The 252,291-nt window shown below is 41.0% G+C and overlaps 3 protein-coding genes across 11 annotated transcripts; 2 read left to right on the top strand and 1 right to left on the bottom strand.

The window, feature by feature from the left end:
• Nucleotides 1-14,591: 14,591 nt before the first annotated feature.
• METTL8 (methyltransferase 8, tRNA N3-cytidine) lies at nt 14,592-99,959 on the bottom strand. 8 transcript variants are annotated; one of them, XM_079782064.1, is made up of 11 exons: nt 99,754-99,959; nt 91,118-91,310; nt 69,510-69,664; nt 51,868-51,959; nt 39,722-40,092; nt 38,086-38,135; nt 32,083-32,146; nt 30,801-30,940; nt 18,207-18,313; nt 18,014-18,079; nt 14,592-17,258 (listed from the first exon to the last, which is right to left on the bottom strand). In XM_079782064.1, exons 3-11 carry the CDS (start codon nt 69,650-69,652, stop codon nt 17,119-17,121), a joined length of 1,173 nt encoding a protein of 390 aa, XP_079638190.1. In that variant the 5' UTR covers nt 69,653-69,664; nt 91,118-91,310; nt 99,754-99,959; the 3' UTR covers nt 14,592-17,118. The 8 variants fall into 8 exon arrangements, with proteins under 8 accessions (XP_079638190.1, XP_079638191.1, XP_079638185.1 ...); XM_079782065.1 differs by lacking the exons at nt 91,118-91,310; nt 99,754-99,959 and adding an exon at nt 73,180-73,252; XM_079782059.1 differs by lacking the exons at nt 14,592-17,258; nt 18,014-18,079; nt 18,207-18,313; ... (3 more) ...; nt 39,722-40,092; nt 51,868-51,959 and adding exons at nt 61,750-63,183; nt 70,954-71,040.
• Nucleotides 99,960-100,088: 129 nt separating this feature from the next.
• DCAF17 (DDB1 and CUL4 associated factor 17) lies at nt 100,089-136,527 on the top strand. 2 transcript variants are annotated; one of them, XM_079782055.1, is made up of 14 exons: nt 100,089-100,552; nt 101,293-101,396; nt 109,413-109,503; nt 113,560-113,696; nt 115,035-115,113; nt 115,931-116,020; nt 119,268-119,372; nt 119,665-119,770; nt 122,033-122,175; nt 125,527-125,636; nt 128,991-129,078; nt 130,470-130,553; nt 132,696-132,851; nt 133,630-136,527. In XM_079782055.1, the coding sequence occupies exons 1-14, from the start codon at nt 100,427-100,429 to the stop codon at nt 133,765-133,767; spliced, it is 1,557 nt and encodes a 518-aa protein (XP_079638181.1). In that variant the 5' UTR covers nt 100,089-100,426; the 3' UTR covers nt 133,768-136,527. The 2 variants fall into 2 exon arrangements, 1 of the variants encoding a protein (XP_079638181.1); XR_013814082.1 differs by lacking the exons at nt 119,665-119,770; nt 130,470-130,553; nt 132,696-132,851; nt 133,630-136,527.
• A 22,325-nt stretch (nt 136,528-158,852) lies between these two features.
• On the top strand, nt 158,853-183,944 carry CYBRD1 (cytochrome b reductase 1). The gene is made up of 4 exons (XM_079783055.1): nt 158,853-159,234; nt 172,369-172,577; nt 179,692-179,846; nt 180,452-183,944. Exons 1-4 carry the CDS (start codon nt 159,042-159,044, stop codon nt 180,750-180,752), a joined length of 858 nt encoding a protein of 285 aa, XP_079639181.1. The 5' UTR covers nt 158,853-159,041; the 3' UTR covers nt 180,753-183,944.
• Nucleotides 183,945-252,291: the final 68,347 nt, after the last annotated feature.

Genomic DNA, 252,291 nt, shown 5'->3' with positions numbered 1-252,291 from the left:
TTCATATATTTAGGTTAAGACACCTATTCAAATTTATCATTCTGACTCTGCTTTTTGCAACTCAAAACCAGTTCAAAATTCATGGAATTCTCTGTGATATTTTCCTTGAAGTCACACTCTAACTCAGCGGTTTTCAACCCTGGCTAAATATCAAAATATCCAAGAGAAGAAAAAACAAACACACACCAATGCCAGCCCCCCCTGGGGATGATTGAACTCAGGACCTGATGGCAGGACCCAGGTGCCAGGGCATTGTAAGAGCTTCCCAGGGGCTTCTAATGAACGATACAGGCAGGAGATCCACTGCGCCAACGGAAACAGTTAGAAACTTTCTAGAGCAGTTCTAGTTTGTTACGTATGTGAATCACCTGGGATCTTGTTAAAATGCAGATGTCGATTTGCTAGATCTGGGGAGGGAATTGGTAGCAGGAACCTTTTTGTATTGCCCTCCAATTCACAGGTTTGCCACATGGGACTTCTAGTCATGTCGTATTTGTCCAGAAGGTCCTGTGGGGAGTGACAACCCCTAGGACCAAGCTTTAGGCATCAAAGTTGAAGAGGACATTTAGATGAAAATAGCAGGGAAGCCGAGGTAATAGGTAAGAAGATTAATATGAACTCTGAAGGGAGATGCAAGATCAGAAAAAGGAAAATGAATACTTTGGTTGGAAGGCAGGAGACTGGAGAGCTGAAAGAACAACAACAAAAGTAATGCCTAAAATTCCAAACTAAGGTACTCAACGAGTGCTGGGGTTCTTCTTTTATGTCCTTGCCAGCACATTGTGTGGGGCGTGTCAAATGTGACACCTAAGGCCCTCTCCACTTACCCATCACTCTCAACCACGAGGCCTGGTGGAAGGCTGAACTTCTTCCAGGTTTGCTTGGTGACGGGTTTTGATGAGCCATGTGGGGAGTTATGAGACGGTACTGTGGTGATGGGAGCCCAGGAGCTCTTGTACTTAAGCCCTCTCTCCTAGGCCTGGGCGATGAGAGTGTATGCAAAGTGCTAGGCTTAGGGCAAGCAGGTTGGGTGGAGTGAGGAATGGTGGGAAAGAGGGTGATGTGTATGGAAAGTGGGTAGGAAGGGCAGAAAAGAGATAGAAGACAGCAAGTTCATGATTTTGGAAGGTCAGGCGTGTGTGTGTTTTTTAATTGTGGGGGGAAAAAAACAACCTAACAAAATTTACCATCTGGACCATTTTTAGTGTACAGCAAAATAGCATTAAGTATACTCATTAACATTGTTGTGCTACCATCACTATCATCCACCCACAGAATTCTTTCATCTTGCAAAATTAAAACTCTATACCCATTCAACAATAACTCCCCATTCCTCATGTCTTCCAGCCCCTGGCAACCGCCATTCTACGTTCTGTCTCTATGAATTTGACTATTCTAGGTACCTCAAATAAGTGGAATTGAATTATATATGTTCTTTTGTGATTGGCTTATTTCATTTAGCATAATGTCCTCAAGGTTCATTCATGTTGAAGCATGTGTCAGAATTTCCTTCTTTTTTAAAACTAATCATATTCCTTTGCATGTCCATACCACGTTTTGTTTACCATTCATCTGTTGATGGACACATGGGTTGCTTCTACCTTTTGGTTGTTGCAAATAATGCTGCTATGAAATGGAGATACAAATATCTTTGGTCTCTGCTTTCAATCCTTTTGGATATATATCCAGAAGTGGGATTTCTGGGTCATATGGTAATTCTATTTTTAATTTTTGAGAGACTACTGTGGGGAAGAAAAAAAATTTCCCCTTTGCTCTTCTGGTTCTTTTGGGCTGACCAAACAATCACATTAACAGGCAGCAGATGGACAAGAGAAAATCAAATCTGCTTCGTATAGGAACCCCATGTGCATGACAGAGTTAGAGATGAAAGGGAGATTGAGGTATATAAGACATCCTGAGCTAGGAATGAGGTAAGGTGTCTTAGGGGTTTCAAAAGGTTACTGTAGGATAAGGAGAGCAGACATTCAGTAATTAGTAGATAGATTAAAAGAAGTTATCTCTAGTAATCTCTTATGTGCATGGCCTCTAATTCAAATTCTTTTGGGTAGTTAAAGGGAGTAGGAGGAGCCTGCTCTTGAGCCTGAACTAAAATTGTGTTTAGCTCATAATAATCTGCATACCACTGAGGTACATCTTGGGGTGGCTCGTTCTGGACCCCCACACCATCATACTGTTTTTCCGTAGGCATTGCACCATTTTACATTCCCACCAAAAGTGTGCAAGGATTCCAATTTCTTCACATCCTCACCAACACTTGTTTTTTTCTTTTTGATAGTAGTCATCCTTATGGGTGTAAGGTGCTATCCCATTGTGGCTTTGATTAGTGATGGATGTTGAACATCTTTTCATATGCTTACTGGCCATTTGTAGATGGAGAAATGTATATTTAAGTCCTTCATTCATTTTTTAATTGGGTTTTGTGGGGTGTTTTTTGTTGTTGTTGTTGTTGTTGAGTTGTTGGAGTTCTTTACATATTCTGGATACTAATCCCTTATCAAATAATTTGCAAATATTTTCTCCCAGTCGGAGAGAGGCTAGTTTTTGAGTTTATGTGAGGATCTGGTGATGATTGTGGCCAGAGGTAAGCCAGATCAGGTTCCTTCTGATGGTGCATGGGATGGGGCTTTGTAGCACTATTAGGGGGAGTCTTACAGATCCCTTGAAGGCAGCCCAGAACTCATTTGAACTGTGACCAGTTGGGTGGATTGTGGTGATGCTGAATGGTGTTGAGAGGTATTGAAGTGGAAGCCCTAAATGCTGTGACAGGAGGTGATGATCTATGAGCAGCATTATTAAAAGTGATCTTGAACACCAGAGGGTATGTGGCCCAGGAGCTACACCTTGAGGACTTGTCTCACATGCTTTGTTTGGCTTTTGTTGGGTAGCACATGACTAGATGTATTCATGGAAGACCTTAAAAAGGGTCTATCAATGAAGATGCCAGTTGATATAATGGAGTTTGATAGGCTATGGTAGTCAAAATGGTGTTGGCCAGCTGGAGCCATATATTTAAGTAGAAGATATCATATCTCAGACAAATGGGCATCCACTCTAAGGTGTAGGCTTCTAAAGAGAAAGACTAAGTCTCATTCATTCCAGTATTCTGTACCCAGCACAGTTTCTGATACAGTGCAGGCAGGCTTCTCTCTGAAGTGCAGTTTGCATGAGAGGCACTTGTGCAGAAATGGCTGTGAGGCTCTGTTTGTTTGGTTTTAATTTGAGCCCAGTTAGCCACCAGGAGCCCTTCTTAGTCCTCGGGGTTCACACTAACTATGAAGAGTTGAGTTTTCTTATTTCAGAAAGTCATTGCTGTTTCCTTGGCTTATGTTCAATTCCGTTCAAATATTTATTAAGCATCCACTGTGTGGGAGAAACTGTGTCATCTACTGGGTATCAGAAACTGTGCTGGGCTTGTATATTGTCTATCTCTACTTTTTCCTGTCCATCCTTTCATTCCCCAAACCTAGTGTGGTGCCTGGAACGCACTGACTGGGGGGTAAGAAGGAGAGATTGTGGGGAGAGGGCAGAGACCAGGAAACACAATGCCAGGAACTGGAGCACAGTTTTTTCCTTAGTAATTCATCTTTATTGTGTTTTACAAAAGTACTGGTATGAGACAGGTTGGATATGGGCAAAAACAGAACAAAAGCAACAACTGTTCCTTCACCTCAGATAGTTTGAGAAGGCAAAGCAGGACTAGAGATATAACTATTGGTTTTGTGAGTCAATGTCGGAATGGCGCTCAGCCCAGCTGCTAGACTTCCTGGCAATTTCCTTAATAGTCTAGTAAAGATTTAAGTGTAGTAGGGCTCCCAGAATAAGTCACCGGTTATAACTTTGGAAATACCTTTTGCTTGCCACTCCCTGTATTCCAACCATGTACAGGTATCAGCACATACCCTGCAGATTCCATCCATCACTAAGGCATTGCTTACAGATCAGGTAAGCTGCTCTAGGCTTATAAGTAAACTAGAGGCCCTGTGCACGAAAATCGTGCACTGGGGGAGGAGGGTCCCTCAGCCCGGCCTTCACCGTCTCACAGTGTGGGAGCCCTCCAGGGATGTCCAACTGATGGCTTAGGCCTGCTCCCCTGCTCCCCCCCACCTCCCGTGGGGAACAGGCCTAAGCCGTCAGTCGGACATCCTTAGCACTACCGCAGAGGCAGGAGAGGCTCCCGCCACCGCTGCTGCGCTCCTGTGAGCCCGGCTTCTGGCTGAGCAGCGCTCCCCCTGTGGGAGTGCACTGACCACCAGGGGGCAGTTCCTGCTTTGAGCGTCTGCTCCCTGGTCGTCAGTGTGTGTCATAGCGACCAGTTGTTCTGCCGTTTGGTCAATTTGCATATTAGCCTTTTATTATATAGGATGCTGAAGAACCACTGACTGAGTATCCCTCTGAGCAGACAACTCAGCAAGTGACAAAGAGACAAAGTATTCTGCCCCTTTCCTTATCGCTCTAGCTTTGGTATATGTGGAGTGTGCTTTCCCCAGCACTTAGAAAAGACTTAGGTAATTCCCACTCCTGTTTCTTGCCATGTAAAAGGATAGCACCTGGTCTTTTTAGTCCCACCCTCCTCATTCTTGGGAGAGGTGGAGCGGCTTATCTAATAAGTGAATTGAGAGACAAAATAGGCATGTTTAACTCTGTAAAAGGCAGACCCCCATGAGTAGAGTCCTGTGGCTGTCCAGCTGTGAGTTCATTCTTGGGATCGATACTAGGAAGGCACTTGTTTCCATGCATCCTGACCATTTTCTCCAATATCAGCTTCATCAGTAATTAAACTCATTGGGGGAGGGGAGGCGCTAATCAGGCTGGGTTTCCAAGTGAGAGAATGTGGGCCGAGCAGAGAGTAAACTCATATTTAAATATATATATATATCCTATATAATAAAAGCCTAATATGCTAAGTGTCCGGTCGACTGGTTGGCTGTTTAACCAATCAAAGCATAATATGCTAAGGCTGCTTGACTGCTCGCTACGACATGGACTGACCACCAAGGGGCAGACAGTTGACCGGTAGGTTAGCTTGCTGCTGAAGTCTGGCCCAGACATACCCTGGAGACCTACCACGGTCTCTCCCTGGTTGGCCAACCGCCCGTGTCTCTCCCTGGCCCTGATCATGCACCGGTGGGGTCCCTCAGCTTGGCTGTGCCCTCTCGCAATCTGGGACCCCTTCGGAGATGTCAGAGAGCCAGTTTTGATTGGGCCAGGCTGAGGGACCCCACTGGTGCACAAATTCGTGCACTGGGCCTCTAGTATGTGTGTGTGTGTGTGTGTGTGTGTGTGTGTGTGTGGTGTATTTTTTATTTTAGAGAAAGAGGAATGGAGAGGGAGAGACATAAATGGGAGAAACATTGATTGATTAGTTGCCTCCTGTATGCACCAAGAATGGGATCAAATCCACAACCCAGGCATGTGCCCTACCTGGGAATTGAACCTGCGACCTTTTGGTGCATGAGATGAAGCACAACCAACTGAGCCACACCTGCCAGAGCTAAACTCACATTTTAGTCTTCATCAGTTGTCATCTTAGTCTCTCTCAGTTGGTTTAAAATTTGGTTGGGTAATATAGGGATATTATTTACTGGGCCTCTCTCAAACATCATCAGATGGCAGTGATTGTGTGGTCTTGTCTGGTAGGTTACTCTGGCCTGCATTCTTCACTTGCCCTCCTTTTATTTCCTCTCAGAAGGTCAGTGGCTCTTGGATCACGTGGTGACTCCATTATACTGATACTTAATCTGTTCCCTTCCGAAAAATCTGAGCTAGACCTTCCTCTGCCACACTGGGGAACAAGGGCAATCTTCTGGCTTGGCCACTGCCCCCTTCCACCCACACCTCTCTGGGTGTGTTTCTCCTAAAGCTGTGCCCCATCGTTTGTGACATGTCATGGTAGAAAACAAATACAAGAGCTCTGGAATCAAAAGGAAGTATCAGATAAAGACCAGACTTTGCTCTTCTAGAAAATATCAAGTGTTGACCTATGAACCAGGAGGTCACGGTTCGATTCTGGGCCAGGGCACATGCCTGGGTTGTGGGCTTGATCCCCAGTGTGGGGCGTGTAGGAGGGAGCGAATTCTCTCTCATCATTGATGTTTATGTCTCTCTCTCCCTCTCCCTTCCTCTGTGGAATAAATAAAAAATCTATTTTTTTAAAAGTATCAAGAACACAATGTCTTACTAGCCGCATCTGTGGTATGATTCAGGTAAACAAAAAAGCTCATGGCTCTGTAGCCTTCCCGTTCCCAAGGCTTAGTTAGAGCTCTTTCTTTGGCTCTTCCTGAGCTAGGCCAGTGAGGAGCATTTACACTTACAGTCCAGTTCTCTGATATTTCGTTACCAATCACTCGTGCCACAGTCTTCTCTGACCTTGTATTTTCTTTGGGTCACTGGAGCAGTATTTGGCTAGTCTGCCTGTGAACACTGCCTCCTTCCTCTAAGCCAGAGTGTGGCTTGCTTCTGCTGCCGGTCTTTCCTAGTGGTGCCTGTCTGTGCTTGTCTAAGCGTCAGAGGAATGACTGACCCAATTCCTGTCACCATATTGGCATGGCCCATGTCCTCCTCTACTGGACCTTGTCTATGCCAAGCGCTTTGTCTTTGTACTTCCCTTCTCCTGAATATGGTATTTTATTTGCCATATTACTTTATATTACAGACTAAGGCTTTAAAGAAAGAAAATACCTACCCCAGGTATTTTGTCGGTTAGTGTTTTCTCTTTTTATTATTCAATGTTTTCTAATCCAAACATCTTTTAATGTAAAAATGCATTAATATATAAAATTATAGGCTCTAGGTTTAGAAAGCCTGTGTCTTTGGAAAGTTAGCCACCTCATAACGAACTATGAATAAAGTGCCCAAGGTAGGATGAACCAAGAGTAGCTTATATTCATATATAAACATAATTACAGTATAGATATGGTTGCATACCTAGAATAAAAATTAAATGTAAATGTACCAAAGAGAAGAAAGCACCAAAGATTTATAAAACTTACATGAAGTAAGACAATGCTCAACAAAATAATAACCAAAATTTCATTAACTCACTGGTCTTGTGACCTAGAAAGTGAGGTAGCCCAAGCCAAATTCCCTTGGTGTTCCAACTCCTCCTGTACCAGGCCAGACACCTGGCAATGGGATGGGAGTAGGAGTAAGCCTTGCATGTGTAGTGCATTGCATTGTAGGTGAAAAACAGCAAACAGGGAATTCATTATTCTTGAGCGTTTCTCTGTGCTTATGATCAGATTCTGCATTCACTTGGAGGAGAAACAACCCTATTAAAATGTCTTTTAAAATGTCAAAGCTAAATGACTAGGCATTAAAAATTTGAGGAATAGTGCAGGGGGGCGGGGGTGGGTGGGATCTATGAGGAAACCGTCAGCTGGCTTATCCAGGGAATGAGCAGAACTTAATTCTCCTCCCAGCATGGGGCTCCTGGGCCCCCAGCTCCTTTCACTCCATAGAAAACAAATCCCCAAGTTGCTACTGAGCCAAACTCTAAAGGCCAGGCAGGAAATGAGCAGCACTCCTGAATGGGAAAGCCTGGATCAGTGGGTTTTTTTCTAAAGTAAACAAAAGATCTGCAAAAGTATTTCCTTGCACTATTTGGCAAGAGAAAGAAGCACCTGGAGAGTGAGTTAGGAAGAGAAAGCGGTTAAGAAATGGGAGTAGAGAATGGTGTGGACAAAAAAGGGGCCACATACTGAATCTCACAAGCCCAGGGGGCGGCCTGCACGGTGGCCTTACAAACTCAGAGACAGAAAGTAACCACATAAGATGGTCTGAAATTAAAACTGTCTAACTAAAAGTGTCATGGTGGATAGTCATGTCCTAGGCCGGTGTCGTCCCTGACAAAGGTCGATCTTTGCCTTAACTGAACCTGTCTATGGTCTTTTTGCATCTACAATAACATACCTTTGGATGTCGGGGTAATCGCCTTCTTTCCAGACCCCTGGGGGCACAACCTCCCACCAGAGCAGGGGACCACGGAATCCCTCCTTGTTATCTTGTTCCCCGCACACTGTCTCCATGTGCTGTAAATGTTAACTATCCTGTACCTACCAATGTCAAAGATGTGTCTATCCATTCTACTTTTTATTTAATCTCCGAGATTTCCCCACTTTGCTTTCTCCTTCCTCCCTAATCTATCACCGATGGATTTCATGTAACCCCCTTAGGCCTTCCCTTTTGATTGTGATGTATAAAATAAGGTGCAAAACTTCCTTTCTCTGAAGCCTTTTCTCAATCCATTGCGATTTGCTTCCTGGCAAATAAACTCAAATAAACTCAAAAAAAATCTCTACAGGTTTGGACGCTTCTTACGTGGCCAATGGTTATACTGAAGCTTTGTTTCACTAATCTCCAGAGCCCAACTGTTCTGTTAGGAAACAAAGCTGCAAACGAAGAGGCCCCAGAAAGACTGGTGGATTAAGAGTACATACTAGCACGTTCATGGGAAGGGTACATTCATAGAATAATTACTTCTCTGGATCCTGAACTTCATTTTTCATTTGGATTAAAAAAACACTTTAAAAAAAACATCTTCTAGAGGGTCCAAGTGGAATACATGCATTACAATCAATGAGGCCTGTGAAGGAAGAAGTATGAGTAACGAGAAAAGCAATTCTCCTTGGAGACGAATATCCTTGCTTCAGTGCAGCCTGTGATTCTGGCAATCTCAGTCCTTCTCTTTCAGGTGCTTTTCGGTGCTAGTTCCAAATGCTGCTTGAGGGGCCACGGTCTCGGCCCACCTGCGGGAGTGGGGTGAACTCAAGATGTATGAGGAGCTATCACATTCTCTATGGCAAACATTCTGTTCAGCAGAACAGCCCTGGGAGAAAGACAAGTTACTCTTGGGAAGCAAGAGGTGAGAGAAACGAGGCAGCAATTGAATAGTGTTGCTTATGTTAAGTACATTAACATTAAAAACAAACAAACAAAACCAATGCAATTGACTCAACAGCATCTCAGCATTAATTTTAGGAAGTCACTTCGTTTTAGCACTTTTCCCCAATGGAAAAGGCTTTAAGACACACAGGGTGATTGCTGTTCCCCATATTTTTTGAAACAACCAATAATCAATATATATGGATTAACTGAGAAAAAAAACTAGTTTCTGCTTTTTCTGCAATGAGCTAGGAAGTGCAACATAAAGGAGAAATGGGTTGAAAACTACCAAAGAATTTGTATAAGGATAACAAAACTCACAGTTTTCCTGGACCAAATCCCATCGGCCTAAGTAGGAGACATAATGGGCTTTTTGGGAGGCAATCGATGGCTCACTTAATTTGGTAGGTATCAGCTGATAGAAATGCATGTTTCCTGGGGCCCAGGCTCTATCTACTTAGTGCCTGTCTGCTGGAGAAAATCAAAGATAAAGACTCAAATCACTGGGAGGCCAAGCGCACCGCTAACTGGACACTATTTGTAACTCTGTGAAGTCCATGTGCTCTTACTTAAAGTATTGACCTTTTTTCTCCTTATGTAATACTAGGGGCCCAGTGCACAAAATTTGTGCACTGGGGAAGGGTCCCTCAGCCCAGCCTGCCCCCTCTCACATATTTGGAGCCCTCAGAGGATGTCCTACTGATGGCTTAGGCCCGCTCCCTGTTGGGAGCAGACCTAAGCCACATTTTGGCCTCCCTTTGCGGGAGGCGACCGGGCTGATCAGGGGAAGGCGCCAGCCCTATCACCCCGCTGCTGCAGCCACTGCCAGTCACCGCAGCCGCCAAGGTATTTTCATCAACACAGAGTCCAGTCCCTTCACCATGAAAAAATGAGAACTTTCTTTAGGCATTTTCAAGATGTGTCTTTCATAGGATATGACATTTCTTTCTTTATTTTTATTTTTCTCCTCACCTGAGGATATGTTTCCATTGACTTTTTCCCCGCCCCTCTGATCCCAGGCTCGGCTCCTGCCCAAGCCTAAAGCCTCCGCCCCAGGCTTTAGGCTTGGGAAGGGGTTCTCCCCCCCTGCCCCCCCCCCAGCCCCTCCGATCGCAGGCTCCCCCCCCCCCCCCCCGCCCCTCCGATGGCTGGCTGGGAGTGACCTGGGTGCCGAGGAGGTTCCCGGGACCCAGGTATGTATGCAAATTAACTTCCATCTTTGTTGGGTTAATTTACATACTCACTCTGGTTGGCTGTGGGCATAGCGGAGGTACGATCAATTTACATGTTTCTCTATTATTAGGTAAGATAAGGGGGAGCAGAATTTGTCACCCTAAAATATGCCTCTTTGGCATAAGGATTATTTTAGGCTGATTATTTTTAAGCAATAGCAGATAGGAAAAGCTCTGACAACTGAGTAGAAGTTACCTTTTTTTAAAGAGACATTTGCATAAGGGAAATGTAATGGTGTATCAGGAAGAGAAGAACGACTCTAAATCTCTAAAAACTTACCAATGGAGGCGGCAAGAACTAAAATCTGCATAACAACCTTAACCTTGTTTACTGTGCTTTTCCTGGTCACCTCCCTCAACTGGCTCCCCACCCCACCCAAGCATCTTCTGTCCTTCGCTGACGATGGCATCTAAGGTGATGGCTTTGGCCATTTTGGGGAGTTACCCAGTTTTCCTGGGGTCTTTCCCATGTATGCAGGAGGTACTGGTATACACATTATTAAACTTTTGTTGGCTTTCCTACTGTTGGTCTCTTTCTCCCTGTCCTCTCTCTTTTGTTAATCCTAACCACTGGTCCACGGGCCAGCGCTCTAACCATTGAGCAACCGGCCAGGGCTATCTCTCTTTTTATTACAGAGGTCTTAGCCAAGAACTTAGAAGGGTAGAGGAAAAAAAATACTTTTCCTCCCCTCAAGTGTTAATGTGTATTTATTCATTCACCTGCCTCTAGCAGCGCCTTACTAAAGGTTAAGTGGTTGTGAAACCACATGCTTTGGAGAATCCAAGCAGCTGTTTAAACTCTTGAACAAGTAGTGGTGCCTTGTGGCTTGCCTCTGACGTGTTGCAGAGGCAGCTGAGGGTGGGCTGTCCTTGGCCATCTGCAGGTTTTATTGTGCTCCGCCGATCTCGTGCCAACCTGGCTTGCCGGAGTTGGGGTCACTGTACTCTGAGACATTTCGGGATGGTGCTCAGGAGAGCTGTGCTGGGCAGCCTCCTGGGCCCTCCCGCAGGTGCAGGTGCTTTTTCGGTTTGATGCTGTTTTTGTCACCCTCTCTAGGCCCTCGCAGCAGAACTATTATTACTTGCTTGTTACTGCATGTTGCTGATTCATACTCAGAGGAAAAAGGCATTTTGTCTTCCACACTCTTTCCTGTCACTTAAGGCATATGTTAACGAAGGACAGATTTGGGCATCCATTCTTCCCTGTAGCTCTGAGGCCACAATATCGATTCATTATAAATGAAGATGAAACTGTTACTTTACTTCTATTCATATTTATAACGACACCAAAGCTATCCGGCTGGTACCTTTGTGCCTCTCAAATCTCAAACCAGATTCCAAGAAATGCTCAATATTTTATGCTTGAATTGGCATTAGTGTACAATGTTTTAAATAAAGATGTTTTCACTCAGGTTTTATTACTGACCCTCCATGAATTCACATACTGTATATTAGATCATGCTAGAGCTGAATCTCTTTGAAGGCTTCCCCTCCCCTGGCTGTACAGACTAATTTTTTTTTTTTTTTTTAAGTGAGGAGGATGCAAGTATTGTGTGCTCTGCTTACTCGGAGGGAAGCCAAGTAGAAGGCCGTAGGCTGAAAGCTGAAGTGGGTGGGGCAAGAGAATTAAATATACTGAATGCGTAAAAGAACTGATAGAAGGCTTTGGCTTCGTCATTCCCCTGGGTTTCTTTTATTCCCTACCTTCCCAGTTTGTTCCTATGGACAAGTGCAACCTACTTATTTCCTAGGCTCACTGGAGCTAGAATGAGCTGTAGTAACCTTGAAGGTCATCTGATCCAAACTCCCATCCATTGTTATAATTCCCCGTTTTATTCAGAAACTCTCTTTCTTCTCCAGCAGCTTTCTGAGCAGCATTCGAGCCTTTCAATTAAAAGAGCACTGATGAGAGGAGAGGTTTGGAATCAGACAGTTCTGGGTACAAATTGTGGCTATCACTGACATCTCAGAGTCCTGTCTCATCGGTTAAATAGCTATAATAAAGCTAATTCGTAGGAGCTTAGGGTTAAATGAAGTAAATAAAAGTGTAGTGTATAAAAACAGTACAGAGATACATTAAGGGTAGCTGAGCAGTTCAATAGGAACTAGGACCCACACTTCCTGTCTGATGCGAGGCCGTACTTTTCCACAGCATCCTCACAAGGTCTCATAAAACCATTGAAAAAGTTTCTGATGCTGGAGTGCTCAGTGTGCTGCCTTGTAGACTGTAAATGCTTTTATTAATAACAATACCTCACATATATTCAGGGCTTTAGAATTTACAATGCACTTTCACAAGTCGAGAGGGGGGGGGGGGGCGGAATAGCCACACCAACGTGTCTACTGATGACTAAGAGGCAGGAAACCAAGGAGCAGAAGTTCTGAAAGGTCTATTAGCGATGCAAATGTGAAGTAGTCTGCACTTGTGAGGAGCTTAATAAACATGAAAACCAATTAGAAGTTACAATGCGAGACACATTCAGGCTTCAGATCTTGGCTTTAATGAGTCTGAAAACCATAAGAACACAGCATAGGGGCTTGGGAGCAAGAATTTAAGCTACCAGAAGCTTAACAGTCTAAATGGTTCAGATGTCCAGGAGGGCAGCTCTCTGCATTCGGATGAATTTTCACATAGAAACCAGAGTACAGCAACGATTCAGATTGCATAATGGTAGAAACCTCAGTGCGTTCATAGTTTAGAGACAAAGCATATGGAACTGAGACAAACAGCAAATAAGCCCTCAGAAGTCAACATTAACTGGGTGTTTCAATCTGACAAATGTGTCATACTGCATGCAAAACTTTTAAAAATAGAAACTGTTACCTTGGCTTTTCTCACAGCCCTCTCAAACAGTTCTTCACGTGTGTGAGAATTTTTACACTTGGAAAATGCTCAAAAGTGAATTTTTAGAAATGGGAAAAAATGGAAGGTGCATTTTCAATATAGCATATTTCATTGTTTCTGTAGCCTAAGAAGATGAAAGAACATATCTTTTTCTGCTAGAAAGAAAATGGGAAAAAAGAAAAAGAAAATGGACCTTTCAAAATCTAGCTCCTTCAGAAGAAGATGAATTTTTAAATCTCAAACTCTGTCTAAAGGGAAAAATAAAAATTTCATGCAATTAGCAAATAGTTTAAATTAATACCCAAGCAGGTGCATTTGTAATACTTCATGATTTTGTTAATATCTATGGGCAATATTACAAATCAGGGCTTTCTCTTTTTTTCTTCCTTTGCCCAAAAATCTACATTTTGTCTAGCAATAAACTCAAAATAGGGGGTTGATTCAGGTCAGAAAGACTGACCAACATACTTAAGACACTGGTAGAAATAGCCCTACTGAGCACTTACATGGAATAGGAGGTCTATGCTAGACAGAGCTCAAAAGAGGACAGTTTGTGTCTCACAGTCCAAATTCGGTTGCTGTATTTTTGAAGCTTCTAAAGGTTAACTACATGCTGTAATACACTATAGAAAGACACGACGCTGAATTGTACTGCGCCAGTCAAGAGGCAGGCTTGAATCTGCTATTTAGGACTGAGAGAGACAGTACAATTTCCATGTGTGAGAATGTGAGAATAATTTCACCTTCTGTTGTTTTTAAAACCACCTTGGGCCATGATTTTGAAATTGAGAAACAAGATCTCCTGGGGTTCCCATAGCAACATTAACTTATCTAACTTCCCTTGTTGTATGCAATACTTTCATTACTAATTTGGCTTGTAAATATACATTTTAATTATCAAAGACAACCAAGTTAAGAGTCTTGGGCAAATTTTAACTTTTACATTTACTGACATGCATGTTTAAACAAACCAGGATATTGTACTTCTGGAGACTTGCTACCAAGGCAAGTGTGTACAGAAACCTTTCTGTGGTCTTCCTTGCTCCTCATCTCTGATTCCATTCTTTAGATGACCCCTCAACCAATCTTTCCAGATACATTTATAACATGCCATGACTAGGATAAAACAGAAACAAACAAACCTCAGATGGCTCCAGTCCGGGGACTAGACCCCGATGTGCCCTCCATTCTAGTCTGTCTATAAGATGACCCTCTCCCTATCTTTTCTCCACTATTCGTCATCATGAATGTCCTGCACCAAATACGTTTTCTCACCATCTTGAGAGCATACATTCAAGGACCCCCTCCCAGAACCCTGACTCTTCCCTCTTCCTTCCCACAGAGATCTTTCTTTCAGAACCACTATTACTGCTGTGACCATCACTATGTGGCACACCGTGACTGGGCAGCATACCTCCCCTTTATTTATTTTTTTATTTATTTATTTTTATATTCATGTAAAATTAACCTTTTTAAAAAAATCTTTATTGTTCAGATTATTACAGATGTTCCTCTTTTTTCCCCCCATAGCTCCCCTCCACCTGGTTCCCACCCCACTGCAGGCCTTCCCCCCACCCCCCACCACTGACCTCGTCCATAGGTGTAAGCTCTTTGTCCAATCTCTTCCCGCACCCGCCACAACCCCTTCCTCCCGAGAATTGTCAGTCTGCTCCCTTTCCATACTCCTGATTCTATTACATTCACCAGTCTGTTTTGTTCATCAGGTTTTTTATTCATTTGATTGTTAGGTTCACTTGTTGATAGATATGTATTTGTTGTCACTTTGTTGTTCATAGTTTTTTATCTTTACCTTTTTCTTCTTCTTCCTCTTCTTACAGAATACCCTTCAGCATTTCATATAATACTGGTTTGGTGGTGATGAACTCCTTTAGCTTTTTCTTGTCTGTGAAGGTCTTTATCTGACCTTCAATTCTAAATGATAGCTTTGCTGGGTAGAGTAATCTTGGTTGTAGGTTCTTGCTATTCATCACTTTGTACATTTCTTGCCACTCCCATCTGGCCTGCATAGTTTCTGTTGAGAAATCAGCTGACAGTTGTATGGGTACTCCCTTGTAGGTAAATAACTGTTTTTCTCTTGCTGCTTTTAATATTGTCTTTTGCCCTTGGCATTTTAATTATGATGTGTCTTGGTGTGGTCCTCTTTGGATTCCACTTGTTTGGGGTTCTCTGCGCTTCCTGGACTTGTAAGTCTATTTCTTTCACCAGGTGGAGGAAGTTTTCTGTCATTATATTTTCAAACAGGTTTTCAATATCTTGCTCTCTCTCTTCTTCTGGCACCCCCATAATTTGGATGTTGGTATGCTTGAAGTTGTCCCAGAGACTCCTTACACTATCTTCATATTTTTGGATTCTTTTTTCTTTTTGCTTTTCCATTAGGGTGTTTTTTGCTTCTTCATATTTCAAATCTTTGACTTGATTTTTGGGATCCTATAATCTGTTGGATCTCTGTATATTATTCTTTATTTCAGTCAGTGTATGCTTAATTTCTGATTGGTCCTTTTTCATATCCTTTAAGGTCTCAATAAGTTCCTCGGAGGTTTCTAGAAGATTCTTGAGTAACCTTATAACCGTGGTTTTGAACTCTATATCCAGTATTTTGCTTTCATCCATTTCTTTCATTTGTGACTTGTTTCTTTGTCTCTGCATTTTGGCTGCTTCCCTGTGTTTGTTTCTATGTACTGGGTAGCTGCTAAGTCTCCTTGAGTTGATAGAGTGGCCTTGGGTGGTAGGTGTCCTATAGGGCCCAGTGGCTCAGCCTCCCCAGTCACCTGAGGTGGACGCTCTTGGTACACCCCTTTGTGGGCTGTGTGCACAGTCTTGTTGTAGTTAACCCTTGATTGTTGTTGGTATCACTGGGAGGAACTGACCTCCAGGCCAATTGGCTGTGATGAGCAGTTGTGTCTACACTGGAAGATCTGTTGCGCAGGAGACACCCTTATGAGGCAGGACTTGCTTCAGTGGGGCTTTGGTGCTCACTGAGTACTCCCCTTTAAAAAAAAATTGTCTTGATTTTCCTTAGAGGAACTTTCCTCCATTCTATACATTCTGGTGGCACCATCAACAAAGCTGCCCTGCCCCAGCCTATTAAGAGGTAATCATGACCTAAATTGGACCAATCACATTCTCCCAGGAAGTTGAATTTTAAGTAAATTAAAAAAGGAAAAACAGTGGAAATTGAATTATTGCGATGGTGGTCTTTAATCTTGATTTAGAGGCTTGCGATGTGCACGTTTTGCTTTGCCAGCTAGATACTATTGATGCTCTCTGAAAACAGGCCTGGGTCTTTATTTATTGTATTCATATAATTCAGCACAATGTAAGTACTTAATAACAAATAAAAAATAAACCATCTTAGAAATTCCGTAAGTACTTAGTAACAAATGAAATACCAATCTTAGAAATTCCATTCTATTAATGCGCAATATGCAAGCCTACTTATACCCTTTTGAGGCAAGGTGGTAAATAAAATTTGTAATTGCTACAATTAAGAATTTTCTTGGGTATAAACAGTTGTCTTAAGGAGAACATACAATGACTTGAACACCTAATAGTCTATAAATAATTTTAGCATGGGTCATAGTTTCCCAATTTTAGAAAATGAAAGAGAAAGACATTAGTCTCTGAATTAAAAAAAAAAAAAGTTTTTGGGAAAACAGACAACAAAACAAAAAAACAACACACCTTTGTCTTGGGCTTGTGATTTTCCCTGGAAACAACACAGGAGGGAGTTAAATTGTGTTTGACTAATATATAAATAGCATAGGTGATTTTCTCCTCTTCTGAAAAATGGAAGGCCATGGCTTCTCAGAATCATGACTTATGACAGTAATTAAATTGCATGCTTACAAAATTCAAACAAGCTTGCTCATATTAAGTTTTGAAAACACAGGCTATGGTGCACTCTTCCAAACCACTTACATGTGCTTACAATACACCAAAGAGCTCGCCCACAATGAACAGCAGAATACATATATTCTCTTCTTCTGATTGTCTTTTCATAAATAAAAAATTTATAGAAGTCTTTGAATAGTGTGGTCCTCTGGTTTGCACCTCAACATGGCACAGAGTTCAGCTATGAGAAAGAAGTGAAAATGCTGACGTGGAGCTTTTTTGAGTCAACTATAATGGTTTCTGGAATTTGCCTTGAACCCATACTCGGTGCATTTTCACTTGTTTTTTCCTATTAACTTGTAAGCGGCGATCAATCAGATTTTGCTTCTCGTCTAACCCAGCCTTGCAGAACATACTGTGGACTTCCCCTGTGAGACAAAAATAGCAATCAAGTGTGTGACATATGACTGGGGAGAGGGGGGATGGCAGTCAGAAACATGGAACATTAAATGAAATGACTGACCATCTAAATTTCACTTTTACTAACAAATACTCAATACAAAACGATGAAAAGAACGTGAAACTAAGTGGGTTTCTTCCACCTCACCCAAATACACCAAGTATAAACAGGCTAGCACAGCAAGCATAGATGTACAACATTATTGGTGACAGCTTGCAATATTTTGAAAGGTGCCCCCTGTTTGAGTTTTTATTGGTTTGCAGAGATCCCAAATGACACTTTATAATACTATTCATATAAGTTTGGGGAAAGTCCTTGAGCACAGGATTCATTTTAAATACTTTTATAACATGAGAAAGTGACAAGAGCTAAGTAATTTTTCTAGGGACTCTTAAGATCATACTCCTGCCTCTGCTGTGGCATATCATCAAGTTTTTTCATATGTGGACAAACAGTACCTCCAAAATGGAACAGATTATCCCTTCATTTGGGTATAAGGATGGAACACATGATTATTTAAAGCAGTTTTGACTGAAGAAAGATTAGAAGGCAAAAGGCCATTTTCAAACTGTTATGTAGAATAGTACAGTCACCAAAGTATAGACATCCAATGTTTAATCAAGCATTAAAGCCTCATTTTTAAAGCTTCTGAATTTCCTTTCTGTAAACAATAACCAAAAATATTTTTTACAACTAATTATTTATTCTTATAGATAAGTATACCTTTTGTAAAGAAATATGCTCGGGTACCGTCTCCTCGAACATAAAAATTTTCAGATAAACAGTGCCCTGAAAAAAGAAAATAATTATGAGAAGAGAAACTTAATATTTCTTTAAAAAAAAATCTTGACATGAAATATAAATGAGGCATTCTTTAAAACACATGAAAATAATTTGAGACTGAATATACTATTACCCCTTTTAAAACGAAGCTGGGTCTTATCATATCTTCCATAGTCCCGAAATAACAGCATTCCCCCAGGTTTTAGTAACTTGGACAATCGGTTTACAACACCTTGCATCCTTTGAAAAAAAGCAAGATACGGTTTGCAGAAATCTTTCATATACCACATTTAACTTTCTTAAAGATAAAATAAGAAAAGCTCGATAAGGCCCAAGAAACCTAAACCACAAAAATAAGGGCAACAAAGACAAAAAATATTTTGTGTAGAAAGAAAAAAGGAGAGAAAAGGAAGATGGCTGCCAACAGGAAGGCAGGCTGCAAGATAGTGTGTGAGTGAGAGAATGAAGGGAGAGAGTGTGGACGTACGGGGAGTGTCTATTTGTGAGTGAGGGACAGCTACACTGAGTGGCCAGATTATTATGATCTCTGAATGCATAGTAATCTGGCCACTCAGTGTATATCCTATATAATAAAAGGCTAATATGCAAATTGTCCCCTCGGCCAGGAGTTCAACCAGCAGGCAGGCTGGCCAACTGCTCATGTCCCCTCCCCCTGGCCAGCCTCCATGCATGAATTCATGCACCGGGCCTCTAATACACACACACACACACACACACACACACACACACACACACACACACACTGAGTGGCCAGATTATTATGTGTTCAGAGATCATAATAATCTGGCCACTCGGTATATATTCCAAGGGACTGTTGGGGACTGCGGGACCAGGCTCCCCTGACCGGGCAGCCTCCACTGCTGCTGAAATCTCTCCCGGAGCAACTGGCTCTGCCGAAGAGACTGCGCCGTCTTGAAGGGGAGAGTGGCTGTGATTGGAAGCCTAGCCTTACCTTCAATCGGGAAGAATCGGATACCTCCCAGGACCCTACTACCACAACACCCAGGGACCAGCAGCGAACCCACAAACACCGGGTCTCAAGCAGCGTTTGGACTCGGACGAGCTCTGCACCTTCTCACGGAAAGGTCAGATTTCGCCCAGAGAAAGGTGAGGTCTTCGATCCAGGCTGAAGGGAGAAACGCGCGCAGTGGGATCTAGAGGTTCAGAGGAAGTCTGCGCCCCACAAAATCAGTGGATGTTGGGACCAGCGTAGTCCGCGAATGTGGAAGGGGGTCCACAGGGCTGCTGGCAGAAGGGAACTCTAGAAATCAACCCATAGCTGGGCTGGGAACAGAAAGGCAGCCTGAAGCTTTACCAGTAAACTGGCTGTGCTGTGCCAGGGGAAAAAGACGTGCACAGAGACCTGAGCAGAGTCATGTGCAGTGCCGGGGCAAAAAAGTCGCGAGTTTGTGCACTTACTCTGGCTCTTTTTTCTCTTTAAATCCTTGCTTTTGATTACTAAGCCCAGTACATAAGATCATCCAATTAAAAGCACTCTCAGAGACTGCAGGGGAAAGCTGTTTTTGTGGAACCTGGGGATCAGAGTGGGGAGAAACAATCAGAAAACCAGCTCTGGGGCAGTCCATACCCCCAAACCAGTATTAAGTGCAGCAGGGAAAACAAATTCTAAATACTGGGTAGAGAGGACTTATAGCCCCGGATGTCAATACAGAAACACTGCCACCCAGGGGTTGAATCACAAACTGATTCTTGTGTAAATACAACCACAGGCAGACTGAGTAACAAAGAAATACTGCCTGCTTCAAAACAAGATTGTGGCTTACGACACAGAGGAGCTGTGGAACGCAGGGAACTTCAATACTGTCCTGACTACCTGACAGGAAACAGGTGTGCCAAACAGAACAGTAGAGGAAGTGAATTACCTTCACTACTGCACATTTTTATTTTTTATCTTTTACTTAAGAAACTATTTTTTTTCTTTTTTTCTCACTTGATTTTTACCTTTTTAATTATTGTATTTTTATTTTTAATCAGTATGATTACTACTACTATTTTACCTTTTTAAAGGTTTCATTTTATTTTCTCTTTATTTTATTTTGGGATTAGTGTTCTACATTCTCTTTTCATTTTTCCTTTAGCATCATTTTACTCTTTCTCAACTTTACCTTTATGCCAACACTCTCTTCCTCACTTTTCCCCTTTTGGTGTCCTGTTTCTCTTACCCTTTTCCTGCTTTAGATTTTCCCTATTCCTTCTTTTTACCCCCTGTTAAAAATTCATCCTACTTATATATCTAATTTCCAATCCCCTGCTCCAAGTCCATACACACTTCTCTCTTCTCTTTCTTCACTATCCAAAATTTTTTTCTCTCTTCCCCTTTTTTGTTTGTTTTTTTATTTATGTTTTTTGTTTTATTTTGTTTTGCCATTCTTTCTCTCTGTCCTATTGTTGTTAGTTTGATTAGATTGGTTTTTTGTTTGTTTGTGTGATTGTTTCTCTTTTTTTTTGCTTCTGTTTTTCCTCTCCTCACTTGTTATTAGTTGTTGTTTGTAGTTTGCATTCATATCTGGGTGTTAGTTGTTTGCATTTTTTTTTTTTTGGGATTAGTTGTTGTTCTATTGGAGTTTTCTCCTCATATAGTTTTTCCCCCTTCTTTTTTATTCTCTTTCTTTTCTCTCTTACATTTCTTCCTTTTCTCAATATCATTTTTGCACTCTTTTTTTTTTGTGTTTTTTTAATCCCCTAATTCTCTTTTCTCTGGTGGTCACCTTTATTTGGGGTTATTAGTATCATGAATACATTTGTGTTCAGTGCCTTGTGCATTGTGCCTTTTGTGTTGTATTTTGTGCCTTTAAGTCAACACAGGAGAGAGAGAGCTACATAACCAGACACCCAGAGAGATCATGGGGAGACAAAGAAACAGCCCACATATGAAAGAAAAGGAGGCATCACCAGAAAAGGAAGTAAACAAAATGGAGGCAAGCAATATGTCAGAGAAAGAATTAGGAGAAATGGTCATAAGGTCGCTGAAAAGGTTGGAAGGCAAATTCAACAATATGTGTAAGAACCAAGAGGAAATGAAAAATGACATCACTGCAATAAAGAACTCAATAGAAAGCATCAACAGTAGACAAGAAGAAGCAGAGGACAGCATCAGTGAGGTAGAAGACAAGGTAGGAAAAAATACCCAAGCAGAGCAGCATCTAGAAAAAAACCTTAAAAAACAAGAGGAGAGCCTACGGGAACTTTGGGATAACATGAAACAAAACAACATCTGCATAATAGGGGTGACAGAAAGAGAGGAAACTGAGCAAAGAATAGAAAACCTGTATGAAGAAATAATGACAGAAAACTTCCCTGATATAGGGAAGAAAAAACTCACACACAAGTCCAATAAGCTCACAGAGTCCCAAACAAAATGAACCCCAAAAGACCGACGCCAAAGCACATTATAATTAAATTGGCAAACACCAACGACAAAGTAAGAATCTTAAAAGTGGCCAGAGACAGACAGAAAGTTACCTACAAAGGATCCCCCATCATACTAGCAACTGATTTCTCAACAGAAACACATCAGGCCAGAAGGGAATAGAATGAAATATACAAAGTCATGCAAAGGAAGGGTCTGAATCCAAGAATACTGTACCCAGCAAGGCTATCAATCAAAATTGTGGGTGAAATCAGGAGCTTCACAGACAAAAAAGGACCAAAGGAGTTTATCACCACCAAACCAGCAATGCAAGAAATGTTAAAAGGTCTACTGTAAAAAGAAGAAATAGGAAGCGAAGAAGGAACACAGGCATAAAAAATAAAAATGGCGACAAAGAAGTACCTATCAACAGTAACTTTAAATATAAATGCCCCAATCAAAAGACATAGGGTAGCTGAATGGATAAGAAAATATGACCCATATGTCTGCTGTCTACAGGAAACCCACCTCAGAAAAAGGGACTCACACAGACTGATGGTGAGGGGATGGAAAAGGTTTTTCAGGCGAATGGAAATGAAAAAAAAAGCTGGGGTAGCAATACTTGTATCTGACAAATTAGATCTCAAAGTGAAGGACATAACAAGAGATAAGGAAGGCCACTTCATAATACTAAAAGGAACAATCCAACAAGAAGATATAACTCTGATAAACATATATGCACCCAATACAGGAGCACCCAAAAACATAAAAAAACTTCTGGAGAATATCAAGGGAGGGAATGACAGCAATACAGTCATAGTAGGGGACTTTAATACCCCACTAACACCACTGGACAAATCCTCTAAGCAAAAAATCAGCAAAGAAATATCAATCCCAAATGACACACTAGATCAGATGGAATAAATTGACATCTTCAGAACATTTCACCCCAAAGCCACAGAATATACATTCTTCTCAAGTGCACATGGGTCATTTTCAAAGATAGACCATATGTTGGGACACAGGCAAAGTCTCTTCAAATTCATGAAGATAGAAATCATATCAAGAATCTTCTCAGACCACAATGGCATAAAACTAGAAATCAACTACAATAAAAACAATCCAAAAAAATCAAACACCTAGAGGCTAAATAGCATGCTTTTAAACAATTACTGGGCTACCAGAGAGATCAAAGAAGAAATAAAAAGCATCATAGCAACAAACTACAATGAAAACACAACAATCCAAAATCTATGGGACACAGTGAAAACAGTTTTGAGAGGGAAGTTCATAGCTCTACAGGCCTATCTCAAAAAAACAAGAAACAATGGTAATAAATTATCTAACCCTATAACTCAAAGAGCTAGAAAGAGAGCAACAAGAAAAGCCCAGCATAAGCAGAAGGACGGAAATAATAAAGATCAGAGCGAAGATAAATGACATAGAGACCAAAAAAAAAAACCAATATAAAAGATCAACAAAACCAAGAGCTAGTTCTTTGAAAGGATAAACAAGATTGATGAACCTCTAGCCAGGCTCACCAAGAAGCAAAGAGAGAGGACCCAAATAAACAAAATCAGGAATGAAAGAGGTGAGGTAACAACCGATCCCACAGAAATACAAACAATTATGGAAAAATACTATGAACAACTCTATTCCAACAAAATGGACAACCTAGATGAAATGGTCATATTCTTAGAAAAATACAAGCTCCCAAAACTCAACCAAGAAGAATGAAAAAACCTGAATAGGCCAGTAACTATTGAAGAAATTAAAACAGTGATCAAAAATCTTCCAGCAAACAAAAGCCCTTGTCCGGAGGGCTTTACAGGGGAGTTCTACCAAGCATTCAAAGAAGAACTAAAACCTATCCTCGTCAGACTATTCCAAAAAATTCAAGAGGGAGGCACACTTCCAAGCTCTTTCTATGAAACCAGCATTACCCTAATCCCCAAACCAGATAAAGACACCACAAAAAAAGAGAACTACAGGCCAATATCCTTGATGAACATAGATGCTAAAATCCTTAACAAAATTCTAGCAAATTGGATTCAGCAATACATTACAAAGATTGTACATCATGACCAAGTGGGATTTATTCCAGGGATGCAAGGATGGTACAATATCCACAAATCAAGAAATGTGATACATCACATAAACAAACTGAGAGACAAAAATCACATAATCATGTCAATTGATGCAGAAAAAGCATTTGACAAAATCCAACAACCTTTCTTGATAAAAACTCTCAGCAAAGTAGGAATAGAGGGATCATACCTCAACATAATAAAAGCCCTATATGACAAACCTACAGCCAACATCATACTCAATGGGCAAAAACTAAACCCATTTCCCCTAAGAATAGGAACAAGACAAGGATGCCCACTTTCACCACTCCTGTTTGACATAGTACTAGAAGTACTAGCCATAGCGATCAGACAAAAAGAAGAAATAAAAGGCATCCAAATTGGAAAAGAAGTAAAACTGTCTTTATTTGCAGATGACATGATACTATACATAGAAAACCCCAAAGACTCCATCAAAAAACTACTAGACCTAATAAATGAATTTGGCAATGCAGCAGGATACAAAATTAACACCCAGAAATCTATGGCCTTTTTATACACCAATAATGAACCCACAGAAAGAGAAATGAAAAAAACAACAACAAAAAAACAATCCCATTTACCATTGCACCAAAAAAAATAAGATACCTAGGAATAAATTTAACTAAGGACGTAAAAGACCTGTACTCGGAAAAATACAGGACATTGAAAAAAGAGATAGAGGAAGACATAAAAAAATGGAAGAACATACTATGTGCATGGATTGGTAGAATCAACATCATTAAAATGTCCATACTACCTAAAGCAATCTATAGATTCAATGCAATACCTATTAAAATACCAATGGCATATTTCAAAGATCTAGAACAAACTCTACAAAATTCATCTGGAATAAAAAAAGACCCCGAATAGCCACAGCAATCCTGAGAAAGAAGAACAAAGTTGGAGGAATCAGAATACCAGACATCAAGCTATATTACCAAGCTACAATTCTCAAAACTGCCTGGTATTGGCACAGGAACAGACATATAGACCAATGGAACAGAACAGAGAAACCAGAAATCGACCCAAGCCATCATACTCAATTAATATTTGACAAAGGAGGCAAGAGCATACAATGGAGTCAAAACAGTCTCTTTAATAAATGGTGCTGGGAAATTTGGTCATATACATGCAAAAAAATGAAACTAGATCACAAATTTACACCATACACAAAAACAAACTCAAAATGGCTAAAGGACTTGAATGTAAGATGGGAAACCATAAAAATCCTACAAGACTCCATAGGCAGCAAAATTGCAGACACATGTTGTAGCAATATCTTTACAGACACAGACCCTAGGGCAAGAGAGACTAAGGAGAAAATAAACAAATGGGACTACATCAAAATAAAAAGCTTCTGTACAGCAAAAGAAACCATCAACAAAACAACAAGAAAGTCCACTACATGGGAGAACATATTGGCCAATGTTATCTCCGATAAGCATTTAATCTCCAACATTTACAGGGAACTCATACAACTTAACAAAAGAAAGATAAACAATCCAATAAAAAAATGGCCAAAGTATCTAAATAGACACTTTTCGAAAGAGGACATTCAGAAAGCCAAGAGACATATGAAAACATGCTCAAAGTCACTAATCATCCGAGAGATGCAAATCAAAACAACAATGAGGTACCACCTCACACCTGTCAGACTGGCTATCATTAACAAATCAACAAACGACAAGTGCTGGCGATGATGCAGAGAAAAGGGAACCCTCCTTCACTGCTGGTGGGAATGCAGACTGGCGCAGCCACTGTGGAAAACAGTATGGCGTTTCCTCAAAAATTTAAAAATGGAACTCCCATTTGACCCAGTAATACCACTTCTAGGAATATAGCCTAAGAAAACGGAAACACCAATCAGAAAGGATATATGCACCCCTATGTTCATAGCAGCACAATTTACAATAGCTAAGATTTGGAAACAGCCTAAATGCCCATCAGCAGATGAGTGGATTAAAAAACTGTGGTACATCTACACAATGGAATACTACGCTGCTATAAAAAAGAAGGAATTCATACCATTTGCAGAAGCATGGATGGAACTGGAGAGCATTATGCTAAGTGAAATAAGCCAGTCAGTGAAAGAAAAACACCACATGACCTCACTCATTTATGGATAATAAAGAACATTATAACCTGATGAATAAAAAGATAGAGGCAGAGAAGCATTGAACAGACTGTCAAATTACAGCGGGAAGGCTGAGGGTGGGGGGCAGGAGGTAAGAGATCAACTGTAGGACTTGTATGCATGCATATAAGCATAACCAATGGACGCAAGACACTCGGGGGGGGGGGGAGGGGGGGGAGGGCCTGTGCCAGGGGGTAGGGGAGGCCAGGGGAAGGTCAATGGGGGAAAAAAGGAGACATATGTACTACTATTTGTAATACTTTAAACAATAAAAAAAAAATAAAGGAAAAAGGACACCAACTTGCTAAATTATCAGATTTCAAAGGCCTCGAGCTGTGGTCGACAAACTGAGGCTCGCGAGCCACATGCAGCTCTTTGGCCCCTTGAGTGTGGCTCTTCCACAAAATACCACGGCCTGGGCGAGTCTATTTTGAAGAAGTGGCATTAGAAGAAGTTTAAGTTTAAAAAATTTGGCTCTCAAAAGAAATTTCAATCGTTGTACTGTTGATATTTGGCTCTGTTGACTAATGAGTTTGCCGACCACTGGCCTAGAGTATCAAGAAGTCACCCAAATGACCAGAGCTTGATGGATGAAGTCAAAGCTCAACTACAAAACCACAGAGATATTTTCTGATAATTACAGCAAATTAAAGTAGGTCCAAGGCAAACAGAAACGGACGTTGATCTAATTTTCTTGCAAGATAAAAAATAAGCCAAGCAATCCCAAATTGTGCATATCTACAGTAAACAGAGATCAGCTTTCCTCCACAGTAGCTCCTTTTATCCTGGCTTCTTTATTTAGTTCAAAGGTACCAACATTCACCAAAGTGTAACACCTCAAGGTATCATTAACCCTTCCAGGTCTCTCTTCTTCCACTATCCTCTCCAAATGTGGTCATCAAGCTCTATCTTCTACTTTTTTTTTTTTTAATGACATCTTTGATATTTTTCTCTTTTGTTTCCCATTGGAACTCCCTTGGTACAAACTGCTACCTTTTTAAGGCCTGGAAACAGAATAGCTTCCTAACTTGTTTTATTATTGTCCTGTCAATAATTCCTGCAGATTATTGATGAATTATTCTGCTTAAAATGGTTTTATGAAATCATTGCTTTGCTCAATTAATTTTTTCCTGTCTCTTTCCCACTACTTCCTAATCTGAAGCATCAGCTCCAGCCAAACTGTACATGCTTGGCTCTGAGCAGGCCATGCCTTTGTTTATGTTGTTCCCCCTCAAAGAATTCTCTCCTTGCTCTCTGCCTATTTAAATTCTATTCACGCTGAAAGCCCCGGATTAATACTGCGAAGCCTTTACTTTCTTTCTTTTATTATTTATTCTACTCATCTCGTTCCCCATCAAATACGACCCCTTGTTACTGTTCTTGACTTAATGCTTTCGGTTAAGTGTTCATGGACTTATGTGTGATTATGGGTAAGAGATGGCAAAGATTTCAGATACTGTATTAATGCCCAGTGTTTGACATTGGCTGCCTACAGAGCTCTATTGAGAAGAACTCAGGGCTCATTGGGAATGATGATCAGAGTACAAAACCGGTGACAAATGTCTGCCGTGGGAAATTGTAAATAGAGAAATTGTAAATTTTAGCTGGTGTGTTCATCCACGCTTTATCCACGCTACTTAAAGCTTCTGAGGTGTTCTTGTTTCAAAAGTGAGGGCTTGGGATCAGATAATCTGTACATTCTTTCCAATTAAAACACTGTTCAGTGAAATAATGGGGTGAAAAGCTGTGGCAGGTTATGAAGGAAGCAGATACACAAAAGGAAGTGAGAACATGAAAATAACTATGAAAACAAGAGAGAAATATAACAGAAAGAGGTGGCATGCTTAGATCAAAAGCTCTTTTAAAAAACTGGAACGTAAGTACACAAAAGGGAAAAAGAAAAGTATTTTTCTTTGTTTATTTTATTACAGGTTTTTCCCCCACACTGTGCTTATATTCTTAGGCTTTGGCCAATTAAATATGACTATATCTAACCTTAAAATAACTCACTTTCAGGATAAATGTTTTATGTACAGAGAAAGGTCTCCTTCTGCAATTATTACTACAACAAGCATGAAACAAAAATGCAGAAAAACAAAGAACCAAATACAGTTGACTCCTGAGCAGCATGGGTTTGACCAGCTCAGGTCCATTTATACATGGACTTTTTCCAATAAACATATGGAAACTTTTTTGGAGATTTCCTTACTCCTGTGAAGCAATCATAATATTACCTTATGCTATCATAAAGCGATTACATTGCTGCTTCCCCATTATCAGTGCATGAATCGTTATACCTGTAATAAGTATGAATTTCTTTTTCACATATCTTTTCATTTTTGATGTCTAGTGTTAGTGCTATAACATCTACAGTGTTTTGTATCATGTAAGATAATAGGACCGACAGACAATCTGATGTAGGACCGAGAGACAATCTAGCTTATAAACAGATGACATAAACTTACAGTATCAATAAATACAGCACAGTACTATAAATGTATTTTTCCTTTCTTACAATTTTCTTAACAATATTTTCTTTTTACCAGCTTACTTTATTGTAAGAATACAGTATACAATGCCTATAAAAGATATGTTAATTGACTGTTTATGTTATTGTTAAGGTTTCTAGTCAACAGTAGGCTATTAGTAGTTAAGTTTTTAAGGAGTCAAAAGTTATAGGCAGATTTTCAATTGCGCAAGGGGTCAGCACCCCTATCCCTGCCTTGTTCAAAGATCAACTGTACTTCAAAATGTAGCCACCTCCTTCTGCAAATCCTTTCTTCCCAACTATCCTTTCATGTCGGGGGTTGTAGGTAAAGGCCATGGGAGGTAGCTGATTTCTTGATCACCCCATCTTGGCTCCTAATGCAGTTCTAGGGCCAGTGAGAGCTGCGGGCAGGAGTGGCTGGCAGTGAGATGGACAAGCCCCTTTTCTTCCTTTACCCTACTTGGGCCAACTCTGCTATCCTCTGGGTGAAGGAAGAAGAGAAGGAAAAGATGAGGTTTTTAAATGAGTATTGCCTGCCAACTCTATGCTTGGGTCTGTGGTAAACATACTTTCTTACATTTTAATAACAGGACAGCTAGCTCTTCTTTTATAGCCTTCCATTTAAGCTGGGACCCCCAGACTCAAGGTCTAGCTGAACCACTTTCTGTTCATTTGTGCATGGATTTTCCAGGCTGGCAAGAATACTTCTCTAGAACTTCCCTGGGACTAAATCTACTACCACAATCCTAAATGACCTAAACACATTGTCTTGCCTTTTCATTTACTATGACCCTCTTCCTACTCATTCACCTTATTTTTAGATCATTTCCATATAGATAAGAAAGTGGCTATTGACATGATACATCTGAATTTATTCTATAATAAATAAAATAAACATACTGTACAATAAAAGTAATCTTCCCAAGACATCTGCTTTCCCTTCTCTTTAACATTCTATTCAAATCACGAGAAAATACATGATCTACACTAATTTCAAATAGTCCGTTTGTGGTCTTATTTGGAATTTAAACATTTCCTGTTATGGGTGTTAAATAGAAAATCTTGTTCTCAATCCACCTACTCCATCCTTTTGACTATTCACCCTTTTAACTATGAAACAAAACATGTAGATGAATAATGCCAATAGTCTAAACAGATTAGCAGGAAGAAACAGGTTATAGAAACGGGGAGGGAAAAAGTAGCTTAATGGAACCTGCTGGATCTCACTAAGTGCAAATATATCTTTCATTCAGATTTATTTGGAAATCTAATTTGTTTTTCCACAAAGTAATCAAAGGGCCCATCTCTGAATGAGAAGTAACAGGACTGTAAAGGGTCCTAGTGACCTTGTAGTTGCAAAGAGAGAAGCACATAGCAACTCAGCCTCTTTGGGAAAGGGTCACACTCATCAAACAAAAAGTGCTGAAGCCAAGCCTGTACCTGTTACCAGAGGCTCCTTCCTGGAGGAGTCTACTACCACAGTGGAAAGCCCAAGTTTAAGAAACCTTATGACGGCACAACCCCGGAAACCACACATGTGCCTGAATATCTACGAAGGGCAGAATCTTAAGAAACGTGATCACTTTGATTGCTGGTAATAGCTCTTTATGCTTCTTCTCTGGAGAACGCTATGTTTACTCTTTCAAAACATTGTGTGTGGTCCTACCAGTTTTGCTCAGTGGATAGAGCATCAGCCCACGGACTGAACAGTCTCAGGTTTGATTCCAGTCAAAGGCACATACCTCGGTTGCAGACTCGATCCTCAGCCCTGGTCAGAGTGTGTGTGAGAAGCAACCAATCGATGTGTCTCTCTCACATCGATGTTTCTCTCTCTCTCTCTCTCTCTCTCTCTCTCTCTCTCTCTCTCTCTCTCCCCCCCCTCCCTTTTTTCCTCCCTCCCTCCCTCTCTCTATAAAAAATCAATGGAAAAATATCATCAGGAGAGGATTAACAAAACACACACACACACACACACACACACACACACACAAAACAAAACATTGAGTGTGAACAAAAAAATTAAGTCATAAATATTCAAATAATGTCACTAGGCCAACCTTAGATTATAAAGGTCCAAGGTTAATCTGGCAGATCTTGACAACCCCTAATCCCCTAGTGGGCTTCTTATTTCTTTTTTTTTTTTTTCCTAGTGGGCTTTTTTAAAACAAAATTTTTAAGCCTCTGGACAGACCTGTGTGAAGCCAAATAGATTCACAGCCCACCTCTTCACAAATGTTCAGGAAGATGCTAAATCAAAGATGTTTGTTTCTGATCACCAAGTACAATTTTCCTCCTGGGAGTCTATTAGGCTGCTCTGAATGTGTAATTTCCTTGAAGCACTGTCACTTTTAATAGGTATGTGTCTTGCCAGAGTGTACTCCCTTCATTCTGACAGTGACAGAAAGCTCACTAATGAAGCAGTCTGACCAGTTTCTTTCTAAAAGTGTGAAGAAAGGAAAAACTGCATTTAAAAGGCTGCATATTATACATAATGTAGTTCACTAAATAAGAAATGCAAGAATTGTCATTTTTGCTTTGATAGTTCTAAAAACTGCTACTGCTGAAGGGGCTTTCCACGTGTGCTTTGCCCTTTTCGCTTCACTCACCTGTCAGGATGAATGGAAGAGAGCACAAAGACAAGGAGGATGACATCCAGGATCCCATCTGGAAACGGGTAGGGCAAGCCATCGTCACAAACATCGTGAACAAAGGCACAACACTGGGCTGCTCTGTAGGATGCGTGCGACTGTCAGGATAAAGGAACAAAAAGAAGGGGGGGAAAGTAGTTAGCAGACTTACAGTATTTTTCTTAAAGTAAAAAGGTCAATGTTTTTACTTCTCCCTAGTGCCTTTCTCTATAAATTTGGATGCATTTTATTTCTGATTCAGTATTTTATTTCAAAAGCTGCCATAAAAAATTAAGTCTACCACTTGTAGTTGATAACAAATGCCCTTTGCAATCCCTCTTTAATTTTAAAAGTGGGGTGGGGCAGCCCTGAGTCCATAGGCAGCACTGATGGAAGAGTCCCCCGGGCGATTTCAGAGGCACAGGGCTGCTCCTCAGCTCTCCCCCACTGCTTGTGCCAGGCCTCCATGAGCTATATTAAAAAGGTTGCATTAGAGTGCGCGCGTGCACGTGCACCCACACACACACACACACACACACACACACACACTCACACAATTCACCTACAGAAACAACACCACAAGGATACATACAAAAACATGAATAACACTGATTTATCATGGGGCTCTAAGAAGTGTAATTGTAAGTGCACTTTAGGCTTTTCAATCTTTCAGAAAATGTCTACAATGAATAATTATTACTTCTATTACCGGAAGTCATGTTCCGTGTGTTAACTATACATTTTTGTTTGTAGAATTTCCTTTCCTTTTCCATTTCCTAACATTGCCTCTTCTTGCTAAGGATGCGTTCACTAGCATTTGGGGACTGGTCAAATAAGCCCAGTTCCCCACTGTTTTCCTTACCTTCTAGGATGTTTTAGATTTGCATTATATGCCTTTTCAGACATGCCCCCCCCCCATTTTTTTTTAATTTAATGAATGCGTACTATGTGCCACACTGTGTGTAAGGCTTTATAAACATAAATATGAACAAGACCACCTTGTAGGAGCTGTTGGCCTTTCTAGGTGTGCCAGTCCATTCAACTCTATGTTAAATTCAAAACAACCTTTATTGTTTTAGGGTCCTATCTTAGGCATCTGTTGATGGTATGATTCCCAGAAATAGTAAAAGCTCAGTTAAAAATGGCCACAGATAACATCTGATGCAGAAACATTCCCTCCCCTCGCCCAAATCACTTCAACAGCAAATAAGTCAGGTTCTTACTAGCATATGGCTCTCCATACGGAAAATCCAAGGCATACCTTTACTAGCTCCACAGCTCCAGAGGCGAAATCACAACAATAAAGAAAGGACCCCGGAGCATTCCTGTGAAAATGAAAGACGTACTTAAATCTAGAATCTGGATATGCTCCGACTGCAGAAGAAAAAAACTCGGTCTGAACTAATTAATAAGTACTTCCTCAACAGAACCTTAGATGATACTTAGCTTGTCATTTCGTCTTTGTAGATACCGTTCTCAGTAGTGGTTTGTGGGTGGCCTTCCTGTTGCCTCTGAACCAACATTGTCTCAAACACTTAGTATTTACAGGGTTCATTTCATATTCCTGTCCTGGTTTTAAGGCTATTACTAAGGCCTACCTCCCTTCAAACCACACTCTCACGTGGAAAACCTCCGAGGCCATCCATCAGCATTGCTTCAGCCGCCTCCTGCCTCTCACAGGCACTCTTTCTTCTCAGCCCCTAGCAGCACGGTCTATAGCTACTATTAGCTTAGGCAACTTCTGCCCTTCAACCCAGACACTCAGGCCCCTGTGTCCCTTCAGTGGTGCTTCATTCCCCTTCCTGTGTGTACAACTTATTTGGCTCCTGGGCCTCTGATGCCGTGATGGGGCAGAAACACACACACACACACACACACACACACACCATGTAAATACAACTTCTAAAGACTAAAACACTACTATATTCTTAGTTATCTTTTCAAGTTATTGCCAAACTTTTATTGAGACTCATATATGTACCTAGCATTAGAGCCGTGGTCGGCAAACTGCAGCTCGCGAGCCACATGCGGCTCTTTGGCCCCTTGAGTGTGGCTCTTCCACAAAATACCACGGCCTGGGCGAGTCTATTTTGAAGAAGTGGCGTTAGAAGAAGTTTAAGTTTAAAAAATTTGGCTCTCAAAAGAAATTTCAATCGTTGTACTGTTGATATTTGGCTCTGTTGACTAATGAGTTTGCCGACCACTGCATTAGAGTATAAAGTAGTAATGAAATTGTGTAAGAAGAGTATGAATTTTAGAAACAAATAGACCTGTGTTTAAATCCTGGATTTGCCACTTATTAACTTGTGAATTTGATTTAATTTCTTAAAGACTCGGTTGGTTTATTTAAAAATGTAAATAAAGCACATAAATTTAGCTTTTTTTTTTTTTCTTTTTTTCTGGGGTGTGGTGTGGTGAAGAGGTTTACACATAAGAAAATCTTGACTAATTTTAATTGGCCTCCACTGAACTCAGACAAGTTCTATTTGGCCTTTATCTGAAATTCATTTAACAATGGCTGGACGATGGCTGTTAATGGGCAGCTGTATACTTTGAATTCTGTGGGCCAGTATCCTTCCTTATCACCTCTCATATGCTAGGATCAAATAATCCTTGCATCATGTTGCTTGGTCTGTGTTTGAATCACAGAAAAAGACCAGTATGCCATTAAATGTTAATTATCAGTATGGTCTTGGCTGTTGTGGATTTTATAGCCTATGTGGGGACATAACTGGTTTCATACAACTACTAAAGGGGTGTTGCCAGGACAGGCTTCTGGAGGTTTAAATCTTAGGAATTTTTGTTGTTGTTGTTAATCTTCACCCTAGGATATTTTTTTCCATTGCTTTTTAGAGAGGAAGGGAAGGTGGGAGGGAGGGAGGAAGGGAAAGATATACACACATCAATGTGAGAGAAACTCATTGATTGGTTGCCTCCCATGCGCACTCTGACTGGGGCTGGGGATTAAACATGCAACCCTTTGGAGTGCTGGCGACGCTCTAACCACTGATCAATGCCGGCCAGGGCAGTCTTAAAAATTCTGAAGGAGGGGATAGCATTGCTAAGTGGGGAGAAGGGGAAACGGTACAAGGGTTTGGAGGTGGGAGTCACACACCAGGGATGAGAAGCAGAATTGATCCCAACAGCCCAAACTGGTATGAGGTAGGATATTCAGGTGGGTCTTGAAGCACATAGTTAGAATTTCTTTTTTTTTTTTTTTATAATATATTTTTGTTGATTTCAGAGAGGAAAGGAGAGAAAGAGAGATAGAAACATCAATGATGAGAAAGAATCATTGATTGGCTGCCTCCTGCACATCCCCCACTGGAGACCGAGCCCACAACCCAGGCCGGAATCGATCCTGGGACCCTTCAGTCCACAGGCCAACAAGAACTTCTAATTTAATTCAGGGAGCATTTCAAGCAAGGAGGACTTTTAAATAAATATGCAGTTAGCAAAATATCACCCAGGCTCAGATTATATTCTTTTTTTTCCTCAATATATTTTTATTGATTTCAGAGAGGAAGGGAGAGGGAGAGAAAGATAGAAACATCAGGATTGAGCCCATAACCTGGGCATGTGCCCTGACTAGGATCAAATTGTGACCTTCTGGTTCATATGTCAATGCTCAACCACTGAGCCACACCAGCCAGGCTCAGATTATATTCTTAAATGCTACCTACCCATTGATGAGCACTATAGTCACGCATAACTCATTTGTTTTGTGGCACTAGGGACTGACACTTGATTTAAGATCGGTCCAAATAAGTTCAAGTTGGAGGAATAGAATTTGGTTATGAAAAGTTAACTGGTACTAAATCATCTCTCAGTAATTGTTTTCCCATCTTTAAAACAGAGATAAATATGGCATCTAAAGTGGTTGTAAAGATTGATGGGTTCATGTAAGTATAGTTTCTAGAAAGGTGTCTAATTCAGAGTAAGCACCTAGTAAATGTTAGTCATTATTAAGTTACTGCTATTGCTATTATTTATTACTATAGGCCCCATGAATGAAATTCGTGTATCAGGGGGGTGTCCCTCAGCCCAGCCTGCACCCTCTCCAATCTGGGACCCTCAAGGGATGTCCGACTGCCCGTTTAGGCCTGATCCCAGGATAGAGGCCTGGTGCATGGGTGGGGACCAGCTGGTTTGCCCTGAAGGATGTCCTGGATTAGAGTGGGGGTTCCCTTGGGGTGTGGGGCGGCCTGGGCGAGGGGCCTGTGGTGGTTTGCCGGCAGGCCATGCCCCCTGGCGACCCAAGCAGAGGCCCTGGTATCTGGGGTTTATTTATCTTCTACAATTGAAACTTCGTAGCCTGCAGCGGAGCCAAGCCTTCGCTTGCTCTGTGGTGGCAGCCATTTCTGTTGGGATTTATGTATCTTCTATAATTGAAACTTTGTAGCCTTAAGCGGAGGCCTGGGCAGGCCAGGGTGTGGGGAAAGCTTGGCTTCCTCCATCGCCAGGGGCAACCCTAGCCTCCTGCTCTTTCTAGCTCCGTGGCTGCCGCCATTTCTGTTTGGATTTATGTATCTTCTATCATTGAAACTTTGTAGCCTTGAGTGGAGGCCTAGGCCGGCAAGGGCAGGCGGAAAGCTTGGCTTCCTCCATTGCCTGGGAAACCCAAGCCTCCCTCCTGCTCTCTGTGGCTGTAGCCATCTTGGTTGGGTTTATTTGCATATTCGCTTCTGATTGGCTTGTGGGCATGGCTTGTGGGTGTGGCTTATTGGTGTAGCAGAGTGATGGTTAATTTGCATATTACTCTTTTATTAGATAGGATCATTACCATATTTTTAAAGGAAGATCTTCCTGTGCCTTCCAGGAACTTAAAAACTTAAGAACTTAACAGGGTTCTGTAAAAATTTCCATTTAGCCGAAACCGGTTTGGCTCAGTGGATAGAGCGTCGGCCTGCGGACTCAAGGGTCCCAGGTTTGATTCCGGTCAGGGGCATGTGCCTTGGTTGCGGGCACATCCCCAGTGGGGGTTGTGCAAGAGGCAGCTGATCGATGTCTCTCTATCATCGATGTTTCTAACTCTCTATCCCTCTCTCTTCCTCTCTGTAAAAAATCAATAAAATAAAAAATAAAAAATTTCCATTTAACTCAAAATGCTTCTCTGGACACTGGCACGTCTAGCTCATTATGAAGGGAATGCAGTCTACCTTTGGGCAGTAGTTACTAAACACCCACACAATACAGAACAGTCTAGTTGCTAAAGGAGAGCATGGGCCGTTTGCCACGTGTCTTGCCAGGGTGGCAGCATGACCTCTGAGACTGAATTCCCACTGCATCAGCAGCCAAAGTTAAGGTCTTGTGACCACTCACTGATTTTCCAGAGCATTTCTGTAAAATCAGCTGACTGCCAATGGCCCTTTTCCCAGCAAGTAGGTGCAATATCACTACGACTGCCACACCACCAAGCCCTCTCTTGGCAGGAGTTTAAGAAATAAATGATCCTTGGAGAATGATATGACTTCTCAATTCCAAAGGTCTAATTATAGTAAAATATTCTGAAAATGTAAAACATTAACCCTATACTCTCGAAAAGTAATAAAACATAATTTCTTAGGTGGGGGAAAAGAAGTCTAATGGAAAGTTAATCACTGGTTACCTTTTAAAGAAGAATTCATTAGCTCAGATTACTGAGCTACAGTGATTTCTAAAATGTGATACGAGGCAAAATAAAGATACAAGATGAGAAGAGCCAAAGAGTGAGGAGGCAAGAGCTTGCAATTATTAGTTGAAGGGAGAAGTAGAAAGGGAAAAATACCACTAACAAGAGGGGAATCCGAGATATTAATGAATCAATATGTACTGAGCTCAAACTATCTATATTGTACTGTTAGGCTATCTGGAAAATTAGATTATGCTCTCTCCCTCAAGGAATATAAACAGTGGTTGGAGAGAGAAGACATAAAGAAATGACATGCTAAATAATACCTTGAGATGAGTCATAAAGTAACACATAATCGACTGCCAATGCCGTAGATTTATGTGTATCATAAGCTTGGAGATCACTGAAGTGAAGGAACCTGGCTATGTGCTATAAAAGAACAGGAAATTTCAGTCCAGATATTGGAAAAGGGAAAACAAAGGAAGTAAGTACAAAGAGAGAAAGGCCATTCAGAACTGCAAATCTGCAGCATCACTTCTCCCTGGCCACTTTAACTGGTTATTTGATGCCATTAGGGGATTACTATTCATTATGTTAGGTTTATAATAGTACTGGAAAATGCCCTGGTTTTTTGGAAATACATGTCATATTTAAAGATAAAGTGTCATAATATTGGCATGATATTAATAATTATTGAATCGAGGTGGTGGGTGTGTGGGGATTCATTGTGTACTCTTTATTTTTCTGAATGCTTTTACATTTTCATAATGAAAGTTAAAAAAATAGCATTGTTAAATTTAAAAAATATGCATAGAGAAAAGACTGAAAAGAATTACAACAAAAATTCTGTCAGTAGCTATGTTAGGATAATGAGGATGATGGGTTAAACCACTCCCCCCCCCCCCGCCCCCGCCGCCCCACCACCACCCCCAAGCTCTGTTTCCTCTAATGGAAATGTTCTGGAATGTGCTTATGTTGACTTTATAATAGAAAAAGAATGTAAAAGCCATTGTGTAAATGTAAAAAAATTAAAAAAGGAACTTGACAGACCAGCCATATGTAAAAGGTGTTAAAGAATGTTGTAACGTGTGTCTTCTTTGTCATGGAAATAGTAAAACATATATGTGAGGTGGGGAACAGGGAAGGGCCAGCCAGAAAAACATTTCAGACCTTATCATCTACTTCTTTGAGTCTTAAGGTTAGTTGCTGTTATCTCCAAACAATTCTAGAGACAATCATTTGACATCCAAAGGTTTTATCCTGGGTGTGGCTCTGGGAGTAATGACAAAATAAAATGAGGATTAAAGCATAAATTTTAAACTCAAGTCTCTGTGTGTAAAATGACACCTATGTATCCTCAAGGAGCAATTCACAGCTTAGTGGAAGGATCAACTCTCTTGCTTGTTTCTTATTCACTCATCCACACAAACAAGCTTCAAAAAATACTTCAACGCATGGTGGACAAACCATGGCTGTGAAATACTATTTTCAGAGTAAACTTGAAATTAGGCTCTAAGACTAAGGCACTGCTTTTGAAATTTGCCTTAGTCATTTTTTATATGGGAACAAGAACACTACTGGGATATACATGACATTTCCCCAGAATTTCTCAACATCCCATACATATATAAAAATTTATAGGAGAGAACTCACTGCAAGGTGTTCAGAATTGGAAAAACACTATTTCCAGCACCACAGCCAACCTAAAATCAAAAGAACAAACAAATATCATGAAAGCAAGGTGGAATTTTTCTCACCAATCTTGGAATTTTTATTTTAAAAAAAAAACAACTAGAAGAAATTTACTGGACCTCCAGGAATAAGAGAGTTTTCTAAACTCAAAAGCAATGCAATAAATCACAAAAATAATACTAAGAAATTTAACTATGGAAACATTTAAAGTTTTTATACACCAAAACCCAAATAAACTGAATTAAAAGATGACCAAAACACTGTGGGGAAAAAACACACACCCATTTGCAATAAATATGATAAAGGGCAGAGGTCATTAAAAACAAACAAACAAATAAAACCTATCTATATGATAAAAGGCCTGTGGTCATGACGCTATAATGGCAGAATGACCAAATAACCGGTCACCAGGAGGTGCATGGAGCACCTCTTGCAGGCCGGGGCTTGCATGGGGCTGGCAGGGCTCGTGAGGTAGAGGTGGAGCCCGCGGCGGAGGCAGAGCCCGCAGCGGAGGCAGAGCCCGTGGCTCACACTCAGTAGGCGGGTCTGGGGACCCGCGGCTCAAGCAGGGTGGGTCTGGGTCTTGCGCGATTTCGTGCGCTGGGCCTCTAGTAGGTTAATAAGCAAAGAAAATAAAGAGAACACAAAAGAAGTACAAATGGCTTCTAAGCATTTGAAGAACTATATGACCTATTTAATAAGCAAAGAAATGCAAATTTAAACAAGGTATATTTTTTGTCTTATAAAGCAGAAAGCATGAAAATAAAAATATTCCGATCAATCAATGAGGATGTGATGAAATAGACACACAATGCCATGAACTGTGAACTGGTATTAGTACAACTTCTTAGGAAGCAATTTGGCAATAGATCTTAAGGGTATTAAACATTTTAATAAACTATGAACTAGTAAATCTAACTCAAGATGATAAAAGAAAATAAAGAAAAGTATATTTCCAAAGATGTTTGTTGTAGAAACCTGAAAACAATTTAAATACTTAGTAGTGTGAAAAAAGATAAGTAGAATTATAGTACTCCATATAGTAAAATATTTTATAGCTATGAAAATGTTTATAGAAAAATTTTAAAGATAGGGAAAATAAAATAGCTTATGATATAATGTTAAATAGAAACAAAGCAATACCCCAAAATACAGCTATACTATAGCTCAACTATATAAAACAGTTTAAACTAAAGGAGAAAATGTCAGTAAAATGTTAACAGGAGGATTATAATTTTATTTCTCTTATCTACTCTTAGCAAATTCTCTGTAATTAATATAGTCTACCTTTATAATCAGAGGAAAATATGTTTTCTTAAAAGTAGAAAATCAAGGCCTATACACCAGATTAGCAAATTATATTCCACATTCCTGTTTCACCTGAAAATAAATAATAACAGAAAGAGATAGAAATTAAGGCCAAAACTTTACTGGTATTTAAAACTGCTCTCAAGTTAGAAATTAAAACAAATTTTTAAAAATTTTAAATCACAATCATTTTCCCCTTTAAAAAAATCTGGATTGTTAATAAAGTAATACGGAAAGTACATTTTTTAAATGATTTGCCACGCCCCAGGTTGGCCCTGTAGTGCAGTACCTCTAGGATTCTGAAAGTGGCTTTGCTACCAGGAAAGAGGTCCGCCTTCAGAGGTCCTTTTCTGTGCGCTTCAGAGTTGAGGTTGGAAAAATCAGATTCTGCTTTGCTTTGACCATCTGAGGAGCCAGAACTTTTCTGATAAGAATTCTTTTCTTCAGGAACAACAGGGCAGTGCTTTCTTGAGAAACAATTTGCAGCATTAGTTTTTACATGATCCCATGATAATTCTTTTGCCTCCTCTTCAGTTTTCTGATCAAGTGGAAGAATTTCAGGAAATTCCCTCAACAGCCAATTACGATCCTTGAAAAACTTATTCTTATGAATCTTGTAAAATGTGTCCCAGTATTTATTAGCTTCCCTCTCATACTTCACTAAAATAAAGAAGAAAAAAAATTATTTAACTATGATTTACATTATTAGTTATTAATAACTAAATGTTTAATAGTTAAATCTGTTAATGAATTATATATTATTTATCATTTATAACAAGTATATTTAGTATGAAATAACTTTAATATTATAATTATTTGATTTTTTTTTTTAACTCTTACAGGTTAAAACTAGAGTATTAACTCTCTGAAAATGTGTCAATGTGTGGGGTATTCAGTTCATCGGCTTCTGTCTCAATAGTTTGGCTAGTAAGTTTATGTGAGGAATATAATCATTGCAAACTGCTTTCTACAGTGTAATCTTGGAATCTTAATAATCACATTTTTACCAATCTATAATAATCTATAATAATAAAAGCATAATATGCAAATCGACCAAACGACCGAACTGCAGAATGACCGTCCGGATGACCTTCCAGACGACCACACTATGACATGCACTGGCACCAAGCCAGCCAAGGCAGGTGATGCGATTAGTCAGGGGGCCCCACCATCACTCCACGATCGCCCCACAGAGGGAGGCCCAGGGCACCCTGTGTGGGGCGATCAATGGGGGGCTCCCACAATCGATCACCCCACAGAGGGAGGCCCAGGCTACCCGGCCAGCGGCGCTGCGGCAGGTGGGCGGGGCCTCCCTCTGTGGAGCCATTGTTCATAGAGCCCCATAATCAATCGCTCTGCAGAGGGAGGCCCAGGCCCCTCGGCTGGCGGTGCTGCGGCAGGTGGGCGGGGCCTCCCTCTGTGGGGTGATCAATCTGGGGGCCCCGTGATTGATTACCCCACAGAGGGAAGCCCAGGCCACCAGCCAGTGAAGCTGTGGCAGGTGTGTGGGGCCAGCTAAGTGACTGCACCCCACGCCCGTCGCCCGCAGACGGAGGCGACCGGTGGCGGGGGAATGGGAGCAGCGCGGCACAGATGGCAAGCAGTGGCAGCGGCGGGGGCTGGGCCAGCTGGGGCAAGGCAAGCCCCAATAGGCCCTGATTGCCGGCCAGGCCCAGGGACCCTACCCGAGGGGTCCTGGATTGCGAGAGAATGCAGGCCAGGCTGAGGGACACACACACCCTCTCCCTCCCCCACAATCCCCACCCCCCCGTGCACGAATTTAGTACATCAGGCCTCTAGTCTATATATATAAAAGCCTAAGCGACAGTTAGGACCAGATGACTGGACGACCGGCTGGTAGCTATGATGCGCACTGACCACCAGGGGGCAGACGCTCAACGCAGGAGCTGGCCCCTGGTGGTCAGTGTGCTCCCACAGCCAACCTCCCGCAGCTAGCCAACCTCCCACGGTCCCTCCCCCCGGCTGGCCAGCCCCGATCGGGACTGGGCGAGATGGCCCTGATTGGCCGGGAGGGACCCCACCCCACCCGTGCACGAATTCGTGCACTGGGCCTCTAGTAACCTATAAGGCTCTTTATTATTTTAGAGAAAGAATACCTTATTTTTTTATCTGTGTGAAAGCAGTTTCAACACGATATCTATGTAAATAGGTAATCAAATGGTATTATAAATGACATAATTTTAGAGTTAGGATGGTCCATTGAAATAATCTACTCTGACCCCTCTGTTTTGCATTGGAAGAAAGACAGTACAGAATATATGAACCCAGTTGTTCCAGGGCCTAGAGTCCCATCACAGCAGAACCGGGCTGATGCCTGGAGTCTAGGGGCCATCTCCAGAGGCATCTCTTCTTATGACATCTCCTAATATGAAGCCTTAAAGAGAACTTCTGATGCCTTTCTAAAAGAGAGAGCATTTTGTGATGTTATCCCTCAGGTTTCACTGGATCCCAGGGTCAGGGTTTGGTCAAGAGTCTCAAAATTTTAGGGAATTCTTAGCTTTCTGCCTCTTTCTATCTGTACCTTAAATTAATAAACTAATATACTTCTTCCTTCCCTCCTTCATTCATTGAACAAACTTTTCTTGGATACTATTATGTAGCAGGCCTACTCCCTAGGCCTAATCCATGGGTTAAGAATTACTTTCATCCAATGTAGACACATGATATTTTAAAAGCTTTCAAAGAATAAAAAAACCTATTGATTTGGAATAATTTCCAAGATTCAATGTTGGGTGAAAAAGCAAAGTGTAGAACAATATGTTAGCATGCAACCATTGGTTAGAAAAAGAAAAGAAAAAGAATATATGTGTGTGCATACACAGAAACATACATGTATGTATATATACATATATACTTACATATGTACAGAATAGCTCTGGAAGGATAATCTTTAATTAGTAATACTGGTTGCCTCAAAAGAGCGGGACTTAGTGGTTTGAGAATTTTCACTTGAATTTTGATCTCTGTGAAATTACTATACTAGTATGCCAAAAATAAATTAAACTAAACTAAAAATAAAAATAACAGACTCACTTTTTCCATAGTTTTAAAGAGGCCCCTGCCCTTAGAACAAGCACTGCCTATAGTGAGGTTTGTCTTTCTTACAGAGCCCTGGCCTGAAGCCCTTATAGTTTTTCTTTTCTTTCCATTTTTATCTTTATGGCCTTGCACCATGGATCTCCACCCATTTGGCCACAAGACTTTCTTCCCATCAAGCCTGAACTGTATCTGGCAGCAGGACTGCTATAAAGACAGAAACTTCCATCTGTATTTAAGGCTTGAGAAATGAAAGCAGATCTCTGTAACAAAAGAATTATGTGATGTTGAAGTCAAAGACATGCTCACATCCGCACTAATGGAAAGAAGCCTATTTATGATTAATCTAAAAATGCTACATTTTATCTTTACAATCGTCCTATCTCTACTTTTAAAAATTGGAGTGTACCTGATATACAAAGAAAACAAAACAACATTCTGCAAATCAGACTCTGGAGGAATTAGGAAACTGTCTAATTTCCCCAGGGTCTTCTTGCATCTTGTCTTCTTCCTTTTACTGGTACCTTAAAACCCTCTTTGTAACTCACTTTATGCTGGTAGAAGGTTTTTCTGCTTAATAAAAAGCAACCACCTAACAAGACCTACATTTAGTCAAATCTCTAGTATCTGGGTTTCCAATACCAAGCTACTTGTGAAGTGATTTTGAACCTAACTATCAATTAATCTATATATATATAAAAGCCTAAGCGATCGTTTAGACCGGTTGACCGGTTACTATGACAATGCACTAACCATCAGGGGGCAGACGCTCAATGCAGGAGCTGCCCCCTGGTGGTCAGTGTGCTCCCACAGTGCGCTCCCACGGTCCCTCCCCCTGGTTGGCCGGCCCTGATCAGCCCCATCGCCGGCCAGGCAGAGGGACCCCACCAGTGCACAAATTCGTGCACTGGGCCTCTAGTAAAATATAATAGTACACCGGGATTAATTTGCAGACTATTCCCCCAGGGATTAATTGGTGGTAGGGAGGTAGACACCTAGGGAGTAACTTGGAAGAAAAGATATTCATATCAGTGCTATTTGTAAGAGGAAAAACTGGGAAATAACTCAAATACCCAACAAACCATGACCAAGCAAACCATGCAGGTCAAAACAGAGTAACCTTACATAGCAATTAAAATGAAAAGGATAATAATAAGAGAAAACATTCACACAGGATGGTCTATACACTGACTGCAACTCAAAAATTTATTTTACATTCATTTATTACAATCAGGTAAAAATTTGGAGTGATGCTAACAATTTAATGGATATTATGTAGTTCTTTCTTTTGCAGTTTTGTCTACATCTTACACAAAGATAAATAATCTTATCTGATTCTTCCTTCAACTTGCCTACACAGTTTCCTCATTTGATGAGAGGTTGAATGTATCTCCATGTTCAAGCTCTAAAAAGTCTATGTACCTTCCTACATAGACTTTTAGACATTATCAGTTCTACAAACTACAAAATCTTGGATAAGATTGCTGTCATAAAAATGAGCCTGTATTATACTACTATTTTAATTTCTACAATTTACAAAGAAAATGAATCTGCAGTAGATGACTGGAATCTGATTCATATACCAAATATATCAAGCATCTAAATTCAGCCCTGGCCTAGGAAATCTTTAAAAAGGATCTGAATACTATTAGAAGATGATGGTCAAGGTCTGTGTATATACTTTTAAGCCTTTTTCAAGTATTTCCTGATTTTCCAAGTTATGAGGAAAAGAACCCCAAACAGTGACATAAATAATTATACCAATAACAACATCATTAAAAATAACAACAATTACACATACTAAGTATTGATTATGTGCTAGGCACTTTACTTGGATTTTTCTTCCCATTTAATCTTAATAACACCTCTCAAATAGATGTATTATTTCAAATTATGAAGAAATTCAAGGTCAGAAGAGATAAAAAAAATTTCCCAAGGTCCAGCAGAGCCTGGACTTGGACCAAGTCTATCAAACTTTAAAGCTCATGCTCTTAACACCATTACACTACACTGCCTTCCTATCAGAAAATCAACAGTAGCCCCTCCAAAATATCTCTGAAAATAATCTGTTTTCCTTTCTAGGTTTCTGCTGATACTTTATATTTTTATGTTCAACATTATTTTGTATTAGTTTCAGGTGTACAGAAATGGATGGACATTCATGTAGGTTACAAAGTGTTTCCTCTGATAATTTAAGTGCCCACCTAGCACCACAGATAGTTCGTACTCTATTCCCTATGCTTTACCTTTCATCCCTGTGACTATTCCGAAGCTATCAATGTGCACTTTTTAATCCCATTATTTTATTTTACCCTACCCCACTGCACCCCACCCCTCTGGCCTCCTTCAGTGTGTTTTCTGTATGTGTAAGTCTGTTTCAATTTTGTTTATTTGTTTGTTTACTTTGTTCTTTAGATTCCACATATAAGTGATATCATATCGTATTTGTCTTACCCTGTCTGGCTTATTTCACTTAGCATAATACCCACTATGTCCATCCATGCTGTTGCAAATTAATCTGTTTTTCTAATTCTGTACTTTCTTCTCATTATGAAACACCAAGTTAAAATGAAAACTTCAGCATGACTTATAATCAGTATAACTAAGTTGTAAAAATAATGCTGATTGGAGTAAACCTTCATAAAAACAGGTCAGAAATACAGAATTAAACCCCATTTAAATTATATAAAATATCAATATGTATGCAAAGTTATATGAAGAAATTAGGGTGAGCAATGGCAACATTAAATGCTCTATGAGAATAGATGGGTTTTTGGCATAGAAACAAAACAGAAACAGCTCTCAGGATAGGATGGGGAAAGGTTAATGGGCTGTAACTCATTCCCTTTTTTTTTTTTTTTTTTTTTTTTTTTGCTTTTTAAAGTTGTGTTTTCAGTAGTATCTCCAATCAATCCTGGCAACTCCATAGTTACCAGTAATGCGTGACAGCTTCTGAGACCACATGGGAGCTCAATCAAACTCATAATTATGGTTATGAGACAACATAAACACCTTCAGCATATGATTTAATTTCCTGAACTGCAAGAATACCTGTGATAACAGGGGATTTGGAAGAGCTACTTTTTTGACCATGAGTGAAACGTTTAGTTTCAACCTGCTGTTAACTTACCTCAAGTTCAGGCCAATAATAATAAAAGAATATAGTGAAGCAAAATCTGCCCTGTCTTTATCTGGTCCAACTGACCTTCTAAATAGGTGTATAAATGATCAGCTTTTCTTGGAAGAACATTTTTTTCCTTTCACATTCCTAGATTGCCAACTCAGAATTAATTGTTCTATGCCAATGGCAATAAAAAGGATATAGTGATCTGTTTAAACACAGCCAAATGAAGCATCTTCTCAATTATTCACTTATTAAATTCAGTACTGCCGAGGGGAAGGAGGAATATGACACACTAACAATACTTAAGTATTCAGAATTCACTCTGAATCACACTGAATATTATAACTAAGAAAATGAATTAAACCATTTATGTATCTGACATATATGATATGATTAATATGAATTATGAAAATTTATTCTAAGTTGCAGTATAACAAAAAGCAATTTAAAGTTACTTTTGCACATCAATTACACAAGTACCTGAGCTCTCAAAGTTGGTAATTTCCACATGTCACTGATAAAGTTCACCATTGTCTAATAAAAGAAAACTCTTGAAGTTATGAAATGAAAAGTACATTTCTAAGAGCACTGCATGAAATTTTAAATTAAAACTGACTTATAAACAATACCCTCAATTTATCAGCACAAAAAAACTTATAGCTGCTTTTTTTTTTTTTTCCACATAGGATACTCTCAAGTGGTAAGTTATTCAAGGTAAGGTATAGTGGGATTCTTTTACTATTTGGCTTGACATAGATAACTCATCCTAGCTAGGTAGTTATTTATAAGGATATTTTAGAGTAAAAATCACAGCTGCTTTTGTTATTCAGTTTTAAAAACCCATTACATTTGCTAAATAGCCAGCTGAGATATAACTCACTGGAGATGTTTTTAGAAAATTATAAAATACTAGGGGCCCAGTGCAAAGGAACTGTGGGCCGCGAGGCTGCAGTGGGCACAGGGGCGGGTCTTGGCCCATCCTCCATGCCCCCACCCAGTCCCTCCCACCGTGGGCCCTGGTTCCCTGTCTGCTGGCAGGCATGTGCTGATGGCGCCGGCCCTGCTCGCACCCGCTGACAGCATGGAGCTATTGGGGTCGGTGCCAGCAGCGGGTGCAAGCGGGGCTGGTGCTGTCAGCGGATGAGAGCGGCGGTGGCTGCTGCCCCAATCGTCCATCAGGAACAGGGGGAGGTGGAGAAGCCCTTAGAGTCAATCGGGGCGGCAGCCACTGCTTGCACCTGCTGATGGCGCTGAGCCATCAGGACTTGTTCTGGGCACCAGCTATGGGTTGCGAGCAGGGCCAGCGCTGGCAGCGGGTGTGAGCTACAGCTGCTGGCCCTGATAGCCCCTCAGGAGCAGGGGGAGTTAGAGAAGCCCTGAGGGGCGATTGGGGCCAGCAGCCACCGCTCGCACCTGCTGATGGCGCCAACAGCGGGTATGAGCAGAGCCGGCGCCAGCAGCAGGTGCGAGCACTGGGTGGGACCGCAGTCGTGGGAGCAAAGAATTTCCAGTAACCACCAGAAGCTTGCCCTGAAGACAGCGACTGGTGCCCCGCCTTGGTCTGGCGCCCCTGCTCACATGTTCCACCATCCCGCCGCGGCAGATGCTCACCATGTCACGCTCTGCCACCTGCTGCCAACGCCCGCCATGTTCCGTGCACACCCCCTGGTGGTCAGTGCACGTCATAGCGACCGGTTGTTTGGTTGTTCCACTGTTTGGCCTATTTGCATATTAGCCTTTTATTATATAGGAGGATAATCATGTTAACTCAAAAACTGCCAAATGAATCTTTCTCATTTCTCAAATTAACCTGCTTTTAAAAGAAATATGGTCTATAATAAAATTTAAAAGAATTTAACAGAGAATATGTGGTATTAAAAATCATTAATCTGGGCACCTAATTGAAAGAAATATTGCTAAGGAGAGCTTGGATGCTATACATTTTAATCACAAAAACAAAATGTCAACCATCTCACAGCAAAAAATGACTGATATCTGTGATGGATAAGTTCTTATTTTCAGAATTGTGAGGATGTTTCCTGACTTCAATTCTCATCAACAGCTGAGACAATAGGTGAGACAATAGGTGAGAAACAGGACATGGGAATGACAGGACAGACTGACACACACAGAGAAATATGCTGGATCCCAGCCAGTGTGGCTCAGTGGTTGAGCGTCAACCTATGAACCAGGAGGTCACAGTTCAATTCCTGGTCAGGGCACATGCTCAGGTTGTGGGCTCGATCCCCAGTGTGGGGCGTGCAGGAGACAGCCAATCAATGATTCTCTCTCATCTCTCTTTTCCCTTCCTCTCTGAAATCAATAAAAATATATTTTAAAGAAAGAGAGAAAGAAGAAAGAAAGAAAGAAAGAAAGAAAGAAAGAAAGAAAGAAAGAAAGAAAGAAAGAAAGAAAGAAAGAGAGAGAGAAAGAAAGAAAGAAAGAGAAAGAGAGAAAATAGATGCTAAAGAGTTGGCCAGAGTCGGAGAACTAGCAGCATTTCCTCCCAGTGGCATTAAAATAAGTAAGATAAGCTCATGCTGTATAACAATCTGCAAATGGGATACTTTGTGATGGGAGAAAACTGGATCTTTTAAAGACTTAGGACTCTCCTAGGAAGAAGGGATGATGGTTAACAGAGGCACTGGGAGAACTGGGTCAGAGCTTCCTTTGGGTTTTCACGAAGTTTGGGACAGTAGAGCTTTTAAACGGATCTATTCACTTGACCCATATTCATCAGAGACATTAAATACCAGATTAGAAGCCTCACCAGATTAGCTTCCGCAGACTAGCAGCTCTATGATCCCTGGCAGAGACTGGACTGGGTGGCTAGGTAGGCTTTTACTCTCACTGCAATGTCCTGTCACTCAACAGCTTCTCGGAACAAAAGTGTTCTTTCTCTGCCACGCGCAACCTTGCTTACGTGTGATGAACCGGGCACCCTCACTGTGTGGCCCTCTCCTGGTTCCCTGACCTGTATGAAGTCCACCGCACTGAGGAGTGTTACGGGAGGATGCAGACAGGATGCAGCAGAAACCTCCATCACTTGGAGTCATTTTACAATGGAATCTTCTGCTCTGTGTCTCCATGACAGCCAGAAAACTTGCTCAGAAAGAGATTGGACATGCTAATAAGCACACGCCAAATGCTTCAAAGCAGTACCATCAGTCCTCTCAAGCCTGCTTTTCCTGCTTCTGCAGAGAGGGCCCAGTCACCACCTTTCTATTTCAGTCACACTATGATTCTGTGGGAACTGTCATTTTCCTTTACTGCGGTTTCCAGGGCCCTAAAATAACCTTCTCATTAGCTTCACTCAAGTTCATTGTTAACATAAATAGGCCAAAATAGGCAGCCTCGTGCAGAGCACTGTAAGGGAACATTATCAGCACTGCTCATCTCTTTATGTTCTAAACAGAAATATTCAAGAGTGTGGGGGGAAAAATCCTTGGTTTTTTAATGATCAAATGAAATATACTGTGTATAATTTTTAATTTGCGGGAAATGAATTAAGATGACTGATAACTTTTAATTCGGTTTAGGCTTGACTCTTTCTGTCACATCCAGGTGGCCACTAGCAGAAGCTTGAGTAATGTGGAAAATATGTCTGTGCAGCTGCTGGCAAAGAAGCAAAATTATACTTCCTCAGAAACAGAATGACAGAGCTCCTGAAAGGAATGCAATGCTGGCTGATCTGTAAGCAGAACTGCCACTGGTATGCACCCTCAAATCCAACTCCCGGGCTATATCCCACTCTGGACTGCATGGCTGGAAGCTCATAAAAATAGAACAGCTCCATTGTGGGTCAGGTACTCTTGTTTCTTGTCCACTCTCCAGGACACGTTCAAGCTTAGGGGCAAGAAATGAGAGCAAGCTCTAAAGGAACAGCAACTGATGCTAGAGCAGTGGTCGGCAAACTGCGGCTCACGAGCCACATGCGGCTCTTTGGCCCCTTGAGTTTTTAGCAAAGGCCAACTTAGGAGTACCCTAATTAAGTTAATAACAATGTACCTACCTATATAGTTTAAGTTTAAAAAATTTGGCTCTCAAAAGAAATTTCAATCGTTGTACTGTTGATATTTGGCTCTGTTGACTAATGAGCTTGCCGACCACTGTGCTAGAGGATAAGACGCAGCACCGCCCCTTCACTGGGTAAGGGCAGCTACGGAGGGCTGTCTCAGTAGCTCGGGTTGCACAGCTACCTTCGCTTCAAACTTTAGCCTCAATTGTAGACTTAAGCCACTAGAACGATAGTTAACTACCAGTGGGATTAGTGATTTTCACTAGCTTGGCTTGCACGGAGGAATGTAAATACCTTTCCCTAGGGAGCCTTGGGACAGCTGACCAATCTATCCCAAAAATTGTATCTCAGGCATTGGCAAACTTTTCCTTCAAAGGGCCAGTTAGTGAGTAGTCACTGTGGGCTACATGTGGTCTCTGCCGCCACTCTTCAGCTCTGTAAACATAGCTCAAAAGCAGCCATAGAAAATATGTAAATAAATGAGTATGTCTGTGTCCATGTATGAAGTATACAAACAGGCAGTGGGCTGGCTTTGACCCGTGACCATAGTTTTCTGACTTGCTCTATCTAATGGGTACTCAGATTTTGCCACAAGAGTGCATGAGAAGTGGTCACAACCAGAACCAAACTGTTCTGACAAAACTAACCCACGGGGTCAGCAGCCAGAAGAACAATGGTTGCTCACTGTGGGGCCTGAGGGGTTGGGGAAAATATGGTAATTGGGATGGAACATGAGAAGTTTCTGGGTTACTGGTAATATTCTGTTTCTTGAGGTAGGTGTTCGGAAAATTCATTGAGCTCTGTGAGAATTCACTTATAAGTTGTTTAAATTTCCGCATTTGCTACTTCAATAAGTTTGGTGTATTTTTTTAAAGGAAAAAGAATCAAGCTGTTAAGAAGAAATGATTTTAAGCAAAATAAGGTTAAAAAAATCCTATCTACAGATGTTTGGCAGAATATCTGTGGGTTCCCAGCAATGTAGTAAGGACAGAGGTCATTTTGGGGGGGTACTTTTAAAAAAAATTGTGGTAAAAACACATAATGTAAAACTTACCATCTTAACCGTTCCATAGTGTCGAACGGATGTCTAGAACTTTTTCATCTTGCAAATCTGAAACTTCATAACCATTAAACAACAACTCTGGTGTTTCCCTGTCCCCCAGGCCTTGGTAACCACCATTTTACTTTCTGTTTCTATGAATATGACTACTTTTTTCACATATAAGTGGAATTATATAGCATTTGCCTTTCTGTGACTGGCTTATTTCATTTCACATGTTCCCCAGGTTCCTCCAGGTTATAGCATGTGGTAGGGTTTCCTTCCTTTTTAAGGCTGAACAATAACCTGTTGTATGTATCTACCACATTTTGTTTATCCTTTTATCCATCGGCGGACATTTGGAGTGCTTCCACCTTTTGCCTGCTATGAATAGTGTTGCTATGAACATGGATGTATAAATCTCTCAAGACTCTGCTTTCTATTTCTTTTTGCTATGTCCAGAGGCGAGGTTGCTAGGTCATATATGGTAGCTTCATTTTTAATTTTTAAGGTGCTTCCATACTGCTTTCCATAAAAGTTGCCCCATTTTACAATTCATCCAACAATGCAAAAGGGTTGCCATTTCTCTACATCCTCACCAACACATTTTCTTTTTTTGTGATAGTCGCACAGATCAATTTTTCAGAAGCCATTTTTGAAGGCCTGGCAAGGCTTTATCTGAATTAAACTCTAAATATCAATGGCCTTCAAGAAAAGTTACCTTAAATCCTTACATACTGGAACTTTATATTTATCCTAAGAGACCAGCAACATTTTGATATGACTTTACCTTCTTTGCCGACAGTGTTTGAATTTGTTGAACATTCCTAACAAGTGAAACGCAAAGCAGATACTAAAAGACTCCTAACGAGAGGAAAAACTTTAAGTTATATTTTCATATCTTGTTTGAAATGCCACCCATGTGTGCGTGTGTCTCCCAGAAAGAGCAACAATATGACTAAAAAAAAAGAGCAAGTACAAGGTGAATACATAATTTATTTCATTAAGTTGGTCCCACTGTACAGGAAAAACTGGGCATTCTCCCAAAGGGAACAAGCACATGGCACAGGCAGAAGCAAAGAACTCGCCAAAGCCATGACACAAGCAGGAGAAAAAGCCTCAGGTGTGAACGGAATCAGTGGAAGGTCAAACAGAAAAGCTGGGCTCCAGGAGCTGCGACAACAGGTAGTTGCCTACCTTGCTCTTCCAGAAGGACTCGCTCAGCTGAGTTTTCCTCTACTTTTTTTCTGGCTGCTGCTTCTTCCTCTTTTGACCATTGCATATGATCCCTATAAAAAAATAAAATAAAACAACTGTAAAACATGGTTTACAGTTGAAGAAGGCAGGAAAAAGGCGGCAGGGGATGCATCTGTCATTCTAGATTACGCAAAGACAAATGATACAAACTAATTCCACCTCGACTGAATGTATTTTGTGTCAGATGTGCCTTCTGGTAAGTGCTGGGACAACCCTGGGACCTCTATGGTTTCTTGGTTTAAAACTGGTTGTGTTGCAAGCCCCAGCCACCTTTTGGAAATGATTGAAGTACATCATGTCCCGGAAGAACTACTATGGCGCATGATTATTTAGGTGCTGGTGTGGTTCACTGTATTTTACTCTAAGACTAAATGCATTTGCCTTTTTGTTAATTGATGCACAGGGCATTCTTTAATGGTTTTTGAATACTCTTTTTACAATACTTGTAAAACACTTTGTGCTTATCCTCAGTTTTTAAAGTAACTTTAGACTTCTTATTAGCTGCCATAATTGCTATAAATGGGTTCATTTACATTTAAATTATAGACTACTTGATATAGATATAAAAAAGTCACCTTTCTAAGAATTGGCATTTTCTTTAAGTATTTTTTAGTTTCAAAATTTATTTTCCCAATACGAGAAGATATTATTTTTTGCCACAAAAATGTCTTTCTTAGAATAAAAAGCAGTATCTTTATAAAAAGGTGATTTTGTTTTGTTTTTATAGTTTGCATTTCTTTTTTTGCAACTGGTAAAACTTTAGTGAGTGATGTGATTTCTTGGAATAAACCGGTTTTTTTCTAAACAATGAAATCATATACACAAAAATTCAAGTTCTATATAACTTGAAATTTACTTATTGAAAATTGTAAAAAATATCACCAACACTAATATCATATGATATTTACAGCTACCTCACTGAGGAGCAAGGGGTAAATTATAAAATTCCTGAGGTGCATCATTATGGTGACTGATAAACATTAACTGATATATGTGTATGAAGTTGGGACTGTGGACAGTTTGTACAGGAAACAATAAAAATATCCATTTTGATTGGTTCTCTTGAATAATTGCAGATGAAGTTAAGAGCTCAAAATCAGAGGATCTCAAATGTGAACGGTTTAATGTGTAAGACACAATGAATTGGGGAGGTACTGGAGGGTGGGAGACCAACTAGAAGACTGTTGCAGTGATCTAAGAGTAATGAGTCCAGGATTAAGGTGGTGGCAATGAAAAACAGAAAGGAAGAGTGGAGGGAGAGACACTGTGGAAAAAAACAAAGCTGTTATGTCCTGGAGATTAACTAGATGTTGTGGGGAGTAGAATAAGAAGAGTCAGGAATGATTTCAAGATCTTAAAACTGAATATCAAGAAAACTGGGGGTATCAATGACAGAATAAGGAGTTGGTTTGGGTAGAATGATAATAAGCTTGGTGCTATTTTTAAGTAATGTGTATATGAGAGGGTGTATTCCAGGGAACTGCCTATAAATATACCACCGAAAGGTGAGAAACTGCAATCTTTTGAGAAGGATTAGAACTGGTATACTGAAGTCCCAGGAAAAGCAAATGATAATGCAAAACTCAGTTTCACAGATGAAACTTTAACCACCATTATTTCAAATAAAACCTAATTATTTAAAATCCAAATAATCATTAAGCAGCTTTGTCACTTGCTCTAATGAATCAGATTAGAATAGATTTTTGTTTTGTCTTATTTTAATATATGTGAGGAATCACTTTGAGCTGACAACTATACCTTGTATTCTGTACATATAAACATACTGGGTAGGGCAAAAGTAGGCTTACAGTTGTTCACATGAAAATAATACAATAAATAATAATACAAGAATAAACTTTTGCATACTCATAACTGTAAACCTACTTTTGCCCCCCCATATACATAATATTATTAAAGGCAACAAGTCATTTATTTAAAAAATAGTAGTATTACCCTGCCTGGGTGACTCAGTTGGCTGTAGAGTCATCCTGTACACCAAAAGGTGGCAGGTTCGATTCCCAGCCAGGGCACATACCTAGGTTGTGGGTTTGACAGGAGGCAACCAATTGGTGTTTCTCTGTCACACTGAACTCTCTCTCTCTCTCTAAAATCAATAAAAACATATCCTCTGGCCCAGAAATTCTATTCTTAGGTTTACATCCAAGAGAACTGAAAACATATGTTCTCACAAAAAATATTCATAAGCACAAATATTCACGTAGCAGCATTTTTATAATACCCCAAAAGTGGAAACAACTTAAATACCCATCAAATGATAAAAGGATAAATAAATGTGTAATATCCACACAATGGGATAGGAGTATTTCTGCACCAAAACCCACCAAACTACTGCTATACATAACTTGAATGAACCTCAAAAACATTATGCTAAGAAGCCACATGCAAAAGGCCACACATTGTATGATTCCATTACTATGAAGAGTCCAGAAAATGCTAAAATATGAAAACAAAAAGTGGATTAGTAATTGCCTGTAACTGGGAATTGTAGAGGGCAATGTCTGCAAATTGGCATAAAAAATCCTCTTAGGGTAATGTAAATGCTCTAAAATTGGACTGAGGTAATGGTTATAACTATAAACTTACAGAAAATCACTGAACTGTATACTTAGAAAGGATAAATTACATTGAAAGAAAGAAAGAAACAAAAAACATATCTGCTGGTGAGGAATTAAAAAAGAGAAAGTATTATTAAGGCTGGGACAAGTCATCTGTAAATTTCTACAACATATAAGAAAGAAAATAGAACAATTCATTTCCCTATAAAGAACCAAGCTCTGAGACAATGAGAGTATATGTGGTCTTTAGCTTTAAGCATGTTTTAAACTGTTAGTTTAACTTGCTTCTTCCTAAGCATTTAATAGGTTTTAGTTATTTTTTAAATTGCTCTAACTTCCTTACACTGTTCTTTATGTTGCTTCATTTTCTTAACTGCTAAGTGAGGGTAATATTATACCCTAAGCCACTGCAGAACAGATTTTCCACTGTACAGTTACAGAATCCCCACTGAAACCTATAAAACGTTCCTACTGTATTTATGGGACTTCCTCAAGAACTGCAGCTTTATGGTAGTTCTTTATATTAGAAAAGTCTGACTCACGTATACCCAAACCCAACAGACAGCAATAAGAATCATTCAAGTTTATAAGCAATAAATACAATTGCAATAGAATTTAAGCATAGAAACAAATAACTGACAAACAAACGGAAAATAATCAAGTATTTAACAACCAACACCACCACCACCACTACCCAAGGGGAAAAAACGCCTTATACTGTTTGATCTATGAATTATACTTCTGGGAATTTATTGTAACAAAGTAATTGAAAATAACAGAGAGGTTCTTAGAGAGAAGTATCTTTAGAGAGAAGGAATGTTTTTTATTCTGCAGACCATTAGTATGTTCTTCACTGTTTTCATTGTATGACCTTGCATACACTCCTCTTTATTGTTTCTTTATTCATTGGTATATATGTCAATTCTCCATCTAATAAGAAGAAGAATGATGCCTTTTAGTTGTAACTTACTACTAAGAGTTTTACGTATTTATGTCCTTTAATACTCACAACCTCCCCTGAAGGAACTTGCTCAAGTTCACATACCTTGAAAGGGGTAAAGTCAAAATTTAAATTCAGATTTTTTAAAATTCTGAAGCCCATATTTAGCCACTACATTAACTCTCAGTCTAGTTATAAACTTCTAATAGACATGAACTGGATCTCATATTTATCTATATTGATCCACTTATTCAAACATACTTATTAGGTATTTATTAAATAAGGAATATAGCTATGATACAGACATAGCTAAACTCTTCTCTGAAGAAACATGTTAATCTAATAATGAAGATAAAATAGATACCTAAGTAACATGTTAGAAAATGGTTACAATAATATAGCTGATTCTTATGTGTTGCTTATTTACTATGTGTATACACTTTATATTATAATAGACGCCCGGTGCACGAAATTCATGCACTTGGGGAGCAGGGCAGATCCCTCAGCCCGGCCTGTGCCTTCTCACAGGCCGGGAGCCCATGGGGAGCAGGCCTAACCCATCAGTTGGACATCCTTAGCGCTGCCACTAAGGAGGAGGGAGAGGCTCCCGCCACCACTGCTGCACTCTCCAGCCATCAGCCTGGCTTCTGGCTGAGCGGCACTCCCCCTGTGGGAGCGCACTGACCACCAGGGGGCAGCTCCTGTGTTGAGCGTCTGCCCCCTGGTGGTCAGTATGTGTCATAGAATCCACTATTCAGTCAATTTGCATATTAGCCTTTTATTATATAGGATATATACTAATTTAATTCTCACAGCAATCCTATGAGAATAGATATTATTCCATTTTAAAGATGAAGAAACTGAGGCACAGATAAAGTAACTTCCCAAATTTAGACAGCTAGCCAGACTGTGCTCTCAACATCTAAACTAGTCTCTAATGACAAATGTCATAATGAAGGTAGGCAGAGAAAATATTTATCTGTATTAAAGAACTGTGTATGTAACAGGGCGAGAGGAATCAGAGATAAATACAATGGTTAAAGAAAATTCATACTATATAATAAGAAAAAATTCAATTCTTGATAACTGAACTCAATTGGAATTCTGGAAACTATTATTTAAGTGGGTTATATAATACAAAGACATTTCACAACATACAGGTCCTGCCTTGGATCTACAGAGAATGGCTTAGACCAGTATTTTTTAAACTAAAGGTCATAGCTCTTAGTGAGTCAAGAAATCAATTTAGTCTGACAATTAAAAAGAGAAAGAAACAGAGTAAAAAAAATAATAAATGGAAACTATCTGGGCATGTGTCACATGGTAAAAATGGACATAAAACTTTTGTTCCTATTTCATAAGCATATTTTATGTATACTGGTCCATGATATAAGCTGCACTTTTTACTGTGGATCATGCCAAAAAGCTTGAAAGCCACTGGCCTAGCTGATAATATAATTGCTTTCTGCTTTCTTATAAATTAGAGGCCCGGTGCACAAAATTTATGCAGGGGGGTGGGGGGGTGGGGGGTGGAGGGAGGTATTCCTCAGCCCAGCCTGCACCCTCTCCAATCTGGGATCCCTCTCACAATCCAGGACTGCTGGCTCCCAACTGCTCTCCTGCCTGCCTTCCTGATTGCCCCCTAACTACTCCCCTGCCAGCCTGATTGATGCCTAACTGCTCCCCTGCCAGCCTGTTTGCCCCTAACTGCCCTCCCCTGCAGGCCTGGTCACCCCTAACTGCCCCCCCTGCAGGCCTGGTCCCCCCCAACTGCTCTCCCCTGCAAGCCTGGGTCGCCCCCAACTGCCCTTCCCTGCAGGCCTGGTCACCCCCAACTTCCCTCCTCTGCCGGCCTGGTCACCCCTAACTGCCCTCCCCTGCAGGCTTGATTGCCCCCAACTGCCCTCCCTTGCAGGCCTGGTCCCTCCCAACTGCCCTCCCCTGCTGGCCTGATCGCCCCCAACTGCCCTCCCTTGCAGGCCTGGTCCCTCCCACTGCCCTCCCCTGCTGGCCATCTTGTGTCCACATGGGGGCAGCCATCTTTGACCACATGGGGGCAGCCATCTTGTGTGTTGGAGTGATGGTCAATTTGCATATTACTCTTTTATTAGATAGGATGTCAGGGTTCCCCTGAAAAGTTGCTACACACTTACACTTGGAACAGCATGGAATGAGGAGTGATTTTTCCAAGTAACTGTTTAACTTGCTCAATGCAGACAGATCTCTGGGCCATTTCTCAAAAGCATTCTGAATACAGTTTATGTCAATCCCCGCCCCCTCACCCCCAAATTAATACATGTACTAAATATAATTAAAAGACTATCAGAAGAATATAAAATGGTTCAGTCACTATGGAACATGGTTTGGTAGATCCTCAAAAAGTTAAACATAGATTCACTATGTGACCTTGCAACTACATCCCTGGGTACATACCTCAAAGAATTGAAAACAAGTACATATATACACATGTTCAAAGCATCTCTATTCACAAGAGTCAAAAGGTGGGAATAGTCCAAATTTCCATCAGTGGGTGAATGGATAAACCAACTGTGGCATATGCATACAACAGAACATTATTTAGTCATAAAAAGGAATGAAGTACTGAGACTGCCACAATATGGATGACCTCCAAGACATTACATTAAGTGAAAGGAGCCAGACACAAAGGCTCACCTATCATATGATTCCATCTATATGAAATATCTGGAAGAGGCAAATCTATAGAGACAGAACACAGATTGGTGACTGTCAGGGGCTGGAGGACTGCAGGGTGAGGATAAACTGCTTAATGAGTGAGGGGTTTTACTTTGGAGTGATGGAAACGTTTGGGAAGTGGACAGAGGTGCTGGCTGCACAAAATTGTGAATGTAATTAATGCCATTGAATTGCTCACTTTAAAATGATTAATTTTATGTTGTGTGAAATTCATTTCACCAAATTATTTAAAAAACTATAGGCAGATGTAGATACTAATAATACAAATATCCAGAATCAGGAGGGCAAATCTTTCTCAGGATATTAGAAACTGAATAAAAAGGGGCCCACCTATTTTTTCTCAAGAAAATATTTAAAAAGAGGATCATACCTATTCATATATATAAAAGCCTAAGCAACCGTCTGACCGCTCGACCGGTAGCTATGACGTGCACTGACCACTAGGGGGCAGATGCTCAACGCAGGAGCTGCCCCCTGGTGGTCAGTGTGCTCCCATAGTGGGAGCATTGCTCAGCTGACCAATGTGTGCCAGACGCTGGGCTCATGGCTGGCGAGCACAGCTGTGGACACTCCCCCTGCGCACCCCTCCCCCGTCTGGACCGGGACCAGCATCGGGACCAGCATCAGGACCAACTGAGCACGAGCCTGCGGCCGCTTCTCGGTAATGGGCACACCGGTATCACCCTAGGACGGGCATGTGCAGATCACAGCGGAGCGGCAGCAAGCCTACCAAGTGGTGGCTGCAGCAGGCACAGCGGGGCTGGGATGAGCGGGAGCAGTGTGGCGCCCGGCCCGGGCTCGGGCTCCTCCCCAGCCGCCTGCCCTTCGTGCCACTACATCCCTTGGGGGATGTAGGACTGCCGGTTTCGGCTGATCCCCGCAGGTCAGGCCGAGGGACCACACCAGTGCACGAGTCCGTGCACTGGGCCTCTAGTACAGAATAAATATTCCTTACCAAGAGGCTAAAGAGAAACAAACTGTAGACAATTCTAACATCGCTGAAAGAGAAATGACATATGCTTTTCTAGAAACAACTTTAAAAAAATCACAATTCACCAAGAGAAGAAACATTACTCTTACATATAAAGGAGAAGATAAGGAAGGGAGAACTTTTGGACAGAACTTTGGGCTTGAAGGAAGGGAAAGTAAACCAGTCTTCTGGTTTTCAGTCGGTGTGAAGCAACTCCTTTCTATTACGTCACTGTCATAGCATCTCTGCCTTTGGAGAGAGGTCACTGGAGGCATCTTGGCACAGGCTGGAGAACCCCTTGTGGGGTATGCTATAGAGAAGAATGCCTGACAAGACTCAAACTTTGATCGACAGAACCCTGAAGGTCTGCCTGGATGCCAGTGAGGGATGAGAAGTGGGAGAGGAAAAGGGAGGTGGAGCTGTTGATGCCCTAGGTCTCCAGGCCCACTTCATTCAGAGTAGGTTTGTTTTTACCTTTTAAATATGGGATCCTAGCCTTGGATAGTGTGGCTCAGTCGGTTGAGCGTCAGCCTGTGCACTGAGAGGTCCGCTGGTTCGATTCCTGGTCAGGGCACAAGTCCAGGTTGTGGGTTCAATCCCCGGTCTAAGTGCATGTGGGAGGCAACCGGTCAATGTTTCTCTCTCCCTCTCTCCCTTCCTCTCTCTAAAATCAATAAAAACACATTTTAAAAAAATATTGGGATTCTATATTAAGACTTCTCTTGGAAAAGAAATTCTGCTGCTCAAGAAAAGTTTGAAAGCCATTAGACTGGATCATGGATTCTTAAACCTCACTGCTCAACAGAATTACTAAAAGACCTTTTTCAAATTAAAATTTTCTGGGCCATATCTCTAGACCTAGCGAAATAATAACTCGCCAAGGGATTCTTGTGCTGCAGCCCAAAGCTAGTCACTGGACCAGTTGACCCTCGTTTCCTGGACAGCCTATGACAGAACAGAACAGAACTTAAATGAGTAGGCAGGAATCTTGCACAAAAAGAGCTGGAGCAGCAGATGGAAAAAGAGCACACACACAGCTAATCACTAGTCTAATGAAGGAAAAAAAATGGTAAAGGAGAAGCCTGCCTAGGACCGGAAGATATTCTAGGGGTTTAAATGCCTAGCAATGACCTCACAAGACACAACTGTCCATATTGGTGATGGTGCTCAAAATGGTTTTTATTCAGCAACTGTCCAAGAGTATAACATGAGCCACAAATATCCTATCTAATAAAAGAGTAATATGTAAATTGATAATACCCCTGCTATACTCACCAGCCACGCCCACCAGCCAATCATGAGTGAATATGCAAATAAACCCAATCAAGATGGCTGCAGCCACAGAGAGCAGGAGGGAGGCTTGGGTTTCCCCGGCAATGGAGGAAGCCAAGTTTTCTGCCTGCCCTTGCTGGCCTAGGCCTCCACTCAAGGCTACAAAGTTTTAATGATAGAAGATAAATAAATCCCAACAAAAATGGTGGCAGCCACGGAGCTGGAGAGAGGAGGCTAGGGTTGCCCCCAGCGATGGAGGAAGCCAAGCTTCTGCCGCCCTGGCCGGCCTAGACCTCCGCTTAAGGCTACAAAGTTTCAATTATAGAAGATAAATAAATCCCAACAGAAATGGCTGCCACCACGGAGTGAGCAGAAGGCTTGGCTCTGCTCCAGGCTACAAAGTTTCAATTGTAGAAGATAAATAAATCCCAGATACCAGGGCCTCCACTTGGGTCGCCGGGGGGGCGTGGCCGGCCTGCAAACCACCCTCGCCCAGGCTGCCCCACACCCTAAGGGAACCCCCACCCTGATCCGGGACACCCTTCAGGGCAAACCAGTTGGCCTCCACCCACGCACCAGGCCTCTATCCTATCTAATAAAAGAGTAATATGCAGATTGATCATCACTCCAACACACAAGATGGCTGCCACCACTTGGTCAAAGATCCTGCCCCCATGTGGACACAAGATGGCCACCACAAGATGGCCAGCAGGGGAGGGCAGTTGGGAGAGACCAGGCCTGCAAGGGAGGGCAGTTGGGGGCGATCAAGCCTGCAGGGGAGGGCAGTTAGGGGTGACCAGGCCGGCAGAGGAGGGAAGTTGGGGGCAACCAGGCCTGAAGGGAAGGGCAGTTGGAGGGGACCCAGGGCTGCAGGGAAGAGCAGTTGGGGGGGACCAGGTCTGCAGGGGAAGGCAGTTAAGGGTGACCAGGCCAGTAGGGGAGGGCAGTTAGGGGCAAACAGGCTGGCAGGGGAGGGCAGTTAGGCATCAATCAGGCTGGCAGGGGAGTGGCTAGGGGATGATCAGGCTGGCAGGCAGAAGCAGGTAGGGGCAATCAGGAAGGCAGGCAGGAGAGCAGTTGGGAGCCAGCAGTCCTGGATTGTGAGAGGGTTGTCCAACTGCCCATTTAGGCCCAGGATCGGGCCTAAACGGGCAGTCGGACATCCCTCAAGAGGTCCCAGATTGGAGAGGGTGCAGGCTGGGCTGAGGGACACCCCCCACCACCACCCCCATGCACGAATTTCATGCACCGGGCCTCTAGTAATTTATAATTTTCTAGTAGCCACATTTTAAAAAGTGAGAAAGAGTGAAATTAATTTTGTTTATTTATTTATTTTTATTATCAACAGAAACTTTATTTCTCATTGATTCGGGAACAACAGAAGGGTAGATGGAAAGAAGTTGGGAGGGAGGTAGAAAAAATTCTAGGACGAGGAAGGGCTGGATTGAGGGAGATGACAAACATTTACAGGACAAAGGGGCAATTCTTAAGAAGGAGATATTGAATGAGGGAGCAGTAATAGGGGGCACACAATTCAAAATCAGCCACAGTTGGGGTGAGGGGAGCATTGGGCCCAGGCTGGTTGGAAAAGGGGAAGCTAGTACAATTTAGGGCTATAAGACCCTGGCGTTCTGTCAGGGTATCAGGGCTCAGGTTTCAGGGTGTAACATGGGGGAGTCCAAGAGGAGCTATGCTGGCTGCAGGGGGAGCCCCCAGGCCCCTCCTCTAGAGCATCTCCTTTTGGGGGAATCTCACTGATGTGGCAGAGCCTTTCACTGTAGTCTGGCTGCAGGCTCTCCACCAGTTCCTTAGACACACCACTCCAGGCCGTAAAGTTCCCATGGTATTTGATAACCAGATCCTCTAGGCTCTTGAGGGTAGGAACTCGGGATACGGTCCTTTCTAGCCAGCAGTACACAAAGATAAGGCTAACAATCAGTCCCACAGAGCCAAGGGGGATGAGCACCGCTTCCAGTGCAAACAATGATGGGGGCTCTATGGACTTCTTTGAGGTATGGCTGCCCCAGTGGATCGGGTGGCTCCATTCACTCCAATGCTGAGCATTTCCACAGAGTGGGTTATAGCGACTCCGAACACGAAACGTGTAGAGTTTCTGCCCATCCACACTAGGCAAGGAGAAGCTACAGCTGTGGCCCACTAACTGTTCAATCCAGCTGCGGTCCTGGCCACTCTGGTACTGCACCAGGTACTCCAAACAGCGGCCCAAGTCTCTGTTGCTCCACCTCAGTTCTAGCTGGGATTCACTCAGGTTGTGAAGTGTTAGGTTCTCTGGAGCCCAGGGAATCACCAGATCCTTCAGGTTTAGCCTCTTTTTGGTCTTCCTCCCAAGTTCCTGTGGGTCCTGGAGCTGTACAACAAATGTTTGGTAGAGATGGATCTCCTCTTTTCCCAACCAGCAGCCAGAAGTGATCTCTGAAGAGTATAGATAGTGGCCACACTCCTGGACTTTGTCATGACCAGAGTTCCCATACCAATAGTGCAGAGTCAGGTTGGTGGGCCGAGGCTCAGAGCTGCTGTCCCAAGTGCAGTTCATGTACTCGACATTGAATACAAAACACTGAACCTCTGGGAGGGGCAGGGTGGAAACACTGAGGGCTCCAGGGGGTGTAGATGTCAGGAGTAAATGCGCTTTATTCCCACTGGGTGTGAGGACTGTGGGGGTCAGCCCCATCCCCAGGAGAGGCAGCTGCAGGAATAAGAGGAATCTGAACGGCAGTGGTCGCTTCAACATGGCACTCTTGTTCTTCGTTCTCTGGGTGGTACTGTCAAGAGTGAAATTAATTTAAAAAATACATCTTATTTAATTCAATATACCCAAAATATCATCTTAACATATAATTGAATATAAAAATTAACAAATGATATATTTTACCTTGTTTGTATTAAGTCTTCAACATGTTACAGCAAATGTCAACTCAGACTAACCAGGTTTCAAGCCCTCAATAATCACATGTGGCTGGCTAGTGGCTACCATTTGTATAGTAGAGGACTAATTAATAAATGGTCAACCTATTTCCTTTGGGTTTATTTTTATTTTTTAATGGTTAATAATTCTTTTTAAAATCTTTATTGTTGAGCGTATTACAGATGTCTCCCCCCTTTTGTTCCCCCATTGCCCTCCTCCACTTGGATCCCGCCCCACCTGAGGCCTTTACTACACTATAGTCTGTGTCCATGGGTAATGCATATATGCAGATATGGTCTTTGGTTCATCTCTTCCCACCCACACCTCTGAGATTCTATTCCATGTTTCCACATCTCTGGCTCTATTTTATTCATCGGTTTATTTTGTTCATTAGGTTCCTTGTTCATTTATTTTGATTTTTAGATTTAATTGTTGATAGATATGTATTTATTGCCATTTTTTGTTCATATTCTCCTCATTCTCCTTCAAGAAGACCCTAGAACATTTCATGTAATACTGGTTTGGTGGTGATGAACTCCTTTAACTTTTTCTTGCCTATGAAGCTCTTTATCTGACCTTCTATTCTACATGATAGCTTTGGTGGATAGAGTAATCTTGGTTTTAGGTCCTTGCTTTTTTTTTTTTTTTTTGAATTTAATAAATCTTTATTGTTCAGATTATTACGATTGTTCTTCCTTTTTCCCCCCATAGCTCCCCTCCACCTGGTTCCCACCCCACCCTCTGCCCTTACCTCCCCCGCACTGTCCTCATCCATAGGTGTACAATTTTTGTCCAGTCTCTTCCCGCACCCCCCACACAGCTTTCCCCCTGAGAATTGTCAGTCCACTCCCTTTCTATGCCCCGGATTCTATTATATTCACCAATTTATTCTGTTCATCAAATTTTTTATTCACTTGATTTTTAGATTCACTTGTTGATAGACATGTATTTGTTGTTCATAATTTTTATCTTTTTTTTCTTCTTCTTCCTCTTCTTAAAGAATACCTGTCAGCATTTTATATAATACTGGTTTGGTGGTGATGAATTCCTTTAGCTTTTTCTTATCTGTGAAGCTCTTTATCTGACCTCCAATTCTGAATGATAGCTTTGCTGGGTAGAGTAATCTTGGTTGTAGGTTCTTGCTATTCATCACTTTGAATATTTCTTGCCACTCCCTTCTGGCCTGCATAGTTTCTGTTGAGAAATCAGCTGACAGTCGTATGGGTGCTCCCTTGTAGGTAACTAACTGTTTTTCTCTTGCTGCTTTTAATATTCTCTCTTTGTCTTTTGCTCTTGGCATTTTAATTATGATGTGTCTTGGTGTGGTCCTCTTTGGATTACTTTTGTTTGGGGTTCTCTACGCTTCCTGGACTTGTAAGTCTATTTCTTTCACCAGGTGGGTGAAGTTTTCTGTCATTATTTCTTCAAATAGGTTTTCAGTATCTTGCTCTCTCTCTGGCACCCTCATAATTCTGATGTTGGTATGCTTGAGGTTGTCCCAGAGGCTCCTTACACTATCTTCAATTTTTTGGATTCTTTTATCTTTTTGCTTTTCCGATTGAGTGTTTTTTGCTTCTTTGTATTTCAAATCTTTGACTTGACTCTTCCGGTCCTCTAGTCTGCTGTTAGGTCTCTGTATAATATTTTTTTATTTCAGTCAGTGTATGTTTTATTTCTAGTTGGTCATTTTTCATATCCTCGAGGGTCTCGCTGAATTTATCGGCCTTTTCTAGGAAATTCTTGAAAAACCTTATAACCGTGGTTTTGAACTCTATATCCAGTCGTTTGCTTTCCTTCATTTCTTTCATTTGTGATCTGTTTCTTTGTCTCCGCATTTTCGCTGCTTCCCTGAGTTGGTAGAGTAGCTTTGTGTGCTAGGTGTCATATAGGACCCAGTGGCTCAGCCTCCCCCAGTTACCTGAGGTGGACACTTATGGTGCACCCCTTTGTGGACTGTGTGCACAGCCTTGTTGTAGTTAAGTCTTGATTGTTGTTGGTATCACTGGGAGGAACTGACCTCCAGGCCAACTGGCTGTGAGTATCAGCTATGTCTACACTGGGAGAACTTGTGTGCTGGAGACACCCTTATGGGAGAAGACTTGCAAAAGCCTCTGTGCTCAGCTTGGATGGGGCAGAGTCTCAGGGCGGAGCAGACAGCCTTGGCTTCCCGTCAGCCCTGCCCTATGAGGCCCCTGGGTCTCACTGTCCCTTGGTAATCGTTGCAAGCACCTCTGAGAGAAAGCCGTCCTTGAGTTTCGCCTGCTGCCAGACAGTCCAGTTTCTCCCCGAATGAGTCTGGTTTCCCAGAAACTCGCCCGGAACTGGAGTTCAGCGCAGTCGGGAGCTTCCATCTCCCTCCCGCTTTAGAAAGCCAGCCGTACACTCTGCCACCCGTGCACTCAGCAGTCAACCCTCTCTGCGCACACGCCTCCAGACCTCTGCCTTCTGTGGCTCCCCTGAGTCTCAGTGTGCTTTCTCTTTTCCTGACAGTCCAGATTCCCCCAAAAAATGAGTTTGGGTTCCTAGAGTCTCACCCGGGACTGGATTTCAGCGCAGTCGGGAGCTTCCATCTCCCTCCCGCTTTAGAAAGCCAGCCGCACACTCAGCCACCCGTCCTCTCTGCACGCGCCTCCGTACCTCAGCCTTTTGCAGCTCCTCTGAGTCTCAATGTGCTTTCCTCTTTCCTTCTAGTTGTAGAATTTCCACTCAGCCAGCTTTCCTGTGGTTCTGGATGGTGTCCACTTTGTCTATTAGTTGTAGTTTTGATATTGTTGTGCGAGGCAGCAGTTTAGGTGTTTACCTATGCTGCCATCTTGGTTTCTCCCTAGGCCTTTGCTTTTTATCACTTTGAATATTTCTTGCCACTCCCTCTGGCCTACAAAGTTTCTGTTGAGAAATCAGCCAACAGCTGTATGGGCACTCCCTTCTACAAGGAAGCAAAAAATAAAAAATATGAAGATAGTGTAAGGAGCCTCTGGGACAACTGCTTTTCTCTTGCTGCTTTTAAGATTCTCTCTTTGTTTTTAACCTTTGGCATTTGGGTGTGTCCTGGGGTGGGCCTATTTGTGTTCCTCCTGTTTGGAACTCTCTGCACTTCCTGGACTTGTTTATGTCACCAGGTAGGGGAAGTTTTCTGTCAATTCTTTCTTCAAATAGGTTTTCCCTTTCTTTCTCTCTTTCTTCTTCCAGCACCCCATGATGCAAATATTCGTACGCTTGAAGTTGTCCCAGAGGCTCCTTACACTCTCTTCATATTTTTGGATTCTTTTTTCTTTTTGCTCTTTTGAGTGAGTGTTTTTTTGCTTCCTCATATTACAAATCACTGATTTGAGTCTCAGCATCCTCTACTCTACTGTTGATTCCCTGTAAATTATTCTTCATCTCAGTTAGTATATCTTTCATTTCTGACTGGTCCTTTTTTTATGTTGTCGACATTCTAAGTTCCTTGAAAATCTCATTAAGTTCCTTGAGCCTCCTTATAACCATTGTTTTGAACTCCATAACCAGTAGTATGCTTGTTTCCATTTCATTTAGTTCTTTTTTCTGGGAATTTCTCCTGTTCTTTCATTTTTGACATGTTTCTTTGTCTCTGCATTTTGGCTGCATCCCTGTGTTTGTTTCTATGTATTAGGTAGAGCTGCTATGTCTCTTGGAATTGGTAAAGTGGCCTTGTGTAGTAGGTGTCCTGTAGGGCCTAGTTGCTCAGCCTCCCCAGTCACCTGAGCTGGGTACTCTAGGTGTGGCTCCTATGTGGGCTGTGTGCAATGACCTGTTGTAGTTGAGGCTTGATTGCTGTTGGCATCATTAGGAGGAATTGACCTCCAGGGCAATTGGCTGTGAGGACCAGCTGCGACTACAGCAGAAGAGCTGCTGTGCAGGAGACGCCCCATACGGAACAGGAGTTGCTTTAGTGGGGTTTTGGTGCTCACTGAGTCCACCCCTTGAGTGTGTCACTTGTGGATATGATAGAGTTGTAATCTGGCATGATCTGAAGTTGTCCATCAGGTGCACTGGCTCTGGGGCCTCCTGAAAGGTGCAAATTCAGCCACTGTCTGTGCCCCACCTGGAGCTATAGAATGATCTGCAGGTGAATGCTACTTGTGTTGGGCTTGTAGGTACCTAGGAGGGGCCAAACTGTGAACCTTGGCAAGCTGCTGCTAGTGCCGAGCCTGGGGTCACTTATCAAGAGGTATGGGGCACCCTGAGTCCAGCTGCTAGGAATGTCTGAAGCCTGAGCCAGGACAGGCCATTCATATGGAAAAGCCACTGCAAACAGCTTGGGTGAGGCTGCAAATTGGGTGGGGTGAGATCTCAGGGCTGGGCAAACAGTATAGGCCAGGTTAAGACTCAGCTATGGTGCCTGCCAGTGAGCTCTGTGTGTGGGGAGATCTTAGCAGAGGAACAATGACCTCTGCTAGCACTTTTGTCTAGGAGACAGCTGCCCTGCGCCGCCCCCCCCCCCCCCCCCCCCCGAAATTCATGCCCTGATGATAGACAATTTAGTTCCTTTCTGTTTGGCCCTAAATCCTTTCAAACTGCTGTACCAGTGCTAGAGCTCCAAGAGAGTGAGTCTGAATAAGTCCGTGTGCTGGCCCTTAAAGAGGAATTGCCTGGGACTCCAGCAGCCTCTGTGTCTCTCAGCCACAATCCCCACTGGTTTTATAGCCTGAAGTTATGGGGACTTCTCTTCCCAACTCTGGAGGCTTGGGCTGGGGGTCTGATGTGGGGCTGGGACCACTTGCTCTTCACAGGAGGCCTCCTCAGCCAAGATATCCCTCTCAATTAAAAATACCACACATGGATGTCAGACCAGCTCATTTTGTGCCTTTGCCCCTCCGACCAGTCTCAATGTCCTTTCTTCTTTACTTCTCTAGTTGTAGGTTTTCTATTCAGACAGATTTTAGGCAGTTCTGAATGATGGTTGTTCTGTATTTTAGTTGTAATTTTGATGTGGTTGTGGGAGGATTGTGTACTGCATTTACCTACACCGCCATCTTGTTGTTTCTCCTCAACCTACTTCCTTTAAAAATTTATATGGTTGCAATAACAATATAAAAAATCCACAAATCACTTTCCTACCCTAGAGACCTTGTTCCCCAAAGATAGTCAGAAAATAATTTTGTCTGCAGATATCATGTAACTTCACATCTTTAGCCCTGGCCCCTTTCCCTCTTCCCAGTGGCAGAGCCTGTGTTCAGGACATTTTCCCCAGAATGTTCTGCTCCCAAAGCCTATTCAAAAACACCTATAGTAGGTACTGGAGACAGGAATAAATACTTCTAATCTCAGTTTCCCCACTTAAGTAAATCTTCCTTTATATGTCAATTATACTTCAATGAAGCTGAAATTAAAAAAGAAAAAAGAAACCTTCAGACTATGCTAAAACAAAAGTGATTTTGCATTGTTGAATTGTTCTTACAAGGCATATACCAATAGGCCTTGTAAGAACATGCGGTCCCTTACAATTTGCTACCCTGTATTGCTAATTATAAAAATTTTCTATAAACATCTCTTTCCAAATAGAGGGTAGATTTTCTGAAAGCATGGACTAGGGCAGTGATGGGCAACCTTTTGAGCTTGGTGTGTCAAACTTCGCCAAAAAACTGAGCATAACTCGGGTAGTGTGTCACTTTGAGGAAAAAACATTATTTCGCAAATGTTTCATCCTCAGGAGCAGCAAATGTTTCATCCTCGGCATGCGGCCGCCTCAGCAGCCGCGTGTCATCAGAAATGGCTACGCGTGTCAGTGCTGACACGCGTGTCATAGGTTCGCCATCACTGGACTAGGGTCACACCAGTGTGTTCTTCCGGGTGTTTAGTAAGCAGCATGTACTGAATATACATTTGTTGACTGACAAGTACTTGAAAAGAAGAAGCATCTGTGGGGCAGGAGGAAGATTCTGCCTAGAAAAGAGGCCTGGAGTGGTAACTCTAGCAAATCAGGATCAGGGTGAGCAGGGAGGGCCTGCAAGAACACCAAAGCTGAGGAAAGCACTGTGAAGTTTCACTTTTCTAATTCCATTAGCAAAGAAATTAGAACTGGCAACTCTTAAATTAGGATCAGTGAGCCTCAACCACATAAGTGATCAGCATTAAAAATCCTATCTTGGCACTAAATGAAAATAGTACCACTGTTGATGTTTAATATACATACATAATATCAGGTCTAAGAAGATAACTCACCACATGTTGTGCTCAAAAACTTTGGCTGGGTCACTTAGAATCCTTGATCCCAGAGGGACTGCTGGGTGATAACCACTTTGGTATCTCTGTGGCACATTTCTTATCCTTAGACAGGAAATCGAATTTCTCCAAATCCCATTCATCCTAATTAGTACCTAAAAAATTACAAACAATTAATCAGTCAATATGGATTGAACAGTGTATTGTTTATCTAATAGCCAAAAATTGGTCCAAAAGGTTTACAAGAATCCATTGTAATACAGCTCGACATTTCACTCCCATTCAGTTGTGCACCACGACATTCAGCCTAATGCTGTAAATGCAAACTAAATAACTTTAATATATTTTTATTGATTTCAGAGAGGAAGGGAGAGGGAGAGAGAGATAGAAACATCAATGATGAGAAAGAATCATTGATCAGCTGCCTCTTGCAGGCCCCCTATTTGGGGATCAAGCCTGCAACCCAGGTTAATGCCCTGACCAGGAATCAAACCATGACTTCCTGGTTCATAGTTTGACGCTCAACCACTAAGCCACACTGGCTGGGCAAACCGAATAACTTTAAATGAAAGATGGGCATGATAGTTTTTCTTCTCAAGTATTTTCAGGCTAAGAGAAGGGAAAAGAGTATTTAGTGTTTGACATTGGCTGACAATCTTTATCTATCACAGCCTTGACCAACTTTGCCTTGTTTGGCATTTGCTTACTTAATTTTTAGCATGTGGCCAAAGCATGTAAACCAAGAATCTGGATTTTGTGTATTAAAAAGTTTTAAGTGATTTCATTATTCTTGTGTCTAGGAAAACATTTTTCTAGGAGAAATTTTGTGACCACTAGACCAAAACCCCCAAGTACTATAGTAGTAGAATAAGAAAACAAACCTATTGTCTCATTCCCTGGGCTGAGTTAAATAATATGAAAATTAGTCAAATAAATAAGGACATATTGTATTAAGATACGATCACAGCCATTCTTAACTCTAACGACCCTGTATACATATACTTTTAAGAATAGTCAAGTCCAGCGTGGCTTAGTGGTTTAGCTTCGACCTATGAACCAGATCATGGTTCGATTCCTGGTCAGGGCATATGCCAGGGGTTGTGGGCTTGATCCCTAGTGTGGGGCGTGCAGGAGGCAGCCAGTCAATGATTCTCTCTCATCACTGATGTTTCTATATCTCTCTCCCTCTTCCTTCCTCCCTGAAATCAATAAAAATATATTTTTTTAAAAAAAGAATAGTCAATAATACATTTGCAAAATAGGTTTCCCTGTACAAAACACATGTTTTAATTCTAGCGCATCAGTTGCCTAGCCAAATCCATCCCCATTTCTGGAAGAATAATCTAAACATTTAATTAGTATGTCATCTTAATTATATATTGGCAAATATGTCAGTTTAAAATGTTTATGGAAAAGTCTAAAAAAGAAGCTCTAAAGATCTTACTTTTTCCAGTAAGAATCCATTGTAATACAGCTCGGCATTTCACTCCCATTCAGTTGTGCACCACGACAGTCAGCCTAATGCTGTAAGCTGTCAGGTAGAAACAGATGCTATAAGGTGTGTGTACATAATATGCACTAGAGACTATCCAAGGTGCTATTAGGCATAAAAATGACATGTATTGTACACCCTTTACCACCTTATTGAAAGTCAATGGGTTTTAAGACTGTGAATTTCAAAATGAACTGCAGAATGTCAAAAACATCTCATGGTGTTTTTGAACATAAAATTCAAAATTTTCCATTTGAAAAAAAAAAGAGCTTAGTTATACACACCAAAAAGACTATAATTCATATGTGACTAACAGTGATGAGAAATAAAACATTCAATAGCTAGTGCCAATCTCCAGTTTTTTGTTTGCTTTTCCTTCTCCACTAAATGCAAGCGCCTTGGTTGAAGCAATGAAGTTAAATGCTCTGCCTACCACTACCTTTCCTCTGATATGCCTTTGTTCTTTTCTCCTGCCAGCGTGCCACGTAAGACTAACAAACCCTACTTGCACAATTATTTTTAGAGCTCTCTTTCTGCACTGAATACTACTCATAAAATCTCTACGCTGAAAAGTAGAAACTGATTACACCTAGAGAGGCAATTCATGCTCAAAAGTGTAAAAGATGTAAACGTATTTCCACCCAAATCAAAATGAAATTTCAATCCTTCAAATAATCATGTGATACTTATCTATGACTGTCTACATATAGAAGAGGAAGAGAGAGGAAAATAATATATGAGCTTCTCCCACTATAAATGACCAAGAACCTCTATACACAGTTGGAGACAAAAAGTCATACACAGATTGGATATTAGGCAATTCAGGAAAATGTCAGAGACGTGTGTGCCTTGCAGGCTGCCAGCCTGTAGAGAGTATACAGTGTGGCCAGGACCTAAGTATGAGGCAATTTGTCCTCTGCTTAGGCAGCTGTTTTTCTAATTAACTAAATAAGCATATTTATTTATCTTTATTATCTGTAACAGTCACAGCTTAGCTCTTTATATTTTTATTATACAAATGTGTAAATTTGTATAATAAATACAAATACATAATAAAATTACATAAATGCCTTCTCAAGTAAACTGCAAGCTTCAAAGGGCAGCACCAAGCTGCTCGTGAATTGTTTGACTGATTACACAAAAATGACACTTGTCTGATATCAATTTAATTAGAAGGAAGGTCTTTATATTTTCTAGGGTGGCTCCTAAAATCCTTACAGTGTGGAAGAAGGAAGTGACAGAAGAGTGACAGTATACAAGCAGCTATCCAGTTACACTGACTGTAGTGATAGAGAAATATGTGCTTCATGTTATGACTATCATGATAGCTTAATGTTTACTAGGCCACGGTTCTATTTTGTGATGGGAGAAAAAAAGAGAAGAGCAGGGTTAGCCAGAATTCCAGTGGAGAAAGTTGGTTTCTGCTACCAGAGTGTCCCAGTCTCTTTATGTACCTACTTTTAACTCTCTTTTGGCATACCCTAATTTGGATACAGGATTAACTAAGATATTATTTGCAAAACGAAGCTATATGGGTAAGTAGTATTTTTATTTGAAATAACACAAAGAGGTACAGCTAAAAATATTCCATTCACTGGAAAGAAGGAAGACAGAGGAAATAAAAACAGTTGGGACAATTAGTAATCAAAGACCAAGGAGGCATATATAAACCAAACCATATCTTACATTCAATATAAATGAACTCCAATGAAAATACATAGGTTGTCAATTTGTACAAAAAAAAGCAAGACCCTGCTATATACTGTCTATAAGAGAAACACTTTAAATATAAAAATACAAATATATTACAATATTAAAAGGAGATACCATGCAAATACTGCATGAGAAGTACTGGTGGAACTGTATTAATAGGCAAAGTAGGCTTTTAAAAAAGACTATTTCAGAGCTAAAATGGGACATTTAATAATGATGAGCCAATTTATCAAGAGATAACAATCCTAAATGTACATGTACATAATAACAAAGCTTTAAAATACATGAAGCAAAAATGAACACAATTTTTTAAAAGAAGAAATTAACAAATTCTCAGTAATACTTGGAGATTTTAATATCCCTCTCTCAGCAATAAATAGAACAACACTAAGAAACAAACTATCAAAAAATCAATAAAGATAGAAAAGATTTGAGGATTATCAACTTAATTTAAATGACACTTACAGAAAGAACAATATATCTAATGGCAGCAGAATACACATTCTTTTCCAGTGAACATGGAACATTTGCCAAGGTAGACCCTAAAAAAGACCATATATCCTAGGCTATAAAACAAGTCTCAATAAATTCCAAAGTATTAAAATCATATGGAATATGCTTTCTGACCATGATATTAAATGGTAATATTTTTTATGAATTGACTTATTAATAAATATTTCCTTATCTCTGATAATAGTAATTTTCTTGAACTGTACTTTGTCTAATACTAATATAACCCCACCAACTATCTTATGCATTGTTGTTTATGGCATATCTTTTAAAAAAATGTATTTATATGTTTATATTTAAAGTGCTTCTCTTACAGAAGCAAATTGTTGATTTTTCCTTTTCTATCCAAACATAATAATATCTAGAAAAATTCCTAACTATTTAGAAATTAAGCAACACACTTCTAAATAACCTATGGGTCAAAGATTTGCATGAGTTAGTAAATGTTAAGGCAAACTAGAAAATATGTTAACTGAATAATAATGAAATCTTATGGGATGTAATGTTACCACAGCCATGTTTAGAGGAATATTTATTAGAAAGAAACATCTCAAATCAATGATCTCAGCTTAAATCTTAAAAAGGCAGCTCAGCTGGTGTGGCTCAGTGGTTGAACATCAACCCTTGAACCAGGAGGTCACGGTTTGATTCTGGGTCAGGGTAGGCCCAGGTTATGGGCTCCATCCCCAGTAGGAGGCAGCCAATTGATGATTCTCTCTCATCACTGATGTTTCTCTTTCTCCCTCTCCCTTCCACTCTATAAAATCAATAAAACCATATACTTGTTTAAAAGGCAGAAAAATAGTAAATTAGGTGCAAAGTAAGTAGAAAGACAGAAATAATAAAAAGCAGAAATCAATCAAAAAGAAAAATAGATAAAACTCAGAAAATTCAAGTCAAAAGTTGGTTCTTTGAAATGATTAGTAAACTCCTAGCAAGAATTACCTCAAGTATTTTTGTTTCAGAAAACACAAATTTCTAATAACAGAAATGAAAAGGGACATCACCACAGACCCTATAGATGTAAAAAAACTAATTAGGAGCTATTATGAGTAATTTTATTTCACTTACTGGATGGGACAAATGCCTTGAAAACACAATTTACCAATAATAACATATCAAAACAGCACAAGAAAAAAATCTAAACAGCCCTAAATTTATTAAATAAATTAAATTTGTGATTTAAAGAAAAACAAACATTACATTCATTAGGATAACTACTGTTATTTTTTTTAAATATATTTTATTGATTTTTTACAGAGAGGAAGAGAGAGGGATAGAGAGTTAGAAACATTGATGAGAGAGAAACATCGATCAGCTGCCTCTTGCACACCCCCTACTGGGGATGTGCCCGCAACCAAGGTACATGACCTTGACCGGAATCGAACCTGGGACCCTTGAGTCCGCAGGCCGACGCTCTATCCACTGAGCCAAACCGGTTTCGGCCTACTGTTATTTTTAAAAATATGTTTTCATTGATTTTTAGAGAGAGATAGAGAGAGAGAAAGATTGATTGGCTGCCTCCTATAGGCCCTCTACTAAGGATTGCGCCCACAAACCAGGCACATGTCCTGACTGGGAATCGAACCTGTGACCTGTAGGTGCACGGGATGATGCCCAACCAACTGTCACACTGGTCAGGGCAGGATGGCTATTTAAATAACACAACAAAAACAAAAAGAAAATAAGTGTTAGCAAGGATATGGAGCGATTAGAACTTTGGTGCATTGCTAGTGGGATTATAAAATGGTGCAGTTGCCATGAGAAATAGTATGGAAATTCCTCAAAATATTAAACATGGAATTACCATATGATCCAGTAATTCTACTTCTGGATATAAACCCAAAAGAAGTGAAAGGAGGGACTCAAAAAGATGTTTGTATACTATGTTTATAGCAGCATTACTCACATGGGCAAAAGGTAAAAACAACCCAAATAGCCACTGAATAAACAACATATGATCCTACTATACACTGAGTGGCCAGATTATTATGATCTCTGAAAGCATAATAATGTGGCCACTCAGTGTACTTCTCTTGAGTACCTCATTTATTTGATATCAAAGATACCATAAATCGTGCACCTAATCAGTTTTCCCCTTTGCACTGGCTGATAGAAAGCTCAGGGCAAATAGGTGGTTGATCTCCAGCAAAATAGAATACTTTTGGTACCCATTTGAGATACAAATACACCAAGTGGCCAGATTATTATGCGTTCAGAGATCATAATAATCCGGCCACTCGGTGTATATAAAGAGCTAGGTGGTGTCACGACCGAATGGGGACCGGTCACCATGAAGTGCAGGGAGCACCTCCCGGTCCCCTCTCCCCTGGCCCCGGAGCCGCTCACCATGAGGGGGGCTGGCGGCGGGGCGGGACTGGGGACTGGTGGGCAGTGGTGGCGGGCTGCTTCATGGGGTGGCTGTGAGCTTAGCGGAGCAGTCACCCAGGCGGCAGCGAGTTTTGTGAAGCAGTCGCGGGGCGGGGGAGTTTCGCCGAGCAGTTGTGGGATCGGGGAGCCCCGCGGAGCAGTGGTGGGGAGGGGGACTTTCGCGGAGTGTCCAGTGGCAAGCTTTGCCGGCAAGCTTCACGGAGCAGTGGAGGGGCAGGGGGAGCCTGGCGGAGCAGTCAAGGGGCCACGAGCATGGCGGAGCGTCCCGGGGCGGGGAGCTTCACGTAGCAGGGGGGCAGAGGCCAGGCTAGGCCTAGGGACCCTTACCGCGCATGATTTCGTGCGCGCTGGGCCTCTAGTATATACATAAAATGGATATTCTTCAGCCTTTAAAAAGAAGGCATTTTGACATGGTACAACATGGATGAGCCTGAAGACATTAGGCTAACTGAAAAAAGTCCATCACCGAAGCACACATGCTATGTTATTCCTCTTGCATGAATTGCCTAGAGAAGTAAAAAATGGAGACAGAAAGTAGCCGGTAGTGGTCAGGGGCTGGCAGGGAGAGGAGAATGGGAGGTAAGTGTTTAAGGGGTATGAAGCTTTAATTGGGAAAGATGAAGTTCTGGAGATGAATGATTGTGATGTTTGCACAACAAGATGAAGTTCTGGAGATGAATGATTGTGATGTTTGCACAACAATGTGAATGTCACTGAACTGTACACTTAAAAAGATTAAAATGTGTATATTTTACCACAATAAAAAACAAAACTACAACAAATCCTCCCTACAAAGAAAAACCACAGGCCTGATAGTTTCACCAGTGAATATCAAACATTTAAGCAAGAAATAACATCAACCTTATACCACTCTTAGGAAACAGAGACACTTCTCAATCTGTCGCATGAGACCAGCATAACTCAGGTAAGCAGTACCTTTGCATTAAATGAATGTTTGATTATTGCTTTCATTGCTGAGGCTTATATTTAATTTTAATTACTCTAGTTCAGAGCAGAGAAGTACGAAGGCAAGAAGGATCTCCACAAATCCTTGTTAGGTGTTTGGGTTATTTACAGTTGAAAGCCGCTGAAAAGGTTTGTGGTCCTGATTCTTCACCTAACTTAGCTTACACTAATTCTGCCATATCAAATTCTGGTCCATATACTCAAGTGGTATTGTTTTTACTTACTTTGCTTATAGGTTTCGACTTTCTTCCTCTTGGTGACTTTAGAGCCATGGCCCTCTGAGATCTCAATGCCAAGACTCAGTCATGAATAGTCAGTTGGCTAAAGCAATCACTAAGGAACAGATCCAGAAAAGAACTGAAGCTCTTAGGAACACTGGAGCAACAGAATTTCACGGTATAAATAGCATTTATGATGCTATCAAGTATACACAGGTATGCCATGAAGAGCTGACACACTTCCTGCCAGCTCTAAGGGTAGGTAAGGGTGCCTATTTTAGAATGCAAGGATAAAATGAAGGGTCTTGATATAGTATGACACGCCAAGGAGAAGATGGCTTTAATACTTAGCAGTTTGCTGGGCCCACCACTACCACCACATTGTGCCTGAAGCAAAAGAACAGCCCTTGGTATTGAAGGACAATTTGTGGAGAAAAGATCTGTGCTCTAGCTCTAAATTTGGGCTAGATGTTTTGCTTCCCAGTAAAATGGAGGCCTTTTCACGATGACTCACACATCTGTCTTACTAAACCAACTAACTATAACAAACTACCACAATAGGTAAAATATATGTACAAGGGTATTTCATGTTACAAACATGAAAGTATTTCTTAAATAACTGCAAATCTTATTTATGTAGAATAACAGTTTAAGTATTGTTTAAATAAAAAGGATGATTTTAGTTAAAGAAAATACTTCATACTATATTTTGCAAATTGAAAAATATCTTTGAGAAAACAAAGCATCAATTCCAATTTATTTTTCATGGAAATCAGAATTTTAAAAAATGTTTGCCACATGTAAGGCCCTATTCTAAGCACTTTGCATGTATTATCTTATTCGACTTCTATCTCCCTATCAAGAGGCACTATTTTTATACTCACATTACAGAGGAAACCCCCATATGGGATGAAGTAACATGGTAAAGTCACCCACCCAATAACTGATGGGGCTTTGGTTTGGACCCAAGCAGTCTAACTGGAGAGCCCACACTCTGACTTAACTTTTTGTGTGTGTGAACCCTTTTAGTATTCACATACGCACAATTCACACATTTGCGTTCCACTTTTGTACCCTATACACGCAAGAAGGATCACAGTACTGATTCTCCAGTCTGCTCTGGGCTGCTAATTTGTTGTAACTGACTTAAGGAGGCCAGAATGCCTTCTCTCCCTTCATCTCTCTCAATTCTGTTTCTTCTCTTGGGCCTTAATCAAATTGCAAGTAATGCCAATGGGAGACACTAGTCCCCAGATTTAGGAGAGCAGTTATTCTTTCCAGTCCTCACATTTCAAGGTACAAGCAAAGCACCCTCGCCTCACATAAATAATGTAACATTTTAACACCCAGTTCTTTTCAACTGGTCTACTTTTACACAGCTGAGGAGTAGCGGCAAAGAAGGACATATTTCCCTTGCTACTAAAGCTTGATCCTAAGATTGCATTTTCACATCTCAATACTATTAGCACAGCACCAAAGAACTAGAGCAAACAGTCCTGCTAGTTGTTTGAATATACGATTATCCTTGGAGCACTTGGTTGGCTCTGAGCAAAAACTATTTGTAAGGCTCCTCCCCAAGGCTTTCCAGTTGTCTCGCTCGTGGAAATCTCGGGGGGGGGGGGGGGGGGCACGGACTGCCGTAAAATACACACTAAATGCCTGCCCTCCATTTAAAAGTTAACTCCTCTTCCATATTTCCTGGGTTCTGAGCATCTTTCAACTAAACAAATTAGTGAGACATTCATGTTTTTACCTTTGTAATTGTTTAGCTTTTCTCAGCTGGGAAGCTGGTACAAGTTTTCATTCAGAGGAATAAGTATCACCTTGATAAAGCTGCACTGACATTACCTGAGAGGCTAGCATTAATGAGCGCAAATTAAAGTGCTATTGTACTGTGTTGGATAGTGAACGCCAACAGGTAAGAAACACTTAAGTATCAAATGCACTGCGGTGAAAGCCGAAGCTTCAATTCACCCTGTAAATGTCAGTGAACTCCGAGGGTGCCTATCTGTGAGGTAAACAGTTCAGGCAACTTGTACAGCTTGTTTTAATCTTTCTTTGGATGATTATAATTTCTTGGTATAAATAAGGTTATTAGCAACAACAGAACAACAACAATTACAGCAAGTATTTACAGAGCACTTTGATGTCAGTCACTGCAGCTTCAAAATGGGAATCTCATGCTCAGTGTTTTGCTCTCCACGACCATCCTTAAAGGCGGCCATCCCTGCACTCACTCGCTCACAAAAAAAGGCTACTGGGATTCACAAGTTATTTCTTTAAGGGTTTCATGTAACCCATCTCAAGCCTGCCTCAATCCAAATACCTGAAGGGTATACTATTCTAATTACTCTGGAAGTTATCTCTAAAAAACAGTATGCTGGACCAGAATGAAATCTGTTGTAACTCATTCACCTCTTTTCACATCTGTGTGTGCTATACAGTAACTTCTGGAGGCATTAATTAGATTTGATGGGCTGGTAAAGGACATTAAGTTGCATTCATACTTTGTGTGTAATCAGTTCTTACAAATTCACATGGATGAGATTGATGGAGTTCTGCTCTTAATGGAACTTCTGCTTTCTTATTCATTGGAAAGGTTCCTTAGTAAACGAGGTGAAGGAGATGCTTGTACCTTTTTGTAGGATTTACCCAGTCGTGTTTGGACTAACACATCAGTAAGGCTATTGTGGCACAAAATGAAATATTATTAAAAATTGAAGTCATAATAGATGAATATAACATTAGGGAATAAAAGTGTCCACATTTCACTTCCAAAGAAAAGTGAAATTTCCATAATTTCAAAAGAATGTGGGCTTTAGGTAGGCAGAGATTATAGCACTGTAAATTATATTTTAAAGAACCATAAATAGTTATGACTTGCAAAAAAAGCAAAGCAAACTGAACCATGGACTATCAGGTAAAATTCTGACCGTCACACCACAGAAGGAGAGACACAGTCAGAGAAAGGGCCAGAGAATGAAAAATAAAATTCATAGGAATGGCATAATTTCAACATGAGAACAGGTAAGCTGAAAGTTTCAGACACCATATAGAATTTCTACAGGATTACGAGTAGGAGGCCAGAGTATATTAGATGCACCTGTACTTTTTACCTATAACAGTCAGATGCTGCTCCCATTGGGGTCACCTTTCTTCTCCTCTTGTTTTGAACAGTCTTTTTTGGCCTGGTCTTCTGTCAGTCATCTGGCCTTTTATCCAACAGGAAACAAATCCCTGATTTCCTTGTGGCCTTGCGATTACTTTGAGCTTAACTCTAACATTTTGTTCTTATTCAAAAGATCAGTCTTCCTAAAAAGTCACCTCTCAGCTACTTTGAAGTTGGAGGAGACATGTGACTGTGTTCTGGCTAAAGCCTTTGCTTAAAGGGAAAGGGGTCAGAAGACAGTTTGTTGGCACGGACACACCTGCCTCCTTCCTGAACTTAGATGTGATGCTGTGTACAGAGGAGGAATGGGGCCTGGTCCTTGATGGCATCACTGATAGGTACCACCTTCCCCTGGACTTCTTGCTAGGTGAGAAAAAGAAATTCCAAATTTTAGCCACTATTAGGTTTTCTGTTGTTTTCATCCAAGAGGATTCTAACAAATAATTACCATTACCATTACCGTTAAGTCCTGGGAATCCAGGGGCAAATCCATTTGGTTCCTGCCTTCAAGAACCTTAACATCAAGTGAAGAAGTTGAGATGGAAACAAAGAGTCCTCTACATGTATAGCAGAGGTAGGTATAAGGTTCTGCTAGAGCACAAAGGAATGAATAAGTATATTGATAATGGCTAGGAAAAGCTTCCTAGTGGGGACAACATTGTGTTGGGTCTAAAAGATCAAGTGGGGATATTCCAAGAAGAGAAGGGTGAAAGCCAGAACATCTCAGGCAGAGGGATTAATACAAATAAAGACAAAGAAGTGTGAAAGTGCACGTTATAGTCAGAGAATAAAAAAATAATTTGGAAAAATATGCTAATAACTTTGGAAATGAGTACAGTCTATAATTAGCACTGTACTTCAGTTGATAAAAGGTTGACAATTCTGAAATTAGTATATACATATACTGGAATTGAACAACTCAAAAATAGGAAGCAAATGGTGGGAACCAAGTTTCTCACCCATATAATATATATGTATGTATGTATGTATGTATGTGTGTGTGTATATATATATATATATATATATATATATATATATCCTTTACTCTGCCAGCTGAGAGGGCCTAGAAGCAACCACACCTCACTGAAAAAAAAACACACACTAAGCACCCAGATCTTGTTTCCTAGCATCATTCACTAATAAAGGGAACCAGGGCACTTTGGAGAAATGGCTAATTATAGGACTGGGGGAGGGAATATAAGATAAATTTGTAGCATCTTTTAGTGCCAGAAAGTAGGAAAGTGCTCAAAACAATAAAACAAAACAATCTCTTATCCTTTGAGACAGCATGGAGGGATCTGGAGAGTATTATTCTAAGCAAAATAAGCCAGTCAGAGAAAGACAAGTATCACCTGATCTCACTCATTTGTGGAATAAAATGAACAAAATAAACTGATGAACAAAATAGATCCACAGACATAGAAGCATGGAACAGACTGTTGAATCTCAGAGGGAAGGCAGGGTTGGGTGGGGAGAGCGGGAAAAGATCAACCATATATGCATGTATGTATGTATGTATAACCCATGGACACCGACAATAATGTGGTGAAGGCCTTTTGAGTTTCTTAACCCATGTCACCTAGTAACAAAAACAGAAACACTAAAAATGAGAAGGAAATCCTGCTTTGTATGAGAGGCTCTCAGTGTGGTTAGAAAGAACCACAAGGCCATAAACACCTATGAAAGAGAAACATTTTGAACAAAGGCTAAAATGTGGACTCTTATCCACCATCTCATTTTAATATGAAGGTCATTATAATAGATCTCCAACCCTTATTCTTCAGGAACAATCTCCCACTGGACACAGGGTTATTAAAAAAGGGTTCGTCAAACTAAGGCCCCATGACAAATTTTTTTTTATAATTCTTACATGAGGTTATGTTTGTTGAATTTAGAGAAAGAAAGGGAGAGGGAAGGGGGGAGGGAAGGGGTTGAGAAAGAGGGAGAGAGAATCATCAATGTGAGAAACAATGATCGGCCACCACCCATATGTGCCCTGATTGGGGAACAAACCCACAACCTAGGTATGTGCCCTGACCAGGAGTCAAACCTGACACCTTTTGGTGTACAGGACAAAGCTCCAACCGAGCCCCAGGGCAGGACCCATAACAAATTTTTAAACTGTGGTTTTATAATCCTATATAATAAAAGCCTAATATGCTAAGTGTCCAGTCATCCATTCAACCAACCAAAGCGTAATATGCTAATGATATGCTAAGGCCACTCAACAGCTCACAATGACATGCACTGACCACCAGGGGGCAGATGCTCTGACCAGTAGGTTAGCTTGCTGCTGGGGTCTGGCTGATCGGGACTGAGCAAGCCAGGCTGGCTGGACACGCCCTGGAGCCCTCCTGCAGTCCTTCTCCGGCTGGCCAACCTCCTGTGTCCCTCCCCAGCCCCAAATGTGCACCGGTGGGGTTCCTCAGCCTGGCCTGCACCCTCTCACAATCCGGGACCCCTCAGGGGATGTCGGAGAGCTGGTTTTGGCCCTATCCTACAGGCCAGGCTGAGGGACCCCACTGCACAAATTCGTGCACCGAGCCTCTAATAATAATCTAAGAAAATCAATAGGAACAAATGTAAACTGCTACTTGACTTCAGTGCCTATGTTTGCATTTATGATCTTGTTGGCAGCAAACAGCACAGATATAAGAGTGATACATCTGACTATACAGCACACTATTAAAGATTCTGCAGTATTCTGAATAGAGAAAAGTGGTGAGGGATTTGAGAAGACACACAGCACACAGCATAGTCTGGATAGGCTGAAGTCCAAAGAACCTGTGTAGCAGTGGTCAGTCAATTTATTGTTTATAATGAGCGCTACAAATGAATTTTGGTGAAACATCAGCAGTCACATTATAATACTGCTAATTTGAATTTTACTGGCTTTGTGGTTATATCTCTCTAGCTATTTTGATTTTGTCATTGAATAAGAGCTCTATGCAAAAGAAACTTATACCTGGACTTATATAACAATATACTAAAAATACTTTAAGTCAACCCAGGGGTCTGCGAATTTTTCTTTCTTTCAATGAATGTTTACACATTTTTCAACATTGAGAAATACAGCATTAGAAGATTCCATTCCAGAGCATTCTACTCTTATTCCTCCTTAATAGCAGAAATATCTCAAGAAGGGCAGAATCACCTCAATTCTCCTTGGAAAGCAATTTCAGGTGAAGAGGTGAAGGGTTTGAACTAAGTTAAATTCAAGCTTTGTCACTTGCTACCAACATAACTTCTGATATGATACTTAAACTCGTTAATCTCAATTTCCTGAATAAAATGTAGCTAATAAGATTATTTCCAAACACAGAAAAGTTACAAGAGGTGATCTATGTAGCATATTTGTAGCATGATGCTGGGTGCATGGTAAGTGCTCAATAAACTTTAGTTGATATTACTGTTATTAGTCTGGCTCTTACAATTTCCATGAGTACTACACGGGGCTTCATGAGTACTACAGGATTAAACCTCCCATTATCCTTCTTAGTTTAAACAGTCCTAAATAGTCCCATCTTCTCAAAAAGATGAAAGACTAATTTACCAATGAAGTGGGGGTAGTATAAGTAGCAAGTGCTGAATATAATAATATTCAGAATATAATAAGCCTCAAGTTCAAATCCTGGCTCAGCTATCTACTAATCATGATTTTTAAAAATAATGTTTTTATTGATTTCTTTTTAGAGAGAGAGGGAGGAAGGAGAGGGAGAGAGAGAAACATTGATGGGCTGCTTCCTGCACGCCCCCTACTGGGGATAGAGCCCGCAACATGAGCATGTGCCCAGACCGGGAATCAAACTGGTGACCTTTTGGTGCATGGGATGATGCTCATCCAACTGAGCCATACCAGCCAGGACTACTAATCATGATTTTTGGTAAAGCCACTTACTTTGCCTGAGCCTATAGGCTCATTTATAAAAATGGAGATAAATCTCAAGTCACAAAGTTCTCACACAGAACATTATAAGCTACACAGGGTTCCACAAATGTAAAGTCAAATTATTATTCAGTGAATTCCAGAAACTTCCCTAAAGGGCACGCCTTAAAACTTAAAACACACACACACACACACACACACACACACACACACACACACACAAATGAATAAATAATTAGGAACAAACACCATTCCTACTTCCCACTGTTGAGCAATCAGGTGTTGAGGTGGACAATTAGGACACGAAGCCAAACTGAAAGTAGCAATCAAGCCTTTTATTTACAGTAACAGTGTAAGCAAGAGAGCAAAAGAGGCGTGAGCTCACCAGTGTTCCACTTCTCCCCGTGGAATGGCACCAGGGAAGGATCAAGTGATGCAGCCCAGATGGGGAAACTGTCTCATTGCCCAGGAGCCACCCCTTCCCAGGCTCCTGCGATGGTCATGGATGTGGGGAAAGGGAAAGAGCTAAAAATAGAACGTACTGAACCAACATGGAGAAAGTGTCTATACAGAGGCCCCCAATAAGGAGTCCTCTGAATGTAGTCTTCTGGGCTTGGAATTGTCAAATGACAAACTACAATAATTTAGTAACAAGTTTGATGTCCTTTATTCAAGGGAAACCAATCCATGGATTGGGGGTGTCGACATAAGAAATGTCCACACTGTAGAGAACTTTATGAGTTTATTTGGGCCAAACTGATGACATACACTCTGGGGCAGCAGTGGGGTGGCAACAGTGGTGATGGTGGTAATGGTGGTGGTGGGTGGGTGAACCATAGCTGGGATTGAATTACAGGATAGTTAACAAGATTATGTGCTCTCTTGAGGGTTAATACCCCTTTAGAGGGCTATTCTGATATTTCAAAGGTGTATTAACCTAGATGCACAGGAACAATAGGCAGGTTTGGCTTACAAACTTTCACTAAAGAAGTTACAGGCCTGAGGCATGACTACCCACCATGACCTGCCCAGTTAGGAATTTATTATTAGATCACCCTGTGAGGTTATTTTCCATAGAACCCCCTTTTTTTTCATCCGCCGGGGAGTACAGTGCCTCACAAGCAGTGGAGCACTCTTCCCAAGGGATTTGGGGCAAGAGCAAGAATTGTATGGAGCCTTAGAAGAGGCAGTATGAAAACAGGGCGTGGTTGGCTGGGAGGACAGGGATTCCTTACGGAGTTAGCAAGTCCTATTTTCTAGGGTAAGGTGAACTAATGTTGAGTGGGAGGACTGTGATTGGTGTATGTGACAGGTGTTTCCTGAAAGTGCAGGCTGCAGAAACCACCATTTTGTGGGTCCTGATGCACGAATTTAACTATCAGAATGCAGATACACATATGAACATGGCTGCCCAGGGGGGCCTCGAGGGGGAGGGCAGCTTCTCCCCAGAGACCTTCCAGGAAAGCCTTGTAATTGTCTGTGGTCAGGCCTGAAAGATCACCCATAGGAGTCTGATCTAGAGCCTGCTCCTCACCCGACGGAAAAAAGAACACAAGTATTCTTTACCCAACACATAATAAACATTATTCTGAGAAATTATATAAACAAAAAAACTAATACATTTAATGTTGATAAAAAGGAGCTCTGTGAAAAGTAACCTCACGGGGTGATCTGATCATAAATTCCTAACTGGACAGGTCACGGTGGGTGGTCATGCCCCAAGCCCACAACTTCTTACTGAAAAAATTATAAGCAAGCTGTCTATTGTTCTCATGCATCTAAGTTAGCACGCCTTTGAAATGCCAGAAGTAATACCCCTTGAAGGCGTGACCACCTTCAAGAGAGCATATAATTTTGTGAACTATCCTATCAGCCAATTCATGCTGTGCTTTCTCCCACCTTCATGTAATCTTCCTTATGTTCTCTCCTTAATTTCAAATGCATAAAAGAAACCGAAAAACTTCATCTCTGAAGCATTTGAGATCTTGCTTCCCAAGCAACTGTCATCAGTTTTGGTTCAAATAAACTTACAAAAATTCTCTGTAGGTTTTTTCTTACGTAAACATTAAGAATGATTTCTTTAAAAGTCCATGAATAATAATGCTGCAGCAAGTTTCTTAAGAATAATTGAGAATATTAGTTATATTCTTAACCTCCAAGGACCATATCATGTAGAGAAACCTTAGTAATCTTCAACCTATAAAACTCTTATTTCTAAGATCATTTGTAAGTCAGTTGTTAAGAGCTCAGAACCACATTTTTAGAGGAACATTTCAAATGGTGATTAATATATCAGGCTAGTCCACACATTTTTTTTATCCATAATGCGAATGAAAAGAAATTTGTTTATTTTAAATGGCCTTGGAAAACTGGCAAATTCCATTTCCCCAAATAGCTGAAGCACTGCCTGGGGCAACCTGAATCTTATTTAATACAAAAACAATCTGATTAAATGATTCTTTTAAAACAACAACAAAAAACCCATAATACCTATCAGCCATCTCTTTGCCACCTGATAATATAGAAATAACTATAAAATAATGCTGTTTAACTAAAAACTAGACCTGTACATCAAAATAAGTGTAGTGCCTTCAAATAAGTCACCTTAAGAGATTACTATTTACTCTAATAATAGTAAAACATCCTTGAAATTCCATTTTCAGATAATGGCCTAATGGCAAGCTTACTGATTCTTTTAAATATCCTCAGTGGTGGCAAATTCTTTGCTTTAAGATATATATCCTTTGTTGTCTTTAGACTAGTTGTTCTTGTTGCCATAAATGTATAGATTCCCAACATAACCAGCTTGGAAATATCATATCCATTGAGATATAGCTTCTGGTATGTTCTGTTTCCTTAAACAGTCTTAAACAGCCAAACCTCATAAATCAAGTTCACACAGTACAAACTGTACTACCACAAATGATAGTATCCTTTTTGCTTATTCTTTTTTAAGAAGCCAAAACTATCTGGAAATATGAGCTAGATGTTTGTTTGTTTTTAATTTAAATTTTTCTTAAATATATGGATAGCAAAAATAAAAAATATACAGGGGGAAGATCCCTCTTATGATTGCAACAAGAAATGTGAAATACCTAGCATTAAATTGGCATTAATGTACAGGACTAATATAAAGAAAGCTATACAACGCTACAGAAGCGCATGGAAGATAATTTTAATAAATAGGAGGAAGACAGTACATGGGTTTCCGAAGTTGATTCAATATTTGTAGAAATGTAAATTCTTGCCAAAATCATCTATAAAATTAAACTTGTTCCAATCAAAATTCAAAAAATGTTTTTGGAGAACTTAAACAAATAATTTAAAAGTTCATCTGGAAGAATAAACAAGGAAGCGCCAGGAAAATACTGGAGAGGAAATGAGTGATGCTGGTTGTGTCAAGAAAGGGTTAAGGAGGTGGGGAGTGCTCGCTCTTTCAGACATTACAATATACTAAGATGCTCTGCCTGCTGCCAGGGATAGAGCCCGCAACCTGGGCACGTACCCTGACTCGGAATCAAACCCATAACTTTTCGGTGCACAGTTCGTTGCCCAACCAACTAAGCCACACCGGCCAGGGCAAGGTATATTTTATATAGTATAATGAAATGTGTCAACATTAGGAAGACTTGTATAACTCAGTGAACCAACAGTTTCCAGGTGACCGACATATGGTATCACAAAATCATGCATGGGTGAAAGATCCATTCAAAGTAAAAGACAGACCAATGAATTTAAATGTAACAGACCAATGGATTTAAATATTATATTGCAGTTAACCTTTAAGAAACTATCCCATATTGGAATTCGGTGTAGTGTCAAAGGAGAATATTCACACTCTTCTGAAGAGACTATTAAATTACTCACTCCTCCCCTTTCTAACTTCTTATACATCTATGTGAGATTACATTTTCTTCAAATACATCAACCAGAACATATCGTAACGGACTTAGCAGAAGCAAATATAAAATCCAATCATCTTCTCTTAGGCCAGACATTAAAGATATTTGCAAAAATGTAAAACTATGCCACTCTTCTAAATTTTTTTGGAAAAAATTTAAAATAAAAATTTTATTGATGCTAACATGCCATGGTGTATTATTGTCATTTTTAAATAATAATAAATGTTAACGTTTTTTCTTCAGTTTAATTTTTAATACAGTAAATACGGGTAACTATGATCTACCTAAATGAAACTCCGGGGAACCTCTATAATTTATTCGAGTGTATAGGGGTCCTGAGAACAAAAAGATTGAGAACCACTGCCTTGGATTAATTTTCTGGGGTGACATGGAGATTGGAAAGTCCACTCATTTAAAGAACAGTGCAATGGCTTACTACCATTGTGGCGAGGGTGAAATGTTGGTCAGTGTGTGCAGGAGCAAGCATCCTCACACACTGTCAGGGAGACTGGGCTGAAAGACCTTTCCTGAGGGAACAGTGGCAATACATATGGAAATTTTAAAAGAAAGAGCTTTATGGAAAATTCCATTTATAAAAATATATCCTAAGAATATAATCGCAAGGATCCTAAGGATTTGTCACAGCATTGTTTGTACATTATACTGAAAAACTTCAAACATCTAAATACTCATCTTTATAGTACTAAATTATTGTACATCCATATAAAGAAGGTTATATAGCCACTTAAAATGTTGCTCAAATCTAAATTTATTGATATGTAAAGAAGTCCATTATTTATTGGCTAAGGAAAAAAGTCAGGTATAAGAGAGTACCTTTAGTATGATCTTACTTAAAAAAATTAGCATAAAGAAAAAATAAAGAAAAGAAAAATAAAACAGATACTAACTTAAAACACACACACACACATATATGCCAACAAGTATACATATGCATAGGAAAGGTCTAGAAGAATTTTTTTAAATAAATCTTTATTGTTCAGATTATTACAGGTGTTCCTCTTCCCCCCCCTCCCATAGCTCCCCTCCACCTCATTCCCCACCCCACCCCATGCCCATACCCCCGCCACTGTCTTCATCCATAGGTGTAAGATTTTTGTCCAATCTCTTCCCGCACCCCTCAGACCCCCTTCCCCCTGAGAATTGTCAGTCCACTCCCTTTCTATGACCCTGATTCTATTATATTCATCAGTTTATTCTGTTCGTCAGATTTTTTATTCACTTGATTTTTAGATTCACTTGTTGGTAGGTATGTATTTGTTGTCATTTTGTTGTTCATAATTTTTATCTTTACCTTTTTCTTCTTCTTCCTCTTCTTAAAGAATACCCTTCAGCATTTCATATAATACTGGTTTGGTGGTGATGAACTCCTTTAGCTTTTTCTTATTTGTGAAGCTCTTTATCTGACCTTCAATTCTGAATGATAGCTTTGCTGGGTAATCTTGGTTGTAGGTTCTTGCTGTTTATCACTTTGAATATTTCTTGCCACTCCCTTCTGGCCTGCATAGTTTCTGTTGAGAAATCAGCTGACAGTCGTATGGGTATTCCCTTGTAGGTAATTAACTGTTTTTCTCTTGCTGCTTTCAAGATTCTCTCTTTGTCTTTTGCCCTTGGCATTTTAATTATGATGTGTCTTGGCGTGGTCCTCTTTGGATTCCACTTGTTTGGGGTTCTCTGCACTTCCTGGACTTGTAAGTCTATTTCTTTCACCAGGTAGGGAAAGTTTTCTGTCATTATTTCTTCTAATAGGTTTTCAATATTTTGCTCTCTCTCTTCTTCTGGCACCCCGATAATTCCGATGTTGGTACGCTTAAAGTTGTCCCAGAGGCTCCTTACACTATCGTTATATTTTTTGATTCTTTTTTCTTTTTGTTTTTCTGGTTGGGTGTTTTTTGTTTCCTCATATTTCAGATCTTTGGTTTGATTCTTGGGGTCCTTTGATCTACAGTTGAATTTCTGTATATTCTTTATTTCAGACAGTGTATGCTTAATTTCTGACTGGTCCTTTTCCATTTTTTTGGCATTCTCATTAAGGTCCTTGAAGGTCTCACTAAGCTCCTTGGAGGTCTCATCAAGTTTCTTGGCAGTTTTTAGAAGATTCTTGAGTAACCTTATAAATATGGTTTTGAACTCAATGTCATCCAGTAGTTTGCTTTCCTCCATTTCTTTCATTCGTGACATGTTTCTTTGTCTCCGTATTTTGGCTGCTTCCATGTGTTGATGGATTGGCTTTGTGTGGTGGGTGACCTATAGGGGCCAGTGGCTCAGCCACCCCAATCACCTGAGGTGGACGCTCTTGGTTCACCCCTTTGTGGGCTGAGTGCAAAGTCTTGGTGTAGTTAAGCCAGTGATGGCGAACCTATGACACGCGTGTCAGCACTGATACACGTAGCATTTCTGATGACATGCGGCCACATGCCGAGGATGAAACATTTGGTGCTCCTGAGGATGAAACATTTGCGACTAGAGTCTTGGAGTTAGTTTTTTCCTCAAAGTGACACACTACCCGAGTTATGCTCAGTTTTTTGGCGAAGCTTGACACACCAAGCTCAAAAGGTTGCCCATCACTGAGTTAAGCCTTGATTGCTATTGATACATTGGGAGGAATTGACCTCCAGGCCAATTGGCTGTGAGGACCCACTGTGTCTATAATGGAAGAACTGCTGTGCTGGAGACACGCTTATGGTGTAGGACTTGTTTCAGTGGGGCTTTGGTGCTCACTCAATCTGCCTCTTAAATGTGTCACTTATGGATGTGAGGAGTTGAAATCTGGTGTAGTCTCACACTGACCACTAGATACACTAGCTTCTGAATCTCCAATGGGGTGCAGGTCAGCTACTGTCTGAGGCCACCCAGCAGGAGCTACAGTGAGAACTACAGTTTTCTCCTCTTTGCTTGGAGTTTGGAGGTTTTGGAGCTGTCTGACCAGAGCTGCAGTTTGTTAGGTTAAGCTGCAATAAGGCAGGCCATTTATATGCAAAAGCCGCTTGGGTGGGTTTGTAGATTGTGCGGGGCGGGGTCTCAGGGAGTCACTAGGCTAGGGCATGGCAAACAGCGATGGCTGCCAGTCAGCCGTCTCTGTGTCTCCAAATTTCTGCATCCCCACGTCTTACACCCCAGCGCAATGCTGAACAATGATTCCTGCGTGCAGCTCTGCAAGCAAGCCACCCTCACTTTCCGACCCGATGGCAGACAGTCCAGCTTCTCCCCATAGGAGTTTGGGTCCCCAGCGTCTCCCCAGAAACTGTGGAGTTCAGAGTAATCGGGAGCTTGTCTCCCTTCAGGTTGAAAGAAACAGCACACCCAGAAGCCCTCCGCCAGCCCGATTCGCGCACCTCCGTACCTCAGCTTTTCAGCGCTTTTGCACGTCTCAATGCTCTTTTCTCTTTCCTTCTAGTTGTAGAACTTCCACTCAGCCAGCTTTCCCGTGGTTCTGGGTGATAGATGTTTTGTCTTTTAGTTGTAGTTTTGAAATTGTTGTGTGAGGCAGCAGTTTAGGTGTTTACCTATGCCACCATCTTGGTTTCCTCCTCGGTCTAGAAGAATTTGTAATAGTTATCTGTCATTGAAAGACTCAAGGAGAACCTTACATTTTCTTTTTAATAAATTTTGAATGTACTTTTCTCTTTTTAAGTAAACTCAAACTACTTTTATAATCAGAAAACATAAAAATATTTTTAAAATCACTAAGTATACAATCCTCTCTAATAAAATGGTAATATGCAAATTAACTATCACTCTGCTACATAAGCCACGCCCATCAGCCAAGCCACACCCATCAGCCAATCAGGGCGAGTATGCAAATTAACCCCAATCCAAGATGGCTACAGCCACAGAGAGCAAGGTTTCCCAGGTAACAGAGTAAGCCAAGCTTTCCATAGCCATTGCAGGCCTAAGCCTCCACTCAAGCTACAAAGTTTCAATTATAGAAGGTAAACAAATTCAAACAAATGGCGGCAGAATGGAGCTTGAGAGAGCAGGCCAGGGTTGCCGGCGGCAACAGGGGAAGTCAAGCTTTCCGCACACCCTGGCCGGGCTCACCCGCTTAAGGCTACAAAGTTTCAATTGTAGAAGGTGAATTAACTGCCACAGAAATGGCTGCCGCCCCGGAGGAACAGCAGGCTTGGCTCCGCTCCAGGCTACAAAGTTTCAATTATAGAAGGAAAATAAATTCCAGATACCAGGGGCCTCCTCTTGGGTTGCCAGGGGGCGTGGCCGGCCTGCAAACCACTACAGGCCCCTCGCTCAGGCCGCCCCACGCCCCAAGGGAACCCCACCCTGATCCGGGACACCCTTCAGGGCAAACCAGCTGGCCCCCACTTGTACACCAGGCCTCTATCCTATCTAATAAAAGAGTAATATGCAGATTGATCATCACTGCAACACACAATATAGCTGCCCCCATGTGGTCAAAGATCCTGCCCCATGTGGACACAAGATGGCCACCACAAGATGGCCAGCAGGAGAGGGCAGTTGGGAGGCACCCGGCCTGCAAGGGAGGGCAGTTATGAGGGACCAGGCCTGCAAGGGAGGGCAGTTGAGAGGGACCAGGCTTGCAAGGGAGGGCAGTTGGAGGTGATCAGCCCTGCAGGAGAGGGCAGTTAGGGGTGACCAGGCTGGCAGAGGAGGGAAGTTGGGGGCAAACAGGCTGGCAGGGGGGTAGTTAAGCATCAACCAGGCTGGCAGCGGAGTGGTTAGGGGGTGATCAGGCTGGCAGGCAGAAGCAGATAGGGGCAATCAGGAAGGCAGGCAGGCAAGCAGTTGGGAGCCAGCAGTCCTGGATTGTGAGAGGGATGTCCGACTGCCCGTTTAGGACCGATCCTGGTGGGACATCCCTCCAGGAGTCCCAGATTGGAGAGGGTACAGGCTGGGCTGAGGGACAACCCCCTGCCGTGCACGAATTTCGTGCACCGGGCTTCTAGTTCTATATAATGTTCATGGGTAGTGAATCCATGCTTGGGAAGGAAGAAAAAAAAAGATGGTATAGGCAGTATTAACAGTAACACTAGAAAGGTTTTCAAAATTTTCTGGTGGTCACCCATTTACATGGAGGGAAGACGGCTTGGAATCTATTAGAGCCCGGTTAATGGGACCCAGACAGGGTGCTGTGGGTGGCTGGATTCAAGACCCAAACACACTATGGCCAAAGAAGTCCAGAGAAAGGCTACTTTTAAAAGACCCCAATTTGTCAGACCAGGTTAAGGCAGAAAATTGCAGATGCTGAGCAGGTCGGGCAGAGAGCCCTGAAAGAGAAAGAAATTATTAGAAAAGGCAAAGAGTAGCCGGAGGAGGTGGAAAACAGACAAGTAATTCATACCAGAATGTCAAATTCCAGTTACCCAGAAACTTCCTATTCACCAACTATGGCTGGAACTTGCTACTTGCTACAGTGCTGTGTGACATTATGGCTGCTCTCCCTCTTCGTTTGGTAACTGTTTCTGATGTGCCAGAACCTTTTCATTTATAGCACTTGTTAATCGTCAGGCAGCAAACACAGATGGCACCAGTCTGGTCTGCCCAGCCCAACTCCTGGGAAAGCTTTTGCACCCTCTGCTGGTCAGCTCTACACCAGAACAGGAGGATCTGTTTCTGAAGGAGACAACTTCCCAAATCACAGGGACACACTTTTGTGTTCTCTACCAGGTTTCAGTGAAGAGTTTGGAAACCATTTTCTCAAACTGTGCCCCCAACCCCAAGAGACAATCCCAGATCAAAACCATGCCTTCATTTGTTACACCAAAGAAAAACATAATAAAAAATAAAGTCCCATAAGAAAATATACCATCAAAAGCATTTATTTTATTTTTAAAATTTATCTTTACTGTTGAAAGTATTACAGATGTCCATTTTTTCCCATTGCCCCCACAACCCCCACCATCAAAAGCATTTTAAATTCAAATGATTCCACCTTATTACATAATAAATAAATAAAGGTATGCAGATGACTGCAACACTTAATATGACTATTAAGACCCATTAGAGCTTTATTCTGGTTGAAAGCCTGAGAATTATTATAACAATAATATTTGTATAGGTTTTACAACTTACAGAAAGCTCTCATTTTCACACCTAATCCTTACAACAATCCTATAATTGAGAAAGGAAGACAAACAAGCATTTTTTATTATCACCATTTTACAGATGTGGGAGATGAGACTCAAAAGAGGTTTCATGAGTTGCCTTGATCACAAACATACCAGAGCCACAATTCAAGCAGGCCTCCTCACTCCAAGCTCTACATCCTACTCAGGACACTCTTCTACCTGTGCTGCTGATCCATCAGGGGTTTTCTAAAGAGTGGTATGTATTTTAGGTAGAGAAGCAGAAGGCCTAAAACATGTTTCTATAATACTAGTGGCCCGGTGCACGAAATTTGTGCACATTAAAAGGGAATTAATTAAGAGGAAATATTTTAATATTGCTATTTGCCCTTTCTATATAATAGAAGTGTCAGAGATAAAAGAAAATTAGTAAAATGTATATGAAAATCTTCCTCCTGTCAGAGTCTGGGGCACACCACGGAGGGGTGGGGGGAGAGAGAGAGAGAGAGAGATATGGCCATAATAAGTAGGTCCTATCAGGCTTTCTGGCTTCTATATCACTTAGAATCATTTATTGGCTGCCCCCCTGCACACCCCCCACTGGGGACTGATTCCACAACCCGTGCATGTGCCCTGACCGGAAATTGAACCGTGACCTCCTGGTTCACAGGTGGACACTCAACCACTGAGCCATACCCAGCTGGGCAGAACTTGCTCCTTTTTTTGAAGAATGGTCTGGGTACTGGGTGTGCTCCTTGCTACCATGTTGCTTCTAGGTCCTCTCAACTGACAAAGCCAGGAACTATATGTGCATACTAAATCAATATATACACATTTTTACTATCAATGTTTCTCCATGTATCCATCTGCACCTAAAGTAAGCTAAACTGGAGTCCATACTAATGTCTGCAATTCATGTGGATGGATCATTCTAGCCTTCACCTCCTGCTTGTCTATAACCTCTCACTCCAACAGTAAGGAACCTGATTACCAACATCCATTAACCAGTTATTCATTATTCAATTCCAGAACACAGGAATAGTGGTTTGAGAATTGTTAACCCATACCTCTGTGAGAAACATTCACTTAAGAGTATAGTGCATATGCATAATTCCTATTGTCTTTCGACTTACAGTTTCATTTTCAAAGTTATTTCCGTCAGTACCTTTTCCCTGGCCCCTTCAGGGAGGTTAGTTACCTCGTACATTTGTAATACAGTTAGATTCTTTTGTTACAGCCTGCATTCAATCCTAGAATCCCCACCACCACTTAATTACCTTCTTAAATTCTGCATACATTGTTTATTCTTTGTGCTAAAAAGCTCTGAGGATTTAAAAAAAAATAAAATCCTCCATTCTACTAATCAACCCTCTCCCCTCCCCAAACTCCCTGTTTCTGTTACTTTTTCCTCACAGACAATGTACTTGACATCATTGCTTCTCATCCTTTCCCCTCACAACAATGTGTTCACATTTATAAGCTCATGTGATTCTCACTTCAATCCTGAGTGTCCCCACTTTAGCAGATGATTAAATGAAACTCAGAATAAGTGATTTGGTCAAGATCTCACTAAGTGGTGGTGCTGGCACTATACTTGTGCCTGGCAACCCTTGGTGTGATGCTCTTTCTACTACACAGCACTGTGTTCTTGTTTTCAGAAGGGAGGGAAATGGCTGTGCATAGAGACAAGAAGAGAAGAAAGAAATGATGAATGGCAGAGACAAATGGCAGGGGAGGTGGGGGGCGCGGTTAGAGAGCAACCAAAGGACTTGAATGCATGCATATTAGCAAAACCAATGGACACAGACACCGGGGTGGTGGCGGCTTGCCCAGGGTAAGAATGGCTGGGGGGGGGGGGGGGGGGGGGGGGGGGTGTCAATCGGGGAAAAAGGAGACATATGTAAAACTTTAGACAATAAAAAAATAATAGTAAATAAAGAAATGATGGATGGAAAGAAATGATGAATGGAAACTTTTACACTAAAAAATAAGAAAGTGGAATTCTAGTTCTGATCATTTGGGGAACCTCATACTCCAAAAACCTTTCTATTATGAAATACATGAGGCTGGTTAAATATATTTAAAAACATATCTTGCCAACTGCATCACTGAGTCAGCAAGAAGGAACAAGAAATCTTTGGAGACCAAAAGCTAGCAAACGTCCAGAAAGCTGAGTGAGAAACGAAGCCAGCAGCTGCCCAAATCCCACAATGTATGAAAAATAAACACATCACAACTTCTCTAAATTAACTCGTTTGGTTTAGCACTAGAAAATTATCAGAAATTCACCAAATTATCAGATTAAAGAAAAACAATTATAGGATCACCTCAGCAAATAGAGAAAGTAGCTGATTAAATTCAACACTCATTCACAATTAAAAATCTAATAAGACTTTTAGCAAATACGGGATGGAAGAGAATTTCATTAACGTGATAAAGAGTGGCTACCAAAAACTGACAATGTCATCCTTAATGGTGAACTATTAGAAGTTTATAAAGTGTATAAGACAAGGATGTTCACTATCACTGGTTCTATTCAACTGCACGAGAGGTCTTGGCCAGCAATGGAAGAAAGAGAGGAATAAAAGGTAAGAACTGAGAAAGAAATAACAAAACAGTCATAGTTTTCTAAGGACATGATTACCTACATAGAAAAATCCCCCAAACACTACAAATGACAATTATTACTATTAAAAATAAAATTTAGCAAGGTTGCTAAATAGAAGATCGATATACAAAAAAAAAAACAAAACAAAAAATACCTGCTTTTTTTATATACTAGCAAAAAAATATAGTTAGAAAATCTAATTTAAAAATATACCATTTATAACGCTGGCCAAAAATATAACAATGTACTGAGGAAGTTGCAAAATATGAACTCCTTTAAGAAAAATTATTAAACTTCATTGAAAGACACTAAATATTTAAATAAATGGAGAGACATATTGTCTTCATAGACAGGATAATTAGATATGGAAAGATGTCAGTTTTCTTCAAATTGATATACAGATTTAATGCTATACCAATCAAAATTCCAGTAGGCTTTTTTGTGGTACTTACACAGGTTCAAAAAGATATATGAGCCTGGCCGGTGTGGCTCAGTGGTTGAGCATCAAAAGGTAAAAGTTTGATTCCACATTAGGGCAATGCCCTGGTTGTGGGCTCGATCCCAGTGGGGAGTGGGCAGGAGGCAGCCAACCAATGATTCTCTCCCATCATTAATGTTTTTCTCTCTCTCCCTTCCTTTCTGAAATTAAAATATATATATATGAAAGTGCAAACTGCAAAAACAAAAAGATACTCCTGAAGAAAAGAAATAAGTACAGGACTTGCCTTACCAGCTCTCAACCCTTACTATTGAATTGGTCAGGTATTCAATGGATGAAAAACACTGGGGGGTGAGGGCAGGTATGGGAGTGGGGTGGGGGAGGGCAATGGTCAAATATGTACACATATAATACCTTAATAAAAAGAAGAAAAATAAATAAATAAATTGGTCAGGTATTAGGCTAAGGATAGAAAAACAGAACAATGGAAGAGAAAACAGAGCTTAGAAACAGACCTGACCATGAATGTAAACTTGATATAAAACAAGAGTTAACATTACAGATCTGTGGAGAAATGACAGACTCTGCAATAGTGGTGCTGGGACAAGTGGTTTTTCATGTAGAAAAAAAATTAGGGATAATAAATGGTATTGGTTTAAGCTGCTTCGCTTTTGGTAATTTGTTACACAGCAAGAGAAAACAAACATATACTTTAACAAGTGTAACAGGAGGCAGGTTTAAGCATGCCTATAGCAGCACTTTTCTAGGAATAAAAAAACCTGAAAGACACTGAATTCCGGCCAGTAGCAAATGGGTAACTGTGGCAAATTCATACAATAAAACATTATACAGTGGTAAAAATAAATGAAATGAATTCAGGTACCTTGTCAAATGTAATGTTGGAAAAACTAGGCAATTTATAGAAGAGTACATATATACAGTAGGATTCGATTTATTTAATGTTCAAAAACATTGAAAACTTAACATTTTATCTATATCAAGAGGAAAGAGGGAGCTAGGAACTAGGACGGGCACATAGGACATGTCAAATTTTTAAGTAATGTTCTAGGTTACTTTGTGTGTGTTTTTTAAGTTGATGATAGATATATGAGTATTCATTTATAATTATTATTTACATATTCTGCTGTTCTCCATACATAGTCTTTGAATAACTAAAATACTTTTTAAAAAATTACTATGAACCCTTTAATCCTAAATCTTTCTGCATTTCATTTTATTTTATTTTTTTAAAAATATTTTTATTGATTTTTTACAGAAAGGAAGGGAGAGGGATAGAGAGTTAGAAACATCGATGAGAGAGAAACATTGATCAGCTGCCTCCTGCACACCCCCCACTGGGGATGTGCCCGCAACCAAGTACATGCCCTTGACCAGAATCGAACCTGGGACCTTTCAGTCCGCAGGCCGACGCTCTATCCACTGAGCCAAACCAGTTAGGGCTCATTTTATTTTTAATATGTCTTCATTGATTTTAGAGAGAGAGTAAAGGAGAGGGAGAAACATTGATGTGAAAGGGAAACAATGACTGGCCTGGCAAAAAGTCTCATTGGTAACAATGTATAAGTATTCATTTGAATTTGTTTGTCTTATAGTTCTGCTTAATTTAGCTTAAACCATTTATAAGTTATAGTTGCATAAAAGATACAACATAAGGAATTTATGTAGTTTTATGTTTGCATATACTTAACATCCTGAAAATATTTTAATTTAACAAGAGAATCCTAGGTATCTACTTGTGTTTGAGAAATTCTGCTCTGGGTGATTGGGAGCCACTCAGAGATAGAGAGAAATGGCGGATTTGTGCTTTAGAAAACTCACTCTGGCAGCAGTGTAGAGGGGTGACTGGAAAGTATTTAAGGTAGAAAGGAAGCTGTTAATTTTAATATGATAAAATGGAGAGACCCTACATTACTCAGGGGATATGATGAGGAGATGCTCAAGAGTTAGAATCAAAAGGACTTGGTTGTGGGTGAAGAAAAAAAAGGCATCTGGCTTGTCTGTCTCTTGGTGGTGAGGTAAATACCACAGGAAGACAAAAAAGTGGCCGAAGGGGAAGGAGAGAGAAAAGAGATGATGCATTCAGTTCCGCAATTACTTGAATTTTATTTCAGCCAAAAATTCCGTTATCTTTTCTGAGTCCCAGTGTTCTCAGTGACAGCTGCATTCACGAAATTACCAAATTAACTATGATAGTGCTGTCTAAAAATACACAAAGCGCCCCACAGTATGCTGTAAATAAGTTATGAAAAATCAGCAAACGCCCAGCCCCTAGCCTAGAGGAAATGCAGCAGGGTTACAAAGAGATATGGTTAAAATTTTGACTCAACACTTTGTGACCCACACACCCACTTCGTTTTGTACATTTTGCTGTCCGTCAGATGCCATCTCTCCCTCGCGTGTGTACCGAACAAGAGGCGGCGTGCCAAGCCCACGTGGGAGAGGCAAAGCGCACTCTCCAGGGACACAGCCAGGGGACTCCCACTCGGGGGCATGATTAGGGGAAATTTAGTGCAGTGGGGACTTTGACTCTGCGGGCAGGGCTAGCTATTTTCACTTAGTTTTATTTAGAGGCATCAACGTGGAATATCTTAGGCAGCCCAATCAGAAGGTAAGCATTTCACATTTCATTCCCATTATGGGGAAAAGGGAGGCTGGAGGAAGGAAAATGCAGCAATTATCGCCAAACCAGCCTGTGTCCTCGCAAACCGCAGAGGGGCGGGCCTCGGGAAAGAGTAATTCAACCCTAGTTTAGTGGGAAAGCCTCGCATCTCCCACCACTAACTCACCAGACACACAGACCCAAAAAGTTTAGCCGCTAACCTCGTCCACATCACCCCACGTGGTACTGAAGGGAAAGCCGCGGGGCGTACCTTTAGCACTGGACGCTGCTTTGGGGGTCGCACTCGACTCCGCGCCTCTCTCGGCGCTTCCCACAGCGCAAGTCAGGGGCCGAGAGGCGTGGGGGTGCCCGGGCGGTAGGGACGGGTCCCTGAGAGCGGGGCACGCGGAGGCTGCAGCACCGCGCTCCCGGGGTCCTCTGCCGCGCCGCGTGCACCGGAAGGGCGCGCCGCCAGGACAGTGCAGGCTCCGCCCAGTCAGAGGGGGCGGGGCGCGGGGCGGGGCGGGGCGCGGGACCGGCGGCCGCAGCGGGTGCTCCGCCCCTGCTGCCTGATGGGAACTGTAGTTCTGGGAGCAAGCCCGGCTCCCTGGGAGGCACCGGGAACTACATTTCCCGAGGAGGGACCGGCTCCTGCAGGCTGCGTGTTACGGGGGCGACGCAGGCCACAGCCGGGGCAAGGACCAGACGGCGTTTGGGGGGCAGCCCGTAAAGGGGGGCGTCTTTTGCTCCCCTCTACTTGGTGACCAGGCGGTGCCATCTGTGTCTCCCGTGCCGCACTGCCGTGCACCCCGCTGCCCGGCCCCCTGTTAGTTTTTCCTGGTCCCCGCAGGGAGTTGGGGCCTCGAGGTTCCGACGGAGCGGCCGTTGCTCCGCGCGGAGGTCTGGATCGCGCCCCGCTCCGGCCCCGCGGAGGCCCGGCCCCTATGGGCCCGACCCGGAAGCCCAACGTGTGCCGCCGGCTGAGCCGCCGGGCGCTGGGCTTCTACTCCGGCGACGCGGGCGCGGTGCAGAGGACGAACCTGGGCATCCTGCGGGCGCTGGTGTGCCAGGTGACCGCCTGCGGGCGGGGCGGGACCAAGGGCTGCGGGCGCCTGGTGCCTGGTGCTCAAGCCTGGGGTGCTCAAGCCTTCTGGGGTGCTGACTTTACGCGGTAGAGCCCCCTTTTAAGAAGGTTATTTGTGATGGAGAGGGGCATGGATGCCCTGAACCTGGAGGATTAGTAAATAGGTATTAATAGGACCTCCAGATGCTTTTAACTTTTTAAGCTGCTTATATCTTCCTTGCAAACAATCTTTTGAAAAGTTGGTCACCCCACTAAAACCAAAACGTGAGAGTGAGGCAGAGTGACGAAGAATTGAACATAATGTTTTTAAATTACATACGTGAAACTTGTTTGAAAACCCTAAATTTAACTATCCATCATAAACTTGGTGCACAGTAGAGGCTTATGAATTACTAGAAGCCAGGTGCACGAAATACGGGAACACGAGGGGCGGTCCCTCAGCCTGGCCTTCACCCTTGCAATCCGGGGCCCCTCAGGGATGTCCAACTGCCCGGATCGGGCCTATACTGGCAGTCGGACATCCCTCTCATAATCCAGGACCGCTGTCTCCTAACTGCTGGCCTGCCTGCCTGCCTGATGGTCCCTAACCACCTCTGCCAGAGCCCCCGCTGCTGGGAAGGACTTCTGGAATGACATCCAGAAGGTCGTTTGGCTGTCCAGTCTAATTAGCATATTACGCTTTTATTATTATAGGATTCCTAAACCGAAATTCTTTGTGTCTTTCAGGAAAGTACTAAATTTAAGAATGTTTGGACTACTCATTCCAAGTCACCTATAGCCTATGAAAGAGGAAGAATTTATTTTGATAATTATCGGTGCTGTGTCAGCAGGTATCTTTTGGGGGGAAATTTTTTGCTGTAATCCACCTCACTGTTGATCTTAACAATTTTATAGAACCACATGCCTGCATTAGGACATAGTGAAATAGGAGAACGGAAAAATGTGTCCAAAACACATCTGAAGTTTCAGGTTTCATCTTTGTAATTACCATTTAAAGTGAAATTACTTTGTAGTGCATGCAAAATGATAAATTGTTCTCAGAGTACTGTGTAATATTTTATTCTGCTTAAGAGATATCAGAGTTGCCCTAACTGGTTTGGCTCAGTGGATAGAGCATCGGCCTGCGGACTCAAGGGTCCCAGGTTCGATTCCAGTTAAGGGCATGTACCTTGGTTGCGGGCACATCCCCAGTAGGGGGTGTGCATGAGGCAGCTGATCGATGTTTCTCTCTCATTGATGTTTCTAACTCTCTCTCCCTCTCCCTGCCTCTCTGTAAAAAATCAATAAAATATATATTTTTTTAAAAAGATATCAGAGTCAAGAGAGCCAAGTACCTAATAATTAGATGTTGCTTTAGAGGAGATTGTCTATGTTTTGTTGTGGAAGTACTTGCCTTTTTGTTTTAGAGGAAATTTTCAAATTTGCTCAAGTAGAGAATAGTATAGTACTCATTACCTAGATTCAAAAGCTACTAACGATTTTGCCACATTTGCTTTATCTACCCCATCCTGTCCCTTTATCTCTTTGCTAAGAATTGTAAAGCATATTCTAAACATCGTACTATATTAAGTTTGCTTCTCTAAAATATATGGGCATTTTCTTTTTTAAATTGCTTTATTAAAATATAATTCACATACCATACAATTTACCCAGTTAAAATATGCAGTTCAATGATTTTTGGTTCACTGAAATTCGTACTTAATGAATATGAATGTGATGAACCATTGGTGGTTCATATAGGCAACCCTCACTACAGTTAATTTTAGAACATTTTCATTACCTCAAAAAGAAACTGTATACTTTGTAGCAATCACTCCAATTCCTCCATCACCCTCAGCTCTAAGTAACTGCTAGTCTACTTCCTGTTTTTATAGATTCACCTATTTCATATACATTGAATCACATGTGTTCTTTTGTGACTGGCTTCTTAGTAGATTACCAGTTTATTATAAAAGGAACAGCCAGATGGAAGAAATGCCTAGGACAAGGTATGTGGGAAGGGGCATGGAGCTTCCGTGCTCCCTGAATCTCCACATGTTCACCAGCCCAGAAGCTCCTCTCCTTTCCTCATATACACAGGGGTGGGCAACAGTACATTTACAGTTGTGAGTATGAGAAACAGTGTTTATTATTTATTACTAGAGGCCCAGTGCACGAAATTCGTGCACGGAGGGGGGTTGTCCCTCAGCCCAGCCTGTACCCTCTCCAATCTGGGACCCCTCAAGGGATGTCCGACTGCCCGTTTAGGCCCGATCCCAGGGATCGGGCCTAAACGGGCAGTCGGACATCCCTCTCACAATCCAGGACTGCTGGCTCCCAACTGCTTGCCTGCCTGCCTTCCTGATTGCCCCTAACCGCTTCTGCCTGCCTCTCACAATCCAGGACTGCTGGCTCCCAACTGCTTGCCTGCCTGCCTTCCTGATTGCCCCTAACCGCTTCTGCCTGCCAGCCTGATCACCCCCTAACCACTCTGCTGCCAGCCTGTTTGCCCCCAACTTCCCTCCTCTGCCAGCCTGGTCACCCCTAACTGCCCTCTCCTGCAGGGTTGATCACCTCCAACTGCCCTCCCTTGCAGGCTTGGTCCCTCTCAACTGCCCTCCCTTGCAGGCCAGGTGCCTCCCAACTGCCCTCTCCTGCTGGCCATCTTGTGGTGGCCATCCTGTGTCCACATGGGGGCAGGATCTTTGACCACATGGGGGCAGCTATATTGTGTGTTGCAGTGATGATCAATCTGCATAGTACTCTTTTATTAGATAGGATAGAGACCTGGTACAGGGGTGGGGGCCAGCTGGTTTGCCCTGAAGGGTGTCCCTGATCAGGGTGGGGTACCCTTGGGGCGTGGGGCGGCCTGAGCTAGGGGCCTGTGGTGGTTTGCAGGCCGGCCACGCCCCCTGGCAATGCAAGCGGAGGCCCTGGTATCTGGAATTTATTTTCCTTCTACAATTGAAACTTTGTAGCCTGGAGCAGAGCCAAGCCTGGGGCTCCCTCCGAGGCCCGAAGCCATTTGTGTTGGGGTTATAATTGAAACTTTGTTGCCTTAAGCGGGTGGGCCTGGCCAGGGTGTGTGGAAAGCTTTGCTTCCCCTGTTGCCGGCGGTAACCCTGGCCTGCTCTCTCAAGCTCCATTCTGCCGCCATTTGTTTGAATTTGTTTACCTTCTATAATTGAAACTTTGTAGCTTGAGTGGAGGCTTAGGCCTGCAACGGCTGGCAGAAAGCTTGGCTTCCTCTGTTACCTAGGAAACCTTGCTCTCTGTGGCTGCAGCCATCTTGGTTTGGGTTAATTTGCATACGCGCTCTGATTGGATGGTGGGCGTGGCTTGTGGGTGTGTCGGAGGTATGGTCAATTTGCATGTTTGTCTATTATTATTAGATAGGATTGTATTATTTTCCATACAAGCAACTGTAAACCTACTTTTGCCCCCTCCCTGCACACATAATGCTATATATTTCCCTCTAGGCATTATTTTTGGTGTATCCACAAATGCCAATATTCTGTGTATTTGTTTTAATTTTGTTCAAAATATTTTAAAATTTCTCTTGAGATTTCTTCTTTTACTCATTTTAATTAATCGTGTATTTAATGTTCAAATATTTGGGGATTTTTCCAGCTATCTTTCTGTTACTGATTTTAAATTAATTCCACTGTGGTCTGAGAGCATACTTTGTATCATTTTCTAGTCTTTTAAATTTGTGAAGATGTATTTTATGGCCCAGATTGTGTCTATCTTGGTGAATTTTTTTCATGTGAGCTTGAGAAGAATGTGTATTCTGCTGTTGTTAGATAAAGTATTCTGTACATGTCAATTAGATACAGTTGATTGATGGTACTGTTCAGTTCAAGTATATTATTACTGACTTTCTGCTTGCTGGATTTGTTAGTTACTGACAGAGGTTGTATTGAAATGTCCAACTATAATAGTGGATTTGTCTGTTTCTCCTTTTGTCCTATCAGTTTTTGTCTCTCATATTTTGATACTCTGTTATTAGATGATACGTATTAAGGATTTTTATGTCTTGGAAAAGTAACTGCTTTACCATTATATAATGCCAGTCTTTATCCCTAATAATTTTCCTTGTTGAAGTTTGCCTTGTCTGAAATTAATATAGCTACACAACATGATGTATCTTTCCCTATCCCTTTACTTTTACTTTATCTGTGTCTTTACATTCAAAGTAGGTTTTTTTTGTAGCCAACATATATTTAGGTCTTGTTATTTTTAATCCACTCTGACAGCCTCTGTCTTTCAGTAGGTGTATTTAGACCATTTACATTTACAGGAATTATAGATACAGTTGGTTTAATACTTAACCATATATTAGTAACTATTTTCTAGTCCTTGCCTTTGTTCCTTATTCCTTTTCTGTCTTTTATTATTTTTACTAGAGGCCCGTTGCACGATATTCATGCAAGAACAGGCCTTCCTTCCCCTGGCTTCACTCCCAGCTGCCCGGGAGCCAGCATGTCCCCGCTCCCAGCCCGGGTGGGAGCCAGCAAGTCCTCGCTTCTGTCCGGAGCACCGCTCCTATAGCTCCCTCCACTGCCCCCCTTCCCCTCATAGCAGGAGTCCCACTCCACCTGCATATGCAAATTAACCACCATCTTTGTTGGGTTAATTTTCATACTCACTCTGATTGGCTGTGGGTGTAGTGGAGCGATGGTTAATTTGCATGTTTCTCTTTTATTAGGTTAAGATGTTTCCTCTGGTTTTAATTGAGCATTTTACTAGTATGTGATTCATTTTCCTTCCACTCAGCATATCAATTATACTTCTTTTTAAACATTTTTAGTGGTTGCCTTATAATTTGCAATATACATTACAACTAATCTAAATTTATTTCATGTAACACTGTACCTCTTATAGGTAGTGCAGATATCTTATATTAGAATATTTCTAATTTTTTCCTGCTGCCTTTTATAATATTGCTGTCATCCATTTTATTTGTCCATAAGTGATAATCTATTATTGACAAGTTTTTAATCTGTTATTAAGAATAAGAAGAATAAAGGATTTTGTTTTATCTTCATTTATCTTCTCTAACACTTTTCCTTTCTCAATGTAGGTCTGAGTTTCTAACCCATATCATCTTTCTTCTCTCTGAAGAACTTCTTTGAAAATTTCTTTAAAGGTCTGCTGGCAGTACATTTCCTCAATTTTTGTTTGTCTGAGAAATTCTTATTTCTCCTCGATTTTTGAAGGATAATTTCTTGGGATACAGAATTTTTGGTTGGTGGATTTTTTTTCTTTTATCACTTAAAGTACTAGTATTTCACTCCATTCTCTACTTGCTTGCATGGTTTCTAAAAGAGAAGTCCAATGTAATTCTTATCATAGGTAAAGTGCTCTCACCCCCTCTTCCCCTCCCCAGCTTCTTTTAAGATGTTCTCCTGTTTTTTATTTTCTACAGTTAGTATATGATATACCTAGGTATAGATTTTTGGGGTATTTATTATTCTTGTTGTTCTGTAAGCTTCCTGAATTTGTGGTTCTCTATCTAACATTAATTTTGCAAATTTCTCAGCCATTATTATTTCAAGTGTTCTGTTTTGTTTTCTCTTTCTTCTCCTTCTGGCATAATGTATATTATGTGTACATTACATTTTTTCTAGTTGTCCCATAGTTATTGGATATTCTGTGCTATGAGTTTTTTGTTTTGTTTTTCTTTTTTTATAGTTTGGGAAGTTCTGCTTCTCTCTCTTTTCTCTCTCTCTCTCTCTCTCACTTTCTAGTTTGGGAAGTTTCTGTTGACATATCTTCAAGCTCAGTGATTCTTTCCTTGGCTGTGTCTAATCTACTGATGAGCCACCCAAGACATTCTTCATTTGTGTTAGGCTGCTTTTGATTTCTGGCATTTCCTTTTGATTTTTTCTTAGGCTTTTCTTTTTAATATCTGCTTAATTACCCATCTGTTCTTGCATGTTGTCCACTTCTTCCATTATTAGCATATTAATCATAGTTATTTTAAGTTCCCAATCTAATTCCAAATTCTAAATTACCAATAAGTTCTCAAACTAAATCAATATCTTTGCCATATCTGAGTCTGGTTTTGATACTTGATCTCTTCAAACTTTGTACTTTGCATTTTAGTATGCCTTGTAATTTTTGTTGAAAGTTGCATTTGATATATCAGGTAAAAGGAATTGTGGCAAATAGATTTTTAGAGTGAGGTTTGAGTTAGACTGTGTTTTTGGTTTGCTGTAGCTGTAGGTGTCAGAGGCTAAAATTTCTTCTAGTGTCCTGTTTTTTTCTCCCCAGTACTGACTCCAGCAGCTTGCTCCTGGGTTTTGCTCTCGGTAAGATGTGATTCTTGGTATCCATCTCTCTCTCCAGTGTTGGGAGCTGCAGTTTGCCCTGCAACCTCAGTTATTTGATAGATACAAGAGTCGTTGATTTTCAGTTTGTTCATTTTCTTGTGGTGAGGACAGGTGGGATGACTTCTAAGCTCTTTACATGTTGGACCAGACTAGAAGTTAGGATGATTTTTTAGGTAGTGTTTTAAATTTGTTCTGACTCACAGAGCTCCTCCCAGCAATCTTTCTGGTTCTCTATGGCAAGTTAGCCTGCTTACAGTTTAGCCCGTATGGCCAGTGAATCTACCAATCTCTTCCCATTTGCCTTTCATCACAACCTTCAGTGGTTTTGAGAATGCGCTTAAGCTAGAACTCCTCCAGACTGTTGCAGGTGGGCAGCTATCTGCTTCATCACTGTTTCTTCCCCTAGGCAAAATCTTTGAGTCAAGGCTCTGGTGCTGCTGGGAGTGGGGTGGGGTCAATGGAAGGCTTCTCTCTGAGTGACTACTTTACACGCTGAGCACTTGAGGTTGGTGTAGGCATTAGCCTCAGGTCTTCTTACTTTCTCCGTGTGGAACCACGCCTTATGAGATGGGATAAGACAAATCTAGGCTCCAGTGTTCTTAGACATGCCATGCCCAAGGTAGAACCTCTAACCCATGAGTAGGCGCTAGGCAGAAGGGAACCCCACCTCTTGACTTGACTCATTCAGGACTGAGTCCCAGCAACAAGCAGCTGGGGCAGGAAATAAATGCTGCCCCTCAGGAAGGTAGCCCTCTGGGGGCTGGGGCAGTGGGAGCCCAGTGCTCTTGGCTGTATCAGTGTGGAGTGGAGTTTTTGTCTACTGAGCTGAGAATAATGGGAGGGAGCACATCCTAGTTCAGTTACCACAAGCTCACCATTGTTACTGACTTCTAGTAGGTTTTCTTGACTAAATATTTCTTCATTTGCTGTAGCCCCCAGGACCATTTCCAGAGACTTTAAAATAGTTGTCCTTTTATAATTTCCACCAGTTTTCCTGGGGAGCACACCCACAGAGCTCCTCGTGTTATCACACTGGAAGTGGCAATCTGGACATTTTCTTGTATGATCATAATGTCATTAGACCTATTAAAATGAGCAGTAATTATTTGGTTTCATTTAATGCCTTTTTTTAAAAAAATAGCTTTCCCAATTTAAAGGTATCTGTTTTAATTTTTAAAGAAAATCAGTGGAGCCCGGCCAGTGTGGCTCAGTGGTTGAGGATTGGCCTATGAACTAGGAAGGTCACAGTTGGATTCCCAGTCAGGGCACATGCCCAGCTTGCAGGCTCGATCCCCAGTGTGGGGCGTGCAGGAGGCAGCCAATCAATGGTTCTCTCTCATCATTGATGTTTCTATCTCGCTCTCCCTCTGCCTTCCTCTCTGAAATCAATAAAAATATATTTTAAAAAAAAAGAAAATCAGTGGAAATGGCATTGTTGGTAAATAGTATTGACGGTCTTTAGTATGGCATTCAGGGGTGTTTTCCCCATAGGTTAGAATCAAATATGAGGTTGCTTTCATTCCTGTGAAATTCTCTTTTTGTTAATATTCACCCAAGGATATATTTTCCCCCCATTAATTTTTAGAGGAACAGTGGAAGGAAGGAGTAGAGACAGAGAGAGACGTTGATGTGAGAGAGAGACATGGATTGGTTGCCTCCTGCACGTGCCCCCACCTGGGACTAGGGATTGAACCTGCAACCAAGGTACGAGCCCTTGACCAGAATCGAACCCCAGACCCTTCAGTCTGAGGGCTGACACTCTAACCACTAAGCCAAACCAGCTAGGGCAAATTCTCTTTGATTTGAGAAAAGATCAAAGGTGAATAAAATTGTTACCCTCAAAATTGTGTCTAAATAATAGTTTAATTTTAAAGTTCATCAGTTAAAAAAATGAAAACATCTATGAGCACATTTCAGCAGTAATCAGAAATATAAATTAAAAGCAAGAAACTATTTTTTTTTACATTAAAAAATATAGTGTTTAATATTGGCAGAAGTATAGACTTATTCAACCTTTCTGAAAGGCATTTTGGGAATAAACAAACCTTAAAGGGTATTTCCTTTTTTAATCCACTAATTTTCATTCTAAAATAATTGGACTCTTTACCTAATTAATTTTCATTAAAAAATATTAGAGAAACAAATATGAACATCGTAGAATTCTACCAAGATATTCATAGTAAATGTTCATGATTCTATTTTGGAATATAACCTGCAGGTAGGTAAATGTATGTAAAGAAAAAGTAGAGGGAAATGAACCAAAATGTTAATAGTGGTTATTTTTGACATTTTTACAGTATAAATCTATTTAAATTTTATTATTTTTTAAAGATTTTTTCTATGAATATGTATTATGAATTTTATAATCAGAAAAAATATTAACATATAATTAGAAGAGGAAAGCAAACTAGTAAGTTGCATTTTGGTAGTCTAAATCTCTGAATAGAAAAAAAATCACTCAAACCTGAGCAAACACTGTCTCAGTTATTAAGATGAGTTATCATTAATCATTTATTTTTCTTTTTTTTCCAGTGTTGCATCAGAGCCAAGAAAACTTTATGAAATGCCAAAATGCTCCAAATCAGAAAAAATAGAGGATGCTTTATTATGGGAATGCCCAGTGGTAAGATTTGTTTTTAGGCATTTGTTTTTAAAGCAATTTTAGCCTAGAACTGATTATTATTAATATATTGTACAAGGGAATAAAACTTAAATATTATAGAGATTCCTAAATCTTGAAAGGAATTAAAGAAAACTTATCTTTTGATTATTATTTTTCCTCATGAAATAATATTCAAAATATATTTTTTTTAATTTTTTTTTAAATATATTTCTTTATTGACTTCAGAGAGGAAGGAAGAGGGAGAGATAGAAACATCAATGATGAGAGAGAATCATTGATTGGCGGTCTCCTGCTTGCCCCCTAGAGGGGATCGAGCTGCAACCCACGCATGTGCCCCGGCCAGAATCGAACCCCGGGACCCCTCGGTCCGAAGGCCGATGCTCTATCCACTGAGCCAAACCAGCCAGGGCTATTTTTTAAATTTGATACCGTTTATAAATCTTGAAAATTAAAAAAAATTATGACCTCATTAAAAGTTCCATAAGAAATAAAAATTAGTTTATGGTTATTTTTAGTGCTTAAGAAATCATTCTACTTACTATACTGAAACAAAATATTTTGTTACAGGTTATGTTACATGTTATGGGTAATAATTATGTTACATGATTGTTTGAAAGGGAATTCTTATGAGTTTCCTCTAGGAATCTTATTAGGAAAATCATAAGATAAAAATAAAAAACAATGAGGCCCTGGCCGAGTAGCTCAGTTGGTGAGAGCGTCGTTCCGATACACCAAGGTTGAGGTTTCGATCCTGGGTCAGAGCATATATAAGAATAAACCAATGAATGCATAAGTAAGTTGAACAACATTGATATTTCTCTATCTCTCCCTTCCTCTCTTGCTCTAAAATCAATAATAATAATAATCCTATATAATAAAAGGCTAATATGTAAATTGTTTCCTCGACTGGGAGTTCGACCAGGGGGCGGGGCTGGCTGGCCATCTGCCCGTGCCCTCTCCCCCGCCCCTCATCCCCCTGGCTGGCCCCACCCCTGATTGCCCCCCCCACTCCGATCAGGGGCGGGGCAGCCTGCCAATCTCTTGTGTCCCCGCCTCCTGGCCAGCCCCACCGCTAATTGGCCAACCGCCGCAACCCCTCCCCCTGGCAAGCCCCACCCCCAGTTGCCCCCCACACACACACTCAGATTGGGGCGGGCCAGCTGGACCCCACCTGTGCATGAATTCTTGCACCAGGCCTCTAGTAATAATATAAGCTTATTCCATTAGACCAATATTGTCCTAGTGTGTATTTTTCAAAATACTATTTTCATTAGATGTTAATATCTTATAGTTGCTAAAGGAGTTTGGAGGAAATGGGTTGTAGACAAGTTTGGGGTATTTTGACTTTAAACGTTAAACAAATTTATAGAATTACTTCTCAGAGCCTTTAATAGTGATAATACTTATAATAATTCTAATGTGCATAGTGATTATGAAGCTATTTTTCCAAACTCTTGATCATAGAACTTCTTTTTTTTTAGGTATATTTCTTTTTTTTTTCTTTTTGTTAATCCTCACCTGAGGATATTTTTCCATTTATTTTTAAGGAGAGAGGAAGAAAGAGGGAATGACGGAGAGAAATATGGATGTGAGAGAAACACATTGATTGGTTGCCTCCTACATGCACCCCGACCCAGGCCTGGGCCAGGGAGGAGCTTGCAACCGAGGTATGTGCCCTTGAGTGGAATTGAACTTGGGACCCTTCAGTCCACAGGCCGACGCTCTATCCACTGAGCAAAACTGGCTAAGGCTGGGTATATTTCTAAATAATAGTCTTCCATGGGATCAGTGTAATAAGAAATACACTTAGGAAACACTACAACAAATTAATCAGGTCTTTGAATCTGGTTGGTTGTTCTTTAGAGAAAATAGAACTCACAATATGTGACCAAAAATAAAGTTTAAAGGATAAGAAGGCTCTACTTTGAATTTACCATTAAAATTATTTTAAAAAACAAAACAATACACTGTTTTTACATAGAATTGTAGATTTCTGTAGCTACTGCTTTCTTTTTTCCTGGACACGTTCTTTTCTGTTCACAGAAGGCTCCATTTTAAAAATCAGAAAACTGCCGAAACTGGTTTGGCTCAGTGGATAGAGCGTCGGCCTGCGGACTCAGGGGTCCCAGGTTCGATTCCGGTCAAGGGCATGTGCCTTGGTTGTGGGCGCATTCCCGGTGAGGGGTGTGCAGGAGGCAGCTGATCAATGTTTCTCTCTCATCGATGTTTCTAACTGTCCCTCTCTCTTCCTCTCTGTAAAAAATCAATAAAATATATTTAAAAATAAATAAATAAAAATTAGAAAGCTTTAAATCTATGTTTTCTTCCCCAACTCCTTATTGAAACCTAAAAATAACTGTTGTGCCCCAACATAGAAAGCCTTTTGTATCCATTTTCATTGGTGCAGGGAGGATGAGGACAAATTTTTTAATTGAGAAAAGTTTTGAAGACACTAGTACAAAGCACCTAAAAATTTAGAGCAGTCCTATAAAAACAGAGTTTCAGGTTACTTAGTTCCTAGCGTTACTTCTTGTTAAACATTTTGTTCTCATTTGAAGTGAAGATTTTCCATTAAGAAAAATTAAGAAACATGTTGCATTGTTTTTAACATACTGATGTGAAACTATATTTAAATTAGCACCATTCTTTTCTGAGACAATGTGTGCAATATAACTTTTGGTTTAGGAAAATAGCTCAACCTATCTCGCTCTCATATTATATATTATATATGCTCCTTCATATTTTTTTAATAGGCAAGGTATAAATACTACATTTTTAAAAACTTAAAAATCTCCATGAGCCCTAACCGGTTTGGCTCAGTGGATTAGAGCATCGGCCTGCAGACTGCAAGGTCCCAGGTTCGATTCCGGTCAAGGGCATGTACCTTGGCTGCGGGCACACCCCCAGTAGGAGGTGTGCAGGAGACGGCTGATCGATGTTTCTCTCTCATCGATGTTTCTGACTCTCTATCCCTCTCCCTTCCTCTCTGTAAAAAAGTCAATAAAATATATATTTTTTTAAAAATCTCCATGAGATGATGCTTATATAACACGCCATATAATAAAAAATTGATTTTAAAAGTACCTCTTATTTCTTTTTCTAACATTTGAAAGGGAAGACAAATTTTTGTGAGCATGTATAAAATAACTATGCCTTCATTTCTTTCTGTTCACTTACTGCCTAAGCAAATACTAGATTAATTTTAACTTCCCTATTTTTAACTCTCCTCTTAGAACTTCCTTTTTATTCCACAAATCAAATAGAACCCTTTGCTTTCTTTGTCTTCCTGTCTTAGACTTCCACCTGGTGGTAGCTCTGCAGTGGCAGGTGCACCAGGCAGCTAACCTCTTCCTTTTTGGGGTGTAATTCCTTGGTGACGTAGATTATCTTTAAACCAGGTCCATCTTCTGTTCCCATTGGACTGCCTTGATTCTGGATTATAGCTTTTCATCCTGAGTTAGAGGGGAGCCACAGTGAATAATGGGATAATTTGCCCTTTTGCCATTTTGACTTCTGTCAAAAGGAAAACAAGTCTTGGAAATGTCTATTCTAATGATGGCTCTTAATTGCTATGCTATTCTACATGGCCTTAAGAACTTGTTTACTGTTGTTATCATCCTTATCACAGCAGCAGTATTAGTAATACTCCAACTATTGTGATGATTGGTTAACATTTGTTGAATACTTAATGATAAATAATAATAAGTAATACATTATGTACTGTTTTAGTGCTTATATGAATAGACTCACTTAATAAGTTAATGATGAAAATAATTACCCACAAATTATATTCCTGAAACCTATGTAATTTTATTAGCCAATGTCACCCCAGTAAACTTGATTTAAAAAATAAATAAATAAAATTAAAGAAAACAATTACCCACAACCTTATTTTTCCTTGTCTTAATTCTTTATTTGGATATTTGAGCATTTACTATTATTTCTTTGATATACTTATTTGACTATTTCTTTAGTGCTTAGTTATTTTCTTTGGGCATTGAGTACTGCAGATTGTTCATGGCCATGTAGTTTTACTTTTCCATCTCATTTTTTTAGGGGGAAACACTGCCCAATCCATCAGATTATAAATCTTCACTCATAGCACTGACAGCCCATAACTGGCTACTTCGTATATCAGCAAGTACGGGAAGAGTCCTTGAGAAAATATATCTCGCTTCGTATTGCAAATTCAGGTATTATTTGTGACTTTATTATTCAAGATTTTATTATAAAAATTTGAGACTTGTGGCCCAGGAAATTCAAAGCAAGTTTTGTGTGTGTGTGTGTGCGCATACACGTGTGTGTTTTAGTTTTCCATTGCATACCTGGATCTCAATTTATATACCTATTCTTTTTTTCTCTCCTCATGACTAAATTTGAAGTTCTGAGGATAGAGACTCTTTATAACTTTTTTTTGGTATCCTTCTCAGTAGCTAACCTGTAGTCGTTGGCAGATAAAAAAAGTCTTGTGTAAAAGTGTAATATGCTAATTAGACTGGACGTCCTTCCGGATGACCTTCTGGAAGAAGCCAGTGCTGCTGCAAGGGCCACACCCCTTGCACAAGTTTCGTGCAACGGGCCTCTAGTCTACAAATAATATTCTATATGTCAGATGCACTTTGGTAGACTTTCCTGAAGGCTAGTCTATTTCAGTTAAATTACCCACCTAGTACAATCTCAGAACTGTTATTTTAACAACTAGTTTTATAAATTAGATGTAAATTTTTGAAGTATGCATTCAAAATGTGAAAGTAATATTTTTTATACTTTATATAAAATTGTTATTTTGTTTTCTAAGTTTTGAATACTGTTAGCTCAAACAATTTTCATCAAAACTCAGAAGGATTAAAGTTATATATTTTTATAAGAATATTTTCATATAAGGATTGGGAAGGAATTCTTTTAGCTATTTGTTTTTGAAATAAATTGCTTTGCTTTTATAATTTAAGTAATTAAAAAACTTGACATATGACTGGCTGGTGTGGATCAGTGGGTCAACCCATGAACCAAAAGGTCACCAGTTCGATTCCCAGTCAGGGCACATGCCTGGGTTGCAGGCTCAATCCCCAATAAGGAGGGCGAGAGGGCGGGGAGTGCAGGAGGCAGCTGATCGATGATGTTTCTCTCATTGATGTTTCTCTCTCTCTATCCCACTCCCTTCCTCTCTTTCTAAAAATGAATAAAAACAGCCCAGACAGCATGGCTCAGTGGTTGAACATCAACCTATGAATCAGGAGATCACGGTTCGATTCCCTGTCAGGGCACATGCTCAGATTGCAGGCTTGATCCCCAGTGTGGGGTGTGCAGGAGGCAGCCAATCAGTGATTCTCTCTCATCACTGATGTTTCTATCTCTCTCTCCCTTTCCCTTCCTCTCTGAAATCAATAAAAATATATTTTAAAAAATAAAATAAAAATCAATAAAATATATTTTATTAAAATTTGACAAAATATATATTATATTTTGATTTAAGTATAAGGAAGCCTCCCTCTACCCCCAAATGGATAAACTTTGCCTCATTCTTTTAAAAGATACTTGAGCTGGGACACTCCTCAAGAAGTCATCGCAGTCAAATCAGCTCAGAACAAAGGCTCAGCATTGACCCGGCAGGTAGGCATCTTTAAACATTCCATAAAATGAAGAATTTGTTTTTTCCATAGGAATTTGTCTGCTGATTTGTCATAAAAGAACTAATGATCTTTGTTTTCTGAAGCATGCTATAAAAGCTGTTTACCACAAATTTCAGAAATTCCCTTTAAACCACTCTGGGCTAGTACAGACTGTTTTACATTCCATAGTAGAAAGAAATTGATGGGATCTTGTTCTTCAAAGTAAGGAAGCCATCCTCTTCAAGCAGAGAAATCACTCAAGCTTTTATTGTCAATACTCTTTTCTCATTTCATATACAGTAAATATGTCAGAGTAACACTGCTTTTAAATGATATAACCATAATAACCATGTGTCTTTCAATTAGGCTCTTTATTGTTTGAATTCCAATTTACAATATTATTAATATTACATTAAAATATAATGTATTTATTTTATATTAACACAAACATATAATTTATAATATATAGGGATATATTATACAATATATAATATGTGTTTTGTTTTACAGTATATAAAATGTTTCTGTATAGAATATAAAATAATATTTTGTCGCTAAGAAATGTTTAGTTTTATACTTACTTTTATAAGTTTTGTGTGTAAGTGCATGTGTGTGATTGAAGGGTGAACATTTTAATGGACATATTTTGAACATCTATGAATCTCTGTTTAAACAGCTGTAGTGTAGATAGATGGATGTTTTTGATTCATGAAAACATCTATAACTGCATGCGAGGACGGGTGGATGTTTTCAGCTCAGGAAACAGTGTTTCTGAAATACCCTTGAGAGCTGCCTGTAACTTTAGTCTTTCCTTTTAGGCAGGCCTTCCACAGCCTGTCTTGCTGTACCTTGCAGTGTTCCATGTTCTACCTTTTTCACTCATAGGGATTCTGGAGATCAACAAAAAGGTAAGCACTCATTTCTGATTTAATTATTTGTTTATTAGGTGTGATTAGTAATGTTCCCCTGACTATAAAAAGCTTGCTGACCTAGTTTATTTTATTTCAAAATATATGAGAACATTTAACATGGGAAGAGAGCCTAATCATTCCTTCATCTTTCTGCATGCTTTTATGTCTCTCATGTGGATAGTGTTGAATAGTGGTCATTAACAAACCACTATTTTATAAAATTATGAAATGAGTAAGGTATTTTTCCAGAGGACTATTCCCAAGTTTGTTAAAATTATCATTAAATAAAGGTGAAAAGCTGCAACAAAAAAGCCTCATTTTAATTGCAAAGTATACAATAAATCTAAAACTTATGAGATATAAACAAATCTTATAATTAAACTAGGGGCCTGTTTTGCAGGAAGATTCCTGCAAGACCCTGCGGGCTTCCCTCCCGCCACTGGCACCTCTCCCACCCCCCCACCTCTCCTGCCGTTGCCGCTTTCGCCGCCCCGCACGCCGCTGCGCGCCCCGCCCCGTGGCCACCGCCCCTGCCACCTCCACAGCCGTTGCACACCGCTGCCGCCACTGCCTCCGCAGCGCGCCCCGCCCCCCGCTTCCCCGACCCACTGAGCCTGCCGCCGCTGCCCGCCTCTGTGGCCGCCCGCGCTTTCCCTCCAGCAGCTGCCTTGCTTTCTACTTTCCCTCCCGCTTCCTTCTATGGTGTTTTCAGTCTTCACTCCTCCCTCCCTAAGTGTATTCAAATTAGCCACCATCTTGGCTGGGTTAATTTGCATACTCACCCTGATTGGCTGGTGGGTGTGGCTTGGGCGTAGCGAATGTGCGGTCAATTTGCATATTACCCTTTTATTATGTAGGATATGTACATTTCCAACTAATTAAGTTTTATGTTTTATTTTTATTGCCATTCTTATTGGTTTGTGAGTGGTTATATGAGAGGAAAGAAGGACAAATTTCCTTTGAGTAAAAGAATCAATAGCCTCCCAATAGAGAACAGATCTTGAAGGTCCACTAGTATGCATTAGCAAACAAGATGAATGTATTTTTTTCAAGTTTATATTATATAAGCACTAGAGGCCCAGTGCATGATTGAATCATGCACGTGTAGGGTCCCCTACATGCTTTCGCTTTCGATCGCGGTGGAGCTGGGTGCCTGTCCACTGGTGCACCAGGCCTTTCAGAAGCCTCCGGCGCGGCAGAGGCTTCCGAAAGGCCTGGTGCCGGAGCGGACAGGCACCCAGCTCCCACGCTTTCGCTTTCGATCGCGGGGGAGCTGGGTGCCTGTCCGCTGGTGCACCAGGCCTTTCAGAAGCCTCTGGCGCGGCGAAGGCTTCTGAAAGGCCTGGTGCCTGAGCGGACAGGCACCCAGCTACCCCGCTTTTGATGGTCCGTGGCGGGACATGAGCTCGCTGCCCCAGAGGCCTCTTCTGTGCCGCAGCACAGCCATGGCGCAGACGCTGAGCTCGCACCACCACTGGCGACGTGAGCTCAGTGTCCTGCCGGCCCAATCAGCTACCCCGACCACCCTGAGTCCCGCCCCCTGCGCCTCCCTCTGGCCCAATCGTGGGCATAGTGGAGTGATGGTAATTTACATATTACCATTTTATTAGGTAGGATAATATACTAAATTGCATAAAGGCTGAAGAATAATAGTTATTTATTAATTGTTTTGTATCAAGCATTTTGAACATTTTATGACATTATAACATAATGTATTCAAGTAGGAAGTTAAGCAGGCAACAAATGGAGGAACTGGAATTTTAAACTAAATTTGACTCCAAATTACAAACCAAATTTTAAGATAGAGTGGCTATTTTATTATAGCACTCAGTAATTGAAACTATGTTTGTATTACGCAAACATAGTGGGGACCCAAGGTCAGTGAAAAAAAAGTCATGAGCTAGTCAAGATCAAAGCAAACTATAATTTACCTTCTAAGGAGATAACCAAAACACATATAACTCATGAACATAATTGTCCTCCTTGTGCTTGTAGATTAAGTAATTGTCTATTCTAATTACAGTCTACAGCAGGAATGAACACGTAATAAAGTCATAAATTGTTTCTATTTATTCTCATATGTCTAAGATTATCATTTGAGGAATATGGTTTCAATATGCTTACTTGGAATTGAAGTATATCTTTCACTTACCATGCATGATCAGGCTACCCAGGGTCCAGAGTTGGAATGTACTTTAAGCTATTTATTGGGGTAGTAAATCTTTACTAAGTAACTTGTCTTGAGTAGAACTAGAAACCCATTTTTACTTAATCTCTATTCTTTTTTTTTTAAATATATTTTATTGATTTTTTTACAGAGAGGAAGGGAGAGGGATAGAGAGTTAGAAACATCGATGAGAGAGAAACATCGATCAGCTGCCTCCTGCACACCCCCCACTGGGGATGTGCCCGCAACCAAGGTACATGCCCTTGACCGGAATCAAACCTGGGACCTTTCAGTACGCAGGCCGATGCTCTATCCACCGGGCCAAACCGGTTTCGGCTCTATTCTTTCATTGCTGTAAATATTTGTCTGTGCTGGCTTTTGTTAAATATTAAAATAGGCATAGGATCAAGTTCTTCATCAGAATTTCTATGGAGAATCATGACCAAGTCCACTGCACAGAAACAGAAAGGGAGCAATGAACCAAAGTCTTACTTGAATTAGCTAGATTAATAGCTTAGTAGGTAGTTAGTCTTTAACTTGTTTGGTTTTTACATGACTAAAAAATTAAACACTACCAAAGATTTAAAGAACAAGGTAATGATAAAGATCTGGCTGGAGCTGGCTGTTTCTTATTAGAATTACTTTTTAGATCCAATCTCTCCCCCTCTTGTTAGCTAAAAAATTAAGTCTATAAACATTTTAGCATAAAGAACAGGTCCCTGGCAGGCTATACATGGTAGAGTAAATATTTATTTAGAATTAGATGGATTCAAGTAAAGCTATATCCATGAGGAATACAATTTGTCATTAAAAGATATTGACAAAACTGAAGCAAATGGATGAAGCTGATGAAAGCTACTGCATCTCCATTAGTGCTTCAGTATGAGACTCCAGTGGCTTACCACTCATCCCTAATAACACCTTAATTTCAAGTTTCTAAATTATAATTATCTTAGGATGTGAGGCAGCAGTATTATAGTGGTAGCCTGAATATTAAGCAAATGCATAAACCACTGTGAACACTCAGAGGATTGGCCTTCTGGTCTTTTCTCAGGTGATATCTACCTTTCCCCTCAGATTTTCGGGAACGTTACAGATGCTACCTTATCTCATGGAATACTGATTGTGATGTACGGCTCAGGACTGGTCAGACTCTATAGCTTCCAAGCCATCACTGAACAGGTAGAGAAAACTGGAATTTGCCTATTATAATTAACTTGAAGTTTGGACTGAAGTATGGTGTTCTTAATGAGATGCTTTTAAAGTAAGACACTTGCATAAATTTCTACTCTACAAAATTTCGGGAAATGCAGAAAGACAAAATAACCTTTAATAGAGGGTGGGAAGATAAACATAAAGGCCCTGAATAAATAAAGACATTTTCTGTCATATACATGTGAATTTAAATTTTTCTCTCTCCAGACAGCAATAAGTAGGTGCTAAAGACACCATTTTTGTTTTGTTTTGTTTTTAGTTCATGCAACAGAAACTTGACTTAGGGTGTGCATGCAGATGGGGTGGGACTGCTGGCACTGTGGGAGAGGCTCCTTTTGGCATTCCTTGTAATATTAAACTCACAGGTATGGCTACCATATCGTATTTTTTCACCTTTAAAAATAAGTAGTCGTGTAAATTATTAATTGTAACCACCCAAATGTTTTTCTTATAATTTAATTACAAACTCAACTCATTTTACTCTTATACAGCATACTCCTTGCTATTGAATACATGCCAAGAAAAATCTATCATTCATTCATTGAACTGAAGGCTTGGAGATGCTGGGCCTTGCTTGGCCAGAGATCAATGACCTTTGGCAAGTCACTTAACCTTTCTAGTCTGGATTTCCTTATCTGCAAAGTGATGAGTTGCAGCAAATGTTACTATCTTTGCCCCCTCTTCACTTACTGTTTTGCAGTTCTACAATTTTACCTACTTCTAAGAAAGGTATTTTCCAAGGAAAATATAATTACCATTCTATCTGAATATAGAGCTTAGACACAGAAAGAACCTCCTAGTATACTTAATGGTTGACAAAGCACAAAAAATAAAATTATATTCAATTCTATAAATATAATAAAAATGTTCTCTATTTAACCAGCTTATCAGATTCAGCAGTTTAATAAAAAAGAAACTAAATATTACTCAAATTCAGCAGTGTATGTTAAAAGAAATAAACCATGACTGACCAGAGTTCATCTTGGGAATACAAGGATGTGATTTAATATTTGGAAAAAGATATTAAAATCACATGAGTAAACTTAAAAATAATATGTATATTTTTAAAATATATTTTTATTGATTTCAGAGAGGAAGGGAAAGGGAGAGAAAGACAGGAACATCAATGGTGGGAGAGAATCATTGATCGGCTGTCTCCTGCACGGCCCACACTGGGGATTGAACCTACAACGCAGACCTGTGCCCTGACCGGGAATCAAACCCTGACCTCTTGGTTCATAGGTCGATGCTCAACCACTGAGCCACATCGGCCAGACAAAGCAGTTTATTTTTACTACAGAAAAAATAGAAAATGAAATTAAATGAAACAGAGAAAATTTAAACACTCATAGTTCTACCGTATGGTGATAACTGTCACCTATGTATAGTAGTAAATTGTGCTTATGAAGAGGCCTAATAAAGCACACATTTCTATAATAACATGAGTAAGTGGTCTCCCTAAGATTAGCCCCTTTACTGACAGTGGTGGCCTCATAAACCAAAGATTAAACTCTCAAGTAAAAGGGTAAACAAAGGAATCAAGATGAGCCACTTGCTCAAGCAGACCATGTGGTGCTTCACAAGGCTGCCCAAAAGGAATTCTGATCTTCTAAAGGTGCTGTGCCTTCTGTAAGAGTAAATCCGTTACCTCTACCTAAAATTAATTGTCATCGAAGAAGACTAAGAAACACCAACAGATATGGGCATCCCTCAGGGATACTGTGAGTTCAGTTCTAGACCATCACAATAAAGCAAGCACAGGCATACCTCAGAGATATTGTGAGTTCAGTTGCAGACCACCATATCAAAGCAAGTATCACAATAAAGGGAGTCAGAATCTTTTTGCTGGTGGAGGTTCTTGCCTTCAGTTTATAAAAAATGCAGTTCAGTTCTAGACCATCACAATAAAGCAACACACAATAAAACGAGGTATTCTTTTATTTCTCATGTGGTGTCAATCTCCAAAAGACAGTGACTGACTGGATGTATCTAAACTCCCTTAAAGTTAACTTGTCTAATAATAATATAGTAGTACTGGCTATCCTTTAAAAAAGCTTCCATTGTGACAGGGCCTATCCTAACTGCTTACATTCATTGTACTAATATCACTTCCACACTGGAAATCCTAAGCAGGACTGCTCTTGTAAGGTTTGGTAAGTTTAACCTGTTAGTCTAGATTATGGAAGATGTCTTCCTCACATTTGAAGGAATTATTAGACCTAATTATCTTGCAGGATTGTTTTGAGAGTTGGAAATAGTATCTAACCCAGTCTTGTACATGGCAGATGTGTCGTAGTAAATGGCAGCTGCTTTTATTGGCTGTACTTTGTCATTTTTCCATCATAAGCACCTTCAGCCCACTTTTATCTCCACTCAACTACAGGTCACACTTAAAACAGATGTCTAGAAGGTTGACTCATAGCCTAACATTTGTTTTCTACCAACTTTCTCTTTTCTTAGCAATAAGCCTGTTTCCTGATTGTTTTTTATTTTCTTGAACACAGTAATTTTTCATTAATGGAAACTCATAGATGATGCATGCAAAGAAAGGTTGAACTCAGTTAATGAATGTTCCAAAGCTACCAGAACAGAGAAAGCTAATAAATTCCTTTTGCCCATGTCTACAGACACGCCACCACTGCTCTTTGAGGTGTCCTCCCTGGAGAATGCCTTTCAGATTGGAGGCCACCCTTGGCACTACATCATCACACCTAATAAGAAGAAACAGAAAGGAGTTTTCCATATTTGTGCCCTTAAAGACAACTCCTTGGTAAATCATGAGTGATCAGAACTTTTAGTAGTAAATTCGTATCAGAAATTCTTTTTTCTCTGCTTCTCTAATAGGTTCACATTCCTGAGTTACTTTTTGTTTGTATTAATTTGTGAATAATGTGTAATACAGAGGAGTACAAAGAATATAGCAAAAGCTTGTGTGCCCTACCTGGAATTTAAAAACATTAACATTTGAAAATTCTTAGAGCATCAGAGATTACTTAGGTGCTTTTTCTTACCCGTCTCCCAGCAGGGGATCCCATGCAAATCATCTCTGAAAGCTTCATGGTGGGAATCAATGAAATATGTTCAGGCTGCCTCTGAAATTGCTGGTGGAATGTTTTGTTGGTTCTGCTTTTTCATGGTTTGTTGCTCTTTGCTTTCCAGAACAGAACCAGGTAAAATTCTGGTGTTCATAATGTAAGCCATGAAACACTTTGACCTTTCAAGGCTATTCTTAAATTATTTATGGCAAAATAGGAAAAAATGGTACATGGTAAGAAAAAAGAAATTTCTATCCATTAAATCTATTTTTCTTCATTTAAAAAGTGATTTAGGCATTGATTTACCAATTAATAAATATTATTTAAGGCCAACTGTGTGCCAGACATGGCTGGGACACATTTCCTTCTCTCAAGTTGCTTACACTCTCAAAAAATACACACAAATATGTAGATAAATTAGATGCTGTCTGTTAAGTACAGTGATTGAGGTAAGTGCAAAAGAATGAGTGCACATTCCATCTTTGTTTTGTATTGCTGGTTTAGTTTTGTTTATTTCTGGAACTCTTGATAAATCAAATGAACTTTTCTGAGGCAGGCTCAGCTTATTCCACACCCATCTCTCTCAGGATCTTGCTCAGTTGTTGTTGGGCCCAGAGGCTTCTAGAGCACAGGTCACCTTTTACCATGCTGAAGATCAGCACAGTCTTGGGTTCATTTATCTATTTCCCTTGATGTGATGGCCACCAGGGAACACTATGTACAGTGTCTTCTGGTTTTCTTTTGCAGGATTATGATTCCCTCTGTTTTTTCATTTCCATACCTCATATAACAGCTCCTGTTTGGCCCCGCCCAGTGACATCCTCTTTTACGATGCACTCGTGAGTGGCAGTTTCCTGCCATGACAAGTCTGGTTTGATTGTTCACCTCCCAACCAGAGAACATCAGCTGACAAGACCTCGCATATCTCTTTTTTATTGAACTTTTTCTTCCAGTCCAACCTTACACAGTTCACATTGTGGATATTTAGTACATACTCTTCTTACATAAGAACTGATAATACATATTCTTTCGTGTGTGTGTGTGTTGTGTGTGTGTGTGTGTGTGTGTGTGTGTGTGTGTGTGTGTGTAAAATGGCTTTCAATATCCATATCAAGCATGTCTGGCATGGGCTCTCGTTCTGTAATAATTGATTAAGATTATAACGTTTAGTCAAATCTGTATTTTAATATATTCATAAATAATTGCCAAATCCAGGGGAAGTTTCAATCCTTTTGCTAGACAGCTTTATTGCAGTGACATAATGATGCATATGCCCATTACCTTCCACCTGTCAGTCGGAAGAGTAGATAATCCCAAAGCACATATGCATCCAAACTGAAGAATTCAGTACATGTGTCAGAGCCTTCTAATTAACTGTGCTTTAAAATCTAGCATTTGAAATAAATAAATAAATAAATTCTAGCATTTGAACAAATAATAAACACTACGAAGTTGATAATACTGCATAGTGTTTAATACAGAGATCTGATGTTTCTTTTGTGAGTTGTAGATATTATAATAAAGAGAATAATCTCCTAAAGAAAGATATGTATAGTATGTACATATTTTATATTGAAGGAGTATCTGGAGCTAATGCCATCATGGACACATTAATTTCAGTGGTTGCAACCAAGCTGCTTAATTGCATTGATGTTCTTACAAAATGTAATAATACCATCATTCTTATCAGGATATTAATTAAATTCTGGAAAATTAAAACTCATTTTCTAACTTGATACATAAAATGTGTTAAATTCAAATTTTTAGAAAAGCATGGCATGTAAAGCACTTGTGACATAGCCCCAGCCTCCTGCTCCTGTCTCATGACTGGACACTATTTTCCTTCATTTAATTTTGGTTGCTTCTCGTGTTCACGCAAATACACGCTAAGTAGGTGAATACTTCTGTGCTTTTGAATTTGCTCTCTTCTTTCTAGTCATGTTCTGCTCATCCTGGAAGGCTCAGTTTAAGCTTTTTTTCTTCCTGAAATTCTGCTCACCTGGGTTGAATGCTTGATCACTTTGTTTTTTACGCTGCCTTATTATTCTCTGCCTCCCCTCTTGATTATGGGCTTCTTGATGGCAAGGATTATGTTCAATTCACGTCAAGTACAAACGCCTAGTGTGACACCTAAAACATAGCATGCTGTCAATATATGCTACTGGAATAAATGCAGTACTATTTCACAAACTTTCATGAATGTGAAATAGTAAAGATGGTATTATTTTATTTTAAATGGGAGAAATTAAAGAATTTAAATGACTTAGATAAAGCTAGTGAAGTTAATGTACTAGTATTCATGCTGATAATGGTTTCCAGTGCTCCTGTGTATAAAGCAAAACACATTTATGTGCATATGTGATAACATATCATGGAGGTTCTTTATCTTTATTTTAATGTCTAAATAGATTACTGTAAAATAAATGTCTCCACTGGTCTTAAAGGCTAAGCAGTATTAGACCATTTCCTCAGCATTCAAGTTTAATATCTGGCTTGTCCAAGGAGTTCATATGACCTGTGTCTGAGATTTTAGGTTTGGTTACGTGTTTATTTTCATGTATCCACTCTTCTGGGTGACGGTTTGTTAGGGATGGGGAAGGGAGGGGACTGCATGAGCATAATTATGGCAAGGTTAGAGAATGGAAAGTCCATGGACTTTGGAGTCAGATCTGCTGTTTAGTAGATGCTAAACATTGAGCAAATGATTTATATTCTTTGTTTTCTCACCCATAAAGTGGAGATAAAATATGCTTTGAATGTTGTAAGATCAAATGAAATAATGAATGTAAAACATCTGATGCTGACATAAATTGGGTGTGCCTGAGATATGGTAACTAAGAGATTTTTTGTGAGGTATAATGTATGGTACAGGGTAAATCTGTGAGATTTCTGAATTTAAATGTTTTTGGTTTCTCAAGTTTGAGTGTCCTAACTCAGCCCTTATACACATCCCAGTTCAACTGGTTAATATTTTCTCTTCCCTGTACCTTTGACTTACTGATCTGTCACTGCTGTTAGATTTGAAAAATAAAAAAATATTTTCCTTTCTTTTAATCTTTAGTCTCAATATTTTTCCCCAACTTCAGGCTAAAAATGGGATCCAAGAAATGGAATGTTGTTCTCTAGAATCAGACTGGATCTATTTTCATCCTGATGCTTCTGGAAGAATAATCCATGTTGGCCCAAATCAGGTCAAGTGAGTATTTTCATTAGTTACTTTAAAACTAAAAGTAGATTTTGGTAGCATTGACTGGAATCTTTATTTTTGTGCCAGCTAACTACTGAGCAAATCCTACCTACTAATAGACAAATATGCAAATTGACCGTACCTTCGCTATGCCCATGATTGGCCAGGAGGCGCAGGGGGGCGAGACTCGGGGTGGCCGGGGTAGCTGATTGGGCCGGCGGGATGCTGAGCTGCGTCACCAGCAGCGGCACGAGCTCAGCGTCTGCGCCATGGCTGTGCTGCGGCACAGAAGGGGCCTCTGGGGCAGCGAGCTGACGTCCCGCCGCGGACCATCAAAAGCGGGGAGCTGAGTGCCTGTCCGCTCAGGCACCAGCGATCGAAAGGAAAGCGTGGGAGCTGGGTGCCTGTCCACTCAGGCACCAGGCCTTTCAGAAGCCTCCGCGGCGCCAGAGGCTTCTGAAAGGCCTGGTGCACCAGCGGACAGGCACCCAGCTCCCCGCAATCAAAAGCAAAAGCGTGGGAGCTGGGTGCCTGTTCGCTCAGGCTGCAGGCCTTTCAGAGGCTTCTGAAAGGCCTGGTGCACCAGCGATCAAAAGGAAAGCGTGGGAGCTGGGTGCCTGTCCACTCAGGCTGCAGGCCTTTCAGAAGCCTCCGGCGCCTGGTGCACCAGCAGACAGGCACCCAGCTCCCCGGGATCGAAAGCGAAAGCGTGTAGGGAACCCTACACATGCATGATTCAATCATGCACTGGGCCTCTAGTTATGGAAATAATTAGCTGCCTGTAGGGTGCTTCCTCAGAGACTGACATCTGGAAAACCTGACTGTTCCCTCAGCCTCATCATTACTGTTTGTAAATATTATCTTTGCGTAAGTTCTTCAGTGGATGATATATAAGTAAAGAAGATGGCAGATTGGCTCATCCTCTTCAGGTCTTAGTTCTCCAGGATTAATGAGAACAAAGATGATTTGTCTTTGTTCTAAATAACAGTCTTACCATAGGAGAGATAGTAGATTGTTTGAAATAAACCTTGTTAACCACATCTTCCAAGAGTTGTCCTCTCCTTCCTTGAAACCTTCTTCATTTGGCTTCTCTGACACCACAGTTCTCCTAAATGTGTCCCCCTCTCTGTGATCTGCCCTTCTCAGTATACGTCATGCTCCTCTACTCAAACTTTGTTAGATGTCCTCAGGACTTGGTCTTCTCACTCTTCTTTTCTCTCTCCAGAATTCTGTATTCCCTTGGCTTCAAAGATCGTGTATACAAAATTCCAAAAATGTTATCCTAGCCTAAATCTCTCACCTAAGATCGTGTTAGAAATCTGGAATCATTCTTGGCACTTTCTGACCTTGTCTTTCATCAGGGTACATATACTTAAACATTCACGTCTATTTTCTCTCTCTCTCTCTCTCTCTCTCTCTCTCTCTCTCTCTCTCTCTCTTTTTGTCAATACAGTTTATTTTGCTACTAAATATTTCTTAAATCTGCCTCTTTCTGCCCTTGGCCACTGTCATCATCTTGGCCAGACCATTGTCATCACTGGCCTGGACCATAGTAATTTAATAGCGTACTTACAGGACTCCAAAATCCATTTTTGCACTTTTTAAGTCTGTTTTCTTCTCAGCAGCTAAGAGTGATTTTTAGAAACATTAACAAACACAAAAACCTGACCATGTGAATTCTGCTTTAACCTTTTTATGGCTTCTTGTTGCTCTTGGCATGGTCTGAAGGACCCTCCTCTGACTCAGTTTACTTCAGTCATATTCTTTTCAGAAAGGCGAGGACCTGTTCCCTCTGTTTGGAGTCTGCTTCCCTTAGCTATTCTTCTACCTAATATCTGTTCATATTTAATGCCTGAGCTTAAATGTCCCTTTTCCACAGAGTCCTTTCCTGAAACCTTTGTTAGATTAGCTCCTCATCTTCTTTTCATTGCACCGGCTACGTAATCTTTCTCTGTAGCACTTAGAGCAATTTTAACTAATTATTTGTGTGAATATCTGTTTAAATATCTAGACTTGGAATCATGAGCTCCATAAATACAGGGAAAGAGTCTGTTTTTCTGACGCTTCTAATCCCAGCACTGAGCACAGTGCTTAGCCCAGACTAAGGTGCTCAGTGAGTGTTCGTGAATAAGATGGGACTGTCTGCTTCATGTTAATTAGTCTGCTTCTCTGGACTGAGTATAAGGAGGATGGCTGGACTTAATGAAATACGATTGTGAACTTTTACAAAAAGTTATAAAAACTGTGGCTCAGCTTTCCTAAACCTTACTTTTAATGTTTGTTACCACCCATCTCTTAATATTAGTTTAAGAAAATAAAGTCCACAGAGAGTATGTGCCCTTTTGCCAGGTTTTAATAGATAGGCACTATACAATATCCACACTAATTAAGATAGCTAATTGAGTAAATTAAAATTAATCTGATTTCTTTGTCTCTGGCAAACTCTAAGGCCTCTGGCTCTTCCTGGCCACATAGCTGCTTCTCCCTGCTGCTCTCTTTGCCTGTGCTTGAGACTTTACGCTTTGAAAACATTGTGCTTTTGAAGCTTGTTAGTACTGTGAACAGATTTGTGTGGGTGGTGAGCAAATTATTTTATTTTCCCTTGATCCAAGGAAACCACTCAGAAAACCCAAATCTTTAATCTTTAAATATAATCCTAAGAAAAAAAGAAAAGTATTGAGTCATTTGCAGTTCTTAAATATTACTCTTTCATGAAAACTCTTAGTTCAAGCATAGTTGCTAATCCAGTCTGTCTTATAATTAACTTCAAGTGTTGTTCATTGATATCTCATTTTATCTTCAGAAATAAAAATGCAAATATCTACAGGCATACCTCAGAGATATTGCATGTTCAGTTCCAGACCACAGCAATAAAGCAAGTATTGCAATAAAATGAGCCTTAATCTTTTTGCTGGTGGAGGGTCTTGCCTTCAGTTTGTAAAAAAAAGCAACATCTGTGAAGAGCAATAAAACGAGGTATGCCTGTACTATAATGCCATTGTTAAAGTCAAAATGTTAAAGACCTGTTGCAGGATGGCAGAGATGAGGTTTTGTGTGTTTTTTTTAAGTAACTTTCATTAAGCCAGTTTGGAAGATGGCTTAAGCCTGAGCATGCTCATTACCTACCTCAGTAGCACTTGTCACCATTCCTACATTTTCTGTTTAACAAGATCCCTGAATTTGAAAGAGTTTATGGACACCTAAATAAATGGACGTTAGTATTTCAGACTAATCAGAAGGAGAGGAGAACTAATTCACTGTTGTTACTATAATTTTCATTTGTTGAGTTTTACTAGTTCAACTTTGACATTTTGATGGTGAGTTGAAGTCTTAGGTTCTTAGAATCCTTTTTTCTCTTTTCAGAGTTTTAAAGCTAAATGAAATAGAAAATAATAGTGGCCAGCATCAGATCTCTGAAGATTTTGTCATTTTGGCCAACAGGGAGAACAAAGTAAGTCAGGAGTACTTTAAAATCCTGTGTGTATCACTGTCTTTCTATGTAGGAATAGAATAGTGCAGATGTGTTTGCCCTTTAGTGTGGCTGACAAGAACAGCACAAGTTTATAAAAGTCTGTTCACTTTGTCTACGTGGATAGCTGGTCTTAACCCCATGTACATAGGAGATCTGGAGGAAATTGATTATATTGAATACTAGAGGCCCGGTACACGAAATTCGTGCTTGGGGGGGGGGGGGTCTTCCTCAGCCCAGCCTGCACCCTCTCCAATCTGGGGGACTGCTGGCTCCCAACCAGTCGCCTGCCTTCCTGCCTGATTGCCCCTAACTGCTTCTGCCTGCCAGCCTGATCACCCCTTAACCACTCCCCTGCCAGCCTGATCGACACCTAACTGCTCCCCTGCCAGCCTGATTGCCCCTAACTGCCCTCCCCTGCTGGCCTGGTTGCCGCCAACTGCCCTCCCCTGCAGGCCTGGTCGCCCCCAACTGCCCTCCTGTGCCTCCCAGTCATCCCTAACTGTCCTCCCCTGCAGGCCTGATCGCCCCCAACTGCCCTCCCCTGCAGGCCTGGTCCCCTCCAACTGCCCTCCCCTGCTGGCCTTGATCGCCCACAACTGCCCTCCCCTGCCAGCCATCTTGTGGTGGCCATCTTGTGTGTTGGAGTGATGATCAATTTGCATATTACCTCCTTATTATATAGGATTTTTTTAAAAAAATTTTTTATTGATTTGGGAGAGAGAGAGAGAGAGAGAAACATCAATGTTAAGAGAGAATCATTGATCGGCTGCCTCCTGCACACCCCCTACTGGGGATGGAGCCTGCAACCTGGGCATGTGCCCTTGTCCAGAATCGAACCCAGGACCCTTCAGTCCATAGTCCGACCCTTTATCCACTGAGCTGAACCAGCCAGGGCTATATTGAGTATTTTTTGCTTATTTCTATTTCCTTTCTGGGTTTCTCTTTAAGTTTTTATTGATGGCTTATCAAGCTTTGGGTTTAATTCATTGCTTTGACTCCAGCTGGTTCATTTCCTTTAACATATAAATTAAGAATATGAAGGAAATCATGCAGAGGGAAATTTCCAAAAGCAGATCCACTCTATTTGCTGTATTATATACTAACGCGGAGTCAGAAGGGCGAGTGAAGTAGCAAATCTGTAACCTTCGTATTTTTGCCTATTTTGGTGTTTTATCCATTAAGAACTTTACAGTAGCAAGTATATTTACTAATTAGAGGATCAAAAAGCTGATTCAGAATTTTATTAGTTGAGGAAAGAATTATGGATGTTGGAGAAGGGTTGGTTAGTTTTACCAAATTTGCTAATTAATTTTGTTATTAACTGCATATACAAAGACTTGTCACATCTTTTTTCTCTCTCCATATGATAGAATGAAAACTTACCCACTGTTACTGCATCTGGACGGGTGGTTAAAAAAAAATTTAATCTTCTGGATGATGACCCAGAACAAGAGGTAATATTCTAGCCAGAGACAACAAACCGAACTAGTATGTACTTGCCCTGTGGGTTTTAAATTATTTTGGCCAACAGGGACCCTGGGGTAGAGATTGGGGATGAGCTCCTTGCAGGCTTAGTCGGTAAGACTGTGCATACTATTTCAACCAGTGCTTTCCTGTTACCCTCTCTTTTCAATTGGAATTATTCATAAGATTTTATTTCCAGAAAGGTTTATAGGACTGAAATAACTTGAAAATACCATTAGCTTATTGTATTGTTTTGTTAATGTGGACACTTTAGAGGGAAATCTCTTAGAAAAGTCTTGAGTTTTCTCCTTCTAACTTTATGGCTTTAACCTTATTTTTTTATCTACTAGACATGGTTATGTTTGTTTATGTTCATGGGCCAGGGGAGAGGGATCATAAATCAGTTCATCCTCTGGCCTCAACTTGACATTACTAGTCACTGAGCTAATACATTTTTATCCTTTTATAAAATTATTGTTTTTCTTGATTTCAGAGAGAGAGGAAGGGAGAGGGATAGATTTTCTCAATGAAAGAGAAACATCATCAATCAGCTGCCTCCTGCATGCCCCCACCTAGGACTAAACCTGCAACCTGGGCATGTGCCCTGACCAGGAATCAAAACAGTGACCTCTTGATTCATGGGTTGACACTCAACCAATGAGCCACACCAATGGGTTATCCTTTTCTTTTAACGAGGCATTGGAAGGACTTTTGAAATCAACTGACAGTTACCATGCTGCAAATATAAAACCAATGCATAAATACTAAATCCATTTAGACCACAGAACTATATTATTTATGTACTATTTCTAGGTAGAAATATTAGAATAACCTTATAAGGGTAGTTTTTGAAAAATTTTAAAAATAGGTTGGAATTGGCCCAGTATGTGGCTACTGTCAAAAAAGAAAAAAATATATATTTATTCTTTTGAACCAAGGAAATCTGTTGAGAACAAAGCAGAAAGCTCCCTATCCTGTATAAAAAACTGTAGTCAAGAAAGACATACCAAAACTACCCAAAAGTAGCAAGAATAATTTAAGGGGAAGGAGGTAGTAGCAAAGAGGGCTACTCTACATCATGAGATGAGAAAACAAAAACTTTTAGTCTGGAAAGGGAAAATTGAAAGGGGTTGTGACTAAAATCTCTAAAAGCACACCCAAACTTTGAAGTTTGACCAAATTTAGATCAATGCAAAAAAGTAAATGAAAAGGAACCACAGGTAATAAATCTATGTAAATTTGTATGTCATAGGTGGTAAAGGCAGAAAATATAAATGGGTTAACAAGCAGTTTGATCAAATGTAAGTGGAGGATTGGCATGTGGTGATTAAGAGAAATTTGCTGTGCCTGCCAGGACATCTCTCTGGGCCATCCCTGATGGCTGGGCATGGGTCTGCTTCCCTGAGAGGCTGTTGGAATCCCAGGTTTTCCTCCCGGGGTTCTGGAGTTAGGTTTTCCTCCCGTGAGTCTTTACCATCTTTAACCTAACCCGTATCTCTTACCTTCCTCCTGTTTTGTGGGTTGGATTTCAATTCTAAATATCCTTCCTCAAGTTTAAGCAGCAATTTTGTTGTTTGTTTGCTTGCTTGCTTTAAGGAACCAAGAAGGACTAAAAAAAAAAAAAAAAGTATGACAAATAGAATCCTAAATAGTATATGATGGGCTATCAGTTCTTCTTGAAATGACTTGTTTTTTCTGTTGTACGACCCTTCCGAGCACAGTGGGCAGTCTTCAGGTTTCAGAACTGGGCTCTATATATTTACTAGTAGTTGTTTCTGGGAACCAGTGAACACATGTCAGAGACAGCAGTTGAATACCTCTTTTGAATTTGGAGAAGCTCTGGTTTGCTCATAATAGAGAATTTCAGTTATAGTTTGGCTGAGATGTACATAGACTTGGTTCTGTTTGTCAAAATCTGTGGGATACTGTTTAAGTCTTGAAAATCTTGAAACTGGTGTTTTACTAGGCATATAAGTAGAGACACGTTCCTCCCTATGTTCCCACCCACTCATTTTTTTTCTACATATTTTCGTTAAGTAGTGGAATAGTTAAACTACAAATGTAGAGATAATCCTAACTGGATAACTGGATTTGTCCTTCTTTTTCTTTGCCTTATCTGTCTATTCCCCAAGACTTTCAAAATTGTGGACTATGAAGATGAATTGGATTTGCTTTCTGTGGTAGCTGTTACTCAAATAGATGCCGAAGGAAAAGCTCACCTGGATTTCCACTGTAATGAATATGGAACTTTACTTAAAAGCATTCCACTGGTGGAGTCATGGGATGTGGTGAGTAGAGTTCATGGAGTACAAAGTTGTAAGGGATCCCTTTATAGGTGGCATTTATTGAAACAGATGTTTCTATTCTGTGTCAGTCCAAGTTCACCTAGACCAATGACCACATGAAAGAGTTTACTGGACTACATGTAGGACAAAATGAGTACTTCTTAAGACTTCCTCCCCTAGGGAGTAGAGGATGTCACCTTACCAGTGGTCTTAAAGATAAAACTTTGTGTTTTTTCTGAGACATGTTGTCTATTTCCTTATCATAGTCCTTGGTTTTCTCTCATTTTAAAAGTTGGTTAATATTTAAAAAAATAAAAATTTACTGTATTGAATCCCCACAGTTATTTAATAGAGACCATGTCTAAGAATGCAGTGTTGCCAGGGACTCTTAGAAGCATTTATCTACTCTTCTGAGTATTATAGAATGTAAAAGTTATAAGAAATATTTTATCCAATTCTTGTTTTATCAGTAGAGAACCTGAGAGGTTTAGCAATTTGCCCACCAAAACATGGTGAAATAGTTGCAGTGTTGGCAATTAAATCTGGGTGTTCAGACCCCTAAGTTCAGGGCTCTTTTCATTCTTCGCATTTTGTGACATGCTTTTCTCGTAAGTAATCTGCATATCCACAAATAATAAAAAAATAAGCCTTCTCTGGCAGCTACTTTGCCTCCAAGTGTGTATTTGGTATAGGTGCTGTGACATTTTAGGGACAATTAGTGGATGTGGTTCTATTCTAAATAGTGAAGAGGAGATTGCATTTGACTGTGTTTTCATTGCAGACATACAGCCACGAAGTCTACTTTGACAGAGACTTGGTCCTCCACATAGAACAGAAACCCAGCAGGGTCTTTAGCTGCTATGTTTACCAGATGGTGTGTGACCCTGGGGAAGAAGAAGAAACCACAAACAGCAGTTGAGAAAAAGAGTGAGAAAATTGTTAATTTTGAGATGTAACTTATGAGACTTTTAGCCAAACACCCCAACAACTGTGTCCAGTCCTCCTTTTTATTTGCATAGCAAGTTCTCCAGTGTTTTCCAGAAAAGATCTTGTATTAACTCCAGATGACTGTGACTTCTCTATAAAGTCTTGCCATATAAGGTGGTGAGAACTTCATTTTATGTAAGGGATTTTTAACATGTTCTCCCAAGAGGTCTAGCATTTTATAGATTTTAGCTAGGTGGTGATGAAAATATAAAATGTTGAGAACAGCTTAATTTTAGTCATTGGGGAGAAGGTCATTGGTGAGGAGGTGTTTAACATAGCTCTCAAAGGATAGTATAGAATTTTGATTGGTAATACTAGAAGGGAAAGACAAAAAGAAAAATACAAAAGATAAAGAAATCCTGTGTCCTCTGTACCATACTTTGCTTAAGGATGAGAAATGAGATCTGTAATGTGAAAGCATACTTTTGAACCAAAGATGTATCATTACAGTTAAAAAGAAGATCTTACATATGTATCTGTATTTTGTATTTGTACTAATTATTTTTTCTTCCATTGTTTTATTCTCATAGCTTGATGTTCTCATTATTTGTGTTTCTATCATAGACTGATGTAAAAGATTCCAAGCAAACTTTAAGTGAATTTTTTTCTAATATGTAGCCTGTTAGCGCTTAATTATTAAGAATGTTGTACTCATTTCACCATTCGGTCTAGTTGGTGTGTCCTCCAGTTTTGCTTAGGCAATACAGTAGGGTAAAGTTATTCTGGTTCGTACCAGTTTTGCTCTCTATAGAAGAGTAGATGGTTCCAGGAGTAGCTTGGGAACTAACTGCTTAGATAGAAAAAACTTTTGGTTTTATCTTGCTTGTGAAATGAGTATTTTTTCTTATATGTTAAAATTGATCTAAATATGATCCTTGAAATCAGATAGTCATTCTTTAGAATGTTAAATAAATGCAACCTAAGTAAAAGGAGAAAGTATTTTTTTGTGCTTCCTGTCTGAGAAATCCAGTTGCTTGCAGTGCGCATGTTCCATACATTTCTCTGATTCAGTCTCAAAAAGAAAAAATAACTAGTAAAAAAGGAGTGGGGGGAGAAAATAGCAGTAAAAATCATTGCTGATTCCTATTAAGGTTAAAATAAGGAATTTTAGCTTGGATGGTTTACATAAAAATTCTTCAGTTTTAGCTTGACCCCATGTTAAGAATGATGTAAATTCTGCCCTGTTCTGCCCTTGAAGCTTGCAGAAAAATTTCAAGCTTATTATAATCAACAGGGTTGAGGAGGGAGAAGTATTAGCTATTCTAAAAGTCAAGAAATTAGTAGCAGAGTCCATAAATTTAAAAGCAGTAAAGGGAGTAAACATAAAACTGTCTTTTGTGCAACAGAAAAGAAGATTAGTAACATTTTAGAATAAGGGAAAATACTTATATGTGGGCTAAAAATATAATCTTTGTGAATCTGATCCTATGTATTACAACCATTTGGGAAAGCAGAAGTGATTACCTCATGAGCAAGATGGTAAAACTATCTTCATATATTAAATGTGAATACTTTTATATCCACTAATTGAAAAATTCATTCTCATTTTATGCACATTTAATAGTACTATTTAATATTTGAAGCTTTCAGAGCATTTTAGAGACGTGATTTGATTACAAAGTGGTTGAATAGTTGCCATGTGCTGGATATAGCCCCAAACTTCTAATCAGACACTAGGTAAATGGCCCTGCCCAGTTCATTTAAATCTGGAAAAGGGGGAATAGATTAAAAATATCGGAGAAAATTAAAAAAGCAGTGTGTGGGTTTCAAAGCAGATATAGTTACAAATCCTAATCTTTGTTTCCAGGAGTGTCAGAAAAGGATGTCCTAAGACTTGAATCCTGTCAGATTTTTTCTAAAAGAGGTTTGTTGAGTTTCTCCTCCTTTAAGTTATTGCCTTCTTTTGATAAAATGCTAGCAAGGATTCCATCTACTCATAAAGGCATCTGACAAACGAGATTCCTGTCATTTTTTAAAAGGGTACAAAAAATGGTACTGCCATCCTATTTTTGGTGTGTATGGGTGTGTGCTTCTAGTCTATATCTGAACTGACTACTAAGAAACTCCTACTGTCTCACCACTGCCCAAATCAAACTAGACCAAGATCCAAATGCCACATGGGCCAGGCAGGAAATGCACCTCCTGTGGAAGACTGTAGGGAATTGTGGGCCATGTAGCAAACAGGAGGGCTTTGCCCCAATTAAAAGGACAGGGACAAGCTGCTACTACTTAGTTTCAGGCACTTACAACATCATGTGGAAATGTGGGCTGCATGATGGTTAACAGGATGGTTGATAAAAAGATGGCAAAAGGTACACAAATAGCAAAGAATATGGAAATTTACAGATAACACACATGCCTGGAGATAATATAGCAAGCTTCCCCGAAAAGTAGGGGCTTCCCAGCTCCCTGCAGTGGCGTACAGTTGCTCATTCTGCCACCTGCCAGGTGTGAGTCTGTTATTCTCTGGGGGTGAAGGGAAGTTGTGGTTAATAGCCTCCTGCCCTACCTTAACCCTCCTCTCTAATGTGTTAGAGACGTTCACTGTGTGCCCGCCTACTTAACAGGTGCTAGTGCCCAGCATAAAACATAATGGGGTGACATTCCTGAGTATTTAATTCAAGACTGGGTGAAGCAGGGTAGCTTCTTTCAGCAAGTCCAGATATTAATCTGATAGGTGTAATTCTGCCCTAACCGGTTTGGCTCAGTGGATAGAGCATTGGCCTGCAGACTGAAAGGTCCCAGGTTTGATTCCAGTCAAGGGCATGTACCTTGGTTGCAGGCACATGCCCAGTAGGAGGTGTGCAGGAAGCAGCTGATCGATGTTTCTAATTCTCTCTCTCTCTCTCTCTCTCTCTCTCTCTCTCTCTCTCTCTCTCTCTCTCTCTCTCTCTCTCTCTCTCTTCCTCTCTGTAAGAAATCAATAAGATATTTAAAAAAAAAAAAGAAAAAGGTATATTTCTGCATTTCACTCCTTGGTCTAAGGTTCTGTATATTCTCACAATATCAATGCAATAAGATTATTTTCTTTGACTTTCTAAAACATTTCTGGGACAAAACAAAAGAAATCTTATCATGGTTATTTGAACTACCTAGTGAGGAGATCATACTGCTTTATTTAAACAAATTAAGGTACCCCATATTCTTCCACCAGTTGTTTTGTGTCTTGTACATACTTTTTAAAAAACATTGTTATATTTATTGAGTACTTTCTGTCTACCATTCATTGTGATGCATGTAAAACGAATTGTCTCAACATTCAGAATAACCATATGAGGTATGAACTACATTATACAAATGAGGAAAATGACAATTGCAGAAGTTAATTTGAACAAGGTCCCACAGTGAGTTAAGTGCAGAGATGGTAAAGACCCAGATTTGGTTGACGAAAACTTATGCCAAATTTCCTCCAAAGCTCTTAAAAGGCAAAAGAATGTTATTTTAATCCCATGTATAGCATACTGACAATTATAATGTTGGATACATAGGAACACGTTTAAGAAGTGTTTGGTTTTTTTAATGATGATTGAATGAATATCCAAAGTTTGGCTGAGGTACAGTTGGCCTGCTCACAAGTAGAACGACATAGGAGATGATTCTTCCTTCAATGGTTAAAAGTCATTTTTTAAAAAGTACAACAAATGGTACTCTCATCCTGTTTTGGTATTAATAAACAGTATTAGTAATTACTCTTAATTTAACTTGGCTTCCTTTTTAACAAATTTTTATTTTTTTTTACCTTTCTTACCATATTTATATATATCATCAACCTTTTAGAATTTCAGTGGCAAATTTTTGGCCCCTCTGTTGCTGTAGAATCTCTAGCTTACAGAAAATAATTCATTTTGGGCAAAGGGTATATTATAGAAAGATAAGACCAACTAAGGGTTTTCCCCATCATTTTATTATGAAAATTTTCAAATATATAGCAAAGTTGACAGAATTTTATGGTAAATATCCAAATACCAACCACATGGATTCTACCTTTCACTCTACATTGTTTTATTATGTATCTATCCATGCTACTTTTATAATTCATTTCAAAATAAATTGTAGACATTGGTATACTTTTCCCTAATCATTCAACATGCATGTCATTAAATAGATTTAATATTGTTTAGTTTTAAAAAATTTTTATGTATACTTACATGCAATGAAGTACACAAATGTTAAGTATAAATTTGCTGAGTTTTTGCAAATGCATACACCTATGTAACCCAAACCCTTTACAAAATTCAGAACATTGCAGTCATCCCAGGAAGTTTCCTCCTGGCCCTTTCCAGTCAATCCATTCCACATCCTATCAGGTGTAACTACTGTTCTGATTATTTTGCCTCATAGGTTAAATTTGCCTGTTCTAATATTTTACATAAATGATATCATGCAAAGCATAATGCTTCTTTCACTCAGCGTGTTTTTGAGATTAAAGTTGCATGTGTCAGTAGTTCATTCCTTTTATTGCTGAGTATTCTTTTGCATAAATATATCACCATTTGTTTTTTCCATTTTCCTATTGATGGGCACCCGGGCTGTTTCTACTTGAAAAAACAACAACACTATATATATATATAAAAGCCTACACAACCTGCCAGCTGGCCAGTAGCTATGATGTGCAATAACGACAAGGGGACAGCTGCTCAATGCAGGAACTGCTGAGCTGCAGTGGTTCTCAGGTGATACACCCGGAACCAGAGAGGAGGGAGCCTGATTCCAGGGTGGGTCACCCAAGAACCGCCCTCTCGCAATCTGGGACCCCTCGGGGGATGTCGGAGAGCCGGTTTCGGCCCAATCTCCACAGGCCAGACCGAGGGACCCCACCAGTGCACGAATCCGTGCCACTGGGCTTCTAGTTATGAATAAAGCTTTTGTGAATATTCTTGTACAATTTTTTTGTGGGTGAACATATGTATTTATTCCTTTTAGGTAAACATCTAAGGATGAAATTGTTGGGTCCCAGAGTAGGTGTATGTATAGTTTAATAAGAAACTGCCAGAGGGATGAGGACACATATGTAATACCTTAATCAATAAAGAAATTTTTAAAAAAAGAAAAAAGCAACTGCCAGCCTGGCCGGCGTGGTTCAGTGGTTGAGCGTTGACCTATGAACCAGGAGATCACAGGTTCAATTCCCAGTCGGCACATGCCCGGGTTGTGGGCTTGATCCCCAGAGGGGGCATGCAGGAGGCAGCAGATCCATGGTTCTCTCCTATCATGGATGTTTCTATCCCTCTCCCTTCCTCTCTGAAATCAATAAAAAAAAGAAACAAACAAACAAAAAAAAAACCCTGCCAGACCATTTACTCCAACATTTGTGGTTGTTTATCTTTTTATCTTAGTGTTTTTGGTAGGTGTATAACCTTTTCTAGTTGAGACTTAGATTGTTTCTACTTGTGCCTAGCAGCCTTCCCTCAGTTCAACCACTTTATCTTCTTTAACACCACTACCCCCCAATCAGGAACTGTTGAGAACATTCTTTTTATGTGATAATAGTTAAGATAATTCAAAATCCAGCTTGAATTATTCCTTTTCAAACATGAAATACATTGCTCACCAAGGAACCCTGTTTCCTTTCTTGAAGACCAACATTGGAGAACAAACCTGGGTTCCTAAGGGCAAACGCCCGACTGTTCCACGTGACTGGTGGAGCTGGACGAAATGACACCAGAGAAGAGGCTCCGTAAAACATTGTAATAAATAATACGACTGTTTCCTTTAAAGACTATGTGTTCATGTTATTTCTAAATCAAGGAAATTTCTGCTCTAATATGAAAGCATTTTAAACAAGCTGTACCCTTTCCCCAATAACTATATTGGATCTCAATGTGATTTTAAATTTAGATTTCCTTATTAACTAATGCTAAGCACATTCTCATGTGTTCATTTTCCATGTGTAAATTTCACATTTGATTAACAAATTTATTGAGACATATGGACATACAATAAAATGGACATATATAAGTTTTGACATGTAAACATCACTATAATCAAAATAACAAACATATCCATTACCCCGAAGAGTTTTCTCTCCCTCCTGGCCTCTCTCTCTTTCGAAGGCAACCACGGATCTGTGTCTGTCACTTTAGGTTAGTTTGAGTTTTCTAGAATTTTATATAAATGGAATCACACAGTAAACACTTTTGGGGGGGCTTCTTTCACTCAGCATAGTTATTTTGAGATCATCTATGTTGCATGTACCAATAGTTCTTTTTTTTTTAATTATTCCCTGGTAGCTCTCCATTGTTTGTATATGACCACAATTTTTTTTTTAATTTTTATTGCATTTTTTACAGAGTGGGAGAGGGATAGAGAGTTAGAAACATCAATGAGAGAGAAACATTGATCGGCTGCCTCTTGCACACCCCTACTGGGGATGTGCCCGCAACCAAGGTACATGTCCTTGACAGGAATCAAACCCGGGACCCTTCAGTCCGCAGGCCGACGCTCTATCCACTGAGCCAAACCGGTTAAGGCCACAATTTAATACCTTTACCTGTTAATGCTTATTTGGGTCGTTTCCATTTTTGGCTACTACAAATAAAGCCCTTACAAGCATTTACAGACAAATTTCTATGGGCATATATGCTTTATTTCTGTTGGGTAAAAACCAAGGTAGAAATGGCTGGGTCATATATTAGGTATATGCTTAACTTTTTTAAAAGTTTCCAAATTGTTTTTCCAAAATGGCTGTACCATTTTATATTCCCATCATTAGTATACTAGTATGAGAGTTCCAGCTGCCCCAAATCCTTGCCAACACTTGGGATGGTCAATCTTTAATTTTAGATATTTAATTTAGGTTTTACATTTAGATTTATAATCAACTTTTGTTGATTTTTGTGTATGGAGCAAGGCATGGATCAAAGTTTGTTTGGACTTGTTTTTCTGCATATGGGTACCCAACAAATAGGGAACATCTTTTAGTCTTTCACCATTAAGTATGATAAAGTACATTTGGGTTGTTTCCATTTTTTGGCTACTACAAATAAAGCTCCTACAAACATTTTCAGACAAATTTAAAGCACGGTTAAACAATTACAGTTTTGTAGGTTGATCATAGATGCCCTCTATCAATTTGAGGAAGTTCCCTTCTAGTCCTAGTTTTCTGGGTTTTTATTGAATTAGATGTTGGAATTTGTTGCATTCTTTTTCTGCATCTTCTGAGATGATCATGTGGTTTTACTCTTTCAGACTGTTAATGTTTTAAGTTACATTGATTGGTTTTTTAGTGTTAAACCAAATCTTGAATTCTTGGGATAAACCCACCTGAGACCTCCAAATTTCCAACCATATTTAAAATCAGACAGTTCCTGCAGTTCCACTTTTCACATTGTGTGAAAAATAATTCATAAAATTTATCATCATATTTGCACTGCGGTATACATGAATAGTTTCAAGTTCATTACATTTAGTTGACTTTCTGCCTTTACAAATAATTTTCAGACATTTTTGGGCCTTTTGCCAGAGGTTTCATCCTCATAAACAGAATTTAGCAAGTTGGGATTTACAATCTTGGAGGAACTCTGAGCATGTTGCCAGCCTCCCTGTCTTATCTCAGTCCACAGAGCTCATATACTAAATAAAATTATGCCTGAAGTAGTAAAGTATGTAAGATTCATTTATGTTTTTGTAGGCATCTCCAACTTGTTCCTTTGTTGCATTTTAGTTTATTGTCATTATTCTATAATATTCAATTGTATCAAAATTGATCTATTCTACAGTTGGTGGGTCTTTGGATTGTTTTTAGGTTGAAGTCAATTATTAACAACTAGAGGCCCGGTACACGAAATTTGCACACTGTGGGGGGAGGGCCTGCACACTCTCGCATTCTGGGATCTCTCTCGCAGTGTGGTGGAGAGGCTCCCACCACCGCCGCTGCGCTCCCCAGCCGTGAGCCTGGCTTCTGGCTGAGCAGTGCTCCCCCTGTGGGAACACGCTGACCACCAGGGGGCAGCTCCTGCATTGAGCATCTGCCCCATGGTGGTCAGTGCGCGTTATAGCGACCAGTCGTTCGCTGTTCCATCAATTTGCCTTTTATTATATAGGATTTATTTATTTATTTATTTATTTATTTATTTATTTATTTATTGTTAATCCTCAACCAAGAATATTTTTCCATTGCTTTTAGATATGGTGGAAGAGAGAGAGATTGATGTGAGAGAGACACATTGATTGATTGTCTCCCGCAGGTGCCCTAACCAGGGCTGGGAATGAACCTGCAACCCAGGAAATGTGCCCTTGGCTAGGAATTGAACCTGTAACCCTTTGGTACACAGGCCAATGCTCTAACCACTGATCAACACTGGCCAGGGCTGCTTCTAGCATTTTTATAGAATTACTAGATGCTCAGTACATGAAAATCGTGCACTCAGGAGGATCCCTCAGCCCAGCCTGTGCCCTCTCACAGTCCGGGAGCCCTCGAGGGATGTCCAACTGATGGCTTAGCCTAAGCCAGCAGTTGCAGGGGGAGCAGGACTAAGCCAGCAGTCAGACATTCTTAGTGCTGCCGTGGAGGTGTGAGAGGCTCCAGCCACCACCGCTGCGCTAGCCAGCCGTGAGCCCGGCTTCTGGCTGAGCGGCACTCCCCCTGTGGGAGTGCATTGACCACCAGGGGACAGCTCTGCATTGAGCGTCTGCCCCCTGGTGGTCAGTGCTCATCATAGCGACTGGTCATTCTGCTGTTCAGCTGATTTGCATATTAGCCTTTTATTATATAGGATCAGTCTGTTCTAAGATTCATTGTTTATATACAAATAGAGACCATCCAAGGAAAATAACTTCATTCTTTGGAGCTGAAATTTAGTAATAAAGAGGAAATTCTGGACAACTAAAATAGTCATTCTAATGCTGATGGAGAACTATCACTTAAAAGGGTCCCACCCAATATTTAAGGATATCCAAATATCCTTGTCCCCAAAACTATTCCACCCTGGGGTCAATGCAAAGTGTTCTAAGTGTAATCTTGGAAAACTGTTTAAGGGCAGAATACATAGATATAGCCTCATTTTCAATGTCCATGGCAAACCCGAGAGCTAAGGCTGGACTTTCAGATCATTATGCATTTCCATAAAAGACTTCCTTATGATTTTAACCTGGGTGAGTCATGCAAATTAAAAGAAAAAATAGTCATTATTTTGTAATTATCCTAAATAAAGACTGTTCCCACATAAACAGATATGTTCAAGTCCTCAGGTCAGTGGTTTTTATGACTCTATACATAAGCAAAGAAAGCTTTGATGATATCACAGTGGGGGAGCCAGGAGGTTACTAGAGCCTCGTTTGAGCACTTTAGACTTAACACACCTTAAATGCACATTTATTACCTGGAGGTGGAAACAAGGGCTTGGAGGAGTTAGTATGACCATTGACCATCAATACCTAGCATAAAAGAGACCTGTAGTACTACATATTGGTAGAGGGTGAAGGAAGGTTAAGTTTCCATCTAGGGCCTTGATATGGTGGTATATAGTAGTCTGAGTGTTGGGGTTTCTTGTGCAAAATGTGGGTGCTGGGAAGGAGAAGAGCCAAGGTAGGAGAGGAAGGTATAAAAAGAAGGGGCAACCGGACACTGGTAACAAACAGGATCTGTTTGATACTCTTGCCTGGCCTGGCTATGCTTATAGAACAGCTCTACCAGACCATCAGAAAATGGAGACTAAGCAGTCAAGAGGCAGGCCTTTTATTTTCAGGACAGCTCAGCATTTAATAACAGCTCTGGGTTACGAAGATTTAAGGTTTCCCTAGGTTAATCTTCTAAGAGACATATCAAGTTCTTCAAGGGTTGTTTTTTACATTCCTATCATGGTAGGATGGTGACTGTACTTTGTAAGATGTGAGTTTTAGTTGATAGCCTTCCCTGAGTTTCTAGGTTCAATGGTACAAAGTATAGATTTAAAGGCAGGAAAAAAAAAGCCTTAAAGGTCATTTAGTTAAGGGATTCTTGGCCTTCCTGTGTATTGGCTCCTTTAACAGACAAATCCTCTATACTAATAAAAGGGTAATATGCTAATTAGACCTGGAGACCTTCCGGACATCCTTCTGGACAAAGCCATTGTGGCAGGGCCGAGGCAGAGGCAGTTAGGGGTGATCAGGCCAGGAGGGGAGGGCAGTTGGGGGTGAGCAGGCCAGCAGGGAGGGCAGTTGGGGGCAAAAGGTTGGTGGGGGGGCAGTTAGAGGGCGAGAAGGCTGGGGGGGGGGGACAGTTGGGGGCGAGCAGGCCAGCAGGTGAGCGGTTAGGAGCCAGCAGTCCCGGATTGCGAGAGGGATGTCCCAGATTGGAGAGGGTGCAGGCTGGGCTAAGGGATACCCCCCCATGCATGAATTCCATGCACCGGGCCACTAGTCTATATACATAAAAAGCCTAAGCGACCAAACAACCGGTTGACCAGTCGCTATGATGCACACTGACCACCAAGGGGCAGACTCTCAATGCAGAAGCTGCCCCCTGGTGGTCAGTGCGCTCCCACAGCTGGCGGCCGCAGTCTCCAGCGAGCCGAGCAGCAGCAGCAGTGGCAGGCGCAGCGGGGCAGGGATGAGCAGGAGGGGGCAGGCAGGAGCAGTAGGCGGCATTGGTCTGCCAGTTTCAGCCCGATCCCTGCAGGTCACACCGAGGGACCCCACTGGTACACGAATCCGTATTTCAATAAAATCTTGAAAATATATTTCTGAGACATTCTATAAATGCCCTTTAAAGATATGCATCAGTGTCCGGGAGAACTGTAATTAGAGCACTTAGTCCTGCTATTACAAAGCCAAAGAAGCATCCAATAAAAGTTTTTCAAAGGTAAGCGATGTTTTTGGACTACTCACTAATTACAGTATAATCCAGTTCTTCACATGCTATAATGTCCCATCCAAACAGTGCAGCGTACTTATAAAATCTGGTTAACATGGAAAAAAGCTCGGTTATGAGAAAAGTGTCCCAGAGCACTCCTTCCCTGCTAATTCTTTAACTTTTTCTAGTCAGTTCACAGATGTGTTATATTAAAGGCCTTGTCTTTGTCAATAACAATTACTAGTACAGGCTGTCCTAACTATATTTTCTTTTTTCCCTCTGTATTCTTGATGCTCTGGTATTTTGGGGCCTTTGGACTGGGGAAACCGCTCCTTTTAGAGTTGACTAATTCCTAGCGATAACAATTTGTCTGCCAGGATACCTTTGATATGCAGAACAACCAAATCTGAGTCCGTTCCCTCCCCTGCCCCGTCTCCTTTTTTTTTTTTTTAAATATATTTTTATTGATTTCAGAGAGGAAGGGAAAGGGAGAGAGAGATAGAAACATCAATGATGAGAGAGATCATTGATCAGCTGCCTCCTGCATGCCCCCTACTGGGGATCAAGCCCGCAACCCAGGCATGTGCCCTTGACTGGAACTGAACCCGGGACCCTTCAGTCCACAGGCTGATGCTCTATCCACTGAGCCAAACCAGCTAGGGCCCTGTCTCCTTCTATGAGACCTCTACAGTCTGGGACACCATCCCCTGCCCTGCAGGGCCAGGTACCAGGCAATGTGGACCACCCCTAGAGCCCAGAGCCCGCTGGAATTATTAAAATATCCAATTATAAGCTTGCTCCGATTGCTTACCTCCCATCTCTCATGCCTTCCCCCAAAAACTACAGGAAAGGCTCCTGCCCGCAGTTCCCTCTCTCCCTGCCTGATCATCTTGCTGCCGACCTTCCCCGAGTGGCAGTGCGTGGCGATCCATGCCTCCTGTTTCTAGGGGACTGTGAACACTAAAACAATAACTTCTTCCTTCATGGCAAGCATTTCCGTGTCTGTGTGTCATCCCACACCTGCCCCAAACAAATTCCAGCACATTGTACTAGTAAGAACATAGGCCTGGAAGAAGATCAGCAAATAAGAGAGACCAAATTCTCACCCTGAAGGAGCTTATATTTGAATCTAGGATGTTAACCTAAGAATGAAAAGCAGAAGTGAGAGGCAACAAACGTTTATTTGAGATCACAGAATTGCAGTTCAGGGGCACAGATTCAGGCAGAAACCCAAATTGTGTCCCATTAAAGGGTGAAGGCAAGGATGTTTTGTTTTTTAATTTAAAAAGGAGGGGAAATAATTACACAAAGAGAAGAATTTGTATTGGTGTTAAACTGAGTTATTCTTTAGCTATACCTGGCTGATTCCTGGCTTTAGCTTCAGAAAGAGTGTGCAAAACCATCAGTCACGATGCCTGCTTCCCTGTTAGTTTTACAGACAGCTGTTGGGAAGACAATGTTGGTGTGTCCCCGTCCAAAGGTTTATTTTGCCCAGCACAAACATTCCAAAGGTTCAAGGAGCAAGATGTGCAAGCAGGTCTTGTATGGATGCTCTGGCTCTTTTTAAAAAAGGGCTCCACTAACGTCAACTTTTCAGAGGGGTTTATAAGTTTGCGTGGGGATAAGGGCTCTAAAATAAATAGAACCCAGATGTGACCAAACCCCATTCTTTTTTTCCCCTCACTTGGTTATTTCCTACTAAGATATGGGGTAAGGGTGGTAGATGAGAATTGGGGAATCATGGAACGTAGTTCTTTTCTCTTTTGCCTGGATCAAGACCGGACTCTTTGTCTGGATTGGATTGCAGCAATTTGGCTGAGAGGGTAGGGAAGGGATGGGGTCACTGCAGTTTTGTCTTGCCAGAGAATTAGGAAGCTACAAGACGATTAGGAAGAGTTACCAGTGGCTTGCCTAAGTGCTTCCTGCCTCACCAGTTATCCCCAAACCCGACTGAAACAGGATGGCAATGGAAGCCATTTAAGGAAATTACATGAGGTAGTGCCCTCAGTGGTCCCAGAGGCAACAGACCCAGGGACGCCCCTTCTTCCAGCCTCCAACCACCCTCTACCCACTTTTCCAGCCACCACCTTCGGAACCACCTCAGCTATCCTCAGCCTCCAAGACCAGCCAACACACCATTGTTGTTTTTCTACCTTAACTCCTTATTGCCCAACAACCATGAGCTCCCAAATTCATCAGAATTATTCCACCGAAGTGGAGGCTGCCATCAACCGCCTGGCCGGCCTGCATCCGCGGGCCTCCTGCACCTACCTCTCTCTGGTCTTCTATCTCTACCGCACGGATATGGCTCTGGAGGGCGAGGGTCATTTCTGCGAGTTGGCAGAGAAGCGTGAGGGCACTAGCTTCTCTTAAAGTTACAAAACCAGCGTGGTGGCCGCATTTTCTTCAGGATGTGCTGAAGCTTCCCAAGACAAGTGGGGTGAAACTCAGGATGCCAGGGAAGCTGTCCTGACCTGGAGAGGACCCTGAACCAGGCCCTTTGGGATCTGCAGACCCTCAGCTCTGTGACTTCCTGGAGAACCACTTCCTGGGTGAGGAGGTGAAACTCATCAAGAAGATGGGCCACACCTGACTCACCTCCGCAGGCTGGCCGCCCCCCAGGCTGGGCTGGGCGAGTATCTCTTCAAAAGGTTCACCTTCAAGTACGACTAGGAGCCTTTGGAGCCCAGAGGCCTTTGAGGGGCCCCTCTGCATTGCCCTGGTGTCTTTTGCCTGAGTCTCTCACCAAAACCATTAGCCATTCTTTAACTACCCCGTGGCCCTCTCCCATGCATTGGACCAAATAGAAACAAAATAAAGTTTTTTGCAGAAAAAAAAAATTTAAATGAAGGGTCAGGTAGATCTTACAAAGCACTATAGTATGGAAGGCCTTGGTCTGACCTATTCTCACCCCACACCCTCCTCCACCCCTGCGTGTAGCTTGGGAAAGAAGCTGTACTGAGTTGGGTGTTTTGCTTGGCCACCTTGGAAGGTGCTTTCCTCACTCCCCAGGTCCTTCCCAGAATCCTCTTCTCCTTGGGTCTGCTTCCCAGTCTGTGTGCTACTTTGCTCCCTCAGGAAAAGAGTTATTCTTGCCTCCTTCCAAACTGGATTTCTTTGGGCTGAGGCCAGATACAAATGGAACCTTTCCTGGCTTCAGCCTTGCCTCTTGGGGTAAAAGGACTCTGAGTTAGGGAGGTGGCAGAGGCTGCTTCCACAGCTGGTCTCCACACAGCTAGGTCCGAGGTTCCTCTCCTCACCAGTTCCCTCAGAGCAGAAACACCTCAGCAACGCAGACATTGGGTTTTGTTCCTGAAGACAACACAGTCTAGCCTCACAAGAGGAATGTATATTCCTCCCATTAACATCAGTTTGACTGTGTTCTTCTCAAAACCGGAACCCTCAGTTTATTTTGCTAAGGAGCCTTGGCCCACGACCCAGGCTTGGCTTATGTCATGAGTCACAGTGTCAGCTGTGAGTTCTTTTACTTTAGTCATCTGGGTTCAGCTGTAAGCTGCTTTATTTTAGTCATCCAGGACAGCTTTCTGATCCCCAAATCTCTGTCTACTGGAAGGGAGGACAGGAAGATGTGTGATCTCCTCGCTTCGTATACTCCTTTCACAGTGTGTCCTCAGAAGGCATAGACAATTAGGGGAAGCTGGTGAAACAGCATTAGGCAAGAGTATTTTTCCGCTTGTCTCTGTCAGGGTCTTGCAGGAAACAGCTGGTGCAAAACAGAGAGTTTAATCAAGGGACTATTTACAGAGATGCAAACAGACTTAAGAGAACCCAACAAGGGAGGGTGAAGACAAGCAAGAGCAGGCGGCCAATATCTCACGCAGGCCTGGAGAAGCGAGGGCTCATAGTGTTACTGGGCACAGAGGAAGGCAAAGAAAGGTGGGGAATGGAGGGACAACCAACACAGTCAACATTTGAAAGTTTAAAAAAAAATGGCCCACTTATCCCACAAAGTAAACTACTACATACAACTTATTATACTTTACATTAGAATTCTGGACTTCAGTGTGCACCAAAAGAAATGCAACATTACGGGGGATTCCAAGATGGCTGCGGATTAAGTGGAAGCTACACTGACACTCTCCCAGGACCAAACTGGAATTACAACTAAAATACAGAAAAACTTCCTGAAAAATCAATTGAAGACTAGTTGGAGAGAACCCTGATAACCAAGGACATAAGTGGAGACCACATAGAGACAGCATTGACAGGGGCTGGGTTCCCTCCCGGAGCTGCGGGCTCACCGGGCGCCTCGCCATCTTGCAAGGAAAGGAGGATTTTATTGGAAACCTGACTTTCCGCGACAACTGCAAACACTGAACAGCTGCGAGCACCAGAACACCGGTCCCCTATCGGCGCAAACATTCGGATTCAAAGGAACCCTTCACTGAACCACGGAAAGGTCAGATTTCGCCTGAAATAAGGTGTGGTTTCTAATCCCCGAGGTGGGAGGGAAGCGCGCGAGCCGCGGGACCGGCGGGAACCGGGAGGTCTGTGCCTAGAAAAACCGGCGGCAGTTGGAGCTGCCGTGATCCCTGAATGTGGAAGGGGATCCTCTGAGTTGCTAACTGAAGTGACCTCTTAAAATCAACTCATTTTAATCTGACGAGGAGGATCAGACTAAGAATTTTCAAAGGAGTGCGGGCTCCTTAGTCGGGCGCACAGACCCACTGTCCGCACACTTGGGCTCTTTCCGACTCTGCTTACTAAGCCCAACGCATAGGAAAGCCCAGGTGGAAAAACCCTGAAAGACTGCAGGGGAAGTTGTTTTTTCGGAACCTGGGAACAGAGCTAGGTGTGACCATCGGAGAGGCAGCTGTGAGGCACACACCTCCACAAACCGGTAGTGAGTACCATAGAGGGAAAAAAAAAAAAAAAGCTAGAGAGGCCCAGAAGTCAATTCAGAAACACTGCCACCCAGGGGCTGAAACGCTAATTGTCTCTGGTGTAATCAAAAATAAATACGAGAAATTAAGACACGGCCGGCTTAAAAAGCAGGATTGGCTTACAACACGGAGGAGCAGAGGAACGAAGCTGAACTGAAATACCGCCCAGACTGGGAAACAGGCATACCAAACAGAATAAAAGAGGAAGTGAATGACAGCCGCTACTGCACATTTTAGTCTTCCTATTTTTTAATTTTTAATTCTTTTTTCAATTTTTTTTTTCAATTTTTTTATTCTAATTTTTTTATTTTCATTTTTTGCATCTTTTACTTAAGAAAAAAATTTTTTTCTTTTTCCTCGATTTTTACCTTTTTAATTATTACATTTTTATTTTCAATCAGCATTATTATTGCTATTATTTTACTTTTTTTTTTTAAATGTCATTAGATTTTCTCTTTCTTTTATTTTGGGATTAGTGTCCTACATTCTATTTGCATCTTTTCCTTACCCTATCTCAACGCTAACATTTTGCCATCACTTTCCTCCTAACCTTTCCCCTTTAAAAAATCATTTTTCTCTCTGGCCTTTTGTTGTTGTTTGCTTGAATGTTGATTAGATTGAATTTTTATGCTTTTTTATGAGATTGTTTTGATTATACCTTTTGTTTGTTTGGTTGGTTCTATTGTTTGCTTTGTTTTTGTTTTTTTTATTACTTTTGTTTTCCCTTGCCTCACTTGATATTAGTTGCTGTTGCAGTTTGTATTAATCTCCAGGCTCGTGTTGCTGGAATTTGCTGGGATTAGTGGTTGTTCTAGTGGAGTCTACTCCCCATATATATAGTTTGTTCCCCTTTTCTCTCTTAGTATTGTTCTTGCCTCTCTTACACATTTTTCTTTTCTTTTTTCTTTCTGCTCTTCTCCCAAGTTCAGATTCACACTCTTTTTTTTTTTTGTTCTTTCTTTTTACTCTCCCTCTTCCACTCCTATTCCCTAATTTGTCTTTCTCTGGTGGTTACCTTTATTGGAGGTTATTAATATCGTGAATACAATTCTGCTCAGTGCCTTGTGTGTTGTGCCTGGTTGTGTTGTATTTTGTACCTTTAAATCAACGCCGGAGAGAGAAAACTATATAACCAGACATACGGAGAAGAGAGACCATGGGGAAACAAAGAATTAGCCCCCCCAGGAAAGAGAAGCAGGCATCACCAGAAAAGGAAGTAAACGAACTAGAGGCAAACAACCTATCAGAGAAAGAATTCAGAGAAATGGTCATAAGGTGGCTGAAAAGGATGGAAGACAAATTCGACAATATGAGTAAGAACCAAGAGGAAATGAAGAAGAACCAAGAAGAATTGAAAAATGACATCGCTGCTGTAAAGAACTCAATAGAAAGCATCAAGAGTAGACTAGAAGAAGCAGAGGACCGCATAAGTGAGCTAGAAGACAAGATGGAAAAAAATACCCAATTACAACAGCTTCTAGAAACAAAAATTAGAAAGCATGAGGAGAGCCTAAGGGAACTTCGGGACAACACAAAACAAAACAACATAAGGATAATAGGGGTACCGAAGGAAAGGAAACGGAGCAAGGAATAGAAAACCTGTTAGAAGAAATAATAACAGAAAACTTCCTTGATATAGGGAAGAAAAAACCCACACAAATCCAAGAAGCTCACAGAGTTCCAAGCAAAATGAACCCCAAAAGACCGACGCCAAGGCACATTATAATTAAGTTGGCAAACACCAACGACAAAGTAAGAATCTTAAAAGCGGCCAGAGAGAGACAGACAGTTACATACAAAGGAACCCCCATCAGACTAGCAACTGATTTCTCAACAGAAACTCATCAAGCCAGAAGGGAATGGAATGAAATATACAAATTCATGCAAAGGAAGGGTCTCAATCCAAGAATACTGTACCCAGCAAGGCTATCAATCAAAATTGAAGGTGAAATCAGGAGCTTCACAGACAAAAAAGGGCTAAGGGAGTTTATCACCACCAAACCAGCAATGAAAGAAATGCTAAAGGGTCTGCTGTAAAAAAGAAAGAAAGAAAGAAAGAAAGAAAGAAAGAAAGAAAGAAAGAAAGAAAGAAAGAAAGAAAGAAATAGGAAGCAAAGAAGGAACACAGGGGTATAGAATAAAAATGGTGACAAATAAGTGCCTATCAATAATAACTTTAAATGTAAATGGATTGAATGCCCCAATCAAAAGACACAGGGTAACAGATTGGATAAGAAAACAAAACCCATATATCTGCTGTCTACAGGAAACCCACCTCAAAAAAAAGGACGCATACAGACTGAGAGTAAAGGGATGGAAAAAGGTTTTCCAGGCGAATGGAAATGAAAAAAAAGCTGGGGTAGCAATACTTATATCTGACAAATTAGATCTCAAAGTGAAGGACATAACAAGAGATAATGAAGGCCACTTCATAATACTAAAAGGAGAAATCCAACAAGAAGAAATAACTCTGGTAAACATATATGCACCCAACACAGGAGCACCAAGATACATTAAAAAACTCCTGGAAGATATCAAAGGAGAGATTGACAGCAATACAATTATAGTAGGAGACTTCAATACCCCACTATCACCATTGGACAAATCCTCTAAACAAAAAATCAGCAAAGAAACATCAATCCTAAATGACTCACTAGACCAGATGGAATTAATCGACATCTTCAGAACATTTCACCCCAAAGCCACAGAATATACATTCTTCTCAAGTGCACATGGGACATTTTCAAAGATAGACCATATGTTAGGACATAGGCAAAGTCTCTCCAAATTCAAGAAGATAGAAATCATATCAAGCTTCTTCTCAGATCACAGTGGCATAAAACTGGAAATCAACTACAATAAAAACAACCCAAAGAAATCAAACACATGGAGACTAAACAGCATGCTATTAAACCATGACTGGGTTACCAAAGACATCAAGGAAGAAATAAAAAACATCATGGCAACAAATGACAATGAAAACACAACAATCCAAAATCTATGGGACACAGCGAAAGCAGTCCTGAGAGGGAAGTTCATAGCTCTACAAGCCTACTGCAAAAAACAAGAAACAATGGTAATAAATTACCTAACCAAACAACTCAAAGAGTTAGAGAGAGAGCAACAAGAAAAGCCCAGTGTAAGCAGAAGGAAAGAAATAATAAAGATCAGAGCGGAGATAAACGACATAGAGACCAAAGAAACAATACAAAAGATCAACAAAACCAAGAGCTGGTTCTTTGAAAAGATAAACAAGATTGATGGACCTCTAGCCAGGCTTACCAAGAAGCAAAGAGAGAGGACCCAAATAAACAAAATCAGAAATGAAAGAGGTGAAATAACAACAGACCCTGACGAAATACAAAGGATTGTTACAAAATACTACGAACAACTCTATTCCAACAAACTGGACAACCTGGAGGAAATGGACTTATTCCTAAACAAATACAACCTTCCAAAACTCAATCAGGAAGAATCTAAACAGCTCAACAGGCCAATAACTATGGAAGAAATTGAAGCAGTCATCAAAAAGCTTCCGGCAAACAAAAGCCCGGGGCCAGATGGCTTCACAGGAGAGTTTTACCAAACTTTCAAGGAAGAACTAAAACCTATCCTCCTCAGACTATTCCAAAAAATTCAAGAGGAAGGAACACTTCCAGGCTCCTTCTATGAAGCTAGCATCACCCTAATACCAAAACCAGATAAAGACAACACAATGAAAGAGAATTACAGACCAATATCCCTCATGAACATAGATGCCAAAATTCTCAACAAAATCCTAGCAAATCGGCTCCAGCAATACATCAGAAAGATCATACATCATGACCAAGTAGGATTTATCCCAGGAATGCAAGGATGGTACAATATCCGCAAATCAATAAATGTGATACATCACATAAACAAATTGAGAGATAAAAACCACATAGTCATATCAATAGATGCAGAAAAAGCATTTGACAAAATCCAACACCCTTTCTTGATAAAAACTCTCAACAAGGTGGGAATAGAAGGATCATACCTCAACATAATAAAAGCTATATATGATAAACCCACAGCAAACATCATACTCAATGGGCAAAAACTAAAACCATTTCCCCTAAGAACAGGAACAAGACAGGGATGCCCACTCTCACCACTCCTGTTTAACATAGTACTGGAAGTATTAGCTACCGCAATTAGGCAAGCAGAAGAAATAAGAGGCATCCAAATTGGAAAAGAAGAAGTGAAGCTGTCCTTATTTGCAGATGACATGATATTGTACGTAAAAAACCCAAAAGATTCCATCAAAAAACTAATAGACTTAATAAATGAATTCGGCAATGTAGCGGGATACAAAATTAACGCCAAGAAATCTATGGCATTTCTATACACCAATAGTGAACTTAAAGAAAGAGAGACTAAAAAAGCAATCCCATTTACCATCGCACCAAAAAAATTAAGATACCTAGGAATAAACTTAACTAAGGAGGTAAAAGACCTATACGCGGAAAACTACAGGACACTGAAAAAAGAGATAGAGGAAGACGTAAACAGATGGAAGAACATACCATGTTCATGGATTGGTAGAATCAACATCATTAAAATGTCCATACTACCCAAAGCAATCTACAGATTCAATGCACTCCCCATCAAAATACCAACAGCATATTTCACAGACCTAGAAAGAACTCTCCAAAAATTCATCTGGAATAAAAAAAGACCCCAAATAGCCGCAGCAATCCTTAGAAAGAAGAATAAAGTAGGAGGGATCTCCATACCAGATTTCAAGCTGTATTACAAAGCCACTGTTCTCAAAACTGCCTGGTACTGGCACAAGAACAGACATATAGATCAATGGAACAGAATAGAGAATCCAGATATCGACCCAAACCACTATGCTCAATTAATATTTGACAAAGGAGGCATGAACATACAATGGAATCAAGACAGTCTCTTCAATAAATGGTGTTGGGAAAATTGGACACACACATGCAAAAAAATGAAACTAGATCACCAACTTACACCATACACAAAAATCAACTCAAAATGGATACAGGACTTAAACATAAGACGGGAAACCATAAAAATACTAGAGGAATCCACAGGCAACAAAATCTCAGACATATGCCAAAAGAACTTTTTCACTGACACTGCCCCTAGGGCAATGGAAGCTAAAGAGAAAATTAACAAATGGGACTACATCAAAATAAAAAGCTTTTTTACAGCAAAAGAAACCATCAACAAAACAACAAGAAAGCCCACTGCATGGGAGAACATATTTGCAAATGCTAGCACTGATAAAGGTTTAATCTCCAACATCTACAGGCAGCTTATGCAACTTAATAAAAGGAAGATAAATGATCCAATAAAAAAATGGGCAACGGACCTAAACAGAATATTTTCAAAAGAAGACAGAAGGAAGGCCAAGAGACACATGAAAACATGCTCAAAGTCACTTATTATCCGAGAGATGCAAATCAAAACAATAATGAGGTACCATCTCACACCTGTCAGAATGGCTATCATCAACAAATCAACAAACGACAAGTGTTGGCGAGGATGCGGAGAAAAAGGAACCCTCGTGCACTGCTGGTGGGAATGCAGACTGGTGCAGCCACTGTGGAGAACAGTATGGAGTTTCCTCAAAAAACTGAAAATGGAACTCCCATTTGACCCAGTAATCCCACTCCTGGGAATATATCCAAAGAAACTAGAAACACCAATCAGAAAGGATATATGCACCCCCATGTTCATAGCAGCACAATTTACAATAGCTAAGATTTGGAAACAGCCTAGGTGCCCGTCAGCAGATGACTGGATCAGAAAACTGTGGTACATCTACACAATGGAATACTATGCTGCCATAAAAAAGAAGGAATTGTCATCATTTGCAGCAACCTGGATGGAATTGGAGAAGATCTCACTCATTTATGGATAATAAAGAACATTATAAACTGATGAACAAAAAGATAGTTACAGAGACATTAAAGCAACAAACAGACTTTCAGGGGGAAAGTTAGGGAGAGGGGGGTAGATAAGAAATCAAACGAAGGACTTGTATGCATGCGTATAAGCATAAACAATGGACGCAAAACTCTGGGGGGTGAGGGCATGTGTGGGTGTGGGGTGGGGGGGGTAATGGTAAGATATGTACACATATAATACCTCAATAAAAAAAAAAGATTAAAAAAAAAACTCTGGGGGGTGAGGGCATGTGTGGGTGTGGGGTGGGGGGGTAATGGTAAGATATGTACACATATAATACCTCAATAATAATAAAAAAAAGATCAAGATAATGAATACAAAAAAAAAAAAAAAAGAAATGCAACATTACTGTGTGGACAATGAATAGATAGATGGCATACAGGGCACCCGGTTCCAATTCTCATGATGGGTGGGGTGCGGCTTTTCTTTTCCCACGTCTTCACACCTCATCTCCTCACTCTGCATTCAATGGCTACACCAGGGACCATAAAAATCTGTGTCAACATGTCCATGTTTCCAGAATCACGGGTTTTTAGGAAGGCTAAATGCCCCGCCCACACACCCCATCCTCCCTATACACACATATCGGGAATCCCTTAGATAGCATTGCTGGCAGGTTACCTAGTCTCTCTAAGTACTTTGGTAACAAATTGTTCACCATCTCCTGTGGGAAACTTTTTAATTGAACAACTCCTTTAAAAGGTTGTTAACATTACGATAATATTTAGTGGATTTTTTTCTGTTTCAAGTGACAAGTTTCATCAAAGTTAGGTCCTAAAAGGACAACTTACAAATTGAACTTCTCTCAGTTTAGCTTGTAACTTCAAGATGATTCAACACCATCCGTGCCATCTGGCCATGCTTTCATTAAAGAGGGTCTGGAATCCCAGGAATTCTTATTTGCTGCTGCTGCTGCTACAGAGCAAAATCAACTCAAGAGTGAAGTGAAGGTGTTGGGTCCAGGGAATGAGGAAGTTAAGTAAGGACAAGGAGTAGATACTTGTGGAGAAAAGAATAAGGATACAATGACATTATTGTTAAAAAATTCTAGTTAAGTCCTGGCGGGTGTGGCTCAGTTGGTTGTCCCTTGCACCAGGAGGTTGCCGGTTCAATTCCCGGTAGGGGGCCTGCAGGGGGCCTGCAGGAGGCAGTCAACTGATGTTGTGTTCTCACATGTTTCTCTCTCCCTCTCCCTTCTTCTTTCTCTCAAAATCAATAAACTCTTCCTTAACAAATTTTTTACTGACTAAGTGTTCCAAAAGGAGAGAAACAGCATAAAATTAACCAAAATATTTGCAGCACTCAGGAACCAAAAATGTCTGGAAAAAAAAAAAAACAGATGGGAAGATACAGTGAATTTTGTTTATTCCTACAGATCTACTCTTACCTTTCTCCACTCTGTTGTGTTCCCTAGGAGGCTGACCTATTGGACTACTCGAACTCCCCTCTGGCTTCTGACTAAGTTAAGCTCCTCAGACTGGGCAGGAGATTGGAGGGGAGGAGAGTAAGGCTGGAATATTTCTGCCTCCCATTCTTCCTCTCTGTGGAGTTGCTGCAGGTTAGTCCCTCAACTCAAGTCCATAGCCCTAATCAGATTGCCTTTTCTATACAATTTTATCTCCCTGGATTTCCGTGGCTCTCTCCCCTTCAGGCCTGGGCACTGCAAAACCCTTGTGGTTTCTCACACCCTGCCCACAACTTTGTAAATACTAGGTCCTGTTCATTATGAAATTGCCCAGTTGAAATGTGCCATCGGTTTCCTGCCAGGACCTTGACTCACACACTCAGTCCCATTCATCTCCCAGCAAACATTTACTGAGTAACTACTACATGCTGAGGAGAATATAAGGAGAAATTAGACGGTCAATGCCCTCAAGGGGCAGTCTGGGACGTGGAGACAGGGACAGATGGTTGCATCACATCTTGATAAGTGATGTCGGCAGGCATTGGCTGGAGAAGTGCGGGTAGCTGTAAAATGGGGAGGTTTCTGGGTGCAGATGGGCTCAGGCAAACCCCGTGGCTGCTGGGACACGGAATATGGAGCACTGTGGCCGTGGACGGCTGCAGGGGCTTCCTGGGCTGCTGGTTGGCTCCGGGTCAGAAGAGCAGGAAGGTGGTGGGGAGTGGTCAGGAGCTAGAAGAAAAGTTTAGAGCCGTGGACATCAGGGCTAGTCAGATTGTGGTGAAGGATTAGAGTGGAGGGCTAGGTTGGCTCAGACCACAGAAAGCCTTGTACTATGGAGAAGGGTCCTTGTTTTTTTAAAAAATACATTTTATTGATTTTTTTACAGAGAGGAAGGGAGAGGGCTAGAGAGTTAGAAACCTTGATCAGCTGCCTCCTGCACACCTCCTACTGGGGATGTGCCCGCAACCAAGGTACATGTCCTTGGCCAGAATCTAACCTGGGACCTTTCAGTCCGCAGGCCGGTAGGGGGCCAGCAGGAGGCAGTCAATTGATGTTGTGTTCTCTCTCCGCTGAGCCAAACCAGTGAGGGCGGGAAGGGTCCTTCTATTCCATGTGCTTATTCTCCCTCTCTTTCTCTCTGGGTAAGAGGAAAATAATGACACGGGGGAAGCGGGCAGCCTCTTAGCTGAGCCGTTGGTTACTCCTGCCCACTATCAGGGCTTTGCACTCCTCTTTCTTGGCCTAAAACTTGTTTTTTTCCACTAAAAACCACCCCCACACACTCTCTACACTTTCTAAGGCCTTTTGAAATGGCAACAAGGCTAGTCCTTAGAGATGAGCTGCCGGAGAGGGCTAGAAGTGAATGTCCCCACATGCAATCTAGAAGTCCCAGCAGCCCCGTTTTCTTTAATGGCAATAGACCCCACCGACACTTCTCTTGTCCGGGGAGAACGGGTAATGATAATGCTGGGAAAGAGGGCAGGGAGTGAGGTGGGGCTTTGGTCCGGATGGGTTTGGGCAGGGAGGCCCTTTGCAGATCCATTTCTATCCCACTATGTAGGCACGTCCGGGGTTCGGGAGGTGTCTGTCTTCCTTCCCTAAAGCGCAAACCGCAAGCCGTTTCCTTGTGAGGTGGGGCCAAGCCCCACCCGACCCCACAGGTTCCTCCTTGGCGCATTCTTGGCATCAAAGACGGCCAGTCCTCTAGGGAGGCTTTATCAACCAAAGTCACATACACGACCCCACCCAACGGACCCTCCTGTGTGTTCACCAGCAGTGCGCACCACTGCCCTATTCAGCCTCCCGCAAATAAGGAAGGGGCGCGGGAAGAGTTAAAAGAAAGCGGTGGGTACGGAATCACCCCGGCTCTCACTCGCAACAACGCGCCCTCCGCCAGCTGGGGCGCCGAGCCAGGGGCGTGCACCGCGCAGCGCGAGCTCTCAGCCGCCGGAGATCCCTGAGCAAGGACGGGTTTCTGAGCGAGGGCCAGCTACCCACCCCCTCGAGGCCCCACGTCCCCGGCAGGCCGTCGGGAAAGCCCCTCCTCCCGGGCGGAGACGCCTCCAAGAAGCCCACGCCCGCGGTCCGCCGCGGCCAGTCCCCGGAGGCGCGCCGCCTCGTCCAGTTCCTGCGGCTGCCGCGGCGCGGGGCATGGGGTGCTGATGGCCATGGACGGCTACCGGGGCTTCCTGGGGCTGCTGGTGTCGGCGCTGCTGGTCGGCTTCCTGTCCGTGATCTTCACCCTCATCTGGGTCCTCCACTACCGGGAGGGGCTCGGCTGGGACGGGAGAGGACCCGAGTTTAACTGGCACCCGGTGCTCGTGGTCACCGGCTTCATCTTCATCCAGGGCATCGGTACTGGAGCCTCCGGGGAGGCGCGGGCAGGGGGCGCGGGCAGGGGTCCCCGACCGAGTCCCCACCGAGAGCGGGGCCGACGTGAGCGAGTTGGAAATGAGGGAGGATGCAGGGAGCGCAGGGGACGACGCGGGGGAGGGGATGGGGGGGCCTCCCCGGAGCCGGGCGGTGGGAGGGAGGTCGGTGGTCGGCCCCGCCGCGGGGACCGGGCTGGGGGCGCGGGCCCGCAGAGCCGGGGCAGTGGCCGACGTGAGCGATCCCGGGAGCGGGGGATCCGCTCTGAGACTCGTCTCCGGGGACGGCCGGGCGCAGCGGCGGCGCCAGGCTGAGCTGGCCCGGGTGCCGACCGAACTTGGTTAACTCTTTGCAGGGAGTGGCTAGGGGGGCACTTGAGGCGCCCCGGCGACCCCCGGAGAAATGCCTGAGCGCCGCGGGCCCGGCCCGGGCGGTCCACACGCCGCCGGGGAAAAGCGCTCCCTGCGGGCCGAACTCGCGCAGTCAGGGGCGCGAAGCCGCTCTTTGGGCGAGGCCTCTGCTGAACTTGCTGGGCTGCAGATGAGGAGAGCAAGGCCAGGGGCCCGGGAGGGTGGGGGTGCGGGAATGTGCCTCGGGCTCGGCTCAGCCCCGAGTGCAGGCTGCTCCGCGGGAGCGGGGTGAGTGCAGCACCCGCCCTGCTTTCCCTCCTCTGGGAGGATTCTACTCCGCCGAGCCCGGGAAGCTGCCGGGACTCCAAAGGGTGTGTCCGCGGCCCTGCCTGCACTGCTCAGTTCTGAGCCCAACTTGCTTATGTGGCTGCAGATTGCATCGCTCCCCGTGAGGCTTCCTGTTGGGCGCTGACCACTAACGCGGCCAGGAGGTGCCCGCAGGGGGCCCGGGCTGCTTGGCTTCTGCCCAGGCTGTCCCCGAAGTTTGCTGCGTTGGAGTCCGGCCCGCGCGCGCGGTGAGCCAGCTCCGGGCCTGCTTCTCTCGGATGAGGCTGGAGCGGAGGGAGGAAGCGCTCAGTCGATGGCCGTTTGTTTAATGTTGGACGTCTATTTGACCTATAGCATTATATTATTTTTAGGTAGCTATCATAATGATTCTATATGTGTACGTATAGCTAAATGGTCACCACCATAAATCTAGTTAATGACCCATTAACACGCATAGTTATTATTTTCTTTTCTTATGGTGAGACCTTTTAAGATCTACTCTCTTAGCAACTTTCAAATATACAATACGTCTTCATTCACTATAGTCACCGGCTGTACATGACATCCAGGACTTATTTATTTTATATCTGGAAGTGGGTGCTTTTTCACCCCTTCACCATTTCCCCTGCCTACCCCTTCCCACCCTCCTCTGGCTGTTCATATTGGTTTACTAGAGGCCTGGTGCATGAAAATTCATGCACTGGAGGGGGGGGGGGGTCCCTCAGCCTGACCTGTCCCCTCTCACAGTCCAGGAGCCCTCAGGGGTGGGACGCAACCCTGCAATCAGGGGACGTGGACGCCCCATCACACCTCTGCTGCTGCCACTGCTGGCAGCACAAGCCCCGGCTGGCCCTGGTTACCTGAGCCTCTGGAGGCCCTGGGCAGCTAGGGGGCTGAAGGGACTGGGGGACTCCAGAGGCAGGCGCGAGGAGCTGCCCCGTCGGGGCTGAGGGGACTGGGCGCCACCATCTTGTGGCTGTGAGCACTGCCATCTTTGAGGGTGTGGCAGTCAATTAGCACATTCCCTCCTTATTGGCTATGGGCACTACCATCTTTGAGGGCGGGGCAGTCAATTAGCATATTTCCTCCTTATTGGCTGTGGGTGCTGCCATCTTTGTGACAATGTGAGGGTCAATTAGCATATTCCCTCTTTATTAATAGGATATTGTGGCCTAGTCCCTCCCAGGATGTCCTGCAGTTTCCTCCGGCTGTTGTTTTACCGGAGGGAGCTCTAGCTAGCGGGACAAGTGCCGTTTATTTGAAACCACTTTGCCAGCACTAAGTGAAGGCCTTGGCAGAGGAAGTATTGAGAAAAAGGTAGAACGTGATGCGCTGGGGTGATGAGGCGTGGAGGGGTTTGGGAACAGGTCCCCTTTTCTTGGAAGCAGGCCGCCTTTTCTTCACCGATGTTTAACTTTCCACAAACAAGCAAACAAAGAAGTGCCCACCTCGTTCCTACAGAAAAGACTTTCTGTTTAGAGCTGGTGCTGCCGCCTTGGGCAGGTGTGGCAGGCAGGCCCTCTCCCACTCCGGGAGGTAGTGGCCAGCATTACTGATGACCGAGCCACGGTCGGCATGCTTCCCCGGCGTGAGACTGGCACTGGGGTGTGAGTTATTTCAATGGATAGTCCCAGCTAGTTCCCATTGAACTAAAATGAGAAACGCATACTCAGGTTTCTAAGTCGCTGTCATCAGAGGCGCTCTTCCTTCATGGTGGAGCCCTTACGTTTGGCCAGAGATGTCAACACCTCTGCTTGCTCCAAGCAGTAGGAACAATCTCTTTTATCTCTTCCAGCCAAGGTTTCAGAGCAACCCCTCATACCAGGACACTTTCCAGAGATTGTGGGATATCTTTTCCACATTCTCTTAGTATTAATTGTATCCTGACTTACCAAAGAAGAGACCAAGTCGAAAACACGTTTCCATTTATCGAGTGCTTTCTGTGTGCCCACGGAGTGCATTATTTCATATATAAGAGTAAACTGAGGCACAGAGCACTGGAGTAACTTACTGATGGGAGTAGTGTGTTTTCCGTGGCCTTCTTTTCAAGGTTGATTTCTCTGCTTTTATGGATATATGCCTGTTTTCTGTAAAACATGTTTTTTTTTTTAGAGAAGCAAAAGGCTTCATTTAAAATATACCTTAGAACTCTTCATTCATAGTAGAGTTCATTACTATTTTCCTAAATGGATTTCTAGTTCTCTAAAATTTGGACTTTTAAAAATCTCTTTATAGTCACTTTGGGGCAAGACAGTGTAAGTGGATGTTTTGGAAATATTCATCTGCTGCTTTTATGCAAACCTTGTTTTCTTAAAGCTTAGTTCCTGTATTTGTATCAGTTTTGGAATATTTGTCCTGTCAACATTACCCATCCTGTTTACTCTTTGGATTCCAGATTTGCAAAGCATTTAACCACACAATACATTTAATTGACATGAACATAACTTTTTCATCCATAGAGGCACATGCATAGTACTTTCGAGTTCTCAGAAATCTTTGCCTCACTTTTGCCTCCTCACAGCCAACAGTAGGAAGGCTCCCGCGGGGAGACTAGGGATGCCTGGCAAATGGTTGACTTTCTAGGCCAGGAGGGAAGCACATATTACAGCCTCGCTGTGTTACAACACAGTTTTCCCCTGTGTGGCATTGCTTCAGGGAGAAAACTTTTAGGCTATGCATAGGTAATGTAATAGGATGCCCATTCTTTTGTGAGGTTGGCTGCACCAGTGCTTCCAAGCTGGCCGCCAAGCAAGAGGATCACTGAGGGGAAGAGAGGGCACTTTTACTTTAGAGGCTACTGTAGTCATCACACCTGAGTGGCTGTAAAGTTGCATTTTGTTACTAATTTACTGATGCTACAGAAATAATCACCCATTCTTTCAACAACCACTTATTGGCCTACCATATGCCAGTTCTCGGCGTCATTCTAGGAGCTGGGGATACAACAGTGAACAAAATAATCATGTCCAAAACATTCTTATTAGTTATGTTATACAGAGTTCTGCATGCATTTATTTATAACAGAAACGGTGTTTTAGGTTGCCTTGAATTGTCTCTCTATACTCTGTGAAAACCCTTAGTTCCCTTCCTCTCTCTAAAAATCAATTAAAAATAAATAAAAAATATTTCACATCTCTAATAACGGACATGACATAAATGAGTTCTCTGATGCAGAAACATTTAGAGACGAGGAAGGGAAAGCTAAAGTACATGCAGGCATTACTCTAAGCATAAAATGCTTTACAAATGCAATATACAAACAGTAAACAGTATTTGAAACTATGTGAGAACAAGCAAGAGTCCTTCGAAACGCCTTTAAGAAGTAAGGTCTGAAGAAAGCAGGGCTTACCGAGTTACAAAATAAATGTCTCTTCCCTCTCTCTCCAAGCATATTTTGGAAAATATTTGGTTTATAAAATAAAGTACAGCAGACCATAGAATATCTAAAACCAAAATAAAAATTTAAACGGGTAGGAAATCTGGTGAGTATCGATGAGGAAGAGTTCCCAAGAGAACTTGAGAGGAGGCTTTGTGCTTCCCTGCGAGAAAGTTTCCCATGAAATAGGTATACTGCCAGGAAACCAGAGAAACAGACCTGGAAAAGGCCGCAGCAGACTGAAACAAACGAACGCTCTCAGAGTGGCAGCTGACCTTTTAGAAGGTTCAACAGGTGGAATGTGTGCTTTAGTAAAACATAGAAAATTCAAGTTTATAAATTTAGCGCAGCGAAGTCTCAGCAATTCTATACTCCCTGTTTTTCCACTTGTAGAGCTCTATTGTATAAACTGAAGGAAGAGAAATAGAATAGTATAATGATATCAAGTTGGTTTTGTGAGAGAACCTAACCACACTTAAGTAACATTTAACCGAGTAACAAAAAGAAAGGAAGAGTAGTTCTTAAAAGGCATTTGGAATATCCTATTAATGTATCTAAAAGTGACCAAATTTCAAGACCGGTTAAATATATTTGAAAGGGCTCTTGGGTAAAACCTGGCAAAGAAGATAATGGAGAAAGTGCCCCAAATACCTACTCCAAAACCAGCCTTGGGAACACAATCGATAATAAAACCTTTCAATATTAGGGAAAGAAGGGTTTTTGCAAAGTATAACGAGACAATTCAAGGCAACCCAAAACACAGTTTTTGTTATAAATACATGCATATGGATCTGTTTATAACATAACTAATAAAAATGTTTTAGACATTATTAGGTTGTCCACTGTTGTATCCCCAGCAACTAGAGTGATGCCTAGAACTGGCATATGGTAGGCCAATAAGTAGTTGTTGAAAGAATGAGTGATTATTTCTGTACCCTCATTAAATTGTTAGTTACAAAATTCAACTTTACAGCCACTCATGTGTGACGATAATAGTAGCCTCTAAAGCAAGCATGTCAAACTCGTGGCCCACGAGCCACATGTGGCCCACAACGAATATTTTTACAGCCCAGCCAATATAACGGTATGTAAGAAACATTTTAATAAAAATTTTGTGACTTAATTTTTATAAATCCTGTTATACACAATCTTATATAATAAAAGGGTAATATGCAAATTGATCCTATCGGCGGAACGACTGGTCGCTATGACGCACACTGACCACCAGGGGGCATACCCTTAATGTAGGAGCTGCCCCCTGGTGGTCAGTGCACTTCCACAGGGGGAGCGCTGCTCAGCCAGAAGCCGGCTCATGGCTGACTAGCACAGTGGCAGTGGTGGAAGCCTCTCCCGCCTCCACAGCAAAGACCCCGTGGGCCTAAGCCGTCAGTCGGACATCCCCCAAGAGTTCCCAGACTGCGAGAGGGCGCAGGCCGGGCTGAGGTACACCCCCCCCCCCAAGTGCACGAATTTTCATGCACCAGGCCTCTAGTTATTAATACCGAACTACAACGTTCGCTAATGACTGATGACTATAATCGTGTTGCATTCATTTCCCTTATGCACCTTACGCACAGGTGCACCATTTCCCTCCACTAATACTAGCAGCGAATATTTTAGCAGGCGATTGCCACATCATTAGTCTTGCACTGACTTGTTTGGTGTGCGCAACAGGAAATATTTAGCTTTCGGAGAACAAGAAAAATAGGTTTATTTGCGTTCGCTTATTAATTTGTGCAGTTATTCAGTGTCTAGTAAGTTAATGTTCAAGAAAAAATATTAATTTTTATTAAAATATTCTATTATTTTATGTTAGTGATTACTCATTTATTTCAGCCCTTTGTATTCAGCATGTCTCTATCGAAATAAATCTATGTTTCTATGAAAATTTAAGCTTTTGTTTTTGTGCAGCCCACATAAACTTAAACCTTGTTTATTTGGCCCGTGTTAGCCTTTGAGTTTGACATGCTTGCTCTAAAGTAAATCTTCCCCTGTCTTCCCCTCAGTGATTCTCCTGTTGAGCCAGTTTGGAAGCACTATTTTAGCCAACCTCACAAAAGAATAGGCAGCATATTAAGTCACAGATGAGCTTTTATTCTAAAGGCCTTAAACTCATAATGCTACTGCTGAATTATAATCTGTGCCTCCTCTGTCTACTTAAGGACATCGCTTCATCAATTCTCCCTTTTTCCTTCTACATCATCAAGTTTCTCCCCCAATGGATTATTTCCAACACGTTATAATTTCTATCATCTTAAAAGCAACCACACTTGTGACCCCATAATCCCCCTTCAACTTCTGCCTCAATCCTCTGCTTGCCTCCCCACAGAACTATTTGTCAATATCTGCATTCTCCAATTCCTTTCCTCCTATTCTCCCTCTAACCCACTCTGGTCAGGGGTTCACTCTACTGCTCCACCAGCATTGCTCTTAACATAGTAACCAATGGCCTCCACATTGCTGATTCCACTGGTCAGTTCTCGGCCCTCATCTTGCTAGAACAGAAGGCAGCACTTGGCATAACTGGCCCTTTACTCTTTCTTGGGATACTTCCTTCATTTGACTTCCAGGACACCCAACTCTCTTGGCACCGCTCTCCTCACTGGCTCCTCCTTTCAGTGTCCTTTGATGGTTCCTCCCCATCTCCCTGGTGAATCAAGGTTAGAATGTCCAAGGCTCACGCTCATTTTTTGTGGTGACCTCAGCCAGTTTTGTAGCTTTAAACACCAGTTATTCACTGAAACCTCCTATGTTTTTATCTTTAGTCTGGACTTGTCCCCTGAACTCCAGATCCAAATATTCATCTGTTTACTCATGCTCTCTACTTGGATGTCAAATAGACATGTCCAGATCTGAACTCTTGATCTTACTCATGTCCCCAAAACCACTCATCTCATAGGCTTCTCCACCTCAGTAAATGGCAACATCATTCTTGTAGGTCAGCAATTTTCAACTGGTGTGCCACACGAATTTTTAAAACATGCAATACCTGACTGTTTAGTCAGGGGCACTGACCTCTTTTGCTTTAGATTGTCAAATAAAAAATGACAACAGCCAACACAATAGCTATCTGTTGTGAATGCCTATCTTGAACCATAAATATATATTCATATAATAGAGTTGCTTTTTATTGGTCATGTTGCATAATAAGGTTGTGTCTGATTGATTAATTCTTGGTACTAGAAATCATTATACGCAAGTGTAGGCACCTGGTTTTTAAAAAAGGGTAGGTAATTATGATTATTTTTTTTGTAAATCAATACAAATTATACCTTTTTTTATCAGATTGGCAAAAAATATAACATATTTTTGGTGTGCCACAGATTTTAGTAATTAATGTATGTGTTCTATGAAATGAAGGTTAAAAATCTAGAATCTAGATGTTCAGAAAAAGGTATACAGTCCTCCTTGATCCTTCTTCTTCTTCCATAACTCTCATCCAATTTATTAGCAGTACGATCCAAATTCTGACCACTGACTTGTTAAATTATTTATTAATTTACTGTCTGTCTTCTACTAGAATGTAACCTCCGTGAGGGGAGGAACTTAAGTCTGGTTTCTTCACTGCTGTATTCTTAGTGTGTAGAACATTATATAACACATAATATGCATTCAATGTGTATTTACTAAGTTAATGAGAGTTGGGCCAATCTTTTAAACCAAGGGCCGTACCTACAAGGACAGCAGATAAAGTAACTAGATGAAGCGCATGGTTGTGCAGCACTTTACGGTATGCCAGACACTGAGGAACCCTGTCTACAGCTGTTACTGTTTGAGTTTGTTAGATCCAAGTTTTTGTTTTCCTTTTGAAAACCTGAGCCCTAAATGTTTAGAGATGACTGGGACTTTAGGTGAAACTCCTAATTTTAGAGATCAAATGTCTGGCCGGGATCAGGCAACCAGAGCCAGTACTATTTCTGATCTGTCATAATACTTTAATATAAGGGACAAGAAAATATAGCTGGTGTTTCTGAAAATGCAAAATTTGTGGATATTTGTAAATGTCTAGCCAATTAGTTGAATGTTTCTCTTTTTATACGCTATTTGGTACCAACCAGTTAACTTCGTGAGGATTTCAGTAACTTCAAAGAGATGCTGCTGGTGCTATGATGCTCAAATAAATCTTCCGAATCATCCAATCACTTCCTTCATTTTGATTCTTCAAAGGTTTTGTTTTCATGATATTCATGCTATGAGGCAGTTTGAATGCACAAGCATGTTTCAAAGCTCAAGTTCTCTTTGATAGCCACGCAGGAATCTTTTCAAGAAGTTTATTTAAAAATGGTTCTCTGCTTTTACATTTAAACCTGAGGTCCTTTGGATAGAGTCTCTTGGGTGCACAAAGGAATGAGTTATCAAGCATCATAATCCTGCTCTGACCATTCTACCAAAGAAGGCAAAATAATATTTTATTTAAAGAGCTAAGAAAAGTGTAATGGGAACGCCATATTTAATCAGAATTTATAACTGTTTTAAAATTTCAGTGTATTGCCCGGGCTGGTTGGTTCCCAGTTAAGGGCACATACCTTGGTTGCAGACTCAATTCCCAGCCCCAGTAGAGGCGAGAGCAGGAGGCAACCAATCGATGTGTCTCTCTCACGTTTTCTCTCTATCTTCCTCTCTTTATCTCTTCCTTTCCCCGCTCCCTTTCATTCTCATCTAAAAATCAATGAAAAAATATCCTCACTCCTTGGGTAAGGATTAAATAAGTAAATATAAAATTTCAGTGTATTTTAAACTCAATAACTTACTCTTATTTTATATTTGGGTTCACTTAATGCCTACCTAAAGCTGTTAGGTGCGTCTAAGTGCAGAATGATTTTTACTTATTTGAGAGAACCAACCATTCAGTCTTATATGAGCTAACACTTGGGTCAACAGTACAAATTGCCTTGAATTTTTTTTGTTGTTGTTGCATTTTAAAAGAGGATCTGCTTATTGCTGGAGAATACCGAATGAATTAGTGCACTTTATTAAGATTTATTTATTCAACACACACTGAATTCCTACTATGTGCCCGGCTCTGAGGTAAATGCTTGGATATGATGGTGAACAAGGTAGTCATGCTCCTACCCTAATGAATCACAAGATTTAAACATAAAAAACAAACAAACTAGAGTTCAATTGTTTTCTATGTTCAGGAATATTTCTCTCCCTCCAAGCACCCCTCTCCCCACATACACTTAGACAAATATTATATATGCATTACCTGCTATAAGACAAACTTGTATAGATAGTTTTGTAATAGCATGTGGATTGAAAGCTGCTATCAAACCAGAGATTGCATCTTAGAGAATATATATTTTCACAGATTCCTGAGTTGATTATGCAGCTAGGAGCTGAGAAATTTTTTAATAATTAAATTCAAATTTAATCTGCTGCATTTTCCTCTTTATTGTCCAAAGACTGATTATTCACAGATACTGATTTCTTTTTAATTTCCTTTTTTCATCTATTTGTATTATTTAAAAAATATATTTTTATTGATTTCAGAGAAGAAGGGATAGGGAAGGAGAGATAGAAACATCAATGGTGAGAGATTGGCTGTCTCCTGCATGCCCCTGACTGGGGATCAAGCCCGCAACCCGGGCATGTGCCCTTGACTGGAATCCAACCCGGGACCCTTCAGTCCGCAGGCCGACACTCTACCCACTGAGCCAAACCAGCTAGGGCATTTTATTTATTTTTAAATTTATCACAGTAGCAGGTCCCACTATGAATAATTTTTTTTTTAAGATTTTTAAAAAATCACATATACAGATGGTCCCCGACTTGTGGTGATTTGATTTAGGATTCTTCACTTTATGATGATGCAAAAGTGATACACATAATAAATTACATGAGATAGTCATTACTTTATTATAAAACAGGCTTTGTGTTAGGTGGTTTTGTCCAACTATAGGCTAATGTAAGTGTTTTGAACATGGTTAAGGTAGGTTAGGCTAAGCTATGATGTTCGATGCATTACGATATTTTCAACTTAGGATGGCTTTGCTGAGCTGTAACCCCAGTGTAAGTCAAACATCTGTGTGTGTTTATGTTTCCCTTCATTTTCTGGTGGAAAATGGTCTGTCAACTAGGATCTCTAACAGAAAACTCTTGTTTCAGTCACAAGTAGCTATTTGATAGCTGTTCCCCTCCTCATGGGCTTATGAGACCTTTTTCTTCCTTCCCACTGAACCTCAGGAATGGTGTCTAGGTAAGTGCCAAGCCAGAGAAGCAAGAAATATTTAAATTTGGCTCTCCAGGCAGTTTTCTAAGTGTTGAGACTAGTCCGTTGTTGAAGAATGTGGTCTGATTTGTTAAGGTTGCCCTTTTTCCCTGAAGTCCACCACATTTTGGTTATTTATACATTTTTAAAGCATATAAACATCTTATGCAAGTGCAGTATTTTGCAATTATCCTTCATGTATCCAGACAGCGTTTTGAAGCAAGTTCCACTATTCAGCAGAGCTTCTCTGTAGCCAGGATGGCTGCTGAGAATTCTGTGCCTCACTCAGGAGAGCCCCTCAGATTTCCACAAGCTGCCTAAGTAGTCGTTGAGACTACTTTTTGCTATGGATTGGCAAGCTTACAACAATGTTTTTACACTTTGGAACTATTATGAATTCTTTAAACCATACAGGAAATAATAAACAGATTGCTATGTTCTCACCACCCAAAGGGAACAAATGTGCAGATTTTTGCCAACATAAAAATGTATAAGCAAGAGCTTAGAGCTGGTAGGAATAAAATGTAAGGCAGGATGGAGGGAAGAGGTTGGGGGTGTGCACCCTAACCTGATCTAGAAACTAAAAGAAGAGATAGAGGCCAGCTGGTGTAGCTCAGTGGTTGAGCATCAATCTATGAACCAGGAGGTTATGATTCAATTCCAGGTCAGGGCACATGCCTGGTTTGCGGGCTCGATCCCCAATAGAGAGCGTGCAGGAGGCAGTTGATCAGTGATTCATCATTGATGTTTCTATCTCTCCCTCTCCCTTCCTCTCTGAAATCAACTATATATATATATATATATATATATATATATATATATATATATATATTTTTTTTTTTTTTTAAAGAAGAGTTAGAAAAACTCTCAACTAGACCCAGGGGGACTGAAAATCTATAATTGTCTGGGCCCATTTGGATCAGAGGCTAGCACCTCTCCTCTTGCAGAGCCCTTAAGAGCTGACTCTTAGAGTAATAGGACAAAATGTTTTACTTATTATCCCAAATCATAAATAAAAGATTAAATTATGCTTTATTCATGCTACTGCTGGAGAAGGAAAGCTAGTGTGTAACGAATTAGTAAAAGAAATACTGTACCGTCCTAAGGGTGAGGGCTGTCAAGTGTTGGAATGGAACCGAAGCATAGGAGATGGACACCTTGTGCGGAAGCTCTAAAGAGGCTAACTTCACATCTGTCTTTGTGGGTTTAGACATGTTTCTGCCTGAAAATGGACTAGATAATCCCTTAGATTTTTATGATTTTATAAAGTTTCATTTATTTAATTCATAAATATCTTCGGTGGGAAGAGGCTTTTATTTTTCTTGCTAGAATTAGGAAATACATATGATACACTACTGATGTAGTGGAATCCATCTTCCAGGAAGCATTCTTTAAACTTTTTCAATCTGTCATACATTTCCAGGTATCTACATTTTCTCTGACATGGACTAGAGAGGTGGGATGAGGCAGGTATTGTCTGCATCACAAAAAGTGGTTGTAAGCTGGTTCAGGTGGCCATGTAATCCACTATTTAAATCAGGACACTTTGAAAAACCTGTTTTAAAAATCTTTTTTGTTGAAATTTAATCTACCTGCCAAAAAGTGTACATGTAAATGCATAGCTTGATGAATCTAGGTGTGTAACCAGCACCCAGACTGAGAAAGAGAACAGTAGCAGAAATCCCGTGTATTCCCTTTCAATTGCTATAACCCTTCCTCATAAGCGCAGCCACTAGCCTGACTTTTCTTACTGCAGAGATGAGTTTTACCTGTGCTTATACTTCATATAAATTGAATCATACAAGATACACTTGTTCATGTCTTGTTTCTTGGGATTGATCCATATTGTTGGGTGACGTTCTAGTTATAAATTGTTTATTCTCTTTGCTCTATTATGTGGTGTGAATGACTATATCACACTGTATTCTTCATTCTATTGATGATGGGCATTTGGGGAGTTTCCAGGCTGGACCATTACAAATGGTGCTACTAATAATATCCTAGTACATGTCTTTTGGAAAAGATTTATTGAACATATTTCTTTGGGGTGTATACCCAGGAGTGGAATTGCTGGATCCTAAGGTATGCATAAGTTTAGCTGAAGTAGATACTGCTAATTTTCCATAGTCTTTGTTCTCATTTAAGCTCCCATCAGCATAACATGAGCGTTTTGATTGTTTCACATCCGCTTCAATATGCAGTATGTTTCGTGCTTAGTCATTCAGATATGTGGTAGAGGTATTCTCAGTTTATTTTAATTTGTATTTCTCTGTCTAATAATGAAGTTTATGTCTTTCTTACATTTATTAGATACTTGGATATAATCTTTGTCTTATTTAAATCTTTTTGCATATTTTTCTAATCCTTAGTCTTCCTTTTTCTTACCAAACTAAAACATTTCTAGAAAGAAACCAGGTCATAAGATTAAGAATTTAGTTCTGGATGTGTGAAGTCTGAGATATTTGAGAGGCATCTATATGTATGTCAAGAGGCTGTTGGATGACGTGGGTCTGGAGTTCAGGAGAAAGTTCTGGGCTGGAGATGAAAGTTCGGAGTCCCTGCCATGTAGGTGGCATCTCAGTGAAAGAGTGAATGAGGTCACCCTCAGCGAGAGCAGGAGGAAAGCCCTGGGGCTGAGCGTGGGGGCACCGAAGTTTGTTCACAAGTTGGGAGTAAAGAAGAAGCCAGCAAAAGAGCCCAAGAAAAACCACTGAAAGGTGGGAAGAGGGTAGAAGCAGAAGCCAAGAGGAAAGGGTTTCATGGAAGGGAGTGTTCAGTGTGTCAAACTGTGTTATCACGTGTAGATTTAAAAAAACAAAACACTCCGCATTCTGTCCCCCTTTGTCTCTCTGTAGCCATCATTGTATACAGACTGCCATGGACCTGGAAATGCAGCAAGCTCCTGATGAAATCCATCCACGCGGGGTTAAACTTCGTTGCAGCCATTCTTGCCATTATTTCTCTGGTGGCGGTTTTTGATTTCCACAATACCCTGAACATCCCCAATATGTACAGTCTACATAGCTGGATTGGACTGACAGCTGTCATACTGTACGTGTTACAGGTCAGTGTCTCAGTAAGTTTATAAACAAGGTATAAAAAGTAAAGCAGTTCAGATACTGTAGATGTTTTCTATACATTAATATTTTGGGTTTTTTTGTGTGTGTTTTTTAAAATATATTTTACTGATTTTTTACAGAGAGGAAGGGAGAGGGATAGAGAGTTAGAAACATCGATCAGCTGCCTCCTGCACACCTCCCACTGGGGATGTGCCCACAACCAAGGTACGTGCCCTTGACCGGAATCGAACCTGGGACCTTTCAGTCCGCAGGCCGATGCTCTATCCACTGAGCCAAACCGGTTTCGGCACATTAATATTTTGTTGGAAATCATCTTCTCATCCCCTCTAGTCCTTGTTGCACTGGTTTCCATTATAAGTATTTCCCCTTGAGGGGGCTGAGGAACTGCAGATTTCACAATCTGTGAGCCTCAATGTGAGATTCTAAATACGGGCATATGTATATACAGGGAAATTGCCCACAGATAACATCTAGACTGCTATTGTTGGGACTTCAACTTTCATGTGCTGAATAAACTAGCACAGACAAGAGCTATAGATTTCTTTTTCACATTCAATCACTTCTATTTTCTAGGTTTAACTTTATGAGTGAAAAGATGAATTTATATCTCGTTGATTCTTTGTTAGAGTTTGAAGACTGTTTATTTTATTTTATTTTTCCTCTGTCCTCACTTACTAAAAACACATGCTTTTGACAGCACTGTATTTAAACATAAGTTAATGGAGAGTGATAGGGATTTGGCCGTTCTAGGTCACTAAAGAAAAGGTAAATTTTAAAAGTCCTTATGGTGTTAACCACTTTGTTGAAAAATCTTTGTAAACTGTTGATTTACTTCCTTTCTTTAGTTAGTACAGTATACATTCAACTCCCTTATTTGGGACATCATTGTGAACTTTAGTTTTCTGTAGATGGAAAAGTAGGAAACTGGAGTGAATTTACAAAATCTCAAGGCCTATCTTAAAATATATGCATGCGTGACCTCTCCAAAAAAGGACCTCTTACCAGGCATTTATTTGTCACTTTTCTGCCTAAGGCTCTTTGAACGTTAATTAAAGTTAATGTCTGTATGATACCATTCATTATTTAAGTTTGCATTACCATGCCCAGAGGTAGGGACTGGGGAGTGGAAAGGTGCTGGACAGGATAGGAACACCGAGGAAACCCTACATCAAACATGGTCTTCCTGGTCAGGAAGGACCAAGGAAACTCTCTCAGAGTGGATGGCTGAGCCTTGCTCAGATATCCTGTCGCGAGGTTGCTTTTCCTTCCGAGTTCTCAGCCTTTGCCACACATCTGGAAGGCAGCTCCCTCCACTGCCACCAGCTGGTGGACCCTCTCCCTTACAGAGTAGGATGACAACCGCAGGGAACATTGACCTGGGGACAGTTGCTTTGGGGACCCTCTTCACCTACTGTCATTTCCTCGGGACTTTTCTCAGCTGCCTCTTCTGCTTGCAGTGGTTGGTTCGGCCTGGCCTTGCTCCACGTCCTTTGCACCACCTCAGAATTCTAGAGCCTGAGCTCTGTGGGGAGCCTTCTACTCACCTCACGCACTCCTTTAGTGACATAGCCTTCAAGATGCCGAGGACGCACAAGTTACACAGCCAATGGCAGAACCGTAAGCCCTTGGTTCTGTTTCCATGATGTCCCCAGGATGGCTCAGCTCGTGTGTGAGCATTCTGGGTGGAGGGCGGTATTTCTGAGGACCGGCGTGGAAACTACCCAAACTCTTGGTAGCTTCGCTGTGAAAGGGTCTGTACTCCTGAGCACAGCAGCTAAATAGATGCCTTTACTGAGTTGGTTATATGACAGGGCATTGTTTGAACATCTGGAAAGATGTGCATTATTTTTCTTTTTATTTTCTGAATTTTCTAAACATGTAAGCATTTCTTGTATAGTAGTGGTAGTAGTAGTAAGCTTTTAAAGCTAAAAAGCTTTTTATACCAGATATGCCTTTTCATTATTAAATTTATGCTTTTAAATCTGGATTTTTCTAAAAATCAGTTTATACTCTGCTCTATATCTTAATAGGTAAAATTAAAAAATATCGCCCTAACCGGTTTGGCTCAGTGGAGAGCGTCGTCCTGCGGACTGAAGGGTCCCAGGTTCGATTCCAGTCAAGGGCATGTACCTTGGTTGCGGGCACATCCCCTGTAGGGGGTGTGCAGGAGGCAGCTGATCGATGTTTCTAACTCTCTATCCCTCCCCCTTAACTCTCTGTAAAAAATCAATAAAATATATTTTATTTTATTTTTTTTTCCCAAAAAAATATTTTTTATTGATTTCAGAGAGGAAGGGAGAGTGAAAGAGGGATAGAAATATCAATGATAAGAGAGAATCATTGATCGACTGCCCCCTGCATGCTCCCTACTGGGAACCGAGCCCGCAACCCAGGCATGTGCCCTGACCGGGAATCAAACAGTGACCTCTTGGTTCATAGGTCGACGTTCAAACACTGAGCCCCGCTGGCTGGGCTGCCACCAGTAGTTTTTTTTTTGTTTTTTTTTAATTTCTTTATTGATTAAGGTGTCACATATTTGTCCTCATCCCCCCATTCCCATCCCACACCCCTCCCCATGGATGCCCCAACCCCCTGTTGAACTTAACCATTGGTTAGGCTCATATGCATGCACACAAGACCTTTGGTTGATCTCTCCCCCCTCCCTCCACCCTCCCCTATCCTCCCTCTGAGGCCCGATAGTCCGATCGATGCCTTCTTGTTTCTGGTTCTGTTCTTGTTCATCAGTCTATGTTGTTCATCATTTCCCCTAGATGAGCGAAATCATGTGTCACTAGAGATATACTTATAAGAATTGAATGTGTGACGAGCAATAATAGTTATGCTGACAGGCAAATGAATCACTTAAGAAACTAAAAAGAATAGCAAAATAAACCATGAAAAATAAAGATCCCAAAAAAGCCATGAACAGTTGTGTTAGTGTTTACTATTGCTGCCAGAACAAATTACCACAAACTTAGTGGCTTAAAAGAACACCAATTTATTACCTCACAGTTTCTGTATATCAGAAGTCCAGGTTGGCTTGTCTAGTTTCTCTGCTTTGGATCTCGCAAGGCCAAAATTAAGGTGTTGGCTGGCCTGGGTTCTTACAGGTGGACTTTGGGGTGCAATCAGCTTGCAAGTTAATTCAGGTTATTGGCGAAGTCCACTCCCTTGCGGCTGTAGGACTGAGGTACCTGGTTCTTTGCTGGCTGTTGGCTGAGGGTTGTCCTCAGCTCCTGTAGTCCTCTCTGTGTTCCCCTCCATCAGCAATGGGGCACCTACTCTTTGACCTAGCAATGGCACATTTGGGGGGAGCAGAAATAACATATTGTCGTATAAGGAGCTCTAAGAAGGATGTTTAGTGTAGCATTGTTTGTATAGGAAGGAAACAGGAAGGAAAATAAATGTCTGAATAAGGGAATGAATGGTTAAATCACTTGTGGTAAATCCATATTGTTGGCTATTATACAGCTATTACAAAGAAAATAGCTATATCTACTGATCAGCAGTGAAATCCATGATATGTACTTCAGTGTAAACAATACTGAAGAGCAATGTGTATAGAGCATGGGAGGAGGGAGGTGAAAAGCATATATGTATAGATGTTCAAAGAAAGGTATGGGAATATACTAGTATACCAAACTGCTATAATTGTGGGGGTGGGTAGGGTCGGTTGGGGGATTATTAATTTTCAAACTATATCTTGTTTGACTTGAACGTGCAGCTCTTTTGTTTGAAACAGAAGTAAGCCGCATATGTTACATACAAATCTTACATACATGACTTTTTAAGCTAAATTAAGCAAATGGCGCCCCTCACCACAGCTCTGTCCTTATTACGATTCACAAGATTCTTGCCTCCACATTCTTAGTTGCAAAAATACATGATCCATAAAAATATGGCTTTGACAGAGATGTGTTGCTACCAGACCTCTTAGGTTAAGAGTGAAAAGGGGAAGTGGTTTGTCTTTCTGAACTAGAAGAGTTCTACCGGCAAGTGGAGGTTCTCCCAGCTGCCACTGTGGGTGGAGAGCAGGAAGCTGCGCTCCGTGCAAGGGCAGCCTGCTTGCGGCTCACTTACGCAGCCACACTGCTGTGCACTTCGCTCACAAAATCTGGTTGTGTGCAGGGCATTCGTAAAAGTTCCTGAGGTCAGTTTGCACTGCCCCCTCAGTACGACCCAGAAAACAAACCTATAACAGTATGAAGAGCATGGGAGAGATTGTCAAGATCAGATCCTCTCATCTTAGTGCAGCTGGGTTTGGTTTAGCCACTATGTGTAAAAACAGAATTTCACCTGTCAAATGAAGCCAGTGCCTAGGTTGTTTGAGGAAGGGAAAGGGTGAAGCAAGCAGCAAAACAATGCAAGCAATACACTTCCTCGTGTATATCTATGGATCATAGAGCATTTCAAGTGTATAATTCTTTTCTACTTGTAAGATCTAGCCTCTGGATCACTTTTTAAAAATAACAAACTCTTGCCCTAGATGGTTTGTTCAGTGGTTAGAGTGTTGGCCCGTAGACTGAAGGGTCGCAGGTTTGATTCTGGTCAAGGGCACATACCTTGGTTGCAGGCTCCATCCCCCAACCAATCCAGGTGTGTCTCTCTCTGTCTCTCCCCCTCCCTTCCACTCTCTCTAAAAAGTAATGGTAAAATATCATCGGGTGAGGATTAAAAAAAACACCTCTTGTATGTATATTGAAATTATGTATCATAATAAAATTGATTTCCATGATTCCACCATCAACCTAATTTGGAAAACATAGAATCCTTACCCACCTTGATCCCACATCTCTCCACCTATCCCAACCCATGAAGGTAACCATTTTCCTGAAGTTTTTTTTCTTTTTTCACTCTCTGTTTTTCTTTATAATTTTATCACATACTGTGAATCCTTAAACAACATATTGGTTAGTTTTTCTTTAACTTTTAAAAGTCTCATAATATATGTAGTCTAATGTAACTGTTTTAATTCTTTTGCAACCTTTCTTTTCATTGTACTGATTCCACTATCTTGTTTCCTCTAGTTCATTCATTTTTACTTTTGTGTTCCATTGTACAAATATACCACAAATTTACTTATTCATTCTCATGCTATTAGACATTTGGGTTATTTTCAATTATTCCCTGTGACATTGGACATTTAGATACACATTTCCTGGCTCTCATATGCAAAGGTTTCTCCGGATGTAGTATACTTAGGAGTGGAATTATAGACAGAGCCAAAAAAAAAATGCTAAATTGTTTTCAAAAGTGTTTGATCCCAGTTATGTTCCCGCTAGCAGGGTGTAAGAATTCCCATACGGCACAACCCTGTCAACATGCATCCTCTTCCAATGCCCCCCGCCCAGGTTTAAACCTCCTTTGTTGACATAGAAGTATTAATTTTGTGTTCAAATGCTTTAATTATTGTAAGCTAGTGGGTATAAAATGATGTCTTCTTGTGGTTTTAATGTTTACTTCACTGATTACTTGTTTCTCTTCTAAGAAACACCTGTTCGTGTCTTTTGCCCATTAAAAAAAAGTTTCTTTTTTTTTTCCTTAAAGATTTGTAGTTCTGTTTCAAATTCCTTTTCATTTATATGTATTGCATATGTCTTCCAATTTGAAGCTTGTACTTTTCCTCTTTTGTTAGTATTTTTTAAATCAATTCTCAATTTTAATAAAACACGAATCATGTTTTTTTTAAGGTTATTATGTTTTGTTTTGGTGACTTGTTTATGAAAACCTTCTCTACCCTGAACTCAAAATGGGTTCACAGGTTCTACTCCACACCTGCTAAGTCAGAAACTGTGGGGTGGGGCCCAGAAAAATGTGCTTTCACAGGCCCTCAGGTGACTCAGAGGCACGCTAATGTTTGAGAACCATTGTCTATCAAGAGTCTTAAAGTTTTATTTTTGATATTTAAGTACTTAATTCATCTGGAATTAGCTTAGTGTATGATGTGATGTTGTGATCCAACTTCATTTTTTCTCCATACGGGTAAGCTGTTTCCCCAGCACCATTTATTGAATTGTCCTTGTCCTTGCTACTTACCTGCAATGCCAGATTTATCATATATCTTTTCCTCTGCGCAGTATAGAGTTGAAGCGTATAGAAGAATTGAGGTATATAAAAATATATAGGTTTAAGAAGTACAGAATAGAAAGAGATAAAAATCTTCATTTATTCTTATTTTGCAGAGAATGATTCAATAGTTTACTACTGAGTAGAGGTGCTTCACATTTCTTCCTATTACAGTTTGGGAAAAGGTTTTGTTTTTCTTTCTGAATCATAAATGAATGTAGAATCTTATTGAATGCTTTTCTGTGTCTGTTGAGGTGAATATAGTTTTTCTTTTTCTTTAATCTATTAAACCCTTTGCACTCGCTTGCTTTTTTCTCGATTCCTTTATTCTAATGCTAACCGTGTCGAGTCACACTCAACATCCGAGTGCAAAAGGTTAATGTAGTTAGTTACATCCATCAACTCCCTAATGTTAAACTTGGGTGAATTAAATACATTTTTAATTGTCTTAAGGTTCTCTTTTGCTCTCTGAAATATCCAGATTCTTATCTTGGGCTGTTTTATTTGTGTGCTAACGAGGCTTCTCAGAAATGTCACTTCACAACTTCATGACTGTGTTTAGTAGGCTGACTTTGGCTTCTTCCTTGCTCAGATCCAGAGAGTAGGCAGTGTTTTAACAACTCAGGACTTGGAATCAGGGTGACCTCGGTTTGAATCGGGTTCATCTATTTGTCTATTTGTAGCTGGTGACATTGGACAAGTTACTCATCTTTTTTGGACTTAGTTTGCTCATTTTATGCCCTTAGTTCTATATGAAATACTTTCTCATTTTGCACATATTGCTTTTATTTTTTTTATTTATTTATTTTTTTCTTTCCAATTTTTTTTATTAAGGTATTATATGTGTACATATCTTACCATTGCCCCCCCCACCCCACTCCCATATATGCCCTCACCCCCCAGAGTTTTGCGTCCATTGGTTATGCTTATATGCATGCATACAAGTCCTTTGATTGATCTCTTATCTAATTTTAAATTTCTATAGTTAAAACTTAAAATTAAATGATAACCATTGCACTTTTTGATGTTTAGCTTCTCCTAGGTTTTTTCATCTTTCTGCTTCCCTGGGCTCCACTCTCTCTCCGAGCATTTCTCATGCCCATACATGTTTATTCTGGACTTCTCATCTTTGGAACAGTGATTGCAACAGCCCTCATGGGAGTGACTGAGAAACTGTTATTTGTCCTGTAAGTGACATAGTTATCCTAATTGTATACTTATGCTATAAATGGAAAATACTTATTCATTGGGAAAAGGTAATAAAATATAACGAAATTTTTAAAATATTAAAACATTAAAATTTTTAAATATTCTTAAAACATTTATTATATAATACAATATAACATTGTATATAGATACAAGTTATTGTGTTATACAATATAATACTACTAAATGCTTGAAGAAGGACCAAAAATCCAATAAGTTGTACTACTCTTAAAACAACTATTGAAATTATGCATGCCCTTACAATCTTTTTGATGTGCATGTTTTTATTGATTGCAATTGTGGTGTATGTACATTTTTGTGTCATCCTTTTTTCATTTTTCAAGTGATACAGGTGCTCCAGAAGCTACATTATTTTTATACTAATGGTTTTTGAACAATATCATACTATTCCACTGAGTGAATTATAGCATAAATTTCCCCTTAAAATCAAGCTTTAAGGGAATTGACCCTGAAGCTGTGCCAGTGTGCATTTTCAACCGATAAATTCAAAACTGTTTGGCATGTTGCTGTCTCACTCTGTTTGTCATTGGACTGACTCTTGCTCTCTCTTTTATTTTTTTGGTAGGAAACGCCCTGGCTATGATACATTCCCACCAGAAGGTGTTTTTGCAAACACCCTGGGCCTTCTGATTCTGGTGTTTGGGGCCCTCGTTTTTTGGATAGTCACCAGACCACAATGGAAACGTCCTCAAGAGCCAGCTTCTATCCGTCTTCAGCCAAACGGAGGCACTCCAGAGGGAGTGGAAGGCTCCATGGCAATAAACTTTGGCAACACGGACAAATCAGATTCAGAGTTAAACAATGAAGCAGCAGCCAGGAAAAGAAACGTTGCCCTTGACGAGAGTGGTCAGAGGTCCACCATGTAAGGTGTTGTAGTCACGTAACGTCGCTTTTAAAAACTAGCTCTACAGTTTAGCGTCCCCTATTTAGCCATAAGATGATTGAGCGCCATAGAGCTTATATTGTTTTAATCATAAAGTAGGATTTCTTGGAAGAGTTGGTACTGATCGAGGCCTATGAACTTACCTGCATTGGAAAGGAGGTGGTCAGTGTAAATGATAGCAGCTATAAACTGTGATTCTGTTACCTCTTGTTGAGGACCAAAGCATCCTGTGCCTTGCAGAGCACAGATGCTCACACTGTATTTGTTGGTTGGCAAATCTGATAAAGTGGCAGCCCTGGAAGTTTTTCCAAAACTCAACTTCGTCCCAAGGCTTCCCTGGGGTTTGGCATATTTTACGATCCAGATTCCAAACCCATAAATCAAGAATGTGCCTGAATTCTTAAGCAGCACAAACTGCTCTACAAACCTCAAAGAGCACTTTTTCTCAAGTTTCTGTTTTTATTGTATTTCTTTAAGTAGCGGCATGGGACTTACTGTGCGCCCGACGCTATTCTAAGCACTTTATAGATATTATTAGCTCATTCGATCCCCAGACAAACCTTCTGAGGTAGGGACTATGATTATCTTCATTTTAGAGATGAAAGATCTGAAGCTTGACCTGGTTAGTAACTTGCCCCAAGGTCATAAGTGGTGGAACTGAGATTCAAAACCTGCCATTCTGGCTCCTCAGTCCGTGAGTCTCACCACTTCACTATGCCGTTTTTTCTTTCTTTTTAAAAGAGATATATATTTTATTGATTTTTTACAGAGAGGAAGGGAGAGGGATAGAGAGTTAGAAACATCGATGAGAGAAAAACATCGATCACCTGCCTCCTGCACACTCCCTACTCGGGGATGTGCCCGCAACCAAGGTACATGCCCTTGACCAGAATCGAACCTGGGACCTTTCAGTCCACTGGCCGACGCTCTATCCATTGAGCCAAAATGGTTGGTGCCATTTTTCCTTTTTTTATACTAATCTGCACCTACTTTGACCCTCCCCTGAATAAATTTCCGTTGCTGGAGTGCAGCGGCGTGGTTAATGGTTACCTCCTGGCGCTTTTTGCCAAGATTCCTCGGATAACCAAGGAAAAGGGGCTGGAAAAGGGGCCTGGCTGCCCTCCCACTGGCTTACCTTGATGCCTCTTTGTTCTTAAAACTGTGTCTTGATGACAAAGGAAGGTTCGGGCAAGAACACCTGTAGCTTTCAAGACAATCAATTGAGATTTTTGTTCTTTACGAGCTTAGCTGCTGGACAGTTTTCAGTCTGAAGATGGGAGAGAGAGAGACTGACCTCAGGGTCTGCCCTTCCTGGGAGCAGCAGCTGGGCTCCCTCCAGATTTGCGTGGAATTTTAGGGGCTGCCTTGAGCTTGGTGTTCTCAGTCGTGAACTGGACTCAGAGGTGACAGCTTTCATGCACGGAGACCTCTTGGGGCTGACTTAGTTAAAACCTAGAGCAGTGTCTGTGCTGAAATGATGGTTTTTATTTTGGGGTCGATTTTCGGATTCCCTGCCATGTTAAACTGGAGCACTTTAAGACGGATAAAAACATTACAGTTTTACAGCAAATACTGGTACACTTGACTTTTTTTTAGTGCTTACTGGATTTCCTCTTAGGATAACTGGTCATTACTTCTATAGATTGAATATTGAATACACTCCACCACATCCCGTAAGCTTCATGGATAACCATTCAAAATCCCCTCTCTGAAACACTGTTTTCTTATGTAATTCTATTTTCAAAATTGGTAATAGTGTCAGAAGGACTGCCAGTGCCTGGCTTGGTGCGTGGCACATAGTAGGCACAATTCAATATCCGTGGAGCGTGCTACAATTTTGGTGCTAAGTAAGAGTAATTCCATTGTCACACACAGACATTTGATAAATGGATATTTCATTACATGGAGGGGTACAGAATTCCAGGAGTTTTGGAGGGGAAGGGTCAGTGAGACCCTCAAAAATTGAAACTGCCATTCCATTTTATATAGGCCAAGAAAGAGGTAATTAGTGAAAAGTTAATTATGGATTTGGTACTAGAACATTCTGCTCCATTGCAAAGTATTTGAGCACCCCTCCTCTCAGCCCTTTATTTTGTTTTTCTTTCAGGCTAATGTGAGGGTGATCTTACAGTTATTATAGGGTCTTCTTTCCTTTCTTTCTCAGCCTTTATGAAAACAATGCATGGCAAAATATACCTAGGAAAACTTTCTCTTTGAGACTTTTTTAAAATGGGCTTCCTATTCTACAGATAATTGTACCTTTATCTTTTAAAAGCTAATATTTTCTACCTAAAGCATCTCCCCTAAAAATATCTCATTAAAAAGCCCACATTTAAAAAAAAATAAAGAATAGGGGAGAAGAAAGCCTTAGGTATCCATTCCAAAACAGTGACTGAGATCCCCACAAATAATTATAGCTTATGTCATCTGCAGAGATAATCTGGCTTGGTTTACCCCATCATCTAATTTCAGGGGGGAAAGTTTTATTTTAACACTCATCTGAATCAGCACTAGCGCCTTTCCTCTTGCAGGGCTTATTGAGAAGCTCAAGTGAATATGCGTTTTGATCGGATGTTATCCAGTGTGCAGCTTGCTATGCTCCTCGTGTCAAACTGAGTCCAACCTCCAAGGGCCTTCCTGTCTTTTCCTTGGGTGGTTTCATGTGAGCTGTGATGGTGAGAAGCCGCATTGCAGGCCTCACAATCAAATGGCAAAGGAGGCAACTGCACCTTTTAAGGGATACTGACGAGTGGTTTATGTTTTCTAAAGGACAAAGTCAAGAGGCTATCTTGTTTTTAATTAGACTGAGCTGGAAATGACCACAGCTGCCAAATCTAAAAGCTCAAAGATGAAGTAGAGCTTTATGCTAGTTTTATTGCAACATGGTAGAATTTTTCTCTTGGCGTGTCCTTTTTTTCAGATTTACAACAGAAAACTGTAACCGCTATGTCTTAGAGCTACGCATAGGAAAGTAGAGAAGAAATAAAACTATTACTCTTTATTCCTATAAGGTACCTGGAAAAATATTTCTGTGTATGATTTTGTCTTTCTATCTCAGCACATTTATGGGAAAATATTAAATAACCTGAGTATTTTAAAATTTTGTAGAAAAAAATATGCATCTATTTTTTCTTGACTTGGTTTTATATAGTAATAAAAGTTATTTTGGAATTTATTTGTCTGTGTTATCAATTCGTTTAGGCTAGTACGTGTAGGCATGGTTCTAAAAGTTTCTTTACCATGGAAAATTTTGTAAAGTTTCTTTATTGAAAACGGTGTCAGATTTCTCTCTAAAGTGTACTCTGAGTACCATACCTTTTGCATTCCTAGAAGGATTAGAAGACTTGCAAACCTGGCGTGGTCTCCTCCACACGGGATCTTAACTGGAGCCATGCTCTGTAGTGTGAAAGGCAGCCTTAAATGTAGGCAACCCCAGCAGGCACAGTTCCAGCTGGAAAAGCATGGAAGAATAACCTACTTAAAGTGCTGGTTATTACAAAACTTGGTGTTACTAGTTACTTGTCCTCAAGAAAGTACATAATTAATAATGAACACATTGCTGAGGTTTTTATTTTCCAAATAAGAAAGATCATTCAAATCTAACTAGTGCCAATACTCATCCGATCTTAATTTCACCTCTCATTTAGTCTTTTTTCACCTACTTTTTGTCTCCTGGGAAATGTTAATGGTATTTCATGTAATAACACCATAATATATGTCCTATTATTCCTTAGAGCTGAAGTATTGTGGGTGAATTGAGTTTTAATGTTACACTAGAGGCCTGATGCACGAAATTCGTGCAAGAGTAAGCCTTTATAGCCGCAGCGGCTGCCTTGATCCCGCCCTCTTAGCTGCGGCGGCTGCCTCGATCCCACGGCTGCAGCTCCGGCTTCATTCGGAAGGTCATCCGGAAGGAGGTCTGGTCTAATTAGCATATTATGCTTTTATTATTATAGATCCTATTTTGTCACTGATTTATATATTTAACTTTTGGGGCATGTATTTCATTTCAGATTTATCTTTATTGGAAGGTACTTTGGACACTTTATAAATATGTGGCTCAAGTACATTACCATGTAATTTTACATGTATTAGCTCATTTAACGCCATTTTCAGTTGTACCAGTGCCCACTATGCCCTCACCCCTCTGAGGCAGCTCTGTTTTACTGACTGCATGTTACCTACATCTCAGCCACAACTGACTGAATAAGGTGGGAGGGAACATGTCACCTGTATACAGTCTCACCATAGCTGGGGAGGTGGCCTGGCATGAAGAGAAGATGTCCTTTAATTTCATTTCAGACTGAGGAATAAGGATTTCAGAGGAATTTGGTTCTCTCTCTTCTAGGAACTTGAACTGGGAAATACTTCAAGAATGAGGTAGTGAGAGCAGAAGCTAAACGAATGCCTAGAGACAGGAGCCATGAGGGAGAGTCTAGACCAGGGATCAGGAAACTGTCTCTAAAAAGTCATATAGGGCCCGAGCTGGTTTGGCTCAGTGGATAGAGCGTTGGCCTGCGGACTGAAGGGTCCCAGGTTTGATTCCAGTCAAGGGCACGTGCCTGGGTTGTGGGCTCGATCCCCAGTAGGGGGCATGCAGGAGGCAACCAATCTATGATTCTCTCTGATCACTGATGTTTCTATCTCTCTCTCCCTCTCCCTTCCTCTCTGGAATCAATAAAAACATATTTTTTAAAAATAAAAAAAAATAAAAAGTCATATTGGTTTTGTGAACCACACTGTTTCTGTTGCAACCACTCAACACTGCCTTTGTAGCTAAAAGAGGCCACAGACAACAGGGAGTGCATGAGTCTGACTGTGTTCCAATAAAGCTTTATTTATAAAGGCAGTGGCAGGCCACTTTTGGCTCATAGGCCCACGTTTGCCAATGCCTCGACTTGACTGTGAGGTTTGACCATGATACTTCATGGCAGGCTGAAAGGATGAAAAATCAACAACGGTGTGGTAAAGAGGAAATACTGATGGTAGAGAGAAAGAACTAGTCGTGAATGATAGATAGGAAGCACCCATGAACAGTGTAGCCGGGGAGTGAAGACTCAGATCCTGCTGAGGAGTCCTCAGAACTGCTTTGGTTCCAGTTCCAGTTCCCTTAGACCTGCTCTTCTGGGAATCACGGAAGACCTCGGTCTCTTTTTTAGCCCGAAATAAAATTCTGTGAGTTAAATAACACCACCTTACAGACAAGGGAACTTAGGTTATGACAGGTTAAGTGTTTGCCCAAGTTCCCCAGCTGGAAAAATCGCAGTCAAAATAGACACCTAGATCTTCTGACTCTCAAGTATAGGACACTTTCCACCTCAAACCAACGCTTCTGTGCTCTTTGAAGTTTGCTACCTAACAAAGAAAGCTCTCATCTAAAAATCAAAGCTTGCTCTTGTAAGATAAACAACAATCCATTCGTTGGTAAATCTTAAACAGCTTTAATAAGGGGAACAACTTAGGCTTTAAATGGGAAGTTTGGCACCAAATGTCCTCGGTGATAATCTCCAAAGATGACCCCCATCCGTCGCCCTGCTCCCCAGGCTGCTCCTCATACCAGGAGGTGAAGTCTGTTTCCTCTTTCCTTGAATCGGGGCTGGGCTGTTGGCTTCCTTTAACCAGTGGAATGTAGACGTGACATTCTGAGAATCTTCCCACGCCTCAAGAGAACTCCTCCCCTTGGAGTCTGGCCATTATGCTGTTGCGGAAGTCTAGACAAAACCACCTGAAATGAAGGTCACCTGAAGAGAGACAATGAGAAATAATAAGTGGTCGTTCTTTTAAGCCACTGTGTTTTGAGGTGGTTCGTTATGCAGCAATGGATGTGGCACATCCTTCTTGTTTAAAAAATTAAAATGGGTGTAGACTAAATCTAAATAGGAAGTGTTTTCCAGAGCATTTCTTCAGGGCTGATTACATTTTCCTTGGGGTTTTTAAAATTTTTGCTTTGTTGCAAAAGGAGTTTGGAAAACACAGAGTTAAAGTTAAATAGGTCTCTCTAATGTAGGACTTTGCATACCGTTTCCCCAATATCTTTTTATGAACATTTTCAAACCTACAGAAAAGTTTGGAAGAATTACAGAGTGAACAAGCACACACCTGTCACCTGGAGTCAATAATTAACAATTTGTTATATTTGCTTTGTCACTTTTCTATCTATCCATTTCTTTATTCATCAAATACTCTTAAATTTTTGATACATTTCAAAATGTTGCAAGCCAGTAAATAAGTGTGGGTGAACATTTCCAGTTCATTAACTATCATAGAGAAAAAGCACTCAATACATTATGGTTAAATATGTTATACATGATCTTCATCAGGTTGAAGAATTTTAATTTGCCAAGTTTCTTTTATTTTTAATTTATTGTAAGATGGCCATGATCTGGCAGTCATCCCTAAGCATCACCCCACTTTCTATGCCTTGCAAAATTCAGAATCTCCGCTAAAATCCAGATCAGGCACTGCCTGGGAAACCCCTCGCTGGCTCCTGCTGCTTCTCCTTTGCCCCTGCTCTCACCACCCCTTGCTCTGTGTGGAGCGTTTCTCCTCAGGGCACTTAAAGAACCAGGTTCCTGCCCTGGCTGGTTTGGCTCAATGGATAGAGCGTCACCTGCGGACTGAAGGGTCCCAGGTTCGATTCCGGCCAAGGGCACATGCCTGAGTTGTGGGCTGGATCCCCAGTAGGGGGCATGCAGGAGGCAGCCAATCCATGATTCTCTCTCATCATTGATGTTTCTATCTTTCTCTCCCTCTCCCTTCCTCTCTGAAATCAATAAAATATATTTTAAAAAAAAGAACCAGGTTCCTGCCACTAACCCTTCTTATCAGACCATATGTTCTGCTCACTGGCTCTCCCTCCCTGATTTCTGTAAGTATTAGGGAGTTGGGATTTGCACCCCCAGGCTTATGGTAGGACCAGATAGATGTGTGTCAAGATAAGCAGACTATAATAGCAAGAAAGAAACTAGCATGAGGCAGGGGAACTGGTGAGGGCTGCTGCTCCTCTGTGCTGTCCCTTTTTGACTCACTGGCATTTTTTCTTAGTCTCTTCCCTCCCTAGTTTCTCATACCCTAACTCTACCATTTTTTCTCCCATCAAAAGCCACCTACATTCATGTGAATGGCAAGATGGGGACTGGGGAGGGTGCCTCAATCCAAAGGAAGTTTCCTGGGACCCGTTGGAGAGGTTAATACATGCTCTTGGTAGTTGAGGAACACAGTGGACTTGTAGCAGCGTCTGCCTGGACACTGTAAATAATGGTGGAGAGAGGGGCTAGCTAGCTGCTCAGGGGACGGGAGCAGGGAGAGGCTGGGGCTGCGCCGAGCTAGGCCTGCAGCTCCCAAGGCTGCTGGGCAAAAAGCACACTTCCAGCCAACTGGGCAGTCACTCTGGCCTTAGCCAGCACCCAGAAAGCTGGCATTTCTCCTTTAAGAGGCTCTTGCACCTTTTTAGGAGGTCCTCTTAGACAAGACCTAAGATGACTTCTCTCTGTGGACCGCCCCTGGCTCCACATCTTTTCTTAGAGAGATGTTGACTTCCTCCCCTGACAGTCAGTTGCATGAAGAACAGTCTTGGAGCCCAGATAATAAATCTTTAACTATAGAATGTTAACCTTTAGGCAGCTCAAAAAAAAAGAAAAAAAGAAAAAAAAAACAGAAAGAAAGAAAGAAAGAAGAAAGAAAGAAAGAAAGAAAGAAAGAAAGAAAGAAAGAAAGAAAGAAAGAAAGAAAAGAAGAAAGAGAACAGAGCATAGGCTGAAAAGAGTTCCCTTCCCCCCAAACCCCACTCACCCCAGAGGTACAACCCATAAGACCCCACCCCCACCCCACCCCCGTTTTAAGGAGGGGCACATTTGGGTGGAGAGACTGCTGGAAGTGAGGTGTGTTGGATCCCACAATCTGGCAACCTCTGATCATGTTGGAGGTAGCCCAACGTGCAAATTTATATTGCAAATCTGGATAAGAGTATATTTGTGCTTTGTCAAAAGGACAAAGAATGTCTCTAGAATTACCTAAATCCTGTGTATTTAGATCTTGCTAAAGTAAGGGAGTCAGCTACCATAACTTTCCTTCTGGCAGAGACTTGGGGTGTTTTGAAGAGAGAGTAAACAGAGGAAGTCTTAGGACAGAATTTGATTAGTGAGTGGGTGGAAGGCTTTCTGACTGACTTTCAAGTGCATCTGGCAGCCTTCGATTGGTTCAATGGCCGCCGGAGCTTTCCAAGCTGAGTGGGGTCAGATGGGTTTTCCTGTGTCAGCTGGAAGAATATCTGGTCTCCCGCCTCAGGTCAGCATCTTGCGTAAGCAGCTCCTCCATTTGGTTAATGTCAGGGTGGAAAGTTGGCCTGAAGTCAGTCCAAATAAATGTTTTATATGTAGTTATATTTACTTATATAACTCTATCACATTGAGGCCAAACTGAGACTGCGCGAATTTCCTTCTTGTAGAACGAAGGTGAAAAGGAGAAATGTAAACATCGGATGGATGTTGCACTGGATGTCTGAGATTCCTCTGAAGATAGGATTCTGAGGCGATTTCCTCTATTCTGTGGTTCAGGGGCTGGAGGGGCTCCGAGGTCAGACTGGGTGAACCCAGAGGGCCCACCTCGGGCTCAGGTCTGGCACACACACAGGCAGGCAGGTGTCCCGGGGTGTGAGCGCTCCTTCTTCCTCCACCCAGGGCGAAGGCAGAGAGAGTCCGAAGCATCCTCGTCCTTCCCCGCTCCACCCAGCCCCTCCCTCGTCCATCAGAGCTCATGCTCCCCTCACCTCTCTAGCTAAGAGGTCTTCGAACAGATTTTAGGAGATTCTGGGCCCAGTGATCTCACCTGGAACACTCAAGCAGAGGAAGGGAAGTAAAAGGGCTGAGGCAAGGGGAGTGATGATAACTTTTAAGTGTGACCTTTTTCACCCCAGAGGAAGCAAAAGTGCAAATATAACTCAAGCGTGTGCAAGAGTGTGCAGTAGTGATTATGATTCAGGCCTCATGGGATAGAAAGTCACCCCTCCCTTACCTAGCCTTCCAATCCCATTTTCTCTCTCTCTTCTATTCCTCCCCACAACCCCGCCCCTGTCCCCCCATCTCTCTCTCTCTCTTTCTCTTTCTCCCTCTCTCTCTCCCCCCTCTGTCTCACACACACATATACACACATGTCCCTTCCTAAAAACACAGTTCAAATCAGCATGCAAAACTGGAGATATCCTTCTTTGCTTCATTAAAGACTTTTTTAAAAATTCTATTTCCAGCTTTCTAAATTGTATTAATCTATGAAGTTGTTCTCCTCACCCTTCCCCCACCCTGTTCATTTCCCAAGGTTCTCGACCTTCCTAAGTACAAATACATGATTGATTTTGAGAGGGAAACCCATGAGATCTGGAAGTTGTGAAATTCTTTGTTTCTCTTTCCAGGAGGGTGGCTGAGTTCCATTTTCCTCTGGAGCTTTGGTGTGTCCTTGCTCCCAGAGGCAATCCAGTGCCCACGGCCACACTCTCTCCCCCTTATTTCCAGAGCAATGGCTTGTGAGTGGGTGCAAGTGGGGACTGGGAATCACTACGACAGTGACCATCTGTATGGCAAATCATCTTTAACAATTTCTTGTCTTTGAAAACAATGTCCAATAGATAGAGAATAAACAAATACAATGTCATACTATAAAAGAATTATGTCATCAAAATTATGTTGTAGGTGAGTTTAACAATATAGAAAGATGTTCATAAAATGTTATTAAGTAAAATGAACAGTATATAATACATATTATGGTATCCCAAAAATGTGTATACTAGTACACACTTTAACAGCTGATAGCTCAATTTTGAAAATAAAGTGTATTTTATTAATTACTGCCTTTCTAATTATTCAGAGTGTGTGTATACATTTTTGGGAGACATCTTATATATACATAACTGAAAGCATAATATACCAAATAGTTTAGTTAATAATGATTCTCTTTTGGGCAGAGTAGGATAATGGGCAGTATACATTTCCCTCTTTTTGTTTTATTTATATTTCCTATAATTAACATGTGTTACTTTTGTACTAAGAAAAACATTACAAGTACTTAAATATATACTTTCAGCCCTGGCTGGTTTGGCTCAGTGGATAGAGCGTCGGTCTGCGGACTGAAAGGTCCCAGGTTCGATTCCAGTCAAGGGCATGTACGTTGGTTGCGGGCACATCCCCAGTAGGAGGTGTGCAGGGGGCAGCTGATTGATGTTTCTCTCTCATTGATGTTTCTAACTCTCTATTCCTTTCCCTTCTTCTCTGTAAAAAAAACAATAAAATATATTTTAAATATTTTTTTTTCAGAAATCTACCTGCCTGATGGATATTGCCCAAATCTTTGTTTAATCTAATTTTTAAAAATCAAAGGCAATGTTTTTAAAACCAAATAAATGGTTTCTCAACACCAGGAAAGAGGAATCAAAGCATTTGCCAAGAGCCCAGCTGGATCAGACACCAGACTGGCCAGAGGAGCCACCTGATCCCCAGAGCCCCAGAGGCATCAACAGTCACAGTCTTCCCGAGGGAACGCAGATTACCGGAAGCTGGGCAGTGAGAACGGGATAAAACAGGAGGACTTAGATTCTCGTAAGAGCTCTACCGTGGTCCAGGAGTGTAACCTCGGACAAGTCACCTGATCTCTCCTCCTCTTTTTACTCACTCACCAATTGTTTACCGAGGCTCTCCCGTGTACATGGGCACCACCCTTGGCACATGCGAGGAGGTTGAGTCTATGTTATTTTATGGGACTTTCACCCAATTTAATTTGCACCATTATTTCTATCTTTCAGCATAGAATTCTCCAGAATCCTCAAGGCTTACGAGTGGGATAAACCTTTGATAATCTCGGTATTGAGGGCTCCAGAAACAAGAGTATGTTAGTGGGCTTTGTAAAGGTGAGAAAAGAGACAAGACCGAGGTAAGGAATAAACGGAGTGAAGAGTTATAGATGGACCAAAATGATTCAACTTGACTCAGAGCAGCGTGGAGGAAGGGGCAAAAGGGAGAAATCCTGAGCCAAAGCAGCGAGGAAAATGAAGATCATGCTGGTAAATCCCCGAGCCTGATAGGCTACGTGCCTTATTCTTCTTGATGTACAATTCACTGTTCTTTTCAGGCAACAACACTCTGAACCGAATGATGTTTACGTGTTTGCTATTACAGCAAGAGAGGGAGAGAGTAGGTTACATAAATTTGAAGATTTAACACTGTTCATAATGGTTAAGATAGTAGATTTTTTACAAACATGGAGAACATGAGCCAAAATCAATAGAGACTGGTGTTTTGTTCCAGAAAAACTACACGGACTAACCGTGACCATACAGGACATAGTGTCAGGAAAAGTTATTTTTACACTTTTCGGAAGGTGTTTAGATACATTGCTTGGCACAGCATTTTATTTTGATTTTTATATACCGTAATGTTACTGTTCTTCCTCTTTGCACAACACGCTTACCAAGGATATTCAAAGGGCTATAGTAAAAAACAATTGCACACGCTCACGTAAGGACATGAACTCACATCCAAATGTAAACACACATAGACACGAATAAATGCCATTGAAGAAAAAGACATAGGAGGTATTCAGCAAGGAAAACTGACCATTAATCAGAAATTTAACTTCGAGACCAAAAATACCTTTGGTCAAAAGTTGGTAAGCTTACTGCCTCTTTATAAGAATGCAAGGAGACCAGTGCCGGGTTATTTTAGGGTTCCCCTGTGCTCAGTTATCTCAGCCAAATATGGGGCTGGTAAGGCACAGGGCATTGCACGCCAACCTGGAGGGTGGTTGACAGGAATACAGAACCTAGTTAGTTGCTCTGAAGTCAGGACTGAGATGTTTCTGGCCATTATGACCATTTGAGTCATTAAATAAACACTAAGCAAAATCAACTCATATTTCATCACACACACAAAAATAATAAAGTTCCTTGATTCATAACCCATGTGGCTCATGAGTTCTTTTACTTTTCTTTCTTTTTTTTTTTATTGATTTATTACAGAGAGGAAGGGAGAGGGATAGAGTTAGAAACATCGATGAGAGAGAAACATCGATCAGCTGCCTCCTGCACACCCCCTACTGGGGATGTGCTCGCAACCAAGGTACATGCCCTTGACCGGAATCGAACCTGGGACCTTTCAGTCCACAGGCCGACGCTCTATCCACTGAGCCAAACCGGTTTCAGCAAGTTCTTTTACTTTTCTGTTAAGAAGTGAGGACAGCTCAGCTGAGATCATATTAATGTTTACTTGTTGGAATCCAGAAATGTGCCACTTGAGGATTTTTGTAAACAGTACATGCGTGGACAAGGGCTCTGTATATATTCTAACATTATTGGAGTATTTTGTGCATATGAAGGCCTTCTAGAAAATTTGTGCCCTTGCCTCTCTCTCTTTTACACGCTTGCCCTGATTTTGCCTCTCTCTCTTTTACACGCTTGCATCTCTGCTTTTCTGTGTGAAATGTGGTGTCACCATAATGCTTTATAGATTCGCATTAGACGTTATGTAGTTAAATATGTAACGTATATCTTAGGGTCCCAAGCCTTATCACTTACTAACTGTAACACCTTCAGCAAGTCTGTCTCTCTGAATTATAGCTTCTATGTCTGTAAAATGGAGCTAAGGATACCTTCTTATGGTAATTTTGTTTTACTTTTTAATTAAATCTTTATTGTTGAAAGTATTCCATGTTTCCCCCTCTTGCCCCCGTTGACCCCTTCTAGCCTGTCCCCAACCCCCACCTCAGGCCTTCACTGTATTGTCTATGTTTGTGGGTTATGCATATATGATCACTTCCCACCCACCCACCCTCCCCACCTTCCCTCTGAGACTCTGCAGTCTGTCCTGTGCTTCCATGTCTCTGTTTTATGATGATTTTAAAGCAGGTCCTCATGACACTCCTCCCATCAAAATATGGAGTCCAATTCCTTAAGCATGGGCCAGGCTTAGCGACTCAGGTCTAAAGAATGGAATGTGGTGCAACTAATGTCTGACTTCTCACACTAGGTTTCCCCTGGCGCTCCCTCTTGGAATGCTTTCTCTTGGAACCCAACTACTTCACCATTTGGTGAACAAGCCAAGCTGCCACATGGGAAGATGTAGGGAGCGGTTATAGGGTTAAGCCTCGGACTGACCTGTTGGCAAAGCCACAAACAAGTCCCAGCTTAGAGGGCACAGCCCTCTTAGCATAATTAAGCTTGATCTTGTGACACTCCCTAGATCCTTCCTGGATAGCTAATGGGCTGTGGGAGGCGCAGCAAGTGCTGCCAAAACAAGTGAAACTTACAAGAACATTGTAAATTACCTTGTTTACCTCTGACTATAAAATAAAGTCTGGATCTGTTCTGTGGTCTCAGCCAGGCACAGAAGATCCACCTAGACCCAGCTTATTCTCTTTGTCTGTCTTTTCTTCATCCTTCACCGGCCCCGCTCAGGCTTGTCGAACCCTTGGCTGTGCTGGTGCAGACATTCCAACAACAGTCCAGATAAGCTCCCAGCTGACATCAGCCACCACACATGTGAATGAGTGAGTTTTCAGACTAATATAGCCCCCAATCTTTCAGCCACCTCAGCCGACACTGAGTAGAGAGAAACTGTCTTCTTCAAGTTCTTCCAAAATTGTAGATTAATGGGTCAATAGATGTTGTCAGTGTAATGTTTCAGCCATTACGCTTCTGAGTGGTTTGTTATGTAGCAACAGATAACTGGAACAGATTTTGGTACCATAATGAAAACTGAAAACATGTAGCAATGACTTCAGGTCTTGGTGGCAAGCAGAATTTGGGAGGGTATACCATATAAGAGACTGTTCATGAAAACCTTGTGGTTCTTGAAGTTATTGGTTAGGGCTGGCAAGAAAGTGAGGAAAATGTTATTGGGAGATGTCATATATAGTAGTAGAAAGTTCAGCAACACTGTTATCCGTGGTAACATGGAAAATAGAAAAATATACCAAATTAATTGAATGACCTATCTAAGGAGATTTTCAGGAAGAGTGTTGAAGGAGCTGCCTGGTTTTTCTCACTGACTATAGCAAAATGCAAGAGATAAGGAAGAACTATTAAAGAGTATTATGCTAATAAGCCAGCCAGAGAAACACAAGTGCCATATGATTTCAGTCACGTGTGGAATCTAATGAACAAAATAAACTAAAAACAAAATAGAAACAGACTCATTGATACCGAGAACAGACTGACAGCTGTCAGAGGGGAGGAGTGAGGGGGTACTAGGTCAAAAAGGTGAAGTGATTAAGCAAACACACACACACACACACACACACACACACACACACACAAAATAAAACCACCACCAACAACAAAACACCTCATAGACACAGACAACAGTATGTTAATTACCAGAGGGAAAGAGAGGTAGGAGGAGGTAGAAGAGAGTAAAAGGGCGGTAAATGCTGATGGAAGAGACTTGACTTGGGGTGGTGAACATACAATACAACATACAGATTATAGAATTGTACACCTGAATCCTACATAACTTTATTAACCAATGTCATCCCAATAAATTCAAGTTTAAAAAAACTATTAAATATAGTGTCCCCCCCAAAATGTATGCATACACTTTGAATAATTATAAAGGCAGTGCTTGAAAATACATTTCCTTTTCAAAATTGAGCTGTCAGCTACTAAAGTGTGTATACATTTTGGGGGGGACACCTGTATATAGGAGCCAGAAATTTCTGGGTTTGACAATAACCGTTTCTCCTTCCTCACATCTTCACATAGGAATTGAAATGGCTTCCAAGTAAGATCAAGTCCAGAGTGCTGTCAGGAAAACACAGTCCTCAGGTGAAGCCAGGGATTTGACTACAAAACTGTTAAAACCTCAAAAAGTTGCTTCGTAGACCTTTACAAGCAGACAAAAGGCCTACAGCTTTGGAGAGTGTGGGGTGGAGAAGGGCTAAAGGAGACTTATGGGTGTGGCTTTTGCCTAACGGGGTTGGTTATAAATTGATTGATAAGAAGCCTACAAAGTTGTTGTTTTTTATTTTTACTTTAATTTTTTTTTTTTACTTTTAATTTAAATCATTTTTAAATTTCAATTACAGTTGACATACACTATTGTATTAGTTTCAGGTGTCCACCCCAGTGATCAGACCTTATATAACTGACTAAGTGAACATCCCGATAAACCTAGGTATTTTTTATCTTCTTTAAAAGAAGTGGATGGGTGGTTGTTTGTCTCACTGATCTCCCTGCTGGTTAGATCAGGGCATGGCTTGGAAGAGGAACAGGAACAAAATAGCATCCTGTGCTTGGAGTTTGGGAGTCAACGGAGGATTGACCTCGGAACTCAGATTCCCTGCCTCCCCAGCCAGCACACCATTCTTTCACACTGTAATTGGAGTTATGTAGCCTCAAACCAAGACTGTCTGGAGTCACCAGAAGCTGGAAGAGGCAAGGGACAGATTCTCCCTCAGAGCCCCAGCCCTGAGGACACCTTGCTTTCAGGCTTCCAGACCTCGGAAGCCTTTCTGCTGTGTAAGCCACCAGTTGTGTGGTAATTTGTTCTGGCAGCCTAGGAAACCAAATGCAATGGATGAATCTCACACTCATAACATTGAATGAAAAATCCAAGTTACAAAAGAAACCATTGAAATAAAGCTTTAAAAACACAAAAACTGATACTTTATATTGTTTGTGGATACATATTTATTGATAAAAGTATTAAGAAATAAATAGGTATGATTAACACCCAATTTAGGGGGTGGGGACCGTGAAGTAATGGGAAGGAAGGGAACACAATCGGGGTACCCAGAGGGCTTCACCTGTATTGATAATATTGTGTTTCCTAGAGCTGAGTGATTGTCAGGCACGATCAACACCATATTCTTCTAACAATTTCACAATAATTGAATGTAAAATAACATTTAAAAGGAAATGGACAGGAAGGAAGGTGACAGCATTTTGAAGTGGGGAGCTGCTTTCTTGGATAAGGCATGACCTTTCAAATGTCAGCCAAAACAACATGCATCTCCTGATCCCTAATGAGCAGATGAAAATCACTTTGTTAATATTCCGTGTTCTGATGTTGATTATAAATAATTCCAATAGTAACCTTTTTCATTGGAAAAACACCTGTACAGCGCCGACTCTGATTACTCCCCGTGGGTATTGCTTAGCTAAAAATTAATATATCATACTTTCTAGGATGACAGACTGTGGGCTGGAATAAGAGAAAACAGTAATTTATAAGATGGAGTAATTACTGGAAGATCCAGGTACTATTTACTGACTTTCTTCTTTGTTCTCAAGTCAAGGAAATTATTCAGTCCACCTTCCCAGAGTCCTTTATTAGCCTTAATCTTAGGTTGTCTATCAAAAACAGTACCGTTGTGGATTAATAAACACCACAAACCCATAATAAACCGCCGGGGCCCTTCGCCTTCCAAGGCAGTAAGTGAGCTCAGCTGAAGCATCACCGAGGTGAGACTGGGCTGTGGGGCGCGCGCTCCTTCGGCGAGGCTGAGGCCGCCGCCCTGGCTGCGCTTTCTGGAATATCCACGAGGTGGCAGCAGCTCCCCGGCTACCAACCAGTGGCCTCCAACGACAACAGAGGCCACCATTGACTTCCTCGTTATCAATCAAGGCGGTTGTGGTTTCCAAGTGGATTTGGTTGTTTCTTTTAGTGCTGGGGTTAGAAAACATTGTGACTATTTTCAGTGAAAAATTATTCAGGTTTAATCACAACCAGCATAAACACAGCATGGCCTCAGTTCTCCCTGGAATTTCACAACAATGATTAGCTGGCAAGTCTTCTGGTAGAAATGGGGCCCTAGCTCAAGATCCAGTCACTGGACTTGCCCGTGGTGTTATATACTTCAAGTCGCCTTTCTTTTATACGTTAACAAAATGCAAGTGTTTAGCAACCCTTTTTTTGTTAAAGAGGACTCCATCTTTGCCCACGCTTTTCCCATCCCTCTTCTGTCTTCCAAGAATGGGTCTGCCGGACAGGTTCTTGGGGCACTTGGGGAACTGAACTTGGAGGAAAGAGGGAGGACCAGAGGCCCTCAGGCTAGTCCTGTAGAGGAATTTCCGAGCGGGAATCCCTGATTTTTATCTGGCAGGTGGCCTTCCAGAATCTCCAGCTTCCTTTGAAGCTAGTTATCGCTATAGGACTACAGGACTAAGTTCTGGCCAACGGGATCTGAGCAAAAATAACGTGGGCAACTTCTGGGTTTATGCCTTCAAGCGGAGGGGTTTGTCTTCCCTTCTTTCCCTTTCTGCCAGCAGGAATATTGGTGTGGGAACGAACCGTCTTGGTCATGAAGATGAGGACAACACCTGAAAGATGACAGAACAGCAAGAGGCGAAAAAGCTGAGCCCTTGACGATTTGCTAAGGAAAGCCACCATACTTTCACATGAGCGAGAAATCATCTTCCAACTTGTTAAAGCCATCGAATACCAGTTCTGACTGGTTTGAGTGGATTTCCTCCCAGTATCAATACCTGTGTCAGCCTTTCAGGCTCTGGGCCCCCAGCACCCCCTACCCCACTATAATGAACCGGGCCAGGCTTAGAATACTACAAGGTACAGTTTGTCCTGGACTTTCTTGCTCTGCGCGCTCTCTCTCTCCTGTGGTTCTTAGCTATGTCCTCTGTGAAAAGCATCACACAATGTTCTTTCCCCCATTCCGTTCTCTGCTCTTAGCTTTCAGTCCATCAATCTTTCTCGCTCTCTCTAAGGCTCCATTATTAAGCTCACCACCTTTGTGCTGTTGACATCTATTAAGGCTGCAATTCCGTGGTTCTGCTGCTCATTCTGACTGACTTGCTGCACTGTAGAACGGGGCAATTTACTGCCTTCAGAAAACTCTATCTCCACGTACATAGGAAAAGGACAGGCTCTCTCACATAAAACCACCAGGAAGATGACTTTCCCAAGGAAAACAAACACAGCCTCATTGTCCTATCTCACGACACAGCCACTCTCGGGAGAACTAATTGGATCCCAAAGGGATCAAAGACTGAAACCAGCCCCACCTCATCCCTGCAGGAAAGCTAGCTGAAGTGTGGGGGAGAGAGGAGGGAAGGGTCATTCACTCAAGCCAGAGAAAATAGTATTTTGAAACACAACAGTTGGTAGTCCAGGCAAGCTGTTGTCACCGAAAATATGCTGCAAAAATTACAGTGACGTCTGTATAGGAGGCAGAACCTGGCACTGGGAAATCCAGGAGCAAGCTATATTTGGGGACTAGGCTTATAGTTGGTATTAGAGAGACTGCCAGCAGATAGTAGGACTCCAAGCATCAAGCAGGAGTTTAAGGACAGGACTTCAGGCCCCCGAGTAGTGATTCCCCACTGGAGGGGATCTTGTCTCTCCAGGGGACACGCGGCAATGCCTGGAGAGAGGTTTAGTTGTTATAATTGGGGGATGCCAATGGCATCTAATGAATAGAGGCCAGGGATGCTGTTAACATTTTATAATGCATAGAGCAGCCCCTACACACAGACACACAATACAAAATTGTCTAGCACCGTGGTCGGCAAACTGCGGCTCGCGAGCCACATGCGGCTCTTTGGCCCCTTGAGTGTGGCTCTTCCACAAAATACCACGGCCTGGACGAGTCTATTTTGAAGAAGTGGCGTTAGAAGAAGTTTAAGTTTAAAAAATTTGGCTCTCAAAAGAAATTTCAATCGTTGTACTGTTGATATTTGGCTCTGTTGACTAATGAGTTTGCCGACCACTGGTCTAGCACAACATGTCAGTAGTGCCAGTGTTGAGAAAACCTGCCCTAGAGGTTTACGTGAACAGGGCAGGGCCCCTCTCTCAGGGGTCTCCTGGGTCCTGAGCAGTTTGCCAAGGCACAGGCTCAAGAACAAGAAAGTAAGACCTGACCCCCAAAGCTGGGCTGAGAAGCAGGTCAGAGGAGCAGAACGGGAGCACAATGTCCTAGCCAGACTAAGAGCAAAGTAAATTAATGCCAAACCACAGGGTGTCCCACCAGAACAGCTTCAACCCCTCTAGAAAACTAGGAGATGGTTCTACAGCAGGATTCTTAACCTGGTGCCATAAATCTTTCGGAAGCAGGGGGAGATCCTTGCACATTGATAAGGGGATCTTGACCTTCCTCAAATTATATGAAAATTATGTGTTTTTGCATTTCCCTGGGGTAGGGAACCAAAGCTTCTCTCAGGATCTAAAAGTGGATATAAGACCCCACAAAAGGTCAAAAACCACTGCTGATGACCTAGGACAGTGGTCGGCAAACTCATTAGTCAACAGAGCCAAATATCAACAGTACAACAATTGAAATTTCTTTTGAGAGCCAAATTTTTTAAACTTAAACTTCTTCAAAATAGACTCACCCAGGCCGTGGTATTTTGTGGAAGAGCCACACTCAAGGGGCCAAAGAGCCACATGTGGCTCGTGAGCCGCCGTTTGCCGACCACGGACCTAGGGTATCAGGTTGAGCCTGAAGGAAGGAAACATAAGGTCTAAGTAAAGAAAAAGGAAGGATGTAAAAATAAGGATAACAGCTGGCAATAATTACACATTTGCTGTGTCCCAGGTACCGTTCTGTTGCCTAATTTGGATTAACTCATTTAATCTTCATAAAAACCCTTTGAAACAGGTGCCTTTTCAACCCATGTTACAGACAAGGAAAATAAGATTAGACTTTCCCCAAGGTAAGCTTCCCAGTTTTCTTCCCATCATGGAACACACACACACAATAGCTGTTATAGACAAAGAATATTCGAATTAATACGAGAGCATAGTAAGTTTGCCATAAATAAGATCAACAGAAAAATTAAAATTGCAAATCTATACTTCAGCAACAAATATTTAGGAAAAAACAATTAAGAGAAAGATGCCAATTACAATGACAAAAAAAAAATTATAAGGAATAAATCCACTAAGAGATGTGCAAGAGCTTCATAGAGAAGTCAGTAATAAACATCAAAAGCACAGTGGGGAAAAGGGATGAGAATGTTTATGACCAGAGGCAACTTGGCCAGGGACTCCTGCAGCCCCGTGTCCCTCCCAGCCCTCTGCCTTGGAAGGCGGAGGGTTTAGACTCTCTGAAGCCCATTCCGAGTATGTCAGTTTGCCTACATGGCACACCAGCTAGAAAACCCTGCCATTACTATCAAGGAATTTTCATTAGTAGTTATGTGTTCCTACCAAGAAAACACTGGGCCTAGATATTTCTTTTTTGTTGTTGTTGTTAGTCCTCACCTGAGGATATTTTTTCCGTTGATTTTTAGAGAGTGTGGAAGGGAGGGGGAGAAACACTGAGAGAGAAACATCTATGTGAGAGAAACACATCAATTGGTTGCCTCCCACACCTGCCCTGACCAGGGCCGGGGATTGAGCCTGCAACCCAGATAAGTGTCTTGACTGGAATTGAACCCAAGACCCTTCAGTCCTTGGGCCGACGCTCTAACCACTGAGAAAAACCGGCTAGGGCAAGACCTAGATATTTCTAAAGGCAGGCACAGGCAAACACTCAAGAGCTTATTCCAATCATACATGAAATCTTGCAAAATGGTAGAAAAAGAAGGAATAGGGTCCAATTTACCACCTGAGGCTGGTACCTTGATACTAAAACTAGATAAGAACTAGGAAAATAGCCGAAACCGGTTTGGCGCAGTGGATAGAGCATCGGCCTGCGGACTCAAGGGTCCCGGGTTCGATTCGGGTCAAGGGCATATACCTTGGTTGCGGGCACATCCCCAGTGGGGAGTGTGCAGGAGGCAGCTGATCGATGTTTCTCTCTCATCGATGTTTCTAACTCTCTATCCCTCTCTCTTCCTCTCTGTAAAAAATCAGTAAAATATATTTTTAAAAAAAGAACTAGGAAAATAAACTGTCAAAATAAAATAAACAAAATACAATTGCAAATCTATATTTCAGTAACAAATATATAGAAGACACAATTCAAAGAAAGATGCTAGTTACGACACCACCAAAAAATATAAGGCACCGTGGAATAGATCTAACAAAAGATGTGCAAGCTGTCTATGAGAAAAAATCACAAAACTTCAGGAAAGAACATTAGGAAGATGTAAACAATATTTTTCTAAAACAACCTATAGATATAATGGTATTGTATTCATGGAACTTGACATGCTGGTCCTAAAATATAGGAGAGCAAAGAGCCAAGAATAGCCCAAACAATCCTAGAGAACAAGTAAAAGCAATGATAGTAAGATGTTTTAGAAAGTCATTAATAATTAAGAGCATGTTATTTATTCAGAGATAGATCCGTGGACCAAAACAGAGTCTAGAATATGACCCATGAATAGATGAATATACAGGGTGTTCCAAAAAATGTATACACACTTTGAATAATTATTAATTCCAATGGGTTAAATCTGAAAAGAAATAAACATCAATTGAGCTAGCAGCTGTTAAAGTGTGTATACATTTTTGGGGGACACCCTGTATAAAGAACCCAATTGTGACACTGCAGATTAGGAAACAGGGACAGACTATTAGAAAAGTATTAATTGATTAGCCATATGAGGGGGAAATTAAGTGAATTCCTACCTCACTCTATACACAAAAATCAATTCTAGATGATAAAGAGCTTAAAGACAAAACTTTAAAATGTTGAAAGAATATGTAGAATTTCTCTTTCTAACTTGGAGGTAACAAAGGATTTCTTTTTTTTTAACTTTTTTATTTTATTTTATTGATTTTTTTACAGAGAGGAAGGGAGAGGGATAGAGAGTTAGAAATATCGATGAGAGAGAAACATCGATCAGCTGCCTCCTGCACACCCGCTACAGGGGATGTGCCCACAACCAAGGTACATGCCCTTGACCGGAATCGAACCTGGGACCCTTCAGTTCGCAGGCTGACGCTCTGTCCACTGAGCAAAACTGATCAGGGCACAAAGGATTTCTTAACACAAAACTGGAAGCGTAAATTCAACTACATTAAAATAATAAAACTTCCCCAAAAGAAATCTACAGTGTGAAAACAGAAGCCAAATCTGGAGGAAGACACTCACCACACATATGGCAGATTCAGGGTTAAGTATCCATCCACATATGCACCTTTAAATCAATAAGAAAAAGATAAAAATCTAACATAAAATGGACAAATATGAACAGCCTTGAACAAAACGCATCTAGGTGGTAAATAAATATTTGAAAATATGCTCAAACTTCATTAGTCACTAGAGAAATACGAGTTCCTGTTTTATTCCCACCAGATTGGTGAAAATTTTAAAGTCTGACAATAGCAAGTGTTGGCGAGAATTTGTAGTAATGGTAACTTTCATACTGTTGGAGAGTAATCTGGAACTATCCAGTGAAGCTGAACATATGCTTTAACCCTACCACCTAGCGATTTCTCTTCCGGTGTAGTAAGCAGGCTCCTAAGACGGCCCCAATCATCTTCACCTCCTAGTTTTCCTGGCCACATGTAATTCCCTCCCCTTAAGGGTGGGCTGCACCTTAGTGGCTTGCTTCTAACCAATAGAACACAGCAAATATAATGGGCCGCCTCTGAGGTGAAGTTTCAAAAACTGACTCTGCCTAGCTCTCATTCTCTCTTTCTCTTCTTGCAAGAAGCAAGTTGTTAAAGCAAGCTATAGCTACAGAGAGATCAATGTGGCCATGAATTGAGGGCTCCAGCCAATAGCCTCGGAGGAACTGACCCCTGTCGACAACCGAGTGAGTGAACTTGGGAGCAGATTCTTCCCCCAGAAGATCCCTGAGCCAGAGGATCCAGCTGAGCCACACCCGGATTCCTGACCCAGAGAAATTGTGAGTAATAAAGATACGTTGTTGTAAACCATGAAATCTGAGGGTAATTTTTAAATTTTTATTAAATGTATTCAGATGACATTGGTTAATAAGATTATGTTTCAAATGTACATTTCTATGACACATGATCTGTATATTGCATTGTGTGTCCACCACCCACAGTCAAATTCTCTTCTGTCACCATATATTTGCTGAGGGTAATTTTTTATGCTGCAATAGACAACTACAACAGAGTATAAATCCTAGCACAGACTTCCCCAACAGGTGCACCAAGGCACACTGATATGCAGAGTATGGATGACAGGTGAGCTCAAGGTATTGATCCTTCAACCACTGAGGCTGCCCAGAGCAGATAGGTCAAGGCAGATGTGGAAAAAACATAGTCAAGACTAGATTATCCTCAGCCAAGAGCAGCCTCATTTGTTTATCCCAGTGTGCCATACAATATTATTGGGTGGTTTTGTGTGTGTGTGTGTGTGTGTGTGTGTGTGTGGTATTAAGTGAAAAGGGTAGGAAAATGCTGGATTATAAAATTTCAATTTCCTCTGGAGTGTGTTTGGTAATTAGGACTGTGTTCTCAGTATTTCATCAACTGGAAACTTGCTTGAAATGCAAATTTTCAGACCGCATCTCAAAGCTACTAAACCAGGTACTCTAGGGGTGGGTCCCAGCAATCTGGATTTGAAAGCCTCCCAGGTGATCCAGATACACATTAAAGCCTAGGAAATTGCTCTAGGAATTTGTGCATTTCACCTGTTTTCAAATTTATTGAGAAAGAGGCTTCAATTGTTTTCTTACATCCTTTTAGCACCTAAGTCATGCCTTCTTTTCATTGCTAATGTTTGTATTTTCTTTTTTTTTTTAAATATATTTTATTGATATTTTACAGAGAGGAAGAGAGAGAGACAGAGAGTTAGAAACATCGATCAGCTGCCTCCTGCACACCCCCTACCGGGGATGTGCCCGCAACCAAGGTACATGCCCTTGACCGGAATCGAACCCGGGACCCTTGAGTCCACAGGCCGACGCTCTATCCACTGAGCCAAACCAGTCTCGGCTAATGTTTGTATTTTCTTCTCTTCTTTGGTCAAGCTCTCTGAAGGTTTGTCAGTACTATTAGTCTTTTCAAAAGATGTACTTTATTGTTTCTTCATTTTCTATTTTATTGATTCTTTCTCTTATTATTTCCATTCTTCTACCTTCTTTAGATTTATTTTGATGCCCTGTTCCTTCTGTTAACCAAATATTTGGGAGCACACTGAACCAAATATTAGGCTTAGATTTATTGGAGGGTGGGCAACAGATGGTATCAATTCTGGCCCCAAACACATGTAGTTAAATATTCTCCAAGTATTTTCCCCATTTTTACTTTTTATTTAGATCTAATGATGATGGGTGAATCCCTCCCCACCTCCTCTTTCTCTTTCTTGGTTGCTCTCACCACCAAACCCCAGTTCAACCCTCTTAAATGAACCTAATAGAACCTTTCTGGAAATATGGCTTCATGTGAACATTTTCCAGTCCATCTTCTCAGCTTCTACAGGCCTCATGTTTTTGTTCATCTCCTCACCAGGTGGCCTCCTAAGATAGCCACAGACCTCCATGGCAAACACCAGCACCAGATGGGCTTACTTCTCTAAATTTTTATTTTCTTACTAGAGGCCTGATGCACGAATATTCATGCAAGAATGGGCCTTCCTTCCCCTGGCTGCCGGCACTGCCTTCACTCCAGCCAGAGCCGCCTTTTCACTCTGGGCCGGAGCCGCCTTTCCGCCTTCCCATGCTGCCCAGAGGCCTGGAGCGGTTGGGGCACTTGGTGCCTATGTATGAAAATTAACCCGCCATCTTTGTTAGGTTAATTTGCATACTCACTCCTGATTGGCTGGTGAGCGTTGCAACGGTACAGTCAATTTGCATCCTACTCTTTTATTAGTATAGACTAGAGGCCCAGTGCACAAAATTCGTGCATGGGGGGGTGTCCCTCAGCCCAGCACCCTCTCCAATCTGGGACCCCTCGAGGGATGTCCGATTGCCCGTTTAGGCCCAATCCCGGTGGGACATCCCTCTCACAATACAGGACTGCTGGCTTCTAACCGTTTGCCTGCCTGCCTGGTCACCCCCAACTGCCCTCCCTTGCAGGCCTGGTTCCCCCAACTGCCCTCCCCTGCAGGCCTGGTTGCCCCCAACTGTCTTCCCCTGCTGGTCTGGTTCCCCCCCCCCAAATGTCCTCCCCTGCAGGCCTGGTTGCCCACAACTGCCCTCCACTGCAGGCATGGTTGCCCCCAACTGCCCTCCCCTGCAGGTCTGGTCCCCTCACCTGCCCTCCCCTGCAGGCCTGGTCCCCCCCCCCAACTGCCCTCCCTTGCAGGCCTGGTCCCTCCCAACTGCCCTCCCCTGCTGGCCTGATCACCCACAACTGCCCTCCCCTGCTGGCCATCTTGTGGTGGCCATCTTTGACCACATGGGGGCAGCCATCTTGTGCTGGAGTGATGGTCAATTTGCATATTACTCTTTTATTAAATAGGATTACCTATGGCAAGGATATTCCTCCTTTTCCCAATAGGCTAGCCAAGTATTTTAAAAGATAGAAGTGTGTTTCATCCAGAATTTTTAGTTCCATACTGGAAGACTTTCTCTGTGCATTTAGTCTTCATTATAGCCAGAAACGGAAGTCGTTGTACTTATAACATAAACACTTTCTTTGTCTTTTCCTAATGTTTTAAGTTGAATGCTTATTTCACTTTTAAGGTTTTCTTATTTTTTATATTTTTAAGCTACAAATTTCCCTCTGAATACCACTTTACCTCCCAATAATTATCAAGATAAAATTTTGTTGAGTACTTATCTGACTATGCAAACTCCCATTGCATAGATGCAATGCAAACTGCTCTTTATGTATTGTCTCATTAATCTTCACAAAACCCGGTGAGATGTGTGCTATTATTATTCTTTATTTATAATGAAGAAATTGAAGTGAAGATAAATTAAGTAATTTCCCAAGGATAACAAAGGTAGGGAGCATGCAGGGAAGCTGGGTTTCCAACCCACTTTTGTCTTACAACCAATTCAATGTGTTTTATGGGTGAGGGTGAGGGGAGAGGAGTGAATATTTGAGGTGAGAGTCAAAAGAAAAAAAATGCCCTAACCGGGTTGGCTCAGTGGATAGAGCATCGGCCTGCAGACTGAAGGGGCCCAGGTTCTATTCTGGTCAAGGGCATATACCTTGGTTGCGGGCACATCTCCAGTAGGGGGTGTGCAGGAGGCAGCTGATCGATCTCATCGATGTTTCTAACTCTCTATCCTTCTCCCTTCCTCTCTGTAAAAAATCAATAAAATATATTTTTTAAAAAAGAAAAAAATGACATTATTTGGTTTTAGAGTGTTACAGTAAAAAAAAATCTCATAATTTGAACTAAGGAAGAGAAAAGATGCAGTTTATTAAGGGAATACTAAAAATCCAACCCAAACTCAGAGACGCAGTGTACACTTAGAAAGTGTGGCAAGCAATAACAGGTGTGTGCAAAACACCATCTGGATTCCCAGGTACTCTGATGGAAATTCGTCTTTCTCTGCCTAGTTCAAATTATTAGTTTGTACTTCCTGGCACAACTTACCAAATAATAATAATAATAATAATAATAATAATAATAACAACAACAACAACAACAAAAAACAAAAAGCACAAATGGCATGTGTATAATTTATAAAACCATCACTGACAAATATATTTTTAGCCCAAAATAAAATAGTTTCTTCTGCTAATCCCAGATCTTGGCTCTTAGCCAACTGGCTTCTTGCTTTTATTATTTGCAACAGAATCCAGCATTCAGAGAGAATAAAAGAGCTGAACAGGAATACAACTCCTGGTAATATTGTCTCTGTTCCTTGTGCACTTATCCTTTTTGTCTCTCCCCAGGGGAAGAGCAGATATTCTTACTTATGCTAAATCCAGTTGTTCCCCACAGCGCCATGTAAATCCTGGCGCCACGTGCTCCAGAATAAAAAGTCAAGGCAGTGGGAGGTGCTCACACGAGAGCAATATGCAGCCCCAAAGCCCCAAACTGTTCCAGCCATTTTCTCCTAAAAATAAAGGCTCTATTCATCAAAAACTTTTATATACTCTTGTGATTTTTCTTACAAAAAGCTAACATGATATGCAGGCAAAGAATAACAACTGGTTCACAAACCATGCAGCCTTTCATTCCCAGAGTAAGCAAATAATCCAGAAAGAGGACAAGTAGGAGAGGCAGCTTTTGCTGTATTCATCAGACAAAAAAAAAAAAAAAAGTCTTCTGCAAAAAGGGATCTGACCTTGAAATTGTTCAGTTTGAGGGAAACTGTCCCCTTTCTGCACACCCATTTAACAAAATGAGTTACCCAAAGCCTACATGTGAGAGATGCCATAGCTTTGTTTTAATGTGCTTTCTAAATATCATAGATTTCTTGTCATTTCTTCCCAGTCAAGAATTGATTAGTTAGAATTTACCAAAATTTAAAGATTAGTCAGACCTTATTCTTCTATTCTCTCTCTCCTGTTTCCTCTCAATCTTTAAAAACAGTCTAAGTCCAGATTTTTGTATGCTTTAGAATGTTCCCTCTGCTTATTAGCACAACACTATTGATTTGCTAACATTTTTGAAAGGTAAAAAATCACAATTCCACCCCTAAGTCGGCTGGTTTCCATTCTCCAGGCTTCTTTTCTGCCCTGAATTTGCATGCATTTATTTTACATAGTTTTCTATGTCTATTTCCTTCACCAGGTTAGGGACCACGGGAAAATCCAAATAATTGGACAGAAAAAGCAGAATGGGTAGTTGGGTTGGGCCACAGGGGCTTCTCACTGGTGTTTAGCCATTAATGTGACTCGGCTTCTTGCTCTTCCTGTATTTGTTCCCTTCTCTCCTCTTCCAACTACTATGTTTGCACATCAGTTTGCCTAGAGAAGGAACCACTTTGGCCCAGCTCATCTGTTCACACCAAGTCTCGCCATAATTTTAGGTGAGTCAAAGACTCTCATCCCCTGATATACCCTTCCAGCTTCCACCCCTGCCCTCCCTCCCACAGGCACACATGCACACCTAGAGACCAGCTCAGGTTGAGTGAGGCAAACCTGGGGAATGATGTTCTCAGTATCTATAGTTTAACTGTGGAAGAAAAATATTCATTGTACAATCCCTGAGATCTAGATTTTTCTGCTTATCCCTGCGCACTGAAGTGAGGTAGTGTGTGTAAGTGCATCACACGGCCTGGCATGCACGGGAGCCCTCAGTGTTAGCTGTCATTACCAACAAAATTTGCTTAGAACAAAACCCTGGCCTATTTTTTCTCCCTAAGTCTCTTTGAAACTCTCCTTCCTTCCTCAGGAATTCTCTAACCATTCTCTGTAATTATTCCACACATGTAAATCCTACCCATCTAACAAGGCCAGAAAATCCTTTAGGAGTCTTTTCTATTTTTCCTTTGGACCCTCCACAGACTCTGGCAGAGTCTTAAAAGCATAGAAAGTACTTAAATGATAGAGTGTTTTCAGTTATTCATTTGCCTTGCTAGGTACTAGACATTTAACTGAACTGAAAGTTTATTGAATTGAAAATTCCCATTAATAAGACAGTAATTATTTGAAATACACAGGGATTTTACTAACATCTCTGGAGACCTGAGACGCTGTGTTCAGTCCCTCAAACACGCCAAGCTCTTCCAGGTCTATCTTTGCTTGAGTTGTCAACCTGGAAAGCACATTTCATTCTTTCAAAATGTTGTGTAAAGCCCACCCTTTTAATGAAGTCTTTCTTCCATTCCATCCCAAGATATAATGTGTCAGTCCCTTCTTCAGGTCCCTCTATATGTTGTGCTTACATTATAATAATAATTTACTTGTTATGAACGATACGATCACCTCCCCAAGAGAGTATAAGCTCCCTGAAGACAAGAACTGTATTTTAGTCACCTGTGGACAACCATTGTTTGTGGTTCTTTGGATGCCATGATCACTTCATAGTGTACATTGAATGGCAATTGGCAACTGGACACCTACCTAAGTGGTCTCACAGCTAATGTGATGGGAAAGAAAGTTTAGGCAACTTGTCAAAGGGTGAGAGAGCTGGTCAAAGAACAAAGCACCACAACGTGATGCCGTTTCTATGCTCCAAACATTCTGACCTGGAGAATAAAAAAGATATAACAGCAGAAAATACCAAATGGTTTCAGACCTATATTTGAATCTAAAGGATGAACTAGCCATTAAAAAACCTTTTCTTATGGAAATCATCAGATATATACAAAAAATAGACACTAGTTTCATGGAATCTCCAGCTTCACGAGCTATCAGTATTTGGCAAATCTTTCGCTATTTATGCTCTTGTCCATTTTCTGTCCCTACTGGATTACTTTAAAGCTAAATCTAGGCAATCTATTTACATTTATTCTGTAAAAATTTTAGGATATGTCTCTAAAAGATAAAGGACTTTTATTACACATAACCATAATATCAGTATCACTAAAAACTAATGATACTTTCTGTGTATCATCAAATATCCAATCAGGCCCTAACCAGTTTGGCTCAGTGGATAGAGCGTCAGCCTGTGGACTGAAGGGTCTCAGGTTCGATTCCGGTCAAGGGCATGTACCTTGGTTGCGGGCACATCCCCAGTAGGAGGTGTGCAGGAGGCAGCTGATCGATGTTTCTCTCTCATCGATGTTTCTGACTCTCTATCCCTCTCCCTTCCTCTCTGTAAAAAAATCAATAAAATATATATTTTTAAAAATATCCAATCAGTGTTCAAATTTCAACTGCCTCATTAGTATTTTTTTCAGTTTTGTCATCAAGATCAAAACGAGGTCCATATTTAACATTTGGTTTATGTTTTTCTTAAATTTCTTAAGAAAGTCTCCGTTTTTCCCCTTGTAAATTATTGGTTGAAAGAACTGGGTCATTTGTCCTACAGAGTTTTTGCAGTGTGTTTTTTCTTTTGTTTTGTTGTTTTTATGTCATAGGATGCATCCCAGTCAAATTATTATGTTTTGAAGAACCTTGAAATAGTTCTCTGTGTGGTTAAGATACCCACTCCATCGACAGCGGGGTTCATTAGTTTCATTTTTTATTTCTGTAGTTATTTTATTTGAATCATCTAAAACATTTACATGATTCCAGAGTCAAATATCTAAGTAGAGTAATTTCAGAAATGTCTAACCTTGATTACTATTCTCTCCTTTTGTCTCTTCTACCTCTTTGGAAACATTTTTTAAATTATATTTTGATTTGTCTTCCACTAAAACTAGTAAATCTGGAACTTTAAAAAATTAGCATGTACCTTGAGCCACAAGCATTCCCATCTTATTTCAGGAGGGCACATCCCATCCTTCCTGACTACCGTTTGATTTGCCCAAAGTGAGGATGATGACAGTAACGACCCCACCGGCAGTTTGCATAAGTGTGGTTCTGATCAGCAGTTGAAAATGCAAGTTGTTTCATGGTACTTTTTATGTTTATTAGGGTCACAAAGGAGATCTGAAACCATTTCATATTTTCTGCTGATATATATCCTTTGCTCTCTCAGAATCAAAATGGTTGCGGCAGTGAAATAGCAGCATCGAAACTCATCTACGCTCAGTGGGAAATTCAGACCATGCCTTTACGGAAGCTTGGGAAAAGAAATCATGGGGGAAATAATTTAGTCCATTTCCTTGCTCAGGTCTGCACTTAATGTATTTTAGGTAACTATTATCATAATCAACACCAAAAATATACTTGTGATAGATAGAGCATCATGTGTGGTAGCCACGAGAATGCACCTCACGGATCTGCAACCACAGGGAGTGTGATTGTCTGAGGCCCTAGCAACTGAGGTGCTCTGACACCCATGGCAGTGTTTTTTAAAAAATAACATCTTTATTGAGATATAACTCAGATACCATAAAACCCACCCTTAAAAGTATACAATTCAGTGGTCTTTAGTATATACACAAAGTTGTGCAACCATCACCATTACTCCCCATTATCTCCTTATCATTTTAATCACTTCAAAAGAAAGCTCTGTACCCTCAGTGTCGTTCCTCATTCTCCACTCCCTCCAGCTATGGCAACCACTAACCTGCTTTTTGTCTCCATGGATTTGGCTGTTCTTTACATTTCTTATAAATGGGACCATGTAACATGTGACCTTTAGTGTCTGGCTTCTTTTGCTTCCCATAATGTTTCATAGTTTATCGATGTCATGGTATGTATAAGTACTTCATTTTTTTTTCCCTCTTTTTTTTTCAACTTTGGTAAATAAATACATATAACATAAAATATACCAATTTAACCATTTTCAAGTGTACAGCTCAGTTACGTTAAGTACTCTCACACTGCAATGCAGCCAATATCCAGAACTTTTTCATCTTGTAAAACTTGTGCAAATTGTGGGTACCATTCCACAGGAGAACTTCTGTGTTTTTTTGCCTTGACAAATATGTAAAATAAATATTTGGAAGGCAAAAAGTGGCTTTAAACTAAATTGTTGTCCCTTACGTCAGAGTTTAGGGCCACTAATATAAAGTGGGGATGGACCGGTTCTGTGTGTTGATTGTGATGATGGATGTATGATTCTGTAAATAGCATAAAATTCTATAGAACTGTACACAAAAGCATTTTTTTTTCAAATACATTCCATTGATCCTCTACAGAGAGGAAGGGAGAGGGACAGAGAGCCAGACACATCGATGAGAAAGAAATAGCAATCAGCCACCTCCTGCACACCCCCTCCCGGGGATGTGCCCACAACCAAGGTACATGCCCCCGACCAGAATCGAACCCAGGATCCTTCAGTCCTCAGGCCGATGCTCCATCCACTGAGCCAAACCAGTCAGGGCCACAAAGGCATTTTTAAAAAGTGAAAAACTGGTGAAGTCTGAGTAAGGTCTGTAGTCTTATTAACTGTATTGTGCCTGTGTCAATTTCATCGTATCAATCATGTACTGTAGTTACAGAGTATGGTTGTCATTGGGAGAAACTGGATGATGGGTATTGGGATCTCCTTACTATTTTTGCAATTTCCTATCCTATCTAATAATCCTATCTAATAAAAGTGTAATATGCAAGTTGACTGTCACTCCAAGACACAAGATGGCCGCCCCCAGGTGGTCAAAGATGGCTGCCCCCATGTGGACACAAGATGGCCTGCAGGGGAGGGCAGTTGTGGGCAGTTAGGGGTGACCAGGCCAGCAGAGGAGGGCAGTTGGGGGTGACCAGGCCAGCAGAGGAGGGCAATTGGGGGGACCCAGGCCTGCAGGGGAGGGCAGTTGGGGGGGACCAGGCCTGCAGGGGAGGGCAGTTGGGGGGGACCAGGCCTGTAGAAGAGGGCAGTTTGGGGATACCAGGCCTGCAGGGGAGGGCAGTTGTGGGTGATCAGGCCAGCAGTGAGGGCAGTTAGGGGTGACCTGGCTGACAGAGGAGGGCAGTTGGGGGAGACCAGGTCTGCAGGGGAGGGCAGTTGTGGGTGATCAGCCCAGCAGGGGGGGGCAGTTAGGGGTGACCAGTCCAGCAGGGGAGGGCCATTGGGGGCGACCAGGCCTGCAGGGGAAGACAGGGGCAACCAGACTGGCAGGAGAGGGCAGTTAAGGGTGACCAGGATGGCAGGGGAGGGCAGTTAGGGGCAATTGGGCCGGCCAAGGAGCAGTTAGGCGTCGATCAGGCTGGCAGGGAAATGGTTAGGGGGTGATCAGGCTGGCAGGCAGAAGCGGTTAGGGGCAATCAGACAGGCAGGCAGGCGAGCGGTTGGGAGCCAGCAGTCCTGGATTGTGAGAGGGATGTCCGACCGCCCGTTTAGGCCCAATCCCACCAGGAGCAGGCCTAAATGGGCGGTCAGACATCCCTCAAGGAGTCCCAGATTGGAGAGGGTGCAGGCTGGGCTGAAGGACAACCCCTCCCCCTGTGCACAAATTTTGTGCACCGGGCCTCTAGTGAGTCTATAATTATTTTAAAAAGCAGAAATAAAACAGGCAGTGGGCTGAATTTGGAGAGGACATAATTTGCTGACCCCTTTTTTGAGAAAAGAGCTTCTTTCTCACATTTCCTTTTCATAAACATCCCAGAAGAAGACTCGGATTGTACTGCTTGGGTCATGTACCTCTCTCCTGTATCGATCACTGTGGATAAAAAGCAAGGTCATGTGATCACATGTTAGAACCAATATGGGGTGGAAAGTTTTTCCCCCAAATAATGGAAGAGTTGAGGGACAGACAAAACCATGTATGTCTGCTACAATGCGTGTCTTAAAAGTCCCAAAATTAAGTCCTAAAATGGGCCTTGTGCAGAACTGGAACTAGAAACCCCAAAACATCAGGAGCTAAATAAGCTATGCTCTTCCTGGAGCCAAATGGTCTCATATCTCCACTATATATATATATATATATATATATATATATATATATATATATATATATATAAAATTTATTTCAGAGAGGAAGGGAGAGGGAGAGAGAGATAAAACATCAATGATGAGAGAGAGTCATTGATTGACTGCCTCCTGCACTCCCCACACTGGGGGTTGAGCCTGAAACCCAGGCATATGCCCTAACTGGGAATTGAATCATGACCTCCTGGTTCATAGGTTGACACTAAACCACTGAGCAACACTGGCCAGGCTTATCTCCACTCTTTTTTTTTGCATCTTTTTACTCCATTCATTCTTCAGTATGGCTTTCTCTGCTTGTCTGTGGGGATTAAGGTGATCTCTCCACAGCTTCTGTATAGGTGTTGTCAGTTAAAATACCTATTATTTTGTTTGTATTTTACATTATTTCAAAGAATATTAAAAGATAGTAACCTTTTGCCTTTCCACTTAGTGAATTTGTATTACTAATTACAGTCAATTTTTATTTTTATGATGCTGCATTCCTATCCCAGCCTAATAAGCTATGTGTATTATTTTAGAAGGCCCAGCACAATGTAAAATTTGCAATAGATTTAAAACAAAACATGGTCTCTAGTAAGAGTCTGCATATATTATTTTAGTTAAAACATTTAGTAAACAAGTAAGATTTTATTAAACAGCACATAGACTGACTGTTATCTCAGTATCTGGTCAAAATCTCTGAAAGGATCTTTTAGGCCACTTGTTATCTTTTGATTAAACAATGATCCATGACAAGTGGTGGAAATAGATTGTAAAAACTTGACCTCCAGGGCCCACTCTCTAATGCAGGTGTCCCAATGGTCTGGGGACCTGAAGGTCTGCAACCCGCTATGGGTTCTTGGCATCATGCAAGAAAGAATTCAAACTCAAGCCAGCATAGAGAGTTGATTAGTGAAGCAGTGGGGCAGAGAGTGGCTACTCCACAAACAGAGCAGCCTCTCCCTAATGGGATTTACTTCTTTTATTGAGTTCATTTAATCAAGGGGTAGGGCATTCAATAAGGGGGAGGAATATTCAGGATTTTTCCAGGAAAGGGGTGGAGAATTCTTGAAAGAGCTTCATCGACCATGTTGTGTTCTTATATGTACTTTCCATTTCTGATCATGATGTCATGGGGTGTGTCATTTAGTATGCGAATGTATTAGAATGAGAATATAATGAGGCTAGGGATTCTGGCAAGGTGAAATTAGTCACCATGCTGGTCTTCTGCTGGTTCTAAGCCATAAATCCATTAGGGGTTGGTCTTATGATCTCCTTGATAGTCCTTGTAGCCTTTATTGGTTATAGCCATTTTGCCACACACCCTACCTCACCTTTGGTCCTCAGGAAATCCAAGTTTGAGTGCTGCCTTGGTGGTGTGATTTGGCTATATTGTGTAATTCTCTGAGCCTCGGTTTCTTTTATTGTGGAATGAAGAAGTTGGACTTGATCTCAAAATTCTCTAGTAACTCTATGATTCTACAATTTCTCTAGTGACTCCATGATTCTACTACTATTTCTACTCAACTTCTAGCCAGGATGTAGTGTGTGTGTGTGTGTGTGTGTGTGTGTGTGTGTGTGTGTGTGTATACTTTAAGAGCTATATAAAATCCTGATAACTTTCTTACTTCACAGCATTTTATAAAATGCCAGAAAAAATTTGCTCAAAAATATATAGCAATTAACCTTTTTTTCTAAGTTTGGAAAAAAAAGTAGAAGAGGAAATTGTCAACAGAAAAAGAAAAGCATCAGATACTCCTACAGCTTATAAAATCTAACAGATTAAATACAATAAACAAGCGAGTGAAAGAGTTTCAAGTATACATTCTCATTGAACCAGACCACAGGATGTTGGGGCTTGATCACTGCCATCGCACAAGAGGAAAATTGAAAGTCTTTCTTTGGGAACTTAACAGCATCATTTATTAAATAAGCACTGTGGGAGCTATAGAATTGTTTAGCTCAAGAGCAGCGAGACACATCGAGAAGAGAGGAATGACAACGTGAGTCCTTCCAATAATTCAGCAGTTTGTTCAGTGGAGGGATGTTAATGTGTTAAAAAAGAAACATCAGCTCTAATGGAAGTAATAATAACTGGGATTTATATTTGTATTTAGGTAGCAACCTATTTTCAAGAAGCTCTAAGCACATTAACTTCCTCAATCCCACATTGGTGGAATACTAGCAAATACTACACCATTATTCTCACTGAACAGGTAAAAAACCTGTAAAGGCATTTATTCATGTCACATTTATATGTATCCAAGTTTCAACATACCCCATATGACTTCCGGGGAAATATAAGTTATTTCACACAAAAAAACAATAATAGTAACTATTTTGGTATGACTAATAACATAGGAACACTAAAACTTGCTTTTAAAATATAAGGTTCCATGTTATTTTAATCTTGACAACAATCCAGTGATGTAGGTTGAATTTACAATGTGAATCGCATTGCATAGGTGAGAAAATTGGAGCACAGGGAGGTTAAATGGCATGCCCACATTCAACCAGGTGGCTAAAGCAGAATTAGTACCAGGATCCAGGGCCCCTGACTTAGAAAACAATTCCAAGTGTTATTCATGGTTTATAGCAGAGGTTTAATTGAAATAAAATAGGACCAGTAATGTGTTTTCTGAACTGGCATTATACGTTGTATCTTCTAATGCCCACATACCTTACATTGGCATCTGAAGAAGTGTTCACACCTCTGGTACTGTGGTACTGCTCATGGAAAGTGTCCTATTAGGATCACAAAGTACTAGTAAGGCTGCATGCGTAACAAGAGCTAGAATGACTAAGGAGGTAAGAGGGTGCAACTACTCATGTTTGTCTCCAACTCTGTTCAAGAAGATGCCAACAAATGTTTCAATCCAACTCTACTGTCATTAATCTCAGCATAGACAAGACGTGTCAGTTAGTTCCCCCATGTTGAATACACTCCCCCCACTCTGTTGATTCCAACTCGACTATTCACCTCTCATTTCAAGCACCACTTCCTCAGGGAATCTTTTTCTGACTCCTGGTCCCTTGTACTATGCTCTTTTCCTTCAACACACTTGACTCAGCTAGTGACTATACATTCACCTTGGTGGTTCTATAATTATTGTCACTTTCCCCACTAGAGAGTTGGCAAGTCTCATGAGAGCAGGAAACATATCTGTTTTTGCTCATCACGATATCACCAACAAGTAGCAGAATATCTAGCCACACAGCAGGCATCCAATTAGTATATGTTTGAACAAATCCTTGTATAGATGAATGGATGGGTGGGTGGATGGATGGATGGATGGATGGATGGATGGATGGATAAATGAATGAATGAGATTTAATATAAAGGATGAGGATGGCCAGATAAAATTCAGGATGCCTAGTTAAACTTGAATTTCAGATAAAAAATGAATAATTTTTTATTACTCGTATTCCCATGCAATATTTGGTACATACATTAATTTATTTTTTATTTTTTTAAATATATTTTATTGATTTTCCACAGAGAGGAAGGAGAGGGATAGAGAGCTAGAAACATCGATGAGAGAGAAACATCGACCAGCTGCCTCCTGCACACCCCCCACCGGGGATGTGCCCGCAACCAATGTACATGCCCTTGACCGGAATCGAACCTGGGACCTTTCAGTCCGCAGACCGACGCTCTATCCACTGAGCCAAACCGGTTTCGGATTGGTACATACGTTAAAAAATTACTCATTGAAATTCAAATTTACTGTATTTGCTAAATCTAAACGTTGAAGTTGGAAGAAACCTTGGAAATGATAGCTCAAATCCTTCATTTCAAAGACAAAGAAATTGGCACCAAAAGACATGAATATCAAGGAAGATTTTCCTTAATGGGATTGTAAATGTGTCCTTAAAGTTTTTAAATTGTGGATTCCCTTTCTAGCTTGTCTAACTACATTAGAGGAAGTCAGAGCCAAGAGATAAAGAGAGAGATGACATTGAGTATTGGAATCCTGCAGTGCCTGAAACAATTCTTGAACTTTTCAGTAACAGGAGTCAATAAATTCCCTTTATCACTTGAGCTGGTTTGAATGGTATGTCTAGTCCTTGTAACCCTGAGAGTCTCACTAATGTTATAAGCCCTTCCACATTTTCTTATTCAGGTTGTTAGGCTAATCATCATAGCAGAAGCTCAGTAAATATTTATTAAATAGATCACAGCCTTGGTTTAGGCTATCACATCATGTTATCATTTAAATATTTTCCTTATCCATACAGTGTGGTGTTTTTGTTTTTGTTTTAATCTGAATTTCTTTTCCTGAGCACATGCACACAAAACCAAACTAAATATATTATTTTTTTACAATGTAAATATGTAAAATAATGAAGCCAGGGGTATTATATATCTGTAACACTTTCTATGGATGGCTTGAGCATAAAATTAGCCAGATTGAAGAGTTTTGTGTTTTCAAACACTTCCATTCTTCTTTTCCAATTAGTCCCAATTTTGCAGGATAAGAAACCTAGATGTAAACTTCCATAGTTTCTTTATGAATAAAAAAGGTATTTTAACTTTAATAAAGTCCTGATAATGAAGTTCTACAACTAAAATGCCCTTTTTTGTAATGTATTAAATTTCTCTCGCAGGACAAAAACCTCAGCTTCACAGAGGGGTGATTTCAGCAAATTTGCTTACTCATACCCATCTGTAAACATAAAGCCATCTGAAAGGCTGAGTTGGCATTTCCCTGTCTCTTAATTCTCCAAGGCACTCACATTTCTGCATGTAGACTCTGCAGCAGACCTTCTACAACTGACATCTGAGAGCCCAGCTCCAAGATAGTTTATGTCCAGCTTCATGTGAGTATCTGTTTCTGGACTAGAGGCCCAATGCACGAAATTCGTGCAAGGTACTCAGCCCTTGCAGCCCTGGCTGCCTCGTGGCCCTGCCCCCCGCCCACTGGTCATTCTGGAAGGTCATTCTGCCATCTGGTCTAATTAGCATAGTAGTTCTTTATTATATAGGATTACTAGTAGTAAAGGAACCACATATGCACCTAAGCACTGTCTTGTTAACCATGTAATGTTCAAACATGACATTCTCCCCCACCAATCCCCACATCAGACAAATTGATTGCTTTAGATTGAATTCCAGAGCATTTCATCAATAGGCAGTTTTAAATCTTCTTCACATTAGAATCTAGTTTTGGGTGTTGAGTCAAGTTTCCTAGTAAAATCAACACTGGGAAAAGTGTTAGAGAAATATGTTATAATCCTTTAGATGATTTTATCTTGCATTGTATCTAAACCCTGAATCTCAATATTAAAAGTGAATTTTCCTAACATCATGAAAACAAATATGCTTTTCATTTCAGTCAACACTGTGACCGTGTTATTTTCAAATATAATTGATAAGAGGAACTTCAGCAGTTTTCTCAAAAAGTTATTTGTGCCTCTTCCTTATGTCTCATTATACAACTACCAAGCTTATCTTCGATCTTCACAAATAAAAATCCATGAGATTCATTTAAGCTGTGAGTTCCTATACTATTTAAATTAAACATTGTAGGTTCAGCTTGTTTGTTTTGGTTTATGGTTTGCCTGTTTGGGCTCTGAAGTGCCGTTTTGTCTCCTTAGGCGTTAGGCTGATAGAAGCCGTGGTAGAGTTTGGTCAAGTCTCTCAGTACCCGGGTTTGGATGGAGTCGTGCTGAGTTTCTGCAATTCTCACAGATCCAATGCCATTCAGTAGATTTTTGTAAGTTTCCCCACAAGGGTTGGAAACACCTTTTGTTGCTTGATATCTGACTGGGTTCTTTCAGTCTTTTATTGGACTATGGCTTTCCTTACCCTCTTGCTAAGATTTTAAAGTCTCTTAAATGAACTTTTGAGGCTGCTCTTTACCCCCATTCATGTCCCTGGTTAAACTTTGGAGAGTGACATAGGGATTGAAATACAATCTGAAGCCAAGAACTGGGAGGGCAATTTCCTGCAGAGGCAGTATTCTTTTTCAGAATTTGTCACTTAAAAGTAAGGTCTGAGCCCCAGCCAGTTTGGGTCAGTGGATAGAGCATCAGCCCATGGACCGAAGGGTCACACGGGTTCCATTCCAGTCATGGGTATGTACCTTGGTTGCAGGCTCGGTCGGGGGATGTGCAGGAGGCAACCAATTGATGTGTTTCTCTCACATCGATGTTTCTCTCTCTGTTTCTCCCCCTCTCTTTCACTTTCTCTAAAAATCAATGGGAAAAATATCCTCAGGTGGGGATTAACAACAACAACAAAAGTAAGGTCTGAGATAAATCATTTTTCCCCCCAAGGTTGATCCTGCCCAGATGACCTGGGACTTAACGCTCTTCTCCAAAAAACAGTGGGATGAAGAATAGGGATGATAATCGTGGAGAATTTCAATTTAAGTGTTATTTATAACACTTACTGGCTTTCTCAGCAAGAAAAAAAAAGTTATGTATGTTCTTTTAAAAGCTATGCTTATGAAATTGCATGCTTTGACACCTGCTCTTGGTTTCTGTCACTGACTGGGATGACCTAATTTGCCAGTTCCAGCAGTTTCTGGACTGGGACTACTCTATAACCTTATGAGAGAGAAAAGGGGGAAAAAATTAAAAGCAATTAAGTTGAGGTGGGCTTGTAAAACAATGAATTAAAAATCCGAAGAGAATGTAATAATTTCTCTGCCATGCAAGTTTCTCTTTGTTATAAACGTCCTTATTTTTAACATGAGTTTCCAGGGTGCTAAACCAATTAAATTGAGGCTATGCTTAAATATTGTCTCTTAAGACCTATTTTAAAACATAAAGTGAAGCTTGACTTCAAATTAACCTTTCTGAAATAAATAGTTCTGAATTTCTGCTGGGGAATGGAAGAGTTAGCTACTGTCAGACATGCATTTTCTCACAAAATGTACAATTATAATTCTTCAAAATCAGAACAGAGAAGATAAAGGCAACTGGGTTTCAACATCATAAGGTGGCTTTAGATTGATTTTTAAAGGGAATATAATATTTTCATCATCTGCTCCTTAGATATATATTTCCCTTGGTGTCAAGTCTTTGTTGATTTTCTGTTGTTAAATTTAAAATTCAACTACAGGAGCCCAGGGGTGATCAATCTGAGCCATTTATGGCTCTTCAAAGCTTATCTAACCTTTTATGTGCATTTTGAAAATTTTAGACTTGATTCTGCTGTGTGAAAATGCTGTTACTTAATTACATGACAGTGTGAATGAAAATAATACAGTACATCCTCTGAAAGGCTTAAAATGATATTGTAAGACAGAGACAAATGAGGGCACTGCAACCAACTTCAGCACTCTGAGAGGTGTTCCTATAACAACCTTCGTGAGGGTCGTGGCTTAAATTGGACAGAAGGGAGAATGAGTGTGTAGGGTGGGTCTTTATCAATGACATTGATAAATTCTGGCTTCTAACTTCAGCCAAGACTTGTATTACTTTCTTTTCTAGTGTCAATTTAATGTTATATGTATAGATATACATATATATTAAATATCCCATCTAATAAAAAGGTGATATGCAAATTGACCATCAATCCGCAATGAAGATGGCGGTGCCCACAGCCAATAAGGAGGGAATATGCAAATTGACGCGACAAAGATGGCGGCGGCCAGGCCGGGAGGCTTGCGTCGTCACCATGGTGATGATGCAGGCGTTCCGCCCTGCCCCGGCCACTCTGGGCCTCTGGGCAGCACGCGCATGCAGGGGCAGAGCGGCCAGGGCAGGGCAGGACACCTGCTATGATGGAGGGGCGGGGGGTGGAGGGAGCTACAGGAGGGCGGCAGGGCTGGAGCGAAGGGGGAAGGCGACTTCAGCCAGAGCAAAGGCGGATGGTGGCTCCAGCTGGAGCAAAGGCGAAAGGCGGCGGCCAAAGCAAAGGCCCGGGTCCCGGTGCTGGAGGGAAGCCAGTGCTGGCAGCCCGGGGAAGAAAGGCCTATTCTTGCACGAATCTTCATGCATCAGGCCTCTAGTATATTAAATATTTAATGTTATATATATTAAATATTGCTTAAATGATATTTGCTCTCTTAAGTGTAGCTACATTCTTTGGAAAAGAATAAGAAGAAATGATGATTATTTATAGTACAAATCAGATACCAGTGATTTTGAATGATCAGCAACTCAGTATAAATCACAGATTGGATGTACAGGTCAATTTAAAAAAATATTGACCTGGAACCAAAAATGAGTAATATTAGACATACCAAGAAGAAACTGCGGATCCTAATAAGAAGCCTCCCTCTCATCTGAAAGTTTAGTTCTATGAGGCATCTGATTTGGGGCTGGACAAACTGCAGAGGGTAGAAACAAAAAATAGTTTTGGCATGAGCATTCTCTGGCTCTTGGTGGTTCTGTTTGTTGGTTTGTTAGATTATATTTGCCTATAGTGGCCTTTTGCACCAGGATTTGCAGGATCTTCATGTTATGCTCACGTGGATTATAGATTGTAGCGTTTGAATGTAGATTATATTAGACCCCCTTGTCCGCTGGGGATGTGTTCCAAGACCCCCAGTGGATGCCTGAAACTGCAGATAGTACTGAACCCCATAAGACTGTTTTTTTCTATACATACATACCTCTGATAAAGTTTAATTCATAAATTAGGCACAGTAAGAGATTAAAAACAATAACTAATAACAAAATAGTACAATTATAACAATATACTGTAATAAAAGTTAAGTGAGTGTGGCATTATTAAGTAAAATAAGGGTTATGTGTGATAGTCAATCTGGTAACCCTGACAGCTACTTCGTGGCTAACAGGTGGGAAGCATATGCCATGTGGAGATGTTGGACAAAGGGGTGACTCAGGTCCCGGGAAGGAGGGCGCTGCACAGCATGAGATTTCATCATGCCACCCAGAACAGCGTGCAATTTAAAACTTATGCATTGGCCGAAACCGGTTTGGCTCAGTGGATAGAGCGTCGGCCTGCGGACTGAGAGGTCCCGGGTTCGATTCCGGGCAAGGGCACGTACCTTGGTTGCGGGCACATCCCCAGTGGGAGGTGTGCAGGAGGCAGCTGGTCGATGTTTCTCTCTCATCGATGTTTCTAACTCTCTATCCCTCTCAATTCCTCTCTGTAAAAAATCAATAAAATATATTTAAAAAATAAATAAAACTTATGCATTGTTTATTTCTGGAACTTTTCATTTAATATTTTCAGACAGCAGTTCCCCGCGGATAACCGAAACCACGGAAAGTGAAAGCATGGGTAAGGAGAGATGACTGTGTAGATTGTAGTATCATACTCATCTGGTTTAGGGATTGTCGTGTTCGAGAGCCTCTAGGCGGCCCAGCTGCTGCTTTTATTTTTTTATTTTATTTTTTTAAAATATATTTTATTGATTTTTTACAGAGAGGAAGGGAGAGAGATAGAAACATCGATCAGCTGCCTCCTGCACACCCCCCACTGGGGATGTGCCCGCAACCAAGGTACATGCCCTTGACCGGAATCGAACCCGGGACCCTTCAGTCCGCAGGCTGACGCTCTATCCACTGAGCCAAACCCGTGTCGGCAGCAGCTGCTGCTTTTAAATTGTGCCCCTTTCCAGGCCTGTCCGTTGTTCCCCTCAGTTCACTCCTGCTATTGTGCAGTGCCAGGAGACCCCAGTGTGTGTGTGCCAACGACCACAGGAAATGAATGTTGGCTACCGAGACTGAGGGCCACGGCACAGGCCCTTAATTTATGATAACCCCAGCAATTATTTGTCAACTGTTTCAAAGCAGCCCAAAGCAGCTTTGGCTAATGGAGAAGACATGTTCTGTCTTCAGGGTGAGTGGGTGAAACATGACATTACCAACACAACAGTACCTCTCAGAATTCTAAGGAGTTTTTAGGTAGATGTTTGTTCTTGCCAGATGCATTTAAGTTTACAGAATTAGCCCAGCCAGTGTGGCTCAGTGGTTGAGCATTGACCCATGAACCAAGAGGTCTCCGGTTCGATTCCCAGTCAGGGTACATGCCAGGGTTGCAGTCTCGATCCCCAGTATGGGCATGCAGGAGGCAGCTGACTGATGTTCCTCTCTCATCGATATTTCTACCTCTCTATTTCTCTCCCCTCTTCTCTCTCCAAAATCAATAAAAACGTATTTTTAAAAACTTGCCTCCTTGCTAATATTTTTTAAAAATATTTTTTAAAAGATTTACATAATTATATCGGACATGGCTTTTTCTGTTTTTGTTTTGTTTTGTTTGTTTGTTTGTTTTAATAAGGCTTGTTTGAAGCTGTAATTCTTTACAATTAAAGCTGGGATCATTTTTTTTTTCCACATTGTTAATCCACATTTTCAGACCTTTTGTTTTTTATTTCAGAGAGGAAGGGAGAGGGAGAGAGAGATAGAAGCATCAATGACGAGAGAGAATCATTGATCGGCTGCCTCCTGCATACCCCCACACTGGGGATCAAGCCTGCAACCTGGGCATGTGCCCTTGACTGGAATCAAACCCAGGACCTGTCAGTCCACAGGCCAGTGCTCTACCCACTGAGCCAAACCGGCTAGGTCCAGACCTTTTTTAAAAAATAAATCATTTTTTATTTTTCAATTACATTTGACATACAATATTATATTAAGTTCAGGTGTGCATCCCATGATTAGACATTATAATGTTGCAGAAGACCGGGGGGAAAAAACAACAACAAGCAACACTTAGAGAGTTTGGAGTACACCAATGGGCCTAGAGAAAAATGAATTGAAATTCTAAGCAGAGTAACAAGCAGAATTTTTCTTTTTATTAAAGAGCCAGCCCTATGTGTGCTTAGTGGTTATCTTGCTGGAAGCTTGTGGCTTTGAAAACAACACAGTTCTATCCAATTAAAAAATACATCTGGCATGGCATGAGAGTATGGGCGTAGCCAGTCTCTGGCCTACAAGGTCAGACAGCTAAGTTTATCTTCCTTATTATTCAAGCAGGCTAGAAAGCAAAGTTGTTTTTTCAGAATAGGGGGCTGTCTAAAAAATAGCAGAGTTGACTTTACAGAATAAGGGAATATCTAAATAGCAGAGATTTTCAAACAGTAGTTTTACAAAATAGGGGTTTGCCTTCTCAATATAACTTAATAAGTGATCATCCTGATAAATCTCATACCCATGACACCATACATAGTTATTATTGACACCATACATAGAATATTATCGACTATATTCCCTATGCTGTACTTCACATCCCCATGACTAGTCTGTAACATTTTCAGATTTTATTTCTAACTGGTCTGAGGGTCAGAGTTTCTGAAAAAATCAGAAAAGCACCCAAAAGTGGCTTTGTAAAAGTGATTCTAAAAGAACTCTTTGAAAAATATTTTCTTTTATCTTGCAATCTTCAAAATTGTGTGTACGAGTGAATTAATATTGAGGACAGCAGGTGGGAACCCAGATGTCAATTTTCCCCGCATATTGAAGTAGATTTTTGTGTTTTGCCTATATAAAACAAGAATATTTTCTCAGTTATTGGTTTGTTGATGGGCCCATTGCTAGTAATTTAATGAAGTGGTTTACAAGGAAAATATTCCCGACTATTTTAGGATTGGCCCATATTTATAGTGTAGATACTCAAACTGAGCTGATTTGCAGAACATTGCTGATTTTAGTTGCAAACCCCAGTCACACACACATGTAATTGTCTAACCCCTTTGTGAGAACCTACTTAAGAGCAATGCAGGCGTCCATTGTTCTTCAGATATTTCAGGTTAGAGCCAACAGAAAATTCCTACGTTCCTAGGCCTTCCTTTCATACCCATTAAATTAGAATCTCTAGGCCCAGAATCTGCGTTTTCAAAACTCTACCCGGGCACCTTACTATGCTAAATTTTGAGAAGTACCCTCTTGGAAATATACAATCAGTCACTCTGGGTTAATTATAGCTACCACATATCTATTTTTCCAAGTCCATTGTGATTTCCAATATTCTGTTTTATGACTGCATCTATGGTTTTTCAATTATGGGTCCAATTTTGCTTCAGTTTGTATGCTCACCCTTCTGGGCTCTCTTCCTTCCCTTCCAAATCATTTTCTTAGTTTAACTGACCTTAACTTTCATCTCCTCCAGGTCCAAGGCCACAGCTAACGAATATGATTAACTAATCACTGTTAAAATGGGACAGTGGCCCAGGGATACAGTGCTGGTGGTTCTTCTTTAATCTATTAATCTAACTTTTGTATGCATTTTACAAATTTGTGTCTTCAAGCCTATGACATAATGTATTTCTCTTACCTATTTATATAATCTTTAATACCTTTCAATTAACTTTTATGATTTTTCTCTATAGATTACTTACATGCTTTTTGTTTGGTTTATTTCTAGCTACCTTTTTTAAAATAATGTTTTAAATGATAAATATCTTTAGAATTATATTTCCTGTTTGTCCTTAGATTATAGAAATGTGTTGACTTTGGGGGTCTGGATTCCTAATAATTTATCTGTATGTTCTTTTAGATTTTCTACGTAGACAGTCTTATCCCCTGAAAATCAGTTTTATTTCCTTTTCACCTTTACTTCCCACATTGTACTTCCAATACAATATTAAACTGAAAGTAATAATAATAATACTTATTATGGTATTATAATAGTGGGCATCCCTGTCTTATTCATGATATTAAAGAGAATGATTTTAACATTTCACATTTCATGTTTGCTCTATGTAATTATTGGATACCATTTATCAGGCTGAAAGCTCCTATCATTCCTTATTTGCTAAGTATTGTTCAAAATCATGAATTCTTCTTGCTGTGTATCAAACCGTTTTCTACATTGATTGAAATATTCATGTGCTTTTTCTCCTTACATTGCTAATATGGTAATGATAAAAAGATTTTCTGATATTAAAGTAACTCTGCTTCCCTTGAAGTAAATCTAACCTCATCATGGTTTATTATCTTTTTTTTATATATTGCTGGATTCAGTTTGCCAGTATTTCATCTGTGATTTGTACACCTATGTTCATGAGAAAAATTTCCCTGTGAATTTTCTTTCTTTATATTACCCTTGTCTGTTTTTTATATCATAGTTATACTAGCATCATAAAATGAGTTAGTTTTATTCTAGTTTTCTATTCTCTGTAAAAGTTTGCTTAAGACTAAAAATCTCTTTCTGAAATGCTTGTCCCATTTCTCTCTGTGCTTTTATTTATTAACTTTCTTTTCCCTTAAAGAGCTCCTTTGACTTAAAAGCATCAAATAAATTAGGCTGAAGCTCAAGGATCAGGATATCTTAATTGATGTTTTTAACATTTCCAAATATAACATTTCTTTGTGTTTAGTGTGACCAATTAGTACTGCCTAGTTGGGAGGAGGGGAAATCTTGCAGTCATTTAAAATAATACTGACTGTTAAATGAAAATGAGAATTTCAATACTCTGTTCATAACCACTTATTTTGAAATATTTTTAAAAACAATTCAGTCACATTTATAACATGGTAATTCTAGACTTCTCTGCCTTCTGACACTCAACAATGAAAGGAAACATTTCTACTATGTAAAGAACACATCAAAATTTCATGGGGGCAAGAGTCTTTTTATAAAGAAGCTATGATGATTTTCCAAGTTTTTTTTTTTAAAATAAACCTTCAGTTCTATGTTTTATATTTTATAGATATATGTCCTCTCCTCTCTTTTCAAATAGCACAAATGTAATTTTCTTGATGGAGCATTATTTCTAAATAGTAAAGATTACTTTAATTCTCTGTAAAAAAAAGAAAAACCTGGGACATTTTTTCTTTATTTTAGTTGAAATGTAACTATTTAAAAGCCCTCCATATCCATTTTATTTCTTTTCTTCTAGTGACTTAGTGTCTAAACACCAATGCTTTTACAAAATGCAAATCTTTTATTCAAAATATAATTAAATTATAGCATACACAGATTATAGGTAGTTATAGTCACGTAATGTGTATAATTTCAATTTTAGGGGGTAAAAAAGCCTATAAATGCACAGCTACCACATTTGAACAAGAAATACTATAGTTCCTTTTTGGAAATAAGATATACTATAGCAAAAATACAATTTCTAGGTAAGGATGTAAAGTAAGTAGAGTAGGTCTTTTCAGAAGAACAAATTAAGCCTGCCTCTATGGGAATTCTACCGGGGTCCTGTCTATTAATTTAGGTTATTTAATTCTGAGAACAATTATAAGCATTTTATACTGAGAACATGTATTCCACCAACCTTGCAATCTAGATTAATTCTATGGTCACATACACTGATTGTTAAGATAACTAACGTCCATTTTGTAGCACTTCATGTCAGTAGTCCCTCTCAAAAAAACCTGGACTGAATTGGGATATTCCAAAACAGATTTCAGAGTTTTCATAGGTTTAAATATTAGCCCCATTTTTTTTTTTAACCCTTGAGTTGGTAGACAATGTGATGAGTTACCCAGATAGTAGGACTTCATATTAGTTTCCTAAGCATGCTGGGAAAAAAAGAAAATTGACACAAACTGGGTGGCTTAAAAGAGCAAACACTATTTTCTCCCAGTTCTGGGGCCCAGAAGCCCAAAAACCAAGGTGTAGGCAGTACTTCTGTTATGCCCAGATTTCAAGATCCCCAGAGACCACCAGGGAGCCGAGTCCAATGCAAAAACAAAGAGCCTTTATTCAAGCTCGAGCCCGGTCTCTCCGCACCCACCAACGCAGTGGCTGGATGCAAAAGAGCCCCGAGTTCCAGAAGTACAGCAATTTTATAGGGCTTGGGGTCGGGTGGTGGGGTGATGCTCGGACCACCGAGTTGGCTGATTCTGATTGGTTGGGTGAGGACTAGGGTCCAGTTACACAAAGACAGGGGGCAGTTAGCATTCTTTTGGCCTTTGGTTATTTTTCTTTGCATTCTTATTGGCTGATTTAAGGGCAGGCTGGGTAACTGACACATTCTGTGCTTTTTATCAGAAAAAGGGGTCATGTCGGGGGACATAGTTATACAGGATGGAGGATACAGTACATTTTGTACTGTCCTGCTCTGCCCTTTCACTTCATTCCCTCTGAAAGCTCTAGGGTAGAATCCTTCCTTGTTTCTTCAAGCTTCTGGTGGTTCCAGGTGCTCCTTGGTTGCATAGCTCCAATATCTGCCTCCATCTTACCTGTGTCTCCTCTTCTGTCTCTTCTAAGAACACTGTCATTGGATTTAGGGGCCATCCAAGCAATGCACGATGATCTCATCTTGAGATCTTTAACTTAATTATATCTACAAAGAATTTTTTTTTTTCAAATGAGGTCACATTTGCAGGTTCTAGGTTGTTGTTGTTTTATTTTATTTTTTGGGGGGGGGGGGATGCTATTCAATCTGCTGCAGACTCATTTCCCCAACAACTGATAGGGCTACCAGAAGGCAGTCTACTGTCAGCTCTCTTTGGGGATTATTTCTTTTGGGAAATTGCCTGTCCAAGGCTTCCTTCTAAGGGCAGCCCACATCCAAAACTGATCAAAATGGATATAAAGGCCAGGCCTCCTTGGCCCAACTTGGGACGACACTGTAAGACCACTCGTTTCAGCACCACCACCTACGTTTAGCTGAGGCCTCACCAGAGCTGCTTCTCTACCTGATCCTTCTCCTCTTCCTCTTCCTCCTCTTCTCTGTCTCCTGAGTCTGCTTAACTGGAACCCAGCCTAAAAGACTTTGAAGAAAATTATCCATTCATTTATCGATTCACTCGATTCATTTAATTATGTTAATAAATAGTTATTGATCACCTACTGTGTGCCAAGTACTTTCTTTCGTAAGTATGGCACAGTGAACATAAATGAACCTTTCTGTAGTAAATCAGGATCTTTCAGTGCCTAGGGGCCTCATTTGTCAGTTGTAGATATTAAGGGCTTAAGAGAAGACCTCACAATTGGTCTTGGAAGTTCTCTTCCGTTTGGAATAAATCTCAACCTGATATAAGTTTTTCTTTTTGCTGTGATTTTCACTTTCCCCCTAACAAAGTCACCTACAACATCCATCAACTGAGTGTCCTGATCATTAGAGTTTGCCTTGATTCCAGACTTTCTGTGTGGTTTTAGGCCCATCTCAGCATGGAGAAAAGGAAAGAGGAAATAGTGACAGATTCACAGCGTTAGAAGCATCACGGGATTATAGAAGGTTAAAGCACTGTCAGAACCAAGAAATCATGTGGCCAGCTCAACCTCCTTTTACTACTAGTACCGATGGGAAAACAGAGGTCTCCCCACGGTTACCTGAATCACGCAGTGTATGTGACAATTTTATTTGTTTGTTTGTTTGTTTGTTTATTTAATGCAGGAGCAGTTACTCCATCTAGTTTATAAACTCCTTTTGGGCAGAATCTGAATCTCATACTTTTTGACCCTGCTCACTGTCTAGAAAATTAAGATGTGGGTTTGAATAAGTAATTGATTGATGGAGCCCCCTTTATCCAACCAAACTTCTTTCACCATGTGGTAGCTAGTCTAAATTTTTTATAGGCAAAGGCATATAGAGGAAATCCAATAACCTCCCTCAGCTCTCAAGTCCTAGGTTTGCCAATGATCACTGTTAAGGAATTTCTCTCTTTTTTTTTTGGTTAATCCTCACCTGAGGATATTTTTCCATTGATTTTTTTAGAGAAAGTGGAAGAGAGAGGGAAAGACAGAGAGAAACATCAGTGTGAGAGAAACACATTCATTGGTTGCCTCCTGCATGAGCCCCGACCGGGAGGGCGGGGGCATGTAACCAAGATACATGCCCTTGACCAGAATCAAACCAGGGACACTTTGGTCCACAGGCCGATACTCTACCCACTGAGCCAAACCAACTAGGGCATGAGTTCCTTTTAAGAAAAATAACACAGACTTATACAATAGCCCCAAAGTGTCATAAACATGCACATAATATGATTTAGCCCTGTTCTTTTGTAAGAAGTTCACAGAAAATAAAGCAGGTTAAAAATAAAATCAGCACTATTTTTAAATGTAAGTGCTTAAATAGCTATTAATCATTTTTTTAATATTTTCCTTCATTCTAAAAAGGATTTGGATCACTTATAATAAAACACATATTTCAATATATTAAAAAATAAGAATGTGAGAAAACTGAGGTTAGAAAATAAGATAAAGCTCCAGGTAATGTCAATATCTAAAGTTTATGACATTTGTGGTGGTAAACCTAAAACTTGGCTCTGAGCATATCAATTATTAATAACAGGTATAATAGACTGGTCCAAGTTCCCAAGTCATCAGGTTCACTCCAGATGATTGATCTAAGCCAATTGTGCTAATCCCATTCCTCTTGCTCAGAAGTGGTTTAAGAATATGGGTATGACCTATTTCTGGCAACACAGACATGGAGTTAGTCTTCCAGGGGAGGGGTAGCTTTCCATGGAAGGCCTCCTCATTCTTTTTTTTTTTTTTTTTAATATATTTTATTGATTTTTTTCAGAGAGGAAGGGAGAGGGATAGAGAGTTAGAAACATCGATGAGAGAGAAACATCGATCAGCTGCCTCCTGCACACTCTCTACTGGGTATGTGCCCGCAACCAAGGTACATGCCCTTGACCGGAATCGAACCTGGGACCCTTCAGTCCTCAGGCCAACGCTCTATCCACTGAGCCAAACCGGTTAGGGCAGGCTTCCTTATTCTTGTTCTTAAGAGAAAGAAAAGAAATCTACCGTTTCCTTTCTTCCTTTGGATGCTATTCTGTCTGAATATGATGCCTAGAATGAATGAGCCACCTTGGTATCAGTCTGAGAACAAAGCCAAAACATGCGGGGGGTGTGTTGGGAGGGGGAGGGCGGGGACAGAACCAAGGGCATCCCTGTGAAGGGGCAGGAGCCCTGACACACTGCCCAGGAGCTAGACCTCTGATTATGTCAGTTATGACATTTTCTGTGTTATGGCTTTTTTTTTTTTTTTTAATTTAAAGCAACTTCTGTTGGGACTTTTCTGCTACTTTTTTTGTTATTTTAAACATCATAAATGGCTTAAAATCAGCAGTTAAGGGTAAGGCTGTAAAATCAGACTAACCTGGTTTTACCATTTAACTTGTTCTATGTAAACTTGAACAAGGATTACAATATTTAAATATCAGTCTTTCTCCTGTATATTGGGGTATGTAATACCTCCAATACAAATTTAGTGGAGACATAAATCATGTGAAATATTAGCATAGAACCTGATGCATTGTAAGTGCTTAATAAAGAGTAGAATTTAACACTGAGGAGAAATACAGATATTCAATACCCAAGTGGCTGGCAATCAGACTTTCTGAGTCTGTAATTCAGACTCAACCTTTAGTGAAGATGGAAGAGAATTGACCACTTCTTGCTTGTAAAACAATTACATGCTGAAGTTCATTACTAGAGATCTCATGGTTCATCTCAACTAAATATCTAGAACCAAAATTATAAATTAATTATCTGGTGCTCTTACTGAAGGAGCACAATATAGTGTGACAAGGGTAGGGCTCAAATATCACCGTCATGTGTCCTACAGTCATCAGATGGTCTTTATTCTGTCAGCCCTTCTTGGCTTTAGTCTCCTTGTCTCTTGCAGATGAGCTCTTTTCAAATCTGGTAGATATTTACCAACGCCATCCACCTTTGGAATAAAGGTTCCTTCCTCTCTCAGGCTTTGTAGAACCAAATCCTTTAGAGCCAGCCCCCAAGAAATTATGGCAATATTATTTTGGTTTTTTAAGGGGTTGTATATGGTCAGTCACTAGACCATCTCTAGCCAGCCCAGTGATCTCTCAGCATTAGGTCCTGTCCATTCACTGGAGGAGAATCTCAATCTAAAGCTATATGATCCCGCTGACTATCATAATACCCAGCATTGCATTAGCAGCAAGGTTTGGGGAGGGTGGATATGGGAAGAGTTGTGGGCTGAGGGAGAAAGATAAGCTGAATACCCCAAACAAGAATATTTTTACCATTCTCAGGAAGCAGTAAAAGGGGGCTAGTTTAATTGGGGTTTGGCTGGTGACTCAGACTGTGAAAGAATTCCCAACTAAAAGAAGAGATGCAGAGATGAAATTTATTTTACCTTCCAAGGGAGGAAAGGGCCAAGTATTGCTAGTCAATGCAGGGTGGGGAAGAGTGGCTCAGAGCTTTTAAGCAGTTGCTGTTGCTAAGCGACCAGGGAGGGAGGGGGATTGTGTTGAAGTAGAGCAGATAGAGGAGTTGGGGGGGGGGGGCGCTGTTTTGAAAAGTTATAGTTTGTTTGCTTTCCAGGAGACAGCTGGCAGATGTCCTAAGGAGGTGTCTTATCAGCATTTTTCCCAAGTCTGTAAAACATGCTTAAAGCAAAAGTTATAAAGAGTTCAAAGGGGGCTTGTCTGAAAGCGAGGGAGGAAGGGAACTTGCTACTAACTAGAGACTCCTTGGTGCAAATTATCCCTGAGTTGTTAAAGCAGCTGGGAGGAGGATGGAAGAATGTAGCTTATCTTGTCCCACATTTTGAACAGAGTGGGTGTTTGAATCAGAGGAGCCAACAATCTTGGGGTTGAATTACCAGGTGCTTCTCATAAACTGTGGAAGGCCACAGCAAAGAAAAGGAGAGCCTTTTTCTGTCCTTAGATTATATTTCTTAAGGACAAGGACTGCGACTTCACTGGTACCATTCATTGCCTGAAAGTAGTAAGAATAGTGTTATTGCTCTTATAACTTTTAAAATAAAGTTTAAATGTCAATATCTTCAAAATAAACTCATTAAGCACATTTTGTAACTAAAGGATATAACAGGGTAATTTACTTTTTTAAAAATTCCTTTTTGTTTTTATTGCTATTTGTTTAATACCGTTAATTTGGGGTGGGGGAAGGGGAAGAAAGCATGTCTTTCACCACCACCACCACCCCCACCCCCCACCCCCCCAACCACCACCACCAGCACCACCACGGAGTTAAAAGGCCCAGTGGGTGCTCAGGGACTGAGCGCTAACCCCCAGTGAAGGTCCCTGTGCCACAATGAACAGAAAGCACGAGGCTCCCAGCAGAGCGACTGTGCCTTGCCTTAGTGAGGAGGATCAGGAGTGCCAGCCCCCGTGACCTGAAGAGCAGAGGCCCTTCTCCAATTTCTGGGGGTTCTTTCACAAGCTCAAGAGATGGGAGGGGCTTAGAAAATTACAGAGACTGGTGTCTCTCAATTTTAAGAGAATAACAGCCAAGTCAGATTTACTTCTAGCTAGAATAAAACTGCCCTGTGGAGTAATTCATTCCTGTTGCATTTGTAAAATTTTTAAAAATAAATCTTTATTGTTCAGATTACAGTTGTTCCTCTTTTTTCTCCCCATACCTCCCCTCCACCCTCTGCCCTTCCCCCCCCCCCCCCCCGCCCTGTCCTCATCCATAGGTGTATGATTTTTGTCCAGTCTCTTCCCATACCCTCCACCCCTCTTTACCACCCTGCCCTGAGAATTGTCAGTCCACTCTCTTTCTATGCCCCTGATTCTATTATGTTCACCAGTTTATTCTGTTCATCAGATTTTTTTATTCACTTGATTTTTAGATTCACTTGTTGATAGATATGTATTTGTTGTTCATAATTTTTATCTTTACCTTTTTTTCTTCTTCTTCCTCTTCTTAAGGAATACCTTTCAGCATTTCATATAATACTGGTTTGGTGGTAATGAACTCCTTTAGCCTTTTCTTGTCTGTGAAGCTCCTTATCTGACCTTCAATTCTGAATGATAGCTTTGCTGGGTAAAGTAATCTTGGTTGTAGGTTCTTGCTATTCATCACTTTGAATATTTCTTGCCACTCCCATCTGGCCTGCATAGTTTCTGTTGAGAAATCAGCTGACAATCGTATGGGTGCTCCCTTGTAGGTAACTAACTGTTTTTCTCTTGCTGCTTTTAATATTCTCTCTTTGTCTTTTGCTCTTGGAATTTTAATTATGATGTGTCTTGGTGTGGTCCTCTTTGGATTCCTTTTGTTTGGGGTTCTCTGTGCTTCCTGGACTTGTAAGTCTATTTCTTTCACCAGATGGGGGAAGTTTTCAGTCATTATTTCTTCAAATAGGTTTTCAGTATCTTGCTCTCTCTCTTTTTCTGGCACCCCCATAATTCGGATATTGGTACACTTGAAGTTGTCCCAGAGGATCCTTACACTATCTTCATATTTTTGGATACTTTTTTCTTTTTGCTTTTCAGGTTGGGTGTTTTTTGCTTCTTTGTATTTCAAATCTTTGACTTGATTCTTGTGATCCACGGGTCTGCTGTTGGATCTCTGTATATTATTTTTTATTTCAGTCAGTGTATGCTTAATTTCTAGTTGATCCTTTTTCATACCCTCAAGGGTCTCACTAATTTATCAGTGGTTTCTAGAAAATTCTTGAAAAACCTTATAACCGTGATTTTGAACTCTATATCTATAGTTTGCTTTCCTCCGTTTCTGTCATTTGTGACCTGTTTCTTTGTCTCCGCATTTTGGCTGCTTCCCTGTGTTGATAGAGTGGCTTTGTGTGCTAGGTGTCCTATAGGGCCCAGTGGCTCAGCCTCCCAAGTTACCTGAGGTGTACACTCTTGGTGCACCCCTTTGTGTGCACAACCAAACCATTAGTGAGGTTTGTTGTTATAATTAACTAGCGTTCCCGTTGCAGGAAAAATCCTGTAATAGGGTTTCCTGCTGCACTCTACCCCGCCCTGCCTGCTCTCCTCCCTTGTCCCCCGCCCCGCGTTCTCCGCCAGCCCCCCTGCTTTTCTCCCTTCTCTGCCAGCCCGCTCTCCTCCCTTCTCCCCCGCCCTGCCTGCTCTCCTCCCTTCTCCCCCGGCCCCGCCTCCGCTCCTCCCTTCTCCCCCGGCCCCGCCTCCGCTCCTCCCTTCTCCCCCGACCCCGCCTGCTCAACTTCCTTCTCCCCTGGCCCCGCCTCCGCTCCTCCCCCCCGGCTTGCTTGCTTCTCTGCAGCTTTGCTCCCTTCTGCAGCTCTTGGCTTCTTTCTATGCTGTCTTGATATGCAAATTAGCCACCATCTTTGTTGGGGTAATTTGCATATCCGTCCTGATTGGTTGGTGGGCATGGCTTGGATGGTGGGCGTGGCTTGGACATAGCGAAGGTGCGGTCAATTTGCATATTTGTCTATTATTAGATAGGATAGCACTATGATAATTATAATTAAATCCCTTTAAGATTCCTGATTAAACTCCTAATTTCCTTAGTATAATTTCTAAAAAGTGGAATTTTTGCTTTAAAATGTTTGTACAGAGAAGTTTTAAAAAAATATATTGCCAAAATTCAGTAGGATATTTAAATATTTTTATGAATTACATTATCTACTTAGAGAAAATTTATTGGCCTATTAAATCATCATACAAAAATTTTCACTTTCTCTATACTTAGCAGATTCATAACAAGATTCTATTATGATAGCAATGAATTTATTATTCCAATATTGTCATATGTCTTATTTTAACTTCAAGTAAAAATTCTTTTATATGCTAGTTACTTACTTTCTTGAATTTCTCCTACACTTGGCATCTCAATAACTGGGTTTGTAGCCCAATCTTTAGATCTAGTAATACAGGAAAATCTCTCTAGTAGTTTTATTCATTTTTAAAATCAAATTGATCATTTTGCATAAAACAGTAAGTTGTCACTATTTAAATTAAGTGAATTTAATGTAAGATATGCTAGGCCTTTTTTATTTGCAAATTCACCTGTAATAGTCATGTCTATGCTCAGTCTTTTGAGATTAGCACAGCATGAAAAGCAACAGTTTTTATATTTAGCATACATTTATTTTTAAAATATCCTCTCTATAAAATGGTAATATGCAAATTAACCATCACTCCGCTACATAAGCCACGCCCACCAGCCAAGCCACGCCCACCAGCCAATCAGGGCGAGCATGCAAATTAACCCCAATCCAAGATGGCTACAGCCACAGAGAGCAAGGTTTCCCAGGTAACAGAGGAAGCCAAGCTTTCCATAGCAGTTGCAGGCCTAAGCCTCCACTCAAGCTACAAAGTTTCAATTATAGAAGGTAAACAAATTCAAACAAATGGCGGCAGAATGGAGCTTGAGAGAGCAGGCCAGGGTTGCCAGCGGCAACAGGGGAAGCAAAGCTTTCCGCACACCCTGGCCGGGCCCACCCGCTTAAGGCAACAAAGTTTCAATTGTAGAAGGTGAATTAACTGCCACAGAAATGGCTGCCGGAGCCCCAGGCTTGGCTCCGCTCCAGGCTACAAAGTTTCAATTGTAGAAGGAAAATAAATTCCAGATACCAGGGCCTCCCTTTGGGTTGCCAGGGGGCGTGGCCGGCCTGCAAACCATCACAGGCCCCTCACTCAGGCCGCCCCACACCCCAAGGGAACCCCCACCCTTATCTGTGACACCCTTCAGGGCAAACCAGCTGGCCCCCACCCGTGCACCAGGCCTCTATCCTAACTAATAAAAGAATAATATACAGATTGATCATCACTGCAACACACAATATAGCTGCCCCCATGTGGTCAAAGATCCTGCCCCCATGTGGACACAAGATGGCCACCACAAGATGGCCAGCAGGAGAGGGCAGTTGGGAGACACCCGGCCTGCAAGGGAGGGCAGTTGCGAGGGACCAGGCTTGCAAGGGAGGGCAGTTGGAGGTGATCAACCCTGCAGGAGAGGGCAGTTAGGGGTGACCAGGCTGGCAGAGGAGGGAAGTTGGGGGCAAACAGGCTGGTAGGGGAGCAGTTAAGCATCAACCAGGCTGGCAGCAGAGTGGTTAGGGGTGATCAGGCTAGCAGGCAGAAGCGGTTAGGGGCAATCAGGAAGACAGGCAGGCAAGCAGTTGGGAGCCAGCAGTCCTGGATTGTGAGAGGGATGTCCGACTGCCCGTTTAGGCCTGATCCAGGAGTCCCAGATTGGAGAGGGTACAGGCTGGGCTGAGGGACAACCCCCTGCCGTGCACGAATTTCGTGCACCGGGCTTCTAGTACATATATATGTATATATAAACACACATGCATTCCAGGAATATGTTATGCTTTATTGCTCACAGATATGAAATAAATTATTTAACTACCAAGCCAAGTATTTGCAAATGTGTTTTGTTATTGCTTCTAATCTGTTTTAAAAACCACTAGCTAGCCCTGGCTTGTGTTGCTCAGTGGTTACAGCATAAGCCCATGCATTGGCAGGTCTAAGGTTTGATTCCTGGGCAAGGGCATGTACCTGGGTTGCAGGTTTGATCCCTGGCCCCGGTTGGGTGAATGTAGGAGGCAACTAATCAATGTGTCCCTCTCACATTGATGTTTCTCTCTCTCTCTCTCTCTCTCTCTCTCTCTCTCTCTCTCTCTCTCTTCTCCCTTCCTCTCTTCTTTTCTCTCTAAAAATCAATGAAAAAAATATCCTCTAGTGAGGATTAACAAAACAACAACAACAAAAACACCAGCTAGATGCTCCCTTTTCTGCTATGTCAACCTTAGCGAGCAAGAGTATACAGTAGCCCCCACTATTTACGGTCTCGCTTTCTGTGGTTGCAGTTTCCCACAGTCAACCAAAGCTTCAAAATATTGAATTTCCCCAACCATCAACATCATCTGCTCCTGACATTCAAAGGCTCACGTCGTTGTGGCTGGAAGATCCAAGACCAACCTGAAGCAGATGATCTTCCTTCTGATGTATCGTCAGGTCAACGGTAGCCTAAGTCTACATCACAGTGCCTATGTCATTCACCTCACTTCATCTCATCACATGGGCATCTTACCATCCCACATCATCACAAGCAGAAGGGTGAGTATAGTTCAATAAGATATTTTGAAAGAGGGAGAACACAATCACACAGTTTTTATTACATTATGATATAATCATATTTTTTATTGTTAGTTATTGTTGTTCATCCCTTACTGTGCCTAATTTATAAATTGAACTTTAACATAGGTATGTATGTATAGGAAATAATATAGTATGTGTGGGGTTTGGCACTAGCCGTGGTTTCAGGCACCCACTGGGGGTTTTACAATGTATCCCCCACAGATAAGGGGGGACTATTGTAAGTTAGCACTTGATAATGACCTCTGTTCAAAGGCTCAGAAAATGCTGATGGTTTAACAAGGGACAGAGTATTTTAACTTTAGATTTTAGCTTAAGTTCACAACACCAACCACTTCTTCATTCACACAAAACTCAGAAAAATGTCGAAAATACGACCCTTTTAGGGAACACTGAATGAGTTTCCCTAAGTACATGTAATATGAGCATACAAAATTCATTGAGACAACATACTAATTCCATATATTTGGGAAGCATTGTGGGATATTGAAATTGACAGGTCATTTTTATAGGAAAATTTGATTTTTAGAAACACAACAAATTGGGCAATCATCTGGATGAAACAATGAGTTAATTACATATAATGACCCACTACTGTACTTTCAACACCTTCGGGGATCAATTTCACCCCAAAGTGAGCAGAGCCAGCACCACGCGGGCCGCTATCAAGCACTGACCTCTCTGATTCAAATGCAAAATGCTATTGCAGCTGAAATTCACTGGGACAAAATGTTCAATAGAAAGATTACATTTCCAGTGGAGCAGAAAGATATTTGCCAGCATCTCATTAAGGCTTCGATACCACGTCTTGGATTTCAATCAGCATTGAGATAGAATAGCAATAATCCAGCAGCAAGAATGTAGCTAGGGCTTTGTTTCCCATAGCATTATGCATTTTTCCCATCTATAATAAAATCCTGGAAAAAAATTTTTCCAAGAGAATAGACAGGGAAAGAAATAACGTTGTAATCATTTTAACCACAGCCTCACAAAGCGTTCGGGGAAGCCTCTGCGGCCTAATACCTTTGCCTCTCACTAGAGAAGGTGACTTCATTTGCATTTAGCCCAACACGTGAAAAAGCCTGAAATTCTCTGCGTCGTAAATGTAGCATCAATTCTTCCACCTCTGCAGCCCCACCTCCCATCATTAATACAGTCCAGCCATTTTATCACCAGCATTTTCTCCTCTTTGCCTAGAAGTAATTTACCGACTTAATGGAAATGTGAGGGATTTGCTTTAACAGATTTTATGAATTTAGGCAAAAGGTCCCGCTGAACATTTCCCTCTGGAGTGGGGTTATTCTTTGGCCAGGAGGCATTTGATTACCAGGAGGTAATCAAAAAAGATTTGCCTCGGACTTGCTAATTTGCTCAGACTCTTAAGTAACAAAAGGATCTAAACTCTGCCTCTCAATTTAAAGTGAGCCCATAAAAGCTTCCAGCTTAGCAAGGACAGCTAAGATCCCACCATCTGAGCTTTTTAACCCTATTTCAATTTGTGCAAGTGTAATATCATTAGGGACTAATTTCTATTAAGGGATAGCTGTGGCTTTTCATGGAATTTAGTTCTTTATCCAAGAGGTGGTGGGGTGGGAGGACACGGTGAAGACAAACTACCACAGAAATAGGCTTGTTCCCCTGAAGGATTAGATGCTGGGAACGCTGCAGCTTTCTTGGGAAAGTCTCTTTTCTATGAAACTTTGGGTCAAATGTAGGCAGGTAAGAGCTCTGGATTAGACTTGAATTAAGGGGTGGAAAATTCAACTGTATTCTTCTTAATTTTCATGGCTGCATCTGAAAAAGATACAATCAAGCCGAATTATGGCGCTGTATTCCCAGCATCTAGAACCGTGCCAGGCACTGGGATGCTCAGGAAACATTGGCTGGATGAGTGAACTCTAGTAGCACAGAGCCAGAGTCATTGTTTGGTCAGGGAGAGACACTGTTCTTGCCTCAGTTTGTATCATCATCCTGCCATTCTTGGACTGGCTTCTTTGGGCTGCTTGCTCCAGCTCCTGCTTCCAAGCACTTTTTTCCTGAAATCAACTAAACAAACGGCACAATTTAATGGGAAAAAAATCTGTAATGAAGATTAGAGCCTCTTAACCCAGAAAAAAAGTAGAAGAAAACTAACCTGTAAATCTATAATCTTGCTCAGCAACTTTGGTACTTAAAAAAAATCTACACAACTGAAAACCTGGGGTAACAGTATTTGCTGGAGTTCCTGAGAGAGTTCTAATATTTAAAATTTTGTCTCACTGCCTTAGAAATCATTGCCTAACCATACCATGTGCTCATTATAATTAGACTGGCAGGTAGGGAGAGAAACATATTAAGATAGCAGGAAAGAGGGGAGAGGCTTTGCCAAAGCTTAACAGAACTAAATTATCTCCTCTGGATATGTCGTTCGGAGAATTATTAAAAACCCCACCAAACAGGCATAAACAACCCCCCACAGATAAGGCAAAAGGGAAAATAATGCAAGCTTAGGTAGCTCAGCATCTGATATCCCAAGTAATACCAGTAGCGGTGAGACTAAGGTCGGTTCATAAGTGTCTATAAAGAACGAACTGGAAAGGAAACATGGCATACTTAGGTAACTGGGAGGGGAGAGTTCCATGTGACCGAAATATAAGCAGATTTGTTTCCTCATCAATACTCTCTCCATCTATGTTAAAAATCCTTCCTGAAATACCCTGCCACTCCTAGTTCAGTTCTTCCTGATCACTTTGTACCGGCACTATCTGAGGCCTGTCTCATTGGTGTGTTAATTGGCTAATTCATGCTGAAGTCTTGCAACTTTTAGAATCAAGGAACAAAACAAATATCACTTTGGTTAGAATAAAAATTTCAATGGAGTACTACTTGTCATAAGCAAACGAGACAGGTGGGGGGAAGAAAAGGGGGGGGGGAAAGAAACATGTATAGGGATTTTGCCTTTGTAAATAATCCCTACATTTTTACTTTTTATTTTCAAAATGTGGATAAATGCTTTTCTTAATTTTTTAATTAATTAATTGATGATCATACATAATTTAAACAGTTAAATGATAATATAAGGGTTCTGCCCCAAACTTCCCCACCAATAACATCTGTTCTTTTAGTTCTTTATCCTCATTTCTAAATAATATTCTTAAGCTACTATTTCTTAAATTTTTTTGCAGTTTTATATTTTATCTTACTTTCTACTATAGAAGAATCTGATTCTTATCCATATATCCCCCCACCCCATCTCTTCTTCACCTTCCTATGTAGATATAAAATCATTTTCATTCAATATTCAATGTTTACATAATTACCATTTTTAAATATTTTTCACAGCTAAGCTACACAGTATACTATAAATACATTTCCTTTATAGTACAATGCTTAGTTTTCTCTGGCCATAGTTTTCTCATATTTTCATTTGCTTAATTTTCTGTGATTCATTCCTAAACTTTTGTTGTTGTTGTTGTTGTTAATCCTCACCTGAGGATATTTTCCCACTGATTCTTAGAGATAGAGGAAGGGAGAGGGAGAGACAGAGAGAAACATCGATGTGAGAGAGAAACATTGGTGGAGAGAGACACATTGATTGGTTGCCTCCTGCATGCACCCTGACCAGGCCCAGGGAACCTGCAACCAAGCAAGGTACATGCCTTTGGCTGGAATCAAAACCAGGGCTGATGCTCTACCCACGGAGCCAAACTGGCTAGGGCCATCCCTAAACTTTTTAAAAGAAGTATCAATACCCTTCCAGTACATTCAGGTATACCAAGTAATCTAGCAGTTCCATTTTAATCGTCTTAGAGACAACCCTACCAGAGGGCCACATTCTCTGACTCCCATCTGGCTTGGCTGTGTCCGGGCCTGCTATATGCTGAGAACTTCCTTCTACCCTGTCCTATATTGCCTTCCTTGTTTCCCAGACCCTGTGTCTTCTTTCTTGTCTTTACATTTCTTTTTGCTAGACCCCTAAATTAGTTTGTCTGTTAAGTCAATGGTTTCATTTCCTCTCACCAACTAGAGTTTGGTCTTGGAGATAGGGAAATCAATTTCTTATCTGGCCACACAACTGTAACAAAGAGCAGAATCGAGCATTGATTCTTCCCTATTGAACAAGATTAACCCTTCACTGAAAACAAGATGCTTTCAAAATGGACTTGGTCAAATTCTCTTAAAACAATTAAACCTCAAAACCAATACAAAAAGAATATTCCAGTACCCCTTTATGCGTTCCTTTTACATGCTACAAATAACCCTAACCCTAACCCTAACCCTAACCCTAACCCTAACCCTAACCCTATCTGTTTGTATTTTTGCTTTTCCTTGCATAAGCATTTCCAGTTGTCTTGGCTGTGGTATTGCACAAGCAAATAATCTTTTCTCTGAAAATCTGAATTGTCATTAATGGTTGGAATTCTAAGGCAAACATGCAGAGAAAGGACTACAAGGGTTTGATTACCCTATAAGAATATTCAATTGTTAATTATTTGATACATTTGCACTTAACAGCAACAAAAGCTTCTTCCCTTCCCTTCATGGGAAGTTGCAATGTTTTCACTTGAGGCTCCAATAAACCAGGGATAGATTAGGTATTCCCCAGGCTGAGCATGCCACTATAGTGCCAAGAATATGGGAATTTCTAAAAAGAGGAGTGTAGGACTTCCAGTCAATATGGCAGCATAGGCAAATGTGGTACTCACATTCTCCCACAACCACATCAAAATTACAACTAAACTAAAGAACAACCATCTAAAGAACTGCCTGAAATCTAGCTGAATGGAAGTCCTACAGCTACAGATATAAAGAAGAAGCCACATCAGGACTGGTAGGAGGAGGGGTGGAGATGCAGAACAGGCTGGTCCCACACCCACGTGTGCCTGATAAAAATCTGGAGGGATATCTGGGCTGTGGAGGTTTCCCCCGAGGAGCAAAGGGTCCCAGCCCCATACCAGACCACCCCAGCCCAGGGTTCCAGTGCCAGGAAGAGAAGGATCCATAACTTTTGGCTGAAAAAAAAAACCAAGGGGATAGTGACTGAGCAAGACAGGAGTGCTGCTGGAGTCCCAAGCATTCTTCATATACATCCTATATAAGAAAAGGCTAATATGCAAATAGACCGAACGGCAGAACAACCTGAACAACTGAACAACCCATCACTATGACATACACTGACCACCAGGGGGCATGCCCAGAACATGAAGGGCATTGGCCGCAGTGGGATGGTTGGAACAGGTGAGCAGGGGCACCAACCAAGGTGGAGCACCGGTCATTGTCATCGGGGCGAGCCTCTGGTGGGTACTGAAAATTCTTTGCTCCCACACACCGCGGTCCCACCTGGTGCTTACACCTGCTGCTGGTGCTGACCCTGCTTGCAACCACTGCCGGCACCAGGCACCGGCCCCAATCACTCGGCGCCATTAGCAGGTGCAAGTAGCGGCTGCTTGTCCCAGTCGTCTCTCAGGGCTTTTCCACCTTCCCCTGCTTCTGACAGGAGATCAGGGCCAGCAGCCACCTCTCACACCCGCTGTGGCAACGGCCCCGCTTGCACCTGCTGCCAGTGCCTGTGCTGGTCCCGATCACTCAACATCATCAGTGGGTGCAAGCGGCGGCTGCCGGCCCTGATCGCCCCTGAGGGCTTCTCCACCTCCCCCTGCTCCTGAGGGGTGATTGGGGCAGCAGCTGCTGCTTGCACCCACTGATGGCACCGGCCCCGTTCACACCTGCTGCTGGCGCTGGCCCCAATTGCTTCACGCCTTCAGCGGGTGCAAGCAGGGCTGGCACTGTCAGCGTGTGTGAGTGGTGGCAGCTGGAGCGGGGCTGCTGGCAGACAGGTGACCAGGGCCATGGCAGGAGGGGCCAGGCGGGGGCGCGGAGGATGGGCCAAGACCCACCCCTGTGCCCACCACAGCCTCACAGCCCACAGTTCCTTCCAAGGTGCATGAATTCGTGCACTGGGCCCCTAGTGGGTGTGTGTGTGTGTGTGTGTGTGTGTGTGTGTGTGTGTGTGTGTAAAGGGAGAAAAGGGAGAGGGGGAGATAGAAACATCAATGATGAGAGAGAATTATTTATCGCTGCCTCCTGCACGCTCCCTAGTGGGGATCAAGCCTGCAACCCAGGCATGTGCCCTTACTGGGGTCTTCTTTATGATGATGATGATGATGGAGAAGAGGAGGGAAAAAAGATTTAAAATATGACTAATAATATGGCAATAAATACATATCTATCAACAATTGAATCTAAAATACAAAATAAACGAACAAGCAGAACAGAACAAACTCATAGATACAGAGAACATTTTGACAGTTACTGGATGAAAGGGGGTTTAGATGAGTGGGTGAAATAGATGAAGGGATTAAGTACAAATTGGTAGTTACAGAATAGTCATAGGAATGTAAAGTACATGGCCAATATAGTCAATAATATTGTAATAACTATGTATGGTGTCATATGGGTACAAGATTTATCAGAATGATCGCTTAGTAAGTTATATAATGTCTACTCACTGAGGCTAATATAATATTGTACACTGAGGTTAATAAACAGTATTTTCCGGCGTATAAGACGACTTTTTAGCCCAGGAAAATCTCAAAAGTCGGGGGTCTTATACGCCAGAAAATATGGTATTTGGGTTTTAAGCAATCTGATATACATTGTCAGAGATTTTTCTAACCTACCATATTTTCCGGCATATAAGACCCTCGACTTTTGAGAAGATTTTCCTGGGTTAAAAAGTCATCTTATACGCCAGAAATTACAGTAATATTGCATATCAACTGTAATTGAAAATGAAAAAACATCATTTAAAGTCAAAATATTAATCAATTAACTAATTTAAAAATAAAAGAGGAGTGTAGGTTTTTTTGGTTTGTTTGTTTTAACGGCATTAAGCAATCCCTTTATGTAAATCAAGACATTCCTTGTCTGGCCTCTCTGCAGCAAACACTCCAAAGGGAAAAATAAAGACTAGAACAATAGTAAGGATAGTAGAAGAGTAATGCTGTTAAATTATGAGGACAGATTTGCTGGTCAGCCTATGAACATTCCTCTGAGTGAGGGAGTTTCTTAGAGATGAGAAGAAGTTCTTGTGGTTGCATGTTCTTGTGGTTTGCAGAATGTAGAGGGTGCTTTGTCTCATTTGCCATTTGAAGGGAAACATCATGCATTTACAATGCAATCCCTTTTCCTCTATTCAGCCCCACATATGAAAAGAAAAACTACTAAAATCCAAGGAAATAGAAAAAAGAAATCAGAGAAAGATGGAGCTCAAGAAGTGGATGTTAAAGGATCAGGGGTCAAAAAGGAAAGAAAGGGATTCTGAAAGACTCACAATTTATTTGATTATATTAAGTTATTTAAAGTAAGTCAATGAGCAAATCTGTACATGTTGTTAATCAACAATTCTGTATAATTAGGAACTCATTTCCATGTTAAAGTAGAAAGTCTTAACCACCCTGAAATTTGCCTAAAGTCAGTGAGGTCAAATGTTGAATAAATATTTATTCAAAGAGGAATATTACAGGTCAATCCTTCGAACCTGAGAAAAACTAATCAATCTGGTTCTGATTGAGATTTGCATAGGGTTTGTGATTGTTTCTTTTTCTGCCAATTAGTAATTGCTGTTTTCTACCCCTACATCTGAAAACAAACATGTTGAATATCCAAGAATAACTTTTTAAAAAATAATAAAAGATTTTATTCCACCACAAGAAAGTAAATCAAAACAAGAAATTCTGGAAGAACAAGAGTGTCCCCTACCACATTTGTGGGGGTATATATACTCCTTTAATGGGGCACTCATAATTCTCATTAGTTGATGGGAGTTGCATGTATGTATCATGAGGTATACACGCCTCGCTATCTCTATCAGAAAAGGGTTCCTTTCGTGTTGATCTTCTAGCTGTGTTTTCATTCTACCTTTTAAAACCATTATACCTAACAGAGTTGTGAGTGCATTATCGGTAACTTTAAGAAGCCATCATTATCTCCTCTCTCTTAACCAAAAGTGAGAGCACACTATATACACCTGCTGAGGAGAGGGAACTTGCCTTGAATTTTTGAACCCTCAGCCTATTTTCTGTAATGCTCACTGGTGAATCACTCTTAAGTACTCCATCATTCACTAGGATATGTACTTCCTGCCAAAGGTTACCCGATTACAAAAGTATCCTTAGCTCAGAAGGGACTCATCATTTACCATCGCCTTATTTTGACACTAAGAGAGAAAATATGTGCATCAAGACAAGTAGAGAAAATAACGGGGGGAAAAAAGCTATATTAAGTTAACAATGCAGCAAACACTCCAAAGGGAAAAATACAGACTAGAACAATAGTAAGGATAATAGAAAAGTAATGCTGTTAAATTATGAGGGCAGATCTGCTGGTCAGCCTATGAACATTCCTCGGAGTGAGGGAGTTTCTTAGAGAGCTTCCCTTAGGTATGAGAAGAAATGGGAAAGTTAAGATAGCTCCAAAAGTTGGAAGAAAATAGTTGTGTCAACATTTCTAAAAGACAAGATCAAGTACATTTCCTGAAGGTGAAGTAGAAGTATTTAGAAAAAAATTAAAAATACCAATGACTTGGAAAGAGCTGTTAACAGGAAAAAGATGAGCAATCTCCAGATCTTGGAGGCAAGGTGGTGGAAACCTCATGAATTTAGGCAACCAAAGTAAAATCTTAGGGGACTCTGATTAACATATAGAAAGAGTAATCCTATCTAATAAAGAGGTAATATGCAAATTGACCATCACTCCCAACACACAAGATGGCCGCCCCATGTGGTCAAAGATGGCTGCCCCCATGTGGACACAAGATGGCCACCACAAGATGGCCAGCAGGGGAGGGCAGTTGTGGGCGATCAGGCCAGGAGGGGAGGGAAGTTTGGAGGGACCAGGCCTGCAAGGGAGGGCAGTTGTGGGCAATCAGGCCAGCAGGGGAGGGCAGTTAGGGGTGACTGGGCCAGCAGGGGAGGGCAGTTAGGGGCAACCAGGCCTGCAGGGGAGGGCAGTGAGGGGTGACCAGGCCTGCAGAGGAGGGCAGTTGGGGGGGACCAGGCCTGCAGAGGAGGGCAGTTGGGGGGGAGGGGGACCAGGCCTGCAGGGGAGGGCAGTTAGTGGCAATTGGGCCGTCAGAGGAGGGAAGTTAGGGGCGATCAGGTTGGCAAGGGAGGGAAGTTAGGGGTGACCAGGCCAGCAGGGGAGGGCAGTTAGGGGTGACTAGGCTGGCAGGAGAGGGCAGTTAGGGGCAATCAGGCTGGCAGGGAAGTGGTTAGGGTGTGATCAGGCTGGCAGGCAGAATCAATTAGGGGCAATCAGGCAGGCAGGCAGGCAGGCGAGTGGTTGGGAGCCAGCAGTCCTGGATTGTGAGAGGGATGTCCCAGATTGGAGAGCATACAGGCTGGGCTGAGGAACACCCCCCAGCTCCGTGCATGAATTTTGTGCACCAGGCCTCTAGTACAACTATAATATTTAAGAAGAGATGCTAGGAAATATGCTCTTTGCCTAGTAAAAAGCTCACAGGAATGAACTTTTTAGTACATTTCATTTTGCAAAGTTATAACCAAATAAGTGACATTTTTTTTTTCAAATGAGTGACATTTACAGAAGAATGCTAAATGTATAGTTACCAGAAAACTTCATCATAAATGCAGTTACAACTTTCTTTTTTACAATATAATGTCATCACAGACTTTGTATGATGAGGTGCGTATCACAAGGTTTTCAACAAAAGAATATAAATTGGAGAGTTGACTACTTGGGAAAGACTTACTGGAGTCCCTTCAATATTTTGAGATACTGGATCATTGGGTAAAAACACATTTCTAACCCTTTCACATTCCTTCCTTTTCCAATTTGGGTGTGGGCTACATCTTTCAGATGGTGTGTATGTTTGCTTATTTTGAAGTGCCACATTTTAATATGTTGCTGCTTCTTAACTTCTTAATTGAATATAACATATATACAGTAAAGAGGACCCTTCTTGAGGGTAGAGTTTTTTACAGATTATATAAAATTTATACCATTTTACAATATACAATTGTACAATGAATTTTTTGCAGACTATATAAATCTGTGTAACCCCCACCCACATCAAAATATAGAATATTACTAGTACCCAGACACCACCTATGTCCCTTTCCAGTCAAAACCCTGTACTGCAATAACAACTCTTCTGTCTTACATCATTAGATTAGGTTTGCCTGCTTTAAAATTTCATATAAATAAAATCCTGCAGTATGTTCAATATATCACTTCAAACATTTTTCATGAGTTGGTATATTTGAGTTCAAGTGTAATTCTAGATATAAATTTGTTCAACAAATGCAAATTTTATCTACTTTTATCCTATCTTACAAACCATTCTGAGATTTAAAATGCAAATTCCCCCAACCATACCTCGCCTAAAACAAAATAACCCTTCTGCACTAATGCTCACTACATCTCCTCCTCAATCCTGACAATTTAAATAATAGGAATGACATAGTGGTTTGAACTAAGCAATATCTGGAGTACTGGCCTTCTCTTAATCATTATAGTCTTTCTAATCAATGCTGATAATGGATTTTTTAATGTTAAAAATCAAACGAAACAAAAGCCCAGCTTTTTTAGTTATACTTTTAATATGTAGTATTTTTTAAAATTCAGGCAGGCCACAGGCAAAAGATCCTTTTATCTTAGATCCCAAGACATCTAACCTTCCTCTCTAGAGACATTCATTATTACTCACTTCTAGTGTGTCCTTGCAAAAATAGCATACACATACATATGTTCCTTCTTTTTTGCACAAATGAATCAGTCTGTGCAAATGATTCTGTACCTTACTGTAGGAATCCCTTTCCATGTCCTGCATGGTTCAGGGTTCCAGTTTCAGGGTTCGAGTTCTGGAGAAGGGCCGCACACAAATGAAAGGAGACTTGAAGAAATTTAATTTGGCGAAATGGGGGGCCAGGCGGTAGTCCAACTCTAGTGGGAAAACTACCCTCTGCTCTCTGGCCCTGCTATCCCTTTTATTGAGGCTATGGGGAAAACACCTTAGGCAGGAAATAACAGAAATATACACAAGATAAACAGAGGTGGAGGCTGCTTCAACTAACAATGCCTCAACTAAAGGGTGAGTGGTTAGAGCAATTAATGTTGTTGACAGCCTTCCTGGCTTCCTGTCCACATCTCTCTATTAGTGAAACAGTGGTTTCCGGCACCTTACTTTCTCCACTTCTAAATTATATTGGAGGTCATTTGCCACCGGCATATAGAGAACTATCATGCTAATTTTAATGGCTTCATGGTACTGCATTCTAGGGCTGTATCTTTATTCACTTAATCAGATTTTAGGATTTGAAAAATAGGTATGCATCCTTGTTTAGCTCGTAATTCTTTAACCACATGAGATAGAACTTTTAGGACACTAAGACACAGAAACTAGTTAAAGGGTTTCACATATGCTTTATTCCCTACTAAGCAGATGGAACTTCCAAACAATGTTTAGATCTTTTCTACACCACTTTCAGCTCCCTGTCTCTACTCTGCCTCTTCTCTCCATCTCCCATCCTTCCAACCAAGCTGTATCAATAGGGTCTCAGCAGCAAACCAAATTCACCCACATAGTTCAAATGAAGATATTTTAATGAAAGGGCCAGTTATAGGAGGGCTAGCTGAGGTAAGGGAGCAAATAAGAGTTGACAATGTATTTAGATACTAGCTACAGAGGAGATGCTGAAGTGACAAAGGGAGAAAATAAAGTTTGCAGAGTCCAGCGAAAGGTACAGCCATGAAGGAGGGGCCCCCTGACAGGAGCTATAATCAGGGAGGGGTGAAGTTACTGCTGGAGATGTAACATCAAAAGAGAAAAGGAATGGAGGAGAAATGCCCAATTTCCCTTTCCACCTGCCTTCTTTTTTTTTTTTTTTAATATATTTTATTGATTTTTTACAGAGAGGAAGGGAGAGGGATAGAGAGCTAGAAACATCAGTGAGAGAGAAACATTGATCAGCTGCCTCCTGCACAACCCCCACTGGGGATGTGCCCACAACCAAGGTACATGCCCCTGACCGGAATCAAACCCAGGACCTTTCAGTCCGCAGGCCGACGCTCTATCCACTGAGCCAAACCGGTTTTGGCTCCACCTGCCTTCTGATAACCTTGCCTAGGCCTTTCTTTGGTCAAACCCAATGGCAAGGAAGTCCTCAGAGAGGCTGAGGTCAATCCCCACAAGCTAGAGCTTGACACAGAAGGGCAGGAAATGAGTCTGAGGGCCAAAGAAAGAATACCAGCACACCAGCCTTTCTTCAGACCACTTCAAAACGCCAATTGTTTAATATGCTAACTGCATCATGCTAGTACTATCATCCTACTTAAAATGTGTCAGTGGATTCACATTATCTTCAGGACTAAATCTAAACTGCGATATGTGATTTCACTGCTGTTTATGTCTTCATTCCCCAGTTCTTGTCTTAGCCTACAGCCATTCTGAATGATTTCCAGATTCTCCAGTATTCTGTGCTCTCACGCTTTTGTACATTGGCCATGTTCTTTCCCCTTCTTACTAGTAAGGGAACTTTTTGCATCCCCTTTGCATGGTTAACGTCTACTCAATCTTCCAGAATCAAAGATAGCCCTAGAATCCTGAAAATTTTCTTTTCCAGAGGGTTTCCATTATTTCCCTACTTAATCAGATCATAATATTTAGTTGAACTGAGTGTCCTGACAGTCTTCCCATCTTGAGAACAGAGATATACATTTCCTGGTGCATAGTGGTTAATCAATCACAATTTTTTCAAATTAGTAAGTGAAGACTAAATGTTAGGAAAGAAGAAAATAAAAAGGCAGAGCAGGCACACCTTGTGTTACTGCACTTCACAGATGTGATTTTTATAAGTTGAAGGCAAGAACTTCCACCAGCAGAAAGATTACAACTTGCTTTATTGTGATAGTCACTTTATTGCAATGGTCTGGAACCGAACCTGCAATGTTTTCATGATATACATGTATAGTTATAAAATAGCTCTTTGGAATTTTAGGTTATGGGGGAAAGTCTTGAAATTTGGAGAATTTTCTTTGTCAAATTAATTTCTGAGATATTTATTTTGTATATTAGGCCTAGGCCCAAGGACTTAGAATTTGAATCCTAAAGGTTAATCTGAGACTTGACCAGAATATAAGACATTGCTTTGGTGTTGGCTCTCATTCTTGCCAAATAATGCTTTAAATTGTGTAAATAAAATTTTAAGAAATGTGTATCAACCCATAAATTTCTGACAAATTCATATTCTAATAACTTTTGCTTTCTTTGTATGTTAAAAAACGTACAACTATGGAAACCATTTTTGCTTGGTTTAGATTTCAATAGTATAAAATGCTTTCTTTTCAAAAATTCTTTGAAAGAAAACCACAATGCTACCAATTATACTGCAGCAAAGTACAGGAGAATTATATGCTATGCTGATTAATATATTATTTATTTTATAATTATTTTTATAACAGTACTAATTTTATTTGTAGCCCCAAATGAATAGTCAGTCCATGTGTACATGATGAAATTTAAGAGGAAATATAGGAATTAGAAATTTTTATTATTAATTTTCAGAACTGTAATACTGCAGCTAAGCAAGTATACATCATAAATACTAGTAAAAACTGAATTAGGTTTACAAGGAGCTTTCTAATTAAAGACATTTTCTCCCAGTTTTTGACAGAATAGGGTTACAGTACATTTTCAAAATTTAAATTTTGTATTATAAATTTTGCCTAAGATCCCACATGAAATCTCTATAAGG

Source organism: Cnephaeus nilssonii (genome assembly GCF_951640355.1).
Source record: "Cnephaeus nilssonii genome assembly, chromosome: 10".
NCBI lineage: Eukaryota > Metazoa > Chordata > Mammalia > Chiroptera > Vespertilionidae > Cnephaeus > Cnephaeus nilssonii.
The sequence above is the reverse complement of the archived record's forward strand: the minus strand, read 5'-3'. Positions and strand labels throughout refer to the sequence as shown.

What these genes read in the sequence shown, in the direction of transcription:
- METTL8 (XM_079782060.1), bottom strand. Translation starts at nt 69,652, where the DNA reads ATGAATGGGATTTGGAGAAATTCGATTTCCTGTCTAAGGATAAGAAAT. An exon ending in GTTTTTGAGCACAACATGTG is followed by an intron (nt 63,184 to 69,509) that starts GTGAGTTATCTT and finishes CACTCTTGACAG; the next exon opens with TACCACCCAGAGAACGAAGA.
- DCAF17 (XM_079782055.1), top strand. Translation starts at nt 100,427, where the DNA reads ATGGGCCCGACCCGGAAGCCCAACGTGTGCCGCCGGCTGAGCCGCCGG. An exon ending in TGCGGGCGCTGGTGTGCCAG is followed by an intron (nt 100,553 to 101,292) that starts GTGACCGCCTGC and finishes TGTGTCTTTCAG; the next exon opens with GAAAGTACTAAATTTAAGAA. An exon ending in GCTTCGTATTGCAAATTCAG is followed by an intron (nt 113,697 to 115,034) that starts GTATTATTTGTG and finishes TTCTTTTAAAAG; the next exon opens with ATACTTGAGCTGGGACACTC.
- CYBRD1 (XM_079783055.1), top strand. Translation starts at nt 159,042, where the DNA reads ATGGCCATGGACGGCTACCGGGGCTTCCTGGGGCTGCTGGTGTCGGCG. An exon ending in CATCTTCATCCAGGGCATCG is followed by an intron (nt 159,235 to 172,368) that starts GTACTGGAGCCT and finishes GTCTCTCTGTAG; the next exon opens with CCATCATTGTATACAGACTG. An exon ending in TCATACTGTACGTGTTACAG is followed by an intron (nt 172,578 to 179,691) that starts GTCAGTGTCTCA and finishes TTTGATGTTTAG; the next exon opens with CTTCTCCTAGGTTTTTTCAT.